Source organism: Pecten maximus, chromosome 7, assembly GCF_902652985.1.
Source record: "Pecten maximus chromosome 7, xPecMax1.1, whole genome shotgun sequence".
Classification (NCBI taxonomy): domain Eukaryota; kingdom Metazoa; phylum Mollusca; class Bivalvia; order Pectinida; family Pectinidae; genus Pecten; species Pecten maximus.
The window spans coordinates 24,091,238-24,379,595 of NC_047021.1; the positions used below are offsets into that span (position 1 = coordinate 24,091,238).

General features: G+C 35.2%; 13 protein-coding genes and 2 long non-coding RNA genes across 29 annotated transcripts in view; 2 read left to right on the forward strand and 13 right to left on the reverse strand.

The window, feature by feature from the left end:
• LOC117330992 overlaps nt 1-10,437 on the reverse strand; it is a 13,165-nt gene extending 2,728 nt beyond the window's left edge. The window contains exons 1-3 of the mRNA XM_033889587.1: nt 9,941-10,437; nt 9,638-9,706; nt 4,845-4,961 (exon numbers count right to left, since the gene is read on the reverse strand). Of these exons, the coding sequence (XP_033745478.1) occupies nt 4,845-4,961; nt 9,638-9,706; nt 9,941-10,418 (664 nt within the window). The 5' untranslated portion in view covers nt 10,419-10,437. The remainder of the gene's footprint in view (nt 1-4,844; nt 4,962-9,637; nt 9,707-9,940) is intronic.
• Nucleotides 10,438-32,215: 21,778 nt separating this feature from the next.
• Nucleotides 32,216-47,684, forward strand: LOC117330315 (protein shisa-4-like). 2 transcript variants are annotated; one of them, XM_033888506.1, is made up of 4 exons: nt 32,216-32,477; nt 37,260-37,386; nt 44,998-45,179; nt 46,013-47,684. In XM_033888506.1, exons 1-4 carry the CDS (start codon nt 32,423-32,425, stop codon nt 46,219-46,221), a joined length of 573 nt encoding a protein of 190 aa, XP_033744397.1. In that variant the 5' UTR covers nt 32,216-32,422; the 3' UTR covers nt 46,222-47,684. The 2 variants fall into 2 exon arrangements, with proteins under 2 accessions (XP_033744397.1, XP_033744398.1); XM_033888507.1 differs by lacking the exon at nt 37,260-37,386.
• Nucleotides 47,685-49,285: 1,601 nt separating this feature from the next.
• LOC117331256 lies at nt 49,286-50,994 on the reverse strand. Its single transcript, XR_004533449.1, has 2 exons — nt 50,835-50,994; nt 49,286-50,379 (listed from the first exon to the last, which is right to left on the reverse strand). It is a non-coding gene; the product is annotated as an uncharacterized LOC117331256 (long non-coding RNA).
• Nucleotides 50,995-61,269: 10,275 nt separating this feature from the next.
• Nucleotides 61,270-62,464, reverse strand: LOC117331140. Its single transcript, XM_033889735.1, has 2 exons — nt 61,666-62,464; nt 61,270-61,355 (listed from the first exon to the last, which is right to left on the reverse strand). Exons 1-2 carry the CDS (start codon nt 62,462-62,464, stop codon nt 61,270-61,272), a joined length of 885 nt encoding a protein of 294 aa, XP_033745626.1.
• Nucleotides 62,465-62,800: 336 nt separating this feature from the next.
• Nucleotides 62,801-63,499, reverse strand: LOC117331141. Its single transcript, XM_033889736.1, has one exon. It carries the CDS (start codon nt 63,497-63,499, stop codon nt 62,801-62,803), a length of 699 nt encoding a protein of 232 aa, XP_033745627.1.
• A 22,054-nt stretch (nt 63,500-85,553) lies between these two features.
• On the reverse strand, nt 85,554-205,414 carry LOC117330316 (inositol 1,4,5-trisphosphate receptor-like). 14 transcript variants are annotated; one of them, XM_033888509.1, is made up of 63 exons: nt 205,332-205,414; nt 205,019-205,224; nt 176,365-176,435; nt 158,564-158,688; nt 157,967-158,053; nt 151,862-152,020; nt 151,498-151,596; nt 151,117-151,206; nt 150,650-150,796; nt 150,428-150,523; nt 149,530-149,687; nt 148,389-148,488; nt 148,076-148,236; nt 146,639-146,792; nt 146,020-146,172; nt 145,248-145,420; nt 144,578-144,697; nt 142,282-142,500; nt 141,536-141,631; nt 141,230-141,385; nt 140,560-140,586; nt 138,019-138,169; nt 137,459-137,618; nt 137,078-137,190; nt 132,048-132,156; nt 127,867-127,918; nt 127,324-127,489; nt 123,752-123,925; nt 123,127-123,183; nt 122,784-122,876; nt 122,220-122,363; nt 121,784-121,909; nt 120,575-120,775; nt 119,970-120,221; nt 119,492-119,617; nt 118,941-119,069; nt 117,267-117,272; nt 114,357-114,477; nt 113,234-113,409; nt 112,490-112,626; nt 112,025-112,136; nt 110,708-110,755; nt 106,692-106,853; nt 106,287-106,418; nt 105,716-105,917; nt 104,175-104,443; nt 103,306-103,509; nt 102,946-103,056; nt 101,750-101,845; nt 100,327-100,389; nt 97,984-98,112; nt 96,710-96,817; nt 95,774-95,966; nt 95,358-95,480; nt 93,400-93,575; nt 92,891-93,055; nt 91,734-91,926; nt 91,003-91,101; nt 90,597-90,730; nt 88,926-89,091; nt 88,546-88,706; nt 88,118-88,279; nt 85,554-87,672 (listed from the first exon to the last, which is right to left on the reverse strand). In XM_033888509.1, the coding sequence occupies exons 2-63, from the start codon at nt 205,099-205,101 to the stop codon at nt 87,583-87,585; spliced, it is 8,265 nt and encodes a 2,754-aa protein (XP_033744400.1). In that variant the 5' UTR covers nt 205,102-205,224; nt 205,332-205,414; the 3' UTR covers nt 85,554-87,582. The 14 variants fall into 14 exon arrangements, with proteins under 14 accessions (XP_033744400.1, XP_033744401.1, XP_033744399.1 ...); XM_033888510.1 differs by having other exon boundaries at nt 104,175-104,440; nt 205,019-205,346; XM_033888508.1 differs by having other exon boundaries at nt 205,019-205,346.
• An 8,973-nt stretch (nt 205,415-214,387) lies between these two features.
• LOC117330318 (peritrophin-1-like) lies at nt 214,388-217,594 on the reverse strand. Its single transcript, XM_033888523.1, has 3 exons — nt 217,327-217,594; nt 216,653-216,883; nt 214,388-214,673 (listed from the first exon to the last, which is right to left on the reverse strand). The coding sequence occupies exons 1-3, from the start codon at nt 217,544-217,546 to the stop codon at nt 214,414-214,416; spliced, it is 711 nt and encodes a 236-aa protein (XP_033744414.1). The 5' UTR covers nt 217,547-217,594; the 3' UTR covers nt 214,388-214,413.
• Nucleotides 217,595-230,851: 13,257 nt separating this feature from the next.
• Nucleotides 230,852-234,628, forward strand: LOC117330319 (probable chitinase 10). Its single transcript, XM_033888524.1, has 3 exons — nt 230,852-231,252; nt 232,756-233,187; nt 234,246-234,628. Exons 1-3 carry the CDS (start codon nt 231,033-231,035, stop codon nt 234,506-234,508), a joined length of 915 nt encoding a protein of 304 aa, XP_033744415.1. The 5' UTR covers nt 230,852-231,032; the 3' UTR covers nt 234,509-234,628.
• Nucleotides 234,629-239,636: 5,008 nt separating this feature from the next.
• LOC117330320 lies at nt 239,637-241,842 on the reverse strand. The gene is made up of 3 exons (XM_033888525.1): nt 241,476-241,842; nt 240,363-240,590; nt 239,637-240,030 (listed from the first exon to the last, which is right to left on the reverse strand). Exons 1-3 carry the CDS (start codon nt 241,699-241,701, stop codon nt 239,798-239,800), a joined length of 687 nt encoding a protein of 228 aa, XP_033744416.1. The 5' UTR covers nt 241,702-241,842; the 3' UTR covers nt 239,637-239,797.
• Nucleotides 241,843-247,654: 5,812 nt separating this feature from the next.
• LOC117330321 lies at nt 247,655-249,371 on the reverse strand. The gene is given in 4 exon segments (XM_033888526.1): nt 247,655-247,867; nt 247,869-247,984; nt 248,305-248,517; nt 248,707-249,371. Coding segments are annotated over 4 exon segments (666 nt in total). The 5' UTR covers nt 248,933-249,371; the 3' UTR covers nt 247,655-247,756.
• Nucleotides 249,372-256,003: 6,632 nt separating this feature from the next.
• Nucleotides 256,004-257,636, reverse strand: LOC117330324. The gene is made up of 3 exons (XR_004533323.1): nt 257,294-257,636; nt 256,895-257,108; nt 256,004-256,322 (listed from the first exon to the last, which is right to left on the reverse strand). It is a non-coding gene; the product is annotated as an uncharacterized LOC117330324 (long non-coding RNA).
• Nucleotides 257,637-262,740: 5,104 nt separating this feature from the next.
• Nucleotides 262,741-264,345, reverse strand: LOC117330323. Its single transcript, XM_033888527.1, has 3 exons — nt 263,926-264,345; nt 263,524-263,736; nt 262,741-263,104 (listed from the first exon to the last, which is right to left on the reverse strand). Exons 1-3 carry the CDS (start codon nt 264,182-264,184, stop codon nt 262,878-262,880), a joined length of 699 nt encoding a protein of 232 aa, XP_033744418.1. The 5' UTR covers nt 264,185-264,345; the 3' UTR covers nt 262,741-262,877.
• A 7,208-nt stretch (nt 264,346-271,553) lies between these two features.
• LOC117330328 lies at nt 271,554-273,289 on the reverse strand. The gene is made up of 3 exons (XM_033888533.1): nt 272,864-273,289; nt 272,462-272,674; nt 271,554-271,903 (listed from the first exon to the last, which is right to left on the reverse strand). Exons 1-3 carry the CDS (start codon nt 273,087-273,089, stop codon nt 271,677-271,679), a joined length of 666 nt encoding a protein of 221 aa, XP_033744424.1. The 5' UTR covers nt 273,090-273,289; the 3' UTR covers nt 271,554-271,676.
• A 5,572-nt stretch (nt 273,290-278,861) lies between these two features.
• LOC117330327 lies at nt 278,862-280,417 on the reverse strand. Its single transcript, XM_033888532.1, has 3 exons — nt 280,057-280,417; nt 279,647-279,859; nt 278,862-279,227 (listed from the first exon to the last, which is right to left on the reverse strand). Exons 1-3 carry the CDS (start codon nt 280,280-280,282, stop codon nt 279,001-279,003), a joined length of 666 nt encoding a protein of 221 aa, XP_033744423.1. The 5' UTR covers nt 280,283-280,417; the 3' UTR covers nt 278,862-279,000.
• Nucleotides 280,418-287,332: 6,915 nt separating this feature from the next.
• The window catches only part of LOC117330326, a 1,444-nt gene continuing 418 nt past the window's right edge, over nt 287,333-288,358 (reverse strand). The window contains exons 2-3 of the mRNA XM_033888531.1: nt 288,107-288,322; nt 287,333-287,702 (exon numbers count right to left, since the gene is read on the reverse strand). Coding sequence (XP_033744422.1) covers nt 287,476-287,702; nt 288,107-288,322 — 443 coding nt within the window. The 3' untranslated portion in view covers nt 287,333-287,475. The remainder of the gene's footprint in view (nt 287,703-288,106; nt 288,323-288,358) is intronic.

A 288,358-nucleotide genomic window follows, 5' to 3' on the forward strand; every position in this document is an offset into this window, starting at 1 on the left:
GAAAGGCAATCCTAATTGATATGAATAAAGCTGGTCTGATACCTTGGGACAATGAGGCATGGCTCAAAAATAGGAACTTGGCTGAAATTTTGCTTCAAGCCGTTAAAATAAGTGTACCCTACACCATTTCTCCTGAACCAAATCAGTAGCGTGTGTACCCATCCTTGGCATCAGTCGCTGCACTCACTCTCCTTAACATTGACCTCATCAAACTTGAACTTGTGAACATTTAATCTAAGCCATAATTTATTACATCACGTGTACCAAAACCAGGTTTAAACCCAAATTGCGAATCTGTAATTACCTGTTCGCTCCGTTTTAAGAATGTTCGCTCAGAAGACGAGTAAATAACTTAGTAACATTACTAATAAGGGTACTACTCCTGTAGTTATTTAAATTATTTTATCTTGCTTTTTATGCAAGGAAATATTTACACCCTATGTCTTATCTTGAGCGAAATATCCAACTTCCATGATATTGAAAAAAAACTTTAATAAAACAGGTGCAAAATGTTTTTATATTCAATTACATCCATACCAGTTGACTTACTTCTAGACATACCTTTTATTACATCCATTACTTCAAATCTAATTGTTACTGCTTAATTAGTGACATCTCGCTTGAATTTGATCATTTGTAATTTGAATGCATATAAAAAATAAGTCAATTATATTAAAAGTATTGAAATATAAATAACGTTAATCAGTTCATCATCTTATTAATTTGTATATCTTCCTTTTCAAATTGAATATATGGATCAATATAAAGGAAGAACCAACCAATTGAAAAAATTGAAACATCCCGTTTATAGAAAGTTGAGCCAGGGATAAAATGTCTGGGAGCCACTGATTGGCCAGTATGTTATGAAGTGACAAACTAGATAATGTAGCCTGAGGCAACTATCTATAAGAAATGTTGATATAAATTTCGTAAGTCCGATTGATTTTTTTCCCCAAAACATTCATGTCATAATAATTAACAGGTAAACATTTTTGATTTTTGAGAATTTTTACTGCGAAATTCACCATTTTCAAAATGGCTACCCTGGAAAAAATTTGAGCTGAAGGACCCAACTTTGTTTTTATTACATGTTATATGATACCCTAAACTTTTTTTTATAAATCATAATTGCCATATTGAATTCAAGAATTTTAATGAAATATTCCAAAACGTTAACACTAAAGTCTATGGAAATACAATTCGTTGGTTGGTCCCTATAAAAAAGCAGTTAATTATAATCACTTCTATAGATTTATCATCAATTATATCATATACATCTTTTATCATTATTATTACAAGCTAACAGGTAATAAGTATTTATATAATTAAAAAAAAGCTACCGTATCTATCCCCCCTGGTCATTGAAGGATAACACAATCTGTGTAAGATATTTTCTATTCGGGGAAAATAAAGTCTTCCTTCGATAAAGCACTGGACAAACTCTGAGTGCATAGAACCCAACAAAAAAATAATGTGCATGATTGTTTTGTTCTATTTATAGTAACATTATCTTTTACCTTTGACTTTCAAGCCTGAAGCTGCATGTAGTATTCTAAGCAAATACTTTCTTTAGTAACAGTGATCTTGACCATCAGGCCCTTATAACGTATCCTTGAAAGCAGGCACAAGGAAGAACTTGAAAACTTCTAATAAGCGTAATCAGCTCAGCTGAATTCATAACATATTGTACTTCAACTGATTTTCAATTTATAGAAATAGTGACATTGACCTGCAGGCCTGAAGGAGTAATTCAGGTATTGTGCAGCAACCAAACAAGACGCCCTATGGACCTGTATCAATGACCTGCTTCTCTAGATCTGTGTTTCAATATTTTAGCATGTTTGACTCCTGTGACTGTGAATGTATGTCAAGGTCATTCTTTTTAACAAACTTTGTATCACTTTACCACAGCATACTACATGCCCAATATCAGGTCTCTTATAATTGGCCTCTGGGTTATTGAGTAGAAGATTTTCAAATGTTTGCATGTCTGGCCCCTTAGCCCTTTAATAAAGGTAAACGCCATTCATTCAAAAAAGTCGGAAGACTTTCCGGCATGTGATCGAGTTGAAAATAGACGGACAGACAGAGACCATTTCATTTTAGGACACCACATCTCATGATTTGGGACCATAACTACAAAGTGTTCATTTGAATGGAAGAATTCCCCTTTTGGTGCCATTTCTCCCCCTTGGGAGCATGCAGAGTGCTATGAGAGAAACTCAAGTCTCTTAAAAACATTAAGTCCAGCTAAGTAATGCTCCAGAAACTTTCAGTTTGAAAACATTGTGATTACCAGGTTAGACATACAGAAGAACAACAGCATAACAGGGATGTTCTCTTAGACTATTTGCTTTAAGGCCTTTCTGGTCCCTCCTTTCCACCACAGAGGAATTATGTCTTCTATCATAAACTTTCACAATTAGATGTATATCTCCTAGGAGAAAACTGTTGGATAACCTTAAGAATAAAAAAGCAAAAGGACATAATTATTGATGTGATAAATATAATGCAATTTGAATTAAGTACATGTATGTGCTGATCGGAAAAATCAGCGAATTCAAGATGTTCAACACCATCAGTATGGGAAGTCTTAAGCAAACTCAAACATTCAACAAAAAAAGGAAGTGGCAGAGCATGTCTATATTCATTATAGCCATGCAAAATATCGATGTATTGCAAAACAAAAAGGAATTCTGCAAAACAACCAATTCTCAAAATTCACCTAAATATGACAATATTTTACCCAAAGGAAACTGGGAACAAATAGAAATGAGAAGAAAGATATTTAACAGAAAGAAATATAAAGAACCTTGTGAGGGACTTTAACTCAAGAAATATTATGAAAAAAAAATAATCAGAAATATACAAATAAGCAAGTGGGAACCTTACTAAGTTATATCTGATTGATATGAATAAGTCCCCTATCCCCACAATGGAAAGTAAAACAACCATAATTAAAACATGGAAACAGAAATGACTTTGTAAAGTGTCGAAATCTTCTGTAACTTTCAGATTTCTTGAACTTGATGAATTTGAGAGAAATGAAGTCAACGAGACTAAACAAAATAACCAACTAACCACCTGTACAGGTAACTTAACTGTTAAAACAACACTCAACCTACATTGTTTACGTAAGTTTTGGGACAACCAGGACATTAATTTTTAAATTTTTGGAAAAACAGGATGACACCGCACACCGTCTTAATTATAAAATATCAAGTACTATATGACTTTGTAAACTGTAAGTATGCCAAGCTCAGAATTCAGGCAGAGTAAAAAAGAAATATCTTAAACAACACGTAGACTCGTAATGTACAAGGTCAAGACTACGCTATATAATCAGACTATACTATGAGTATTCGAGATTTACAGTTTTTATTGCATTTTGCAAGTGAAATATAGAAATTTATCAAACTAATAAAACTTATATTTTCACTGCAGCGATGAGCAGTGAAAATATAAGATTTTGCAGTGAAAATAAAAGTTTTTCGTTTTTGACCAATCAGAGCGAACCTTTGTATTCACAACATTGAAACTTGCCGATTTTTCTAATCGAGGCAAAGATAGATAAATTTGTTATTTTGCTCTATTTCTGAAATATTCAGACTTCTTTTTGACAAAATACTAACTTGACGTTAGCTAGTCATGCATAGATTCTCCGATAACAGCAGAAAACGCTTAAATTACGCTGATCAGTCCTTTCAAAATGGCGCCATCAAGTTGACGTGGAGTAACGTCACAAAGAGATGACGTCATGAATTTCCGCTCTTTTTGTCACTTTTAATTTTTCAATGTTTTTAATTTTGATTTTAGGTATATAAACTGCAATAAAAAAAAATTGATCGGTTTCCCGTTTACTATAACATATATTTCACGAGTATGACAGAATATCGATATTTTCCCGAGTACAGAGCACGAGTGAAAAATATCGAAATATTCTGTCATACGAGTGAAATATATGTTACACTAAACGGGAAACCATTCAATATCCTCTTTCTATTTGATATTTAGGTTAATAACAACATATTGACGGTAAGGACTTAGTTCGACATTGGTATCATTATAATTAGTTAGACTACGAGTACATTTATTTCATATCAGCGACTATTGTTTGAAAACTCCATCTTTGAATTGGCTACCGGGGTATTTACAGCCATTGGCACTTGTAAAAATCTGGATCAATGCTGCAAATTTTGCTCGGTTTCAAGCTGAAAATACTCGACATAGCACCAAAGAGCTTCTATTTTTTCTGCATGCCACTGCCCTGTTGGTATTGGGCTAATAATACCAAAGACCAAAACCCACACCATCTACAGAAGGGCAAGTAGATTTTAGATTCTTCCATCCCTTTTTGCCAACTGACGCTGTCTCATAATTCTACCCCTGCGGGTAGACTAAGTAGTGTTTAAGAAAAGACCTCATGTATGCAAATACTGCGAATGATTTTCACTAATGTAAGTGTAATGTGTGTACAAGGTTTGCACTAAGGTACACTAATAGTGTACATGGTTTAGACTACAGTTGAATACATGTAGCTATGTACAGGATTTACGGAAATGCAAGTACACGGTAAAGACTACGGGTAGACTACATACATGTTTTGCTGTTTACAAAGTTTAGACTAAAGGTAGACAATAAATTGTTGGCAACAGGCAGACTTACAACAACAAACAACAACAACAACAACAACAACAAACGCATACATGCATAGTATATAGGAGTCAGGGAAGCACTATGATGTGCAATGTCGATTTGACAAAAGGCTACATTGCATACATTGTTACATTGCATACAATTCAGTCTTTAACTATGTCTGTGTTTTAATAGCACTCGTTACGTACCAATTATTGCTCTCAATATGAATTTCCATTCATTAGGTGGCAGCATATTTGTCAAAGTACCGATGATCTTATCCATGATATATGGTGGCGTAGAGGGTTGGTCCTCAGGAGATGAAGCTTTTAAAGACAGAAGAAAGGTGTAAGCAAAACAAAAATATGCATCACCACAAAAAATAAGATATATTAGCAAACCTACACAATGGCAAACATCTAAATTTATTAATTCCAGCCTCCGTTGTCGCCAACCTAGTTCTCTTTTTGATACTTTGACTTAACCTAGATTTGTATGGCGGGTGTGTTTGGTGATGCAAATTACGTTTAATCATCTGGAACACCTGTTAATATTCTCTTTATTCTTTCCCAATGCTTTTAATGTTTTGTGTTTTGTTGGGTTGTTGGTTTTTTTTTATATGCTCGTATATATATTTGACATTTTTGAGTTAGAGTTACGGTTTCATTATTGTGTCGGTATTCTCTATCATTTATGTGACCCAGCGTCGTGTCATCACAACAAGCAAATTCATTAGGTATCTTTTTTTTCAGGTAACCAAGTTAAGATTAAGTTTGAAGGAATATTGTCTGTACTTAAAGGGTATTATAAAACATTATTTTCTAAATCTTATCGATATAAATTCATCTAACGTATGATAGTTTTGATATAGTGTACTGTAAGCCAAGTTCGAGTCGTCCTTATGTCATCCTTGGCACTGCATTGGGTTTGGAGGAGCGTTCACCTCTATGAGGAAGTCTTTCGTTGCGGCTCCTTGGCCGTGACCTTCCAAAGTAGCGGGCGTTTCCCCTGCTTTACGCTCTTAGTTGTTAATAGGTTGGGTTTGTTTTGCTTAACGTCCTATTAACAGCTAAGGCCATTTAAGGACGACCTCACGTGCGTGCGACATGCATGCGTGTGGTGAGTGTGTATGTGTTTCTGTTAATAGGACGTTAAACAAAATAAACCAAACCAAAAGCTTTATGCTCAGCATTTCTAACGCGGAACGATCGGTTCGCACGTTGTCAGTATAATAGGACCGGGTAAAGTGTCCTGCTGAGCGATTTTGGCACCATACTTCAGTGAGGTAGTCGACATCATTTTCGCGCTGTCACAAGGAGGCAAACACAAACATACCATAGCATCCACAACCACACGAATGCATCTCACACTCAGAGGTCATGGACAGTGTGAACAGTAGCAGCACAAACATATCTGAATACGATCTGGACATGAGATTTGAGGTTGTTGAATTTGGCGAATATTGCCGACAAGAAGTCGGAATCCAACAATATAAGTTTGAGTTTAATTTTTTTTTTTTTAAATAGTGAAATTGACTCTGAAAATGACCGCCTGGTTAACACAGACTGGTGTAATAATCGGTCAATCACCAATAAATGTATATTAGTTAAGTGTTTACCATTTCTTACTCATTACTAAAGAAAGGAACACAGCATCAACATTTTTAAATAAAATAATGTGCCATTTTATTCGCAAATTAATATTCAAATAAACATACCAACAATGCAACAGTTCTGGATACTTTGGTTTGTGAGAAAAGACGAACACACGTACAGTAAATTCATGCGTTATATTCTATACAAAACCCGCTTCTAGTCATGAAGGACACTTAATTTAGAAAGTAATATATTATAATCATCATGATCTACAATAGACTAAATCTCTCTCCCGTATGAATACCAGTGTTGAAGTCTACAACAAACTTCTACATATACAGATTTTATCCAATATTTTACATGCCATGGTCTCAGGGATTGAGGACGATTAAATGCTTGAGAAAGATATAATTTATATACGATCGTTGTCAGTGAAAGTGATTCGCAACAATTATAATATAATTGATACTTTTGATTTTTTGTACAGGTATAAAGCATAGGTACAGTCAAACCTCGATGATTCGAACTTCGCTGATTCGAATTTCTCGCTGTATCGAACTTTTTGCTTGGTCCCGAATTTTCTCACTATATAACACTACTAACGAACCTAGGTATGATTCGAATTTTTATAAATCGAAGTTTTCGATGTGTCGAACTTTTTTCATGGCCCGTTTGCTATGATATTATAGGTAATTGACATCTCATGATTCGAACAAAAAATTTACCTGTACTGACCACTGGACAGGTGTTTGTCGTGACGCCCGCGGCAAGATTTCACACCGCTCCCCTAAGTGCCTTGACTGACAATAGGGATAACGATAGTGTGTGTTGTCACCCCGATCATGGGGTTAATTAATAATCAGACCAAATTGAAAGATAAAAGGTTATTTAGAAGCCATGACATTTAATCACTCCGGTAAAACATTTCGGTAGTCGTCTCTGATAATCTCCACCGCCATTGAAATCAGCGGACGGTGAGTAAATATTACGGAACTGTAAAACAAGCGGACCAATTTTAAACACAAACAATTAGCGATGTCTTCACTCATATTCAAAGTGTCACGTTTCAAACTTATACAAAAATATCTAAGTAAATCGATTATTTGTCATTCAATCATGCCAGAGACATATATACAGTATATATGTCTCTGATCATGCATTCTCCAACCGATTGGCATTCTTTTTATATGCACATAACGTAAACGCACGTGTCTTTAGCAGAAAAGCCTAACGACTTACGTAAGTGTGCATTGTAATTCTTATGCTTTACCTGCTAAACGCGATATAAATGTTTTGTAACCGATACATAGTTTGTTTAATTAATAAAATGCTTGGGTATAATTAATGAAAAGCATCTTTATTTTGTTGTGTTTGAGGTATAAATTAACTGAACTTTTCGATGCGAGCCTGACAGGCGACGATCAACACGATGACACCGAGGACATGTAACGTTAACAGATATGGTCATTATCAAGAAAACATCGATCTATTGTCAACCTTGAATAACTCGAAGTCCCACTGTTTCGAAGTTTTTCTGTAAGCCCCTTGGACTTCGAAACATCGAAGTTTGACTGTACTTATTAAAACCATCATTTTAGCTCCGTTTTTTATGATAAAAAACATACAATTTACATTATTGTATTTCATCGTGACTTATCATAATCAATGCTAAAACTTATAAACTCGCAATGATTTTCGTGTATGTTTCAAATTTTATGTATTTTTGCTATTATTTTTTTAATTGTGTCATTATTATGAAGTGATCGAGATCCTTGTGGTTTTGCTTTCCATTCGTGTCGCAAGTCATATCTTCACTTAAAAAGGGGCTTTTAAAAGATGTATAAACATGTTCGGAGAATTACGAATTCTCAAAATTGAATGGGTTAGTATACCGCTAAACAATTACCAGGTGTGAAATTACGGTCCACAAGCTCGTCACACCTGTCACTGCACCACATGTGTCTGTGATTTCTGGTGTTCTAATCGGCACACGCCGATAATTGCTTGTGAGTTCACGCGTTTGGTTTCTGTGCACTTCAAAAAAGTTCCGAAAACATGCTTTTACAGGTTGTACATAAATTAAGCTTGAATTTTATTAAGAATTGCGTTTATACTATAGGTAATACATTTTCAAATTGTTGAAATCAAACACATTCTTTTTGGAATTCAGTGCGTTTCGTTTTCCTTACAAACGAAAAAAATCGTATCTCAAAGGTTTGTCTATAGAATAATAAACCTAAGTTACCTCATTCATATATATATATATATATATGGAAAAATTAAAAAAATGACTCAGACAACATCTAACGTTTTCGTCCCGTCTAGGGGACTCTTCAAAAATAAACAGTCTGAAGAGTCCCCTAGACGGGACGAAAACGTTAGATGTTGTCTGAGTCATTTTTTTAATTTTTCCATATATTTTCTTCCACAAGGACTACTATTATTTTTTCTCTATATATATATATATATATACCCATGCTGTTGAAAATTTACTCTATGAATCTTGTCTGGGAGTAACTGATCGCGGACAATTACCCAAAAATCACAAATAACGATATCATTGCTGTTTTGGCTAATAAACAATTAAAAATGATTAGCATTTATTTCACATCTTGTATGAATTGCATTTTAAACTTGTATTACTAGAAGTATTATAACCGAAATCAATACTGGTACATTTGTATGTAACAAACAGGGCATGCCCTCATAATAAAGGCTATATGATGTAAGTCGTTATAAACGGCCCGTTATTCAAATGTCATACATGTTACAACGACCCGTTAAAATAAAAACAAAAATTATCTAAATATACATGTTATATACGACCTGTTATAACAGAAAATAAATAAGATGATACACGTTGTATTTTGCCTGTTATAATAGAAAATTAGTAAGATGTTACATGTTGTATATGGCTCGTTATGAGACAAAATTAGTGAGATGCTGCATGTTATATATGGCCCGTTTAAAAAGAAAATTATATGTCACTGGTTTCGGTAGCACTTGTAATTAACTAATTCACAAATATAACTCGGAGAGTTTATTCAGCACTTTCATTTTTGTTGTCTTATTCGCATTAATTACAGGCACGTGTTCACGTTTCTTTCTATATATTTCCTATATGGTGGCTCCGATCGTGTTCAACCTGTGACGTCACAGGTCAGAGGTCACCAAAACGAGGTATTCGGCTTTGGGTTTCAGGTGTGTTTTCGAGAATAATCGCAATTACTCGGTAATGGGTCGGCCGATTTTGATGCGGTTTTCTGCATTCTTATTTATTAATCAATACCAATAACATATTTAAATAGAATTTTTCGTTCAGGGTACACTTTAAATGATCATAGCTGTAGATAGGACGTTAAAATATTATTGAGTTGCAATTCCTTTTAAGTAATTAAAAAGTATACCTTGTCTTGGACTTGTTAAATGAAACCCTGATCCAAATGGTGTCGGAGATGGAGATACTGAATTGGCATCTACAAATAATTACAAAATATATGAAATATTAAATGTTTTGGGACGTTGTAATGTTTTGACGACCTTAAGTCTGTCTGCTATTAGGGAGCTATGTATAATATGTCTGGAGGAATTCATATCATTCATTATATATCAACTAGTTCTCAAAGTGCCCATAATCGAGATAATATTAACAGTTATCAAAATGAGGTTAATATATCTCTAAAAGTTTTATATGTTTTCATATCACTTACCCAGTGCCATCTTTTTAAATGGAAAGTCGACGTCAAAAAATGTTTCGTAAATCATTTCTTTTTGTCCGTCCATTCGATTGAAGTCCAAATAACCTAAGCTTGTGGGTCTGTTTCCAAAGTGGGTCTCTACTGGAAACACGATGTGCTTGTGAAACCCTTCACGAAGGAAAGTAATGATCATCTGGTCTTTCCTAAAACCGACGGGAAGCTTCATTCCTCCACGCAAACTTATGCGTATCCTTTCTCCGTCCTCAATGAATATAGGTGGTGAACGACACTTTGTGAGCTCAACGAACCCATAACTGTTATGCCTTAGTTTTTCAATGGTTTCTTCCACTTGTTTATTTTCAACGCAATCGACACGGATACTCTCCCCTTGGTAATTGTGTTTGTTTCCTGTTGCAAACACCAAAATGTGGCAATGAAAAATCTCATCATGTGCCATTCGAACACGCAGTTTTCCTGTCTCCGTAATCATTTTCTTGCAGTCTCCAAGTTGAACGTTATGACTGTCAATGGGAAAACGGTAGATTTTGCATTTAATATATTGGTATTATACTCAGACAAAATATAGAGACGAAAACGTAGTATTAAGAATAAGTACTTAAGACCAAAACTTTACTAATTAATCATATTACTTTACTAATTAATTATATTACTAACTTTATATTACTTATTTCATTTCTATTCTAAAAATTCTCAGATCCATATCAAGGACGCAACTGAACCCTTATTTTACATTGACTTACATGAAGCATCGATTAGACGCCAACCCTTATGAAACACATTGTCTTACTTTCGAAGAGTCCGCATGGAAACATATGTTTTGCTTTCGCTGTGCCGATTACAACTTACAATTTCGATTCTGTTTGCATGTCGGTGTTATCTGCCTTTATTGAAAATGATTGTTTCTAATGTGGTACTGATGTCGTTATAAAGAACATACGTGTTTGTAATTTATTTCACGAGACGAGACATCCTCACCAATATCAATTTTATGACATACCAGTCAAAATCGTCAACTTTTACGCGCAGAGAGAATCCTCTTCCATTTGGTATGTAATTCTCAGGAGTGAGTTCACACAACGCCATTTCTTTTGTCTGCTTATTGATGGAATGTACATCAACAAAACTGTATTTGTTTAGGTCCGGGGAAGGGGAGTTTTCGAAGAGATCAAGGTCAAGTTGCATCTCTATCTGTTCCCTGAATATTCCCTTGTTGTGTGTAACATGGACAGCTTTCGTTGCACCTATTATGCAAGGCTCACCATTTATATATATAGGTCCATTGTTACTCTGGGGGGTAATCTGGAAATATAATAATATATTTGTAGACATAGTAGGGAAAAAGTTATAGACTTATCATTTAATATATCAATACTAAGCACGGTTCAATTGTTATATGCTGAAAGTGCATTGTGTTATCAGTCTATATATCGATAAATACAATTTTGCAGTGATAATCACCATTTTCACGTTCTAAGACATACTTCTGTAGTATCTCCTCTCAAATGGACAATTGATTTTATTACACGTTATACGTGTATCTTGAATTATGATTAGTCAAAATCGTGTCATGTGACTAAAAACATTTCTTATGTCAACCCGAAATTGTGCATGATTTGATGGCTGTCGCAATTGAAATATCATGTCGCCCTCTGAAATCGTAATGTCACCCTCTCGTGGGCCCCGCCCCGGAACTCTTTTCCGATACGTATACAACGAGGGTGAATCGGAGTATTCAAAATGCGAAAACAATAATGGCGGCCACAGGACGATATCGTCTGCCAGCTGAGCAAGAAATCGCTGCTTTGCTAAAGGAGAAAGATTCCAAGAATACTAAACGTGTCATCAATGGTGTCATTGAATCTTTCAGAAATGTCTTAAGTGAAACAGGGCGGCCAAGGGAATTGGAAAGCTTCGATGTCCCTACTTTGAACTCTCGACTGTCAGAATTTTATGCCGGCATACAAAAAGATGACGGGACGCCCCTGAAGCAGTCGTCCATAAACAGCTTGAAATATGGACGGAAGAAGTACATATTGAAAGCAATGGGAATAGATATATGTGGTGAGAACTTTTCGCCTAGTACAGACATTTTCAAAGCAGTCTCTGTTGATTTGAAACGACGTGGGTTCGGGAAAGTAAACCACTACCCGATTGTAGAGCAGGATCTGAAGGCATTGGATTCGGGTAAAACGCCTGTGTTCTACATTAGCTCTCTGTGTGGACTATAATACAAAGTGTGGTTTGAGCTTGTGTACTATTTATGTCGTCGAGGCCGAGCAAACATGCGGAAAATGACAAAAGATACTTTCCGAATTGCAACGGATGATTCTGGTAAATGTTTTGTCTACCAGTCGAAAGATGAAATGGACTGTAGTTATGTAAAATTGTATTAATTATAATAATTGTATAATAATTATACGAATAAAGTCTAATTTCATTTATATCATTAAAATAACAGATCAATATCAATCTAATTAAAATCTAGATGGTCATTTTCACTACGTTACATGAACATCTAACAACATCCCATTAGAGAGAAAACTAAATAAGCCAAAAACTCTGGAAAATCTTTTGACGGTTACATTAATGGTATTTACTAGCAGTCAGAAAACGTGATAAATCGGACAAACATCTTAAACTCAACATATAAGGTTAAAAACTACATTCCATTCCGACTCTTACCACATTTTAATTAAAAAAAACACTGACCGTGCACTTTGAAGTCGGAGGCTAGAATGAGCCATTTCACCTGTACACCACACTACCTGCTCACACATCATACAATTCACGTGCAACCCATTTTCTTTCATCAATATTCATGAGTTACCTTTCTCTCGAACTAAACAGACATACATTTCTTGCTTTACTGCGAATCGCAGGAAATTTCCATTAATAGCGAATCGCAAACGAATAAAACTCAAAATGAAGGGAAGTGCCGATGTTAACCAAACAGGAAAATGAAAAGTAAGATGGCAAAAATCAAATCATCATAATAACATATTTATTATTTACCTGGACCTTTAGAAGTTCTGCTTGCTGGACACAATAAGGTGGAAAGATTATTTGTATACTGTTGTCATACTCGGACACAAACTCCTTTCCCTGTGGTTCCAGTATGAAAGTTTCAATTATTGGCTCAGATGTCAGAAAAAGAATGTCAAATGCGACTCCTTCGAATTCAGCAATATCACCCTATACAATTTAAACACAATCCAATATAATATGCGTATTTAACTTGAGTACATATAGATGATATATAAAGCAACATTGGACATGGAATTTGACGGACTAGCGTTCGTCACAGAATAACACAGTCATCAAACAAAATCAACAAGAAATCGTTAGCAAAATGTCAAGGTAGTAGATAATCGTTCATTTTTCTTTTATATTATTTCTTATATTATCGTTTATGTTAATATTGTAGACAGGATAGTACAGACGTTGTTTAAATATCTTTTCATATCTCCAAGGCGGAATTCCAATGTGCGATAAATCAATCCCATATACGCGCACTCAGTGTTCTTTACTATAATGTCTTCCACGTTCAAATGACGTCACATTTTGACTGTCAGAATCAAAAGGTTTTTTTTTGGTTTTATTAATACTACCTTGCCGTTGGTAACTAACACATACTTATGGACATAACTTATCATTTAATTGATAACACGAATAAATAACAATAATATTAAATTCATTTATACGTATGGTCAAATCGTAGTAGTGTTTCCATTTTCAAATTATCGCACATGAAAAGGGAATAATTTTCAATGATATCACGATACGGATTATAAATAATTTTCATCATCTTCAACAAGCTACACCAATGGACAATTATGCTATTATAGCTGGAAATGCAAGTATAAGTTTTCATATTTAACTTATATGTAAAGATCCTTAATCTGTATATTAGATATAAAACTTGTTTCAAAAGGGTGGAAGTGCATTATATTTATCTTGATAAAAGGAACTTTACATTTGGGCTTTGTGACGTCACAATAATTATGAGTCATCAACGCAACATTGACTCTGCTCCAAAAACGTCAGGTGAATATCTCAAAATGTTGACCTCCACATGACTATGTTTTAGCGAATGAGAATTCAGGAAAATCGGGTCATATCTCTTATAATTCTTTTATAATGTAATACGATTGTACTAACTAAAATCAGTAAAAACTGCATGTTCTTAATAATCATTCGCCATCGATCCACTTTTGAATTCTGATCGCAACATATATGACAATATTTCAAATATTAAAATAGATATTTTAATGTAATGACCTGACACTTTTCTAATTATTAGTGTACAGGCATTTCCACACAGAACAAAATTTCATCATTTCGAATACCACGGTTTATGTTTTATTTCTCACCTGCATTTGCACGGGTAATTTTATCCAAGTGTTATTTCTTCTGAGATGAGCAAAGTATTTGAAGTGCTGTGAACGATTCACTTTGATAGTTACAAAGATGTGCACTTCATCATCGCAATTGTCTTCGATCGGTAGGGAGGATAACTGTTCTGCGGATGACTCCTGGTATATACCATACATATCCGTAATCAATTTGGAGTCAACCAGTGCTCCTTTCAACTTTGTCAACTGTGTATTTCTCATCAGCAGATCCAGAGGACGGGATACATACGTAACTTTGAATCTTTGGTTTTCCAGATATCTGATGATTATTCCGTTACCTAGATTTTCTTCGATAGTTGAAAGCCTGAAGAGATTGTAAATGGATATTCGGTAATTGATATACATGTATGCATCATGATTGATTGCGGATAACAACACAGACATTAAAAATGGAATTTTATTTTCGAAGACAATGACACTTATTTGAAGTGTAAGTGATAAAACTTAACTGTAATCGTACCGATATTGGTATAGGAGAAAGACTATATATACGAATTAGTCACATGTGCGTTTTGATTGCACGGAAAATATTAGTGTTTGTACACTGATATATTTCTTAAATGTTTGTGTAAAATTTAAAATGCTTCACACAAAAAGAAGTATCCAAAACCAGACGACTCATGACAAGATTCGGTGCTGCGAATCGAAATGTTATTTTCTATCATACCGTTAGCCTGATTCCTGCTACATTTCATCGATGATAGCTTCAATACAAACCACTGACCTTTCTGGACAGGATTCATCGATTTGGTCTTCGGATCCTGAGCTTCATCGAAAAGGTACATTTCTGTATATTAATTTGTTTCAGCAATGCTTAATATCCAATCAATAAACATACTTATGATAGCATAAAATGTATTGTTACAACCAAACAAGCTTATTGTCTAGATCTGTGTATGTACAGTATTGAGCAATAAAACTCAGAATCAACATATAGCAAAATCAGAAATCAGAAAAAAACTTGTCTGATAAGATAATGGTAAATACTGCGATTTCTTTAAACTCGTGTACTTACTATATTGACCAATGTTGATCAAACTTGGTACAGATGATCAATCACCAAGAAACGTAATTCATTGATCATTTTGCTTTCTAGTAAGTGTTATGCCCCTAAATCTTAAAACCGTTTATATTCTCGCGACCTACAACTTAAAGACGCGTTGGGGTATGCAGTCAAACTCCCGCGGAAGCTGTCTTTCCAAAGGAAAAAAGAAAGAAAAAGAAAATGAATCCCGGCGCGTCCTCCAGTATGCCAAATAGGAGGGGACCGAAAGTTAAGCGGATTTGGAATCCAGTCCTTAACCAATGATGGTTACGCGCATTTTGATGAGACCACGCAACGCCGTGTAGAGAAAACCAGCAAAAGCAGACAATGCTTTCTACGAACCAGGCAACCACTAGATCTCAAAACTCCATATAATTTTGTAACGGGTGGATCATGCCATAATGAAGGTGATCACCGACTGTTTCCTAATCAATTAGAATTATGGAGGGGAAGGACACCGGAAGGCCGAAAACTGTGTAGCTTCTAACGCCCCTTCCAGTAAAAAAAAACAGCGCATTGAGCCCAAAGAGAAGCCTTTATATGGAAATGTGTCGTTGAGGACCAAGAATGATCGGAATCCAGGAGAGGAATAAGTCGCTAGTCGACCCCATATGCGAGAATACGCTAAAGGGCAGAATTACGCATCGTCGTGGGATTTCGTGCCAACAGGGCCAGGGTCGGCGAAGTCTGTCGGTCAAACTGTGAGAGATTGACCTGGGAGGGTAACTACCCAAGCAGTCTAGGGGATGGTTTGTTTGGTTTATATTGTTTAACGTCCTATTAACAGCTAAGGTCATTTAAGGACGGCCTCCCGTGCGTGCGATATGCATGTTTGTGGTGAGTGCGTATGTGTGTTTTGGGAGGCTGTGGCATGTTCATGTTAAGTCTCCTTGTGATAGGCCGGAACTTTTGCCGATTTATAGTGCTACCTCACTGAAGCATACTGCCGAAGACATCCAGCATCACACCCCACCTGGTCACATTATACTGACAACGGGCGAACCAGTCGTCCCACTCCGTGTATGCTGAGCGCTAAGCAGGAGCAGCAACTACCATTTTTAAAGACTCTGGTATGTCTCGGCCAGGGGACAGAACCCAAAGCCTTCCTCACGGGGGCGAACGCTCAACTAAAGGCCAAAAGTGAGGCATTGTCAAGGGAGACGTTAGGAAGAAGAAAGTTGTTAAGAAAGAAGAGAAAAGATAAGATCCCAAATTTAGTCGCCTCTTACGATCATGCAATGGGGGCAGCAGGTACAATTCTTACGCCCTAACATATTAATACTTATTGTTTTAGTGATGCTCATATAACCTTAGGTTACCAGGAGCTATACCACGTTGTCGCTGACCCCTCGTCCGAGGTGGGGCTTAACAAGCAACCTAAAGATTTTCCTTGTATAGAGGAATGTAAATAGTGTACATATATCAGTAAAACAGTAGTTGTATCTTATCACAGCAGATCTGATTTACAAAAGCAAGTCAAATTAAGCCTAAATAAAAATTCCTCTCCAAAATATATTAAATACAATTTTTAGAAATGATGATTTCAGTTATTGTAAGATAATCTCCTAGGTAGGTAGCCGTTCAAAAGTGTACAGTATCCAGCCATGGGAGTTAAACAATAAAATAGTTTTAAATCTAGCTTTAGGAGCCCCGCACTCTCGTCCCTCAGAAGATCATCAACCCTGAAATATCGAGCCCTCAATGCGGTTGGATCCATGAACGTTAGGACGTCCACCGGTTATTTCCATGGAGTTTACAGAGTCCAGAAGAGTGCTTTCATAATACGATGAAGAGTGCAGTGAAAATGGTGGAGTTATCTCTCCTGATTGGAAGTCTCTTTCGTGCAGGGTCTAAACATCGCTCTTAATTCCAACCCACGAACCGTGCAGACGTATAAGAATAACCTCCGTATATCCTGGTTCTGCAGTCTAAGAGTCATTTACTTGTCTTCTACAGATGAATGGTGATATAAGAAAACAATTTTCTCTACAAAGCCTACAACGCCAATATGTTATGCAGTAATGTACTTTATAAACCACATTGAAATGATCTGGGTTTTTTTTTTTTTTTTTTACAAATAATAAGCTCGCAAAATAAAGCATTAGCCAAGGGTATCAGTTTGTCCAAGAAATTATAAGATATTATTTTATAACCGAAATTGAAACAATTTGTTTCATATTACTGTACATGAGGATAACACATATTACTGTAAATGAAGATAACACATGTTACTGTACAGGAAGATATGTAATGTTACTGCGCAGGAAGATAACACATGCTACACTGCAGGAAGATGAAACGCAAAGAGCAAACCGCCTGACTGTGTTAAACGTGCATATATTGGTAGGGTCAGTGCGCAGGTCAAATGTTTATATACGTTTCTATATATCAGTCTATATGCCGACTTTCATTAATCGCGCCTCCGCATCCACCTTAAGGCTAGCTTTTACACGGTAAATGTGATATGAATTTTATGTTATTTCAAGTCTAAACTAGTAAATTCATGACTCAAATATTTTCATTGAATACAACCATCAATGACCTTACCTTGTGTTGAAGTCATCTTCATATGTTGAGTCGTCTGTCAAAGTGTCTGGTTCCCTGTTTGAAATTAAACATCATAAGCTTCAAAACGGGAAACAAAGTGCCGAAAGTATGCAACTAGTAAAATATTTTTGTCTATATCTGCAGCGGAGTTTAAATATTCAGCTTTGCATTCTATATTTACTGGACGTTGGTAAACATTACTGTGCTCATAAACTTGATTTCATATGCTTACTGCCCTGCAGATCGGGCGTAATAATAGTAACTACTTTTCCCCATTGCATGATCGTAAGAGTCGACCTGATTTGGGATCTTATCTTTTCTTTCTTAACAACTTTCTTCTGCCTGATGTCTCCCTTCACAATGCTCACTTTGACATTTAGTTGAGTGTTCGCACCTGTGATGAAGGCTTTGGGTTCTATCTCCTTGCCGCGACATATCAGACAATTTAAAAATAGTAGTTGATACTCCTGCTTAGCGTTCAGCATTTAAGGAGTGGGACGACTGGCTTGCCCTTTGTCAGTATAATGTGATCGGATGGTGTGGCCTGCTGAGTGTTCCGACAGGATACTTCAGTGAGATGGCACTATAAATCGGCAAAAGTTCCGGACGATCATAAGGATCATAACATGAACAAACCGCAGCCTCTCAATACAATTCCTACGCACTCACCATACGCATGTATGTCGCACGCACGGAAAGCCGTCCTATTACCCCAGCTGTCGATAGGTCGTTCAAAATAATAAACTAAACCAACATAAGCTTAATAACACTCCTTAAACACGACACCAACGCGCTCTATCTATAACAAGAGGTCAAATATGGGCATGTATTGCTCACCGAATCTGCAGGTAATCGTTTGATTAAAATTTCTTTGAATCCATTGAATATCAAAGCTGTTTCAGGTAATGGATATGGAACACAAATTCATACAGTTTCTTTTCAGTAACGATCCTATATCTAAACCTTTAGGGATTTTTTTATTGGGAATCAAATAATTTCATTGTAGTTTTAACTCTTGTTGAACCTTGTCATATTAATAGTGCACCAAGATTATTCATTTACACATGGAGAATGTGAACCTTACCCTTTTTCAGGTTCGATCAATTCCTCTTCAATGTTTTCCTCGTTCGATGACTTCTCGTGGATATCATCTTCATATACTTTATTAAAGTCGACTAGCGTTGACTCTCTAAAAGTTCATATACAATGTTTGCTCAAATAAAAAAACAATATTCACTATGTGTTAAGTGACATTGACCGTAATAATCAAAGCTTTCCATATCATCTCATGTAGAATTACTTTCCATACAAAGCTACTTATTTCACATGCCAGGACGGGATTTTGTGAATATGAAAAGCAAATGGGTATACTTTATACATATTTGAATTACACTACATTAATTAAACAATAATACCTGTTCCGTATAATGTCTTCTGGTTCTCTTATAACTTCCAAACACGGATAACTGTGAACATTAAAGAAGCGGTTTTTTATATTTAGATACATAATAAGATGAACATGGAAAATCTAAGCCTTAAGTGAAATAAAGATATGCTTAGGCTTTGATTTGGTTTATTTTGTTTAACGTCCTATTAACACCTAAGGTCATTCAAGGACGGCCTCCAGTGCGTGCGACATGCATGCGTGTGGTGAGTGCGTATGTGTGTTTTGGGAGGCTGTGGCATGTTCATGTTAAGTCTCCTTGTGATAGGCCGGAACTTTTGCCGATTTATAGTGCTACCTCACTGAAGCATACTGCCGAAGACACCCAGCAGCACACCCCTACCGGTCACATTATACTGACTACGGACGAACCAGTCGTCCCACTCCAAATATGCTGAGCGCTAAGCAGGAGTAGCAACTACCATTTTAAAGACTCTGGTATGTCTCGGCCAGGGGACAGAACCCAAAGCCTTCCTCACAGCGGCGAACGCTCAACTAAAAGGCCAAAAGTGAGGCATTGTCAAGGGAGACATTAGGAAGAAGAAAGTTGTTCAGAAAGAAGAGAAAAGATAAGATCCCAAATTTAGTCGCCTCCTACGATCATGCAATGGGGGCAGCAGGTACAATTCTTACGCCCTACCTGCAGGGCACATGCTTAGGCGTCCACATCAAGGGTAAGTGTATCGTAACAGCATAGTCATCAAATGATGAACAAATATTGATATTGTAAAATTGTAAATTAGGGTAATAAAGAGATATTCGTCATTTTGATTTATCTATCTAAGACTAGATAATATTTTAAACTTATAATGTCTATTAACAGGTGAACTCATATTAAATACATTCATTTGAAAATTCATATCGTTAATGTATCAATTGTATATTGCGATGATTGCTGGTGATCCGAATTAAAATCAACAAATTTAACAGCGACATTAAGAACATGAAAGTATGGCGAGCTGATAGCTGTGTAAAAAATGGTACTTATGGTTTGAAAATTGTTCAGCGAGCGAACAGTAACGTGTGACTTCTGTTTAACTGGTTTAAATATCGACACATTAGTTTTATTACCCGATTCGGATCCAAGGAACGGTAGCGTGCTACACATTGTTAAAGAATCACATTTCAGGACATATAGAGTGTAAAACTTATATAGTTGTCTTACCGTTCTATCGGCGAATCGTGTATGCTATCATCGTCTGAATCCTTTCCGATGATGTTTTCAAAGTTTGAATTAAATTTCACTTTTGTTGACGACCTAAATGTTTGAAGAAAACGTCAAAAGATTACATGTGTCTTAAGACATTTTAATAATCGAAACTGGAATAGTTTTTCTGGTTCATATGCATAATTCAATTAACTCAATAAAAATCGCACTTGAGCAAATCTATCCCACAGATTGATGAAGTATGGGGAGTAATGTTATGTAGTTTCAAACAAGCATTCTGTAAAATTACGGTATATCCAGATCATCTGTCCCTGAATGATTAACACACGTACGTACCGTGAGCTACATAAGCACTTGTAGGCCTATAACTACAACAGTATTACCCTACAGGGCAGGACTCAAATCAAAAGTATCATTCACTAAAATGAGTAAAGACCGCCGTATAAACGATAAATACGCCATAAAAAATCCTTCAAACACCTTACAGTTCAGTTAACAATTATCGGCACCATAACCAGCTAACATGACACCAATTAACCTGAGTCAGACTTCGTTTAACGAAAGGAGAGGGTCGATTTAGAACAAAAGATAGAGTTTGTACTTACAGCCTAGCTTTATTGATTCTGTACGTCGATTCAAACTCTCAATGGTCCTTAACTCTATACATTATTTTTTGTTTGTATCTTGAAGTGTCAATCGTCATATATAGTGCTATACAGTTGGAAATCCAAGCAGTCTGGAGTCGAAAGTAACTTTATTTTCCTTTAGTAAAACGAGATATTCCTCACTGTTTACGAATTTTGCAGTGTGGTCACATGACCTTTAAACTTGCGGTCCACACTTTTTAAAGACCCCAGACATGGATAACCTGCTAACACACTGTTTTGATCCGGAATAATAACAAAATCGAAATGAAAAAAAAAATTAAACCCACTGACTGCACACATTATATAAATTACTACATGTCTTACATAAATACACACATTACTGCACATGGCGATAAAACATGTTACTGTAAGGAGGATAAACGATTTCACTGTGCAGAAAGATAATACACGTTACTATGCAGGAACTTAAAACGTAAAGAGCAAATTGCCTGACTGTGTTAAACGTGCATATATTGGTACGGTTAGTGCGTAGATCAAGCCGTTTCAATATATCTGTCTCTATAAAACATCCCCTATAAGGATAGCTTGTACACGGTGGATATGATATGATTGTTATGTTATTTCCGGTATAAACAAGGCAATGTATGACTCTAGTATTTTCATAGAAGAAAAATAACCATGACCTTACCTTGTGTTGAAGTCATCCTCATACTTTGAATCGTCTGTGAACGTGTCAGGTTCCCTGTTTTATAACGAAAATAAAATGTCGAAAACTAGTAAAATGATATTGTGATAAGACTATATTTGCACTGGAGAATATTATATGTATTTATCTTTGCACACTATATTAACTTGACGTTAGCTAACATGCTTACTGTGCGCATGGACGTGATTTCATAAGCTAAGTCAAAACTTTCCTTGATGATATTCGAAAGCGGTCTATCTGTAACAGAAGGCCGAACGGTCATGTATTGCTCACCTAATCTGAAGGTTATGGTTTGATTAAAAATTAATCGAATCCTTTGAATATTGTTTTAGGTGTAGCTGAAATGCATATTTTTCAGTAACGATCCTCTATCTAAACCTTGTTTTTGTATTGAGGAACAAATCATTTTCATCGTAGTTTTAACTCCTACTGAACCGTGTCACATAAATACTACAACAAGGTAGCAAATTAGCACTTGTGGAACGTGAACCTTACCCTTTTTCAGATTCAATCAATTCCTCTTCAATGTTTTCCTTGTCCGATAACTTCTCGTGGATATCATCTTCATATACATTATTAAACTCGACTTTCGTTGACTCTCTAAAAGTAATGCGATTAAAAAATATATTTTGTGGTAAAATGAAGCACCGGACTAATCAACGAAGTCGCATAAGTACATATCGTGCAAGGAAATTAAATCGTTTCGTATTATTACAAAAGGACATAACGTCTACTTCAATCGCATTTCTCACAGTCAACGGATATATAATATTTGAAATCAAATTAAATGTCATGTGACCCGTATTTTGTAAAATATATTTACAAGGCTACAATCTCTAAGCTATTCTTTTTTTCTATATTACTAGCCCCTCTCCGAAGCATTCACGTAACCGGGTTTTGAACTGAATGCTGAGTAAGAAATACAAACACACAATCCCCCATATATTGTATGACGTTGTAAGCTGATACCGTTCAGTACCCATATTTGCTGTACTTGAAGGACACCAGTGTATACATGGCCTAATAGTTTGCCTTATTTGTAGATATACATTGTGCGTATATATGCACATTTTATAAGGTAATTGTTATTATCATTTGAAAGTAGTTATATTACCTATTGAGTCTAACGTCTTCTGGTTCTGTTAAAACCTCCATTCCAGCAATGTTTGGGATTATTAATTAATAAGCATCAAATCGTCTATAAACAAGAAAAGAATATTTAAAACTAATTAAAGAGAGAGAAAATTCTGGTAAATGGAACCAAGAATGGGGTTTAACATCCCCATAAATAAAGAAAACGAAATAAAACATCACCAAATAATAGTTAATCTTTAAAACAACAAAATGTGTAATGAAATATATATTGAATGCCTAATCTGGCATATACAAACTATTCACTCAAGTTTAAGTATATGAATGTTTTATCCGTGCTGTAACTGTCTAATTCACGAGTAGATTACATGGTATTGTTACTTCTATGTGTCAGTGTCAGTCTCTACTTAAAAAGGGCTAATTCGTTCAGAACTGTGTTACTAAGAGCCCATCCAAATCAGTAACTGACAAAACAAAATCAAAAACAATCTCGTAGATGTTAAACCTTATTTACTAGATTACTGGTGGAACACTACAGGATGTAAAATAAGATACGTATTACGTAAGTAGTCATTACCCATGGTAAGGCGTAGTTGTTCCCTTTGCAATATTTTCTCTAAACGAAATGAAAACACAGTATGTAGCACAAGTGACGTAATGCTACCATACCTGAATTTGTTTTCCCATCCTTGATAATACTGATGGGTATTATTTTTATCTTGTATCTTTTTGCAGATTATCTGATGCAACATACTGACTTAAGTTGTTGTTTTTGGGGTTTTTTTTTACATTTTATTCATTAATTTATTTTATTTATTTATTTTATTTTTGAAATATCTAAATTTAGAAATTTGAAATTAGGGAAAAAAGGAGTTTTATTCGGTAAACAAAATGGCTGACAGGTGGCCATCTCAGATTTTAAAAATTGAAGTTTGTTATCGTTATTTCTCTCAAAAACCATGTGTTAGTTCCTCTAGGTCCCTAGTTTATCCCGTCCAATTTTGTGTCTGATCAGGAAAATATCCCTTTTTTTTGAGACGTACTAAAATGATATTTCTTTGACTTGATGAATAGGTTCCCCTTGGTCCCTAGTTGTCCCCATTACTTTTTAGATTGATTGGGTAAACGAAATGGCTAACAGGCAGCCATCTTGCATTTTGGCGTTTGTTATCATGTACTATGTTTTCAGAAGTAATGAAGGATATTTCTGAAACTTGATATGTACGAGGGATGATTGATATGTTGTGAGCCTCGTATTGAAGGAGTTCTGAAGGATGTTCTTTTGAAGTTCTACTATTCTCTGACTATATAAGGCCGTGTACCCAATGACTGGTCTCATTTGGTTAGTTTATATCGACGAGGTAGCACTCTAAAGTAAACAAGACAAGCGGCTTTTGCAAAATGGACAAAATCGATGAAAGAGCTGTGATCCAATATTTGCATAAAAAAGGCTTAACACCTAAGGATATCCATAATAATATGGTAGCAACACTAGGGAAAGATGTCCCTTCACATGCTTCAGTGAAAAGGTGGGTGGCGGAATTTAAGCGCTGCCGACAGAGCTTTGAGGATGACCCCATCCTGAAAGGCCTGTCAAAGATGCAACCCCAAAAAATGGTCTATAAAGTTCATGATATTATTGTGACTAACAGATCAGTCACAAAAAGATATATAGCCAGAAGAGTTGGCATTTCACAGGAAAGAGTACATTACATTCTGACCGAAGATCTTGAAATGTGAAAGCTTCCGGCCCGATGGGTACCCAATCTAATTAAAATCTAGATGGTCATTCTCACTACGTACCTCATGAAACATAGTGAGAATGACCATCTAGATTTTAATTAGATTGGATGGGTACCAGGACTTCTGACAGTTGAGCAGAAGCACACCTAACGCACATTATCGCATGCCGACTTTCTTCAGAGATTTGTCACTATAAATGAAACATTGGTCCATCATTTTACCCCATAGGTCTAACAACAATCGAAACAATGGAAGCACCCCGGCTTTCCCCTGCCGAAGAGGGCAAAGACTGTTCCATCAGCTGGGAAGGTTATGGCGTCGGTTTTCTTGGATGCAGATGATATTCTGCTGAAAGCTCACTAAAGGTTTGTTATTCCATCAGGACAATGCACCTGTTCACAAATTTGGCATTGCCATTGCTGCTGATTGAGCATCCGCCTTATTCACCTTATCTCGCTCCATCTGTCTTTCATCTACATGTATTTCCAAAACTGAAAACAGCTATTTCAGGCACCCACTTTCAGTCGGATGATGAAGTCATACATGCAGTGGATGACTTTTGAACAGCCATGAAAATGAGTTCTATAAAAGTGGCATTGAGGCCCTTAAACACCGCTGGCAAAAGTATATAGATACTGAAGGAGATTATGTTGAAAAATAATACAATATGTCCGCCAAAATTCAAATCCTTCAATATGAGGCTCTCAACATATCAATTAGCCCTCGTAGGTTCCCCTTGGTCCCGTTCAGTATTGAAACTGATGGCGGCAACAATCGCTGATACGTGGCAGTGTTGAATTTGGACAGTTGAGTTTGTTATCACAATTTCTTGTTAAGTACGAGAATTTCCGAACTTTGAGTTGATTCAATTTTGAGTTTTGTATGGGAATCAAAATCGCCAACGGAAAGTCATCATGGATTTTGAGACAAAAATAGAGAAAAGATCAGACTTTCATAGGACCATCATTTAAGTGTTGGCGCCAAAATCCCTTTAAATACATTTAGATTTTGTATATGTATATTGAAAAAAAAATCTTAAATCTGTTATAAATTTGAATGTATGGAATGATGTGTATGTTTTCATACTTCAGAGTGACAGTTGTGTAAAGGAAATTATCTCTTTCACCGCCAGTTGTTTTAATTAATTATTGAATAATTTATTATATCGGTAGGTATTACTGGTGATATAACTAATAAATGACACTTCTAGTCTAAGCACATTTTGTTGATTTTGCTTTTAATTTGAAATAAGAGTCACATTTTTTTTTTATCTCAGTATGATTGTAATGCCTGTATGCAACTGCAAAAAGGAACGACAAAATATGTATATGGCCATTATCAAGACCAGACTGAAGATTACAAGCATTACAAATCAATCATGAGTAGCTAACAAATCTGTACAATAATAATCAAATTAAGATTTTATACAGGGTACAGTAAAAGCCAAAAATAAATCTGTCCCATAACTTTGAAATAGTACCAGTGACCAAATATTATATAATTGTCCTGCAGTTTATGGCAAGATGTTTGGATTTTTACCAAATAGCTTCAGATATGCATTTATTTATTGGTAGCCTCCGTAGTCCTACGTTTACAAATAGTCCCAAAATGTACATACGCAAGAATACAACGCCCTTTTTGTGCCAAATAACAAATATTTATGGTTTTCGGGAAAAGTGCTTCAATATCATTTTTTTTAGAAAACTAAACATTAAAATGCTGAAAGTAACAAGTTAGATATCATATACGCAAAGCAAGAAATTGCTATTTTGAATACATTAGGAACAGAAGATAAATATGTGATGGATTTTGAGTTCTTTTTTGCATTAAGCGAAATTTTCTGAAGGTCAAAATACAACTTCCTATTGCAGTCCATTCGTAACTATGTGCTAAAATCATATACATATGTAAATGTTCTATCTTATTCCTGATTCCTATGTGCTAAAAACATCTCCAAACAATATGAAATGAATTTCCTAAAAAAAAGTTTCTGTGATTAGGAGTTTTGTGCAAAGTAATTAAAATTGATTGGCAATATTGCTGTGTGATTTTTGAGAAAAAAACAAGCATAATGGGAAATATGTTTTGCAATGAAATCTTGCAAAGTGAACTGAAATAAAATATCAAAAGTTGGTTTCATTAGTACACAGGGACTGACACCTACACTAATATCCAACTAACGTGAAATTTCTACTTTCAAAATGACCGCCATGTTCCCTGACAACAACAAATATTAAATGTTGTTCAGCTGATGAATCAATTCAGGAACGCTGCATATTAGATTTACGTTGGTTTAGACATTAAACCACCTAACATGGAATCCATTATGGCTTCCTCGTCCTAGAATCTGATTGGCCATGTAATTCTTGGTCTACATCTTAGTTATACTTGTCCAAGTTGACCATACCAAATACCTCGAAGATGACGGTTGGTACTGAAATCTACATAACTTGAGGTGTGTCTTAAACCTTTTGACTTTTGGATACAAATGCTTACTGGCTTGGCTTTCAAATGTATGTAGTATCCTCGATAGTATAGGATACTGCCTACGTGCATATATACACCCATGGTTCTTTTTCCATTAGGACACAGGAAATAATAATCCTTTATGGATTAATGGTGTCTGAGCTGTCATGCTGGATCCTGTGATCAGAATTCAGAAATAAGACATATGTACCGTCGTCTAGTATAACAGTCACCCGCTTGCCAAGCAATGCTTCTGAGAACATTGTTTTGTGCTCCAGAATGTTTACTCTTGTAAGAAAGAAAAATGGAACAAAAAGTATGTCTAATACTATGAAATGAAATGTTTTCGATATGCTGGAAACTGGCATTTTAAAAGGAGTTGAACACTGTTTCCAGGATGTGTCCGTTTTTAATTTTACCCAGAACAAGCACTGCATCTTTGTGGTTTGGACTATAAATACCGGTGTCAGTAGAGAACGAACAGTGTGAAAGATATTCTAAATTCTGTGTTCTTGTCCAGCCTGTCATGCTTTACCATCTACATCATCCAGAGAGGTGAAATGTAGAGTAAAGAAAAAATCCTGTATTGATAGCATATGTAATATTTCCAAAAGGTCATTGATGATTTCCTTTTATCTAGAAGGTAGCCGGAAGTCAAAATTTCTCATTCTTCAGCGCACATATTAACGTCTTCCGATCTTTCCCGTTTAAGATTATGTCAACGGATACGTTCTGACCACGGGCACCACGTTAGTGATGAAAGATGAGTCGGTGCTTTGTGCGCTTGGGCAAAATGGTTGAATTTTGATTGAAACTATTCATACATAATGTGTATTTGGCGTGAAAAGACTGGTTAGTAACTTACAATGTAATTACGTAATTAGGCAAGTGCATCATCGGTTAATTTGGGTTAAATATATAGCCAAGGGAACCGACTTTGATGTCACTAATCAATGTATCAGTGAGTGGTCTCTAAGTGTGAAAAAAATCTTTAGGCCGACCAATATGGAAAATTTACATGACTGGGAACCTCGCGTTTGTATATAAATTAGAAATACCGATATTTGTATTAATGTATTATATATAAATATCTGTATTTAAAATACAGATATATCTAAAAAAAAAATTAAGATTGAGATATCACTGTTTAAAATAAAGACAGCTCTATATAATTCAGTATTTGAATTATGTTGTTAAAAATCTAAATGACTTGCCAGTAATAAGCTCATTAAAGGGGCTATTTTTATAAATACTTGGCCAGATTCAAACGTTTGTGACCACACTATAGCAACAGGTTTTAGAGCATGCACTTTTTCCAGGCATTGCCTGTTTCATATTAATATTCTGTAGTGTAATAACATTCAGATTGTCTTATCACGTCATGTCTCAATGTCTATTCTGTTTCTGGCAAATAATGTGTCTATCAAAAAATTACAATAATTGTCACTAACACAGAAAATATCACATTGGTTGTGGTCTGAATCAAGGTGGTTAATTATGTTCTGTTATGAACAGAATAAATGACACGTGGAATGTAATCAAGGTTGTTTTTTTCCTCGACGCATGATTGAGCCTACATCCGTATATCATAAGCCGAAAGTAACATTATAAGAGAAAATTAAGTGATCATTCCGCATATCAGGAACCAAAACAAAACTTGGATAAGGATGCATATTATGATAAAAAAATATCGATTATAAACATTTATTGAATGAATAAAGAATCGCCGTGGTGTGAGCTTCACAGCTTATCTTAAACTGATAGGTAAATTATATAAAATCTAAACTCATTGGGTCTCCGCCGACAAGTTATACTACTAAAATTACATTAGTTGAAATCAATGTTTGCGTTGATTAGGAGTATTAGTACCCACATAGCCAATAGCAAACCAGCAAAGCAAAAAAGATTAAAAAGATTGATAGCTGAAGATTAATAGATTATTAGTATTGCTAAATCGACTTTTACAATACCTGTTGAGCCTAATGTCTTCTGATTCCGTAAAAAATTGCATACAAGGTATAGTTCAGAAAATCTCAAAATATAAACGTTTGTATTTTAATACTATTCTGAAATAGAAACACATAACTAATTTAAATGTATGAAAGTCGTGGAAAGAAATGTAACTTGAACCAACACATTCAGATTTATTTTGACAAGATATTTGCAGAGATGTTAAAAAACTGAACTTGATCTAAAAATCGTAAACTCCGTGTGATTGTTATGAAATAAAAATGTTAAGCAGGACAAATGATAATATAAACCCAAAATCTGTATTCATTTCTGCTTTACCATTATTTTTCTCTTCAACTTAGCATATAAATAGTAAATAAATCTTGGGGAAATTCCCCTCTTTTAAATCTTTTCATCCGCTGTTTATCTTACTTACCAAACCCCCAGTCTTGTCTCTTTTCCATTTAATGTCGATGTTTAATACAAGCTGGCGCACTGTCGTTTTGGAGGTGAACCTATTGATTCACACTACGCAGTTTTCCACTGAAAATTAATTATCACATGCATGTCTGCGGGTAATATTTACTTAATGCTATTTGCACTAGAGAACATAACTAGACGTTATTGCAATGCAAATATGAGTGACTTTATCGTACTTAACTATCCTTGTGTGTGTACATGTATATGGATTAACTTACCAGACAGTTTCAATTCATTTCATTATGTGTACGTCTTGGACAAAAGATAAGAAAGATTTACTTTAACACAAACCGGCCCACTATCTTTTTTGGGGTGAATCTATTTTTGCACTGAAAATATCTTCGATGAGTTTTGTTACAGTGATTTCCCTATCGACAAAACAATGTCCTCCACCTGGTAGGCACATGTTTGTTTGCCTTTGAGCTTCACGAGAAGCCTACCCGGTACACGGAGAGGTCCCTACTAAACCAATTCATTTGATATCGGTCGATCAAATGTCACCTTTTATATCGATCAGCGAACATCGATCTTACGACCACTCGAGTAACCAGGAAGTGGAGGACACTGGGAATTTACAGTACGGTTTGATCCCTCGTTAACAATAGCAATACAAGTCTATGTAAAAATTGATAAAACGATGGTTAGATATAAATAAAACGTACCCTGGAATTAAGAATAATGTTCTGGAATGGTAGGCATATTCTGTTGTCATGACGATACAATTCTAGGTGAGATTCAGGTAATGTCAGGTTCTAAGAATAAGAACCGTGTCGTCCGAACCACCAACATATTAATCAGCGTCATAAGCTGAGCGGTCGACATCGGATATTTAGAACATGACCGGGAATTTTCAATAAAGACATTACCAATTAGAAGTGGACAATACGAAAATTAGGATGAAAACAATCATTCTTATCTTACAGCTTAATTTTTATCTTCCTGTTTATGTTACATTTGAAGTAAATATTTCCTGAGGAGAAACAGCCTGTATTGTCCTTGATTTCGGGGGAATATTTTTGAGCAGACCGTTGTTGCCCTAAAATAGAAACATTTCTTGACGGGAAGTTTATTAGGATATTTCGGGTTAAATATATTGGATTTATAATCGAACATCGTCAATATCATTTCCAAAGCGATTGGAATATACGTGATGGTATGAGCTCAGTGATTATGTCTCAGTTTGGGAGATGAATATTGATTTTGAACATTTTAGAATCAAATCATTAATTATTGATAGTTATGCTAATTAATATAATAGATCTATAAAGTCTAAGTTTTATCGATTGTGTTTAATGGATAAACATCTTATATTCTGTGACCGCTTTACAACTACAACTATACAGAGAAACTATTGCAACACATTTTTATTTTTAACATTTACTTAGATAGTATTAAATGTTACATTGTATCTATGCCAGTTATAACATAGTTATATTAAATAAACCTATTGGCTTTGTATCATATCGGCTTTTAGGATTGTTTTCCATGTCCACATTTTGACTGTTAGTTAGCATACCTGTATCAGGGTACCTTGTGACTATCCCAGTAAATCCAATCTGCATTGACCTTGTTATACAGGTAAACTAAACATAGTTAGCTTGATCAAAGTTTAACCAATGGAGTGCATAACAGAAACTTTACAATATCATAAATACAAAAGTTGATAGTAAAAGTCCAACTTCTGACTGTCATAGCCTTTAGATATGATCATTAATTAGTGGGTTTTTTTCCAGTATTGACTTAATTGTTACGAATCGGTCACACACATTGACCTTCGGCACAGGCCAATACGGCAGACATCGGCGTAATAACTAGGTCAATATATGTTTTGAAAACATTAATTGATAAGTAGAGGATATTGAATTGTTTCCCGTTTGATATTACATATGTTTCACGTATGTGACACAATATCTATATTTTCACGAGTGCGAGGCACGAGTGGAAAATATCGAAATATTCTGTCATACGAGTAAAATATATGTTATATTAAACGGGAAGCCATTCAATTTTCTTTTATTGCATGTATGCTTAAAAAGACATTGAAAAACTATTAGTGTGAAAAAGTGCGGGAATCAGTCACATAATTCATGACGTTATCTTTTTGTGACGTTACTCCACGTCACCAAAACGGCGCCATTTCGAAAGAACTGATGAAGGCTATATTTAATCGTTTTTAGCTGTTACCGGGGAATCTGTTCGTGAATAGCTAACGTCAAGCGAGTATTTTGTCAAAAACTAGTCTAAATATTTCAGAAATACAGCAAAATAACCCAATTTATCTATACTCTCCACATCCTACCACTAGGCTAAAGGGAAATATTCCCACTAATCTGAGCTAGTTAGGTGACCTATACTCTCCACATCCTACCACTAGGCTAAAGGGAAATTCCCACTAATCTGAGCTAGTTAGATGACCTATACTCTCCACATCCTACCACTAGGCTAAAGGGAAATTCCCACTAGTCTGAGCTACCTTGAAATGTCATGCATCCTGAAAGAAAAACATGGGACCGGCTTTCCTCCACCTCCGAAATTGGCGCGAACATTTTGCGTCTGGGATTGTGACGTCATAATATAATTTTGTGACGTAACTTTTTCTTGAATACTTCTGAGAAGTGCAGAGATTGTTTGCACTACTATCAACTTGTCTCCTGACGAAACCGTGGCTTAACCAGCGATATGTGTTTATTGTACTCAACACACACCCGACTTCTGAGTAGTATGCCCGTATCTGAACAAAACCTCAAGTGACAAACAAAATCGGGGTCGTAAACCCTGCCTCGCGATAAGAAAGGAGGAACGGCATTTCAAGATGGCCTCTTCAGGATATTTTCCAGTTTTATTATGGCTTCTACTGGTTATTTTGTGTGAGTATAAACATTAGTTTCCCAGTTTTGTTTCTGTCTTGAGTAATATGTACGCGATGTTCCAGATGAGACACATGCAGGAACTAGCTATGTTATGTTTACTAAGTACTCAATCAGTACTAGACCTTCTATTCCCAGTAGCCAGCATTTGACGTGTATGTGTGTGTGATCATAGCTATTCTCATAATATCTGTATTTAATTTGAATCCATTATGTAAGATAAATCGAACTTGTTACTTTAGCTTAACTAGAATGATTATATTTTAACATTGAAGTTTGACGTTCTATCAATAAGAATATATTTATCGTGATCGTGTTTACAAACAACACTCAAGATAAACAATGTTCCAACCCCGAAAATATCTACAAAAACAACAAAGTTAACAGTGTAGGCGCGTGTATCGCTTAATAATTGATATATCTAATATTTATAGGCGAAATTCTTCAATTCCTGAGGTTGAAATCTAAGGAAATAATCCCTTTAATATAAACACAAAAATTTATATACAGCAAATATAACGAATACATACTGCATCAGCTTTACTTTTAGGCTTCTCTTCTGTAGGTGTCAGAAGTTGTAATATATTTCTAGGTATTTGTGTAAGTTCTAACATACTTATCGTGTAAGAGTAGGATATAGTAGACAGTGTAGGGCCCCACTCACTATTCACGTTTGTTTACTCGTGTTGTCAAAACGGTGCTGGTTTTATATATTTATCTACCTGCTCTTATCTAATTCAGGGTGTTCAATAGATATATCGATTTTATGTCTTACCTGTACAGGTAGACGTCATTTTCTTAACAAGATTTTGAGTCACAAAAAAGGTGAAAGGCTTTTTTTTTCTTTTTCTTTTTCTTTTTTTTTTTCTTATGAAGCCTCATCATTATATTTGTCACTAAATGTACTTTTTCTGAGAATTTATGCTTAATTCTGCAAAGAATTACATTCAGTGACTAATGTCACCGTACGGGGAAATCAGTGACATATAAATGAAGCATTGATACAATCATTTACTTTAGGGACCCGCATATTAAAAGGGTATTGTTATCGATGTATTTCAGAAATATTTCGTTTTCAAATTGATGAAAACATTAATTCAACTTTGTCGGAGGAAATGTTCTTTAGTAGATCTCGGAATTGGCGAGTTCCATAAAGGCCCCATATATAGGTGTGTCGGTATCTACAGGAAGTTATAGGAACAACTGCGAAACAATATTCATTACATATACATGTATATCACGTTTGTTGACCGCGCTGGAAACGCGCGAGAGATCTTACTGTTGGAAAAACCGGAGTACCAAGTTATCAAGTTCAGGTTCAATTGTTTATTAAAATGTCAAACACATTACAACATTTAAACAAGAAATATCTTTAAAAAAGATAAACGGCATAGTTTTAATGCTGGTGGTTATAATGTAAAACTATTGGTGAAATAAAGTAACAAACTAATTAATAAATGCGTTTCAGCACGGATAACAAATTAAAACTTATATCAGTTTAAATCATTTTTGGTGATAATAAGGCTGCATTTGAATCAGAAATATGATTTTATTAATGTGTCATTTGAATAGATCATACATCCACTTATTCAGCTTGGACTCAATCTTAATTTTGTTTCGTCTTTAACTGCATATGTGCATTTTGCATTTACCGCTACATTGACCAATCACATAATTCATCTTGACCAGTAACGCCACCTGTCGCGTCATATCCGGGGCCAAAAGAAAATTATACGGCTATGCCGAAAAATCATTAAATATTTCTCTCAAATGTCCAGCCATTTATGACTTGTTTAGACACTATAAAACAAAATAAAGTATAAGATATTGCATGCTAAAAGTTAATAAGGTAAGGCTATCTCAAGCTATTAAAATGGTATATTAATGCTTTGGTCACAACCCCTTCCGATTAGGCTTAAGATGTACTCCCGGCCACAGAGATTACACATACCACTGTCAAATAAAAAAAATGAAAATCACATTTTCTATGCAAGCGCCTGTGCTCCCGGCTTGATTTTTAGCCATTTTGGCCTGGTCCCCGGCCGGACACCAGACATGGCCGGGGCTCTCAGGCAGCATCGGGGAGGTGCCCGAAGAGTTTTAACTCGAAGTTAGAATTTCTCCGGTGTCCCGTAGATTTTCATAATCGGCCACATATCCTTCACACCTCGTTTAAGTATCGTCCGATATCCGGCCGGGAATCGAGCAGTAATCACACCGCCCGACAATCGCCCGACATTCGGCCGAGCCTGGTACAAGCATCGTTCGTTGTCCGTAGGATACTCGGGCGACATCCGTACGATGTCCGGTGAATAGGCCGGTTATCGCCCGGACATCATAGGATAATCGGCCGATTAGTATTAGATGTTCGGTCGGTATTCACTGCCTCGCCGGTCCCCAAAATATTTCTCTTTGGAAACAGACGCCGTACGATTACCAGACGGCCTCCGGACGGTGCCATTTATGTAAATGATGTGTGACAAATTGTTTGACCGATGTTGTACGATGTCGGAAAAATGGCCAAAACCAGCGGTGTAATCCCGATTACCCCCTATCCCCGGATACCGGCCGATCTTTGTGACCATAGCATTAGTAGCCACGGTTTGTTACATGAATAAAAAGCTACGAAAAGCCGCTTCTCCTCCACATAGCATAACGTTGATTGTCTGGAAGATTTGGTGGAGATTTATCTGCTAAATATTTAAACTGATTAAAACTCTCCATACTATCAAAATCAACATATTTGTTAGCTCCAACTAAAAGAGGCCAGCGTAAATCATAAAAAATTGTGAACTTCGTCTTCAACCACATTTGATACACATTATTTACAGATTCTATTTTATGGGTAAAATCGGCTTGGCATGCCGTCCCTTTTCAATTTCTAGGGAACGTGACCTTCATCTGAAATTGAACATCTCTTCTCTCTCTAAATTTAAAATTTCACATAATCGCTTGTTGTAGGCTCATACTCTAGGTTCTCTATAGACGTAATTTAAAACCATTAGCATTTCCATCATCATTCCACAATAGATTTTTCTAGATGTCAGCATCAATATTTTGTATTTTTTTCTCATAATTCTCATTTTCCAGTTGAATGACTTTTGTGCTGAAATTATATCCATTAAATCAGGCCATTCGCTGTTGGTCGCCCGAAATCGTTTGTATGTTAATTTATGAATAATTTTAAGACAATATGCAATATCGCATTGCAGAGATAAGTTTACATTTTATATATGTACATCTAAGTTACTCCACAACGTGTACGTGTGCGCTGTGTAATCGATGCACGAAACATCAATTAAAAGGTTGACATACCTATGGACAAATAGGATCGCATACAAACGAAAAGGTTAACGCGACAGGTCATTCTTATCAGACTATATTAAGACAATTTGTAATTATGTCGCTCTCACAGGCGACATCCTATTGAACCGTTGCCACAGCCGATGTGTAATCATATCGCTCTTACGGGCGACATTCTATTGAACCATTACCACAGCCGATGTGTAATCATATCGCTCTTACGGGCGACATTCAATCAAACTGTTACCACTTCCGATATGTCATCATATCGCTCTTGCGGGTATCATTCTAATGAACCGTTACCACAGCCGATATGTTATCGTATCGCTCTTACGGGCGACATTCTATTGAACTGCTCACACAGCCGTTATGTCATCATAACGCTCTTATGAGCGACATTCTATTGAACTGTTAACACACACGATATGTCATCATAACGCTCTTACGAGCGACATTCTACTGAACTGTTAACACACACGATATGTCATCATAACGCTCTTACGAGCGACATTCTACTGAACTGTTAGCACAGGCGATATGTCATCATAGCACTCTTACGGGTGGGCGACATTCTATTGAACTGCTCACACAGCCGTTATGTCATCATAACGCTCTTATGAGCGACATTCTATTGAACTGTTAACACACACGATATGTCATCATAACGCTCTTACGAGCGACATTCTACTGAACTGTTAACACACACGATATGTCATCATAACGCTCTTACGAGCGACATTCTACTGAACTGTTAGCACAGGCGATATGTCATCATAGCACTCTTACGGGTGGGCGACATTCTATTGAACTGCTCACACAGCCGTTATGTCATCATAACGCTCTTACGAGCGACATTCTATTGAACTGTTAACACAGCCGTTATGTCATCATAACGCTCTTACGAGCGACATTCTATTGAACTGTTAACACACACGATATGTCATCATAACGCTCTTACGAGCGACATTCTACTGAACTGTTAACACACACGATATGTCATCATAACGCTCTTACGAGCGACATTCTACTGAACTGTTAGCACAGCCGTTATGTCATCATAACGCCCTTACGAGCGACATTCTACTGAACTGTTAACACAGCCGTTATGTCATCATAACGCTCTTACGAGCGACATTCTACTGAACTGTTAAAACAAACGATATGTCATCATAACGCTCTTACGAGCGACATTCTACTGAACTGTTAACACACACGATATGTCATCATAACGCTCTTACGAGCGAAATTCTCCTGAACTGTTAGCACAGCCGTTATGTCATCATAACGCTCTTACGAGCGACATTCTATTGAACTGTTAACACAGCCGTTATGTCATCATAACGCTCTTACGAGCGACATTATATGCATCTGTTACCGAAATTGTATTCATATCGACTGTATACTACGTGTAGCATCTCGTAACAGTTCAGTGCTCAATCAGATGTATATCTCCTTGTTCATAACAGTACATTGTTTCAGTGGAAGTTGTTCTGCCGGCCAGGGGTGAGATCTGCTACCAAAGTAGAAACTTCTATTCGTACTTCATGTACTGCTCTACTTCATGTTGCGGTTACTCCTACTATCGATACTGCTGTGACTATAGTTTGTAAGTAACACAATGTTATAACTGAGATTCTATCAAGTCAATAATTTAAGTACTTTTGTTACCTTTATCAATGGTGCAAATCTATGATGTCATTGATTATTGCCATGGCACCAAAATTAAACAACTCATATCACAAACATTAATACAGCTGATCATATCACAAAACCAGGTCATCATATCACAAATATACACCAGGTAATCATATCACAATATACACCAGGTCATTATATCACAAATATAAACCAGGTCATCATATCACAAATATATACCGGGTCATCATATCACAAATATACCCCGGGTCATCATATCACAAATATACACCAGGTCATCATATCACCATACACCGGGTCATCATATCACAAACATACACCAGGTCATCATATCACAAATATATACCAGGTCATCATATCACAAATATAATCCAGGTCATCATATCATAAATATACACACCAGGTCATCATATCACCATACACCGGGTCATAATATCACCAATATACACACTAGGTCATCATATCACAAATATACACCGGGTCATCATATCACAAATATACACCAGGTCATCATATCACAAATATACACCAGGTCATCATATCACCATACACCGGGTCATCCTGTCACAAATATACACCGGGTCATCATATCACAAATATATACCGGGTCATCATATCACAAATATACACCAGGTCATCATATCACAAACATAAACCAGGTCATCATATCACAAATATACACCGGGTCATCATATCACAAATATACACACCAGGTCATCATATCACAAACATACACCGGGTCATCATATCACAAATATACACACCAGGTCATCATATCACAAATATACACACCAGGTCATCATATCACAAATATACACACCAGGTCATCATATCACAAATATACACCAGGTCATCATATCACAAATATACACCGGGTCATCATATCACAAATATATACCGGGTCATCATATCACAATATACACCGGGTCATCATATCACCATACACCGGGTCATCATATCACAAATATACACCGGGTAATCATATCACAAATATACACCGGGTCATCATATCACAAATATACACCGGGTCATCATATCACAAATATATACCGGGTCATCATATCACAATATACACCGGGTCATCATATCACCATACACCAGGTCATCATATCACAAATATAAACCAGGTCATCATATCAAAAATATACACCGGGTCATCATATCAAAAATATACACCAGGTCATCATATCATAAATTTACACCGGGTCATCATATCACAAATATACACCAGGTCATCATATCACCATACACCAGGTCATCATATCACAAATATACACCAGGTCATCATATCACAAATATACACCGGGTCATCATACCACAAATATATACATCAGGTCATCATATCACAAATATACACCAGGTCATCATATCACAAATATACACCAGGTCATCATATCACAAATATACACCGGGTCATCATATCACAAATATATACCGGGTCATCATATCACAAATATATACCGGGTCATCATATCACCATACACCGGGTCATCATATCACAAATATATACCGGGTCATTATATCACAACTATACACCGGGTCATCATATCACAAATATACACCAGGTCATCATATCACCATACACCAGGTCATCATATCCCCATACACCGGGTCATCATATCACAAATATACACCGGGTCATTATATCACAAATATACACCAGGTCATCATATCACAAATATACACCAGGTCATCATATCACAAACATACATCAGGTCATCATATCACAAACATACACCAGGTCATTATATCACAAATATACACCAGGTCATCATATCACAAATATACACCGGGTCATCATATCACAAATATACACACCAGGTCATCATATCACAATATACACCGGGTCATTATATCACAAATATACACCAGGTCATCATATCACAATATACACCGGGTCACCATATCACCATACACCGGGTCATCATATCACAAATATACACACCAGGTCATTATATCACAAATATACACCAGGTCATCATATCACAAATATACACCGGGTCATCATATCACCATACACCGGGTCATCATATCACAAATATACACCGGGTCATTATATCACAAATATACACCAGGTCATCATATCACAATATACACCGGGTCATCATATCACCATACACCGGGTCATCATATCACAAATATACACCGGGTCATCATATCACAAATATATACCACGTCATCATATCACCATACACCGGGTCATCATTTCACAAATATACACCGGGTCATCATATCACCATACACCAGGTCATCATATCACAAATATACACCAGGTCATCATATCACAAATATACACCGGGTCATCATACCACAAATATATACATCAGGTCATCATATCACAAATATACACCAGGTCATCATATCACAAATATACACCAGGTCATCATATCACAAATATACACCGGGTCATCATATCACAAATATATACCGGGTCATCATATCACAAATATATACCGGGTCATCATATCACCATACACCGGGTCATCATATCACAAATATACACTGGGTCATCATATCACAAATATACACCAGGTCATCATATCACCATACACCAGGTCATCATATCAAAAATATACACCACGTCATCATATCACCATACACCGGGTCATCATATCACCATACACCGGGTCACCATATCACAAATATACACCGGGTCATCATATCACAAATATACACCGGGTCATCATATCACAAATATACACCGGGTCATCATATCACCATACACCGGGTCATCATATCACAAATATACACCGGGTCATCATATCACAAATATACACCGGGTCATCATATCACAAATATATACCACGTCATCATATCACCATACACCGGGTCATCATTTCACAAATATACACCGGGTCATCATATCACCATACACCGGGTCATCATATCACAAATATACACCAGGTCATCATATCACCATACACCGGGTCACCATATCACAAATATACACCAGGTCATCATATCACCATACACCGGGTCATCATATCACAAATATACACCAGGTCATCATATCACCATACACCGGGTCATCATATCACAAATATATACCGGGTCATCATATCACCATACACCGGGTCACCATATCACAAATATACACCGGGTCATCATATCACAAATATACACCGGGTCATCATATCACCATACACCGGGTCATCATATCACCATACACCGGGTCATCATATCACAAATATACACTGGGTCATCATATCACAAATATACACCAGGTCATCATATCACCATACACCAGGTCATCATATCAAAAATATACACCACGTCATCATATCACCATACACCGGGTCATCATATCACCATACACCGGGTCACCATATCACAAATATACACCGGGTCATCATATCACAAATATACACCGGGTCATCATTTCACAAATATACACCGGGTCATCATATCACCATACACCGGGTCATCATATCACAAATATACACCGGGTCATCATATCACAAATATACACCAGGTCATCATATCACCATACACCAGGTCATCATATCCCCATACACCGGGTCATCATATCACAAATATACACCGGGTCATTATATCACAAATATAAACCTGGTCATCATATCACAATATGCACCGGGTCACCATATCACCATACACCGGGTCATCATATCACCATACACCAGGTCATCATATCACAAACATACATCAGGTCATCATATCACAAATATACACCGGGTCATTATATCCCCATACACCGGGTCATCATATCACAAATATACACCGGGTCATCATATCACCATACACCGGGTCATCATATCACAAATATACACCGGGTCATCATATCACAAATATACACCAGGTCATCATATCACAAATATACACCGGGTCATCATATCACAGATATATACCAGGTCATCATATCAAAAATATACACCGGGTCATTATATTACAAATATAAACCAGGTCATCATATCACAAATATACACCGGGTCATCATATCACAAATATATACCGGGTCATCATATCACCATACACCGGGTCATCATATCACAAACATACACAAGGCCATCTTATCACAAATATATACCGGGTCATCATATCACAAATATATACCGGGTCATCTTATCACAAACATCCACCAGGTCATCATATCACAAATATACACCAGGTCATCATATCACAAATATACACCGGGTCATCATATCACAAATATACACTGGGTCACCATATCACCATACACCGGGTCATCATATCACAAATATACACCGGGTCATCATTTCACAAATATACACCGGGTCATCATTTCACAAATATACACCGGGTCATCATTTCACAAATATATACCGGGTCATCATATCACAAATATACACCGGGTCATCATTTCACAAATATACACCGGGTCATCATATCACAAATATACACCAGGTCATCATATCACAAACATACACCAGGTCATCATATCACAAACATATACCAGGTCATCATATCACAGATACATACCAGGTTATCATATCACAAATATAAACCAGGTCATCATATCATAAATATACACACCAGGTCATCATATCACCATACACCGGGTCATAATATCACCAATATACACACCAGGTCATCATATCACAAATATACACCGGGTCATCATATCACCAATATACACACCATGTCATCATATCACAAATATACACCAGGTCATTATTTCACAAATATACACCGGGTCATCACATCACACATATACACCGAGTCATCATATCACAAATATATACCAGGTCATCATATCACAATATACACCGGGTCATCATATCACAAACATACACCAGGTCAGCATATCACAAATATACACCGGGTCATCATATCACAAATATACACACCAGGTCATCATATCACAAATATACACCAGGTCATCATATCACAAATATACACACCAGGTCATCATATCACAAATATACACCAGGTCATCATATCACAAATATACACCGGGTCATCATATCACAAATATACACCAGGTCATGATATCACAAATATACACCGGGTCATCATATCACAAATATACACCGGGTCATCATATCACAAATATACACCAGGTCATTATATCACAAATATACACCAGGTCATCATATCACAAATATACACCGGGTCATCATATCACAAATATACACACCAGGTCATCATATCACAAATATACACACCAGGTCATTATATCACAAATATACACCGGGTCATCATATCATAAATTTACACCGGGTCATCATATCACAAATATACACCAGGTCATCATATCACCATACACCAGGTCATCATATCACAATATACACCAGGTCATTATATCACAAATATACACCAGGTCATCATATCCCCATACACCGGGTCATCATATCACAAATATACACCGGGTCATTATATCACAAATATACACCGGGTCATCATATCACAAATATACACCAGGTCATCATATCCCCATACACCGGGTCATCATATCACAAATATACACCGGGTCATTATATCACAAATATACACCGGGTCATCATATCACAATATACACCGGGTCACCATATCACCATACACCGGGTCATCATATCACCATACACCAGGTCATCATATCACAAACATACACCAGGTCATCATATCACAAATATACACCGGGTCATTATATCACAAATATACACCAGGTCATCATACCACAAATATACACACCAGGTCATCATATCACAAATATACACCGGGTCATTATATCACAAATATACACCAGGTCATCATATCACAAATATACACCGGGTCATCATATCACAGATATATACCAGGTCATCATATCACAAATATACACCGGGTCATTATATTACAAATATAAACCAGGTCATCATATCACAAATATACACCGGGTCATCATATCACAAATATACACCGGGTCATCATATCACCATACACCGGGTCATCATATCACAAACATACACTAGGCCATCTTATCACAAATATACACCGGGTCATCATATCACCATACACCGGGTCATCATATCACAAACATACACCAGGTCATCATATCACAAACATACACCAGGTCATCATATCACAAATATACACCGGGTCATCATATCACAAATATACACACCAGGTCATCATATCACAAATATACACCAGGTCATCATATCACAAATATACACCGGGTCATCATATCACAAATATACACCGGGTCATCATATCACAAATATACACACCAGGTCATCATATCACAAATATACACACCAGGTCATCATATCACAAATATACACCGGGTCATCATATCACAAATATACACCGGGTCATCATATCATAAATTTACACCTGGTCATCATATCACAAATATACACCAGGTCATCATATCACCATACACCAGGTCATCATATCCCCATACACCGGGTCATCATATCACAAATATACACCGGGTCATTATATCACAAATATACACCGGGTCATCATATCACAATATACACCGGGTCACCATATCACCATACACCGGGTCATCATATCACCATACACCAGGTCATCATATCACAAACATACACCAGGTCATCATATCACAAATATACACCGGGTCATTATATCACAAATATACACCAGGTCATCATATCACAAATATACACCAGATCATCATATCACAAATATACACCAGATCATCATATCACAAATATACACCGGGTCATCATATCACAAATATACACCGGGTCATCATATCACAAATATACACCAGATCATCATATCACAAATATACACCGGGTCATCATATCACAAATATATACCGGGTCATCATATCACCATACACCGGGTCATCATATCACAAATATACACCAGGTCATCATATCACAAATATACACTGGGTCATCATATCACCATACACCGGGTCATCGTATCACAAATATACACCGGGTCATCATATCACAAATATACACCGGGTCATCATATCACCATACACCGGGTCATCATATCACAAATATATACCAGGTCATCATATCACAAATATACACCGGGTCATCATATCACAAATATACACCGGGTCATCATATCACCATACACCGGGTCATCATATCACAAATATATACCAGGTCATCATATCACAAATATACACCGGGTCATCATATCACAAATATACACCGGGTCATCATATCACAAATATACACCAGGTCATCATATCACAAATATACACCAGGTCATCATATCACCATACACCGGGTCATCATATCACCATACACCGGGTCATCATATCACAAATATACACCAGGTCATCATATCACAAATATACACCGGTCATCATATCACAAATATACACTGGGTCACCATATCACCATACACCGGGTCATCATATCACAAATATACACCGGGTCATCATATCACAAATATATACCGGGTCATCATATCACCATACACCGGGTCATCATATCACAAATATACACCGGGTCATCATATCACAAATATATACCGGGTCATCATATCACTTATAACAAATATACACCAGGTCATCATATCACAAACATAAACCAGCATATGTTAAACACAGGAAATCACTAACATTCGCAAAATGGTGAAATCAGGATAAAAGATGTTGCCAAATTCCTGTTATATTGTATCATTACAGGGCAGCTGGCTCCATAGCCGGTATAGTCATCGGCTCGCTATTCGGCTTAGCAATGCTGGTAACATGCATTGTGTGTCTTTGTTCAGCTTGTAACAAAACTGGGACTACGAGAGGACGAGTTGTCTACCCTAACACCACCGGACAAGCATCTGTGGCGGTCGTCAACACCACTAACTTCACCAGTACGTACATCCGTAGACAGAGTGATACACAGCACTAGTTTTCTACATGTAACAATGACGGTACATCATAAGTTGATAACTATTATATGATATGAAGTCTGAGGCAAGAAAAATGTAAAGCGACTGAACTGTAAAAATGACCGTTTCGGAAACATTATCTCGCGTAAATAAGACAAGTATCATATACAATGTACATGTAATTACGTTTTACTTTTAATTACGAGAATTGAAAGTGCCCGCATCCGTGTCTCATAAATACCCCAAATTGGTGTAAAACAATGACATTACAATTCGGTAGGTCCGACAAGAATGCAAATGTCATTGCCGAGCGCTGTGTGGACTCGTCACTAGCACCCACACGGCGATTTCATCGGGGTTTTTTTTTTTTGTTTTTTTGTTTTTGTAGCATTTCTTTAAAAACACCGACAGAGATAAACAGTGTTTTAAAATTCTTTAATATGTATATATAGAACATTTTATCTTGAACCCATTTAACTGTTTATGCGAAGAAATCACCGTTTAATAACTACGAGTTCTACAGATATAGTCGCTTTAGCATAAAAGTAATACATGTACATGTATATCAATGCTTAGCCCGGCGTCTATTTGAATGCCCGTCCATTCTTCAATAATTCTCGATACAGAGTCATATATTTACGACTAAATAATCTTTGATCCGTCGTCGGTCCAGAAACGAAATCTGTATCCAAGCGACATTCTAGATGGTCACCAAGGCATCAAAGTTGAGATGAGGCTAGGAGAGTCATAACTGAAATAAGGACTAGTGGTGATTTCAGATGACCGTCATTAAACGCATTTAAATATGATTTCAGACCAAGGAACAGCATATCCTCCACACGGACAAGCCTACCCACAACACGGAGCCTATCCTCCCCAGGGACAAGCTCATCCTGGACAAGCCTATCCGCCTCCTCCACCAGCTTACCCAGCTCAGGGACCAGCCTATCCAGGTCAGGGACCAGCCTACCCCCCGCCGGAGTCTGGACAATTTGTACCTCCACCAAAATATTCTGCCACTTGAAAACACAAATCTCCGACAAACATTGTTGAGATACACTTATAAATCCGTCCATATTTTTTAATTCAATTTAGTGTCCTTTTACTGAGCCTTTATAAAACATTATTGATGATAAATTGTGTTACACCTTTAATTACGTAATTGGTCGGGGTAAATTCATTAGCAGTATGGAAAGAATGAAAAATCATAAAAACATCCGAGATAAAATATTCCGCACCAATGAAATAGATTAATCCACTCAATTCAATTATTTTATTGCTTTTGGCCGTATGGCCTATCAGTCACAAAACATTGCACATGAAATACATAAACTACAGCATGGCGTATGCACAACAGGATATAACATATAGAGAATGAGACATCATAACATCAATGATTGGTTTAGTAATTATTTCTTTATTTAGTAGCTTTATGTATATATTTTCCTAGAGAACACAGGTCCTTTACATTTTCTACTCTCAATAGTTGAATTAATTTAAAAACAGATGGGTTATTCAAGAAATAACGTTTGGTGTACTTTTCCCTTAAATTTCTATAACTATAAAAAAAAAACTATAACATTCAAAAATAAAATGATATTCATCTTCAGTTTGTTGTCTGGTATTGCACATATTACAAAATCGTCTTAATCTTGGAGTATTATTATATCTACTTGCTTCAATGGCTAAACAATGCGCAGATAGACGTATCTTAGTAAAACACATTCTAAATCTTTTATGAATATATTTGGTAAGATAAAAAGGTAGTGTGACATTATCCACAAGATGTTTATATACATATATGACATTTTGAGGACGACTCTAATAAATGGTGTAGGTGTTGCTGGGCTTGGTCAAAATTTCTCTGCTTTATAACTGGCAAAATATTGTCGATATAGCTTGCATACATTTGCTGGTTTTTCCACACATATTCAAACCAAGCGAAAAAAGTTATTTTTTTAACAAAAGTTATCCAGTTGAAACCATTTCTTATATTACAGTATTTTAAAAATCCATTTACTACATGTAGATAGAGTATGCTGGCGGTCCACATGTTCCTGATCATCTATGACAAACGATTCGTTAAATATTGCAAGAACCCAATGATTTTCATCAGTCTACTTTACTCTCGGGTGCGTCATCGGAGGTGCTATATGTAATGACATAGTTGACAACGAAGCCATCTGCACCAAAGGATTTATTTTCGTTATTACATACCGTATACTTTGATTAATGTTTTATTTTTGATAATATAGTTTAAGTAATTTAGCTTTAAAATCAACACATGTATATTTATTCAATACTTAACAATCATGGTTTCATACACGACAAATGATTATGTTCATGATTTACCTGATAATGCTACGGATCTATGTAGGTTAATGATATCTTCCATGACAATGTGGTAATGTTTCAAATTTTAGTTCTAATTGTTTAAATATTTGTTTGTTTGATATAATCTGATTTTGAATAAAATATATTTCTATACTTTGACTTTGTATAATACATGTCACTTACAACGTTTACAACTTACGTCATGAATCAATGTATACCCGCCAATCCTACTTTGACATTTCCAACAAGAAGGACCTGATCTTTATGTTTCCCATCTTTGTAAACAACGCTCCTATTCCTAATGTCTCCCTTTACTCTCTTTTTGCCTTTCGTCAGTCGGGCGTTCGTCTCTGTGAGAAAGTTTCTGTCCCCTGGCTGAGACATACCGGATTATATTAAGTGGGTGGTTATTACACTTGCTTAGCTCTCAGCATTTCAGGAGTGAAACAATGTAACCAGGTTGGGTGTCTTCGGCAGTTTGCTTCAGTGAGGTAGAACTATAAAGCCGTCCCGTGCTATCTCAGAGCCAAAATGAACATAAATCAGCGTCCAAAAACACATACACTACACGCATACATTTTGAACAAAGGGACAGGTCTTCCTTGAATTACCAAAGTTTGATAGGACGTTAAACAATGCAAATCAAAATTCTACTTTGACGTTTAAAGTCGGAAGTTGCAATATTAGCTTATAATGTTTCTACTCTACACAGACTCTTTTATGGATCGGAGCAACTTCTTTTGTATCAGCTTCCTGAACATGAATGCATTCAATAATATAATAATATATATAATGGCAAGCCATCCTACACTTTATTACCATACATAGTTCCATTAAAGTCGCATTGGTATTGTGACATTAAATTCTTTGGAAGTTCAAACAGCATTACATTCTCCTTGCACATCCGGGTCTGAAAAGCGCTTTTTCCATGCGAGCGTTTTGTTATACCACTCCTGAAATGTGGAAATCCAGACGGAATTTCACGAAATAAAGAATTTTGAAATATAGAAGTGATGTTCATTTTCCCCACATATTTACAACAATCATAGTGGCAGAGTTATATAGAAGTGATGTTCATTTTCCCCCACATATTTACAACAATCATAGTGGCAGAGTTTACTATCGGACAAACTCATTCTAATGCAATGTAAGCACATTATCTTGAAAGAAATATAAATTATTTTAATATGATTTTATTTAAACATATTGTATATCTTATTTATCGACTTGATTGGGAACTAGTTATACTTATTCGTGAGGGGAGCAAAAGAATTACGCCAATTTCATCTTTGATTTAGTTCATACATTACGATTATTCAGCCCAAGATTCATTTATATCGAAAACGTTGCCATGGTAACGAAGCCGTTAAAATGAGTACGAGAAAAGAAACATTACATAGAAACAAATTGGACATATTGTATCTTTATTTTATATTAAATGAAAAATTATGCATTATTGTTACTTAAGCATTGAATTGATACCTGTGTAACAGATAAAAGTAATGACGTTAGGTCGACTTGCATATTTATCTGTCAACCAAAGTGTGTTCATATCGAATATGTACTAGCATCTGGTAACAATTCAATATTTCTATTTACACTTATATAGTTGTTTTGTGACTGAAAGGTAATTGCGTTTGAATTCCCCGCTTGTCATGTAAATGGCACGAGTAAGCGCAAATAAAAGACCAGCCGAATTTCCCAGAAGAAATAATATAGTTCCTTCTGTCATCGTTAATTACACGCGCATTAGATGGCTTTAACAGCTTTATTTCGGTATATATTAAACATACGTGTGTAGGAATCGTACAAATGGTTTTCATGGTGGCGTATATGACTACATTCTAAGACATTTAGAAAGCTCTCTCTAGGTCTATTGATATGGACAATATCAGGCAGCCATGTTTAATTGTCCGTTAATGTATTTTCTATGTTTTGGAATATAACACAAAAAACCCTTTTGCTATTTGTGCTTTAGCTGTAAAACATGAAAATAAATTTAAGTTAATCCTTATAGTTTTATTTACTATACACAATCCCTGTGAAAATCTTATTTTATTGATGATCTCTTTAAAATAAATTAGGACGCCACTGAATAAACAAATATCGGCAATTATAACACAGAATGTAAATACATAGCCATCGAATACATATATAAAGTAAACTCATATTTGATCAAACCTTATCAAAAGTGTCACGGGTTTGTTGCAGACTGTAGAAAGTCTGGTTATCTTGACAGTACTGTCTGTATTATCTATAGGGTAAGTGTAGAAAGTCTGGTTATCTTGACAGTACTGTCTGTATTATCTATAGGGTAATTGTAGAAAGTCTGGTTATCTTGACAGTACTGTCTGTATTATCTATAGCGTAATTGTAGAAAGTCTGGTTATCTTGACAGTACTGTCTGTATTATCTATAGCGTAATTGTAGAAAGTCTGGTTATCTTGACAGTACTGTCTGTATTATCTATGGTGTAATTGTAGAAAGTCTGGTTATCTTGACAGTACTGTCTGTATTATCTATGGCGTAATTGTAGAAAGTCTGGTTATCTTGACAGTACTGTCTGTATTATCTATGGTGTAATTGTAGAAAGTCTGGTTATCTTGACAGTACTGTCTGTATTATCTATAGCGTAATTGTAGAAATAGCAGACTGTTGATTTTCCATGGAGTTTTGAAAAGTTATTTCACCGGCTTCTTCACAATTGCAGCACATTTTCTGACATGGTGCACAACATCTGCACAATTTCACTCTGTCGGTCTCTCGGCGCCAAATTCTATGACAAGCCGCGCCACATCCGGCTAGTGTTACCACGCATGCAATTATTCCACCTATGCCTCCTGCACCACTAAACGAAAAACACACAAACAAATTATTAGATACACGTATCTGTACATCGATATTTCACAATATTGTTCTTTTATTGCAAAAATTATGGATTTTTTTTTATTATATGAATATATGGACATTAATGCTAACAATTAAAAGCGAATCGATCTCACTACGAATTTAGAATAACATTTACGAATTTCATCAATCCTTTAATATGGTGCGATAATCAATACAACCAGTTGTTTCAATTTGTATCTAAATTGACACAATTTCAATGAAAGAATGAAGGAAGAAAGTTTAACACGAGAAGAGCTACGCAATTTAGATAGACTCGAAAATTTAGCGTGTTACTGTCCATGCGGTTGTTGCTAAATACTATCTGGCTATATGTAAATTAGAGTAAAGTATACATGAAGTATACGAAATCGATCATAATAGGTTCGATATCATCTATATCTTAATGTTACTTACAGACCACCGCTGCTATTGGGACTGTAGGTGTAGTAGGTATAGTATACTGTGTAGTAAGTACGTGTAGTAATACAGTCCAGAGGACGAAGTGGACATAGCCGTCTTGTACTGTCGTGAGCAGCAATACCTGTTGCTGGCTGACCACAGCAGGCAGTGGAACAGTAGATACCGGTCCCTGTAGAGGAACTACATCCCACGGCCTCAATTGGCACAGTCCAGGCTGCAAGGATCAAATATCAAAGGACTTTTTCATTTTCAATTGTAAAAAGAACAATGGATTAGTTTAGAATGTCATGCACAACATAAAATATGAAATTATATTACGTACAAAGTAATGTAACACAGAATATTACATATCCGAAGGTATTATCATCTTAGATAATCAATGTTTGCAGTTAATGTGTTATTTGGAGTTGTAAAGGGTAAAGTATTATATGTGTAATGATAGTCATTTACTACGTGTCGTTACGTAGTCGGTACAACATCAAACTGCTCTCTATTATTAAGCTACATATCCATCCTTATGCTGATCCTCGCAGGTGATATACACCCAAATCCGGGTCCTTCTTCCACATCTAGTGTTTCGTCTGCATCAAATTCTACCAATCCCTTTCCTATTTTACAAGAAGATCGGGACTCGGGATCCTTACTATCAATTGCATGTTTAAACGTCCAAAGTATTAGAAATAAAATTGATATCCTTGAGGCCGAGTTCACTAATTTAGATATATTGGCTCAAACAGAAACTTGGTTAAACTCGGACATACCAAATGATGAAGTAATGATACATTCCTTTAAAGAACCCTATCGAAATGATAGACAATTACGACAGGGGGGGGGGGGGGGGGGGGGGGGGGGGGGTGGTGATGGTGTAGCAGTATATGTCAAACCGGAATTAGCTTCTAAACATAGATCCGATCTTGATGTTCCTGAAGTTGAGTGTATCTGGATTGAAGTTAACTTTACCAATACTAACTTCCTCATAGGTACTTTTTATAGACCTCCGAACTCTCCTTCATCAACATGGGAAAACATTATGTATTCAATTGACTTAGCAATGAATTGCAACACACGTGGTGTCTTAATAACTGGAGATTTCAATGACAACGTTTTATCTAAGCCTAGTAGATATATAAATTTACTGACAACCAATTTTAATCTTAAACAATTAATAAATGACCCAACCTACTTTACTGAAACTACATCGTCGGCTCTTGATCTATTTTTAACAAATAACCCAAATGTTATCAAATCAGTAGTTGTGGGGACCATTGCTTCGGTAATGATGTTAGATATCATTGTCCTATCTTTATTACAGTTAACACTCCTTCCCGACAAAAACGTACTATCAGACGGAAAATTTGGTTATACGACAGAGGCGACTATAATTTACTTAGACAGACGCTTAACGAGACGAACTGGGACGTTTTACTACACGATGACGACCTCGACCTGTCCGTAGAAATTGTTTCCAAAGTAATCCTAGATGCTACTTCTAATTGTGTACCCAATAGAACTGTATTTATTCGCAAGACTGACGCTCCTTGGATGCACAATGAAATCAGAAAACTTATTCGGAAGCGCAAACGTACCCATAGCAATGCTAAACGAAGAAATACGCCGGAATCATGGCAACAGTTTAAAAATTTACGAAATCGCTGTGTATCATTAGTTCGTGTGGCTAAGGCTAATTTTCGTGATAAAATGATTCAATCATTGCACAACGAATCGAATCTAAATTCAAAATCTTGTTGGAAAAATTTTAAAACTCTATGTGGGTTTAACAAATCCACTGACTTACCTATATTCAAAATTAATGACACTTACATCGACAACGACATGGACAAAAGCGAGGCACTGAATGACTTTTTTGCTAGACAATGTTTCCTTGACGACAACAACACACCGTTACCACCTATTGACGGACGAAACAACATCGTACATAAACTCGACACAATCTCTATTACAACTGAAGACGTAAAAGACGCTATTTCACAATTAAATGTTAATAAAGATGTCGGTCCTGATCTTATCCACCCACGTATTCTTAAAGAAGCTACCAATCAGTTAGCCCAACAGTTATCAAAATTATTCAATTTATCATTAAGTCTAGGCCTGTTCCCTTCAAAATGGAAAGTTGCAAATGTTATTCCAGTTTTCAAAAAGGGTGACTCTTCTTCTGTAAATAATTATAAATCAATATCCCTATTGAGTATTTTAAGTAAAGTCATGGAAAGATGTATTTTCGAGTATCTCTATAATCACTTACACACTAACAGTATATTAACCAAACATCAGTCAGGATTTAGGCACGGCGATTCCACTATAAACCAGTTGGTAGACATAACTAATAGATTTTATTCGGCAATTGATGATGGCAAAGAAATTCGGGTTCTCTTTTTCGACATTAGCAAAGCATCTGACAAGGTATGGCACAGAGGTCTTCTTCATAAATTAGAATCTATAGGTATCACTTACAAAGCCCTACAATTTTTCACAAATTATTTACATGGACGTCAACAATGTGTTGTTATAAATGGTGCTTCTTCATCTCTTAAAACTTTGTATGCTGGAGTTCCCCAGGGGTCTATTCTGGGACCAATTTTATTCTTAGTTTTCATTAATGATATTGTTAATGAAATTACTTGCGATATTCGTCTTTTTGCAGATGACACAACACTTTCCATTGTAGTAGATAATCCCATCGCCGACTCTGAACTTCTCTCTTCTGACATAACAAAAATTTCTAACTTGGCTAGTTCTTGGCTTGTTACATTTAATCCTAATAAAACTGAATCATTGATTATTTCCAAAAAACTTTACAAACCTTTTCATCCAACTTTATATATGCTTAATACCCCTATTTCTGAAGTCGAACACCACAAGCACCTAGGTTTAAATTTTAGTAATGATGGAAGATGGGATGAACACGTTGATACAATAATTAATAAATCACAGTCAAAACTTGGAATTATGAGAAAGCTAAAATTTTATTAGATAGATCTTCTCTTGAAAAAAATATTTATATCCTTTATAAGACCCCTCATTGAATACGAGGACGTGGTTTGGTCTAACATCCCACAAAACCTTTCAAATTTATTAGAAAATATCAATATTGAAGCCGCAAGAATCGTCACTGGCTCGACACGTCTAGTTAACACTGACAAACTTTTACGAGACGTAGGTTGGGATACACTTGAGACAAGACGTAGACACCATCGACTGATATTATTTCATAAAATGTATCATAGCCTAAGCCCTTCTTATTTGTCGAACCTTATTCCTCGTCTTACTGACCATCGCTTTCAGACAAGACAGGCTAGAAATATACCTACAATCCTCTGTAGAACTGCAACATATTTCAACTCATTTCTTCCTTGTGTCATTCGCGAATGGAATGCATTGCCTGAACATGTACAAAACCTAACGGTTCCACAGTTTAAATCATAGGTCATATATACCATAGCAGATTACGACTTGGCTGTAGCAATCTCTCACAACACCTCTTTTTCAAAAATATTACTGATAATCCTCTTTGTCGCTGCGGTGAAGTAGAATCTCCTGAACATTTCCTCTTTCATTGTCCCCAATATACTTGTATTAGAAGAGAAACAATCGATACCCTCCCTTATAATGTTAACTTAAAGTCTGCTCTCTGTGGGGACAGTACTCTTCTTCCAGATCAGAATGAAGATATATTCCTTACTGTTCAATGTTTTATTCTAGAAAGCAGACGCTTCTCAAATTGATATTGTATATCAAGAGCTCGATCGGGTGATTCTTGGAGCTTTATCTGTCTTTCAATGGCATCATTTCTCTAAATATAATACATATATAACATGTTTATCATAATAATGTATTAAATAGAATACGCGCCAACATGTATCATGTACATACTGGTACTGACACAGTTGGGACATGGATTAAGATTTTGAATTATGATTTTCATTATTACCTATTTTTTCTGGTTTAAACTTTGTATTAAACTTACCATATCCATGCTCTTTTGACTTACCGTCGCCTGTATATATTTTGCTATTTCTTTTATAAGGAGACGAATTAACATAAGCTTTTAGGCTTGTTTTCGAATCCTTACATTCATGTAATGTGTACAACTTTGCTGTTTACAAAATAAAATACTGTTTAAACCAACATCAAACACACTTGGATACTCGTTTGATACGATAACGGACCAAGTGTTGGGTTGAATTTACGAGTGGCTTTATAACTCTTTGTTCAAAAAAGTACCCGACTTTTGTTTTAAATTTCAAAGTAGATATTGTTAATTATATTAAGCATATAATACAATGACATGACATTTTTTATATATATAATTATTTAATCTAAATCTAATCATGTGTAAAATCCCACATTTTAAATTCTACAACGAGAAAAACAGGTTTTCATGCAAACCAGTTTGCAAAGTATAAAGCTCAAACCGTCATCAATACGTATGTACATTTGATCAAAACATCGATCAGATAGGGTTAACATGAATGATCTCAAGCACCATGAAATAGCAGGAGACAACGGAGATAGAGGAACGTGTCGTCGTGACACAGGAAGAGCTCGTTATATACGATGGCTTTTGCATTTTGTCGATAAATCACTTACAATAGCATGACAATAAACAAGAGGCCTAAGAGGGCCTGTATCGCTCACCTGGTTTATTATTATCTATTAAGTCCCTTAAGGGTGGGGAACGACCCCTGGGTTTATTCTTTTACATCAGGACTGTGTTCATCTCTTGATCTTACTTGTTTCAAAAATGCAATAAGTCCTTTATAGCAATATAGTCAAACTGATCCCTTTTGCCCTGCCATTGAAGCCCTGGGGGGGGGGGGGGGGGGGGGGGGGGGGGATCAGCCCATCATTTGTATTAATTTAAATCCCAGCCATCTACAGATGTTACCACTGAAATATAAATGTCAAACATTGGTGTATAGGGATATTAACTTTGTGTATAGGGATGTTACCTTGGTGTATAGGGATATTACCTTTGTGTATAGGGATATTACCATGGTGTATAGGGATATTACCTTTGTGTATAGGGATATTACCATGGTGTATATGGATATTACCTGGGTGTATAGGGATATTACCTTTGTGTATAGGGATATTATCTTGGTGTATAGGGATATTACCTTGGTGTATAGGGATATTACCTTTGTGTATAGGGATATTACCATGGTGTATATGGATATTACCTGGGTGTATAGGGATATTACCTTTGAGTATTGGGATATTAACATGATGTATAGGGATATTACCATGGTGTATAGGGATATAACCATGGTGTGTAGGGATATTACCTTGGTGTATAGGGATATTATCTTTGTGTATTGGGATATTATCTTTCTGTGTAGGGATATTACCTTTGTGCATAGGGAATAACCTTTCTGTATAGGGATATTACCTTGGTGTATTCTGATATTACCTTAGTGCAAGGGATATTACCTTTGTGTATAGGGATATTACCTTGGTGTATAGGGATATTATCTTTGTGTTTTGGGATATTATCTTTCTGTATAGGGATATTACCTTTGTGTATAGGGATATTACCTTGGTGTATAGAGATATTACCATGATGTATAGGGATATTACCTTGGTGTATAGGGATATTACCTTTGTGTATAGGGATATTACCTTGGTGTATAGGGATATTACCTTGGTGTATAGGGATATTACCATGGTGTATTGGGATAATACCTGGGTGTATAGGGATATTACCATGGTGTTTAGGGATATTACCATGGTGTATAGGGATATAACCTTCGTGTATAGGGATATAAACTTTATGTATAGGGATATTACCTTGGTGTATAGGGATATTAACTTGGTGTATAGGGATATAACCTTTATGTATAGGGATATTACCTTGGTGTATAGGGATTTAACCAGGGTGTATAGGGATATTACCTTGGTGTATAGGGATATAACCTTTATGTATAGGGATATAACCTTGGTGTATAGGGATATTACCTTTGTGTATAGGGATTTTACCTTTGTGTATAGGGATTTAACCTTGGTGTATAGGGATATTACCTTTGTGTATAGGGATTTTACCTTTATGTATAGGGATATTACCTTGGTGTATAGGGATATAACCTTTATGTATAGGGATATTACCTTGGTGTATAAGGATTTAACCATGGTGTATAGGGATATTACCTTGGTGTATAGGGATATAACCTTTATTTATAGGGATATTACCTTGGTGTATAGGAATTTAACCTTGGTGTATAGGGATATTATCTTTGTGTATAGGAATATAACCTTTATGTATAGGGATATAACCTTGGTGTATAGGGATATTACCTTTGTGTATAGGGATTTTACCTTTGTGTATAGGGATTTAACCTTGGTGTATAGGGATATTATCTTTGTGTATAGGAATATAACCTTTATGTATAGGGATATTACCTTGGTGTATAGGAATTTAACCTTGGTGTATAGGGATATTACCATGGTGTGTAGGGATATTACCTTGGTGTATAGGGATATTACCTTGGTGTATAGGGATATTACCTTGGTGTAGAAGGATATTACCTTGGTGTACAGGGATATAACCATGGTGTGTAGGGATATTACCTGGGTGTATAGGGATATTATCTTTGTGTATAGGGATATTACCTTGGTGTATAGGGATATTATCTTGGTGTATAGGGATATTACCATGGTGTATAGGGATATTATCTTGGTGTATAGGGATATTACCATGGTGTATAGGGATATTACCTTGGTGTATATGGATATTACCATGGTGTATAGGGATATTACCTTGGTGTATAGGGATATTACCATGGTGTATAGGGATGTTACCTTGGTGTATAGGGATATTACCTTGGTGTATAGGGATATTATCTTGGTGTATAGGGATATTACCATGGTGTATAGGGATATTACCTTGGTGTATAGGGATATTACCATGATGTATAGGGATATTACCATGGTGTATAGGGATATTACCATGGTGTATAGGGATATTACCTTGGTGTATAGGGATATTACCATGGTGTGTAGGGATATTACCTTGGTGTATAGGGATATTATCTTGGTGTATAGGGATATTACCATGGTGTATAGGGATATTACCTTGGTGTATAGGGATATTACCATGATGTATAGGGATATTACCTTGGTGTATAGGGATTTAACCTTGGTGTATAGGGATATTACCTTGGTGTACAGGGATATAACCATGATGTATAGGGATATTACCTTTGTGTATAGGGATATTACCATGATGTATAGGGATATTACCTTTGTGTATAGGGATATTACCTTGGTGTAGAAGGATATTACCTTGGTGTACAGGGATATAACCATGATGTATAGGGATGTTACCTTTGTGTATAGGGATATAACCTTGGTGTATAGGGATATTACCATGATGTATAGGGATTTAACCTTGGTGTATAGGGATATTACCTTGGTGTATAGGGATATTACCATGGTGTATAGGGATATTGCCTTGGTGTATAGGGATATTACCTTGGTGTATAGGGATATTACCTTGGTGTATAGGGATATTACCTTGGTGTATAGGGATATTGCCTTGGTGTATAGGGATAGTACCTTGGTGTAGAAGGATATTACCTTGGTGTACAGGGATATAACCATGGTGTGTAGGGATATTACCTGGGTGTATAGGGATATTATCTTTGTGTATAGGGATATTACCTTGGTGTATAGGGATATTACCATGGTGTATAGGGATATTACCTTGGTGTATAGGGATATTACCTTTGTGTATAGGGATATTACCATGGTGTATAGGGATATTACCTTGGTGTATAAGGGATATTACCTTGATGTATAGGGATATTACCTTGGTGTATAGGGATATTACCATGATGTATAGGGATTTTGCCTGGGTTTTTGGGTGATTACCATGATGTATTGGGTGATTACTTTACAATAAGGATAAAAATCAGGTTACATAGGCCGACGATCTTATTGACTCGTAGCTATACTTGTTTTATATGATGTCGTATTTACATTAGAATGTGTTCTTATAATTTCTCATAAGACCCGACGGACACGCACAGTATTCCAGTTATTCTACTTGACTCAGCGTACTCAAACATCTTAACACTCTGCAAAGGGCCTACAGTCTTACTGGCTCTGATGTAGAGGGAATCAATGTATTCATAAATTATTAAGAAAACCAAAGTTACACACGGGGTATTTATACATTATTGTTATTAACAACAAGTGACAGAACATAGTTTGACAATTTAAAAAAAACAATTGATCGTAATTGATTGAAAGCAGAGATGAAGGGGTATAATTGTATTAGGACACACAGACAAGTCACATACTTTACAGGTAACACTTGGCGACGTCTTCTTGTTAAGATGAATTAGGTTCTGACGTAACTTGTGTTTATATAGCGGTAGGCAGTTGTCATATAATGTTTGACTATGTGTATATATATTATTTCTATTTGTTTATTTTATATTTGAAGACCACCTCGAATTTACTCAAGACCTATTCTAAAATTTCCTGTCATATTACAAAGCTTAAACCATACGGATTAAGGGTATGTGTTACTTTTGTTTTAGGCTAGCTTGCCTCTGAGCTCTAGACCCTCAATCTCTTTGTATACAGAGAGTTATTCTTTATTTTCTCCTTTAGGAGATTCCATATGTCAAAACAGTTAACAAACTGATCATAATTAGAAAAAAAATATGTCCAAGTGCTTTAACTTGCCTCGACACTGTTCCCTCTCACACATATAGTACAGTTAACGGACCTCGATACTGTTCCCTCTCACATATATAGTACAGTTAACGGGCCCCGACACTATTCCCTCTCACACATATAGTACAGTCAATGGGCCCCGACACTGTTCCCTCTCACACATATAGTACAGTTAACGGACCTCGACACTGTTCCCTCTCACACATATAGAACAGTTAACGGACCTCGATACTGTTCCCTCTCACACATATAGTACAGTTAACGGACCTCGATACTGTTCCCTCTCACACATATAGTACAGTTAACGGACCTCGGCACTGTTCCCTCTGACACATATAGTACAGTTAACGGACCTCGACACTGTTCCTTCTCACACATATAGTGCAGTTAACGGACCTCGGCACTGTTCCCTCTCACACATATAGTACAGTTAACGGACCTCGACACTGTTCCCTCTCACACATATAGTACAGTTACCGACCTCGACACTGTTCCCTCTCACACATATAGTACAGTTAACGGACCTCGACACTGTTCCCTCTCACACATATAGTACAGTTAACGGGCCCCGACACTGTTCCTTCTCACACATATAGTAGAGTTAACGGGCCTCATCACTGTTCCCGCTGACACATATAGTACAGTTAACGGGCCCCGACACTGTTCTCGCTGACACATATAGTACAGTTACCGGGCATCGACACTTTTTCCCCCTGACACATATAGTACAGTTACCGGGCCTCGACACTTTTTCCCCTGACACATATAGTACAGGGTTCGTCTTATCTCCTTAACCTATTACTACATAAATCAATGCCAACGAAAGACAGCTCGTAACTATCACCGACAAACACATACACACCAGTAACCAGTTTTAACGATGGGCTTCTTGTGGTGTGTGTTCATTGCCTGTGCATTTTGTAAGTACATGTAGTGTTAGTGAAGATAATTCGCTTCGCTAATTAAGTTATTATAACAAAATTATTTTAAAGGTTTTTGTTTAGTTTAACATGGTGTGATAAGAATATTGCGAACATTATTCGTCACCTTTTCCGCCTTTATTGTTTTCTTACAGATGTATAATTTTTGAAAATACATTTGTAATGTTGTAATATAATATGCATGCAATATAGAAATCAAAATATGAATGGAATACCCGAACTATTTCTTGTTAAGATAAAGATGTATGGTAAAAGAACACGGTGTTTTAGGATATTTAGCATGGATAAATTAAAGATACCAACGAGATATTGAATCGATATTAACCTACCGATACATAATAATTAATCATATATAGTGTATTGATATGCATTTAACATTGAAGAATTTAAAACAAAATAGAGTGAAAGACGTAGAACTGTAGCTTGATAAATAATATAGATTGAAATCGTTGGGATGTCATTTCGCTGGGTATAGATTACAAAGGAATTCAAGATTTATTGTGGCGGTGATGTAAAGTGAAAAGTTACCTAGAGATAAACACGCAATAGCTGTCACCATTGGTATAGAAAATACTAAATTAATAGATATTTTTTATACATTATACAGGATTCTTCATTATGTGATTTGATTTTTATCGTTATATCATACGATGCCATCATTATATGATTTGGTCTCACTAATTTGTTATTTTGATTTGATATTTAAAAATATCACTGTTACCAATATTTGGTTGCTTTTATATCATTTAGTTTCAACATTGTATGTGATTTGTTCATTATATGGAGATTTAGGTTTGCAACATGCCATTTTCATTGTACGGATTTTCATCGGGGTCACTTTTCGCCATGTCACTACGGCATATCTGGCGGAATACTGCGCACCAAAAGCAAAGCTTCGTTTAAATATACACCCACTTACATGAGTGTAAGGACAGTTATGGCCAGAAATTATGCCTCGTAATTCGTCCCAATTAACGGCAGTTCGTGACAGAAAAAAATATCCTAAAGAAAAGTTTCGTTAACTTTCGATTCGCCGAGACGCTTGCCGGATTAGTATCAAACAACGACAATCAATAAATTGATCGTGGAAGTTTTACATAAACTTTTATTTATTTTTGTGATGTCGCCGCGCCTATCCGGAACGAATGTCCATTGAAAGAACTGGAATCGATATTCACACATACATTCCAGAACATGTTTTAGCATGAACATAGGTCGGGTAAGAACTTGTCCTTCATTATTCACGAATAAGGGGTCTGAAGGCATAGGCTTTTTAGTCATTCTATGATCCATATATTTACGACATGTGTTATATGGACATACCGGGTGGTTGGTACTGAACAGTCTTATGACAACTCCATGACGGAAAGGGTCGGTTTTAGACCTCTTCAGTGTTAACAGGGCGCAGTCCTTAACTATCACTAAGTCTTTGATACACAAGTGGATAGACGGGTCGAAACAACCCGATACAGTAAACTCTCCACAACGTAAAAATCCAAAGAAAGCTACAGTACATACTGTTTCTAACATAAGGTCATGAACACTATTACTCAAGTAGTTACATATTTTCTCGAGAATGTGAAAGGTTATTGGGTGTCTTGATTTAGTCTTCTTAACCTGTAGTCGCTTAACCCCGTTAAGAATGCTGTGAAGACGAGGCATCTCCTGTGAATATGGGTATGGGATGTTTTTCTCCAGGCACATGAATCTAACACCGCCTATGTAGAGTTTTATAGTGGCGTACGAAATGTTGCTACTGAAACAGTATGCCACGAATTGAATCAGGTAACTCTCGGAAACTGGTAAGTTTGGCAGGTAAACACTCGCGATCAGACCGGAGAAAAGCAAGAACTGGATGTATTTATCAAACCATGTGCTGTACGATCGCCTGGTGCTAGGAGCTATGGATGCTGACCACAGTTCTTTAATTACTGGCTCGAATTCCATACAACGGCAGCTGGTGGTGGAACCTGGCATGGCCATCTCGCTGCGTTGGGTACCAGTTGTCGGAACCTGGTCATCTGTAATCGAGATAAAGAGTCAGCTATATCATTGAGGTGGCCAAGAACATGTTGTGATAATATATAGAAATTGTATGATGCCGCACATAGGGTGAGGCTACGCACTAGTGGCATAATGTGGGGAGATTTCGATCTGCCTTTCTGTAGTATTCCTACTGTTGCTAGGTTATCACACATGAAAACTATGCGTTGTCCGACCCACAGATGCCCCCAGATCATAGCCGAGACAACTATTGGGTACAATATTCTTTGAAAGCTATCGACAGTTCACTATTCTCTGCGTGGGGATTATACAAGTCTAGCGGCCATGGTTCCGCGAACCACTGCCCCTTGTAAAAACACCCATAACCGATTGTACCGAAGCATCAGTGTTGAGACGCAAGTCATCTGAAGTAATAGTCTTAGAGTTGGAGAACACTGACACGCCATTCCAGTTAGTTAAGAAGTATAGCCACATTTTGATGTCCTCTCTACATTCGTCGTTTAATTTCACATGATGGTGTAATCCCTTGACTGTGGTTGACAATGTTATGAGATGGGACACAAACGATCTTCCCTGGAGTACCACTCGACTGGCAAAGTTTAAGTGGCCTAGGCGTTGTAGTAGTTCTCTCTTGGTACATGAGTGTCTATGCTGAAAGGAATTCAAGAGTTCACTTATCCTAACTAGTTTGTCCATAGGTAGTCTGGCCTCCATTTTTCCAGAATCCAGCACGATGCCTAGATATTCCATGACGGTGGACAGACCGCATGTCTTATGTTTCGCCATAGGAATCCCTAGTCTGTTAAAGATGAGATGTAGTAGAGCCATATTCCTGTCCCCACAACCGCTTGGGTGCTCAAACGTGATGAAGTCGTCCAACAGGTGCAATATGTGCTTGATTTGGTATCTGTTTTGGGCTATCCAACATACAGCTTGGGACAAAGTGTCAAATATTTTGGGCTTGATCTGCAGCCGAATGCAAGCTTGTTGTAGAAATAGTAACTTTCTCTCCATTTAACACAAAACATATGCCACTGTGAAGGCAAGATGGGTATGATTTTGAAAGCGTCGGATATGTCCGTTTTACACATGGTAGTACCATTACCGAGTTCGAGTATTTTGTTGATGGCATCACCCACACTAACATAGGTGAGAGAGCATGACCTTTATCTACCTCACTCTCGATTAGTTTATCGGTTATATCAGGTTGTGTTATCGCTGATTGGAGGTTCTTACATTCCTTAATAGGCAGGCAAGTCTTAGAGATAAGTGTATCAAACCCTTTCGATAATCCTTCACATAAGTAATGTACAAAATTGTCATCGGAGTGCATATGTAATTCCCCCCGGAGTCTGGCGACATTCACTGGGGTATTTACGAATCCGTCCTCTCTCTGTATCCCTGATTGTCATTGATTGTTTTGGTGTGAACTTGATCCTGATTTACTTGGCCTTTGGTTTTGTCCTTGTCCATTGGAAGCGGTTTTACAAATGTCCGCTCCATGGTTGGTGGATTTACATGTATGACATGCATGGTAAAAATTGCAACTGTCCCCTCGGAAACATTTTCCGGCGTTGAAGTTATTGCAGACTTCCCTGCCATTGACCTTGGTTTTCATTCGACCGTACTTATCGGTGTCTTTACCCTGGTTATTTGGGTTCTGTCGTCCGTTTCCATACTGGAGCTGTTTTTTTGTGTCTCTGCTGAGGACAGAAGGCTGTTCTGTGTGATGTTAGGTTACACAGGTTGCAGGAATTTACCTTTGAATTCCCTACTATCATAGCCAGAAGCCCGTTGTCCTTAAGGGACCAATCAACTTTGGTTATCCTGTCCTTATAAGCTGCAGCAGCCTTGGCAGAAAACTGGCAATGATAATCGTAAAATTTCCCCCCGTACACATTGGCTATTTCGATGATATTGGCGTCGTATCTGTCGAGTTCGATTCTCCTGTGTGGGGCCTTCTTGCAAATTGTTCTCTTATATTTTCCAAATGCTGTCACAAACTCGCTTATGGTAAGGGATTTGGTCAGCCTGGGGTCTTCCACTTCGTTAATATTGATATTTATGGTGGAACCATCCCTGTCCTCAGTATCGCGAGTTTCTTATTTTGGCATGAGCAAATGGGCTAGGCTGATGTCGTCCCCTTCCCAGATCTTTTTCTTTAATTTCTCGGAAATTAGATCTATGTGGGATATAGCCTCGGAAGGAACACCGAATTCAGAAATAGGAAGACGGTACCCACCTGTAGGAGACTGAAGTTCTGCGGGCGTAGTAAGGTTAGCTTGTTGTTCTGCAACTCCCGTACTAACACCAGGACCACTGGTACTTCCGATTATCCCTCTAACGGTCTGTTGTAGTCCTTTCACAGTCTGCTGCATGGTCTGCATAGCCGTTAGAATAGTCTGTATGGTTTGATCCATGGGCGCGGCCATATTGGATGACGTAACTGGAGGCTGACGCGTAGGGATATCGTGATCTGGTGCACCTCTGTCTGGGGCGCTGGGTGCGGGGTCCGCTACAGAATGTAGTCCGTCCGTTGGTTGGATACTCCCGTGATTGTACGATATCTCGGAAGGAGCCTGTTGGTCCGTATCGCCTGAACTGTTATCTGTGCTAATGCTCGGAACATTATCCATGTTAGCGGGCGTAGAGGCATAGTCATTTGTTCGAGTCGAGCTTACGCGGCTCCTACTTCTACTCCGATCTCTCCAAATATTTTCGAGATATATACTTTTCATCACAGATTTCGCCATGTTAGTAGGCATGGACATTCCCATGTCGGAAAGTTTTTCTCTTAGCTGCGAATTGGTCCAATTGGCAGGATTTAAACTATCCCATGGCTCCTTACGTGTAGATGACCTCCCCCTTGAGCGACTGGAAGCCATTACGAAAACACTACAGCGAAGTTGTGTAATATGTCACTGATTGCACGTAACAAATCACCTCTTTCCCGGGTATTACAGAAATCACAAAATCAGTAGAAATGTTCAGGAAAAGTCCAAGTAGATGATGGTGATAAATAGTAAATGTAATTGTTTAGAACGTAACACTTAGGCATTGTTGAAAGAGAGAAATTATCTTCTTGTTAATCCGAGTACGGAGGCTGCCAAGAACAATAATGACGCTTCAGCTGTAACGATTGACCAATCAGCGGCCTTCTCGCTCTGGCCCCTAATCTGGACTTCTTGACCAAGACCCTAAACTGACCAGGCCCCTATCAGCTGTACTGCATATCGTGTACTTAACCTGTATACATACTATGTACATACATGTTTATGGCTAACGTGTGTTGTGATCAAACTGTACTGACTACGGTATAGTAGGGCAATTTTAGTGTAATGGTGATTTGTCAACATAAACTTGGTTTATCTACATAAACCTTAATTTAAATAAATCATGAATCATTTCTAGTGGGGTAGAGAAACGGATTTTTTTTGGATAACAACTAATAAGGTAAAACGTCTTCTGATCGAAGCGGGGATCGACTATCATGGCAAGAAAGGAGGCCGTGATTTTAACACAATATCAAATCTACCAACCATACGAATGTATAGCTGAAAACGTTATATATAATACAGTATGTATTTGAAAATTATCCGCAAATAATAGATTTGATTAGTGGTGTTAATGTTGTTACATTTACCGGTCACATGACCTTACTAAATAGGCGAATGACGTTATATAGAAGACAATGTGTACTTTCATTTTAAATGTTTTCGAGCATGTACAACATTGTAAACAGGGAAATAAAGAAAAGGGAAATTTTATTGTCATATTTGATGTGCTTATAAAATGTAGGACAATATTAACAGTGATGGGTAGTTTCGTGTAAATAACCAGGCATAGATACAACACAGAGATGTCCCTGTTGGTACGTTGTACGTATATAAAGCATGTAATGGCTTTGATTTCATATACATTTGTACAAAAGTATATGTTCGACACGGTCAATGCCTCTTTTGTTATTCAAAACACCATCAATATAATTATATGTGAAATTGAAGATCTCCGTACTGTCTTGGTTACGTACTTTTATGATATTTTTAATGATTTGAGTCAGATATGAAAAAAAAATAAAGTAGGTTAAGAAAGGGAAAAGGTTTTCCAATGGTACAACAAAAGTTTATTGGATGATTTGCCCCCTAAAGTTGCAAAACATTTCAATTTTCAATGGGGATTTCGATTACACTCATATGCTTATGTCAAGACATAACAATATACTTTCTGAAAACAGTGCTAAAAGCAAATGTAATATCAGAATCAATACTTTCAGGAGCATAGGTTCCAAAGCGGATTTAAGTTAATCAATATTCAGACTATGTGGTTAAACTGTCTTACGATTACATTATAACTTTATCAGCAATAAACCGTTGTTAAGTATAAGAAACCGGTAGTCTGAAAGACTTCAAAGAACATTGGACAGACTTCAACTACCAACAAATACCATTTCTTTCATAACTGTTTTAAATATTCATTTCATTCATTATATAACGGATTTGATGCATGCTAGCAGCGGTTTGTTGACGTGGTAGGATTACATCGTATACTTAGGGATCATTCTCAGTCCATGAAACAAATATCGATACCATACTGAATTTGATAAAATCACCAGAACGTCACATCGATTCGTATATTTACTAACCATACTAAAGTTTAGAAAACATGAGTCTAAATTGAATTATATCTTTGGTTTTCACAGGCTCTAGAAAAAAGTTGCTTCATGATGTCAGGAATTCTCGCCTATTTATCAGTTAACAAATAAATAATTCCGATTGCGTTATAAGATTTAATCAATTAAGAAAATGTCCATAGACATGGTCCGACTGTATTCGTGTAGGACATATTTGGCTATTTGTGGAAGCTGATAGGTTTCAATACAATGACAAAATAACGTCCTTATCGTAAGATCACAAACACAGCAGCGTCGAGGAAGAAGATCAGGGGCGATGGCTCGGTAAGTAACTCTGACTTGATGACGTCAAACACACCACAGACAACAACATGAATAGGAGGGGATGAGAGAGCCGTAGGTGTATGTGGTTGCTAAGGTCGCCATCTTGGATTTTACTGCATGACAACGAAACCCAAGAGGGCAGATTTCCTTAGGAACCCCATCCATCATTCCATCATATTCAACACAGATCACATAGACACACACCGGGGAATTCTCCTGTAAACTAACGCTTTGTATTTTCATTGTTTTTCCACAGGAATCGAAACATATTTTATGTCATATGTGACAGCTATGGCGTTCTTTAGTTATCAATTCGTCAAGCTAACAATAGCTTAAGAAAATTGTGTACATTGTATATTCTTATTGTTATTTGTTTGAAATATTTAATCATAGTCTTATTTTAACAGATCTGCTCACGCCTGCAAGCACCGACGAGTGTAAAGCCATTGACAGTATATATGGGACATATTATTATCACTACTGCAGTGATGTTTGCTGTGACTACACTACAACGTCATGTTGTAAGTGGGAGTATTATCTTACGTACAGCAAAGGGTCTGGCGGCTTGTAAGTAGTAGAGGAATGTTCTCAATTAGAGCTGATCTGTTTTGTTATAAATTATTACACGTGAAATTCCCGAAAATTTCATTTAATTTTAATACTGTGCCATATTTAAAGATGGGGTTCCGCTATATTCTGTTCTCTGTGTTTTACACGTGTTTGGGTATAATCAATGTTTAGCACTTAAGGGAACAACCAACCAATTGAAAAAATAGACTTTTGAAACATAGAAAGTTGATTCTGATTGGCGAGCATGTTATGAAGTAAGAAAATAGATATGTAGTCTGACAGGTAACTATCCATAAGAAATGTTGATATAAGTCCGATTGATTTTCCCCAAAAGTTCAGGTCATAATGATTAACAGGTAAACATTTCAGATTTTTGAGAATTTTTACTGCGAAATTCAACCATTTTCAAATTGGCATTCACATAAAGATCAATTCTTTGGCAATCCAGGAATAATATTAAATATCCTCACGGGACCAAAACCTGAATGTAAATACGCAGATGCATAACCTTAAAGTGAACGTATAGTATCAAAAACAATTTCAAGAAAAAACAACAACAAAATGTCAACATGTTCTTAGTGGAAATCACTCTCAACCTAATAAATATTTCTCCATCACCAGGTCACGTGGAGCCATCACAGGGATTGTGTTCGGATCTTTGTGCGGATTAGTCCTGCTGGTAGTCTTTATTGGATTCATTGGAAGTCTATGTGTGAGCATGTTTGAAAAATGCTCAGATAAGTGTAAACAACGGGCCGCTGTCCATCCAGGGAATGAAATTAGCACCGTCTCGCGAAATATCAATCAAGGTAGGGGTAAAAATTACTCTGATTTGGAGATTAGAACTTACGACCAAAGAACAAAGAACAAAGTCGGTAATAAACTCTACCTGATTCAAGTGAACGTATCTATTTTACCATACTAACCTGCCTTCGCCGTTTGGCAGAGTCTTGGCGTTTTTAAACGCAATTGGTGACCCTTTGGATAACCTATAGCATTTTTCGTTGTTTACAAATAAAAGTCTACAATAGCCGAGTAAGCATTACACCTCAGGTACAATAACACTTCGGCAGCAAAGAACAATAGACTGAAAACGTCTTAGACATATAGCTTGTGAGAATAATGAAAATGTCTTTATAAGCTATGACAACAATTTGAAAACAGCAATTATCGGAATCTCAATACCGATTCTATGACGTAAAAAATAATAACCTGCTCATCGAACGGTCTAAGTTATTAACCATAAACGGTACAATCTATTCTAGAATAACGGTTCATGGTGACAACACATTCACCCAGCCAATTATGCGTACGTTACGAGATTAACCTTGCTTCTTACCTGTCTATATATGTGATGCTTACACTTGGGTGAGGTGACCTATATTACCATTAAAAAGTGAAATCATGCTAATAGAATTCAGCAACAGATTTATCGTCCCAAACAATTGTACATTGTATTTATCTAAATTAAGTAAATGTCGAATTTCACAACATACTTTCTATCAAATATCTTTGATTCCAAAATCCTTGACAAAGGCAATATCATTATTCGAATTTAATATATAATACAGCATAACAATTTTCATATTTTTGCTGAATATGAGATCATATATTATCATTAATGTATAGCATATTTATGATTAATTAAAAATATTTTTATTGAATTGTTTTCCTTGTTTTTACATGTAGATATTTCAAGTACTCCGTAATGGCGAGGTGGACCGGTGGCAAGTCTTGACAATACCAAAACATCCAAAACGACGTCAGCCATGTGATCAAAACAGAGAAAACCAGCGTGTCCTATCCAGTTATATTGACGGAACTAAAATCATTTCAACAGATCAACAGTTATATTGACAGGAACTAAAGCCATAACAACAGTTATATTAACGGACTAAAACCATAACAGCAGTTATATTGACGGAACTAAAACCATAACAACAGCTATATTGACGGAACTAAAACCATAACAACAGTTATATTGACGGAACTAAAACCATAACAACAATTATATTGACAGGAACTAAAACCATAACAACAGTTATATTGACAGGAACTAAAACCATAACAACAGTTATATTGACGGAACTAAAACCATAACAACAGCTATATTGACGGAACTGAAACCATAACAACAGTTATATTGACGGAACTAAAACCATAACAACAGTTATATTGACGGAACTTAAACCATAACAACAGTTATATTGACAGGAAGTAAAACCATAACAACAGTTATATTGACGGAACTAAAACCATAACAACAGTTATATTGACGGAACTAAAACCATAACAACAGTCATATTGACGGAACTAAAACCATAACAACAGTCATATTGACGGAACTAAAACCATAACAACAGTTATATTGACGAGAACTAAAACCATATCCACAGCTGTATGGACTGGAAGTAAAACCATATCCAGTTATATTGAATGGAACAAAAACCTTCCTTAAATTGTCGTTGTCATTTATGCCACTGGAACTGAATTTTGTGTGTATCCAATATCGATTGTTTGTGATTGTTTTGCATCTGTTCTTATCTGAAAACCACATTTACAAAATATAACTCTTAATTAATTTTGTTATTTTGCTCTTAAATATTTTGGTATATGTATATTGCTCATACAGATTAATATCCGTACAGATAAAAATGATTGTATAAGACCAAAAGCCACCTATGTATAATATTCATATTTAGAAGTTATTCCGTGATTTTGTTTAAAGTAAAATTGAGCCTTAAAGGCAATACAAACGATCATGGCATATTTTGACTTGTAAACACCTAATACAGAGAATTGATATCACCATGTTAACGAAATTATAATCCGAATTTTACCTAGATTGTTATGACAGGTATCGTCGATGAAGCATAAAAGGTTTAACTTCCCGAAACGTCCAATCTAATTCCCCGTGTGTTTGTTCAAAGGTATCCATGCAAGCCCTATTTTGTTGCATTTAATCTTCTTCATCGACAACACCCGCTATACAAATATATAGGTTAAATCCAGAACCATTTGTCATTATAACAAGCATCAAGCACGCCGGTATCCATATTCAATATGGAAATAAAATAATGTATTTCCAAATGAGAGCGTGATGTCGACTATTAAACTTTGTGATCAGAGGGAAAAGCTCGGGAATATAGATTAAAATGAAACATGTAAACACCAAAGGTAGGGAAACGTGTATGCTACAATAAAGAAATGGAAAATTAATGAAAGGGATATCAAAATCACCACGCTTACCATACAGTTGAGTTGTAAGCTGTCCCTATTGATCACGTTTTAGGGAAAGATCGGGGTAATCGGCGGATATTGTATAAGCCCTGGTGTCCTTCAGGGCACATCTGATTTCCATAGTGAATAACATTTTGTTATATAAATATAACGCTTCTTCAATGAATACATGGGTGAAGTTAAAGGATTCTGCAAGGTGTTTGTAACATATTCCGATAAGGTCTTCAATATAACCTACATTGTAGGATAACAAAAACCAAAAGGCCAAAAGAGGGACACAGTTTGTTCCGATAGGTTTGCAAATTGTCCATTGGAGGATCTTGTCAGCAAAGATGAAATTGACCAGAAATTTAATCCTTCGTACACTTTCATCATCAGCGTATTTGCTCTGCCGCTTGGTGGTCTGGTTATCGAAATACGCACAACCGTTCGTCATTCGCAAAAGTGTTCGTAACAAGACGATCCGCAGGTTTTGAATGGAGTATAGAAGTTTTAAAATGTTTCGATAGAAGTAGCACCTGTAAGGTGTGGAGTGGATGTTCAAGATTAATTGAAAGTGTTATTTTCTTTAATATCCACATTTATTCTGTTTCGCTTCTGGAGTATGCACTCTCCTACACTTTTCAGGACGTTATACCGGTAACAGCCAAGTCATCAATAATATAGTGTTTTAATGATTTGTATGAAGTTGATCAACCAATATATACGATTACGTTAAGTTGACATTACTCAATACTAAATTAATCGTGATAAAAGATGGATATTATGCAGGTCTTATTTGTTCCATTTTGTCAAACAAGCCTTTTCTAAATAAGACATGTTATAGAGGTTACATACGAAGACCAACTTCTAGTGTGGTGCATCTACAGTACATCCGTAAACCTGGCATGCAGATAATTTACTGTGTAAGATACACAGACTGTTTCTCTTCTTTATCTTTGTTAGAGACACGGGCCATTTCTCTTCTTTATCTTTGTTAGAGACACGGACCATTTCTCTACTTTATCTTTGTTAGAGACACGGACCATTTCTCTTCTTTAACTGTGTAAGAGACAGACTGTTTCTCTTCTTTATCTTTGTAAGAGACAGACTGTTTCTCTTCTTTATCTTTGTAAGAGACAGACTGTTTCTCTTCTTTATCTTTGTAAGAGACACGGACCATTTTTCTTCTTTAACTGTGTAAGAGACACGGACCATTTTTCTTCTTTAACTGTGTAAGAGACACGGACCATTTTCTTCTTTAACTGTATACGAGACACGGACCATGTCTCCTCTTTAACATTGTAAGAGACACGGACCATTTTTCTTCTTTAACATTGTAAGAGACACGGACCATTTTTCTTCTTTAACTGTGTAAGAGACACGGACCATTTTTCTTCTTTAACTGTGTAAGAGACACCGGACCATTTTTCTTCTTTAACTGTATACGAGACATGGACCATTTCTCCTCTTTAACATTGTAAGAGACACGGACCATTTCTATTCTTTAACATTGTAAGAGACACGGACCATTTTTCTTCTTTAACTATGTAAGAGACACGGACCATTTCTCCTCTTTAACATTGTAAGAGACACGGACCATTTCTATTCTTTAACTGTGTAAGAGACGTGGACCATTTTTCTTCTTTAACATTGTACGAGACACGGACCATTTTTCTTCTTTAACTGTGTAAGAGACACGAACCATTTCTCTTCTTTAGCTGTGTATGAGACACGGACCATTTTTCTTCTTTAACTATGTAAGAGACACGGACCATTTCTCCTCTTTAACATTGTAAGAGACACGGACCATTTCTATTCTTTAACTGTGTAAGAGACGTGGACCATTTTTCTTCTTTAACATTGTACGAGACACGGACCATTTTTCTTCTTTAACTGTGTAAGAGACACGAACCATTTCTCTTCTTTAGCTGTGTATGAGACACGGACCATTTTTCTTCTTTAACTGTGTAAGAGACACGAACCATTTTTCTACTTTAACTGTGTAAGAGACACGGACCATTTCTCCTCTTTAACTGTGTATGAGACACGGACCATTTTTCTTCTTTAACTGTGTAAGAGACACGAACCATTTTTCTTCTTTAACTGTGTAAGAGACACGGGTCTTTTTTCTTCTTTAACTGTGTAAGAGGCACAGACCATTTCTCCTCTTTAACTGTGTAAGAGACACGAATTATTTTCCTTCTTTAACTGTGTAAGAGACACGGGCCTTTTTTCTTCTTAATCTGTGTAAGAGACAAGAGACACGGGCCATTTCTCTTCTTTAACTGTGTAAGAGACACGGACCATTTCTCCACTTTAACTGTGTAAGAGACATGAACCATTTTTCTTCTTTAACTGTGTAAGAGACACGGGTCTTTTTTCTTCTTTAACTGTGTAAGAGGCACAGACCATTTCTCCTCTTTAACTGTGTAAGAGACACGAATTATTTTTCTTCTTTAACATTGTAAGAGACACGGGCCTTTTTTCTTCTTAATCTGTGTAAGAGACAAGAGACACGGACCATTTTTCTTCTTTAACTGTGTAAGAGACACGGACCATTTCTCCTCTTTAACTGTGTAAGAGACACGGACCATTTTTCTTCTTTAACTGTGTAAGAGACACGGACCATTTCTCCTCTTTAACTGTGTAAGAGACACGGGCCATTTCTCTTCTTAATCTTTGTAAGAGACAAGAGACACGGACCATTTTTCTTCTTTAACTGTGTAAGAGACACGGACCATTTCTCCTCTTTAACTGTGTAAGAGACACGGACCATTTTTCTTCTTTCACTGTATAAGAGACACGGACCATTTCTCTTCTTTAACTGTGTAAGAGACACGGACCATTTCTCTACTTTAACTGTGTAAGAGACACGGACCATTTCTCTACTTTAACTGCGTAAGAGACACGGGCCATTTCTCTACGTTAACTGTGTAAGAGACACAGACAATTTCTTTATCCAATCTTCCATATTTTGTCATCGACTATAAAAGTCACGTGATCACATTTCTCATTTTCATATAAATAACCTTATATAACGAACTCTTCTATTACATATATTGTTAAACTTGATATCACTAAAAACAGACCATTGACTACACATGCTATATATAGATAAACCGTTATCAGGGACCAAGTGTCTCGGAGAAACAGGGGATTTGATACAATAATGGGCTTCTCTCAGATATTATTAATTTGGTCTATATGGACAGTGATTTGTAAGTATTATCTCTTTAACTTTCTCCATTAATCTGTGTGTATTCTGCTGAACAATGTCAAGTTATTGATTTATATTCATTTATTTACACATTAAGAATAGCTTTTGTTATGGAATTAAAGTCGTCTACATGGTTACAAACTATGTGTTAAAATTTAACCATAAGCATACATTATAAAGTAGTATGCTATCAAAATATTTTAGAATTTTACAGTAGTGTGGTTATGTAAGAGTGTTAAAAAGACGTGTTAATCGTATATCTGAATGCGAATGTTGTCAAATAGATACAGATTTATGCTGAGTAATGAATAAGACAGACAGTGTCATGGTGATGCGTTCTCCTTCCGAGACTCGTCAGTGATACAGAAGATAGAAAAGTCAAATTTGGAATAAATTAATTTTGTCTATAGCGGCAAAGATGTTTTAAAACCTTAAACGATATCCATTTGGTATGAACTAGTTTTTTTCGGGATCCATAACATACAATTGTCATAGAATTAACTAGGGATGTGTGTGTTTACATATACTCACTGGGGTCATAAGAATTCGAATGTAGCTTAAAAAACATCCAGATAGTCCGCATCAATAGATTAACAGTTTTTCATAGCTTAATTCTGTATAAAAATTGAGATTCATATCTCATTTGGCGATCATTATGTGTAGCTTAACAATCATCTACCTTTTCACTAAAAAGAACATGATTTATAATACCGCCTTCAATTTGTTTACATCCATATAAAATCAATTTGTTTATATCCATATAAAATCAATTTGTTTACATCCATATAAAATCAATTTGTTTACATCCATATAAAATCAATTTGTTTATATCCATATAAAATCAATTTGTTTATATCCATCTAGAATAAATTTGTTTATATGCAGTTTGTTTGCAAAGCATGAAACAACCTACGATGCATAGCTTGCATTTTATACCTTAATGTAAAAACAACAGCCAGGATAATAATGTTAAGATATTTTCATATGCAAAACATTGCATATTTCAATATTGCAAGCTATGAAAAATTACAAACCACATGTGCCGGATAGCTATAATATACATAAAATGCATGTTTTACAACTACCTAAGAATGTGAAGAGGTAATTTATTTGCTGTGTTGTTAAAATCAATATACAATGTATACATGTCGCTAAATACATGATTTACGAAAAGAGATAACGTTTAAAGATTAAAGCTGAATATTTGTAGTTTCGATAGGTAGAGGGTCAGTCACCTGATAAGCAATGCTTTCGTTTTTATGTGGCCGTGCAATTGTTGGAATGTGCATGATGTACTTATTTATTTACACAAAAACAATAAACAGTTTAAAAAATAATATATCTATTCTGTACAATAGAAATGATAATACATGTATATAAATAAACACAGGTATATAATCGTAGAAATTGATATCGTTGTATATGTATAGCCGTCAAGGTATATTGCTGTAGATGGATAGGGGGCCGATAAAAGAGAACTTCCTGGTATATACCGACCTGTAATTTATGTTTGATCAAGGACGAGCACTTACTCAATCACATAGCGGCACACATAACAGCAACATATCATTATATGTTATGATAATTTACGTTTGATTTCAGTAACAAAAACAAAAACGAAAAAATAAATAAATAAATAAACTGTTAAATGCCTTAGTAAATAAGTTTTTTAAAGTGAGAATGCCAGTTTGGTTTGGTTTTATTTGTTTAACGTCCTATTAACAGCTAAGGTCATTTAAGGACGGTCTCCGGTGTTTGCGATATGCATGCGTATGGTGTGTGCGTATGTGCTTTGGGAGGCTGCGATATGTTCGTGTTAAGTCTTTATAGTGCTACCTCACTGAAGCATACTACCGAAGACACCCAGCAGAACACCCCACCCGGTCACATTATACTTACAACGTGCCAACCAGTCGTCTCACTCCTAAAATGCTGAGCGCTAAGCAGGAGTAGCAACTACCATTTTAATGACTTCGGTATGTCTTGACCAGGGAACAGAACCCAAAGCCTTCCTCAAAGGGGCGAACGCTCAACTGAAGACCAAAAGTGAGGCATAAGAGAAAATATCCCAAATTTAGTCGCTTCTTACGATCATGCAATGGGGGCAGCAGGCACAATTCTTACGCCCTACCTGCAGGGCAGTAGAGAATGCCAGAGGAATAAAGGTACAGTATTTATTGATTAAACTATGAGTTCTTACTGCTGTTTCATATCTCATATGGATTACAAAGTTATGTTATACCATATTTAACACTCAATAAATAGCTTGTATTACAAACAGCCTGTAAATATTATACCCAATAATAATTACACAACTCCCTCTTAATTGTAGAAAGCTTTTTAAAAATGTACATTTAAATGATCCCCATCTCAATGTTGTTTGAACTGTAATATTTTGGAGGAAATAAAGAGTTATTTTAGATAACTTGTAGATATTGTACCCCATCTGTCATTCTTGAGGTAACCATCCTCCCATATCAATTGTCATGATGTATTATACAAGTATGCCGCGTTGTTTTGTTATCATTCTATAAATATATGTATATTATTTTCAGAAGATAAAATCTGTTCGTGTAATCTCGCAAACAGTATGAGTAATACCGCGAAAAACGCGTGATAACCGAAAATATTTAGACCCTCGAAAGGTATTGAAATGATCATAATTAACGAAAAGTGGAAATTAATCTACTGTATGGAATTTCTTGAAATAGGACAGGTGTTCGGTATAATTTGATGTCTCCAAACATTTACGTAGGTGACAAATAGCCTCATTAATTAGATAATCTATCAATTGTTATGTCCTTAACTATTTGCAGGATTTTTTTACGTGCATAAATTTGACATCTGCAACTTATATGTTTTAGACAAAGAAGCCTTAACGATAACAAATGCAACAATATAGTTGTGGTACATAATGTTAATGATATTGAAATGATTTCTTTATTGTTTTCAGTTTTTACGACATTCAGGAAACCTTTGATCGCTTGTCATTTTGTATTTTGTTTTATCAATTGAAAAACACTATCGGCGAAATTGACAAAAATGTAAGTCAAAAACAACTTATTCATTGACACCACATTCTATCTGATATCAATGTTTTCGCATAACATTTTTTGAAATGTCAAACAAGTGTATCTTATGTTCATCATTTAAAACATTTTTACAAAAAAAAAAAAGATCTTTGCTATAAGATCTTTCTTTTGCTGTGTTATATTTTTGACTATGCAAGAGTAGTCTTTTGATCGTTCAGATTTTCGCGTACACAGAATAATTTCCCTTAATCATGCAGGCTATCGCGTACACAGACAAGTTTCTCCTGATTGTTCAGGCTATCGCGTACACATACAAGTTTCTCCTGATTGTTCAGGCTATCGCGTACACAGACAAGTTTCTCCTGATTGTTCAGGCTATCACGTACACAGACAAGTTTCTCCTGATTGTTCAGACTATCATGTACACATACAAGTTTCTCCTGATTGTTCAGACTATCACGTACACAGACAAGTTTCTCCTGATTGTTCAGGCTATCACGTACACAGACAAGTTTCTCCTGATTGTTCAGACTATCACGTACACAGACAAGTTTCTCCTGATTGTTCAGGCTATCACGTACACAGACAAGTTTCTCCTGATTGTTCAGGCTATCATGTACACAGACAAGTTTCTCCTGATTGTTCAGACTATCATGTACACATACAAGTTTCTCCTGATTGTTCAGACTATCACGTACACAGACAAGTTTCTCCTGATTGTTCAGGCTATCACGTACACAGACAAGTTTCTCCTGATTGTTCAGACTATCACGTACACAGACAAGTTTCTCCTGATTGTTCAGGCTATCACGTACACAGACAAGTTTCTCCTGATTGTTCAGGCTATCATGTACACAGACAAGTTTCTCCTGATTGTTCAGACTATCATGTACACAGACAAGTTTCTCCTGATTGTTCAGGCTATCACGTACACAGACAAGTTTCTCCTGATTGTTCAGGCTATCACGTACACAGACAAGTTTCTCCTGATTGTTCAGACTATCACGTACACAGACAAGTTTCTCCTGATTGTTCAGGCTATCACGTACACAGACAAGTTTCTCCTGATTGTTCAGGCTATCATGTACACAGACAAGTTTCTCCTGATTGTTCAGACTATCATGTACACAGACAAGTTTCTCCTGATTGTTCAGACTATCACGTACACAGACAAGTTTCTCCTGATTGTTCAGACTATCACGTACACAGACAAGTTTCTCCTGATTGTTCAGACTATCACGTACACAGACAAGTTTCTCCTGATTGTTCAGGCTATCACGTACACAGACAAGTTTCTCCTGATTGTTCAGGCTATCATGTACACAGACAAGTTTCTCCTGATTGTTCAGACTATCATGTACACAGACAAGTTTCTCCTGATTGTTCAGACTATCATGTACACAGAATATAGTTTCGAACAGAATAGTCTCTTCTGATCATGCAGGCTATCGCTGATTAGTCTTGAAATAAAGAAAAATTGACATCTTAAATATGAATTTTACACTACCCATCCATGTATGCCTGTTGTCGACGCTGCAGTTCATTTACGTTTTACTTTGAATGATACGGAGTAAATCGGTTATGTTTTTATCTTTATATTAAATATTCTATATCAAATATACATTAATGTTGCAAATATCTTTCAAATACGACCAAGAAAATGAAATGGTATTAAGAAACATAACAAAATATGAAAAAGATACATCTTAGTGATTCGAACTCAAAACTTTTGTGTCGCTATATGCGATGGTTCTACCATATGAGCTATACGGAGTAATGGAAATGTGAAGTTTATGTTGTCAGTTATAGTCAGTCTAGTTAATGCTAAATTAAAATATTTTATCAACTACGTTTTTTCAATTTTTCGACACCAGCGCATCGGAGGACCACTTTTGAAGAATAGGATTTTAGTTGTCTTTTGGTACATAGAATAAAATTAGACATTGTAAAAGTTGGTCTTCTCATGCGCTCTATGTCAAAAAATGATTATGAATGCGGGAAAACCCCCTCGAAAGTTGCAAATAGCCCGATGATGCAACTTTATGACCTATCCATTGTAATGAACAAACACTTTTTTCGCAAATAAGAATATTTATATGTTATATAGATTTAAGGTTTGTATTCAAAAACTCAGTTTTTCACATTTATTTTTTTTATTTTGAAAACGGTCACCGTTAGGTCGAAAAAGGTCAATATGCGCCATACCTCTTTTGCGATGCTCAATGTGGAGAGTACTTTACTACATTTATATTGGTGTACGTGCTTGTCAGTTTTGCTTACTCAAATAAACTAAGGAATTTCCTGGATTGTGTCGGAATGTTTCGCGTTATTGCGTATATATGTAGGTTTCGCGATATTTTTGGGTTAGTTTTGCGATGTTATGCGAACACATTTTTGTTCTACGAAAATGAGCCCAAATGGCTTTCGTAAGATATGACTTTGGTGTACACTTTAGTTTATTATTTATATGGGATTGATGTTTTCAAGATATACAAAAGCTAGTGTTTTCAAGTGAACCAAATTGATAAAATATGAGCATATTTGGTCTACCTTTATCATCCTAATTCCTGGCATCACTGATGAGTCCTAGTCCAGCAGCTGTAGGTATTGTAATTATTTCGCATGTACGTGCGTTGTTTTATTCCTAGACCAGTTTGATATTCCCTGCTTTACTTCTCATAGACCTGACCACGCCCACAAACAGCGTCCGGTGCCGAGCCTACTCGAGTTACTATGGAAACAACTATTACCACTACTGCAGTCATATATGCTGTGACTATCATACTCCAGCAGACTGTTGTATTTGGGTATACAAATACAAGCCGTCATACTACAGTTCCAGATACTATGGATACAGCAGTAGATATAGTAGATATAGTAGATTTAGCAGTGGATACAGCAGTGGATACAGCAGTGGATACAGTAGTGGATACAGTAGTGGATACAGCTCCGGCGGCCTGTAAGTATGAAGGGCTTTATGAGTCTCGGGGAAACAACGATGATGCAATTCTATACTCATTATATGACAAATGCTGTTACTTATTGTGTTATTTTAAGGTGCTATCACTTCGATGTGTTTTTTTACAGGTTTTTGCTGTTGAATATTCTGATTTAGCTTTGGTATTCATTTATTTTACTGTTTGATTTTAATGAAAGTACAATACATAAATACAAAAAAATTTCATTATACAAAATGTGTAATTTTGTGATATCTTTTATTATTTTATTGGAATGAAATAGAAAACGCAAGTATGTAATAAATAAAATAAAGTATGAGAATTCACAGTTAATAAGTAAATAGAAGAATGTCGGCATAATTGCTGTTTAATAAATTTAATTTTAGAACGGGTGGAGCTATAGCGGGTATAGTGATTGGATCAATAGTGGGATTGATCATTCTAATTTGCATCGTGGGGTGCATTTGCTCGTCCTGTCCTTGCAAGACCAAAAGCACATCTACCAGACAAACTGCTGTCTATCCTCGGAGCGAGTTACCCACCGTCTCCGGTGACGTTGTTGAGGGTAGGTTTTAATGTGAATTATCTATAACGTAAAATCAGTCAAACAAACGCCAGTAGTTGTATTCGATTTCTCGTGGTCACCACGATTGGTACCAACATACATGTAGATATTGAGTTCCAAACATTCACAGCCCGGGATAATCTCACCTGCTATCCCCATTGAACTGTTTGGTTAATATAAGAATCAATTTAGGATCTTAATTAGTTATCTCTTTGTTTTCTCTCCTTTTCGTGCTATTTTTGTTAGAAGCAGGATGACCTGTAACCATTAACAGTGTCAGCTTGTATTCAGTATTTATGTTAATGGAATATTCTTTACCTTTAATTAGATAACTTCTAGGCTCATCCTAATCTTGTATGATGCATTCAAATTATTATGAATAATGTGTTCGTGAAACATTCAATTTTCCTTTACGTCCCTGACATTTTAAAGGGAGCAGATGATCGTTGTCTTAGTTTCTAGTTGTTTAACTATCCTATATCTAATCAATAAGTCGATTAAATTATCCTGTTAACCTTCTGGATTTCAACACCCGTGGCTTCCCTTTTTGACATGGATTTAAGATTGATTTTAACTATTTTTCATACACAGATATCCCGGACAACCTGTCTTCGAAACCGGCTTATGGAACAGAGAGTACGCGTGTCATCATGATGACAGGAAAACCAGCAGTGACAACGTCAACGGTGTGAGACAAATAACCGTATTACCATAACAACAGATCTACGGGAACACCAAATATGTCGATAGATGTTAACAGGAACTGAAATCATATCAACAGTTGTTAACAGGAACTGAAATCATGTCAACATTGATACTGGATTAAATCATGTCAACATTGATACTGGATTAAATTATGTCAACATTGATACTGGATTAAATCATGTCAACATTGATACTGGATTAAATTATGTCAACATTGATACTGGATTAAATCATGTCAACATTGATACTGGATTAAATTATGTCAACATTGATACTGGATTAAATTATATCAACATTGATACTGGATTAAATCATGTCAACATTGATACTGGATTAAATCATGTCAACATTGATACTGGATTAAATTATATCAACATTGATACTGGATTAAATCATGTCAACATTGATACTGGATTAAATTATATCAACATTGATACTGGATTAAATCATGTCAACATTGATACTGGATTAAATCATGTCAACATTGATACTGGATTGAATTATATCAACATTGATACTGGATTAAATCATGTCAACATTGATACTGGATTAAATCATGTCAACATTTGATACTGCATGGATTAAATCATGTCAACATTGATACTGGATTAAATCATATCAACATTGATACTGGATTAAATTATATCAACATATGTTGACAGGAACCATTCACTATTGTTTTAGGCAACTCTTTCAATAGTTTGAATTCGCTTGCCTGCATATAGGAATGCTTACTACACGAAGTACAAGTTTTCGAAGCCTCATCACTTCATTATTATTTTCGTCCTCGTTTATATATTTTTTTCTACAGTATTTACACAGTGGGTGTCACTGAAGTAATACACATTCTTCCGAATCACTTGGTCTGGCTATCGATATTTTTTCTCGTTTTAACGAATATGAATTTGAATTGCAACGAAGAGTGAAGAACTGATTTTACATTGCTTCTTCTTTGCATGGCCTCTATAACCTCTTATATATTGCAATGATCAATGTTTTAATCTCGGCATTTAAGAAAATTGATGTACGGCTATTTCTGTGAGATTAAACTTTTGGCGGATGGCGATTTTACATGTGAAGTGTATCATGGATGACCAGAGACTTCTAAAACGTACACACCTCACATTCAAGAATTGCCATCCTACGAGGGGTGATTGATAAGTTGCGAGCCTCGTATTGAAGGAGCTACTATTCTCTGACTATATGGGGTCGTGAACCCAAGGACTTGTCTCATTTCACTCTAAAGTAAACAAGACAAGCAGCTTTTGCAAAATGGAACAAAATCGGGTAGGGTGAAAAAGTTTGTCGGTAGCATTGTCATGGTTGCGGCTTTAAATTGATTGAGCACCCGCCTTATTCACCCGATACCGCTTCATCTTTCCAAAACAGCTATTTCAGGCACCCTAACCCTAACATGCAGTGGATGACATTCTGAAAAGCCAAGAAAAGGAGTTCTTTAAAAGTGGCATTGAAGCCCTTAAACACCGCTGGCAAAAGTTTATAGATACTGAAGGGGATTAAGTTGAAAAATGAAACAATGTGTCCGGCAAATTTCAAATCCTTCAATATGAGGCTCACAACTTATCAATTGGCCCTCTTAAATATAATATTATAAGACGTGTCCATATGCACGTTCTCAGTTTAGCTTAATGAAACTTAAGTGAAGCATATTGTAAGGATGTAAACAGCTCTTGCTATGCATCCACCTCTTTCAACAATGCAACATGTAAGGTTCTTTGGGCAATGTTACAGAGTCGGTTACATGTGTTACACCGTAAATAAATCACAAGGACTCAAGAGAAATGTAAGATGGTGATTTTAATTCAGATAAACCCGTGCCCCTTACAGAGGATCAGTAATGATAGTGGGGATATGTAAATAGAACGAAGGCATACACGTATACACTGGAAAACAGTATTACAATAGCATATAAACTGTGGTTTGTTCATTACATTTTAATACACTTCAAGATTCAGTTCTATGTTGTTTATTGTGTACCCTTACATATAGCACCGTACGACCAGGACCTATTTTGTTTGTCAATTTCCATCAAATCAGAAATAACAAAATGCACCTTATTTAACAGAGCATGTACAATTTGGCACTGCTATTCCAGAAATACGAATGTCTACACATATACGAAGTCAGGAGAAATAATAGTGTAGAAGTCAGTTTGATTATTAGCTTTAGTATAAAGTATAAAAAGTATTATATTGATTGTATAAATAACTGGGCTAGCAACAAAATGAGAAATAATTTCTTATAATATGAAAGGAAATAATGTCTTTATTAGGCAAAATTGTAAAATAATGATTAATTATTCCTTGATTTTAGAAAATGTTATGAATAGTGTAAACTGACATTAATCATTAATTAAAATATCATCAGGAATAAAAATAGAAAAGAAACCAATTTCATTTCATAAATATAATGGTACCACAGGGATTCACACCTATGGTTTGATGGGTAAGTTAACTTTTCAGAAAATATACAGATCTAAAATTAATAGATGATTGACCACTCCTTTGGTTGTTCTCAATCTTTGAAAAACTTCTAGCTACAATCATTCCAATACTGAATGAGATAATAACTTCACTGTATTTTCGTACTTGGCATGTGCACATTCATCGAAAGAAAAAATATGAACATTTTGATTTTATGATATTCTTTTAAAAAAACTGATGTAATACAGCTATATTCCACTTAACCAAGGATAAGTATAAAATACAATGTAAATGTCATACATTTAAAACCTAATGTATTAGCACACAAAAAAAATCACATCAATAATAATTAATATTCTTTTCAGATTTTGCAAACAGCAAAAAGCTTTAAATTTACTATAAGCATTACTTCAGATAGATAACACTGTATGCACGAACTTGAAATTTTGGCTTTATAGACCATGCATGTTTTTCATTATATTGCATGACAGTTATCAGATCTAGTTTTTCTTGGGGAGTATGTGTCTGATTCTAACAATAGTTGAAACCGGTACGTACAATGTACTCCGCTGGCAGGACTAGAGGACACACACCTATGGAATGATAGAAATCACATATACATTCATACCTACAGTATGCTGATAGGATATAAATACAATGTTAACAAACAGTAACAAAACTGCATATCTTACAATCACACCATGCTTGAACAAATAATTATAGTAATATATTATTAGCACTATAATTTATAAATCTGAGTTAACAAAATCATAATTTATTTGTCTCTCCCAAAACATATGAAAGCAGTTCCACATAATTATATGTGGGATATATATATACTAAAACAGATAAGCTTCTACAGGTATATGTACAATGTAACTGATTAACTAATGAAATAGTTAAATGGCCAACATCAAATAAGCAGTAATTATACCTTGGTGCATGTACTAGCATTCCATGATTATGAAATATAATAGCCTTTGTGTATTCACAAGCAATGCACTTATACAAATGCAAAATGGGGAGAATTAAAAAAAAACAAAAAAAAAAAACAATTCTAACAAATTTTTCGCTTTTGAGTAGATTGATTGTAATCTGTGTATTGCAAATAACAAAATTCAATTATGAAACTATATTGAAAAAGCAATAAAAATAGCGATTTAAAAAATATAATTAAATTGAGGGCTCATTAGATTTTCGACTTTTTACACAATTTTTAGCATTACAATCACCGAGTTACTTGTAGCTTACATTTTGATATGTATGATGAAAATATCTATTGAATATACATTTCAACTTATCCCAATACAAATATATATTTATAATCAATATATTATATCTAAATATATTACATAGCTCTGGGAAAATCTAAAATCCCCCCCCCCCCCCCCCCCCCCCCCCCAAAAAAAAACCCCCAAAAACAAAACAAAAACAAACACTAGTTAATTTAGTGATTGAAATCAATTAAACTTAATTTAATATGTACTGAACTGATTCCAGGGTACTAATATAAATATTTTCAGTCAACTACTGCAAATCTTCACAATAGGTATAAACAATACATAAACATTTATCACTCCAAAGCTTTTATCCACTAACTTACATCATACATTGAAATTTTAAATAATTTCGATGTGTGATAAAATGGTAAAATGTTCCAAGAGCATATGATGACCACTATTTTATTAATACATTAGTCAGAATATCTACAAAAATCTAAGACGTTTCAGGAAACATGAGCAGATATAACAAAGGATTTTAAGCTATGAATCACATTTGAGCAAAATGCATAATCAATTTCCTAATTTTGGCGAATGAACTAAGGGTACAAAGATTGCATTTCCCTCTAAAACATAGCCTGCTAATTGGTACACCAATACAGTGTACTTTTATTCAGCTAATGAGCGTGTTGATGTATTTAAGCGTGTTGATGCATATTTATCAGCTGTATATTGCAACATTATAACTATATTGAACATTATTAGTATACTGAACATTTCTCTATACTGAACATTAATATAATTTTTATGTAATCATATATTGAATTGTATATGTATGTTTAACATTATGGTAGTAGCAAAACCATAAAAAAAAGTCATGATTACAAGAAATTTGTTTAATTATTATTGGATCCTTAGCAAGTGTACACATTATTTAAAGCTTTGGTCACATTTTACAAGCTAGTATCCATATATACAGCTTTTCACTTTTCCCATTTATGTTGTAAATTATTTGTAATTTGTCAACCATGCTGAGAAATACCTTGATGTTCCCTTACAAAAATTTCTCCAAATAACATTTTAACTTGGCATACGACACCATATTTTGTGGCAAATGTACAGATTTTCATTCTGTATATTTTATATTTCCTATTGAAATATCAGGAAAAGTCAAAGTTGATGAAAAAAACAAAAATTAGAATCTTGACGTTTATAGCTGCCGATGTATGATTCTTAGGTGAGAACAAATAATGTCCTTTGCACTTCAATTAATCCATGATTTTTTTGTGAGATTACAAAAATAGTCATGACAGATTGACAGAAAAATCACGAACTATTTTAAAATGATTTTACACTTGATCGAGTGTTAAGAACAAAAATTTAATTTCAAAATATAAGTGCAAAGATTTCCTGGATTTTCTGTCAAAGGGACCATGCTCCAAAACATCATGAACTCTCAGTACATAACTTTGGCCTCTGTGGCTCAAACATGGGCATATACACACACATATTTACACATTACCTGCTTAGAGATGCTACTGACATAGTACTGAGACTTTTTGTTAGTCAGGCAAACAGGGATATATATTTATACAAAATCATGCTTGAAAATAGGTGAATCATGAAACAAACCCCTTAAATGTCCATTCTATTGACATTTTGTTTATATATGAAACTATTCATTTGTATCATTGAAAAAGAAAACATTCCATTGTTTGGCTGATTTTGTGGTGATTATATTCTTATATTACTATTTTGTGGTGATTATATTCTTATATTACTAACACCTATATGATACACAATGATATTTTGGATACATTGTAGTTACTCTTTTTGCATTTTGAATTTAACGATTGCCTTAAAAACTAGTAACATCATGGTAAATGTATACACATTACATACAATTTTGGGATCATGGATAATTCATTATATGGAGTTTTCATTTAGTCGATGGAGTAAGTATTCTCGATTCACAAAGCACATGGATTTGAGGTTTGTGAAAGATTCTGTATGAGGAATAGGGGTTAATGGTAAACGTAGTACATGTATGTGGAACTAGGATTCCTTGTTATGATTCACGGTATTTTCAGTACATTTTTTTCAAAAACCCTTAGTATGTAGAATTTGGGTTCATGGTAAACTTTATGGAGCAAGGATTCCTTGTTCACTCGGTATATCATTGTTGGTACTGTGGTGGAATGAAGGAAAGCTTCAGAAAGTTGAGTTAGGGTTCATCATTGTTGGTACTGTGGTGGAGTGGAGGAAACCTTTACGCTGCTTCTGTTTCCTCTGTTCAGTCATCTAGAGCAGAACAAAGGATATAGAATATACAAACATATACTCCAGGTAACAACATTGTTCACTTGGTATATACTGGAGGTGAAGTCAAAGCATGATAGACAAAAGCAAAAGTCAAAAATACATTTTCTATTTATCAACTCATAACAGTTGGAGGTAATTTATATAAACTAACATTGCTCTGATGGCAAGGATAATATCTAAGTCACCTTTCAAATTCCTCAGAATTGAAACTAAGCTAAGTTAATTGGTACGCATCTGCCTGGTAGTCTGACCGCATTCAAGTCTGCTTAATACTAGCGAGTACCAACCAGTCCTGAGCTCTCTTCACCTGTGTTTTATACAAGTTGTACATAACTGTCCTAAGCTCTCTTAGTTGTGTTTTATAAAAGTTGTACATACCAGTCCTGAGCTCTCTTCGCGTGTGTTTTATGAAAGTTGTACCTACCTGATCTTTGAGCTCACTCAGCTGTTTGGATAGATTTTTGATGAGAGTGTTGGCACAGTCCAGCTGTGCATGAAGGTTTCTCAGTTCATTTTGTTCCCCATCACTTTCTTCTGCCTGAAGTGACATTGCTCGCATCCTTGGAAACCATTCCAGATTTTTCTCCTACACAAAATAACATTGGTATATAAACATGTATATGAACAGTTAGATTTAGTTTCAATGAAAATCCACATCATATGCACATCAGTGTTTTCACCAATCAAACTTGTATTTCTTTCAAATGATTGTTACAGGATCTTCTTCAAGAGCAACACAATCACTGAGCTTTTGTTTTGATAAATAGTCTTTCCAAATTGGACCTATATCCTTATTGTTGATATAGACATACGCACTAAAATTATGTTGTTTTCTTTGTGAGAGTTACCTACCTTGATCATGGCGTGAACATAACTCTCAGGCCCAGTGAATTCTGTGTGATCTTTCACCTTCACAAGGACAATGAAGTTGAGATAGTGCCACATATTGTGTTGTTTAGACTTGTGTTCATCAAAAGAGACATCCTTGTTGTCAAATGAAATACGATTCAAACCTGAAATTAAACACATCCCCAAATCAAAAAATTTCATTAAAATAAACAAAACAAAATTAAGGAAGCATAAATTTAATACCAATGTTTAATATCATTTTTAAACATATTGAAAATAATGATAATAACATGTTTGGTTTCTCTTTGTTATTAACTTTAACCAACTAAAAGACAGACATATATTGATCATGGAATATGCATGCTTGAGGTTTAGACACATACCACAAATAAAACAGTTATTCTTCAATGTTTGTTCTTTGTTCTGTTTTTCACTTCTCAAGTCAGCAAATGTGTCGATGATGACACCAAAGATGAGGTTGAGGACGATAATGATGACGATGAAAAAGAACAGCATGTCATACACAACTCTTGCTACAAACAAAGGTTCCTGTAAAAACAAAATCACTGCAACTTTATATACTATTACCAGTACTGAAACACCTTACTGATACAAGATATTTGTTGAAAAAACAATATAAGAGTACTGTAGGGCAGAATGTTAGTCAAATGCCATATAGTGTTATATACAATAATCGTGCATTGAAATTGGATTCACATCACATAGTGAGTGGTTAGCTGGCATACTATAAGTATCTCCCTTCATTCTAAAGTAAATGTCTGATATTCTAACAGTTCGAGGAATGCAAGTCGGTCATCAGGAGTTAGTCCTCACTCAATAAACACAGCTTGATATCATGATTATAAAGCCTTAACACAGTTTCAAAGAGAAATTGGTAGAAAAATGACAATCTTTAGACAAGATTAAAATACTAGGAATAAACAAAGGGCAATGACTGTTGCAAAAAAAAGTTTATGTCACATGGAAGGATAATGCCATACCATGATACTCCAAACAAATTTGATGGGAGTATAAAAACAAATTTACTTATTTCCAAATTTCCAACACAAAGTATAAAATCAATTTACATCCAATTGCAAGTTTGTGAATGAGGTGACCTGGCAGCAGTTTTACGTTAAGAGAGTTACGTTGGTATCATATTTGTGAGTGATATATTGTAAAGTTACATACCCTGTTATCAGGTTTGTGAGTGAGATTTGTAAAGGTACATACCCTGGTATCAGGTTTGTGAGTGAGATTTGTAAAGATACATACCCTGGTATTAGGTTTGTGAGTGAGATATTATTGTAAAGGTACATACCCTGGTATCAGGTTTGTGAGTGAGATATTATTGTAAAGGTACATACCCTGGTATTAGGTTTGTGAGTGAGATATTATTGTAAAGGTACATACCCTGGTATCAGGTTTGTGAGCGAGATATTAATGTAAAGGTACATACCCTGGTATCAGATTTGTGAGTGAGATTTGTAAAGGTACATACCCTGTTATCAGGTTTGTGAGTGAGATATTATTGTAAAGGTACATACCCTGGTATTAGGTTTGTGAGTGAGATTTGTAAAGGTACATACCCTGGTATCAGGTTTGTGAGTGAGATATTATTGTAAAGGTACATACCCTGGTATTAGGTTTGTGAGTGAGATATTATTGTAAAGGTACATACCCTGGTATCAGGTTTGTGAGTGAGATATTATTGTAAAGGTAAGGTACATACCCTGGTATCAGGTTTGTGAGTGAGATATTATTGTAAAGGTACATACCCTGGTATCAGGTTTGTGAGTGAGATATTATTGTAAAGGTACATACCCTGGTATCAGATTTGTGAGTGAGATATTATTGTAAAGGTACATACCCTGGTATCAGATTTGTGAGTGAGATATTATTGTAAAGGTACATACCCTGGTATCAGGTTTGTGAGTGAGATATTATTGTAAAGGTACATACCCTGGTATCAGGTTTGTGAGTGAGATATTATTGTAAAGGTACATACCCTGGTATCAGGTTTGTGAGTGAGATATTATTGTAAAGGTACATACCCTGGTATCAGGTTTGCGGAGTACATCACCTATGCCACCACCATTTCTCAGTCCCTCATTGAGAGTGGTGAGTATACACATGATAAGGGAATCACAAACACGCTGCTTATCTCTAGATTCCTCCTCAGACACATCTGTAAATCATAAAGTCCATATATGGTCACAATCTAACTTAAAGTTTTCTTTAAGCATGAACAACACATTAATTTCAGGTGAAAAATGGAATAAAGATTTGATGAAAGAGCTCAAGTTACTTTAATGCAGACTTTAATTTAATTCTTATAGAGGCATATACGCACAGTGTAGAGAATCAAAAACACTGCCAAGCTCATGATAGGACAGTGTAAATTGACATTTATTTTGCTGCCTAAAATATCAATTAATGAGTATCATTTCTATACATTACCATGGGTAGGACTCAGGTATTGTGCTACTTTGTCAGATATACTGCAGTTTCCGTGAGCTTCACAAGAGCCATTCACTGTAGCATTTGTATCTGTCAAATCTAAATAAATATCCACACAATCTATGATTATAATCATAAACATAAAAATGAAACAATGATTTGAGTATCTAGGTATCAGTAGGTAAGTTGAACAAGAAAGACACATGTCATTCACATAGTGTACCAATTTTCTATGTTGCATGACCATCCATGAAACAGTGAACTGAAACCTCTAATTAGCAGTTGTACTTTATACAGACTGAGTTGAGATCAAATGTGAAGTAGACAACAATTACCTCATTTAAGTATGAGGTACAGCACTGGTGTACTTATTTCCATTCATAAACAGTTACCAAGATAGGCTCCACAAACCTTGTTAACATGGATACCCACATGCATTTAAGCACACAATTCTGTTGTGATTACTGTAATTTATACTCCCCTCAGTCTAAGTGGGGAGTGTAAAATAATTTCTTCTGAAGAAGGCCTTGGGGAACAATTCTTAAATTATTAGTTATCCTAAATAATTGAACCCACAGAGTGAAATCTTTCAAATGATCAAGACCTCAAAGCAAAACTTCTACTCCGAAACACAGATTGGTGAGGATCACATCAGCAGTTCCTGAAATTGGCTAGTTACATTGCATTGGGATGGGGCGGGATGGGACGGGGCATAAAAACAAACAACATACTTATGATTTGAGGAGGGTCTATCCTCTCCACCTCCATCAAGAAGTCGTCCTTGAAGAAGATGAATCCAATAATGGAGAAGAGGTAGATGAGTATGACAGCAAGGACGGCAGTGAGAACGATGGAGCGACCGTTCCTCGTCACAGATTTGATGACGTTCAGCAGGGTCTCTTCTCTATACACCAGATCCAGCAACTACAGAAGAAACACAGAATATATCACTGCTTTTCCAGCATGTCAGAAACTTTGATATCAATTTTGAGCCCCGACTTGTTTATTATGTAAAAATACCCAAAGTTTCTTCAGTTATAAATGCAACTGACATGCAAGAGTTGCCTCTATTTCTATACATCTGCATTGTGTTTGATATGGGCTAATGTAATGTTAGAAAAGGAAATATCATCTGTCGTTGTTTTATAGACTACAACGAAAACTTTACAATACTCACAGGATACACATAAACACCACCATCTTTCCACTAATCAGCTAAGCTATATATATCTGACATATTTCAAATAGCAATTCTATTAAATCATCTAGTTAGAAAATACATGATAGGAGTAAAAATCAATGTTGGAACATAATTATCATAACTTTATTTTGTAACAAGAATTTACACATAATTATATGTGTCACCTGTCCTGTATTGTCAAAATCATAAGCATTTTACATGGGTACTCAAGGATATATTTGAAGAGACTAATGAGAAGTCAAGAAATTTTAGGTTTTTCCTAAAAAAAATATATACAAAAATTGTAGAAATGCTAGTGAAGAGTGTAAAGCATTCAGCTATACATTCCACGATACACCTATTACCCAAGTTTGGTTGCTCTAGTTTTTATAGTTTGTCAGAAACAGCCTAAGAACTAAATGCAAAACCATTGATTTTTTTCCCAAAGTCATGAAATTTGAAATTTTTACCCCTAAAATGCAGAAATCCATGACATATTTTTAGTGTAGCAGACTCTACTACCCATGCTTCTTCTATGATTGATGTTTTTTTTTATTGGTCTAGCTTTGTTAGATAACACAAAGCCTTTATACTGTTGATGCTGTTGCAGCCGTTGGAAAAGCAACACCTATGTGCTGCCTTTCCAACATATGTCAAAAGCAACAAAAAAAGATGATTTTCATTTTGATAAACTATTTACCAACTTACCAAAAAGCTGTAGAAGAATTCGTGTACACACAGTCCAAGGACACATAATATGAGATATCCAACATTATACACAAATTGAAAATCCCTCAGCACTTGTGAGGGAGGCTTAGTGAAAGTTCCATTGTTTCCCATCAAACTTATCAAAAATATTCCTTTATTTATCACCTGAAAAAAAAAGTTATTTATATCATCAACTCCATTCTTTAAATCATGCTTGAAAACTCAGGTTCTAGTTAAAAGTGTTTACTAACTAAATCTTTGCGAAAAACAACACTGACTTAATATCATTAATTGTTATTTTCTTCTCAATTAGAAATTCAAGGTGTTAATGATTGTCATAAAATTATATAAAATTAATTACAGCATTAATTTTTACCAGTAGATATCAAAGAAATCTATTTGATACGAGTACATGTTATAATAACAGAGAAAATCTAAAAATTATAAAAAAAATAACAGCTACAAGCTGTAATTGAAATCAATATTAAACATTTGAATTTCTAACTTACATTTAAGGCACCTAAAAGCCACAAGGTGGGTTCTAATCCAACAGAGAGTATGAAGCGGAGAATGATGGAGATTATGAAAGTTCTGATAGCGGATGGATACACTCCGACACTGATCACTAATGCTAGAGATCCAAACATAGCAGTCCACACCAGGCCTGACAGACGTGGGTCAAGTTCTGTAATATAACGTGATAATGGGAATCTATCTTTCACAATTTTGGTTGATATTCTATTTTTTAAAAATTATTCGCGATTCATGTTTAGTTCTGAATTACATTGAAAAATAATATGACTTGTAAAGTATTGGCTACATTGTTTATATATATGACAAAACGAGAAGAGTAAGAGGTAACATTTAACTTACCAGCTTTTTTTTTTGTAATTCATTATGGTTTCAATAACTATGATAACTGCTTATGTTATTTCAAATAAGAGGCCCATGGGCATTATAATTAACAGTCACCTGAGATTTGAAATATTTCAGAAAATTTAATTGACCCTTTTTGCCCCAACCAAACCGATGATAGTCAAAAATGTGATTTCCCTATATAAACTATAGTAAAGTTTATCCTTTCCCCAGGAGCAAACGTACGACCCAGGGTCATGAAATTCACAATTTTGGTAAAGCACCTTAAGATCTTTCCATCTATGAAGAGTATACAATTCTACCTTATTAGGGTCTTGAGAAGAAGATTTTTGAAATTTCAGTCAATTTGACCCTTTTTGGCCCCGCCCCTCAGCCCCTGGGGGTCAATCAGGGCCAACATGCACATACCATCAAACAGCTGTCATCCCATGCTGATAATGTTAACCAAATTAGAGTGAATTCCAATACAAATCCAACAAATCATGGTCTAAAATATGATTTCTCTATATGAACTATAGTAAAGTTTACCCCCTCCCCAGGGTTAAATGCGAGGGCCCAGGGTCATGAAATTCACAATTTTGGTAAAGCACCTTAAGACCCTTCCATCTATGAAGAGTGTTTGATTCCACCTTTTCTGAGAGTAGAGAAGAAGATTTTTGAAGTTTTAGTCAATTTAACCCTTTTTGGCCCCACCCCTCAGGCCCATGGGGGTTGGGGGTTGGGACCATATAATTCATAATTTTAGTTGACCTTCATGCGCCATAGAAGCTCCCTGCCAAATTTCATTGGATTTGGTTTAGTGGTTTTGGAGAAGAAGTTGAAAATGTAAATTGTTTACGGACGCACGATGGACGACGGACAAATGGCGATATCATGTCAGTTGATTTGAATGAATAATTGGTAAAATTGCATTAAAGCCAGATCAATAAGATTTTGATGTAAAGTGCCTGATGTGACTCTTGACAATGTAGACCGTAATCAACAGCATCCTATTGTCAACATCTGTGTAATGATAAGATAGCCTGTGTCGATCGTAATTATCAGCATCCTATAGTCAACATCTGTGTAATGATAAGATAGCCTGTGTAGATCGTAATTATCAGCATCCTATAGTTAACATCTGTGTAATGATAAGATAGCCTGTGTAGATCGTAATTATAAGCATCCTATAGTCAACATCGGTGTAATGATAAGATAGCCTGTGTATATCGTATTTTTCAGCATCCTATAGTCAACATCCGTGTAATAAGATAGCCTGTGTAGATCGTAATTATAAGCATCCTATAGTCAACATCCGTGTAATAAGATAGCCTGTGTAGATCATAATTATAAGCATCCTATAGTCAACATCCGTGCAATAAGATAGCCTGTGTATATCGTATTTTTCAGCATCCTATAGTCAACATCCGTGTAATAAGACAGCCTGTGTAGATCGTAATTATAAGCATCCTATAGTTGATGTCTGTGTAGATCGTTATCATAAGCATCCTTTAGTTTGTGTGTGTAATGATGAAATATTCAGTGTAGATCGTAATTATAAACATCCTATAGTTGATGTCTGTGTAATGATGAGATAACCAGTGTGGTTTACCATCACGCTCGTCACTAAACGGGTAGAAACAGGCCACGAAGAAGTTGATGACGACGGCAAAGTTAAATGTAATGCTGCTCCACAGGGACATGTGACTGCTGAACCAAGACAGGTAAGGATTGGCTGGAATAAACATCAGAAACATTTACGATATTGTTAAACCATAACAGGTAGATTGGATGGAAGAGAACAGCATATATAGCACTAGTCACTAGTGAATGACATTTACAGGTTCACTGCAACCGTTAGAATATCATAGTGTTTTCGGGAAAAAAAACAAAAAAACAGTGTTCTCAGTAAAAAAAAAAAAAAAAAAATCCAAATTAAAAAACTGTGAAGTCATACAAACATTGTTTCCTGGGAAGATATTCTACCATTAAGCACATATAATTCAGACATAACTAAGCTGCTTTTACCCCGGAGTTTTTTCTGCCATCTCATTTCAGCAAACATATCTTCATGTCTTTCAAAGAAGTCAACGACCTTTGATCCCTGTTCATCCATCTCTGCACAGTTGTAGATCCGAGTTTTAGTTTCTTCAGTGAGATACTCACAGATCTCTGGTATTGGAAACACAATCCGCTCCATTGTTCTGTTCTCTCGTACAATCTACATAATAATACCATTCAGCATGGATATTAAATCCTACTCATACAAGAGATTCCAATGGGATCTTTGCATCCACCATCAGATGATGCATATTTGATATTTGTAAGAACTTTTTGAGTAATAATGCTAACAAACTGTAATTGATTTGGCAACAGACAATGATTTTTTAAAAATCTGTCCCAAAATGGAACATGCACAATCAGGTATACATAGGGGAAATCCCAGATTAATTTAGAAATAGATCATTGAGGAATCTCTGAGAAATAGCGACAACACACTTGTATTTATCTAAATTCACATTTTCAGATAAGTTGCAAAATAGAATATGCACAACTAGGGACCAAGGGGAACCTACAAATGAAATTTAAGAGAGATTCATGAAGAACTATTGTAAAAATAGCTATAAAAATTTTCAACTGTCAAAATTCAAAATGGCTGCCTTATATTAGCCATCTTGTTTTCACATCAGTCTCAAAATAAACATGTACAACTAGGGACTAAGCGGAAACTACATCTGGAATTTGGGAAAAGTCCACAAAGAACTTTCAGAAAAATAGTGATAACAAGAATTGTTCAATTCAGACAGACAGATGTAAATTTGTTTTGAAAGACAGTGAAAATACATTATGAAATTAATTAATATCATGAAATACCTCTGTACATTTTACCACCATGCTTTGGTACAGTTAATTAGTTCTGATTAATGAAGGCTCTAACCAAATGAAATTGGAGGACAGACTTACCTCTATTTGTGCTGTATGTTTTTCATAGAACTTGAGAGCTTGATCTCCCCACAGGTCATCATCACTGGGCTTCAACAGGTTGGCCAGTTCCTCCTTGTGCTGGGATAGCTACATTGAAGGAAAGTGTCTACTTTGGAAATGTTTTTCAAAATTTAATGTACAGTGGCATCATTATTAAGAGACCACTAAAGGAAAGTTGAAAAACGATCTCTTAATGGAGAGTGATCTGATCTTATTAGAGATCAACTTAAGTTCTTATTATTCACTATTATTAAATGCTAATAATAATGAATAAAATGTATAAGAAATAAACTGTCCATTTGAACAAAAAAATTGTAAAGGGATTAGATAAAAAGAAAAATATATTGATTACTTTAAAAATCATTTTTTTTCATTAATTACTTCTGAAATTAATTTTTGATCACATTCTTGTTGTCATTCCTTAAGTATAGCAAGCATATTGATTGAACAGAATTATTTCCTTGGTTAATTTGATAATTTCCTTCTACCTCTACATCATTTATTCTATTTTGTATAATAAATTTTTTTTAATTCCTTAAATCCAAGTCTGGATATCTCTCTCAATTATCAGCTTCGTTACTACATTTCCTACTACATAAAAGGAGACTTTTTCAAACCAGAAAATGTCTGTATGACATAAATGCCCCCTTCCCCCTTCCTGCCACTTGACACCTCGGAACAGTTTGGTGAGGGCAGTTCCTGAGATTTAGCTAGTTACATTGCATCAGGACAGGACGGACATGGGTATTACTACATGTGATGCATGTGGTTTCTCTTGACAAACACTTTATTGTTAAATAACTGTAACATCTGATCAAAATCTGCACATTAATTCTATACTGCAGCGACAGGTGCAAATTTATCAATATTGAGAATTGTCAATGCTTTGAACTTTTAAACTTGCAGTTAAAACGCTTTAGTATTAGCAGCAAAACATTGCAATCCCAACAAATATGAAGGAAAATAAAGTTAATCATTAATATCTATGGGTTAGAGAATTTAGATTTGATGTAACAGGAGGACAAATCTGACAAGGGTGAGGAAAAATAACAGTCTATTGTCACATGTTACTAGACTGGCCTCTGTCTCTAGAATATCAAAATTATAAATAAGATTGAGCTTTATAATTTTGGTCTCTAGGATACATCTGTATCAAACTTTAAAGGGGACAAAAGCTCATGTAAAATTTTTGCATGGCAATACTTAACAAATATGTCCAGGGCCGGTAGTCAAGGTAATACCAGGTAAGTTACCTGTGTAGCTAGAATGTAGATGTTGTGGCCGACAGCTTTCGGTGAGGCCTCTATCCCACTGTCCTCCTCTTCCTCATCATCATCGTCTATGGTAGCCTCTTTATGGAATGCATTTTTACAGTTCTCCACCTGTATACACAGAAGACGTGTGTGAATATTCCATGACGTATAGCTTTACACATCAACATGTATCGGTGCTGAAGGCTGAACAGGAAACAAATACACAACAGGTATGCTGAATTTGAAACTACATTTTCACTGGCTAATCTGAGTGTATATATAAACAAAAAAATAAATTATTGATGAAATAGGCTAATAAATATAATGTAAAAATAATTTTGAATTCGTAATAATCAAGCCAGTGTGAGCAAAATTGTGGAAATGAGAATATTTCACACCATGAAAAAAAGGTAATGACCCAAGTGTAGCTACTGTAAGCTGCCATGGTGCAAGAATAAAAATCTCAATCTTTTGCATGAATTTCTAATTCTATCAATTTCCTTAAGTTTGCTAATATATCAAGAACGTTTTTATGACATTATCCTCTTCAAGAAGAAAGAACTGTTTTCATATTTCTTTTTATATCTATTTCATGCTACCCCGGAATACAAAGTGAAAATCAGCCTGTTAACTATCCCCTTTGTTAACCCAGACACAACACAGCATCAAATATTTTGTGGCACAAATATCTCTACACGCTACACGACACTGATGGTTCTACATCTGCTGGACACTAAATTCTACACACCAGCAGTAATTAATATGTTCTGAAGATTTGTTGACTATTACAGACTACTAAGATTAGAAATGATTGAACAGATTTACAAGAGTGCAGTTATCAAATTTTCAAAACAATTAGTAAAATAATCTTTTAGATTTAGAAAGAAAAATTCCAAAGTAAAAGATATAATGAATTATTAACTCAAGTAGATCTACTCAAATGTAGGTTTTCTGTAATCTAGCCGAGAAAGAAAATTCTTTATGAAAAAGATTTTCAGCAGGTGTAAATCAGGACAACATGCCAAATAAAGAGAGATAATAATCCAAATTTTAAATATTTTACTGTGATGTGTGATGTAGTTAAGGATTATCACAGTTTTGCAATTATTTGTATAATTTCAAACTAAATTTGAAAAGAAAAACATTTCATGATTTCAATTTATCTTAAGTTTATACAAAAATTAAAGAATACATTGTATTACATTTGCAAAGTTAATAGCAGTTGTTGTCAGTGGTGCTCGTACAAGATTTGTAAAATATTTTCACAGAAGTATTGACTGCTTATATTGATATACAGTACTTGTAATATAATTGTAATTTATTTAATATATACAAATATATGTATAGGAGTGTATACATATGAATTATCCAGATTTCCTATATGACATTCTGAGGTTTGGTTTGGTTCCAGGTACATTTATCGAAATACTTTTTGTGATAGGTGAATTTGTACATGCTAGTCCGGAGACATAAGTGCATCAACAGATGAGGATGTAAATATGACAGCCAACAAAATGTGACAGGTGAAGCATAAAAGGGCATTATAAGCAGCACATAACACCAGAATAGCTAAACTCTATTGAAAACTTCCAGCTATGGTCGTCTAATCATATTCAAAACCCAGACAAATAAACAAATAAAAAAGTGAATTTTAACATGCAAATAACAAGTTTGTAATAATTTTGTTATTTCCCATTTAAATGATAATAATAAGAAGAAAAATACTCATTTTAATCTATCTGTTGTCTTACCAAACCATCCATCTCTGATCAGATTAATGTTAAGGCAAGAATACGTTAGAACTGATGATTTCTGGCGACCTCGATCACAGGTTTGCTTAATACTACTTTTGAAAATAATCTGATTTAAAATTGTGCTGCCCTCTTCCCCTTTTTATAACCTACCAAACTTAATAAAATTTACAAAATCCATCTGAGTTGAATACATTAAAATAATCATACCAAACAAAATTGTTAACTATTCTACATGAATGAAATATCAATATAGCATAATGTTCATGTGATATAATGACTTTGAAAGAAAACAGACATAAAAATTATAAAAAAAAATAATACATATAAACTAAATCTACACATCTCACATTGATATGGAACACCAGATTTTCTAAAAGCAAAACAATTTTTTTCTAAATTCAGCAAAAGGAACAAAATGAAAGTCAATGATCCATTTTCTTTTATGAATGATACTTTCTACCAAGTATCAGAAAGGAAAGACGATGTATCCATCACAGGAGATTGCACCTATAATGATGTATACAGGAGACATGCAAGTCACCACATGCGCAGTCGGATACAACACTTCAATAAGGAGTTATTATAAAACCTTTCGTAAATCAATAATTCCTCTCTCTAATGCCTGCTTAAAGACATGTCCCAAAGCTTCAACCTGTCAATACAGTAATCACAGCGTCAAATCATGTTGTGTAAGGTCTAGTGTTACGTGACCGAAGGTGGGAGGTATTCACACGAAAGGTGGGAAAACATAATTCAATGTTAAAAGTCTCTCAATAATAAACTCTAAGTCTCATTTTCCACATTTTAGTATCTCTGTCAATGTTATATCAAATCTACAGACCAAGACACAAGCCTTAAAAATGCTCTTTATCTCTCCCTCTTTTTTTTTTTTTTTTTTTTTGTTGATTTTTATTAAATCCAAAATTTGGTTACAGGATTTAGAAATAAATAAGTATGAGCCAAATTTGGTGACTTAAATTTACTTTGTAATAAACAGAAATTTGTATGAAATCTGTTTGTCTAAGAAAATTTTTACTGTAACAAAAGAAAATTTTAATGCTGATTCCTGAGTATGGGCCAGACTCTTGGTATGTCTTCATGTTGCTTTCATGATATCACAATTTTGTCCGGAGATTTAAATAACATAAATTTATGTGGAGGACATGGAAAAGCAAATGAACGGAGGACCAACTTAACAGCTGTGTTGAGAACTTAGGAAAACTGTGACCATGATGCACTTGATTCCTATAACATGCAGACCCGGCCTTGTGACCTTCACAATGGTTTCACCTCACTGCACACCTCCGTCTGATCTAACCGCCATAGCAGCTCAATAGTAAAACCTATTGTTCTTTATGTAGAAATATACAGTAAGATTGTTCCATCAGTAATTAGTGTAGTTCTCTTACACGACTTTGGCAAATAGTTTCTAATAGGTAATTACTTAGATGAACAATACTAGTAATGTACATCATACTCTCACATCTAATACAGTTAAGAGACACCAATGGTAATATGTAGTGGATACTTTGCATTTATCATTTGCGCTCCAAGTTTTCTGCTCAATAATAAAATACAGGGTATGCAGTAGGTTGTAGTCTTGACATTGTGAATGTAAAAATGTTAAATTAGCATTATTTCATAGCGAAATTCAACCAATTGAAAATGAACAGCTATCTAGATATATAAATATTCTCGTTTTGTCAATGAATGTTAAAATGTTAAGTTATATATGGCAAACCCTTTCATTTCTTCTTAGTTTGTATTTATAATGAAATTCAATTTTATTAAAACAAATTTCTAATAATTTTTGTTTTGCAAACTTTTAGAAACCAGGGCATCTGCACAAATTTACTGATGCAATCAATGTACCCGGTATACTGAACTTCACTGTGACATTTCACTTTTAAAACTTTTTAAACAGAAAGGGCAACCATACTTTCTATCTAGAGATGATTTAATGTGATATGTTTATTATACTATCACTTTGTATATATAACAAAGAAGCTTACCAACTGTTTACAGTTCATGTTGTATAAAATTCTCTCTGCATTTTCACTATCATGGCGACTTTCCATAACCGCAAGCAAAAGTTTGGAAGCATTATTCTGAAAGAAAGAAAAATTATCAAGAATTTAGTTTTACTATGTATGAGTATCTTTTAGCTAGTTCATCTATTTGTTAATTAGTAGAAGTCCCTTTCTACATCAGTGATCCATATATATGTATCACAATACTCATAAATCATGATTTATTTGACAGGATTATTATAGTTAATTTAACTTGAGCACAATGTCATGAATGGTCAAAAAATAAAGATGTAAGCTAGTGAGGTTGAACTCACTGCTAATCCTACACTTAATTGATGATGTAAATTATTATAAATGTACAATCTGTGCTTAAATCTGAGTTTAATAATCACAGAGGGGAAGTAACTGCCATAGGACTTGACAGTCACCTGAGTTGTAATAAATTTCAGCCAATTTGACCCATTTTGCCCCCCCCCCAGGTGACCATACAAGTAGACCACGGTCATAATAACAAATTTTACCTCTGCAACCTTGAAAAAACTAAAGATTTGCATGTGTGTTGTTATTTGGGAAAGGATAGAGAGGAGACGGTAAAGTTCATCAATTTGAAAAAAATTGGTAGCCCTGCATGTCAGCATGCTACTGGCCAAATATCGTGACCCGGGGCCTCTTGGTTATTGAATATAAGTTGTTTAAAGATTTTAAGTCATTTTTGACCCCTGTGACCTTGAAAATAAGCCAGGGTCATTCATTTGAACAAACTTGGTAGCCCTTCATTCCAGCATGCTACTGGAAAAACATCATGACCTTGGGCCTCTTGTTTATTGAGAAAAAATAAAAAAAAATGTAAATTGTTTATGGACGGACGACACACAACGGCGAAAAAAAGGCAATTGCAAGAGGTAACTTGAGACTTTATTTCAGGTGACCTTAAAATATTGAATAAATTGATTAATTTTGATTTTATTTTCACAATTTACATTTTTATGCAATATGTGCACTTCATAATAATGCAAAAACAGTCATATTACAGCTGAGGAAGTTACTTTGAGACAGAATATCTCCAGACACTACCAAGCAATTAATAATAACCCGGTGAAAAAGATGCAGGGTATTGGTAAGAGGGTATACACGCGTTAAAAACTGACTTCTTTCCTTTGTGACTGACTGTGACATACCTTAAGCTCTAACACCAGATCCATGCGGTTCTTGCCCAGTGGGTTGATATCATTAAGGAGCAGGTCAATGATGATATCTATTCCATTGCTTTCGTGCATAGCAATTGCATTCTGAAAGAAAGAATGAGTCTTAAAATTAGTGAGTGGAATATAACATTGGTTACTTCCTGTAATTTTAAAATGTAGATACTAGAAGAAGAGAATTAATGATACACATTACATATTTTGAAAGAAAATTACCATATGATTATTAAAATTGTTCTTTCTAATAACACTGAAAGTTTGTATGGAAAAGCTCTAATCCTTTAAATGTCTGCTGCATATGGTTATTAAGTCTTTGATCCCTAGGAATCCCTTTACCTGGTTTTCATGACAGGGTCCCTGACAGTATTCTGTGAGGGTGGTGAGTGCCTGGTTGATGAGCCCAACATTATTTTCGTTGATGTAGAGCCCTAACAATCCTAGGCCCCCGGTGGTACTGCCACAGATACAGTCCAGGAACTGAAGTGTTTCACACACCAGGTTATATGGTGTCTTGTTGTTGACTTGATGTCGCAGGTAGTTCTGTAACATATACAGCAATATATTATCAGGTTGTATTGAACTCTTTAACTGCAGGAACAGCTTAACTAATGCTTTCAGCTGCAATATGGTAAATCAGAATTGGTGATCAGCTACAGAATATAATGCCCCGTGCCTGCTCTCATTTAGACAGAAATGGAGCTAAACTCAGAATCTAACCAAGTGAGTTACTGATTTACAAATTATATGACTTCAACTATTGCTAGGTTTCATCTCACCAAGCTGACCATAGTTTCTTGACTCATGATCCCCATTCTCAGGTGTAAGAGCAAGATGTAATGACAGTGTGGTGTAATTATGAACGAAATCTGTTCACCAGTTCATGAGGTATTTTGAACACAATTTTTTTTTAAACTGACAGATTGACATAAAGACAAATCAAACATACAGAGTATTGCTAAGGCAATACATGTTCCCAGCCAGAGCAATTACACTAATGATATTTAAAGAAAGTTGGATTTTCTAAAAATGGAATGATATTTAAACATTGAGCTTGACCCAACAACATTATGGTCTTTCATCGGTAGGAGACTAATAACACACATACCCACCCTTCACTACCAAGTTTAACAGAATGTATCATTAAAGTTACAATTATATTAAAGAGAAAAGACCGGTAGTGACATATTAGATTATAACTAACTAACCTGTAGATCATGGTTATGGTTTTCACAGAGAAGCTGAAGAAATCGGAGAATTGGTTTCATGAGTACTACATGTGGCGTAAGTTTCTTCTCGTCCTTGTTTTTGTTGGGTTTGTCTACTGCCTCCTCTGTAGGGCCATGTCCTGATCTGGTACCATCATCGTTTTCATACTCACGGCCATGTCTCACTGGAACCTTCACAGCTAGCCGGCTTCCCTTCACTGATGACGTCCGTTGATTGGTCTCTGATGTATTCTTCTGTAGATGACCTGCTACATAAAGACAACTTTGGCAGATCTTAACATTAAGTGATAATTTTTGTGGCAATTTCTGCAGAAAAGTGATATTTTTGATAGTGACAGATGCTATAGATATATAAATGTACAATTTAACAGTCACGGAAGTTCGTCTTTACACATATTAATTATATTACAAAATGTGTCACGATATACACTCGACCAGATGAATACCTATAGCCTGCTATTATTATGAAAATACATAAATTTATCAAAATCATCTCTAGATTTTTGGTGCTATATTGGTTATATGTTTACATAGTTCCACGTTTTGATGTCATAACTTTATAACAAGAGATCCCAGAGGGATCTTGGCGCCCACCATTGAATGATCTTTATTGGTTCTATGTCAGACTGATCTTCTCTTTTCAGAAACAAGTGCAACCTACATGTGAAGCTTGAGGAATATCCCTCTAGTACTTTTCAGTTAGTTTCAGGAATATCCTTCCTGTTCTTTTCATGAAATAGCTATAACAAACTTCAATTTCTCAAAATCCAAGATGGTCACCTGTCGGCCATTTTGTTTTTCTTATCAAAAATCTAAATTGAATTGGCACATCTAGGAAACAAGGGGAACCTACACATGTAGTTTGAGGAATATCCCTTCAATGCTTTTCAAGAAATAGTTTTAACAAACTTCAAATCTCAAATTCCAAGATGGCCACCTGTTGGCCATTTTGTTTTCTGATCAAAAATCTAAATTGAATTGGCGCAACTAGGGACCAAGGAGAACATACACATGAAGTTTGAGGAATATCCTTCAGTACTTTTTAAGAAAAGGTGATAACTAGGATTGTTTATGGACTGACGGACCAGGGAACGGATGCAAGTAGTTTAATCTATTCAACAATGTAATTAACAAAATAAGGGGCCCAAGGGCATATCTCACAAGTTTTTTTAGTGACGGCAAAACACTCATTGTAGTTTTACATATGTATCACAAATTTTTTGTTGTTTTTACTTTGGATCTTCCTCTTTTATCAGTACATGTATGAATGGGAGTTTGACAACGCTTACCTTTAGAAGTAAAATTTACTAGGTACTAGTAGTGATTTAAAGACAATGAGTCAAATGTCTTCAGTCAGCCTTTGAAATATTATTCTCGCAAATATTTTGCTACAAATCTTGGTAATGAGATAACACAAATATGATATTTGTTCCTTTGTCATACAATATTATAAAATCTGTTACATTTTTTTCTTATATATAGAACAGAAACATAAGGTATGCTATTGAAATCCTGTTTACCTCCACTGCGGCCTGACTTGCTGTTGCTGAGCTGTTCGTGAGGCTGGGTGTCTTTGTGGTCGGTCAAATGTTTGTCCCCCTCCCCAGTATTGACCGTCTGAGTGGCCTTAATCTCCTCCTGGGCATTGAACATCTTGGTGTAGAAGACTTTAAAGAATACCTCGGACTGTTTATCTGATGTCAGTCTTGTGTAGATAGATTTCTGTAATGTTTATCAAACCTGTATTTAGTGGTCATACACAGGAGGCCATACATAAAGTAACTGTTGAGTTAACATTATTATGCACATTTAAATGAGTCCATCTTGTTTTATTTATTGTGTGAACTCTATATCTGGTTGATTGAATTGTAAAAATTCTTCAGGTATTAAGTTTTTCCACTGACATAAATCTTCATGCTTCATGGTTGAGTAGTGCCTTTTTATATTCCTGTAATGAAGTAAATTTTGTGTTTGGCTGTGGGATGTAGCACAACCTTGCTTTGTTTAATATGTTTGACTGTGTATGTGATATATACCACAACCCTTAATTGGCTCCTTTAATTGATTTCCCTGTTAAATGTATGTCCTCACCTGAATCTCCTCATTGCCACCCTCCAACAGAGCTATACCCAGCTCAACAGTCTCCAGGAAAATTTTGTTACTGGTATCCTTAATGATCAGATCCACTATGAGGTCACTGGCTCCCTCTTTATCAAGGCGACACTGTAATGACAACACAGAAAACTAAACACCAAATCAATTTTAGCTTGTACATAATCTTAATTAACAACTAACATGTATTCAAAACAATTAAGCCTCATAGTTAATTTGTTAAGAAAAATAAAGCATGTAATCATAAATTTCAAGTCTGACTTCATTTCAAATTCTTTTACTTTATATCAATATTTTGTCAAGTTCCACATGAATGTATATAATGGTGAAGCTTGAGAAAACAAAAAGCATGTGAGAAACTTTCCATTTTACACAACATAATACCTGTACATCATGGAGGGTATTGATACTCTCGCTCCCTGCGGCACTCTTAGAACTGTCACTCCCTGACCGGCCTTGCTGGGCCTTGTGGCTACCATCTCGAGGCAGGCGTGGTATAACTTTGCCATAGTAGCGTGTCAACAGGCAGTGTCTCAGTGCCTCGCCCTACAATAGTACATTGTACATGTTGTCTATGGAGATGTATAGATTATCACAAACTGATCTCTCTCAGATGAATAACTATAATGCCAAAAAATACCTATTATGCTTTTCTAGGAAAAAACCTCAAGCTAACAATTTCTTTTTATTTCAAAATGAATATTTCCCTATGGAAAAATCTCTAGTTGAAAATTTTCTTCTCTGAATCAATAATCGCTAAAATGGGTCGGGTTAAACCAATCATTGTCATCAATGGAACAAGATGATAAGCACCTTACTTTCTTAATTTCTTTTAAAATTCATATACATGTAGGTTCCTTGAATATTTATATTCTCTGTTGTAACACCCATTTGTGCAATTAAGAACTTACTCACAAACGTGTTTTTACCAAAAGTTTCAACAGCTCTGCCCCTGTTTTGACCTTGATAGTTACTCGATAATTTGTTGATAAGCTGTCATAGCTTAGAAATAAATAAACATCAATAATTTTTCTTTAAGTCATAATAAATCATACATATCTATCATTATTTTGAAGACATGAATAATTAAATGGTAATGAATAATGAATTCACTTTTCAGTGAAGCACTTAGAAAATGTAACTGGCTTAATGCAGAAAAATAAAATGGTGTCACAATAACAAGGACAAAAATATGTATGATCTGATTGATGTATATTATTTAATCAAGCTTAAATATCTCTTATCATGCTTGTTTCCTTAATACCTTACAAAGCATGTTTTAAAAAAGTTATATTTTCATCTCTTTATCACATTCATGGTTTACCTTGTTCAGAACAATGGATGCAAGGGTATATAAATTTAGTAATAAATTGGTTTCTTGACCAATAAAATGTTTTGATCATGATCATTTACTTATCAATACATCAGATCAGACAGATTTTTAAAATAAAATTTGAAAGTTCATGCAACTGTGACGAATAGTACTAGTAAATGGATATTTCATTAAATGTAATGATAAAATGAATATTGATCAGGCTAATGGTTAAACCACAAAATGCTGATAAATGTATTAAGGATACCATTTTCAATGTAACTGCTAATACATAACACCTTAAATGGTAATGAAATCTTGCCATAGTTACATAAAATTGAATTTTATCACGGTGAAAGGGCAGATAAAACTTTAAGCCCATGATGATGAGACAAGAGATCTTCATGCTTTATATACCAGATTGCGTACTTTCAACTAAGTCTGATCATGATGGTAAATATTAAATGATTAACAGTTAAAATTTTACAACTAAAAATAAATACTGGCCCCGTCACTCAAAATAAACATCCTGAAACAATGAAAATATTTCTACATACTGTATATAGTTTAATGAAATAGAGCTCAAAGTTTGATGATATCATTAAGTTAATAGATATAAATGGATCTAAACCTAAGGGAGAAGGTGAAACTTCACAGCCCACAGTTTTAGAATGTAATGATTAACTAATTAGTACACTACACTATACAAAGGGAGGAACTATTCATCAATACCTGTTCCATTGTTGGCACTAATGACCCTGGGAGAGTCAGGGTAACACAGACAGCTGATGCAGGTAATAAAACATATGAAACAGGTTATGATACTGTTAAGCTTTATCAGAGGCTGTTAGTGGGTAGTGAGGTCTTAGTACCAGGTTGTCTCTCGGATCTCGGAACCAGTACAAGTACTCCTGGTGGGTGTGTTATGTATCAAAAACTTCATTAATTTTAATCTTTGACTTTGTTTTGTTTGAAATAAATTTAGATATGACACCAACCATGGAATGATATTGTGACGCTACTTGAAAATCAACATTTGTACCCTATTAGAATGATATATTTCTTTCTGAAACAGATCTTGATTAAATCCTTCCCACAGTTTGAGGCAGTTCATCTATTTCAAATTTAACTCCATTTCATTTTCAAAACAAGCTGAAATTTCAATGTCCATATTAAAATTTATACAATAATATAATACAGTATAAAAACTACATGTAAAGCAGGATGAAAGTCTGGAATCCAAAGTTTAGAAAATAAAAGAACAAAAATGAAACTGAAAAGGAACAGTTTAATATCATACATACATCTAAAAGTATAGAGAATCTAAAGATGATAAATGACAAAAAAGGTCTAAAGTGGGAAGGAAACAAAAGAACTAAACACCCATTTAATTCAATATGATTGTACTTCTAGCTCTGGTGGAACCGAGATATTACAATGAAATACTTAAATACAATGAATGGCTTATAATTACATGCTATAAAACAGCATCTTCAATGATTATTATGTATGCCAAGCTTTGTTCATATACAAAATGTGCCCAGTATTAATGTTAATTTGATCCAAACATTTTTATATCTAATGGGGATTATCTTGAAGTTCCATATAGTACAGGGTTTGTTTTTATCATAGTGAGCTTTTTTAAATACAAGACCAAGTGGTATAAAGATTGGAGTAAATGAATTTCATTTTGTTTTTCTTTACGATGATTGATATACAAATGTATTGGTATTGATGAATTCTAAAGGTTAAATGGGCAGAACATGCGAGTACCATGATTGTAAGATTACAAAGTAAACAGAAGACTGGCTCTTCAGTTGTTACACCAGAAATGGAAGCATAATGATATCCTTGCACACATAGCCTACATGAATATTAAACTGATCCACCAAAAATGCTCTACACATGCAGTTATTTCGTGACCTTTGTTGATATTTCGTACTGTGAATGTCCTCTGTCTAGTAAGTCTTCCTTACCCTCTACATTTCCTTGTTATTTAGGGGATCAATCTTCTTGTCACTAGATCTCTACATAGGGGATCAATCTTCTTGTCACTAGATCTCTACATAGGGGATCAATCTTCTTGTCACTAGATCTCTACATAGGGGATCAATCTTCTTGTCACTAGATCTCTACATAGGGGATCAATCTTCTTGTCACTAGATCTCTACATAGGGGATCAATCTTCTTGTCACTAGATCTCTACAGAGTCTATATAGTCATCAATTCTCCAGGAACTTCCTCTACTTAGCTTATCTGTTTAGTTGAAAACATAACTGCCCTGACCCCCAGCTCAATTTTATTTTATCCTATGCTTCTCTTTGTCGAATACAGTCTTGTTACTTGTCTTGCTTATTGTGGTTTTCTCAATTATTCTCTAATAAAACCTTGTCAACAGTCTGAAGTGATTTAAATACCATATGACCTTATCAGCTTTATTCATAGTTAACGTTTTACCTTTTACGTTTCTGACATCTAAATGACCTTGTCCTTATCTGTGTTCTTCCATTGTTTTGTTTTAGGCTTTAAACTGCATTATCAACCTGTATCATTCAAATGACCTTTAACATAATCACACAACCTTGCCACCCAACTTTGACCTGTGAATGACCTTAGTTAGCAACTCCCTCTTAGTGATGTGGCTTGTCCAAATGATGTCCACCACACAATCTTCAGTGTAGAGAACACTTGTCAAGTGTCCAGATACTTTTTGTATAAGTCAGGCCTAGTTTGGTGTGATGTCTTTCCTTGTCATACTATGTCGGCTTCGTCTGCGTACCATCACCATGTTACACATCAACCAAGTCTACAACTTTACCGTAACTTTTGAAACTCTTTCCCATTTTGAACACATCTATTATTCCAACTAACCCCAAAACAAAACTGACAGGTTCAAACTTGCAAATAGTATAGATGTGGCCTAATCATTGATTATCATCAGAAATCTTAAGAAAGCAGAAGCAGGAAGTGTTGATGGTATGAAAGGTGTATCTAGACAGAACTACAGACTTGGTTGATGTGTGTGTGGTATACAGAAATGTAGACAGGTCGTGGCCACTGTTAATAACACAGGTTCAGCATATCTTACCCTTCTGTGGTCATCAAGATCCTTTTTACCCAAAGCCTTCACATCCACCTTGAGTAAGCCATAGTAAACAAGAAGTAACAAGGGTCAAATGGGGTCATATCTGGGTCAAATTAGTGCAAGTAGCCAAACCCATGAAGATGACAGGGAAAAATATGAGTAAACCAATTCAATGAGGTTAAACTACCATCATAAGTTATTGTTACCATTTTACTTCAAAATATCCAAATTGAAGGCATTTAAAAAGATGGTTAGGTTTAGGGTTAAGTAACTACAAGTAACTTTTACCATGATGTTGGAAAAGTTCATGTAGTGTCAAATTAGTTTAAGAAATTGACGAGAATGCGCAGTGAGACCTTTAAAATTAAATTTGCTCCTGTTAGAGACACAATATTCATTTTTATCTATAGATAGCAGAAGGACAGCATTATTATAGCCAGTCCTGTTAAAAGTAATTTCAACCACAACATCCACCAAAGTTATATAATTGTTTTTGTTATATGACACACAAATTAGGTCAATATCTGGGGCAGGTTAATATTGAAAAAAAAAAAGCCAATGGTGTTTTATAATAGTAGATTGAGTCAATGAATTCATTTTTAATGATAAATGAATAAATGGACCGAGAGCATATGCTAATAAACCAGCTTCACCGTAGCCCTTCTTAAATAAGTGCAGCAACATGATACAAACAGTATCGTATGAGAAACGGTCATGAGGAAATCATTATCAAGAAACAGGTGAAAACTTAGTGGTGCCAGATTGCAGCAGCACTGGCCAGCATGATGGCAGTGATATCACAGTGGAACATCCAGGGACATGTTCTCACACACAGAACATCTGTAGTACAACAAACATTGATCAGTTGTCACATACAGTCACGTGAATGTCAAACCTAAATCTGCTGTTATTGTGTAAACAAGAGGTTTTTTTGATAAAATTCATTACTAACAAAAGTTTAAGATTGGTCAATTGCGAACAAAAAATGTCATCTGTGAGTATTACCAACATATTGAAGTAAAACACTGTTTTGTAAACTGTATTATAATTTACAATTTTGCATTATAAATGCTGCAGAGACATTACGCCAATATTCTAGAAAACCCCCCTGGATGCTCCACTGTGAGTCAAACTATATCAAGGATGTTCAACCTTCATAAGACTGAGTGATAGGGCTATCAGTAGGTCAAATAAACAGACCTTCTTTCAATATGACAAAATATGATAAAATATTAGATGACTTTGCATGTAAGTCGATAACTCTCCCCTATAAGAGGTCTGTAACTGTGGAGCAGTGTAGTAAATGTAAGAGGAACATACCTTGTCCCCATATTCATTGTCAATTGTCATCATCTCCCGAAGTGTCTGTAGCACCTTGATACACAGTTTGTCCTCTTTTTCTTCCAGCAGACACTCGGTGTGCTTTATCAGCCTGTTTACAAAATAACAAACATTCTTCTCTTTCCAATACAGAGTTTCACAAATTCTTATACAGATTCTGAAGTATTTGCTGTTTATTTATTTGTGTGGAAACTTTTAAGACATCTGAACACCAAGTTAATTTGTATCATTGTTAAAGCTTTGATAGCTGAAATAAGTTTAACTTAATCTGGATGATTCCCGACTGACCCTTTAGGTTGGAAATAATCTCAAATATCATCTTTCCTCCATTGTATTCAAGCATTTACAGAATTAAAACATGGTAGCTAAACATTTAATAAACTGAAATACTGAACAAACCTTATCAAATTCCAATTTTTTTGGACAGAATTTTGCTTCTCCTACCTGGATATGAATCCTCCAATTTCACACTGTGTTCCCGGAGGGAAAAGCTGCTCGGGACAGTGAAGAACATCAACAAGGACAGACAACTCTGCCTGGACCAATGGCCGTAACTGATCTTCCAGCAGATCCACAATTTCCTAGAAGATGATAAAAATAATCAAATCCTTTAATTTAAAGATATCTAAGTTTAAAGTTAAAATAATGAGTTATCATTAATTTACCTTATATTAGCATATTTCAACCACAAGAAAATGTGTTTTTATTTTATGTTTATTCTAATATCTATTAACAAATTATTCTAAAATTTCTAAATATATGCCTCATTTTATCAAGCAGCATGGTTACAAAATTAAATAGACACATCAGGACCTCTTTAATCAACATGTATTTCATTTAAACTGACAAAAGTAAATTATAATAACTCCATTACAATTCTTTTATGGCTATCTAATACGATTTATACTGAATTAGAAATATGTTTAATCATTACTGAGACATTATTTCTACAGAGAAACTGACTGACAGATGCAGTGCTATTATAACAATGAGAGGTAATTGGAGGGAGCTTTAGGACAAGGGTATTAAAAATGTGACAATAAATGTTCTATATCAACAGATGTATGAAAGCCCTCTTCCATCCCTGCCAGCTTTACACTGTAAAAGACTGGATTGAATGTCCACAGGAATCCCTTTGTCTTACTAATATGTCCCTTGTTCAACGTTTTGAGAGGTTGTTGCACATACCTGAAGGCCCTCTATAATATTGCGGTAGTCACGAGAGATGGATGGAATGGACTCTCTCTTCATCAGCCCTACAGTCTTCCACCTCATGGCTGTGTTTTGTGTCTTCTGATTTTTCTCAAACAAAAGGTTGACCTGACTGTCTAGATCGACAGGAATGGCTATCCCTCGCATCTTAGCTGTAAATAAAATACAGTTTCTACAGTAACAAAAAAAGGGCATTCCCTTCTATGGCTGTATTAAAGGTTTCCCTGAATACAAAATATTTATCCAGTTTATGAAACAAAACAAACAAGGTATCACATATGATACAAGTTTAGTATAGTTAAGTTAGTTTATTTTGTTTAACGTCCTTTTAACAGCCAGGGTCATTGAAGGACGTGCCTGGTTTTGGAGGTAACTGCCCCACGTGGGATTCGAACTCGTGACCCAGAGGTGGAGGGCTAGTGATAAAGTGTTGGGACACCTTAACCACTCAGCCACAGAGATACATGTACAAATCTTCTCGTGAGCTAAGTATACCTGCTGAGATATCCTGCATTAACTCTTGAGGACAAAATGTTAGAGATATTTTCATCAAAACCTGTTTAAAAATGAAGTTCCCTGAGGGGACCTTGTCCTTGGTCTTGGCACCCTGCACTCTTTGAAATTCTTTTAATACTTCTGGACTGCTGACAATTATTTCCTATAAATACTAACAATAAACTTGTCCTTGACATTGGCACCCTGAAATACGTATACTCATATTTGACCATGTATAATGATTGATTGAAATCCCATTCAAAATTATGTCGCTAAAGTGCCGACGAAGGGCAGAAATATGTATGACATGACTTTGTCATAAAGGGATAATACTACTCTTGAAAAGGTACTGTGAATTACGTCATCTGTATGAGGATTTAACAACATTAAATAAGAGCTCCATTCTAAAAGCCATTTATCTAAATACATTTATGTTTGCACAAAACTTTTAAAAAATTGAGTATAAATTCTTATAGTGAAAATATGTTGTCATACAACAAAATGGATCGAATCTCTTTTTTTTTTATTATCATTATTTGTTATAATCGTTCCTTAAGCAAAAATAGAAAACACACCTGACACCAATTAAGAGTCTTTGCCTTACCTATATCTGCCAACGTTTTGATGCATGTCTCCACATGGAATTTCTGTGTGCCTGAAAGCCACTTGCAGTGAGATACACGGAACGCCCCTTGTAGTAGTCGCACAAACACTGGCTGTCTGGACTAGTAAAAAGAGACAATGGTAGATGTAAACACATGATTCTGTTGTAGACAGGGTGCCTGCATTAACACTACTAATTAAGCAACAAAGTTCTCGGGCATCATTAAATTTGTGAGAGATGGCAAAGAAATATACAAGGAAGAGGATATGGAAAATAGTATGCTTGGCAACAGTGATTTTTTGAGCTTCGAAAAATCAAATCCAAAATCAATCTTTTTACCCAAGACGTTAACTAACATCATACATGCCATACCTCCTGGTGTGAGACAAAATCTCCCTTATTTTAAAGTCATTTATTGTCTCCAGGGAGAAGAGCCTGAATTTGAATATTATTTCATAATTCCTTCCAGTATTTTGACCACTGCCATTGTTTCCAAATCAGTAGACAGTGTTTTTATCAAAATTTTGCTAAATTTAGCCATCCTGTGATCTGTCTATTCACTCAGTCAAAATGGCACTGATTGCACACTGGCTTCACACGAAGCTCTTGCTAGTGTGAAGTTTGTCATGAGAATATCTATCGACATGAATTAAAGGCAAGTTGCTTACCGACTTTACCTTTGTCTATCAACATACTTCAATTCTTTGCTCATTTAGGATGAAACTGCTTACACATTTAGTATAATGATTATGATATTGTGATCATGGCAGACTTAACTGGCACTTTACTTCAACCAGTAACACCTATAACATGTTGACTAAAACATAGGACATGTTGATGGAAGAATGCATCCATAAACAGGTAAATAGCTAATACACCAAAAATGCCTTCCAGGAGGATAGCAAGTATTTATGAAGAAAGTACATCTCCATACTGTAAACAGTTATAGGCACATTTCTGTGTGTGGACTACCAAAATCGTTGATCTTTAAAGATTTGTCCAAACATTACTAAATTTTCCAGTTTTGTAATAGAACCAGGTTGATATATCGAATCCTCAGGTTTATAGTTAAAGTAAGTGTGAAGACACACAAAAAAAAATACTACAAGATTTTTGTCTGAAAATTACGAAAATGACAACTGTGTAAAAAATTGACAAGATTAAACATATCAAGAGATCATGAGAGAGCTATTTATAATAATTTAATATTTACGAATGAATGTATGATTTCTGTTTGTTATTTCACTGATCACAATGTTAAAATAAAAAGGCTATGGATTGTTTGAAAAGGAATAAAAAACAAAGATATCATATCTTAAAACTACAAACTATTAATAATAGTAATATATTTATGCATTTCAATAGAAAAGTTGAAATCAATAACAACAACAATGCATTATGTATGCTAATCAAAACACATAACACAATAAAAAAGAAGCAAATCTATTTAATGTAATGCTGCCATTCTCTCTGTAAAAATATCCATCTACTGTACTTGAAGCTATAACTAACTAGCTATGTGGGGACATATCGAGATAAAAGGCAATTTTTTATATATATATATAGCTTAGAAACACAAATGACGAAGGAAGACAACTGCGCCACATCGGCGTACTTAAAAAAGAACGTTTCAATGGCGCAGTGATGGTCAGCCCGATACCCTGACATGATCATTGTGGAAGTCATATACATGTATAGGACCTTAATTGAAAAAATAAACTCACAAAAGATTAAATTAAGTTATAAATAACTAATCATGAATTTATCATTATGAAATGCTAAAATGTACCGGTACATGAGATATATAACCATTAACATACAGTAATGTGACAAGTAAATATCACAGTAGTGTTTGCTGAGAATGTTAAGAACCAAGCATTCACTAAGAGTAAAATTAGTACTAAAATTTGGTAAAGGTTATCTAAATATCCACAAACTCCAAAACTGAACTCCATGCCTAGCTTATATATGACCAAGATGGACATGCTAACAAAGCATGGGTATCTATCACATGAATATTTATCACATGACTACCATGTGATTCAATGAATATATGCCAGGGCCCATGTCATAATACTATATTGTCAAGTAATGTGGCCTATTTTGATGTTATGAAATGGTAATCATTGCAAATCAATTAGATCTTGTGATGAAAAATAAATGATTTAGGAAATTTATTCTAGGTTTCTCACATTAACTGGCCACAGGTTATAAGTAAAATAAAAAAAAATCTTGAAGACTCCTTTCATGAATCTCATTAAATAGAAACTTGTGATCTTTTAAAGTATAGACTAATGTTTTTTTTACCAATGCTAATGCAATCGTTTACTTAAATATCATAACTATGCTGCTTTAATGCCAGTTTACAGGCCAATCTCTTGAGGAAAATGCAGGTCTCATCCTTACATTGCCCATATGTGGCATCAATTAAACAGTTTTCTTTTTTTCATATTTTCTTTGGGTTTAAAAGTTTTAATGCAAGGTTGAAAAAAGACAATACAGAATAAAAGTCTGTATGTCTTCGTGTGAAATCAGACATCAGCACACAACACACTGTTACAGTAGTTAGGGTCTCTAGAGGTTCTGGTCATCAACACAAGATATCCCTCAACCATTATTATATAGGAACCACAAATAAATTAAACCGTGTTTTTAATTTGTATCATCAATAAAATTAAAACAAGCACTCAAGTAACCTTTAGTTTCATGTTGTATTCCTGTAATCCAGAACAAAAAACATACAATTTTTTTAAAGAATGGGTGCATTAAAATCTAAAGGGAAGTTAGGAGGCAGAGGGGCAAAACACAAATATTCTGTAAATGGGAGAATATATATTGGCAATAATGCAAAAGAAATGCTGGAATTGTCAAATAAACCACACAACACCGTGACAGATCAGGCAGACTTACTTTGTTCTACAAATGGAACAGAAAAATAATAGGTTAAATCAGATACTGTCTGAAAGGCGCGGTACCAATACAACTTGATTACACATCATTTATCACATCTGTTTGGTGGAGATACACATCCTTTAATATATCTATCTATTACACAGCTAGAAAAGCATCCTTATCAATACATTTACCTATTGGGTATCACTCACTTAATGGAACAGCTATTTACATAACTTGTCTATTGGCTGGGTATCACTAACTGATAAAACAGCTGGTTACATCATTTTTATCCTTTATCATTTGATGGAACAGCTATATACAATACTTCTGAACATAATTCATAATTGAACATGTCTATCTGTTTGGTATCACTCACTTGATAGAACAGCCAATTACTTATCCTTTTATATATCTAGCTGAGGGCTGGTAACTAATATTCTTCTTTCTGGTTACACCATTATTTTTCAAATTTCTTTGTATGTTTCAATAATTCATAATGAACAATGAGATAAAATTTATAAAAAAAAATTAATAATTCTGTGATAGCAAGATCATGCAAAATTAATTGGTTAGAAGTGCACAATAAATTAGAAGTGCACAATAAATTATCAACCTAAAGTAGAATTTACCTAAAGAAATAGATACATGATATGAAATTTTTTTTCTATTAAATTAATACATTGTGTTATGAAGTGCTTGTCAAAGACTACTTGTTAACTAAGAATCTGTCTAGAGTTTCTACAAGAAATTATTTGTAATATTTTTGGAGACAAAGTCTATTCAAATATGCAATAACACACTGTTAAAAGTCCTAATGCTATTTCAATTCAACATAAATAGCTTTACTAATTTTTCACTCAAATTTCACTGTTGATTATAAAGTTATTTACAGAAAAGTCCAACCTTGAGCAACCTCAAATTTTCTAGGATATATTCCATGCTGCCAAAGCTGAGAGCAAATTCAGCACGCAGCATTCTTAGCACTCAGTTGAGGCCAGTCTAATGCAGCTGTAACACAGCCGTTCTAACGGGTGACCTACAAGTCACCAAACAATTAGTGTATAGACCAACATGTTGTTATATCTAACACTCAATATGTGGTCTACTTCAATCTTCTGGTGTGGTTCCTCCACCTTATGTATGAACAGCAAAGACATGACTGGATCATATCAGAATGTCTCCAATGACTGCAGTGGCTGTACAAAATCTTAATCGATATACAAAACTCCATTGCACCATAAAATGTACCTTGTACAAGACCATATACAGTGGAACACTTGGCACTTAACCTGGTAAGTGCCATCTATATCTATGAAACCATATCCTGTACAAGATCTTGTAAAAGACTCACATACACTTACTTTTTTATCAACAAAATTATTGCTCAACAACCATAAACAAATATATAAATGGAGATTTATAGTTATACATCATCTCTAACAAATCATGTCATTTTCTTTTGTGATCTTCACATGGTGTTTGTCCATTCTTTCCATAATCCTATATATGCATGGTTGAAAAATAAATTGTTACAGTATTTCTTAATTTTTTGCCTACCAGGTCTTTCATTCTGATATGACCCAGTTGATAATTAATATGTTGTTCACTGCAACATCTCTAGGTAAGAAAGCAAAGCAGAAGAGTGTTTCTAATTAGACAGGAATTTGGAATGATGCTTTATGGATCTACCTGTAGGTGGGTGGTTTGGTCGGAGAATGGTGAACTGAAGAAAGTATGGATCACATTCATCACTATCTCCGTCACGTAACTTTCTAATACTGTGTCCGCATGGCGCCGGTCATGGGTGGCAGTTGACACCTGGCAATTAATGGGAATGCATCTTTAACAAGGTTCAAATACTTCGAAGTGAAATTGGTGAAAATTTCCCGATATATGTGAAAATTTCCCGATATATGATAAGTTTCCATTAACTATCTATTCCTTTGATCAGCAGAATAAGAATGAAATTAAAAGTAAAATTTTCAACTTGTTCACTTTAAAATCAGTTACATCAATCAGATAAAAGATCACATATTTTGAATTCTTTGGATATTTTCAACAAAACATAATATTTTAGCCCCAGCAGTTTATACTTTTATTGGTTTAGATAGTAATCAATAAGTTATGGTTCAACTCTCTCCTGCAAAAGTCTATAATGATATCTGCATTAATAAAACAAAGATTTAATATATCATAACAAAATTCTTTATCATAAATAAATTATATAAAGCATCACATACTGTGCCCATATCAGTCAGGAAGTTCTCAAATAGTGTCCACATGTGGTTACTTGTGTAGATTTCCTTCATTTCCACCTCTGTATCAATATAACAGTGATTCAGGAAGTTGATGTAGGCACTTTTCACCTGAAACAATCAATAGTATTCAAGTCAAAATAAGAATTCCAACAAGTATCTGGAAGGAATATCAAGTCATGAGTTGTGAGAAATAAACCCATGATTCGGTCAGTTATTATTGATAACTTTGACCTTTGATCTATTGAGTACCTGTAGTTAATGCCATGGAAAACAAGTAAATGCATAATTAGACGACACTGTAAAAAGCTACATGTAGAAAATAGTCCTGTCACTAATGATATAATATAGTTAATTTCAAGGAATTACCAGGGATATAGTCTACTGACAGCCCTGACAGGGCACACTCAATAAAGATAATTACAACCAAAAGAATCTAAATTAACTGATGTACAAAGTTTACCTCTGGAATACAATCTTTGTCAGTGACAACCCTGACAATGTCATCAAGTGGGAGGAGGGAGTGACATTTTATCTCAGTGTACACATTCTTGCCCTCGGTACACAAGGCCAATAGCTGCACCAGGTTGATGTGGTAGACCAGAGGGCTCATCTGGTCTGTCCTGAACCGTTCAGATTTCATCAGTTCCAGAAATGCTCCAAATGATGTTCGGTCATTGTAAAACAACAGGACTTCCTCACCCGCATTCACCAACTATCACAAACAAGTACAGGAACATTTACCTTTGAAGTTTCTTCCACTTCAAACATACACTTTTAAATTACATTCACACAACTTACTTCTGTTAACTAGTATAACAAATATATTTGTGGACACCATATTCAGTCAGAATATCTATTACATGTTACATTAACTTTTTGAAAATCTTTCACGACAAACCTGATCATTTACATAATGTATAACAGAAAACTAAACATAAACTAAGAAATTGTATTATGAAAAGTCAATTAGTTCCTAAATGAGTCAAAATTCATTTTAACAGTTTCTAATTCATCTAATCAGTCTATATTCCTAACAAAGAGAATATAAAACAATGTAGTGTTCACCTCTGCCATAACAATATCCTGACACTTCTTAATGTACTCTCCCTCAGTCTTGACAAGTGTCTGTAGAAACTTCAGGTATGGCACATGTCTACCATGGGTCTCTATACAGTGGACAAAATGTTGAATCACTCTATCCTGTACCTCAGTACACAGGTTTAGGTTGTCCTGGAATATTGCCTGCATTGTCCGGGCCTCCAATAGCTGCAAACAGTCAATAGTAATCTAGTAATCAATATGGTTCAAGCTAGTGCAGGAACCTACTTAGTTATATTTAGCTGATAAAAGCGATACATGTTTTGCATTGAACTACGCTGTTAATTAATATATATACAATGAGGAGGACATGGTTTCAGCCTTGGAGGAGTGCTTTAGATCAGGATGAGTCACAGTTGGTAATTTAGCTTCTGTAAAACAGGGTTAAGTGTTGAAGCCTAGACAACACATGCACTGAATGGTTAACAGTCAAAACGAAAAGAATCAAGAGGCCCAAGGACCTTTACAGTCACCTGAGTTTTGAAAAATTTCAGTAAATTTGACACTTTTTGGTCCTGTCCATAAGCCCCTGGGGGTCAGTCAGGGCCAACATGTGCATACCATCAAGCTGTCATCCAATGCTGATAATGTTAACCAAGTTAGAATGAATTCCAATAGAAATCAAACAAATGATAAGTCAAAAATGTGATTTCCCTCTATAAACTACAGTAAAGTTTACCCCAACCCCAGGGGCATATGTGAAACCCCAGTCGTGAAATTCACAATTCTGGTAAAGCACCATAAGACCCTTGATTCCTTCTATGAAAAGTATTTGATTCTACCTGATTTGAGTTGTGATAAATTTTTGAAATTTCAGCTGGTTTGACCCCTTTTGGTCCCAACCATAAGCCCCTTGGGGATAGACCTTATAATTCTCAATTTCAGTTGACCATTGGCCATGGAAGTTTCCTAATTTCATTTAATTTGATTCAGCGGTTTTGGAGAAGACGACGAAAATGTAAATTGTTCATGGACGGACGACGTACGACGACAGACAAAAGGCGATAAGAATAGGTTACTTAAGACTTTGTCTCAGGTGACTTTAAAAGTTTATATGGACTCACAAAGTTATACCCATGTGCTTAAAACTGTTATTTTCAGTGTTACATATACCTCAGGATGAAGAATTGACCAAATTACATATCTTTAGGGTGAGGAAGTGACAAAGTTACATACCCCTGGGGTAAGGAAGAGATCAAGGCTCTGGTGTAACAGACCCTGGTTCTGAGGGTTACTCAGGCAGAAACTCTGCAGAAATTCATGAGCCAGTCGCATGATTTCGTGCATCCGTGTATCTTCATTCTGTGATAAGAAACAGAATTTTACTTTTTACATTTTTAAAGATGACGATACATCGTCTAGATGTAAACATTCTAATAATTATAATTATACTTAATTCTGGCATTAGCAACAGATTTTAAAGTTGAAATCTACATGATCTTCACAGTTTCAATATGTACTTTAACAAGTAATATTATACATATTTGACATAAAAATCAATTGAGCTATTCACTAATTAAGATTAAACTGAATCAGATGTAAAACATTTAATGATCAGAAACAAATTTTCTGACCATTTGAAATCGTTATGATACATTTTTTTTATCTGCACCTGTTCATAGGGTATCTGTAAAAGTTCAAGTATGGCAGAGTGAGCACTCATGTTTCTCAGCAAGCGTTGTTCATGTCGTCGAGCTTTCCTTACACCAGGTTCACTTGTATTCTGTACACACAACTTGGTCAGCCTCTGTAAAATCTGTGAAAAACAAACACAACTTTTGAACATTTATCAATATCTATCCCAGCAACATGTAGAATTTGTGGGCTTCTTGATACAAAATACAAGTCAAATTTAAAATCAAAACATGCAGAATTGAAAAAATGAATTACCCTGCAGAATCAATATGGATTCCCTCCCAAAAATGTGTTAGATTTCTAAACATAAGTTAATAGTTACTCTTTGATTCACCTCAGCAGATCTATGGCTTATTTTTTGATAACTGAACTGTGATATAACCTCATTCAGCCTCACATTGTGCCATCTTTATATGTTGTGCTTAATGAGAGAAATAGAATATCCAAGGAGGACAAATTACGATTAAGTTACATTTTTATTTACCTTTACATCTGACAATATCCAATCCATAGGGCCTGGATATTTGTAGTGTCACCTTACCTCTTTGATACGTTTGTAGTTTTTGCTAGCCTGTTCATCTATAGAAGGACCTAGTTCTAGATCTATTGCAGAGCCTTGATCCTTAGATATATTCTGAAAAGACAACAAAATTTAAACAATTTTGTATGGAAAATAACAATTTTTTGAAACTTAAATGTTTTAACACAAAATATGTTTTCATTCTTTCATTTCTTTTTAATTTGATAATAATTCTAGTTTATCAAATTTCTTGTGTTTCCTATATAGGAAATAATATATTAACCATTTTCATTTTGAACTACGTTAATTGTAAGGTATGTTTCTCCTAAACAGATTTAAATGAATATATCTGTAAATGGACTACCCAAATTGATGGCTGTGCTTTTGCTTTCTTCTTTCCCTCCTTTCCTTCCTTATCCTCCTGGAAACAAAAATTAACCATACAAGTGAACACTCTGTATAATAATGGGCATCATAACATTGACACATAATTATCATTGTACCTGAAATATTTAATAGTGTTGTCTAACTTCATCAAATTAAACATACAATCGCTTGATAGATGATTGGGTTAACATTGATATACTCTTGCCTGTACCAGGTTGATGAGATTTAATTCCCTAGTATTGAGAAAGTGAATTCAAATATCTTCAAATATCTTCAAATAATACTTCGGCTGTTTTATATAATGTGAAATATCCATACAAGAAACAGAACAAGCAAAAAAAGTTATTACTATATGTGATGGACTGATTTTAAAATGTTAACTTTAACATTAACAGCAAAATTACAATATGGAAAATTTACGACTAGAATATTACAATCCTGCAAATGTCTAACGGTAATATTAAGGCACTCTAAAAATATTTCAAGAGGATGAAGTAGGATAGCAAGAGAAGTATAAGGTTACAAGTATCAACACAGACTTAAGGACAGCAAGTTATCATGATTATCATTATAATACAGGACAAATCTGTTAAAGACAGGACCTTGTCACCCCCATCTGACTCGCTTGTCTTCTTCTTTGGTTTAGGTGTATCAGGGACAGATTTGGACTTGAAAACCCAGAGTTCTGACTTCTCCACCAGATTCCTTAAGTCTTCCAGGTCAGTCTTGATCTGTTTGTAGTTCTCCACATCAGCAGCTGTTACGAGCAGCTGGACCTAAAAAAACAGCAAAGTAAACCAATGTAGCAAGAACTGGGCTTGCAAATTCACTAAAACAGAATGCGGAGAATCTGAGTTGGATTAGATTGATGTCATCTGTTTGAAGGCCTGCAACACTTCACGCCTCTGGTTATATTACAGGGCACCAGACAAAACGGTCGGGTAGTACCAGTTTGAGGGGATGGGGAAGGGTAGTTACCTGTTTGAAGGCCTGAAGTAAATACCAGCTGGGTGGGGTAGTTACCTGTTTGAAGGCCTGAAGTAAATACCAGCTGGGAGGGGTAGTTACCTGTTTGAAGACCTGTAGTAAATACCAGCTGGGTGGGGTTCTTACCTGTTTGAAAACCTGTAGTAAATACCAGTTGGGTGGGGTAGTTACCTGTTTGAAGACCTGTAGTCAATACCAGCTGGGAGGGGTAGTTACCTGTTGAAGGCCTGTAGTAAATACCAGCTGGGAGGGGTAGTTACCTGTTTGAAGACCTGTAGTAAATACCAGCTGGGTGGAGTAGTTACCTGTTTGAAGACCTGTAGTAAATACCAGCTGGGTGGGGTAGTTACCTGTTTGAAGACCTGTAGTAAATACCAGCTGGGTGGGGTAGTTACCTGTTTGAAGATCTGTAGTAAATACCAGCTGGGAGGGGTAGTTACCTGTTTGAAGACCTGTAGTAAATACCAGCTGGGAAGGGTAGTTATCTGTTAGAAGACCTGTAGTAAATACCAGCTGGGAAGGGTAGTTATCTGTTTGAAGACCTGTAGTAAATACCAGCTGGGAAGGGTAGTTATCTGTTTGAAGACCTGTAGTAAATACCAGCTGGGAGGGGTAGTTACCTGTTTGAAGACCTATAGTAAATACCAGCTGGGAGGGGTAGTTATCTGTTTGAAGACCTGTAGTAAATACCAGCTGGGTGGGGTAGTTACCTTATTGAAGACATGTAGTCAATACCAGCTGGGTGGGGTTCTTACCTGTTTGAAGACCTATAGTAAATACCAGCTGGGTGGGGTAGTTACCTGTTTGAAAACCTGTAGTCAATACCAGCTGGGTGGGGTAGTTATCTGTTTGAAGACCTGTAGTAAATACCAGCTAGGTGGGGTAGTTACCTGTTTGAAGGCCTGTAGTAAATACCTGCTGGGAGGGGTAGTTGCCTGTTTTGAAGACCTGTAGTAAATACCAGCTAGGTGGGGTAGTTACCTGTTTGAAGGCCTGTAGTAAATACCAGCTGGGTGGGGTAGTTACCTGTTTGAAAGCCTGTAGTAAATACCAGCTTGGTGGGGTAGTTACTTGTTTGAAGACCTGTAGTAAATACCAGCTTGGTGGGGTAGTTATCTGTTTGAAGACCTGTAGTCAATACCAGCTGGGTGAGGTAGTTATCTGTTTGAAGACCTGTAGTAAATACCAGCTGGGGTGGGATAGTTACCTGTTAGAAGACCTGTAGTAAATACCAGCTGGGTGGGGTTCTTATCTGTTTGAAGACCTGTAGTCAATACCAGCTGGGTGGGGTAGTTACCTGTTTGAAGGCCTGTAGTAAATACCAGCTGGGTGGGATAGTTACCTGTTTGAACACCTGTAGTAAATACCAGCTGGGTGAGGTAGTTATCTGTTTGAAGACATGTAGTAAATACCAGCTGGGTGGGGTAGTTACCTTATTGAAGACATGTAGTAAATACCAGCTGGGTGGGGTAGTTATCTGTTTGAAGACCTGTAGTAAATACCAGCTGGGTGGGGTAGTTATCTGTTTGAAGACCTGTAGTAAATACCAGCTGGGTGGGGTAGTTACCTGTTTGAAGACCTGTAGTCAATACCAGCTGGGTGGGGTAGTTACCTGTTTGAAGACCTGTAGTAAATACCAGCTGGGTGGGGTTCTTACCTGTTTGAAAACCTGTAGTAAATACCAGTTGGGTGGGGTAGTTATCTGTTTGAAGACCTGTAGTAAATACCAGCTGGGTGGGGTAGTTACCTGTTTGAAGACCTGTAGTCAATACCAGCTGGGTGAGGTAGTTACCTGTTTGAAGACCTGTAGTCAATACCAGCTGGGTGGGGTAGTTACCTGTTTGAAAACCTGTAGTAAATACCAGCTGGGTGGGGTAGTTACCTGTTTGAAGGCCTGCAGTAAATACCAGCTGGGTGGGGTTCTTACCTGTTTGAAGACCTATAGTAAATACCAGTTGGGTGGGGTAGTTATCTGTTTGAAGACCTGTAGTAAATACCAGCTGGGTGGGGTAGTTACCTGTTTGAAGACCTGTAGTAAATACCAGCTGCGTGGGGTAGTTACCTGTTTGAAAACCTGTAGTCAATACCAGCTGGGTGAGGTAGTTACCTGTTTGAAGACCTCTAGTCAATACCAGCTGGGTGGGGTAGTTACCTGTTTGAAGACCTGTAGTAAATACCAGCTGGGTGGGGTAGTTACTTGTTTGAAGACCTGTAGTCAATACCAGCTGGGTGGGGTAGTTACCTGTTTGAAGACCTGTAGTAAATACCAGCTGGGTGGGGTAGTTACCTGTTTGAAAGCCTGTAGTAAATACCAGCTGGGAGGGGTAGTTACCTGTTTGAAGACCTATAGTAAATACCAGCTGGGTGAGGTAGTTACCTGTTAGAAGACCTGTAGTAAATACCAGCTGGGTGGGGTAGTTACCTGTTTGAAGACCTGTAGTCAATACCAGCTGGGTGAGGTAGTTACCTGTTTGAAGACCTGTAGTCAATACCAGCTGGGTGGGGTAGTTACCTGTTTGAAGACCTGTAGTAAATACCAGCTGGGTGGGGTAGTTACTTGTTTGAAGACCTGTAGTAAATACCAGCTGGGTGGGGTAGTTATCTGTTTGAAAGCCTGTAGTAAATACCAGCTGGGAGGGGTAGTTACCTGTTTGAAGACCTATAGTAAATACCAGCTGGGTGAGGTAGTTACCTGTTTGAAGACCTGTAGTCAATACCAGCTGGGTGGGGTAGTTATCTGTTTGAAGACCTGTAGTAAATACCAGCTGGGAGGGGTAGTTACCTGTTTGAAGACCTGTAGTCAATACCAGTTGGGTGGGATAGTTATCTGTTTGAAGACCTGTAGTCAATACCAGCTGGGTGGAGTAGTTACCTGTTTGAAGACCTATAGTAAATACCAGCTGGGTGAGGTAGTTACCTGTTTGAAGACCTGTAGTCAATACCAGTTGGGTGGGATAGTTATCTGTTTGAAGACCTGTAGTCAATACCAGCTGGGTGAGGTAGTTATCTGTTTGAAGACCTGTAGTAAATACCAGCTGGGTGGGGTAGTTATCTGTTTGAAGACATGTAGTAAATACCAGCTGGGTGAGGTAGTTACCTGTTTGAAGACCTGTAGTCAATACCAGCTGGGTGGGGTAGTTACCTGTTTGAAGACCTGTAGTAAATACCAGCTGGGTGGGGTAGTTACCTGTTTGAAGGCCTGTAGAACTTCTTGTCTCTGACTAAAATGTCTAAACAGGAGTTGCAGTGCACCAGACACCAGAGTAGGGTAGTTGTGCATCACTAGATTGAGCAGAACCCTCAAAAACATCTTTCCACCTTGACCATCTAAGTCCAACTCAGCTGTTGTAGAGCTATGAGGAGTAGAAAAGAAAAAATACTAAATCCTTCCTATAAACAGACAGTACCCAGGTAAATACATAAACCTTTGTTCTGTTACCCGCTGATGCCTTTCAAAAAAAATACCCATGCTATTTTGGTGTTTATAGAAACTTTAAGTATTTAAGCAAATTGGATGCAGTAAAGGTATTTCTGAAGAAAACCTCTGAACATAAAATCAGTTAAAATCAAAGAGATTAAAAAACTGTTTTATGGTTTAAGTTCATTAAAAAGGCAGTCTATAAATGTATTTTTCTGAGGTTTGAACATTTGAATGTGCACAAGAACCCCAATATGGAAGTTCCAAGGAGTTGGGAAATCTGAATAACTCTTCCAACATGAGATAACTTACCTGCCTCCAAATATTTCCTCTGCCTGCTGACCTATACTGTCCAGGTCAAGGCCTGTAGAAATAAACCAACCAAGTGGAATTATACTGGTAAACAAATAAGCACAAGTCAAATACACAGATTACATATAGCTTTACAGGTAAATTTACCAATAATTTACATTATAATGACTGAATATAATCATACATCCGATAATCAAACCATACAAATTAAGGAGGTAGAAACACAATTCTAAGTCATATTTTAAAGAATATTTTGTCCAATAAATGTTAAAATTTGACAAGATTGAAATGTATTTTTACCAATTAATCATTATTTTGTAATCAAAACATTTTTTAATATAATCAGTCTTCTTTTGACAACTATGTCTTGCTATAGTTATTAGTATTGACTGGCAGAAATGTAGTTTCATGCATTGTAAAGAAAATCATATACACATATATATAAAGCTGAAGTGTGGCAGGTAAAAGGAAATAAAATAAAATTTCTCACACCCTACAATACTACATTACAGTTAACCACTTAAAGAACAAACTAATTATTCAAATTAAAAAAATATATATATTATTAATGAAAAAGGATACACATAAACAGAATGGATAATACAAACATCAATAACCAACAACAAATATTATTCACAAAAAGAAATAATCATTTTTAAATCATGCTCATAATATCACAGCAACTGAAAAAACACTGGTGAACTCTTAGCCTAACGTCAAAGCCAGCTAACACTAATGGGAACAAAGTTATGGTGGTACTCTGATTTAATATATTTTACATATCATAAATAGTCCTTCCCAATGTAGACAAACACTCTCTAGTGAACCGAACTCAATCCTTCAATTCTAATTATATCTAACATATCTAGGAAGTATGGGCAGTGCTCAGTTGCTTTTTTTTTTATTATTGTTCAAAGAATCACAACTGGGTATGTTAAAAGTTATATTCTAAATACTAGATTAATTTTGGCATAGTCAACTTGCTTAATTGGTACATGCCTATACAAATGAAAATTTCTGGTTATTCAATCAAGTGATTTTACACAACATTCTGGCATTATTAAATCTTACACTGCTGCATATCAGCAGTGTAAAATATACATTTTATCAGGCATAATAAATTTGCACATCTATTTGCAATAAAAGCAAAGTGAGTAAAGACTCACATAGATATCAAACCTCCATCTTTACCCCAGTCCAGGGGTTCAGGAGATGTTAGATTAGATCATTTTTTGGTGCTAATTTCTATGATGTTTTTCATAAAAATAGCTCTACAGCGCAAAACATTTCTGTAAGTGAAAGCTATATGTAGATATCATTTTTTTGCCAGGTTGTCAACATGACTGGAAAACTGGTTAAATGATCCCTGTAAGAGCTGTAATATGACGGTAATTAAGTGAACACTGTGGAAGCTGCGATATATCTTTGACAGGGAGTCAAGGAGACAAGGCAGAAATTTGACTACATAAGTGAAAGCTTTTAATAAATCTACACATATGACATAGACAGTGAGAGGGGGCTCACATAGTAATACTTTCTACCCCTTGACCAGTACACAAGCTTTTCATTTCAAACTGGGGTCCTTTTATAGCCTTGATAAAAACCAATTCTAGTAACATATAATCCAGTAATAAAAATTGACCTTTTACAAATATTAAACAAATTATTGCAATATTTACATACAACTGTATGCAAGTTTTTACAGCAAAAGTAGTCAAGTGTGACCTTTCGTTCATTTATAATCTTAAGTAATGACCACTCCTTAGAACTAATCATTATGAAACTGCATATGAAATAAATCCTTGAGGGAGTATGAAATATTCTGTACACTGTAAGCTTTTCACTACAGACGCAAAAGCACACACGCATACCCATGATGGGGACACAAAATGGTTATTATATGGTTATTATGCCCCTGTCTATATCAAGTAAAAGTGGTATAATAATGACGTTAGATGTACCTAGCTAGTACCATTTTCATTGACAGAATAATCCAAGAGAAATGAAAATTTCAACTACAGAAAAGCTACGATACTGATATATATGCAAGATGAATTAGGAAGGAAAGGAAATATTATATAATTCATTCGAAGAAAAGAAAAATAAGATTTCTTATAACTGAAACATTTCAAATTCATACAGAAAATATCTTTGATAAATATTATAGCATATATTGTTTTTGCTGTACATATCCTGAAGTCAGCTATTTTCTATTATATAAAAAATATTATATTGCAAGATATATCATGTAACCCTACAATATTGCATGGTCACTTAATCAGTATTGCCGTTCATTGGCAACACATGAAAATTTTCCAAAAGGGAATCAATTTAAGCATTTCATTGTCATTTGATTGCATTGTTTACCTGTCCTCTCATGGAATGTCAAATTTTCAGTGGAATCATTTTCAGATACTGTGGAAGATTGGAAATATCCTTCATTGGAGTACTACAGTTAAGCACACAGTGTTCAATGAGGATTTAAAAACATTTATATCCAGAAACTTTATCTGAAGTTTGAGAACTCCTGTCACAGCACTGCCCATGAATCAATTAAGTTTAACTTTATCCCATTCAGAAGTTTTACATCATACTTTCTAGATAATGTGTTATCTGGGTAAAATAGAGGTAGAGACTTTTGAAATGTAGATAATGTGTTATCTGGGCAAAAAAGTGGTAGAGACTTTTGAAATGGAACTAATTTTGTCAGTATGGAAGCAAATCGTGGTGGGAATACTATAGATTTGTGGGGATAAATATCAATTTCACAAGATCAGGTTAGCTACTAAACATGTTATTTACAATGAGGGGGTATTAATTAGTGAGGACAATAATGGGAGCAGTATATCATTTAACTTTAGAAAGAAGGAAGTTCATCAAAACAAGGACAATAATTACTTTGCGTGAAGCTAATCATAATTGGTCCCCATCATTGCCGAAAAATATTTTGAATTATACTCTCCAAACCCTGAACCCCTCTATAAAAAAAAAATGTATTTGGTCATTTAGCTTTGAACATTTTCCCTATAAATATTTTATTTTAATCACAGTATATCTTTGTTTATACATTTAGATAATTTAATTCCTGAACATAACAAGGTTAACATGACTCTTTTGAAACACTATATAAATGATGGATTTATAATCGATGCATACTGGTATTGTGTTGGAGAAAATAAATATGCTTCCCATTTACTACAGACTTTCAAAATAGGAGGAAAGGGGGTTTAAAATACTCTACTCCTAATCAATATAGATATGCTAATCAATATAGATATGCCATATCATATTCTATATAGCTGGACAATCATTAACCTGTTGCGGAGAAGATACGAGGGATGGACGGGGGTGTTACACTACATACATTTGGGATATTAATGTAAACAAGGGCCCAATGGGCCGGAATCGCTCACCTGCTATCCACTGATCTCTTTCTTAAATATACATAATTAAGAACAAGTGTATGAAGGTCAAGGTCATTCATTTGAACAAACTTGGTAGCACTTCACCCCAGCATGCTACAGACCCAATATTAACTCCCTGGGACACTTGGTTATTGAGAAGAAGTCGTTTAAAGATTTCAACCTATTTGATCCCTGTGACCTAGAATGAAGGTCAAGGTCATTCATTTGTACAGACTTGGTAGCCCTTCATCCCAGCATGCTACAGACCCAATATCAACTTCCTGGGACTCTTGGTTATTGAGAAGTTGTTTAAAAATTTCAGCCTATTTGATCCCTGTGACCTTGAATGAAGATCAAGGTCATTCATTTGAACAAACTTGGTAGCACTTCTCCCCAGCATGCTTCAGACCCAATATAAAATCCCTGGGACTTTTGGTTATTGAGAAGGAGTTGTTTAAAAGATTTTAACATATTTGACCCCTGTGACCTGAATGAAGGTTAATTTCATTCATTTGAACAAAATTGGTAGCCCTTCACTCCAGGATGCTACAGGCCCAGTATAAGGTCTCTGGGCCTCTTGGTTATTGAGAAGAAGTTGTTTAAATGGAAAAGTTGACGCCAGCAGGACGACGGACTCCGCACCACGGCATAAGCTCACTTGCCCTTTTGGCAGGTGAGCTAAAAACTGACAACAATGATGGGATGCAAAAAAATAGACTTAGTATGACACTGGGTTATATGGGAGATGCGAACAATCATTCATATAAAACAACCCACTGAGCTCATCGTCATCGCTGGTGTTGATCCACGGTTGTTGTTCAATTTGACTTTTGAACATGGAGAGAATCCACGTTAAACGGTAGTCCAAACGTACATGCATTAAATACTGAAAAAGATGAATAGGGAACATAAAGGGCACACACAGATATGAATGTAGCTACTGCTACTGTGTAGATTAATAGTAGGCCTGTGTTCAACAGGGCTACAGTACAGTAGTAGGTTAATAGTTCGATCTACATACTAAGAATATTGGTCAGGCAAACATACTCTCAAATGAACCATCATGCTGTTAGTGTAGCTGTATTAGAATCAAATCAATGCATTAAATTTGTGACATTCCTTGTTGTTCCTCACAGGTCTGATAATATTTCTTTGTTTTACAAATTCAAATTCGATAATTAAATGACTAGTCACATTATACTTTCTGGGTCTTTCAATTTCTCTCTTGAAAACATTACTGAATATTTGTTTTCTGATGCTACATTCACCTTGAGGGAGACAACAAAGGACGTTGATGATGAAGCATTCTATGAAGACATAGTTCAGTGAATGCCTCTGTAACCAGCTGCTGTACATATAAGCAACAGTACAGCTGTGAGTGGGCGTGCACGGTGCCAGGGATCTCTATGTATCTACTACCTACTGTAAATATGGCACCTGCTCCACATCCAGTGTATACAAGGTTTGACAGCCATAATTCAGGACATTCTTGCTAGTTACTGCCATTATCTTTCTCCAAAAACAATACGAGTTTTATCTCCAAAAAAAAATCAAAAATGTTCACCTTTACATTGCTGGAATACAGCAATTAGTTTTTAATACATCTGCTTTAATTAATATTAAAAATAATAAAGAAAGAATAAGAGCCTGCGTGTTCACAACCATGAATGGATGTGTTTCTCCATTAATCCATTCAGTGGAATCTACTGTACAGTTTGTCAATACCTGAGAATCCTAGCTCAAATCAATACATTTCATAACATTAACACCAAAAAATGTATAAACCACCCATAAGGCACAGTCCCATGAATTTCAAACATTCAGATCCCCATGTCCTAGTGATTTTCCATGTCAAGCTAAGTAAAAAATTGGCTCAAATGTTGTGAAGAAGACTAAATGATTAAAATGTAAAATGCTGTGATATGACAGATGATAGACAATGGACAATGGAAGACAGTTGCTCGGTTGGGTCAGGTTAGCTAAAAATTATTCTGCTACACCGTTTCAGGATAAACCTCCAGAGGTATCAAAAGTTCTGTAATAATATTACTTCTGAGCAAATCAGAAAACAGCTATGTAGAATGCCCCTTTTTGAATTACAGCTATCACAGCACCAAGTAAACCTGTTAGTGAAGCATGTACCGATAGATAGATGTTAGATGTTTGATAACAACTACTTTAATAGGCAATAGTTAGTAGTTTACATCAACTCACATGCTTTACTTAAACAGATATTATTTTAAAAACACTGATATAGTTGTTTTGGATCAAAACAAAATTTTCATTTTACTGAATTTTTTTTTTTTCTCCACACTTCAACTGCACTTTTGCAAAACATATAACAGCCAGTGTGAAAACTGTATCTGAAATAAAAATAAACAGTGTTTAGTATAAAGTCAGTTTCCATGCCGTTAAAAGTTCCAGACCACCAACCAACAAGGCAGACCTCCTCAACCACCCTAAAGATAGCATCAAGACCATCAAAAGTCTATTACCGTCCTCATCCCGTAAAACATTGTTCTCGTCAAATTCTCCTTTGAAAATGGACAGAAGGCATGTGATACGATAATCCAGTCGCACATCAGTTATAAACTGGAAAGAAAAGGATATATATACTAACATAAAAAGGCAACACTATCAAAAGTTCTTCTGTCTACACAACTAATACTACATATCGCCAATTCCAAGTAATTTGGTTTCCAACCTTGAATCAAATTAGATTTTTTTGATAGATGCAATAATCTGTTTAAGATCAGAAAGAATTATGCCAGATAATCTTTATACTTGTAGAACTGGGAAAACAAATTAAACAGAAAAGGCTTTATAACTACACAACAGCATCAGACAGTTTCTAATTATGAGTGATGAGACAGACAAAATGGAAGCTCATCCTAACTCAACTAAAACAACTACCTCCATCACCCCACCTTTTTCTACCTTTTGATTACAGAAACATCAACATCCCCCAAACAGATGTCACATCCAACATATATATCTTACCTGTTGATAATATTACATTGTACTACCATACGGTGGTCTATAAACATGAATGGTGCAGATACAATTAGTGTTAATTAATTAGTGTCGGCATTACTAACTAAAACATCTCAAAAGCTATTATTAGGATAAATATGAAAGGAACTATTTTAAACTTCTAAATATTAAATAATCTATACATAGTTAAAAGTATTTTCATTGATTAATGTAACACTAAATTATCTACATGTATCAAATGCTTCAACTATTTCCAGAAAAAAATCAACAGTAATTAACCTAATTAAAAAAAAAACCAAAATTAGAAACGTGCATTTTTTAGGAATCAATAATTTGTTAAATTTATCTATAGATAGACATAAAGTAATGTTTAAAGGTTATCTTATCTCTTCTGCTTAATTCCGAACTATTTGTGAGGTCTTGGCACCTGCCTTGTTGCCAGTATTAGTGTTGCAGTAGTTCTACCAATCCTCCTCCAGAAGTACCTTACTATTTGGGGTATTGTTACAAAACTTGCCAACTTTTCTGTCCAATTTCTCAATGCTCAAAATGGACAAGAGTTGTCAGAAGACGACATAGCTTGCTGAGTGGGTTGGAATTTGAAATTAATTTTTCTTTAAAGTCAGTCAAAGGTCACAGTCAATCTCAGCAGGTCCAAAAATGTAGCAACAAAGGAAAGGTCTTGTCACAAGGAAAACATTATGTCAATTTGAAATCCCTATATCGTACAGTTAGCATAGAGTGGACAAGGTTAAAGATTTTTTTAAAGTAGGTCAAAGGTCAAAGTCAAGTTTCACTTATCCATAAATGTAGTTTCAATGGAAATGTCGTGTTACAAAGAACACAAATGAAAAATACTTAAGCTGCATCCTCATTAGTATTGACACAGCACTGTTTATAAAAACCTAGCTGTCTACGAATGCCGACGCTGGGTGTATAACAATAGTTTCCCTGGACTTCGTCCCAGTGAGCTAAAAATCAGGTCAGTCACAGACCCATTTAGAACCATCTTCGCTAGCCAAGGCTTCTGATTACGTTACACTCCACGAACCCTTGGCAGATATAGTCGTGTTCAAAGCGTCGCGCCCTGGAATCCCAGGGCACCCAATCAAATCGCGTTTTACATTCTGGCTTGGTTTCGCAGTAAACAAAAAATGCGGCACCCAGTACAGAGCTACATTGCCGACTATGTCATGGCATTTTACCTAAATACAAAAATCGCAATCTTTGGGGGAACATTCGCAGTGTTTGATCAATTCATATAAGTCATTGATCACATATCTCATCGAAATGACACCAAACCTCGATGTGTGTTTGTAAACATCACCGATGAAGTAAATCGGTAACGCTTGTTTTGATTGGTCGAAAATTTCATGCGTGAAGGGTGGTAATTTCGAATCACCGCTAGAGGGCCAGAACTGACGCCTATATCTGCCAAGGGTTCGTGGAGTGTAACGTAATCAGAAGCCTTGGCTAGCGAAGATGATTTAGAACTGGAACATTCTTGATTTAAAAGTTATTCAGCCTTACCAATCTTTAACCACTTTTCTTAACATACACATGAATAAGCAAATTAACAAGAGCTGTTGGAGAACAGCATAGCTCGTCTCGCAAATGTTTGTCAATAAATAATTAAAATATATAAATTGGATTGGCTTCGCAAAATGCATTAATAATATTTATATTGTTTACTTGATCAGATTATGTTTTGTGAATTCATGCAATTTTCAAAACCATACCAATTTATATATATATAAATTATTTATTGACAAACATTCGGGAGACAAGCTATGCTGTTGTAGATTAAATGAATATATTAAAAACAAATGTAATTGCTTTTGGACATATTTCTTCAATTTTTTGACAAAATATTATCCTAATGAGAGTTGTCTCCCTTGAAAACTGTGGACCAGTATAAATTGTCAATTGTGAGCATTTTCACATTGTTTTATTTTCAGTTTCACCCCAAAAAGGGATAGTGTAACTACATAGGGACTCTTTTACCAAATATCAGTACCCTAGTACAATCATAAAGTGATGTGTTTATAGCTTTCAACATTTGCACAAAATTTTAAAAAACGTGTTTTTTCCCCCAAAAAATATTTCAGTTTAACTCTGGCAAGGGATAGTTTAACCCCCACAGGGAACCTAATACCATGTATTACTATGCCTTTCAACACTCACAACATAAACTTAACACAAAGTCCAAAGATTTAAAAACAAAAACAAAAAAACACAGATTTAAAAAAGAAAAAATCCAATTTTTTTAAAAGTTTTACTCCAGGAAGGGATTGTCTTACTCCATAGGGACTCTATTACCAAACATCAGCACCCTAGTACAATTATAAAGTGATGTATTAATACCTTTCAAAACTTGCACCAAAAACTTAACGCAGAAATATTCTAAGTCCAAAAATTTTCAAAAATCTGTTTTTTTTCCAAAAAATCTTTTAGTTTAACTCTAGCAGGGGATAGTTTGACCCCCACAGGGACCATATTACCATAAATTACTATGCCTTTCAACACTTGCACAAAAAATTTAACATTTGAAAAACCAACGCCGACACCGACGCCAGAGTGACGACATAAGCTCTCACTCTTCTTCGAAGAGACGAGCTAACAAAAATGCATTATGCATTTTTCTTTTTACCTGGTATACATGAACTGCTCAGATAAGATCGCTGAAACTTTCCAAATTGTATTAAACTTTCAGATTTCACCAGGAGGTTGTATCAAATTTATATATTTAATAAACAGGTTGTATAAAATATTGTTTTTTTTACAGGGCCAGTTTCCTAAGTGTAAAGACATACCTTGAGTATTTCGATGATTTTTAGTTTGGTGTCCATGACCAGAGTATCAGCCTCCATACCATCACCACCATTGCCCCGTGTGGAGATCACATTGGATATGGCTTTGTCAGGACCTGGTAAATACAAATTTTTTTTAATCTTTTAAATGAGCCTTTTGATAATATTGCATAGCAATAAATAACATTGATAATCAGTATAAGTTTCAATATTCCACTTAGCAATATATCCCAAATTTTATTTTTATTTTTTGCAGGGGTAAATTAAGTTTTTGATTTACAAAATTTTGCCCATGATAATCTGTAGTTTCAATGGGAAATTGCAAAAATTTAGACTACAGAAGATAGCTACATAAACATCATGATATCCTAGAAGACTGGTTACCATGGTCACTGAGGGAGACCGGTTGTCTCACTTTACCAACACCATGTATCTCCTTCTCGGGTGCGAAATCTAGGATGTTGAGAAGTGTTTTGGTGAGGCGCAGGAGATTACTGAATGAGTAGAATCCAAAGTAAATCAGTTGCTTGGCCAAATTCACCACCTAAAATAGCAAAGGCCACTGTTACAAAACAAATGTTGACACCAACACAGAAATGACACTTACAAAGGAAGGTCAGCTGTTACATGCATGAAACAACTACAGGAGGAGAAATGAGTCCAATATGATGACTTCAAACCACAGAATGAGAGAATACATGTGCACTATTTAGCCTCTGGTCAGCAATGAAAGGTACCAAGTAACATCAGTTTTCTCTTGGTACTCAAGTTTCTTGCTGCATTAAGATAAGATGCTCACTTCCGTAAAGATTAATTAATCATAATTAAGTTATGTGACTGTTTTTTTTCATAACGGTTGTAAACTATATATAAAGTTAAATTCAATTTGAAGATACATGTAATCAAATAAATATCTACAGATATTCATATAAACAGTTACTTACTTCAAATGTGAGTTTGTTTTGTTTCCTGTCCACAAAGGCACCTTCCTGGCTGACCACATTACAGAGGTAGTCCTCTACAAATAAGATGGTACGGGAGAATCGTGGTTTCACTTTCTCCTTCTCTGGGTCCTTACCAATGTTTGATTCGTAACTAAACAAATGAAATGGCCAGTGAGTTTAGCAGAGCATGCAGCATGAAAAAAGGCCACATCAAGATAGCCAAGTTTCAATGAAACCCAACATATTTTCAAAAGAAATCATTTGAAACCATGAACAGGTATGCATCCAAGATGGTCATTGGGGCAATTAGTGAATTTAAGCTGCATCTCAAAAATAAAAATCAAACACCAATGCATAGGGAATTTCATGAAATTCGAAGTACAATACATATTCCTTTGAGGATCAAATATTCCTTTGAGGATGAAGGGCTATTTATTGTATTAACTGTTGCATCAATAATCTGTTTATCATTGTGGTGTATTTGATATCAACTGAGATGACCTGTATCAAATGTCTGTAAGTATTCAGTACCAAATGAAGTTCTGTGCCAAATATAGCAAATTATCTACCCCTTAATGAGAACCAACATAACCACACAAAAAATTGATATTTTGTTCCATGAAGAAGTCATGATTGCTATCATTGGATTATAATTGTAATTGAGTCACTAAACAATATACTCCAAGAATTAATAATTTCTTGCTTTTTACTGAGAGTACCTCACAAGGAAAAATGAACTCATCAGCTGTTTTGAAAAGGTATAATTATATCATACAGTATTTGTGACAGTTATCACTAAAAATACCATTAACTATTTTTCAAGGGCTAATTACATTTATATGTAATGTATAATTTTGTCAGACTCAAACTCAAAAAAATTCTTGTGCGGACATGTACAGTGATTGACATTATAGATCCCTTTAGCGTCATCTTCATTCCTTATATAACATAATACCAAAGATCCTATAAGAGGGGATTTACAAACTCAATTGATCTTATTAATAACAAGAAAAACAAAACTTTTAATGATGAATATAGAACTAATGAGTTTATTTGGATGAAAAAATATTTCAAATTGGTGCCACAATTACTTTCGATATTATACAAATCTTGGGGTCCACCATTGAGTGACCTTCATTGGAGATCTGTTAAGACTGAACTTTTCTCTACACATTTCTCTTCTTCCTCTTAATCATTTGAAAACAATGTACCTATGAATTCTGAGAAAGAATCGGAAGCACGGACAGACAACAGACAACAGACCACAGACGAAAGACAATTTTAAAAACCCACCGTCCGATAATGGTGGCATAAAAAAAGACAAACAGTGACTGGAAACATTCAAGTTTTGATGAACATGGAATTAAGAGAAAAACCTCTAAAATGAAATTGTCAGCATATGTAGGAGTTTACAATCTACTATAAATTAGAATTACAAGTTCTAAAGAACCAACAATCATAGTGTAGTCTATTCCGAGAAAAATCTTCAGTCTATTCTTATTAAAATCTAATTAATTTTTGGCTTTCAGAATTAAAGCTTACAACATATACAAATTATCTGAATTGAATTCGTTGAGTATATGATTGAAGAAATATGCTGGTCTAAGAGGAATAACTATCAGTCAGGATTCATTCGGCACATTCCAACATTTCTGAACACTCTAAACACTAAATTTCAAGGTAGCGTTTCTTCTGTTCAGGAATAATAATGATGCACACAACAAAACTTTGCATACAAATAAATAAAGCCAGGTCAAACAGATATCTGCTCTTTCACATAAAATCCAAACCTCGAGCACAACCAGATCTGTAATCAGCTACTGTCTTACATAAAGAACTGACATCACACATCAACATAATGGCACATAGTAACTAAGGGAAATAGTTTGGATCTAGGTGCAGATTTTAGCTGGGTACAAGGTTTAAAAGGAGAGATTTAATTAGTTTAAACGGTGAAAAAATTACACAAACACATTTGAATAGTGATTAGTTATCATAGAAATTAGACTAGTCAACCTAACAACGATCCCATGTAAACTAAGAAAAAGAAAACATATATATCTTCATGATAGTAATTCAATTTATGTATTTTTTTCCAAATAAGAAAATACCTACTTCTTAAACCAATCCCTAAAAAGATATGGATATTATAACAGAAAATATGTTGCTTGTAATAATATTTCACCATCATTATGTTTCAAATCACCTGAGAATTTATCAAGTCGGTGATAACTTGTATCAATTACACTTAAAAAAAAGTCTCAAATCAAAACAGGGCTCATTGCTAGGAGATCAGGAGTTGATTGTTCAATGTCTTGAGCAGTATATGGTATACTTCCTAGTATGAGATTTGCAATTTCACAGACTTCATTATTTTTATATATTTATATACCATATTTTATTGATATCAATAACGAACAGTGTTTCTGGAAATTACACAGCTCAATAAGGAGTAGCAGTATATGCTCATGACTTGATGTATTTTGTCAATAGGAGTGAAGCAAATTAGGGTTGGGGCATGTATTTGCCCATGCCACCTACTTCTCTGAATCCCACGTACAATCATATCTGAAATGTTAGATAGATTCTTTATAAAACTTATCACCATTAACTTTATTTTTAAAGTCAGACACAAGTTGCACACACTATCATGTCATAACACTGTTTCCAAAAATCAAAATCACATATCCACCAAAATTTCTCAGTTAATTAGACTTCAGAGCCACTAATCAATTTCATGTATCAAGCAATACATTTGGTTGTAATGGTGTTCATAATCAACAAAGCACACACTAGGTCTTCCTGATGATAAAATATGAACCTAAGTAATTGATCTTGCATTCAAGTTATCTATACCACCAAGATTTGTAATTGTAGCTGTTCAGGATTATATCTTTTGTGTATATGAAATGTAATCATCAATTTAAAGATGATGGCAGGTATATATAAGGACTCCTCTTCAGAGATCTGACAGGGAATCAAAGACCACAGATGGTACCATGGACTGGTTCCTATGCTCACACCTATATATATCTGAGAAGGGACCTAGGACCAGATAGGCTTACTTGATTTGTTCACTATGGAGATCTGTGTTGAGATATCCTAAAACAAATAGTTGCACTCCAGTGGTTCAAATACTCACTTCTGAATCGAGATCTGTTCCGAGATCTCGGACCACAGGCGGGCGTACTCGATTGGTTTGTATACTTACTCCTCTATAGAGATCTGTGTGGGGATCTCGGACCACAGCCGGGCGTACTTGACCGGTTTGATGATTTCCTGTGGATCCCTGTCTACATGCATGTGTAACATCAATCTACAGAATGAGGCCCGTAGGTCATAAGGCAAAACCTCATCAGACACGCACCTGTAAATAGTCAGTCAAAAGTAGAGACTGAGAAAACAGCCATCAAAAATAGCAACAGAAAAACAGATTAATCAATAACAAATCATGATTTACACAAATAGTTCTATACTTGTTTATAAGTAAGGTTTTGAAAATTTGGTCATGGCTTACCTGAGAATCAGATCTATATCAAGTTGTTTCGAGAGAGCATTGATGGCGATATACTGTCTGTCCAGACACATGTGAGAAAACAGATCTAGTTGGTGTCTGAAAAGAAAAATAATTACCAAAAATGAGAGTTTTTAATGTTATTATTGATGTCATGATTAACATTTTATATAACTAAAAGTGTTAGTGCCTTTATCATATACATTATGTAGTACTGATTTGGGGAGAAAATAACCTATAACTTGATCATGAACTCAATGAAACCTGTCTACATTAACGTACCTGTTTCCATAGAACTACAGTGGATTGCAGGAAGAAGTGATGATAAAGATTTAACATTTCTCAAAATCTAAAAAAAATACCTTAAGATAAAATTCAAGTAATCTATTTGATGTATTGAGAAACTAGGCTGTACACAAGTAACTTGAAAGTTCAGTTTCCTAGCATCCCTTATTTTCAGACAATAAAATCTGGATGATATTCTACAAATGATGGTTTGCTGAGAAGTCAAGTCTGATATGTGATTAAACTATAAATAATAACTATCAAGTTTGGTTAAGATTGGATTTCATTTTGAGCAATGTATCAAATACAAAACTTTGAAGAGGAACACATAATAAAGATGGCTGTCATGACTTATGTATCAAGAGACTATAAAGTTTTGTGAAAATATTTTCAAAATCTTGCTTTACGCAAAGTGATTTTAAGTGGACATGATGCCATTTTGTTTTCTACCAAACCTTCGTTACCTGTAGTACACTAGGATGTCCTGCTCCTCTGAGCTTTCACCTAGGCCGTGAGATTCTGCTGCTGTCTCCGCTAGCTCACGCACACTCTTCGTCTTTTTGCCAAGATCCCATATAAGCATGACCTCCTCCACCTCCTCGATAGTGACAATGGGTTCAGGGGCTGATGTTCCATCTGGGTTCTCTACTTCCATTTCAACCTCCATCTGAGTCTTCTCAAGTCTGTGGTATCAAAAATAAAACATTTTAACTATGATCAAATTAAAATTTCATTGGTTAAATGGTTTACAACCATCATTATCTACATTTAATTGAAGAAAAATTCTGTAATCATCAGGGCCCAGTTGTTCAAAAGGTGATTAGCTTAATCACTTGATTAGTGAAAAATTCATTTCTCATTTGTTGCAAAACCTGTGAGTATATCATCTTTAAATTATGCCAATTGGAAGAGAATTAAGAATTATCGAATTTCATTAAGTTTTGTCAAGTTAGTTCTACTAGAAATTATTATATCAGGATTTGAAAAACGTTGTTAAAATGTGATTAGCCTAATCACCTTTCGAACAACTGGGCCCAGATAGTAACTATTATTATATATGTAGTGCTAGTCTTTCAATGATACCCTAAAATAAATGAAAATAAAAATTCAATGTGTTAAATGTGGAAAACTTATTGATTAATCTAAATAATATCAATTTACTGCATTTCAAAAAAAAAAATTTTTGTTACCTTAAATGTGTTTAAGACATGAAAAAAAATAAGATAACAAGGAAATGAGTGTAAAATGACGTATATTATCTTCTACCACAATAACCTGTGTTATTCCACTCTCAAGTTATCGTATAAATGTCCCAACTGTTGGATAAATATATGCTACATTCCACTCCACTAGTGGAATATGACCTTCCAGTCTTTTGATTGGTCAATAATTTGAACTCTGACCCGAGCTGCAATTGTTATTGACGTCATCAATAATAGAATGACATCACATCACCTGGTCCTGGCCGTCACCTGTTCACCTTATTTGTATACCCGAAATAAGACTTGGCCAAGTTTCCCTTTGATTCAAGCTGATATTATTGTGGTAGAAACAGGTCACACGACTCATGATTTTTGGATATGGAATTATTTCACCCTTGTAAATTATTTTTTTAAAGTACAAAAGACACTCCTGAAGCTCGTGTCTTTTGTAACTTTTGAAAAATAACTTACTTCGTGTGAAATAAATTCCATATCCAACAACCATTCATTGTGGAACCTCTATCTCACTCATAGTAGATCATATGGATAACAGTATATGTGTATATGAATGTACCAATTGACAAACAATTCAATTAATGTTATTCCGCAATAGAATGTGGGCAAAATGGTCCATTTCTATGAAAATGATAACATTAATATTAAATATATTCTTCTTTCATCATAAACAAAAATCCCATGCAGTAATTTCTAAATTCCAAGTTTATAACATGACGAACAAGTTTTTACATTACTCCATTTTTCTCCAGCAAAACAAATTAGTTACAAGCCAACAGACAATTTTTCTAAACATTGAAGCACATGTGTGAATTCTTTCCCTTGTACACAGTGTGGACAAAACATGATATATTATTATTAATAATTGATTTGCCATCACCCACGAGGAGGTAAAGTATTACCCTTTTTGTCTGCTTGACCTTTATGTTTTAGGAAACAAATAATGTTACATTACCAAGTACACATGCACTAAATAATAGCAATAAAACTAGGTAAAACAAAACAAAAACATCTGATTTCTTTTTGATCACTTGATTTTGATTAAGGGTTATTTCAGGAATACATATCCACCAACAAGAGGGAAATAAAGAAATTATATGCATGGTGGGCACCGGAGAAAGTATTGCTTGTTGTATTAATAGTACTGTTACAATTAAATCACTTCAGATGGATTCTGTTTCACAAACATGGACTCCTCCTGTTTGGTAGATACTTTACTGGAATAGCCCTAAGGAAATTTGGTAAACACTTCAAAATTTATCAATACTTACTAAAATGAAAATATTGATTATGCAATTTAAAATAATTATCAAGAGACGTAATTCATAGTCATTAAAAACTTATTGTTAAAAGATATTTATCTTTTTTCATGATATTTACACAAGATATTTTCGTTTAAATATTAAAGAAAATAAGAACCATATATATTCATTTCTTTAATTGAAGAAATAGAAATTGTAGGTAGAACTAGCTGAAGCCAAGAAATCAAGTTTGATGGATTATTGAAATTGACATGAACAAGTTTGCCAGTTAAGCCGTATACCTGGTCTCTATGAGGATGTCCTGGTTCTCCTCACTCAGCAGACAGTTACAGATGAGGTACTGTGTGGCTGCTATAGCCTGGTTGTTGGACACACACAGCACATACAGATAGTCAAGGAACCTACAAATACACACAATGATGTTAACATCGGGCTTACTCAAGTTATAACCCACCTTTTAAATCTAATGTTTATATAACATTCTTTCAATATAAAAAATCATCTTCTTTGTACTCTTGAAATATGTCATGACAAAATTGACTGCTCTATATATGTAATGCCTTAAAGATGAATCAAGCCTGGACTGCAAGAAAACCATAACTCATGCATTCCTGTTATTCCTATGATAAAGATAAACCAATTCACAATACATCATAAAAGTACAGTATGTTTGGATGTTGGTGTAGCTCCTTTATGCTTTCCGAAGTTTAGATATCAGCCTGGTGATTTTTCAGATTTTTATATCTAATGTCTAACCCAGCACAACTTTAAGCAAATTTTTTCTAAGCAAACAAAGAACACTTTGGACCTAGACAATCTATACACTACAACAAAATTCATTTAAACATGATACAATCTGGGTTTTATCATACAAAGGAAAACATAGTCTCCAATTCAATAATAGATGTGTACATAAAAGATGAGTGTTTAGCATCAGTAGTGAAATTGTACCTTGGCTTTTTGTTTTTTCTGACCAGACTGACAAAGGTGACAATCTCCTGCTTGGTGATGTGCTTTTCCAAAAGTTTCCTGTTGTTGTTCAGTAAAGCAGTTATCGTTTCCTCTGCTAAAACATCATATCCAATCTGCTTTTGCATAAATGCGAAGTATTTTGCTACATATTCCTGTGAAAATATCATAAAAGAAAATATTATGTTCCCAGAATAAACATTGCATCGACAAGCAGCTATCACAATTTAAGATTGATAGCAGTTTAAATCATTTTTTTTCAAAAGTCAAAGGTCAAAATGTAGCTCACAGTGACCTACTTTTCACACCTGACACACCACCTCATCTAGATGAACCCATGCCCCATGTATGAAGTTCAAGACTGAACAATAAGTAATGTAGAAGTTGGATCCTAGCCACGATACAGTTGTGGACAGATATAAGACAATAGTGTCATCCACATGTTCCTAATTTGACATATGATCTAAGGACTCGCAGACATCTACTGCTCAATTCCCTAATGTTTATCATAGAGGCATTTCTCTGTTCGCTATGAAGTTTTTAACAAGACCCATATCATTTTCTATCTTATTAATAAGATCACATCCAAATGATACTCCTATCCACAGTTTACACACTGTAAGAGTGTGATCTTCACAGTTTATTCTTATCAGGACCATACTGGTGTACCTGATTATTTCTGTTCCCAGACAGAAATATGTTGTGTGTGTCTATATATAAAGAGGTCACCTGTCATTAGCTCACATTAGCCTACCTGATTTTTCCTATAGTCCTGCTGTGAGAGACGGAGTATATGGTAACAAAGTTTACAGATCTGTCGTATAGGGGCGTGGCGCTGATCCGCTAACTCCTCCATCTTCAGTAGGGGATTCGGCCCACTAAAGGGAGCCTTCAGGATTTGAAAAACCTGGACAAAAAGTATAGTTCATTTTCAGGATTGGGACCAATTAATTAGTTCAATTCTTCACCTTAATTAGGAATTCAGGAGTTATTGAGACCTAAAATCATTAATGAAAATGTATTCCTATTCCTTGAATTTTTGAGAATAAAGTCCTCAAAATTCACATAATTTCCATCATTTCAACCATACTCTAGTGTAAGAACACTCGAATACACTACAATTCAATCAACTGACCTTAGGAAATTAGAGGTAATTAGAGTTGAAAGCTTTCTAATTTTTCGAAAACAACCGTAGAAAATTTGAATTTAAAAATATTGGATATCAGAAAAGAAATGATTGTACAGGCAATTCAGATAGAGCTATTATGACCGACATTCAAAGGTAAAGATCATAATGTGATACTGATCTTAGATTTGGCTTTAATGCCTGTGTAATAACAAAGGTAAATGATGACAGAATGCTGAGGCTGTACCTGTTTTAGGATATCCTGTTCTCGGAGAAGCTTCTGTCTCTCCCTACACTCCTTTGGTTTGGCCATCTCTACCTTGAGAGGGTCTCCTCCTGTGTTTTGAGATTCTTGTTGGGTCACAAAGTGCAATATATCAGATAACAGCTGTGTCACAAATCTGGCAAAACAAACATGGAGATTATCATTTTCATAACATTGTTAAAAGACCATTAAAAAGAAGTATATCCAAAAGAAAAAGTGTTAGTATGGATAATGGATAAATTCAGTTCAAAATTATAGACATACCTACATAAAATTCTTTATATGAGTTTATCATTAATAACATAGCGATCGTAAACATACCGATTCAGGTTTTGTATATCAGAAACATGAATGAGCATGATTAGATTTATGTAAGACTTAACTTTTCTCTACTTTTCCGGGGCTCAAAGTGGCACCTATTTTAGTGGCCATGGCGCCTTAAATTTACCATTGCAGCGACCAGTTATTTACCTATAAGGAGCCTGCATGACCACTAAAAATTGTGTAAATCTTTATCTTTTACCCAATTTTTCCTTTGAAATACGGCGAAATCACCAGGCAGAATCGCGGGAAATGACATGATGATCAGCACAAGTGTCACATGTGTGCAAGTAATCACGCAGCCAAAACATCGTTTTTTCTTTGTGTAAAAGTATCTTACGTATTTCTTACTTATTTTGATGATAGACGTTACTCAATTATATATATTCTATCGTTTTTAATAGCTTTATTGTGTTTAACACCTCCAAAATCTTGCAGAAAACTAAAGTAAATTTGAGGCCGCCATTTTGTAGCTATGTAAACAACACAGCATGAACTGGCAGAATTCTTTGAAATAGACAATCTTAACAAATGAATATGCTTCTGGTACGTAAAATGATTCATCAATACAATATTTACATTGCTTATTATTTCTTAAAAAACATCATTTCCTTGTCAATTCCTTCGTGTGACTATGTTGAACCAGCAAATAATATCAACATCTTTAACAATGTTTTCCGAAGATTTGAGTCATCACAAAGGATGGAAGGCATGTTAATTGCGATGTGTGTAGTCGTCATGTAGGATACAAGAACACGTTTTTGTGACGTGTGTAGTCGTCTTGAGTACGGAAAGAGTTAAAATAGCCCAATCTCTGATGATAATGAGACAAGCATAAGATAGTGAAACAGATCTCATGATTAAAAAAAAAGATACTGTGACAATCACAAAGTATATGCTTCAAGATACATAACTCATGACTAGCACAGGATATAGAACTCAGGGCAAGATATAGTCGACTGTATGACTTGCACAATGGACAGATATCCGGTCAATCACAAAATGCATACCTCATGATGAAAAGCACTTGTAGCAAGCACAAGGTACCACCAAATAACAATGTGACTTACTGGGGTACACGTAACATAATAGTTATACCTTCTCTCATTCTGTGTGATGCTGCCCTTTTCCAGCTTGGCTGCAAAGTCAGCCAGTACTCGACTGGCATCATTTGCAAAGTCAAGATCCCTCACTTCTGATGGAGGAACTGGTACTATAGCAAAAGCCTCCCGATCCTCCTTTATCTGGGCACAGCCAACCTTAAATTGATATATGGAACATGTTTGTAATCATTATATTCACTGATTAAAATTTACACATGAAAACTAAAATGCGTAAATAGTACAATCTTTTTATTATTTCTATATTCAAGTGACATCAGAAGATCAGAAGATGTTTATTGACTACATACCTTTTTCATGATGGGTTTATCCTCATCCTTATCGAGTGGGATAGAGGTGCTGTGGACCCAGCTGTTAGTGCATAGATGGTGTAGTCGCACATACGAGTTCCTATAATCACACAGTAAAGGGAACTAACTCTTTAACTAAAAGTAAATTGCTACGACATTAGACTGATTGTCTACATACTTTTGTATTAGAATAATCTCCAATCAAATAATCTTCAATAAAATAATAAAAGAAGAGGCCTAATGGGCCTGCATTGCTCACCTGCTTCTAGAGCAACTTGAATTTGATCTAGGTCATTTATGCAGATACTAAGCTGATTACTACTTTATTCAAATATACGAGCAGGCTAGGTTTTTCAGGTAAATAAATTCTTAAGTCCTTCATTCCAGCAGACTATTGGCCAAATATCAGGGTCTCGGAGTCTCATTGCTATTGAGAAATCATTGTTTAAAGATTTTAACACATTTGACAACTATGACCTTGAATGAAGGTCAAGGTCTTTCATTTGACCAAACTAGGTAGCCTTTCATCCCAGCATGCTACAGGCACAATTAAAAAAAAAAAATGGATTTCCTAATATAAACTAAGTCAGGTTTACTCCCCTCCCTAGGAGCGAACACGAGGCCCCAGGGTCATGAAATTTATAATTTTGGTATCGCACCTTCAGACCCTTCCATCTATGAAGAGTATTTGATTCTACATTATTTGGGTCTTGAGCAGAAGATTTGAAGTCTCAGTCAATTTGACCCCTTTGGCCCCGCCCCTCAGTCCTCTGGGGGTTCAAGACCATATAATTCATAATTGTGGTTGACCTAGCCGTAAAAGCTTTCTGCAAATTTTCATTACAATTGGTTCAGAGATTTCTGAGAAGAAGTTGACAATGTTAATTGTTTTCGGAAGGAGGACCCACTATGAACGACCCACGATAAAAGGCTATTAGAATAGGTCACTTAAGACTGTCTCAGGTGACTTAAAAACATCTATAGCTGATAAACTAATGAACAATTTATTTCCTTATAGAGGATTTTTTGAAATACCACTAACAGTAAAAGGACTATTTCACATGTAATGTATATATTTTTATATGCAACACACTGCCATCCAACTGTGTGAAGAAGATAGTGATGATAAAACCAGTAATACCTAGGTACATGAGAGTCCCTCGTCATTGTTGTGGGGTCCAATTCAAAGATGGTGGCCACGTCATGGCCATGAGGTACAGACACGAGGCAGAAGACTGGAGAAGAGCTGGTTCCCCGTAGTTTGTTCCTCATAGTGTCAGGGGCCTGGTCTTTGTCCACCTTAATAAAAGTAAAATCTTCCATCATTTCTCTATGAATTAACATAACATGATACGTACAATTAATATTTAATCTTCAAAACAGCCACTAATTAGTTTCATGCATTACAAAGGAATCTCAATTTGACAGTAGTTACAACAGGCAATAACTCATCTAGTAGCTCATATGTAAGCTACCACTCAACTGTAGTTCAGACAGAAGCACGTGCCTTGTATATGTTGAATCAAACAACAAATTAAAGAAAGCAAAAAAATCTGTTTGTCGATTGAAACCATTCCCATTGACATAGCATGAACAGTTTGCTGACGTATCACAATTTTCTCAAATTTGGATAGTTTCACTATGCTGCTGGAGTTCCAAGCATTGATTGTATATCAGATGGGGGGGTAAAGACAGCTGGCACACATTACCGGGTATATGACACTGCTCACAATAAGGTAACATCATCATTTTAAGTTGAGTAATTATGTCGTAAATGGTGACGTGATCAATTTTATGCACATTCCAAGGAGCATTGTAGATGGCACGATTAAAGCTTTCATAAAAACTTACATTTGCTTGCAAGTATGTGAGAAAAATAATCAAACATGGGTTCTGTGGACAGGGATATCTCTATCCTCGTACACAAGTTTGCCTGGCCAGCACTTGGCAAGACTTGTGCTGACTAGCCAAACTATTACACTTGGGTTGAGATATCCCTGTACATGAAACAGACCCATCTTCGATTCTGTTAATCTTACCTCAGCAGCTAAGTACTGTCCTGTTGCAAGGTGCTTAAATCTGTAAAGACTCATCCACTGTCCGGCTCCTCCACGACATGGGTCATGCTGTACCACCTGTTAAACCAACAAGGTATGTTATGATGCTATTAAAATGTCAAAATTGTCACAAATATCTGACTTCTCTTTTATGTTTAATGTTTTAATGTTTATGGACAGCATTATCTATAAATACAATAGTACCTCAATTTCCCACAATGCCTTGGAGCTTGTTGCCGTGGTGGCAGTCTGTCGGGCAGTGATCCTAAGGAACACAAATTGTTGTCTTTTATACTCGTCACATGTTAGAAACATCTGCTCTTCTGCATGGAACAATCGTACCACATCACCCTGTAAAATTACATCAGGAAATGAAAAACAAATGAACTAAGGCTAAAATGATATTTACTATATTAATTGCAATACATAGTTACTAAATATTTTAAAGTGACACATCTCAGATCTATTTTCAGTATGATGTTTCTAAGCTATATTTTATTACATATAAAGGTGAGATAGGATGTTGAACTTACAATATAGCTAAACCAAAACTTGCTTTTCAATATAAATCAAGTTTTTGACCAGTGAAAATTCAATAAAATACTGGTAGTCTTAAGTGTCAATCTCAAAAACAACATTTTTTAAAAACTTTATATTTCAAACAAACTCACCCCTTTGAGAACCTCATCTTTGTTTTCTCTATAGTCCATAAACAGTGTCATCTTCCAGCATGCTGGACTGGCAGTGTTTACTGAGTTCACCTGTTATAATGCCATGTATGTTATAGAGTTAACGTATGTATCCCAAATACTGCACTCTTAAATAATCTTTATTTTTCTATGTGAAACTTGAATTCAATTCCATTTACTACAAAAGATTATAGAGTAAAATAAGAGGACAGGTAACAAATTCCTGTGTCATAATTATATTTCGACTTCCATGTTACAAAGAGTGGCTAATGTAGGTCATATGATCTAAGCTAAAATTTTGTGTTCATTATCAGTTTTTTTTAATGATGTTCTACTCTCTGCAAAGTAAGGTGCAATACTTACCTCCTTACAACCAGGTTTATCAATAAGTTCATAAGTACTGGCATGGAGGGGCTGACCAGCATTGACTGGGTTGAGAACCACCTTGTCCCCAACCACAACCTATAACAAAATATAAGTATTTTTTCTATTCACATGACAACCATACAACACCACAACTATAGCTTACCATACAGCCAGTTATATTTGCAGGGTAAGTTTACCACACAGCCAGTTATATTTGCAGGGTAAGTTTACCACACAGCCAGTTATTTTTGCAGGGTTGATGTGGGTTGGCAATATTTGCGAAGCCTAGATAGCCTCTTATAATCTAACTTGGTAGAATTTATCTTTTTTGTTTTAACCGAAAAAAATTCTGACAACATACTGGATCACCAGCCTGTCGGAGCTTGTAGAAGGGCATGATATAGAACCAGGAACCCTCATTTCCAGCCGTGTCCAAGGTCACCCTCATGGCATTCTTCTCCAGTAGCGCAGGCAGGCGCTTGTTTACAGTGAGGTATTTGTTACTCTTTAGATGGAGTAACTGAAACATCAAACAAAGTCTTTTTTGAAATATTGATACATCAAATTTAAACAGATGCTGAAATGTTCATTTCTGTAGCTCTGGCTTCAACAAAATAAATTAACATTCAGTGCTAGCATGTTTGGGAGGCACAAGTACACACGCTCCCTTCTAAAAAAAAAACCAACTTTTATAAGTGCATGCTACTTATTATAACTTGTAATTTTAATGGTTGAAAACCGTAAAGTATAGTAGTTACAGTATAATTGAAATTTACAATCCAAACATGTTTTTCACATTCACCAATATTGAACTGCAGCACAGCCCTCTATTTTAAGACAGTATTTACTGAATCATCAAATTTAGAGAGGTTCTTTTTCAGAGAGTAATTGATCAACATTAAACTGGCTTTGTTAGCTTTAGTGGTTACTAAACATAAAATTGGTATCAGTTTTTGTTTTTAACAAGCATACTGGGTATTGCTTTAAAAAAGCAGTATCTGTCCCCTACAGGCCCCCACTAGAAATAATAAGTGACCTTGACTCAAAAACCCTGAAACTCAAACTTGTGTGAGTTAGTACCTGGTATGGTCCTTTATCATTTTGTGAAGTTTGAAATCCCTAAAGAAATGAAGCAGCTATGACATCTACAAAGTTTGGTGTTATGTATATATATATACGTATAAGACAGATGAGGAGGAAACCTAGTTACTCCGGATTCACCAGTAGAAGATCCTACTTAACTTAATGAACATCCCAAAGGCACATCATTGTAATATTATTATGACATAACTCAGATTTTTGATGTACATGTATATATAGAAACAAGCTCAAAGCTGACAGTGCAAGTTAAAAAGCATCCAATTGAGATTAAAAAAAAAATAATACATGTACAGATTTCCAAAAATCGTTTCCGAGACATCCTCCAATTATGGTTGTGTCGTATCTAAGGACGGGCAGACATTTTTGTTTTTTGTAATGCGTAGATACGAGCCGCTATAAAAGCGTGTGCGTTCATTGAGACAAGTATCAGTCTATCGATACACGTGCATAGCGACACATCTCTCCATTATACATAGTATACGTTCTCAATACAAACGCAAATGAGTTTTTGTTCACATTACGGAACTTGAATATGGAATTTGAAGAGGTAACTTTATATATATACATATATATTTTATTTTACAATAAAAGAAAGAAAAGAAAGTATTGACAACACAAACTATTTGGGCCCCAACAAAACATGTACCTAATGAAATTATAAACAGAGTAAATATGAGTAAATTCCTACCTGAGTCTTTCCAGTGGGATATGCAGCAAGAACAACTTTACAATTGTTTCATCATTATATCCATAGTTTCCATCGAAATATTTTCCGTGTCTTCGTACAAATGTATTATTTGTGCAACTGCCATAACGCAATTAAAACGTGATAAAACCGCATATCAGCCCTAGTGTAGTGTAGACAATAGGAAAACATCCGAGGAGTGCTAGTGTAGGATACGAGTAAAAATCGGAACTCCTCGGACTGTTTACTTGTTATGAAAATGGCTGCACCCACGAAAAACACGTGAGAAGATGGATAGAGTATTTGGGATTAATTCGTTATGCATTTTCAAGCATTTATTTGGAGACTTTATTTTCAACAAGATTTGAAAGATAATTGAGAGACAGTGACCATCTTTCTGCTCAAGTTACAGGTAAGTGCTTCTGTTTGGTGTCGTTCGCGAATACAGTTGTAGGTCACGTGGTGTACAGATATAGTGTAGAAGATACAGGTGTGTCACCGTGAACACCTGAGGTCAGAGTGAATGCGAGTGTGACGAAGCACGTTCTTTTTATAGCAGCGGCGGCTTGGTTGTATCCACGCATAACAAAAAAGAAAAATGTCTGCCCGTCCTTAGATACGACACTACCATAACTGGGGATTGTCTCGGAAACGATTTTTGGAAATCTGTACAGGTATATATTTTTTTTAATTTCAATTGGATGCTTTTTAACTTGCACTGTCAGCTTTAAGACTGTAATTTTCATTTCAGTTATACTATTGATTTCCTTTCATATTTATTGTAAAGTATATTTATAATATAGACACCACTGCAGTGGCAATATACAAGGATGAAGACAATATTACAGAAACTGAAAGAATTAAAGTAATTAAATTAGGCATAATAATAACCATAAATGCCTTCTAAAGTTTCACATCTTCTTCCTAAATGTTTGTACAGAAAAAACGTTTTAAATGATTCTGGTACAATATTCAGAAATCCAGAATTGCTTTGGTATGATGACAGGTATAGACTTTATTATCTATAGACCACCAAATTGATATTTTCCTAAAAGCTGAGTGATAATATAAAATCAATAGAGGAAGACTAGAGCTGATGAAGTTGGAGCTGCTTTACTGGAAGTACAAGCTTTTAAGCCCTTGTGGTAGAGAAATGAGAAGCAAAGCCAATATGAAGCATCATACAAAGTGTTGTTTGACAAAAGGTTCTAGGATTTCCATGACATTTAAGAGAATGTTGATTCTGTATATCCATAATAAAACCATTTGACATATGCATCATTTGTTAACACGACACCTTTGTAACTTTGATAGTTGACGGTTAATTTTTTAAAGGTTAATCCAATTTCATGAAAAAAATCTGAAGGAAGCCTAGAGTAGATGTGGCAGGTTGGTGTTATTTCACACATTAACTTGTGCTAGTACCTAAATGTGATCTAAAATATCTAATCACTTAACAGTGTTCATTATTGCATATTATAATCACAACAACTCCTAGGGTTATTGTAAAAGGTAGATATTTCTCAAACAGAAAATATCTCTGACAAAAGTCCAATCAACTGATTTCTTTATTCCACACAAATGACATGCTTCTTGCAATTATAAAATAATGCTGGGACCCGATTTATGTGATGTTGGCAATCAATAATTTCCTCATATTACTGCCAAGTCTGCTGGGAGAATTAAGGTATAATTATAGCTAACCAAGTTATCGGTATCGCTCATCTGTGTCAGCAACTTTTATCAGCTGCACTGAACAGTTATGAATTTGTAAAGAGGATGTCAATGGGAATAGTGTTTCCTAAAATAGCTGCTATCATAGATGCCCAGTCAACATTTTCTAATTGAAATCAGTGGCTGGGGAAATGTTGGAGCCAACATATATATATATATATATATCAAAACACAAATCTAAATCATCAGTCCAGACACACGATCTTACTGATTTTTGTCTGAGAGATCATGATTTCTGTCCTTTGACCATAAATTCAAAATATTGTAAGTTTTTTTTTTCTAAAACAGTTACCATAAGTCATCCATTTGTCTTGTCATTTAAGCTAACAAGAGGCCAAATGGATCTATATCGCTCACCTTCTTGTAAATAATGCAACGATAGTTGATCTAGAGCTGGTTGCCACTTAATTCATTTTAACAAATTCAGTAGCAGTTCATCAAGCAATTAAGCAATTATCACTAGTCTGATATCATGGCATTATATAGTTTCCATGCTTTTTCATAACAAGAGGCCCAGAGGGCCTGTATCGCTCACCTGGTTGGATTTGACCAAATGTCAAAATATGTTCAAGTTCAATTTGTTAATAGCTTTATTTGTTAATGTCTAACAACACTATATATAGTTAAGGGGAAGGGACATCAACTACTTAAAAGATAAAACCCAGAAAAGCAATCAAGGGGATTAGCCCCGCGGTATTTGTACAATTTTGAATCCCAACCCCAAAGGGGATACTCACAATCAAATATGAGCGATATCCATTGCTTAGTCTTAGTTTCAGAGAAGAAGTTATTTATATCAATTCAGCCAAATTGACCCAATTTGACCCCGTCCCTCAGCCCCACCATTTGTACAATTTTAAATCCCTACCCCAAGGGGATGCTACCAGGCAAATATGAGCGATATCCATTGCTTAGTTTCAAAAAAGAAGTTGTTTCTATCAATTTAGTTAAATTGACCTGTTTTGGTCCCCCCTCCCCCTCAGAGGGGATTAACCCCACCATTTGTACAATTTTGAATCCTGACCCCAAAGGGATGCTCACAGTCAAATATGAGCAATATCCATTGCTTGGTTTTAGAGGAGAAGTCGTTTATATCATTTAGCCAAATTGACCCAATTGGACCCCGCCCCTCAGCCCCCAGGGGGGTCAGCCCCATCATTTGTACAATTTTGAATCCCTACCCCAAGGGGATGCTACCAGGTGAATATGAGCAATATCCATTGCTTAGTTTCAGAGAAGAAGTCGTTTATATCAATTTAGCCTAATTGACCCCTTTTTGCCCCGCCCCTAAGACCCCCGGAGGGTCAGCCCCACCATTTGTACAATTTTGAGTCCCCAACCCATAGGGATGCTTTTGACCAAATTTGGTCAAATTCTGATCAGAGGTTATGAAGAAGAAGTCAATTGTTGATGGACGGAAGGACAGCGGAAGGATGACGGACGACGGACGACGGACGCCACGGTATGGCATAAGCTCACCTTGGTCCTTCAGACCAGGTGAGCTAAAAATGAGCCTCAATGGTCACCTGCGTTTTGCATAACATTCTAATACTTGGTGCTTTTGTTTTTGATTTATGATTTTATCACATTTGACCCCTATGAACATGAAGGTAGGTCACGGATATATGTTCCAACAAACCTGGTAGCCCTTCATGCCAGCATGCTGCTAACCCAATACCAAGACCCTAGGCCTCCTAGCTATTGAGAGGAATTTATTTTAAATTCATTTAAAGATTTTAACACATCTGACCACTGTGACCTTAAAAGAAGGTCAAGGCATTTTGAACAAACTTCAGAGCCCTTCATCCCAGCATGCTACTGGCTTCATGGATAATGAGATGTTTAAATGGAAATGTTGATATATTATAAATGTATCAATATGTCCCTATTGGCCATGCCCATCTGCCCCTGATATCTGTCAGGGTCATCATTCTAACCAGATTTTATTATTTCCAATGGTAATTATATAAATCATGCTCAAAAATATTATTATTATTGTTACCCTTCCCAGGGGAAGCATGACTCCAAGAATCATATATAAAATTCACAATTTTGGTAAAGATCCATCCATCTATGAAGAGTATTTGACTCTATCTTATCTGAGACTTGAGAAGAAGATTTTTGACATTTCAGGCAAGTTGACCCCTTTTTGCCCTGCGCCTTAGGCCCATTTGGGGTGGGTACCTAATAAGTCACAATAGAAGATGATATTTGCGATGGATGGTTTCTTCAAAATTTCATAAAAAATTGGTCTAGGGGTTTTTGAAAAGAAGTCGAAAATGTAAATTGTTCACAAGCAGAGAGTGCATGATGAACTATGACGAACAAAAGACAATCAGAATAGACTTTGTCTCAGGTGTCTAAAGAACTTAAATCTTAAGGTGTCTAAAGAACTTAAATCTAAGTTAAATACATAGTTGTCAAGAGTAAGCCAGTTGTTAGATAATTCCATGGTTTGGTACAAGACAAGCAGGCTTGTTTACAATACAGCTTTATTGGCCAAACATAACTTTACAGTTAAATATAACACACAAACTCACATCATTTACTTACAGCTACTTGCTAATGAGGCTGACTATCTCAAATTAAAGATTCTCAGTAGTCATGTTACCGGATTATCAAGTTTATTATTGACATGTGATAAAGTCTACCAGACAGACTTAATGAATTGTCATAAAAACTCCAGAAAAAAAATACAAGTAGTTTTATATAAACCTAAAATCCCTTATCTATGAGACCATGGAGACAAAATCATCACTCAAACACAGGAAATTGCTCTCAGGGTAATCTAGTAAATTTACACTTCAGTCAAAGCTTACGAAATGACCAAATGTTTAAGTTCATAAAAAGCAAATTCTTGGTGTCTCATGAGGATATAACTCACAATATCATGAATCTGTCAAGAAAACTGGAGACAGTCTATATGTTAACAGCTGAGAATTTTACCTGAATCACATTGCCGTACTGGATTTCTGACCCTAGCTGTTTCTTGTTCTCTGCCTCATTTTGCTTTTTCTCCAATTCTGCCGCATGCTAAAAAGACATCATCATTTATTAATACCATTAGTTGATATTAAGGCATCATGGATCAGAAAACTTTTCCCTGGAAGTTTTATCTGATGTATGCTGGGTTAAATCTGTGCCTGTTTGAAAAATATTCTTACTGTATCTGAATGTCATCTTTTCTCTCTCTCAGCGATTTAGTATCCTAGTTGTAGAAATTCACAATTAACGACAGCTACAGGGGGTGTTGAAACTTTGAATTTTTATCTGTTAGACTTTATTTTCTGTCTTCTCTTTCTGCTCTGTATTTTTGTCCTTTTGACCTTTCTCTTTTGTCCCTGGTAGTTATACTAATGAAATAAGTAGGCTATGATAAAACTGGCAATATTGTGTTGCTGATTTGTTCATTTTCATAATTAACTTTTGAGAAACTGCACCTGTACAATGCAATTAAATGAACACATATCTGTCACTCATCATTATCATTATATGTAACTCTGTATAGGGTGTACAGGTGATGAAAGGCCAATGAAATCTTACATGGAGTTTCTTCAGGAGAACAGTATCTGGAGCACTGGTAAGGTTGGTACCTCCAGTACGCTGGGCAGTCCAGAACTGGTTCTGAGCCGAATATCGGTTCATAGGACATATCTTGAACAGGCAGTCTACAAAGACAAAATAATAAAGAACCATTTATTTGGAATTAATAACACTTTTTTTAAATATCAATATATAGTCAGTATCTCTATCACCTGGTAGATACTACATGCATGCATTTTGATTTTCAAATTGAACTTAATGAGCGAGAATGGTACAGATGGGTTTCTGTATAAAATTAGACATTGCCACATTTCTTATGTTCATGAAACAGGTAACGGTACTTCAATTTAAAAAAAAAAAAAATTCTTTCTATATCAAATTCAGCAAAGAAAGGATTGAAGGATCACTAGAATTTATGATGACAAGTATTATTGAACTTTTCTCTAGTGTTTTTAGATTTTGAAATTTTCCATGATGAAGTTTAGAAGACTTTAATGTCAAAATCTCACAAAGTGAATTTTAAACGATAATCAGCTATAACGTATTTGGTAACTTAATTGGCTTATTATATTATCCCTAACCAGTTAATTGGGTTCATTTACTGGTACTGACAGGATAATGTCAGTGTGCTGTGGTATATAGCTTTCATTGCTAAATATCAAAATGATCATAATTCATTGAGATGGCTTTGAAGTGATCCCAATTATGTGGACACTGCATGCACAACTGATATTTCATAGTTAGTCAGGCCATATACATTTTCAAAGCTCTAAACAAAGATGTTTGGTGTTTTTTTTTTATATTTGTAAGCTTATTTTTAATTCTACAAATGTCAATATTCAGATACATCATATTAGATATAAATTTCAATGCAGCCACAAATGTTGAAATACAATCTGGTAGATTACAGAAGAAAGACAACTCTGTTAGCTCTATATGCCAGAGCTGATTTATAATGAGAAACACATCGAGCTGTCATATACAGGGTGATAAAGCAAAAGGTTAATAGGTTCTTGATGGCAGGGCACATTTATACAGGCTTTATGTGATGTAATTAGGCAGAGGGTGACAAATGTATCCTCTAATAAGATGGTACCTTCTCTGACTTATCAAGTACTACATCACTACATTAACTGTAGTACAACACGTACCCTGAGTATACAATACACGTGTACACACTTCCCACAACACGCATTCCAGTAGATACACAAACTGTCTCTGATAATGTGTAGCTGTACTGTAAATGGTATTCATTTGATCTCCATTAAAATATGTGTTAATACATCAAAGAAATGTCTTCATTATTACATTTTATTTATGTCTACACACATAAATAACTCAAATGTCAAAAGATCTTAAGAAAATTCTCATCAGAAATGTAAATATATATTTTTTGGTCAAATGAATGACAAATATACACATGTGTATACATATTATTATAATTAATTTCTTATCTTATATACTAGACACATAGAATCATGGTTTGTATTAATGTAGATGCTTGAGATATATTTGAAATCACAGCAATCCATCAATAATAACGAAAGTATGATGTATGCATATCATAATTATAAAGCTGTATAAAACACTACACTGATTTATGTAGAAATTGACAGTAGAGCAATTTATTTTACAGATTCAGTGAGAGAGAAGTCATTGAATTGAAATAGGTTTGTTCTAGAATAATTATTAAGTTATTTATTAAGTTATAATATAGAGTGTACACTGCTTCATGTCAGCAGATTTTCATGCATATTGCAAGTACGTGACACAGCTCCATATGATAACAGGATAACACAGCTCCATATGATAACAGGATGACCAGAAAACAATGCATTGTGAACAAGAGCTTTCATTGTTTGATTTTTTTCTAAACAGGAAGCAGCATTTAACGAAATAAATGGGCAACACTGCTTGCTATCTCATCACTACAAACCCTCATCAATGAAGATATCGATTGAAATGCATAAATCTGATAAAAGCTATTCAATTCTCATCATAAAACTCAGAAATATCTCTTTCAATCAGCAAAATCCATACCTCAACAATACTTTGTAGAGACAAGATGAAGGACCCTGGCATTTGTCTGATGGATTCATAATCAGAAAGGCATTCACACAAAATTATTATAGTTTTAAGAAAAGATCAGATTAAGAAACCTATGAACACAAAAAGATGTATGTTTGAGGAATCTGAGAAAAGAATTTATAAAACAGTTTGTTGCATTTAAGGAGAATTAGACAGGTTTCACATTTCAAGTACAGCAGGAACTATCATGGTAGATTATTTAGATATAATTAACTACCATGTTAAGTTATTATTTTTTTTAATCAAAAGTTTGTGTGATTTTTGACCAACATTCTTTGAAGGTGATGTGCCACTTTTGTACCCAGAGTAACAATCATGTAATTTGTAGCAATGTTGGTGATACGTCCAAACTCCTTGCAACGGTTGACAATGACACTGTATGTCAAAAACATTGATGCTATTGGTGGGCTAACCATATCAGAGCCAGCAAGTTAATCAGGAAGATTATTTGATTTTCTTCATTCTTGTAAAAACATTTTTGATTATTCAATGAAGAATTTTAAATTCCAATGGAGGGTTTCCAAACAGATCACTTATATTTATTTTGCCATAAACCCTAAATTTAATTGTATAATTCCACAAGTTTGTAAAGTATCTGAGTCAAGTTTCATTATAGGAACAAAGTTTACATTGTGGCAATCAAACATTGTCAATAGTTTCTATGAAATATATTCATAAAATCGTTGGTTTTTTTTCATTCTCAAATCTGATGAAAACCAAAATAAGATACCGGGTATGCACACTGGACGTACCTAACATCACACAAGGGAATAGAATATTTCAAATGATATCTTGATATTACCTTCATTGACCTGCATCTCTCAAAACCATGTGTCAGGCTTCAGCAATTGCAATTGTGCATTGGAAATTGTGATATTGAGAAAAGTCCATGAATATTAAATCAGGTGCTGGGGCAAGTAGATAACATATATAAGGAAAGCAGATATGTTACTATCTAGAAATGGAAAATTAACAGGGAGACTGAAATCCTCATGCTGTTGATGATTAAATGTCTGTAGTGTCCTTGATGTCTGAGGTTCATCCAATCAACAAGGTAAATTTAATTATTGTTATTTAAAAAGATAACGCATTGTCAATATACATCCTTAGATGAAATTGAAGGACTTTGCAAAGGAATCTGTTAAGTGTTATGATTATAAGATCTTTAATATATTCAGCCCTATATATGGGTGGTCTGGTGGCACAGTGGTAACACACTTGCCTTTCACCTAGGAGGGTAGGGTTTGACTCCCCGATTAGATGTGAAAAGGTATGGGGTCACCTGTCCAACCATATTGTTTTTCTCTGGGTACTCCGGTTTCCTCCATCAGGAAGACCCCTCACACAATTCCATCCATACTAACAAGAGTAGTTAATGTTAGCTGATATAACTTGTAGCAATTGTTGTAAAACAAGAAAGTTTTCATTACATTATATTCAGTTTTTTCCCCCAAGGTTATGCCAATAGTCTGTCGGAAAATTTGGTCACCAAACTAACCAATGATTTGTTGTCAACCAGAAATTATCACAATTTCATTCTGAGCACATTTCGTCAACATGAACAATTCAATGAAATATGAAATTGTGGGGGGAAAAAACAAAAGATGTCATTAAATGATCGATTAGCACACAAATAAGTAATGATTAAAATTTCTCTGAGAGAAAATATGCATGCATGCACATAGATGATATTAATGCCCGACTTCCTGGTAACCAAGTAAAATGTCGCATATATACACAGATCATTTACATAGGCCACTTCCTGTTAGCATTATAATTCCTGTTTTATCTAGTCAAACCCAAATCACTAAACAAGTAATTGATGTATGTAAATATTTGGTGCAACACACTCAATGCTGTCAGGACCTACCACACATATCAAAGCAAATATCACCTTTCTTTGCATTCTAAAAGTTATTGTGTAACATTAAATACTAAAGTGACTATATTTAAATCTGACCTCTGCCATCTTCAAGCTTCAAAAGAATTTCTATCTCATTAGCATAAAATGAAGTTATACTGAAAAGACTCATGATAACTATAAAATTGTCACAACAATGGTTAACTAACAGAGCTCCTCCATCCAGACTGATTCCCCTTCCTAAAGAATTAAAAACAAGAGATCCCAGAGGGATCTTGGCGCCCACCATTGAATGATCTTCATAGGTTCCATGTCAGATTGATCTTTTCTCTACTTTTCCCTTCATTTTACTAATCTGTGCAAATTGAGACATCCCTCCAGTACTTTTCAAACAAGGGAATCCTAGCTATATAAGAAATTTGAGATTTAACGATAATGGCTGTTTGTTTGTCAGGTTGTTTTCAGGACAGACTGGTCCAAAAATGCAATACCAAGGGGAACCTACTTATGAAATTTGAGAAAGATCCATTCAGTACTTTGAGAAATAGAGATAACAAACTTCAATTGTCAAAATCCAAGATGGCGGTCTGTCCGCCATATTGTTGTCCAATTGATCTCAAAATGCAATAAGCATAACGAGGCACCAAGGGGAACCTCACTATGAAATTTGAGAAAGATCCCTTCAGTACTTTCTCAGAAATAGCGATAACAAACTTCAATTGTCAAAATCCAAGATAGCTGCCTGTTGGCCATGTTGTTTTCCGATTGGTCTCAAAACGCAATATGCATAACTAGGCACCAAGGGAAACTTACATATGAAATTTGAGAAAGATCCATTCAGCACTTTCTCAGAAATAGCGATAACAAACTTCAATTGTCAAAATCCAAGATGGCTGCCTGTCGGCCATGTTGTTTTCTGATTGGTCTCAAAACGCAATATGCATAACTCGGCACCAAGGGAAACCTACATATGAAATTTCAGAAAGATCCATTCAGTACTTTCTCAGAAATAGTGATAACAAACTTAAATTGCCAAAATCCAAGATGGCTGCCTGTCGGCCATGTTGTTTTAAGATTGGTCTAAAACGCAATATGCATAACTAGGCACCAAGGGAAACCTACATATGAAATTTCAGAAAGATCCATTCAGTACATTCTCATAAATAGCGATAACAAACTTCAATTGTCAAAATCCAAGATGGCTGCCTGTCGGCCATGTTGTTTTCGAATTGGTCTCAAAACGCAATATGCATAACTAGGCACCAAGGGGAACCTACATATGAAATTTCAGAAAGATCCATTCAGTACATTCTCATAAATAGCGATAACAAACTTCAATTGTCAAAATCCAAGATGGCTGCCTGTCGGCCATGTTGTTTTCGAATTGGTCTAAAAACGCAATATGCATAACTAGGCACCAAGGGAAACCTACATATGAAATTTCAGAAAGATCCATTCAGTACTTTCTCAGAAATAGTGATAACAAACTTCAATTGTCAAAATCCAAGATGGCTGCCTGTCGGCCATGTTGTTGTCCAATTGATCTCAAAATGCAATAAGCATAACGAGGCACCAAGGGGAACCTCACTATGAAATTTGAGAAAGATCCCTTCAGTACTTTCTCAGAAATAGCGATAACAAACTTCAATTGTCAAAATCCAAGATAGCTGCCTGTTGGCCATGTTGTTTTCCGATTGGTCTCAAAACGCAATATGCATAACTAGGCACCAAGGGAAACTTACATATGAAATTTGAGAAAGATCCATTCAGCACTTTCTCAGAAATAGCGATAACAAACTTCAATTGTCAAAATCCAAGATGGCTGCCTGTCGGCCATGTTGTTTTCTGATTGGTCTCAAAACGCAATATGCATAACTCGGCACCAAGGGAAACCTACATATGAAATTTCAGAAAGATCCATTCAGTACTTTCTCAGAAATAGTGATAACAAACTTAAATTGCCAAAATCCAAGATGGCTGCCTGTCGGCCATGTTGTTTTAAGATTGGTCTAAAACGCAATATGCATAACTAGGCACCAAGGGAAACCTACATATGAAATTTCAGAAAGATCCATTCAGTACATTCTCATAAATAGCGATAACAAACTTCAATTGTCAAAATCCAAGATGGCTGCCTGTCGGCCATGTTGTTTTCGAATTGGTCTCAAAACGCAATATGCATAACTAGGCACCAAGGGGAACCTACATATGAAATTTCAGAAAGATCCATTCAGTACATTCTCATAAATAGCGATAACAAACTTCAATTGTCAAAATCCAAGATGGCTGCCTGTCGGCCATGTTGTTTTCGAATTGGTCTAAAAACGCAATATGCATAACTAGGCACCAAGGGAAACCTACATATGAAATTTCAGAAAGATCCATTCAGTACTTTCTCAGAAATAGTGATAACAAACTTCAATTGTCAAAATCCAAGATGGCTGCCTGTCGGCCATGTTGTTTTCCGATTGGTCTCAAATCGCAATATGCATAACTAGGCACCAAGGGGAACCTACATATGAAATTTGAGAAAGATCCCTCAGTACTTTCTCAGAAATAGCGATAACAAACTTCAATTGTCAAAATCCAAGATGGCTGCCTGGTGGCCATGTTGTTATCCGATTGGTCTCAAAACGCAATATGCATAACTAGGCACCAAGGGGAACCTTCATATGAAATTTGAGAAAGATCCATTTAGTGCTTTCTCAGAAATAGCGATAACAAACTTCAATTGTCAAAATCCAAGATGGCTGCTGTGTCGGCCATGTTGTTTTCCTATTGGTCTCAAAACGCAGTATGAATAACTAGGCACCAAGGGGAACCTACATATGAAATTTGAGAAAGATCCCTTCAGTACTTTCTCAGAAATAGCGATAACAAACTTCAATTGTCAAAATCCAAGATGGCTGCCTGTCGGCCATGTTGTTATCCGATTGGTCTCAAAACGCAATATGCATAACCAGGCACCAAGGGGAACCTTCATATGAAATTTGAGAAAGATCCCTTCAGTACTTTCTCAGAAATAGCGATAACAAACTTCAATTGTCAAAATCCAAGATGGCTGCCTGTCGGCCATGTTGTTGTCCAATTGGTCTCAAAACGCAATATGCAGAACTAGGCACCAAGGGGAACCTACATATGAAATTTGAGAAAGATCCATTCAGTACTTTCTCAGAAATAGCGATAACAAACTTCAATTGTCAAAATCCAAGATGGCTGCCTGTCGGCCATGTTGTTTTCCGATTGGTCTCAAAACGCAATATGCATAACTAGGCACCAAGGGGAACCTACATATGAAATTTGAGAAAGATCCCTTCAGTACTTTCTGAGAAATAGCGATAACAAGAATTGTTTACGGACGGAGGGACGGACGGACGGACGGAGGGACGGACGGACGGACGGACGGACGGACGACGGACCACGGACGCAGGGCGATTTGAATAGCCCACCATCTGATGATGGTGGGCTAAAAATGTTGCATGCAGAGTTCCTGTTTTATAAAGTCCTCAGTGAAGTTTCATAAAAACTGGTTCACACCTTCAGGAAATGTTGTGAGTCACGATTCCTCCAATTAGTATTTTTCATCAAAGGGACTTCTTTTTCTCACCATGGCAACAATTTATTTTTGAAAATGTAACATTGTATAGTTTGATTTTTCTCAAATCCCATACACACATTTTCAGCACAACTGAATGATATTTTAATTTTACTGAAATTTACAGAAGCTGCTATTGTGTTTCCATGATAACAGTTTTGAAAACACATAACATTTATAGTCAAATTATAAGGTTATAGCCTTGGATAAGACACTACTTTCATTACCAAGTTTGAGTAAAATGATAAGAGTGCTAAGAAGTTTTTGCAATTATTATAATTTAATGTGTAAATGTTTTATACTGCATGCTAATAATGATATGGGTATTAGAGACATGTATCCACAAACCATCCCATGGCATCCTATCCTGATTGTATTAAATGAAAACCTCTGTATAATTTCAAGTTAAACGGCAATTGAAATTCAAACAAAAAATGAAAACAAGACAATTCGGTGAATTAGTCCCCCACCAGATGTGGAATTATATGTGAAGAATATGCATAAATGATAAATTTGTTATATATAAGGGGCATCCATACCCCTAGGTGAGCCCATACCATAGAGTGAAAATCCATGCAGTGACTTGTAATGTAGGAGATAGAGCCTGCACAACTTTAAGACCCTGGACACATGTACACTTTTTTTTTATGTAAGTCAAAAGCCAAAATGTAGGTCAGAGTGACCTACTTTTGACACATGACACACTGCCTAACCTAGGGGAAACCATGCCCCATCTATGAAGTTACTGAGTGTCAAGATCTATAGCTTTTGTACGGAAGGATGGAAGAACACAACACAAAAACTATTATCCCTCCAGTTCCTGGTGGAGGGCTGAAAATTGCAACAATATTATGGTTATAATATAATTATTCTTATTTTTACTAGAATTGGTTAACTGGAATTACACTGACCTTGCATGACCTTGACCTATATTACATATAATTACTTAAATGCAACCCCAGTTCACCGTAAATGTCAATGTCCAAATCAAATGCTTATAACCTTTACTTTTAGGTCAAATTAAATGTCAAGATGACATCTCCCAACTCGCACATTTACTTCTCAAAACAATTTAAACGCATCTTATGAAACTTTCAATATTTTTATATGTGAGTACGTATACTACTTCAAAATATCAACAATGTAATGAAATTGACATTCAATTTTACATGCAAGTTATACTTCCATGGAACAAATTTGAAGGTGAGAAATATCAAAAGGAAAGAGATCAAGGTTTTCATCATGCAATTATTCTGCTATTACTGTGGATTCGAAATCAATATGGTTGGATTTTATTAATTAATACAGCTATGCACAATGACATGTTATCTCCAAAGATTAAGGAGACTAATGTAGAGTAATCTCGATCTGAAATCTTGTACAGTGTAAATATCATATCAACACCACGAAATATGTACCCGATGATGTAAACTAGTTCTCCAGCATAACATTTTATACCCACTGATGTCGAACATTTCACATACACTGATACCAAACATTTTATAATCATTAATGTCAAACTTTAATGAACACTGATGCCAAACATTTTATAATCATTAATGTAAAACATTTAATGAACACTGATGCCAAACATATTATATGCATTGATGTCAAATATTTCATAAACACTGATGCCAAGAATATTTCATATTCATATTTTGATGTCTTAACATTGCATACATATTCACAGATTTAAAAATTTTCATATTCAATAATGTCAAACATTTTATATTCTTTGATGTCAAATATCTTATATTCATTGATGGCAAACATTTTATATTAATTGATTCTAACACTTTTAAAAGTCATTATCTATGCATTAGCTATTACAAAGGCACAATTTATAAGAAAGAACACTCTAGATATTGACTTGATGGACTTTGTATACATTGGTTGTGGTAATATTCTAACCGGTTTAGCGAGTAATGCCGGGCTGTATATCCTTGATCAATGCAGCCCGATAAAGTTTATACACCTGTTTGGGTTTAACCTTTAAATATTTACAAGTTTCACTTGGTTTTGAATAGTACCTCACCACAAGCCCAGTATTTGATAGGAACCTATATACAGTACATGTAATCCACTTCACAAAAAACTACATGTAAAAGAACACATGGGCCGGCTTCTCTGTGTGAAATCTAGAAGCATAAAAAGACCTACAGAAGCATAAAGACCTACACCTCCTCAGTTTATAAAGAAAAACTGATTCACTGAAAAACTCCACAAACACATCCATCAGTATGACATGAACAAGTTTTTATTGTACTTTATTTATAATGCCTCAATATATCCACACTTCAATGTATGTACAGATTTACAAGTGTCTGGGATTTCAAGGTACCTCCCAAGGAACATAACATCCAGGTAGTAATCTCATTTATCAAAACCTGTGGGCTGGACTTTAAATGTAATATATCTATGTTTAAGTTGGTCCTCATCATGGACAATGATATTCTAATCTTTATCAATCTACCTGCAGTTGATTACTTTATAAGTGAATTGTACTCAATGACGACTCGCATAACACTTTCCTTTTTCATGTATATTAATGAAGTGTCACACTCGCTGATGTAAAAATTCATAAAAGGTGACATTAAATGACACAGTGTGTTTTTTTATAATTACACTTCATCTATAGTCCTTAACCAAACCTCCCAAAATATATAATATATATATTGGTATATTGGAGACAAACCTGATAATCAGATGTTGGCTAGTCGCCATAATGTTATACATCCTCACAAAATAGTTTGTTGATGAAAGACAGATCATCAGATGCTGTAATATAAAACATCTGATTCAACTTATACATTCCGACAGTGGCTCCTGGAAATTGTTTATATTCCAGTATGAATATATACAGTTACCTGTGTGCATGTGTATAAACAAGAAAACTATAAATTACGCCTTAGACGGAAAAATATTAAAAAGAGAAAAGCCTTCTGAAATTGTTAGGAATGATTAACTCATTACTTCATACTTTCTTCTCTTACATATTAGTTAAGTGGACTAGATTGAACACATAACAAGAGGCCCATGGGCCTTAACGGTCACCTGAGATTTGAAATATTTCAGTTAATTTAATTGACCCTTTTTGGCCCCACCAATCAGCCCCTAGGGTCAGTCAGGGCCAACATGTGCATGCCATCAAACTGTCATCCCATGCTGATAATGTTAACCAAGTTAGAATGAATTCCAATCGAAATCAAACAAATTAGAGTCAAAAATGTGATTTCCCTATATAAACTATAGTCAATTTTACCCCCTCCCAAGGGGCAAACGTGAGACCCAAGGGTCATGAAATTCACAATTTTGGTAAAATACCTTAAGACCCTTCCATTTATGAAGAGTATTTGATTCCATATCTGAGAGTAAAGATGAAGATTTTTGAAATTTCAGTCAATTTGACCCTTTTTAGCCCCGCCCATTAGCCGCTGGGGGTCAGTCATGGCCAACATGTGCATGCCATCAAACTGTCATCCAATGCTGATAATGTTAACCAAGTTAGAATGAATTTCAATCGAAATCAAACAAATTATAGTCAAAAATGTGATTTCCCTATATAAACTATAGTAAATTTTACCCCCTCCCCAGGGGCAAACTTGAGACCCATGGGTCTTGAAATTCACAATTTTGATAAAGCACCTTAAGACCCTTCCATCTATGAAGAGTGTTTGATTCCACCATATCTAAGAGTAGAGAAGAAGATTTTTGAAGTTTTAGTCAATTTGACCCATTTTAGCCCCGCCCCTTAGGCCCCTAGGGGGTAGGGACCATATAATTCATAATTTTGGTTGACCTTTAGCCATAGAAGCTTCCAGCCAAATTTCATTTAATTTGGTTGAGGGGTTTTGGAGAAGAAGTCAAAAATGTAAATTGTTTACGGTCATACGACGCACGACGACGGACAAAAGGGGATTAGAATAAGTCACTTGATACTTTGTCTCAGGTGACCTAAAAATCTGTCAGAAAGAAAACTGTTCTTGTACAATAAGAAGCATGTCCTGATAATAATTAGAACCCATTAGCTTGTGCATTGCAGTTGTCAGACCACACATTCTGCCAATTAAGTCTTCTCTAATTACGACAGGTAGTCATTTGTTACCGAAATAATTGTATAACATGCAAGAATTACAAATGGCCCAATAGGCCTGCATTGCTCACTTGGTACTCAATTCTTTGATGATGATTCTAGGTTTTTTAGCTTGTTTTTTTTATACAATTAGTTTATCAAAAGAAGTAAAAAAAAAAAAAAAGTTACTTTTATCTATTTTACAACAATTGTGAAACAAGCTGTATCAACTGGGGGACCAGCTTACCCAGAAAAAACTAAGGTGGTTGTTGGATAAGTATCCCCATACCTAATTTCATGTCTGATCATGATGAGGGAATCAACTCCAGCAATCTAATTGATATAAGTGAAATTTAAGGCCAGCGTGTAATTACCTGTGTACCACTCAGCTACCTCTCAAATGAAGTCATTTGAGTATTGCGACAAAGTTAACCGCTGTGACCTTAAATAAGGGTTATGCTATATTTTCTTTGCAATTTTGTTGGGCAGGACCAGTACTTGACATTAATATCATGATTCTAGGCATTTTGGTTATTCTTCTGAAGTCGATCGTTCAGACAAATGTGAAGTCTGCTCAATCTTGTGGTTAGAAAGATTCCATCTATCCATGATAAATATCATTACCGCATTATTGTCTGTGTCAGAGTGGATACAGGCAGTGGTGGAGACAAAACTATATCACCACATGTACATATACCAGCGGTGGAGACAAAATTATATCACCACATATACAAGTTTCATAATCATACATGCCATACCTCCCGGCGTGAGACAAAATCTCCCTTATTTTCAAGTCATTTTTTTTTTTCCCTGGGAGGAGAGCCCAAATTCCCGTATTTTGTAATTCCCTCCGGTATTTTTGCCGACGCCATTTTTGTTTACAATTCAGTAGTTTTTCTCGTGAGATTTGGCTAAATTTAGCGATCACGTGATCCATGTGTTCACGTGATCACTCAATCAAAATGGTGCCTGTTGGACACGGCTTTCACGAAGCTCTGGCTAGTGTAATGTTTGCGCTAGAATATCTATCACCATGAAATAAAGGCAAGTCGCTTACAAATAACTTTAACCCCCTTTGCTAAGAGACTTGAATTATGGTTTGTTTTCTTTTAGGACCATACTTTGATGATGGTAATTGATACAGAGTCTGGTCAGACACAAAATCACACGCAAAATCACATGTGTTTTTCATTTACCATGTGTATCGTTGATCAGTGATAGCAAGATGAAATCTGATATTTTCTTTTAGAAAACTATCAAAATTAGCACATCTGTTGGTCGTAGTGGTCAATCATGATGTTTACAATGACTGTACAGTCCATGACAGAGACAGTATACAAAATCTAGAATGATCGTGATGAGATTTACTGCAGTCTCCTAACATGAACATCTTCCTTTCTCATGATTTCATGTATACACTTGCACACTTGGAATATTTTTATATCTAAATGGTCCAACATAAGGGATCCCACAGGACATTTCATGGTGATTTTTACAACTGATGTGTTCCCTCAGAGTGGATCAAGCTTTCTAATTTTAAGAAAATCCAAACTGATAAATGAATAACTTGCTTGTCTTAATCTTTAGCTACATGTAATTATAATATACCCTTTTCAAATGCTGTTATGTAATATGCATAAAGCTGTGAAACTTTTTGTGTTGCATAAAAAAAAAATCGAAAAAAAATTCATATCATCTGAATCTGAATGTATTCTTATTGCATTTTTTACCTTATACAACTTTTTGTTGTTTGCATATACAATATGATTAATATCCAAAATAAATTAGTTAATTGCTTAAAAATTGAGTAAAAATGTCGATATTCATGTCACGCACAAATCTCCCTTATTTTAGGCAAAACTCCCTTAAAATAATCATCAATCTCCCTTATTGGTCTCCCAAAACTATGGCATGTATGCATAATACAATTATCCGGAAACAACAAAGAATGCTGATATAATAACAAAGGCAATAATTTCAAATTCAAAATCAATTAAACGAGGGCTAACTACAAACAAAATATAGAATTGCATGGGAAACCCCTGAAAAAGTACAAGGAGAACTCTGAAAATGCTAGAAAGCACTTTCTGCTTTATCAACGACAACTGCCATACAAATTTAAGTCAAATTTGGTTGTGTCCATACAAATTTATGTCAAATTTGGTTAAGTCACAATCTCAAAAGAGTTAGGGTGACCCCAACAGAATGACTGGACGATTTCAAGAAGCACCAATGCATATGGAATTAGAATATTTCTAAATGATAGATGTCGACCACCTTACATTGCAAATATAGAGTGAAGCAGCTGATGTTGTAGTATTCCTTGATTTCAAGTTCTACATTAACAGTAAAACATTTGACTTATATAATTATATATAATCTGTCAAATCTGATACAATCGATTTCGTAAAACTGAATTCAGCAAATCTTTAAATATTTTTTTCTAAAGAATACATATATTTAGATATTTCATGTATATCATCACATATGAATCATTTTCCAACAGTCTTCTAGACAAATCTGATTTGGAGCTCAGAAATTAATCACTGAACCTTGATCATTCATTCCCAGCAAAAATAGGCCTTCAGGATATCCTCTCTATCAAAGTCTGTCAAGAACATTCATTACTGAAGCTTTACATCATCAAGGTTCTGCATTAGTGACATGTACTACTGTATTTATATGTACACTTCAACATAAACCAAATAGAATTAATTTCATATTTCCTTTCTGTCAGGCAATCTATGTATACGTACCAATTCTAAATGTCCATGTGATAATTCAATCATTCTGCAATTATGGTATTTTGACAAGAAAACTATATTTTTAATAGTGATATTGTGACAGTTCAAACCTATAGCTATATTCAATAGTTTTTCCTATCCTCTCCAAGGCTTCACACATACCAATTAGATTGAGCTTCATGCAGTCATTAGGTTTTCAGCTTGGATTCCATTTCAGTAAAAGCTTTCTAGCTTGACCAGCTAGCTAGCAATATTCATACCAAAATCAATAGCATTTAAAGCCAGCTCTGACTACCAAGATTCAGCTTTGTGAGATCATCTGTTCTTAAAGGGTGAAAGAAAATCTTGATTTTTTAATGTCACAAAGTGCTGTTTTTTACCATTCTATTCTCTCATCAGGCAACCCAAATACCAGGTATTACAACTCCTTCATCCGTCAACCAAATTACCAAGTTTGTTTTTAAATATTTTCTTTCGCTCATTTCTCCCCTCCCCCTTGAGTGACACTGACATCACCACCAGCCAGGGCAGGACAAGTGTAACTCTTAAAATCAGGATTGGTGGTGGCCAGAATTATAATAAATATGTTACATCTAGACAGTGGTGGCTGATTAAACAATGTAATGATCAATCAATTCCCTAAACTATCAACTGGATGGTAAGTGGCCATATGGTGGCTGATTAAAACAATGTAATGATCCACCAATTCCCAGCTGACAACTGACCAGATTTCAATGATATGAGACACTGTTACATAATATCAATACTTTCTATAAATAGTAATTAATGTCATAATCTAAGTGCATTATGCATCAAGTTGATGATACCCATTAATACTTCAAATCTTATGTATGGAGAACAGTTTATATATAACATAATAAATTCAAATGCTTTCATATTACAGATAGAATTGCATTTTTCTTAAAAAGTCATAAAGTTATAAATTAAAGTATCTACTAAACTTGTGTAACTGTTCCATGTTCTATGTCTATATGTGATTGTTTGTAATTTACTTATGTCTTGATAAAGGGGCAGATAGCCTCGAAAATTCAACAATTTACTCGTCTGTACTGTCGTTATCAATAGTACATGATCAATTATATAAAATATCGCTAATATGGTTTCTGCTTCATACCCTGACCACAACAACACAAGGCTGTAATGAACTTTCTCCATTCTATCAAAACATCACTAAGTACCTTATCCTGGGCTTAACAAGCAATGCTCTCTTTGGTGGGGCACCAATTATCAGTAACAAGAACCTGCTGGAGAAAGGTGAGGATGACAGTGTTTTACATAACACTACATTAGTCTGTGTATTATGTGCTAAACCATACAAGATCCAAGACCCCTTGTGGTCTTTTTCTCTGTACATGAAACTTTCACTGTCCACAGATATAATGGGAAGTGACTGAAGTAAACAATTGTTTAACTCTGTCCAGATGAGAGATATGACCTCTTAACCGGCTTACTCACCAAAAATTTTAGTTTTTGTCTGGATCCAGTTATCCAACCTCACATTTGTAAATGATGGTGATGGGAAAATGATTGAATACGATTAACTAATCATTGAACTTCAACTGATCCAATAATCAAGTGTAACTTTTCATAATCAATCATCGATAGATTAGTTCATATGCAATTCAGAATACAAAATAAATATATCAGTTGATACCACATTTCAATTGGAAGTGGATTTACTAGATTACTTGGGCCTTTTTGAGATAAACTTTCATTTTATAGGAAATTTGAATAGTCATCCAAATATTTAAAGGTAATCCAATCCATGAACATCAGATAGCCTTTCCTATTATAACACTGATAACCAATTTTGCATTTGCAACCAATTGCAAGTTACCTTCCCACCACTAGATTGAGGACACCCATGAGGTAGAAACCACTGATTGAAGTGTGAGTGGGAGCTATATGGAGCCAAGAACATGTTAGACTCAACTTCAACTTACTGTGGATGTGATTAACCTCTTAGAGGAAGATGATGTATCACACCATAAAGTTAAGACCATATGCTCTGCCATGGTCATGTTGTCTCATATATACATACTCCAACAACAGGCTACTGTAACTGTAACACATTTTCACAGATAACCCTGCAACCTTCAGATAGATATTTAAAACATAAGTTCAATTAAGGGCAATGTAAATCTCTGCTAGCAAAAACAACCTAGATTAATTGATCCAACCTTATAACTCTTCTTATAATACACACAGTATACTTATGACAAAAACTGTACATTTACAAAATAGTAGCCTTATACAATGTTATATCAGTATTAGATCTACAAATATAAAAAAAAAAAAAACATTAAATGACTGAAAACAAAAATATCTTCTTTTTTTAGTTAAAAGACTGAAGATTATATTGTCAGATCAGTGAGGTAAGCCACTATCAGATCAGTGAGGTAAGCCACTATCAGATCAGTGAGGTAAGCCACTATCAGATCAGTGAGGTAAGCCACTATCAGATCAGTGAGGTAAGCCACTATCAGATCAGTGAGGTAAGCCACTATCAGATCAGTGAGGTAAGCCACTATCAGATCAGTAAGGTAAGCCACTATCAGATCAGTGAGGTAAGCCACTATCAGATCAGTGAGGTAAGCCACTATCAGATCAGTGAGGTAAGACACTATCAGTGCCACCCTCTTTCTCAGAAAAAAAGGGTAGGAATAGGTGCTCTATTCATGTTCCTTTCAACCATCATACCACACATCTGAGATCTTAAGTAATACTGATCACACTACATAAGTACCAGGGTTTGGGGATATTTTTCAGATTAATGCCACTGGTTAAGAGCCTGACAGATTTCTAATTTAACGCTCTATTTCTTCACCTCCTTTACATATAATGACCTAGCTAGTGACACAATTCAAAAATTTCTACTTGTTACTCAGGATACATTAACCTTTACATGCATCTTCTGTTGGGACTAAAAGGACTTGTGTATCCCTAGATACTTTATGAAATTTAATCAGGTTGACTGATCCTTTATCATTTAGCTAGTGATGAATAAAATTATGGTAATGCAGTGATGTGTATAAGGAGAACTTCAGCAAACCAATCCACTTGATGAGTTCAATCAACAGATGTCACAAGTGCTGTTTTTTTTCGTTTTTTTTTGTAACATAGGTAACACATATAACAGTTTTGATGATTTTTCGATGCTAGGAAAAAAAATTATTTTCTCCTCAGACGTATACTATCTTAGTTGTTTATTGTAATTAGATGCCATCTTTCAACTTTTATTTCAAACTGGATTTCAAATGTAAGATATGATTTATTATTCATCTTCGATAGGTATACCTAATAACCTTAAACAGTCTGTGATTTTACCAAAAGATAGGATTCATTGTACAATGTAAGAATATGTTATAATCATCAGATTTTATTTTCAATAAAATTGTTTTGATTTGCTGGGGTATTTACCTCTGAACTTCTTTGGAGGATTGGTAAGGTCACCGGCTTCTGGCTGAACCACACATCTGTTATCTACCAACCTGTAACATACAACATGTCAATTGAGAATTATAAACTTCAAACACTTCTATTCAACCTATTGGTCGACACATTACTTCTGAATTAAAGATATCTATTATATATACATAATGTTGCGATGTAACTAAGCTTTTCTACAACTGTTCTACCTTTAATTCTGCAACATTCTATATAATTGTATAACTCTGTAGTGATAACTACTGAAAGAGAAAGATCTAACAATATATTTCTCCAACAATGTCAACATGTATTGATGTAAATCAGACCGAACACACAGCTGGGATTGTGCAGGAGTAACACTCAAATAAATGTGTGGAACAATCCTCTTTATAGCCAGCAGTTTCTCTTTTGATTCAGATTTTTTTGCCGAGCGCTCAGCTGTTTAAATGTTCAATAATGACGCAATGACATCTATGTCCAGGAAAGGAATCCCATAAGAGGTTTGCTAATTGACTTTGTGGTTTTTCCCCAGATCCTAGGCTACAAATGCATTTGAACATTGTGAACAGTATCTGACTCCCATGAGTTTTTTTTTTTTTCAAAGGATCCAAATAGATGAAGACCTAACTAATAACAATTATACACTTTCATGGGGAGATGGACAAGGTTTAAAGGTTACTTTCATGGCAACCACTGACCTACAGACAAGTTAAGAATAGATAGGTGGTATCAATGTTTCAGCACCAGTGTGATAGAATGTACACCTAGAAAAACACATTTTTTTCTGTGCACTCAGACAGAAGTCGGACCCTGTTCTCCAGACAGATAATCCCTGGTTCAACCAACTGAGGAAAGGGGACATGCTTCATCAGCTAAATGATAGTGAGGTCTACTACTGTGTACAAGCTAGCTAGCCACATCTTCTGTTGTGTGACATGAGAAATCAATTTGAATAATTCAGTGGCCTTTCCATTTGTGTACACTAAGATGTCATTTACTATTGCAAATTTACAAACCACAAAAACTAATTAAATTTAGATTCTTAGGAGTGGAAGGGGGGGGGGGGGTGCGATAGGTTTTTTAATTTTCCACCTGTCTTGTGCGTATATGTACATAATGCCAAGTTTGCCAGCACTTAAGCTGCTTCATTCCTTAACGGATTTTGTTCAAACTTATAACACAATGATAACGGTCCATAATATCTCGGGACAATTATATGAGTTTCTGGGTTTTTGGGTCAAGGTCACTGTTCCTAATTTTAGTGGGGCCGGTAGGGGACATGCTTCTGATATTATGTATAAGTAATACAGAGCAAGATTAATAATTGCTGACAGCCTTAAATGAAACAACAATTTTTCATAATTTCAAATCCAATATGTCAGCAATGTTTCTGTTGTTCATACTGATTCTCACAATCAATAAAACTATTAACTCCCACTTAAATGAGAAAACCACAGCCACATGAAGCTGAAGATTATCATAGATATATCACAATACCAGCTTCAGAAATTTTAGCACTTTACATTGATGTGTAATCTTAGAAAACAACGAAACACATTTCAATCCAACAAGGCTTTTAAACTACTTAACAATTTAAATTGAAACAAATTTTAACTGTGTAATGTTCCAAGAGAGATTTCCAAAAACACTGCACTTTACTGCTGAAGAAACCTTTATTGATTCTGTGAAGTGGATTATCAATATTTGCATCGAGGATAATGTTAACAGCGATCAGAAACACAATGAGTATCTCCACAGATTACATATTGTATAATTTATCCCTGTTATTTAAGCATGCATGCCTTTAAATTTCCTAGTCTCTTTCTTCAGTGAATTATAATTATGACTGGATTAAAATTTATCTTCTATCTTAAGACTGATAAAAACCTGCTGTGCTGTATGTTCTGTTCGTTTGGGGTTTTTTTGCTTTTTTTTTTTGCAAAATATTTAGCAGTACTGTCTTTTACCGGGTATGCTCGCAAAATACGCCCACATCCCTACATTTCAAGTTTTCTCTGAATAGGCCCATATTCGGGTATAAGCCCATCCCCCACTTTTGAATGTCTTATCCACAATAGAAAAAAATTAAGTTAGAATAAAACAAAAAATGTGTTGTGAAAACGATTATTTTCTGTCAGCTAGTGCCTCAAAAGTTTACTGAGTTTTGACATATTTCAGTTAATTTGGCTCTTTTTGGCCCTGCGCCATATCAGCCCATTGGGGTTAATGAGTGCCAACATATATATTCATACCATCAAACTGTTCTCTGATGCTGATAATGTTTACCAAGTTAGAATGAATTCAAATCAAAATCAAACAAATGATTGTCAAAAATGTGATTTTCCTTTATAAACTATGGCAAAGTTACCTCTTCCCCTGGGGCAAACATGAGACCAATGAGTAAAATAATTTACAATTTTGGTAAAGCACCTAATGACACTTCCATCTTAAATAATGAAGAGTATTAGATTCTACCTTATTTGGGTCTTCAGAAGAAGATTTTTGAAATTTCTGTCACTTTGACCCCTTTTTCATGGCCACACCCTTAACTAAAGTCCACTGGGGGTACATGGGTACGTCCATATAATACACAATTTCGGTTGACCTTTGGCCATGGAAGGTTTCTGCACAATTTCATTAAAATTAGTTCACGAGTCTTGAGAAGTCGAAAAATGTTAATTGCTTATGGAAAGACGATATATGACGACAGAGTCAATAGATGATCTTTTCTATGAAAATAAACCAGATCATTTTACCCTAATGAAAAGTGATTTTTTCGGATGAAAACAATATTTTTTAGAGTGATCGTTGATAATTTATTTCATTCTGGATAAATTACTGACATTTTAAACTTAAATGTATCTCTTTTACATATTTTGAACATTTCTATTTTATTATGATGCCCAAAGGATTAATTCTGAATAATACATATAAACAAAGTCGATTTCAAAACTTTTAAGCTATGATGAGAAAATTATACAATGGATAACAGATTGACACAGTATTTCCTAATTGATTTCTTAAGGCAGTTTATTCAATTTTTTCAAGATTAATTCATAAACTATTTGTCTGCAACAAAGCAGAAGAAAAGCATTGATAATCCATATTTTCTCCATCTGTATTACAGAAACAAATCTGTTTTACATGCCGCATTGTGTAAGTAAACCATGCAGGCAGCCATGCTCAATATCCAACCTATTTGTTTTCGAAATAGCAAGGCATAATTCATGTCTAAGTGCTTAACCAATGTCATGATGTGACAAGTAAGCACAATTTCTACAGCTTGAGCAAGTGATAGCCTATATGTGGACTTCATGATCAGAATTATCCATGAAGCATTGAGTGTAGTCTACTGTAGTCCCAGTCATGCCAGTAGACAGATGTATGTATTCTATGAAATATTTCTTAGTTTTTTGTGCTTATATCTACTTATGTCAAAATAAAACGATAAGAAAATTGTTCATATATTATATGTCTTCACTAATTATACGGTGAGTGGACACAACATTTACCTGTAATCTATAATATTCGTTGACAATTATAAGATCCAAATGGAATACACGATGCACTACATTATTTCAAAAAATATTTCAATCAAAGATCAATAATGTGGATTGGGAGTCATCTTCCACATTATAATCCAAGATGGCAGCCGATTTTCCCCCTCCCAGGGTCTTAACCTCGGGTATAATCCCACAGCCCAACTTTTGCCTATTTTCAGTGTACTATAGCTTGATATACTCAGCTATGGCTTATACCTGGTAACACACTGCAGTTGAATATTCTATCTAGTATTTCAAGATATTATATGCTAACAAAGCAATCATTTATAAGATGTCTTTATGTACAAGAGCAAAACTCACTGAAATTTCAAGTTTGAAAAATTTATAATTTAAAAGCCTGGCATCAACAACAGTCACTGCTGTAGTGATCTAGATTCCTTGTGAGATAACATATACACTAACCAAATTAGAATCATAAATTAGCCATCAAGTCTACACTGTACATGTATCAAATTGACCTCTTATTGACCTTCCTATCCACAGAACCAGGTAGTACTCCAGTATTAATCTTAAAACATGTTTGTCAATCATAACTCTCTGGTATAATTGAGCCTGTCTCTGCTGGAGAGTTATTGTTATAGTAGGGTGTGTGGGGAAATTATTTATCAGTATTATAGTCATTTATTGTAGTCTAGTTATCAGCTCTATAGTCTAGTTATCAGCTTGGAGTCTCCACAGTAAGGAAGCATGCATGTGTATAATTATTATATAGACTCAGGTCAGCATCCCTGCAGTCTATACATTGAGGAAGAACATTATAGACTTAGCACCCAGCTCTAGCTATTGTTAGTGGAATTAACATCTTCATGTTCAAGGAAGAAATGTAATATCCACTAGACCTGAATTGGTTGATCACAAGTTGTTTTGATTCTGTACAACAAGGAAGCATCTTCGTTTTTCAAATCCACCTCATATTACATGAAAATTCTAGAAATTATTTCATGTATTATAACATGTATGCAAAGAGACAATAATAAATATTGCGTTTAGTTGGACACCACATGGCCTGGTCATCTAAATGTCCCTTGTATACTTCAAAGTTAGGACTAAAGTATTAAATCTGTTTTTGTTCATATTTTGAAACTGTTCTGAGGTGGGTAATAATTTTGTATTTTGATTACATGTGAGTAAACTCTCAGTTTTTTTTTATATATGCTTTTAACACTATCACAATGAAGGAATATATTGACACATTAAATAAGATATTGTGACAATATTTATTTTCACTCGTAAAGATGGGATAAACACCCGATCTTGAAATTATACGACTTTTTTAATTTAACTAAAGTCAGAGATTGGAGAAGCTGAAACTAAACAACACTAGCATATATAGAAGAACCAGGGGCAACATGATTGAGCTATACTGTAGTATATAACATAATAAATGGAATATATGACAAGGACTGCTGCAGTGCAGTCATATTATGGAGAGATGCCATCTATATATATAGACACAGCTCCATGGGACATTCTCAAAAAATAGACCCAAAACTCTATGAACTTGTTAAGACAGAACTTTTTCAATCAGATGTGTATCTATATAGAATAACTTGCCAGAACATATTTTCTCAGCATCTAATGTTAACTTGTTTAAAAATGAAGTAGACAAACACTGGTGTGAGCTAGAACTGTTCTTTAATTAATTACAAAGCCAGCATCAAACCCCAAATTACTGTATACTGGAAGTTACTGTTGATAAATTAAGTATTGTGTAATATATATTGAGCCTGGTAAAGAGGACTGTTGTTTACAGCCCTGAACCAGAATAAACTCACACTATGTTTTCCTGTAATAAGCCCATGAGGCCAAGATCAACCTCTGACTAAAACTGACATGGGCTAACTAAAGGGCAGTGAAATTATATTTGTTGGCATAATGATACAATTAATACAGTAAAGTAGAATATGTTATTAGGTGTTATATATATATATATAGTATTTGTTAACTGTTCAAACTGTAATTAAAAGCCAATATATTAATATGATATTATAATCTGAAACATCTTTACACATGTGATGTACACATGAAACCTAATTTGCATCAATAAGAACTTCCTTTCATGTCCTAAGAATCATAGCCTTAACATGATAGATAATATACTCGGTACTTATTGTGCTCCAATTTATAACACATGTACAAATAACGTTTCCATGATTACTACTCAAAAGTGCTAACAAGTCTACAAGAAAGCTTTTTATGTACATAATGTTATGATTAACTTCTGAATTATTTTTGACATAGAGCGCATAGGAACACCAGCTTTAAAAATGTCATTTTTTATATTCTATGTACCAAAAGACAACTGAAATCCTAACTCTTAAAAAGTGTCCTCCGATGTTGTACTCAGGTGTCGAAAAATTGTAAAAAAAGTATTGTATGAAATATTTTAATATAGCATTAACTAGCCTAATAACTGATACATATTAATCTTCAAATTTCAGAAAGTCTGCAGATCTAGAGCTCATACGGTTACAGATAGATCTAAGAATCATCGCTTAGCAACTGGAAGAACTGAAAAGAGTAAAATAACCAGTTTACTTAGTATCATTTAAAGTGCAATGTACACAAACTACCAAAAGAGACATACATGGATGGCTAGTGTAAAATTCCTACTTAATATGTCAATTTTACTTTTAATATTTCATATGGTACTTATTGATACATAATCTGTTTACAACTCACAGTGCACCAATGGCCCATGATGATCTATTTTGGTACCGGGGGAATCACTGGACTTGCGTGATATTTTACCTGTATTTTTATCCCAGACTATCGCTGTACCTTGCCAAGGTCAAGATATGCGGGAAATGACCATACTTCTTTGTAAGACTGTGTATATATATTGGGGAGTATAATGTGTCGTGCAACTGTGTCCTGAAATTTTAGTGTGTTGGTATGAAAGTGTCCTTCAGCGGCCATGACCCCACTATTCATGGACATTTTAATGTCTCTATATGGCTTTAGCTGTTGCAAGAATGTTATTATATACCCATAACAAACTCTCCATAACATGCAGTCGCCAAAAAATTCCATCCCACCATGCTTCCATTTTGCCAAACAAGTCTTGACTAGTTCATACAGCACTGGGCATCAAACTAGTAATAGCATTACTCCTCCCAAAAATCTAAAAGCACCAAAACTCCCAGCATTCATTCCTCCCCTATCCACCCTTAATCAAGCAGCCAACAAATCTGCCATTATCCATCCAGCCCCAGTCACCCCAACGTAAATTAATCAAACAAATAAAACTGCCATTATCTGCCAGTGAAAAAAGTTCCCTGTAATCATTACCCACAAAAGCTACATGTTTAATCAAAAAGACCACCTTCATCTAATAAATCAGCAATAAAATATTGGTGTGCATGGTGGTATATCACATAATAGTTCATAGCCATCTCCTGTTCTTTATCTCAAGGTATAAATACTTCATGTTGGCCTAAAACCATGTATACCTCCCAATCTGCTGAATGTCTGTAAGATATATAAATATCTACTATAATATCTACAAATTTATAACGAGTGATATATCCAACAGGGATCTTGGAACCCGCCATTGAACATGATCTTTATTCGTCCTGTGAAAGTCTTATCTTTTCTCTACTTTCCCTTCTTGCCCTTCTTCCTTCTAATTATTTGATAAAAAATGGAACCTACATATGAAGTTCAAGCAATTAAGATTTAAAAAGAAATATTGATACCAAATTCCAACTGTTAAAATCAAAGATGGCTGTCTGTTGGCCATTTTCTTTTCAAGATCTGACTCAAAATTGAATTACATGGGCACAACATTGGACCAAGGGGAGCCAACATGTGAAGCTTGGGAAGTACTTTTCAAGAAACAGCAATAAGAAGATTGTTTAGGGATAGACGGACAGGCGGACCACTGACGCAAGGTGATTTGAGTAGTACCGATCGCGAGCTAAATATGAAATATGTATATTTCTATGACAGTAAGTGTATCAATTTCAATGACCAATCTCTAAATAAATTTCTTCAGTTAATTTCAATACAGAGCTGTAAATTGTCACAGGATACATCATGAAGTAAACAATACAGAATTGACGTGACCTTGTCTTGGTTCAACTGATCTATATATAGTGTTCAGGTTTTGCAAAGAAATCTTATACAGTGTCATTTGTTGACGAATATCTTTTTCACGTTGTAAAAAAATATATAATTTACATAATGACTGCCTAATTCTTTAAAGGTCTTTAGTAGAATGTATGCCTCATGCTTTTATTGTCAATACTTATCTTGAGAATGTGATTTTAATTTTTACCTTATTACATTTACATGGTTAAAGTGTCATTGATGAAACAAGAGCTGCTTACCCTTCTGAAACACCTGGTCCTATTCTCAAAACAAACTTATATTTGTCTTAATGACTGTTTATCTACCATTTAATTGCCAAAATCTTTGGTATAATTCCCTTCCTCATAAAACAACTAAATATGTTTAACTTAAACAAGTAACTCATCCTGTTGTGCTTAAAGGCTCTAGTAATGAAGCAGAACATACTTACTCTTCTGGGACACTTGCAATGTGTCCATGTTTAAGTTAATTCTTTTATTATATTTCCCTTCAAATGATCAAATTACAAGTTTGAAGCATGGTGTTTTATATCATGTCTATGTTACCGTACTTGTTTCTTGTGAAGTTTTTTCTTTTTTTTTGATACAAAATCTAGAGATCCCAGAAGGATCTTGGTGCCCACCACTGAATGATCTTCATTGGTTCTATGTTAGAACCTACATGTGAAGTTTTAGAAACATCCCTCCAGTTCCTTTAAAAAAATAGCAATAAAAAACTTCAATTCTAAATAATTCCAAGATGGCTAGCCTTCATGTCAGCCATTTTGCTTTTCTGATAAAATTTTTTAAAATTGAATTGGCACAACTAGGTACCAAGGGGATCCTACACATGAAAATTGAGATGCATCCCTCCAGTACTTTTCAAGAAATTGCAATAACAAACTTCAATTCTCAAAATCCAAAATGGCTGCCAGGTGTTGGCCATTTTGTTTTTCTGGTCAAAAATCTGGATTGAATTGGCACAACTCGGTACCAAGGAGAACCTACACGCAAAGTTTGAGAAATATCCTTCCAGAACTTTTCAAGAAATGCAATAAGAAGGACTGTTTACAGACAGAATACAAATGTAGGGTGATTTGAATATCAACTGGTGATGATGGCCGGGCTAATTATAATGTAAATCCAACATTTTTTGGTTCATTTGACAAACTTCATATCATTCTGAAATAGAAATTACCAATAAAACTGTTTAAGTAATGCTGACTTTGTGGATTAGAAGGATTAAAATTATCATATATTCAGCTATGACTGTGATGTCAGTACATAGTAGTTCTATACACATTTATCTTCATGCTCAAGCTAGTTATCTGCTGCTCTATCCTAAGCTCAGATTCCTCTCTCAATGTGATATCACATCAAACTATTATATGTATATGGGAGGCTCTTAAAATGACATTAGCAACACAGAAATCTTGATTTAACTATTGGTTAAAAAAAAAAACAGAAAAAGAGAAAAACATCCAATGTTTTGAAGAGTGTATACACTGTACTCGTAAAATGTAGTCTGACCAGACTATTAACATGTCACAAAAATTATGTAATTTAATATCAAATCTTTACAGTACAAAATACCGGTTTTTTTCAAGGTTTTCCAAAAATACCAGGAATTTTTACAACTTATTATTTTATTGATATCTGGCAGATGTGAAAAGTCGACAGTAAAATTTGTTTACAAGATATTTTTCTCACTATTCTACATTCAATGATAAATACCCAGAGATAGATGGCATGATGCCCTATATAAATTATAGCTGGCACTGTTTTCAGAGTTCTTTAACCAAATGCATCTGTTCATAGCTCTTATACAAGTGAGAAATCCACAAATCGACTCTCCAAGTTGCTGCTTAGACATAAAGACAGCTGTAAAAGAAGTCTGAATTCTGAAGGTCTGAGATTGTTTATATTCCCAGCAGACAGTATTTGGAGCTTTTGCATACCACTGGAAACACTAGGGAGCTTTCAAGTCTGATCATTTCTCTATGATGCAGGAAGATGCTACACTTGTATGTATAACAATTGCAGCTTCTAAACTGATAGAAAATGCAGCTTAACAGCTTAAATATCAATTAACAAAATGAGGAAGTTTTAGTAAATAACTGAAATATGATTGATTGACAATAACACTTGGACTGAAGTTTTAAATAACAGAATACCACTGATGTTTGCTGATGGACCAAGGCTGACACTTACCCAGCTACAGTGCAGTATTTTTGACTTCATAATGCATATGTATAGCGATATCACTCTGGAAATTTGAAATTAATTAAACAATTATTTTAAATAATCTTTATTGTAGCTACTGTATGACTATTTATAACTTTCACTTCATATTGTATTAATTAAGAAATTAAACTTACATTATAACTTTAAAACCTCTCTCCTGACAGAACTCTATATATAATCACAGCCTATTTGGGGTTTTAGAGGGTTTGGCACAGCTAATTGTTTATCTGCCAGCATTATAAGAGCATTATCTGCTTCTAGATACACAGCAAATTCAGGGTTACAATATCTTACACTTTTGAGTCTCAGGGGATTTTTTTTATCAGAGGTTTTGAGACCTGCCACCTATATAAGCTTTCAATTTCCGGAGTGTATCTGACTGGGGCCAAGCAATGCTGTATAAATCATATTCACTGCAGAGGATAGAGTCTCTAGATAAAACCTTATATCAGCTTCATCAACCTGGATAAATGGGGCTAAATCTGCATTTTTGCTCATCTTGTCCTTAGGAGTTATAGGTTAATTACCCTAAGCTCACAACTTTAACAGATGATTAGCTTGCCTATCACATTTCAAGTGCCAGAGTGAGAAAATCCAGATTTAAACCTCCCTTAAAACTATCTGTGAGATAAACATTGGTATATCTCCCTCTGTCTATAACCTTCCTCATGTAAACAAGAGCACTTATACAACTCCACCATTGTTATATCAGTAAGCATTCTAGTAATTCTGAAGAAAAGACAAGTAAATGAAGGAAACAACAGAAGCTTTTACAGCATACCCCCCAACCAGGCCAACCTTCCTTAAAGTGTACCCTGAACGAAATTATTTAGTTAAATATATTATTTGGTTTAGTCAAAAAACACGAATGCCGAAAACTGCATCAAAATCGGCCGACCCATTACCGAGTAATTGCGATTTTTCTCGAAAAAACACCTGAAGCCCAAAGCCAATTAGCTCGTTTTGGTGACCTCTGACCTGTGACATCACAGATTGAACATGATCGGAGCCGCCATATAGGAAATATATAGAAACAAAGGTGAACACATGCCTGCAATTAATGCAAATTAGACAACAAAAATGAAAGAGCTGAATAAATTTTTTGAGTTATATTTGTGAATTAGTTAATAAGTGCTACCGAAACCAGGGACATATAATTTTCTTTTATAACGGGCCATATATAACATGTAGCATCTCACTAATTTTCTCTCATAACGAGCCATATACAACATGTAACATCTTACTAATTATTTTCTCTTATAACGGGCCAAATACAACGTGTATCATCTTACTTATTTTCTATTATAACAGGTCGTATATAACATGTATATTTAAAAAAAAAAAAATTATTTTAACGGGTCGTTGTAACATGTATGACATTTGAATAACGGGCCGTTCATAACGACTTACATCATATAGCCTTTATTATGAGTGCATGACCGGTTTGTTACATACAAATGTACCAGTATTGATTTCGGTTATAATACTTCTAGTAATAGAAGTTTAAAATGCAATTCATACACGATGTGAAATAAATGCTGAACATTTTGAATTTTTATCAGCCAAAACAGCAATGAATACGTTGCAAATACACTTGAAGATACCGTTATTTGTGATTTTTGGATAATTGTCCGAAATTGATAAAACGTGTCCATGAAAGATTAGTAACTCCCAGACAAGATTCATAGAGTAAATTTTCAACATTATGGGTATATGAATGAGGTAACTTAGGTTAATTATTCTATAGACAAACCTTTGAGATATGAATTTTTTTCGCTTGTAAGGAAAACGAAACTCACTGAATTTCAAAAATAATGTGTTTGATTTCAACAACTTGAAAATGTGTTTCCTATAGTATAAACGCAATTCTTAATCAAATTCAAGCTCAATTTACGTGCAACCTGTAAAAGCATATCTTCGGAACTTTATTGAAGTGCATAGAAACCAAACGAGTAAACTCACAAGCAATTATCGGCGTGTGCCGATTAGAACACCAGAAATCACAGACACCTCTGGTGCAGTGACAGGTGTGACGAGCTTGTGGACCGTAATTTCACACCTGGTAATTGTTTAGCGGTATATTAACCCACTCAAACTTGAGAATTCGTAATTCTCCGAACATGTTTATACATGAACATGTTTATACATCTTTTAAAAGTCCTTTTTTAAGTGAAAATATGACTTGCGACACACGAATGGAAAGCAAAACCACAAGGATCTCGATCACTTCACGATAATGACACAATTAAAAAAAAATAATAACAAAAAATAAGTAAAATTTGAAAAAATCATACACGAAAATCATTGCGAGTTTATAAGTTATAGTATTAATTATGATTAGTCACGATGAACTAAATTGTATGTTTTTTATCATAAAAAAATGGAGCTAAAATGATGGTTTTAATAAGTACCTATGCTATGTACCTGTACAGAAAGTATCAATTATATCATAATTGTTGCGAATCACTTTTATATAATTTCACTGACAACTATCGTATATAAATTATATCTTTCTCAAGCATTTAATCGTCCGTAATCCCTGAGACCATGACATGTATAATAAGGGATAAAATCTGTATATGTAGAAGTTTGTTGTAGGCTTCAACACTGGTATTCATACGGGAGAGATTTAGTCTATTGTAGATCTTGATGATTATAACATATTACTTTCTGAATTAAGTGTCCTTTATGACTAGAAGCGGGTTTTGTATAGAATATAACGCATAAATATACTGTACGTGTGTATCGTCTTTTCTCACAAACCAGAGTATCCAGAACTGTTGTATTGTTGGTATGTTTATTTGAATATTAATTTGCGAATAAAATAACACATTATTTTATTTTAAAATGTTGATGCTGTGTTCCTTTCTTTAGTAATGAGTAAGAAATGGTAAACACATAATTAATATACATTTATTGGTGATTGACCGATTATTACACAAGTCTGTGTTAACCAAGCGGTCATTTTCAGAGTCAAATTCACGAATTTTTTATTTTTTATTTTTTTAAAGCTCAAACTTATATTGTTGGATTCCGACTTCTTGTCGGCAATATTCGCCAAATTCAACAACCTCAAATCTCATGTCCAGATCGTATTCAGACATGTTTGTGTTGCTACTGTTTACATTGTCCTCTATGCTACTGGCCACCATATCAGTTACTCCGTTCAACCTGTGACGTCATAGACTAAAGAGTTCCAAATCAGCGTGACTGACCGATACGCTGATTAGCAGTCGACCGACAGGTGCAAATCGCGTACTTCGATGTGCGATATCACAGCACTCGGCCAACCGATTTTGATGCGGTTTGCGATGTTCTTCTTTGGTTGTTACAAAGAATAACATACAGTGGAACTTCGTTAACTCGAACTCAGATAACTCGAATACCCCGCTTAACTCGAAGTACCTCGCCGGTCCCGGCCGAATTCTCTCTTTATCTTAGTAAAAAAAACTCAGAAAATTCGAATTCGGATAACTCGAAAAACTCGGATAATACGAAGTAAAAATTTGGTCCCAACAATAAAAATCCTACTAGAAATGTTCGAATAACTCGAAGTATAATTTTTGTCGATCGGTGGCAAACGCCGACATTTTTTAAGAGCTAAATTCCGTTTGTAATACTGAACATATCGGCACTACTAACCTACATGCTATTATAAGTGTTTCATAAATTCATAAAAGAAATTGTCGGTTGAATCTTATAACAACAAGTCTTGGTGATAAAAAGTACTGCTTTACTTACATCAGGTAATTCCCCAAGGCGGTCGCCGATATCAGTACACACGATAGTCAACAACTCATCTACCCGTTTGCTCAAGCGGAACTAATCTCTGACACACCGGTAGATCTACCCGCCTGATGTTTTTACAGGTGTAGAAATGACACAGTCACCGGCGCCTATTAAATCTTTAAACTGCTGAAACAATAGCGTAATTACTGCCGAGGTGTTCAGAGTACAACTGTAACGGTCAGTGCTGTCTATTAAATCGGATAAAACGCCAACTCAGTTACAGTAACATTTTATACGCACATGCGCAGCCCAACTTCCGGTGCTAATACACATGGAAATGGCGTGGTTATCAATAAAAAGTAAGTAGGCCGATCAAACAGTATTTTATATATGTCCAATAAAAGGTAATGGTTCTGTTACGTTTTGTATGCAATCTGTGTTCAGCTTAAACGGTTATTTGTTTTGACATTAATAACTTGTTATTTTGTCGAATTCCGTTTTATCGTTTACCTTTTGCAAACATGACTTGCACATCAGATCGCTATTGAAGTGACTAAGTGAAAGAAACTTTATCGTGACTGTATATCGGCAAAACTACACCAAATTACAAGTGACATAACGAAACATTACATATATATTTACATGTATTGACAAGTCTTCACACTAAACTGATGAGCGACAGAGCGAAGTTATAATGATTATATAATGTTGACAAATATTGACCAAACTTTTCACCAAAAACGATAACTCGCTTAATTCGAACACTCGGATAACTCGAAGTTTTTTTGTGGTCCCGTCGACTTCGAGTTAACGAAGTTCCACTGTATTTGAATATCGTTTTTCGTTCAGGGTACACTTTAAGGTCTAAATTTCATCAAAATCTCTTATTATAATGAATGTATATTATGCATAATATGTGTATTATTTTCAATTATGTAAAGAAATATTTTTACTGCATGAATTTGTCAAATGATGCAATGCTGATATTTAAGTATATATATGCATATATATAGCATGTGTTGTTGCAGTCATATCCATTGATTTTTGAGACACAGATATTTGGACCATGGCCATGCATTTCATAGTGAGACTTGTCAACATTTGAAGAACCCAATACATCATTTTAACTTGAATCCTACAACAAGAACCCCCAAAGCCTGTATACATATCACTCACCTAGTATTAATCTTAGAAGTGGGTTCAAGGTGAAACATTTATTTGTTAAGTAATATGTCAGTTTGTTTTGTAAAGTACAAGACATTATTGACAGTTAATTGTTGTGGGTTTAATTTTCAGATATAATGCACATAGGATATATAACATACATAATATTGATGACTTTTATTACATAAATGTATATACAATGTATACACATATAATACTTTATGAATGCAGTTGGCATTAACATATTCTATGGAGCACACCTAAGGTCTTTTGGTTATAAACAAGAAGTTGTTAAATGGTTTTAAACAAATTTGACCCCTCTGACCCTGGATATATAAGTCAAGGTAATTAATTTGACCAAACTCAAGTTGCCCTTCATCCAGAAACATGTGACATGCCTAATATCAGGTGTCTGGGCCTCTTGACAAATGAGAAGTCGCTTAAAGATTTTAGCATATTAAATTTGACCCCTGTGACAAATAAAGAATGTCAAGGTCATCCATCAACACAATTTGGTATCCCTTCATCCCTGCATGCTACGTATACCTGCCCAACACATGGCCTCTGGCGGGGCCTCTTGGTTATTGCATGCTACAGACCAAATATCAAGTTCCTTAGCCCAGCCTCTTAGTTATTGAGATTTTTTTTTTGAATATTCTAGCATATTTCAATAATTTTACCCTCGAGACCTGTTAAGTAGTTCAAGGTCATTCATTTGAACAAATTTGGTTGTCCTTCATCCCAACATGGTTTGTGGAGAACTTGAAGAAAATTTAAGCATATCTAATCCATGTGACCTTGGTAGTTTTTCACCCCAGGTTGCTACAGGCCCAATATAAGATCTCTGGCCTGGGCGTCCAATATAAGGTATCTAGACAAAAGCTCACTTGACCTTTTGGGCCACTTGAGCTAAAAAATCACAGCCATGCATCTTGACAGCATCAATTAGGTATCTACGTAACATTGGTACTTCCTTCAAACAATACTGTTACTTGGAGCACACTAGCATGTACATATGTACACAAGCTATTCCAAACATTTATTTATATAGCCTAAATAAACCTAGAGTGAAAGCATAATTACAAATTAATGTTTCTAATTTCGTTTAGCAGCTTACACATGTTATTCTACAAGAATTACAACATATAAACTGGCAGCAATCTAAAATACATAATGTAGGTTTGTAAATATCCTGGTTGTGTCAATAATGATATACAGTACTAGTGTAGATTGGCCCTAAATGACTCCAACTGGTGTACATGTGCATGACGGGCCTTAAAACAATACAAAATACATAAAATAAATTTATCAATAATGACACAATTGAATATATACATTTCAAGATTCCTTTAAAGCAGTTCATATATACATCTGTTGATATCTTGATATTATCAATATGCAACAACACAGATTTTAAAGCTGTACAATATTCCACAATGAACACAAGTCAACATACACAGATAGATTTACAACAGCAGAAACTTCCTGCATGCAGATAATGATGATTGCAGTACTAGTGCATTCAACATCTAATTCCAGCAAACCTAAACAGACACTAAATGCTAATTTGGTACAAACCTAATAACAAGACAAAAGCGTAAAAAAATTGATCAACAGTGTGTGAGAATGTTTAACCTTCTGTTTAAATCAATTTTGTTTCGAGATACACAAACTCTATAATGATCGCGACAACAAATGCATAAAGGGCTGGTTGTAATGACTTTCACAGAGCGCTATAGAAATTCATTAAGATGTCACTCATACACATGTTTCTTCATCATGCATGATCAGGCTGTTCTTATAATAATCACATTTTCTATCGGGATGTCTCCAAGGCTTCCAGTACATTACCTGAGTGAATTGCATTGAAACAAAACATATATATTTCTGATATATATATCAAGGAAATTACAAAACATGCATATATATACTGGTATGTGTTTTTTAATTAATACAACATCCACATTACTGCAATTTATACCAGTACATTGCAAACTAGAAGTTTGCTTGCTCATATACTTACAATCTATATCAGATTATATTAATTTGATAGAATAAAAAATTAAATTATACAATGTAAATTCAGGACTGTTAACTATTTTACTTTAATTGTAACTGTAATGAAACATATAATTATTGTTTATTTAAATTACCGTAATTTCTCTTTGGCTCGATCACCTCATAAACAGCACACAAGGGGCTTCATTAACTACAAGGGGCTTTTTATATGGCAGGACACTGGATCCAGATAAAAGGTGACCCCATATACTTATCAAGCCTGATTTCCTGTGTGAAAGCTAAAAGCTAGTTGGGTATGCACACACTCTATCCTCTGCTAGATGGAAAATAATACTGCAGTAGCCTTGCTTGTCCCAGGGAGCAAACAAAAGATTGTGTTATCAACTGGGATTTGAAATAAAGAATAATCATGTTTTACAATTTTCATGCTAATAATATTGCAGTCAGGATACAGATAAGTTTTTTTTTCAGATCAACAGCATTTCATTGACCCATTGGCTTTATGTAAAAATACATGTACATAATTGCATATTGACCTTCTGACATCATATTCTAATTACATACCCTAGAATATACAGCGAAGGTATAGGTAAGACACCCGTTTTGTGTACTGGTTATAATATAAGGAATCAATGATTTCATCATCATGAAACGATGCTACACAAGATACGATGCAGAAAGAGGAAGCTTCTAACACATGTGCACAAGCATGTGTGAGGGTAAGATACAGCAAAATGTTGTAAGAACGTCTCAATAATTAACAGCAACTGCCACATCCTAATTTGATTAGTTTGAAGGAAGTGATGGGTAAAAAAAACCTTATATCAGAAAAGGCTGTTGCATGCTGTAGATTAAATACTGCAGATTTTAACACTATATTGAGTCAGCATCTCATCAGTATCCAGACTGGAATCAATAGGCTATACTGTCATGTGTTCACACAGCCAAAACCAAATTACAGTAAAAGACACAAGAACCAAGAGTAGAGCAGTAGGCAATCTATATGTTGGAAGTGTGATCGGATTGGAAGCAAATGAAACCCAGTGTCACTGATCAACACCTGATATCAGGTCCTACCGCCATACACGTACATTACATGTATTAGGTTACACTTTAATATAATACCTTCTGTGCTGATATAATATAGTACAAATTAATAGATGTTTAGTAATTTAAGGGTCAGAGATGAGTATATATAGAGCCTTTTAAGATAAAATGTAGTCCTCCTGTAATTAGTTTACATGAGGTTCCTAAAAATTGGTGAGATCTTATCCAATTACTGTACATACTTCAAATGAATTATTTTAAAGGGGTGGCTTAAACACAAAGGTCTACCGATTACACAGCAGATCAGTGATAACCCAGGAAAATTAAATACAAGAACAGCTTCATACTAGGATATAAATATGTAATTTCTACATTCTGCTCTTTAACACCAGAGATGGTATTGGGATAAATACAAATTTTAACATATATCTCTCCCCAGTTTCTGCTCCACCAGGAATGAAATAATTGATGACTTGGTAATACATGATAGCTCTGCCAAAATCTCTAAACTAAAGCAGCTTTTGTCAGTTATCGATTTATCACCAATGGATTTAGTCCATGTTCGCCAATTGTTTCTAGTATAAAGTGTCGGAATTTTTCATACTAAAATTACATCATCTAATACAAATTGACATTTACAGCATCAGCTTATTTCAGTCAGGAAACGTAAGTGAGAATGTCCAAGTTGATATTTAAAGCTATGTTTCGGTTATATTAAAATGTCATAACTGACCAAATTTGATAATTTTAACTGCAAACTGTTTATAGCAAACCTCATCAGGGAAAACATTTACCAATCTTTAGTTAGAGATATTGAAGAAATGTCTAGACATGCTCCTCTCTAGAGTTTAGTCTCCTCAACAAACAATCACATTCAAGGACACCACTGTGCATGTGGGATGCAGCCCACCCCCATTAAATTTGCTGCAGGTAGTTATAGGGGATACAGCAGGGTGAGGTATTAATTGTTGCTGACTGTCATCTGGTTTAAAATGAAACTAACTTCTTAATAGGAAAGGAAAATAATGTAACACGAAACTTCTTAATAGGAAAGGAAAATAATGTAACACACTTGAGTATATAACACAAAGTATGAAGGAATACGAAGACAATTGTATGACTTGTGCTCTTACTGCCCCCACCCCTAAACTTAAGATCTTTGGCACCTAAAATAAATATTTATATAATATATAGCGTGGTACCTAGACAGAAATACCTGCAGCTTATACCATTACACCACCTCTGATTTGGTGATGTAGATGGTGAGTTCACGATCAAGGCCCACAGTACTAGTTAAGCTTATATCAGTTTCTGGCAATCTGTAGTGTATGTAAGGCACCACCTAACTACAGGGCCTAGCAGCACTGTGACCTAACTCATTTATCTTGACCCCAGAATCAACTCCAGGGTAAAAATGTACATGTATCACATAGATACCTGCTATATATCACATAAATTATACACCTAATTAATCATATCCACTATACACCTTATAACACACAAGGACTGTGTATGTATTGTATTGTAACTCACTCTGGCAGATCTACCATAGTCTGCCTGCATATATAAATGTATCATAAATACTAAAAAGCACCTAATTCTTAGTGTACATGAATACACAGAATTGTTGGGGAGTTTGCAATACATGGTGCATCCGAGTTGGTCTCCCCTTGCAAGCTCTTCAAAAAGGAAATAATACTTCTATACTGTGAATATATGATGCAGGGACCCATGGCCAGTTAAAAGTAAAAATATTAGCTTGAAGCATTTTACACTTAGGTACACATCCGAGTTAAATTGAAATGTAATTACAGACAACTTACTGTATACAAATCTAGAGAACGCATAATTAAGAATATGAATATTATCAATAATAAACTGTTTATCTTGAAAACCCAGTACACAAAACAACACTCAATAATGGAAAAAATATGAAATCTTTACAAAGTATCTTGTACATGTTGGTAAACTCCAGCTAATGTAAGGAAACAATTTTTGGACGAGACTTGTCAGTCCTGTTTCAGTGGGTTTCCATCACAAGTCAGAACTCTGAATTTACGTATGTACACATACCGGTATATATAGTACCATCAAGTCTGAAGTTCAACTTATTATTGAATTGAACATCTGAAAAGTGGAATATACATGAGATGAAGTTATTTTGATTTTACAAACATTTGAAAATGAAAAATAATTAACTTTGAGAAGGGTGCAATTTTAGTCTTTCTGAATTCATTTTCCCTGTGTGTATATACATATATCAGAGCAAAATTAACACCAGCATCTATATATATGGCCATCATTTAATTGTGTGCCAAAATGAAAATATCTATGTTAATTATTCTTCATTTAATCAATAAACAAGAGGCCCAAGGGCCTTAACAGTCATCTGACTCTATAAAGAGCAAGTAGCTATTACTATATATATATAGCCCCATTTCCAACAAAGATATGCTGATGTAGATCATTCAAAATTCTTTATGTAATTTAAATTTATTTCATATGGAAAATTTACACTTTTATTGAGAACAGATTCAGGTATATAAAACTGTAAAACATATCTGTAAAAGTGACCTAATTTCTTCTGAAAATTGCCATATTTAGTATCACTTACACAAGGAAGTGGTTGTTTATAAAACATGATTCATGTATATATATATATTATCTGATCTTGCTGTGTGTGTATATATACTCCAGTGTTGTTGAGTGTGCTACACTATATATAGTGGTACTGTTGCATTGGCCATGGCTGCTATGCTACCAGCTATAGGTCAGCTGACCCCAAGTCATCTTGACCCTTCGGGTCAGATGACCTAAACATTCTTAAAGGTCACAGAGTGTGCCTTTTGTTGGGTCTAGTTTTTGTTATGCTTACCATGCATATTAATATTATATTTGCTTTTTCAGAACTGCCTTTCTGGTTACGTATGTTATATATATATGTGTGTGACACTATTAATTTATGATAGGAAAACACCAATACACTAACCTGAGTCCAATCTGTATCTAGATTAAATTGATGGCAAAGCAATTTTAATATTTTCTCTCTTTGTCTTTATAACATTGTTGAGAATGTGTACTGAACCGAGTAAGGTTTTATCAGACATGTCCTAAGGCCAGGCAGGTATCTAGAGACAAGTAAGACATCACAATTATCAATAATGGTACATGTATATATATCCTAAGAATAAAATGCCAGACAGGAAATTGTGTAGTATAATTATAACAATTCAGGGTTTGGTCAACTGCAGTTATTGACCTGTTGAGAAGCTTAATACAATTATCATTGCTGCTTGTCTGTGGCCACATATACTTCTGGATGTCAAAGCTCTAGTCAACATATATTCCATGGAACAGTGCAGCTACATATTATACGGTACATGCAACACAAATGCTGAAGAAAGATTTTTTTTTAACTTGTGCCATGACTGGGCCTCTTTTAAATCTATGGCACCTTGTCGCCTAGCTATAGCCAGACAAATATGTTATGCATGTTTAATTATTAAAAACTACAATTTATATATGCTATCAAATCATGTTAATTGATACAAGCATTTAAAAGCAAAATATTTTTATCACTGAATTTCTTAATATTTGGGGTTGTATTTTTTATATATTATCAACCAAAACAATCAATACAAATATTTAAAAGCGATATATTTTTATCACTGAAATTCTTTTTATTTTATATATCATACATTATCAAACTAAACAGCAAAAGAAAATTGTTTTTGATTAATTAGTTCTCATAAACATATCTACATTACGTATTATTCATTACAAGCAAGTAAAACAATTTTGTAGGGTATACAATCATGTTGTGGTGTTGATGTACACAAGCATTCCACTAATATGGAAACAATTTCCCACCACATCAGATAGTTTACATGCATGGAACCATGAAACTGGGGGCTTAAAAATAACATATATACCTATTTTAGTCGATAATGTCCTATAATGTAACCTACTTCCCTGAGTTATAATGACACTAACTTGAAAAGAACCATTTATAACATATGTTTGTTTACTTTATTCCAGTACACCGATATATAATATTAAACTCATAAATCATGCATCAATGTTTAATTTGCCTCTGGTTATATTATGTATCCATTGAGATATTTTATCTTTATCTGGGTCTTTGATCTCTGTTACTATGTTACCCAAGTAGATATTAGTCTCACTTCAAGTAAGGAAAACTTGACCATGCCAGTATATCGTATATATGTCCAAAAATTGTACATATTGGTGTACATATATATACAAACTTGTCATGAAAATTCAATAACAATGCTGGGTTGCATATAATGATCTACATTTACATTGCCATTATTTGAGATCTTCTTTCACTCTAGGTCAATGTGAAAGATTTAGTTGGACATTTATCAAATTTAAATTGCTTTAGTGTGTACTCATTTTCAACATAAATCAGTTGAATGTTTTAGTATTTTTAATATAACTTGTTATGGTGACAGTTTAGGTTGGTTTGATTCATTTCATCAATGCTGAAAGTAGGGCTATTAATTGAATGCAGACTTGCAAGTGGATTTATAAAATTTGGAGGCAGATTTCTTAGAGATGTTATATTTGATTAAGACACTGGACTTAATTTGGCCTTTTCAGAACAATTGCCATTCGCAAAAATACCAACAATGGTGGTCTGATTTAGTAGTTTTGAACATTCTTTTTCTTATAAAGATACATAAAAATCCTATTGAAAAACAACAACTTTATTTACAGTCCTCACTAAATATCTAATTTTATTATAATTTTAACACCATCATGACTACACAATTCATTTAACTTCAAAGTAGTGGTTAAAGTTCAAAATTTGCTTACTGTAATTAAAAATCAGCACAAAAGCCAATCTCACATTGAAGAGATGCTACATGTGTACATCAACTGACAAGTCACTTCAGCTAAGACATTTCATCTTGTCATGCACTTGACATCATGTTTCTGTATAAATGAACAGAATTATTTCACTTTGATATCACTATGTTCATAAAATGTACCCACCAATACAATACCAGAAACCATTCAGAATTAGATCCCCCAGTAGAACAGCCACAGGTTGGCAGGATACTGGAAAACTGTCACTACCTATTTGCATTTAGTGGATAGTGATTCTGCCTAATGTACTGTGTTGTGTATATAAAAGACTGTACAATGTGCAAACCTTTCTTCCTCACATGAGACTTTATAATGCTGCAAATAAGTCAGATTTGCTTCCATGAATGATTTGTGTTCAGATTGTTTCATGGTGACAGGTCTAATGTCTATGCCCTCAGTAGAAAATATTTTTGTTCTGCCTACATTTCCATCATAGCATACTTGTAACCTTACTACCTTATAAATATTAAATGTAAGGTAGAATACATATCTATCAAAACGAGAATTCCATGAAATTGCGTGATTACAGAGTTATTTCACGGAAACAGATTTTCTATTATAGGTAAGTGACCTTGACCTTTGATCTTTGGACCAGTAAAATAATAATCCCATATGCAAGCACTTGTGGTATGGAAAAACTGCATGGAAATCAAATTTGATGGACCCAAATTAAAACACACTTGAATTATCACAAGGAAACACATTTTCTAATTCATAGCAATAGATTTTTTTATAAAATAAATGGCCTTGATCATGACCTTTGGACCAGTTAAAAAAACATCCCATGCAAGCACTTGTGGTAAGGAAAATCTGCATGAAATAGTTTAATGGGCCCAAAGAAGGAACTTGAGTTATCACACAAACCAAATTTTCTATTTTTAGTAACAGTGACCTTGACCTACGAATTTCAGACCTGAAAAAGCAATCCCAAGTGAGCACTTTTGGTAATTAAAGGAAGATCTACATTTAAGTTTGATGGGCTCCAGGAGATCTACATGAAGTTTGAGTTTGATTGGCTCAAGGAAACTTGAGTTATTGCACAGAAATGTCTGCTGTCACTGACGTTGTCATAGTGGTACCTATATATATATGTCACCTGCTTTATTCAGGCAACACAATAATATAATATGATGTATACCCAATCAGTTCTTTAACAAATAATATTGTTTTATTCAAATTATTGTTCAAATGAATGAGATTTTAAACTCGACCCCATGGCCAGCATGTTATGGACATGCAAAGCAGCATGTCATGTGTGGGCAGAGCTGGATCTTTTTAACTTCCTTCCTGGTGTGTGGTTCAACAATAAAATGCTATAATATGGAAAAGGAAATGAGGTCAAACAATTGCAATTGAGTTGTTTTTATTTTGCATCCTTCGAGATTTCAAAATTCTACCAGCAAGAAAAAGAAATACACTTGGAAAAAAATAACACAATTTTACCATAGATATACCGGTTACCATGTACCATGAAGTTAACGTTGTGTAACTATTTTTTCCTTCATTCAGATTACAAGCTGCAGCATTATATTTCAACAAAGAATATTATAAAGTGCTACCAGTGTGTGTCTTTTGTAATTGCATAAAGAGGAAAGTCAGTTTAAAAGATACATCATCAAAGGAGGAAAAACAGAAAAATAGATTTCCTTGTCATGATGACATTTCTACCTATAAATATATAAATGATTTGAGTGGTCTGAACTGAAGCACCAAATCTACACTGATATTACAGTACAACTTCTCAAAGAACTACAATAGAGATAATTTGGACACAAAATAACAACTTGAATATATATAATGATATTTGATATAATTAATATCATAAGTAAATGACTCAAAATGTCCATGGACCGTAAAACAATACAATCAATTAATTGACAATTAAGTTGTAAGTATTGAGCAATTTAAAGAGATATTACAGAATAACCTGTATTTGAATTAAGATTTGATGGGTGCTGGGTAAATCTTCAATGTTTAATATTCTGGTTGGATGGGTGCCTGAAATTAATGCCTCCCACACAAATGACTTATAGGGATTCTTGATCAAACATTGATCAATATATTTCTGTTATTTCTCAAGGAAACTATGTATTTGCAGGCGTTTTGGTATATGTGTCTATATATAGGGTCCAGTGATGTAATCCCATATTCCCTATTGAAAATTGGCCCTGTATTTTCCCAATTTCAACCTTAATTTTCCCAATCAGACCAGTGTCTTTTGAAAAGCAATCCTTGCGTTCATAGTAAAATTTAGCAAAAGTACCATATTGCACTGTTTTCCCAACAAATTAAAAGCCACCAACACTAATGTTATTTTCCTGAAATTTCGGAGTTTTTTCCAGATTTTTTCAGTTTTTTTTTGTCAAGATTTTTGCTTTTAAAAATATTTATGTGTTTTTTTACTGTCCAAAGTGTAAAAACCTATTTGCAAATTGCATGCCAACATAACACAATTATGGTATAAACAAGGACTTGTTGCTACTATTACTAAACATGGTGACCTTCATATCATCAGAAGATTTAGCCATTTATTTTCATATTTTAATATATATACTACTGATGAAAAAAAACCATGAGGTACTGATCATGAACTCTTCCATGCACTGACTGATGTAATAGAACTCTACTGGCCTTCATGTTAAAATTACCAGTAACAAGATATATGTTGTTTGTGAGTTATAAGACAAACATGTTTTAGCCAGACCTTTAAATTACCTGCCATAAAATGGTATCAATATATATTGTACATGATTCATGTATGCTCCAAACCTACTGCATTTTATGACATTAGGATATAATACCAATTCAAATCTGAGGTCCATATTTATAATAGCCATTGGACTTGTATTGTTCTGCTGTTTTTTCACAAATTAATTAATGTTATTATATAGCCAGGACCCAGGAAAAACTTTCAAAAGCACTCGTCCATCGGACTAGTGGCCTGAATAAAAGTACTCGTCCGAACAAAGAATTCACTTGTCCAGAAAATTTCAGAATATCTCAAAATTATCTGCTATACAACATTCTCATTTTTCACATGGCTGTTTACCAATTGTATAATACGTTTACGCTTGATCTTATAATGTTCATTACGTTAGTAAATTTTAATCCATCGATAGAAAGACCGATGATTCAACTAATACAGGAATGTAGCTAATGTAAACTTCGGGAAATAGGTCACATTGCGCAAGAAATTGTGAGAAAGTTTTCGATGAACCAGTATACAATATAGCAGTGACTTAATCAATTATTTGTTAGAGATCATAATGGTTACCGTTTACATTTGAATCAGTCGTCTCAACACAACTGTCATCCTTTTTTTTACATGGAACACTCGGAGGTTATCAGCCATCGTACATGACTTCCGATCTACAGACGAAGTTAGGCCTATACTTACCTGCTATCATGCAGAAATTTTACTATTTTTCGTAATAATGGCACAATAAAGAATACATAACTAACATTATGCATCAAATTTGAAGCAATTTTATTAACGACAGCTGAAATAACATAGAAAAATTCTACTCGTCTGACGGACTAGTTGGCAATTAACCCTTTGCCACATGTAAGCGCCTCTGGACGCCTTTACCCCTTGCCACATGTAAGCGCTTCTCGACGCCTCTGCATTATCTCCATGTAAGCGCTTCTCGACGCCTCTACGTTATCTCAATGTAAGCGCCTCTCGACGCCATGCCGGTACGGTAAACTTAGACATGGAAAATCCCGTGATTGAGAGCGACACCTATCTGGAAATCCCTGATACTATTTTAAGAAGATATCAATGCATCGACCAATCAGATTTGTACACGTCATTCATACGAAAGTTTTTGAATAAATTAACCTAGAAAGTGTGAGTCATGAGTGTAGAAAAGTGTGACAACAACGAGGCGTGATGGCGGCTGTGGCTACGATTGTGCGCGACATTTTTGACGAAGATGATGATAATTTAGAGTTTGATGGCTTTGGACCTGAATACATTGAGTCAGATATTGATCTTAACGATGTTCTAAATGAACTGTCAACAGATAACGAGTCCCAAAATGAGGACGAACGGCGACTAGTTGTACCGCCGCCATTAGGTAATGTTGACCGAGAGTTTTCGCCGATCACAGTAAATGATTTTGTTAGGGAAACGGGGCCAGTACTTCCAGAAACTTTAGATGTTGATAATGCAAGTCCCATTGATTATTTCTACCTTTTCTTCAATGAGAATCAGTTTCCACCATAGCTCGACACACTAATAACTACGCTCGCCGGCATTTGAAAAACGAAGGTAGATTTGACCCAAAATGGTCGGATACACATTCCTTCGTCGCGACATCGGATATAAAATATTCTAGGCTTAAGCCTGAACTGTTGAAAGTATTCTTGTGAAAACTTTGAAAATTCAGTTTGTTTCATTTGGGAGTTAATGTTGAATCATTTCATGTACAGGAATTCAATGAATTATAAATTACATTGTCAAAATATTTTGAAATTTTTCTGTTCTGTTTGTATACAGCTGATTTCGTGGTTATGTGTTGTTGGTTTTATAAAGAAAATAGCACAGAATTAAAATTTAAGAAATTCTGAACATAATTGTAACTTACTAAAAATGTCTAAAACAACTATTTCACTTTCAAAATTAGGTTTAGAAAAATTAATCAAAACAAAGCTTAATTTCTCAAAAACTGCCATTGAGATGGTGTATATGTATATTTCAGTCAGCGCAATAATGTTGCATTGCAACAATGTATCTTTGCACTATTGGCACAGAGTGCTGAAGTGTTATAACCTGCATGTGGCAAAGGGTTAAAACCACTCGTCCGTCGGGAAAATCCACTCGTCAGGACGAGCGGACGAGTGCTTTTGCCGGGCCCTGATAGCTATAACATTATATATGCTTAATGCCATTTCCCTGATGTCAATGGACTTCCTAGGCCTCCAATTGATTTAAAAACAACCTGATAAATTGAAGCCTGAGACCTTGGATCTGTATAAGGAGAATAGAATCAAGACAATATGGGTAATATAACTAGACAGTGGTCTCAAGAAGGGACCCCCGAATTGTAGGCTCTAATAATATAATAAAACTGGGCTTATAATCATTTGCCAGTGATAATGATGATAAATCAAGTTCATGTAGTTTTGCTTCATTTTATAGCCTTTCACTCCAGCATCCTATATTTTCACTGGTCAAAATTATGAACCGATATACATATATGTTTTAAAGTTATTCATCTGGATAATAGTTATCATGCTCTAGTATCAATGCCTGACCTTCAACACAGGTCCTGTAAAAAATTCCTGTTACACCTGAACTTAAAGAGGTCATCAATTTTATGATTACACTTGGTCAAGCCGTAATTGTGGGATCATTATATAATACAGGGATCTATTCTGGGTGAAAATATTTATATATATGTCTAAATATTTTGAAGATAGTAACTGATTTACAAAAGACATACAGTACAGTTAATGCTGTAAGAGCTAAACATTAATAAATATGGGTTAAGAGCAGGGATGTCCACCCTCTTTGTAAATCTTAAAGCCAACAATCTCAGTTCAGCATTAGTAGAACCTAGAAGATGAGCTGGCGCCATGAAGAGTGTAAACGTGTAGGTAAACAAAACGTTATCAGTTCTCTTTTACAACATTGGCCAACAGCAAGCAGATAGAATTTCTCGGTCTACTTCAGACTAAAGCTGATACAGTGGATGAATGTAAGTTCATGGATGTGTGGAGACCTTTGGGCCTTGGGTTTATAGCAAAGACAATAAATGCACCACTTATGTCCAGATGAATGCCGTCAATATACAGTGTGCTGTACATGTACACATTGAAGACTCGAGCACCCCTTTAGCTTCCACCTCTCATTTCCCTTTTGACAGATTGTTCAACTGTTCAATGACAATAATGGCAGTAAGAAAAACTTACCCAAGTGTCGAAATAAAACCACATACACTTCCTTCTGCATACAAGGATACAATATCCCCAAAATGTAACACTGTTGCAGACATTTTAAGGTGAGAATTTATTCTGTTTCTCTGAAATCGTCTGCTGTCATGCCGAAATCTTGGTGTGAACCCATTTAGGTGGAGTTTTACGTCTCGCTTCACTTCAGTTCATATTTAGGTAGTCATCTGAAAAACCAAATCCATTTTGAAAATCCTCAAACAATGTTGTACAAAGGATGAAGTTTAAAATAAGGAAAAGTACATCCAAACTTGACAACATTTCACAGCCTTACCTTCGCGAGGCAATCGCTTCCGTGACTGCTGCACGCACTGACCCCTAGCGGGCAAAAAGTGAACACAATATTTTGGTTGTCACGATCAGTCTATCGAAAGCTAAGTAAGTACTGCATCATACCGAATGATCAATAAATTAATCTCAATTATGGGAAATGGTGGTATATTTCTCTATGTAAAAAAGAAAGTCTCCAAATTTAAAGAGACAACTCAGATACACATTTACTGACGGACACTATAACTGTGGGAAGGGAGACAACTTCGTCTAAACGGGAAGGCATGCGGTAACGTAACAGAATGAAAAGTAGTAGGTAGAGATCTACGTACAGACTCAGTACACATTTGAAAGGAAGTAGTTAGTGTATAGTACAGTGGTAGCTACTTAAATATACTACAACAGCTCTAATTTATAAACAACTAGTATACAGTACAGTAATTTATTTTACGTAATAGATCTAGAAATGTAGTGTACACGTACATGTAAACTGTGTAACACACACAGTAAGCGTAAGGTAATCCAAGAGCCTTCGCCAGGTCTTCGATCCGTATCATCTACATGCCATCATGCATATCAGAGACATATCTATATATGTCTCTGTGCATATCTATTAAACAAATTTACTTACAAATGTGGGCTGTGTCGCAAAATACCTTCACATTTATAATTCATCTCCATAATTAACAGTTTCCTGTTGTATTTAACCTAGGCTCTAACGTTAGGACCAGTTTAAATTCGTTGAAATGGATAATATGCCATCATCGGCCCTAGCCCGAGTTTCCTCTGGCCCTGACACCATTTGTCGTGTAGGCACATGGTGTCAGGGCTAGAGGAAACTCGGGCTACCTCGGCCCCAGATGAAAATCGCACTAAATAAGCGTTAGTTTAGAAATAATTAACGATGATTCGTGTATTGTTGCAGGATATACAACGAGGACGAGGATATTTTGCAATTAAATTAATAACGAAGGCCGCAGGCCTGAGTTATTAATTAAAATTGCAAAATATCCGAGTCCGAGTTGCATATCCTGCAACAATACACGAGTCAAAGTTGATTATTTCTATTCTACCATGTACTGTTTAGTTCTGAGATCGACCTCTTTCTAATAGAAAAACAGCAAAGAAACCCCGGGAAAACCTTGTAATTTATTTCTTGAGTATTGCATTATTTGTTGATGAAATATACATTTATTTACAGACACTACAGTACTACGATCAAGAGCATCTATCATATGGCATTGATTTTGAATTAAAAATTAAAAAAGGGATAAAAAAAGAACAGAAAAAAGAAAGGAGCCTCGTAGGATTCGAACTCGCGTCGTGATAAAAAATTGAACGAAAGACTAACCCATTAGCCCACTCGGCTATAGTAACCTTACATAAAGTATGTGAATATTAGATATATAAAATTGTAACAGCCTTGACTCACGAGCGTGTATTATTGGCACGAGCGTGTATTATTGGAAAATAATACATGGTTTTAAACCAATCAAAACTGGCGTTGCATAGCAAACATGGTAGAATTTGGTTTTTACCTGGGACAGGGGATGCTTATGTCAGTCAGTAGTAGATTCAAAAAAAAAAAATTCATTGCTATTATCAGAGACATATATAGATCTATATATGTCTCTGCTATTATTTCTGAACTGGGAACATGAACATTTCATTTGACTTTTATTTTCTTCTATAATGGCAGGAAAAATTAGTGAAATTAGTTTTTCTTCTTCTTTTTCCCCAACCCACGATATAAACAGATATAAATGCTATTCATCCCCAACATTGGAAAGAATTACTTGTACAGGTCTATCTTAGAGATAAGTTATCTATTATTTACGGGTAAAACTATCACTTGTTTCAGATTGCAAATCGAGCAAAACTGACCTCTCGACGAATTGTCGATGTCAGAGAACTTTTTTTAATAAACTAATCTCGGAGTCATTGTTTCAAGTCTTTTAAAGAATATCTTATTGATACAAATTATATTTTTCGAAAACATATGAAAACCCAGATTCGGGGATACTTTTTACTTTGCTAATCCATTTAAAGGCAATGCGTCCTGGTGTCCTGCTGATTCAGTGCTAATTTAAGTAATACCTTACAAATCAGTTTATTTTTATCACAAATACATCTGAAATAGGATAAATAGGAGTTATACCTATACTAGCATCTTCCCTAGCCCGAGATTCCTCTGGCCCTGACACCAGCATTCTTAGGGGCTGCTCTTTCTTACAACTAAATTACACCAACACAACTTACAATATTACATAATTAAATTTGACTCACTACTAAAAAAGATATCCTAAACAATTAAAATACTAATGGAACTAGTTGGGCATGGAATCCCCGAGCTTGAGCGATCACCCCTACACCAGACATGGGCCAGAGGGAACTCGGGCTATCTCTTCCCATCGTGTTGTTTACTGATGCTGGTGTGTGCATGGTGACCATTTCCTATTTCGACGCCCTGGATGTCTGATTGTCTCTCCATTTAACAATATGAGGGAGTTACATTCACGCCTTCACGGTTCAGTGGACTGGTGAGGTTGGGTGTATCTCTGAACGCCAACATTTGTAATTTGGCTGGAGGGCTGTTTGTTTTGATCGGGATTATACAGCCTTTTCCCTAAAATGAGTCTGAATGCCAACAGGTAAATTTACCTGTAATAATCACGTATTGGCACTCGGGGACATGTATTACTTATATGCATTTAATTGTTGTAAATATTTGGTTCATATGGAAGAAAATGACTCGAGATGTAAATAAATCAATAAATGAAATTTGATACATCTTTACCTTGTATTCATATGTGCTTAATTAGTACAATGCATATGAATATTGTTTGATAATCATAATGAACCTAATTTTAGCCATTGAGACTAAGTACTTTTATTTCTTTATTTTTATATTCGATTGTTTACATGTAGCGTCTAGTTCAGTTTTTTAGCTTCCTTTGATACACAACAATGTATATTGTGAAGTGTCATGTTGCAATATATAAAACAGAACGCACATAAAAGACAAAATGGATTGGAAGCATAGTATGTATCGTGGGTACTTTATATATATTATCAACTATGTTTACAGTAATCTAAATTTCGCTTTGAAAAACACTTTTATGACGTCAGCATTTCACTTTTGCAAACAAAATTATTAATTGGCGTTTAAATTAAGTTATATTTAATAACAGGGTCTTGATCCCGAAAATTGGAATTTTGTCCGAAATCACTGTAACATCTTTTGGTGTATCGATCCGTTTCCTGTTTGACAGGTGATTCCGAATACATGTACATGGTTTCCATTTCAATAAATCAGAAATCTATATCATCTGCGTATAGCAGGTCAAAATGTTCCAGATCGATCTTCAGACCAATACCTGAAATTTACCTTTCAGCAGTTTTCCAAACGTGTATGTTATTTATTCATTTTAGAAAGACAGAAAATCAAACAGTGAAATATTTCATCCTGTCTTCCAACAAAGAAATGGTTAAGGTTTAATTTCTTAAAATGTTTGTTTTATAATAAAACCAAATTATAATGAGTGTACACCAATTAGTTCTAAAGGCTTATCTATTTGATTTCCCTGGAGGGCACGCTGGTCACGTTGATTGTAACAGGTACTTTCCTTTTTTTATTGTGCGGCCGGAATATTGTCCCTGCTGTTCGAGGATATAGGCGTGTTCATCTACCTTCTCTCCAGAGTGACAATCTTAGATATCTAATGAAAATCTAGATGATCATTCTCACTACGTTACATGAATATCTAACGACATCGCATAAAGGGTCACGTCAGGATGACCTTTTGGATTAACCAATCAAATTACTACTTATAGAATCTCGGATGTGAATTTTGTATACATGTGCGAAATAGCATCACTAGTGCATAATCTGTCAATCTGTTTCAAGTCATTTCGTCCCACGAACCATTTACCTAGTTTCAGATGCATGATGTTTCAAATTGATAATATCGATGACATCGGACCTGAAAATGAAATATTTTGATAACAAAAGTCATCCTGACTGACACCTTAGGCGATGTCGTTAGATGTTCATGTAACGTAGTGAGAATGCGCATCTATATTTTAATTAGATTGTAATTTTAGCTACTTACTGACTGTTCTGTGATTTTATCGTTCAGGGGCTGGATAACAGCAGGACAGCAGAACTCATTCCATCACATGACGGTCCAAGTTTCTCGTCGTTCGACACGATTTCTGACACTTTCACCATCATCATTGGCTTAATACAGTTTGATACAGTTTGATATGGTATCATTTATTATTCTCTTACAATAACGGTACGGAATATAGTAAACTGGCGACAAACTCGGAAAATGAGCTTTTTGAACGTGTTTAACGGGACAGAAAACTCCAGGACAAAGCTACACTTGATGAAACTACTGCCAGTGAAGCGACATTCACCAAAGTTGCCAATTACTTGGAGGGACAAAGCAAAAGAGGAAATGGTCAGTTAGCTTACACGTACAAGTCGTAACTGTCTCGATATCGTCTCTTGTAGTATTAGAACCGCCCGGAGAATACGTTTATATATATGGATAGATCCGCAACCTTTAAAAAAAGGTACTGAAAAAGAACAACTATCCTACGCCTATCGAGGATACTCTTCCAGACCCCTAAAACGCGAGGCTGTTTACAGTCAACGATACAGAAACAAAAACCGAATTCTGGCATGTCGAGCTGGATAATCAAAGTAGCCTGTAAACTATTTTTGGAACACCGTCAGGACGCTATAAATGGGACAGAATGCCATTCGCGTTAGTTCCCGCTCCGAAAGAATTCCAACGAATGATAGGTCCAGTATTGGAGGGTCTGGAGGAAATCGAGGCCATATGATGTTATCATATACGGATGTTGTGAGAATGATGATCAAGCACAGATCGATCATGATATATAAGAAACTACTGGCAGATGTATCAGGAACGCGATTGTTGTCTCAACAAAGACAAACATATCTACATATATGATATACATGTATTAACGAGGGACATCGCATAGAACGGACAACGCGCTGACTCGGAAAAGGACAAAAGCATTGCTGAAATGCCAACTGTTGAAAGATCGAGATGGTCGAGCATTTGATTATGTAAAGTGCACCTGTACTAAAGTATTTTGACCAGGCGAAAGAAACTGTTCTCCAATGTGATGCGAGTCGGGTATGGGAACATCTCTGCTACATAAGTTCATCAGATTTGTTATGCATCGAGAGCTTTGACACCAACGGAAGAAAACTAAACGCATTAGAAAAAAAGAAAAAAAAACTGTCAGCGGTTGTTTTCGGCATGGGTCGAATAGAAAATTACATGTATGGAAGGAAAGCATATTGTAGAATCTGACCACAAACCGTTGGACAATATCTGTAGGAATAGGCGGCTGATTTGGCGTACTGCTAATTAGAGACTGGCAAGTGAACACATAGTTTAAATCGAACGGTCCCGTCAGACTAATATGATATAATTTGTAACTACAGTAGTTTCGAAACGAATGTAGCCTTTCCTCTCATAAAATCCGGTCATTAAAATGGACCAGCGGAAGATTCCAAATTTCTCTGGAAGGAATTCCAAATTCCCACTGCTAAATCAACAACCATTTACATTAGAAGCTACGTCACCGATCAGACAACCTAATCTGACGTACCTAGATATTGCTAAGTGCAATTTCAAGATGATTTCTTTAAAAGCCTTGTAAAATAATAAGGAACGGATAAGGTATTTCAATTTCCCCACGAAGCAAGTATAACTATTATTATTGATTGGTTTAAGAATCCATATAAATATGTTTACTTACTGTACAGTAGTAAAAAATAAAGTACACATGTAATGGACTAACTTTCAATGTACAATGTCTCGTAAAGGTAATGAATTATGGGTATTAATTATTGGACATATGGAGTGTACCGGAAAGAAATACAATGTACGTGTATACATGAGCGAAAAAACGATGGCGAAAGAGCGAAGTTCCATCGCTCCTTCACCATAACTTGTTTTCGCTCCTTTGCATGCTTCTTCGCTCCTTCGCTTCTTCGCTTCTTCGCTTCTTCGTCCTCGTGTTTTCGCTTCTTCGCCATCGTTTTTCGCTCCTTCGCGTTTAGGTCGAAGGAGCGAAGAAGCGATATTGGAAATTTGGCCCTAACGGAAAATCCCACAATATGACTGGTACGGTGACCGATATAATGCTACTATCCTTGGATGGAAGCAATGATTAATTCATAATTTAAGGCTAATATTTTCAGTTTAGCATATTTTACAAGTTGTACATACAAGTAAGCGTTATCAATTTATTTGTTCATAATGATTTTATGAACTATTATACTATTCTGGCCATATCCCATTATATTACGATGATAAATACGTATGTCGTCTGCCATACCCACAAAAGACGCTGAGTGTACAAAAGATACTTTAAACGAGTTTTGTAATTTAACTTATCCTTAGTATTTAGATGGCTTTTAAATACAAAACTACGGATAAGGACAAAGAAAGGATATGTTGGGGGTTTAACATCGTGAATATTAGAATTGTAATGTGCGAGCGAGGGGACTTTAAATTGTGAGAATGGATGTGAGAGGCGATTTGATTGGCTAAGATAGATCATGTGATCTTGTAAGAAAATGGAAAGCGAAAGACATTATTGTCGGACAAGAAAGCTTGGTCTGCACGCAACACTCGACTTCTATCCATTCATCAGTATTCAACTACTACCCAAGGGAGAACATTCGGAGACTTATTACGCTCTATGAGTTATTTACACAGTACATTATTGTCTCCCAATGCTCTTGACCTCTCGAGGTAGAATTATCATTTCATTCGCTAGTCAGTTTGTTGTTTTACATATTAACGACATTTCGGCACGTTTTTGGTCACTTTTTGTAACGATAAAGGGGGCAATGTATTCTCATTTTTACATCCCAAGTAAGATTCTTTCGTGAACATACGATCAACTTTTACGTGGTGCTTAAATGTTAAGTTATGACAGTTGTGTAATCTTCATTATTTTTGTTGATTCTCGTGTGTATGGCGCGGGAAGGATGTCATAATTAAATATTTTTGCCTAGGCAAAAATAAAATATTGCCTAGGCAAAAATCGAATATTGCTTAGGCAAAAATATTTCTGCCTAGGCAATATTCGATTTTTGCCTAGGCAAAATTGATTTTGTTTCGATTATTGCCTAGGCAAAAATCGAATTTTGCCTAAGCAGAAATCGAATTTTGCCTAGGCAAAATTATTTTTGCTTAGGAAGAAATATTTTTGCCTAGGCAAATATCGAATTTTGCCTAGGCACAATTATTTTTGCCTTGGCAAAATTCGATTTCTGCCTAGACAAAGATAAATTTGCCTAGGCAAAAATATTTAATTATGACATCCTTCCCGCGCCATACGTGTGAGGAGTGTGTTATATAATGGACCTCTCTTGGTCCTACGTAACAGCACAGAAATGGCTAACATCGTAGTTCGCATATATATTTCACGACTGCAAATTTAATGTAAGGAAATACACTCCATTCAATCGCTTGTCTACCTTATATGTAGTGAAAAGTTTAAGATTGCACTGTATAATTTTGTCTAACTTTCACCATTTTGGCACATGTCCATGTTTGTCTATAAATGTTGAACCTGAATTAGGCCTATCAACAATAAATGTTTATGTGTATAATACCATAAGCCCTTAAAGCAAACGGGGGAAGCAGCATGAATTCACTTTGGATAAAATACGCAACCGTACATGTATGACAATTTACTTTCTCTTTAGTGCACGTACATATAGTTTTCCTTGTTGATTATAGGGGGAAATGGAAATGACACGCTTGCTTATGAGAACTTATATAAATCAGAGCTAGAACTGTGTCACCATTAAAAACCATACGTCATGTATTGGAGGTGGCTCGTTACCAAACTGTACCAATTTTAGTTTTGTTTGTTTTGTTTGTATGTTTTTTTGTGCATGTGTCAAAATCTTTCTTTTCGGTGTAAGCTGTATTTTGTCAAGGCACTCAACAGTGTCCGTCCTTGATACTTGGCGTGATCCAGCATTTAACACAGGGACACGTTACTCCTCTATCTGTGTTACATCATATTCGTCGGCGGTCAATATACCTATTATCATATACATCTATGAGGACTGGGGACAATTTGAACAGTCCGTGTGTAAGCCGTGGGTTGGAATTTTGTGACAAGTTCCTGTGATAGTTAATATCATACCCATTCCAATGTAGCTAGCCCCTGTGATTTATATAGACCCGTTTTGATAGACCCGTTGGAAGTTTTGATGTTTTGCAGAAAGGCACCAAGAACAATTTACGGTGGCAGAGTTACTCCCCCTTAACTGAGATCAAGGTATACGCCTGGTTCATTTCCCCGGTCATTATTTCGTTCAAAACAGAAGATTGGATATTTTACACATGGCTACAACATTCAGTATACAGAGTTAACATTATAAATCCCACACGTGTGCCGATGGAAACGAACGAGACAATGGATGTAAATATTATATGTGAATAAGACAATTAATATTTCCCTTTATTACAATACCTCTTTCAATATTGTGGTTTTGATATGGGAAAGGGAAATGCGTTTCATTTAGTTCAAGGGTTACATCACGGACTTTGATATATATATAAGGATAGTAATGATTTTAGGCCATTTTTTCATTAACTTATATTCCCGCTTTCTGTTTTGTCCCGTGTTTCCTTTCTATAATCATATACCCCTAATTACCATTACTATTGCTAAATGTTTTCAGTACTTCTGTCCTGTAAACGGTATCCACATATTTTGGAGAATTGCGTGCCTTATCCTTTTGTATTATGACAAATAAGATATATATTGATTTATATACATGTATTTAATATGATATTCTCGTGGTACATTGTAAAGGATTCAACTTTTAAATTATCACTGACTTCCAATCGAACAGCACATGTGGTACTTAATAAATAAATATAGCAGATAAAATCAATATCGCCATTTATTGCTGTGGTAGTTTATACATTATTGAGAAATTGTTCAATATTCCAAAAAAGTAAAATAAATACACTTCACATCCATTACGTATGACGATATAGAATGTCTTAAGGCTGGGAGAAGGTGAGGATCTTTGGTTCCACGCATGTCCGTTCGTCCGGGTTAAACATACGTTGTTGTCCTTGGTCCGTCGGGGTGCACGTTCCACTATAAACGACACGCTCCTTTTTGCACACGGTGAAGTGTGGGGTCCACTCCTTGCCTTTCCAGGGATTGAGACCCTCCGGCAGTCCTTTACAAGTTGGAAAACGTACGTAACACGGGGGACAGTCCGCACTTTCGTCACACTTATTGATGTCATACTCGCCTATAAATAGGAAACAAAGAGTTTATAATCTTTATATGACTCTGTGCTTGAAAGTAAATCAAGGTAATTGACATGGAGAATATTTATATTACGACATATTGGGTACCTACCACCCAAAGATGTTTAAAGAATCACAAGCATAACTAGCCTGACTGAACAGGAATACTGTTACATATAAATACCTTTGAACCTGGCACTGCTTTTACAGTTTTACTTTTGACTCCGACAAAATATTAGAATATGATTACGGTGAATAGCCAGGAGCAAGGATTGACGAACACATGTCGTTGGAGCTCCAGTGTAGGCAATACGATGATTTCGAGTTAGTTATTTATCCGAACTATTTAAAACACTAGAGCCAATGACTTGGGGAAGTCACAGAATTATCTTGAACCCTTCAGCAATTAAAACGGCATACAATGAATAAACGACCTAGTTACTTTGACGTTGGAATGTGTTACACATGGTATGTAGAGAAATAAAGAAGTCTGAGTACATAATTATGTAAAACTGGGGTCGCCATTTATTCTACTCTTAAAGATAGCACCGGAAGTATGAGTAACACGTGACAACATACAGAACAACAGGAAGTTTCCGATTACACGTGACGAAATACAAGACAGGAAGTTTCCAATAACACGTGACGAAATACAAGAAAACAGGAAGTGTAGGATAACACGTGACGAAATACAAGAAAACAGGAAGTGTAGGATAAAACATGGCATCATTCAACAAATCCGAAAGTGTTGGATGAGACTGCATACAGTGAAACAAATAAATGGATTAATAGCAAAAATGTTAGATAACTATAATGGCTAATGGAGATCGCCGGGTGAAGCGTTAAATAAGAGATAATTCTGTATAGTACAGTACCACCGGAAGTGTTTGATAACAAATACTTCTGTGAGATACCACCAGAAGTTTTGGATAACACCCAACTTTCTAGAAACACCGGATATGTTATACCGGAAGTGCTGCATAACAAACAATTTACAGAACATCGGATATGTTATAAACTTATGATTAAAGCAACGAGCAGTCCAGGACGCCGAACTCTCAGACGGACGCTCACTATCTGAGCTACCAGGTCATCGACGCTCAGCCCAGTCCACTTACATTAATCAACATACAAATAAAGTAGCGCTCGAGGTGGAAGAAAAAGAGTAGAACGTTGGATACAAATCAAATATAGAACAGTTCCAAAAACGGCTTGATAATAATAATGTCCTGTACATACGCTTTGTACATTTTTGACCGTCTTCAACTTTTCCTTTCCATTATCAAAATAACTGAACTATTCTATGCCAATTCCAAGAATGATATATATTTAAATGATAAATAAAAAATCATTCGAAGAGTAACATATCGAATACTTAATACCGGAGCTCTTTACCAACACCTGACAAGTTGACCGATATTTGCTGTTATACATTTTTTGTATGTTAATCTAAGGTACAACGAACATTATATTTGATAATCATCTTTCCCGTTATTACATGCTCCTAATGCTTATCAATATTTAAATATCATCTTTACTTTCAAACTTAACTTGGTGTATATATTCTGTTGACTATTTCAAGGAGAGCTTTGTCTGTTGTTTAATTCCTGTTGCATTTTCATATATCGATACAATGAAACGAATCTGGACAGTGTTATCTTACAGAAGATCCCAAACCAGGTAACCTTAGAACAAGATATAGACACTAATGTTTTAATCTTAAGATCGACTGCATGATGAGAGGCCAATTTGATGTGAAAACTTATCAAACATGTGGATATACATAGTAACTATCAAATGACAAATTACATGTAAAAGTGTCTTACACAAAGGAATTTTTAACTGATCGATTTTTCTGAACTCAATTGCATACTGTACCTAAAATAATATATCTATATCTCATGAGACCGATTTTTTTTTTTCAATACAGTCCAGTAAATTAACATTTTAAAATGTAAGTGAAACAGGAAACGTTACTTACATGGGTCTGTTGGTTCCATTCGTTGGTCACACTTTACCACTTCCGGGAACTCGCAGCGCTCCTTCTGTTCGTCAAAGAGGAGTGGGTAAGGGCACTCCATTAGGGTAGGGGTACTGGGCCCCGCTGACCGACTCACGCCACACTCGTAGTACTTAGCACAGTTACCTTCGTGAGACTCGCGGGCCTTTACTCCGGACAGACAAGGTTGTTTGGCTCTAACTGGAGTCGTACCTAAAACAAAAATAATATTGTATTACCAGGAGTTTCTTTTATACCAGTCAACATATCTTTCAATAGCCTCGAAGGCGCAAACCTACAAATTCATAAACAATTGACCCTACTCATAATAGCAATTTCTTTTATTAAGATTCTATATAAAGCCAATATGTATAGCCAGCATTCAAGAATATTAACGAATATTGCTTCTACATGAAAACGTGTGCGGTTATGAACATCACTATACTATCATAGGTATAATTGTCTATAGTGATTCGAATATCCGACCTCATTTAAGATCGGACAGGCCGTCTAAAGAGTTCTTCCCTGCCCAGATATTACCATCATCGAAACTCCAGGGTTTACACCAACACACCATCTCTACCACGAGATAACCTAACGAAAACGTAACCCTTTCTTTTGGGAGAAGAGAATAATAAGTTTATGGACATGCATACATTTGTCTTCTGAGGATCCCTTGGTAACACACATCCGGCTGTCCGGCGTCCACACAAGCCCGGACGGACATATGTACTTGAAATGACGTCCCTGGTAACACATGTAGAAAGTGGAACAGTCTGACTTGTCTTCCACCCAGGCGACGGAGGATGTCTTTGGACATACGGGATCCGCCCGTATACCTGCTAAGACAGCGGCGACGGCGAACAGAACCAACATGGCGGACAGATGATACAAAAGAGTGAGGAGGAGTGTGTGGTCTGGACTGGTAATGTATACGGACCAAAGTCATCCCTCTTTTATACATTACACGAGCAGACTGAATAACAAAGTGATTACTTCAAATATTACGGGTGGAGAAACAACTTCCTTCAGGAGGAACCTGATATAATCAAAAAACTGAAATTAGATACACACTTTACGGGCAAACTTTATGATGCTCAATCCCTTAAATGGCGAAGTTTTAGAAACACCCGACTGCAGGGTTCATGTCTGCTCTGACCCCCATTTCAGTTCGCTGGAGTCATCGGTGAGGCTCTAGGGGGGAGGAGTTGATTGAGTATAAAACTGTTACGTATAAAGATAAGAATTAACGTCATCCTAGATTTCATTCGAATACATATTTTATTGATGAATCAACATTATCGCTGGGTGTAATTGATTTTTTTATGTATGCTGGTATGCTGCTGCTGTCCATTCATGTACTTCAACTTTGTATGATGATTTACGGTCATCGGTGAAATATCGGACACTCGGACATAAGGACAACGACATGGTTTGAAGCCAGAGTTGATTGGTCACCAGACGTCGCGGTAAGAATGCTGATTTTGTTGCGACGGAACTAGCTGCTAAATGAATCATGTTTCTCTCCAAACACTGCTATACAGAGACACAAGGCCAAGGTGTTGCACAGAAACCTAGATATCTTCTGCACTTTGTTCACAAGTTTTTGACCAAATGTAGATGTACGTGTTGCTGTTTAGAACGTAAGCATGGAGAAATTAATGTATTGATGTATAACATTTCTGTTAGAGTTTTCCTGGTTAGGTACATTGGGTGGCGAATGCACACCACATGTATTACGAAGTTAATCATGCTTCAGTTACCAGACTACGAAATAGGTTTTCGTTGGTAAGTTTCGGATTTATTTATTTATCTATCATGTACACTCTTATTAAAATGTTACAATTCTGTGATTTGTCGTGGCCGCGGTGGTTGCGGTGACCGAGTGGTTAAGGTGTCCCGACACTTTATCACCAGCCCTCCACCTCTGGGGTTGCGAGTTCGAAACCTACGTGGGGCAGTTGCCAGGTACTGACCGTAGGTCGGTGGTTTTTCTCCGGGTACTCCGGCTTACCTCCACCTCCAAAATCTGGCAGGTCCTTAAATGACCCTTGCTGTTAATAGGACGTTAAACAAAACAAACCAAAACGTGGGATTCAAATAATTGTTTCACGATCATTTTGAAACAAGGCTAACAGCCTTTCAATAACATCAAACTGGTGTTGGTATTTTTCCTACGGCACCTTATGAATATCGTGATAAATGGAATGATTATTAAAGCTTGAGTTTCATAATTACCTATTCGCCTTTAATATAGCTTCAGCAGAACGCATACAGTCTTTTAAAAGTTACTAAAATTTCCAAAAATAATGAACTTCATTTGTAACCACTAGGAATACAGATTTACTTTTAAAACATGGGGATTATCTTCCTGTGTAAGTAGGGTTCAGTGGTTATCAAGCAAGTACAATTCTTGTTGCATGCAGGCAATTTTGTCGTGTTTTCATAAAAGGGTCATGTTCCTTGGTGTACTTTCTGCAGACACGTTAAATATACCGACAAGGAAAAGTAATGTCAATGAACACCGATATAACAACGACAGGAAAATAATACTAACTCAAAGTCAACATACGGAGGGCAAAACAAGAACGATAATATCGATTTGTATGGAGATCATTATTAAAGTATCCGGAAAACAAGACCAGGTGCTCAGCTATGGTAAGCGTCCTCTGCTTAATCGACGACAGTCACAATACAAATCTAGGCCAAATTAGAGTTAAGTCACATTCTCAAATTGAGAAATAGGATGGTGAGAATGGAACTACCAGACTTATCAACAAGCACCTAACGCGTCGGACATCATATCGTGTAAGGAATTAGAATATTTCCAAGTGAGATCAGGATGTCATGGTCATCATTAATCTGCATCTTTCGAAACATAGTACTGTTAATTTGTCAGTCAGTAGTCGACATATCTCACAGATAACATGATAAGGGGACATGGTATTGATAACATGATAAGGGAACATGGTATTGATAACATGATAAGGGGAACATGATGTTTGTTACATTGTAAGTATATATGGAGGTAAGGAGCTGATGTTGGTTACGTTGTAAGTATAGATGGAGGTAAGGAGCTGATGTTGATTACGTTGTAAGTATAGATGGAGGTAAGGAGGTGATATTGATTACATTGTAAGTATAGATGGAGGTAAGGAGCTGATGTTGATTACATTGTAAGTATAGATGGAGGTAAGGAGGTGATATTGATTACGTTGTAAGTATAGATGGAGGTAAGGAGCTGATGTTGATTACATTGTAAGTATAGATGGAGGTAAGGAGGTGATATTGATTACATTGTAAGTATAGATGGAGGTAAGGAGCTGATGTTGATTACGTTGTAAGTATAGATGGAGGTAAGGATCTGATGTTTATTACGTTGTAAGTATAGATGGAGGTAAGGAGCTGATGTTGATTACGTTGTAAGTATAGATGGAGGTAATGAGGTGATATTGATTACATTGTAAGTATAGATGGAGGTAAGGAGGTGATATTGATTACATTGTAAGTATAGATGGAGGTAAGGAGCTGATGTTGATTACGTTGTAAGTATAGATGGAGGTAAGGATCTGATGTTTATTACGTTGTAAGTATAGATGGAGGTAAGGAGCTGGTGTTTATTACGTTGTTAATATAGATGGAGGTAGGGAGCTGGTGTTTATTACGTTGTAAGTATAGATGGAGGTAAGGAGCTGATGTTGATTACGTTGTAAGTATAGATGGAGGTAAGGAGCTGATGTGGATTACGTTGTAATTATAGATGGAGGTAAGGAGCTGATGTTGATTACGTTGTAAGTATAGATGGAGGTAATGAGGTGATATTGATTACATTGTAAGTATATATGGAGGTAAGGAGCTGATGTTGATTACGTTGTAAGTATAGATGGAGGTAATGAGGTGATATTGATTACATTGTAAGTATAGATGGAGGTAAGGAGGTGATATTGATTACATTGTAAGTATAGATGGAGGTAAGGAGCTGATGTTGATTACGTTGTAAGTATAGATGGAGGTAAGGATCTGATGTTTATTACGTTGTAAGTATAGATGGAGGTAAGGAGCTGGTGTTTATTACGTTGTTAATATAGATGGAGGTAAGGAACTGGTGTTGATTACGTTGTAAGTATAGATGGAGGTAAGGAGCTGATGTTTATTACATTGTAAGTATAGATGGAGGTAAGGAGCTGGTGTTGATTACGTTGTAAGTATAGATGGAGGTAAGGAGCTGATGTTGATTACGTTGTAAGTATAGATGGAGGTAAGGATCTGATGTTGGTTACGTTGTAAGTATAGATGGAGGTAAGGAGCTGGTGTTTATTACGTTGTAAATATAGATGGAGGTAAGGATCTGATGTTTATTACATTGTAAGTATAGATGGAGGTAAGGAGCTGGAGTTTATTACGTTGTAAATATAGATGGAGGTAAGGAGCTGATGTTTATTACATTGTAAGTATAGATGGAGGTAAGGAGCTGATGTTGGTTACGTTGTAAGTATAGATGGAGGTAAGGAGCTGATGTTGATTACGTTGTAAGTATAGATGGAGGTAAGGAGGTGATATTGATTACATTGTAAGTATAGATGGAGGTAAGGAGCTGGTGTTGATTACGTTGTAAGTATAGATGGAGGTAAGGAGCTGATGTTGATTACGTTGTAAGAATAGATGGAGGTAAGGATCTGATGTTGATTACGTTGTAAGTATAGATGGAGGTAAGGAGCTGATGTTGATTACATTGTAAGTATAGATGGAGGTAAGGATCTGATGTTGATTACGTTGTAAGTATAGATGGAGGTAAGGATCTGATGTTGATTACGTTGTAAGTATAGATGGAGGTAAGGAGCTGATGTTGATTACATTGTAAGTATAGATGGAGGTAAGGAGCTGATGTTTATTACGTTGTAAGTATAGATGGAGGTAAGGAGCTGGTGTTTATTACGTTGTAAGTATAGATGGAGGTAAGGAGCTGATGTTGATTACATTGTAAGTATAGATGGAGGTAAGGATCTGATGTTGATTACGTTGTAAGTATAGATGGAGGTAAGGATCTGATGTTTATTACGTTGTAAGTATAGATGGAGGTAAGGAGCTGATGTTGATTACGTTGTAATTATAGATGGAGGTAAGGAGCTGATGTTGATTACGTTATAAGTATAGATGGAGGTAAGGAGCTGATGTTGATTACGTTGTAAGTATAGATGGAGGTAAGGAGCTGATGTTGATTACGTTGTAAGTATAGATGGAGGTAAGGAGCTGATGTTGGTTACATTGTAAGTATAGATGGAGGTAAGGAGCTGATGTTGATTACGTTGTAAGTATAGATGGAGGTAACGAGCTGATGTTGATTACGTTGTAAGTATAGATGGAGGTAAGGATCTGGTGTTTATTACATTGTAAATATAGATGGAGGTAGGGAGCTGGTGTTGATTACGTTGTAAGTATAGATGGAGGTAAGGAGCTGATGTTGATTACGTTGTAAGTATAGATGGAGGTAAGGAGCTGATGTGGATTACGTTGTAATTATAGATGGAGGTAAGGAGCTGATGTTGATTACGTTGTAAGTATAGATGGAGGTAATGAGGTGATATTGATTACATTGTAAGTATAGATGGAGGTAAGGAGGTGATATTGATTACATTGTAAGTATAGATGGAGGTAAGGAGCTGATGTTGATTACGTTGTAAGTATAGATGGAGGTAATGAGGTGATATTGATTACATTGTAAGTATAGATGGAGGTAAGGAGGTGATATTGATTACATTGTAAGTATAGATGGAGGTAAGGAGCTGATGTTGATTACGTTGTAAGTATAGATGGAGGTAAGGAGGTGATATTGATTACATTGTAAGTATAGATGGAGGTAAGGAGGTGATATTGATTACGTTGTAAGTATAGATGGAGGTAAGGATCTGATGTTTATTACGTTGTAAGTATAGATGGAGGTAAGGAGCTGGTGTTTATTACGTTGTAAATATAGATGGAGGTAAGGAACTGGTGTTGATTACGTTGTAAGTATAGATGGAGGTAAGGAGCTGATGTTTATTACATTGTAAGTATAGATGGAGGTAAGGAGCTGATGTTGGTTACGTTGTAAGTATAGATGGAGGTAAGGAGCTGGTGTTTATTACGTTGTAAATATAGATGGAGGTAAGGATCTGATGTTTATTACATTGTAAGTATAGATGGAGGTAAGGAGCTGGTGTTTATTACGTTGTAAATATAGATGGAGGTAAGGAGCTGATGTTTATTACATTGTAAGTATAGATGGAGGTAAGGAGCTGATGTTGGTTACGTTGTAAGTATAGATGGAGGTAAGGAGCTGGTGTTTATTACGTTGTAAATATAGATGGAGGTAAGGATCTGATGTTTATTACGTTGTAAGTATAGATGGAGGTAAGGAGTTGATGTTTATTACGTTGTAAGTATAGATGGAGGTAAGGAGCTGATGTTTGTTACGTTATAAGTATAGATGGAGGTATGGAGCTGATGTTGATTACGTTGTAAGTATAGATGGAGGTATGGAGCTGATGTTTATTACGTTGTAAGTATAGATGGAGGTAAGGAGCTGATGTTTATTACGTTGTAAGTATAGATGGAGGTATGGAGCTGGTGTTGATTACGTTGTAAGTATAAATGGAGGTAAGGATCTGATGTTGATTACGTTGTAAGTATAGATGGAGGTAAGGAGCTGATGTTGATTACGTTGTAAGTATAGATGGAGGTAAGGAGCTGATGTTGATTACGTTGTAAGTATAGATGGAGGTAAGGAGCTGGTGTTGATTACGTTGTCAGTGTAGATGGAGGTAAGGAACTGATGTTGATTACGTTGTAAGTATAGATGGAGGTAAGGATCTGATGTTGATTACATTGTAAGTATAGATGGAGGTAAGGAGCTGATGTTGATTACGTTGTAAGTATAGATGGAGGTAGGGAGCTGATGTTTATTACATTGTAAGTATAGATGGAGGTAAGGAGCTGATGTTGATTACGTTGTAAGTATAGATGGAGGTAAGGATCTGATGTTGATTACGTTGTAAGTATAGATGGAGGCAAGGAGCTGATGTTAATTACGTTGTAACTATAGATGGAGGTAATGAGCTGATGTTTATTACGTTATAAGTATAGATGGAGGTAAGGAGCTGATGTTGATTACGTTGTAAGTATAGATGGAGGTAACGAGCTGATGTTTATGACGTTATAAGTATAGATGGAGGTAAGGAGCTGATGTTGATTACGTTGTAAGTATAGATGGAGGTAAGGAGCTGATGTTTATTACATTGTAAGTATAGATGGAGGGTAGGAGCTGATGTTTATTACGTTGTAAATATAGATGGAGGTAGGGAGCTGATGTTGATTACGTTGTAAGTATAGATGGAGGTAAGGAGCTGATGTTTATTACGTTGTAAGTATAGATGGAGGTAAGGAGCTGATGTTGGTTACATTGTAAGTATAGTTGGAGATAAGGAGCTGATGTTGATTACGTTGTAAGTATAGATGGAGGTAAGGAGCAGGTGTTAATTACGTTGTAAGTATAGATGGAGGTAAGGAGCTGATGTTGATTACGTTGTAAGTATAGATGGAGGTAAGGAGCTGATGTTGATTACGTTGTAAGTATAGATGGAGGTAAGGAGCTGATGTTGATTACGTTGTCAGTATAGATGGAGGTAGGGAGCTGATGTTGATTACGTTGTAAGTATAGATGGAGGTAAGGAGCTGATGTTGGTTACGTTGTAAGTATAGATGGAGGTAAGGAGCTGATGTTGATTACGTTGTAAGTATAGATGGAGGTAAGGAGCTGATGTTGGTTACGTTGTAATTATAGATGGAGGTAAGGAGCTGGTGTTTATTACATTGTAAGTATAGATGGAGGTAAGGAGCTGATGTTTATTACATTGTAAGTATAGATGGAGGTAAGGATATGATGTTTATTACATTATAAGTATAGATGGAGGTAAGGAGCTGATGTTGATTACGTTGTAAGTATAGGTGGAGGTAAGAAGCTGATGTTGATTACGTTGTAATTATACAGCAGCTGATATTGAAGTGACTGTTGTGTACTTGATATCAAGTTCCAGAGGCTATATCCGACTGACATGACCAATAAAGGTTTTGTTATTCTTGTTTGTTTGCTTTTGTTTAACACCCATCGACTGTTATGGTTACTTAGGGCCATCTATGAATTTGTGATTCATTTACTATCATATCATCAGCAAAGAGGCGGGTAGCAATAATAAAATCAGACATTTGCATAGTATTTTTAGATCATTAAAATAAAAAGGGGGTTAAATATCAAAAGAGATAATGCATAGATGACGTAGATTCATGATTTGAAATATATAACGTCAGAGAGGGAAAGGTAGGTAAAAAGACATCAGATTCTATACAGAATAGATTAGTGTCTTTCAAATAGCTAACAGCGCTTTCGATTCCACGGAACTGAATAGAGTTTTCCAATCTGGGTCTCGAAAGTAGTTATCACGAATATGCCTTTGTTATTTAAAGAAAACGCACCGTCTATATACCTAATAGGTGTATTTGTAAGGTCTGTTACATGTTTTCCTCCAAGATATACATCAAATGATCATAACTGGGTTATATATACAGTGGAACTTCGTTAACTCGAACTCGGATAACTCGAATACCCCGCTTAACTCGAAGTACCTCGTCAGTCCCGACCAAATTCTCTCTTTATCTTAGTAAAGAAAACTCGGAAAACTCGAACTCGGAAAACTCGAAGAACTCAGATAATACAAAGTGAAAATTTGGTCCCAACAATAAAAATCCTATTTGAAATGATCGAATAACTCGAAGTATAATTTTCGTCGATCGGTGGTAAACGTCGACATTTTTTAAGAGCTAAATTCCGTTTGTAATACTGAACATATCGGCACTACTAACCTACATGCTATTATAAGTGTTTCATAAATTCATAAAAGAAATTGTCGGTTGAATCTTATAACAACATGTCTTGGTGATAAAAAGTACTGCTTTACTTACATCAGGTAATTTCCTAAGGCGGTCGCCGATATTAGTACACACGATAGTCAACAACTCCTCTACCCGTTCGCTCAAGCGGAACTAATCTCTGACACACCGGTAGATCTACCCGGCTGATGTTTTTACAGGTGTAGAAATGAAACAGTCACCGGCGCCTACTAAATCTTTAAACTGCTGAAATTATAGCGTAATTACTGCCAAGGTGTTCAGAGTACAACTGTAACGGTCAGTGCTGTCTATTAAATCGGATAAAACGCCAGCTCAGTTACAGTAACATTTTATACGCACATGCGCAGCCTAACTTCCGGTGCTAATACACATGGAAATGGCGTGGTTATCAATAAAAAGTAAGTAGGCCGATCAAACAGTATTTTATATGTCCAATAAAAGGTAATGGTTCTGTTACGTTTTGCATGCAATCTGTGTTAAACTCAAACGGTTACCGGGTATTTGATTTGACATGAATAACTTGTTATTTTGTCGAATTCCGTTTTTGCAAACATGACTTGGACATCAGATCGTTCTTGAAGTGACTAAGTGAAAGAAACTTTATCGTGACTGTATATCGGCAAAACTACACCAAATTACAAGTAATATAACGAAACATTACATATATTTACATGTATTGACCAGTCTTCACACTAAACTGATGAGCGACAGAGCGAAGTTATAATGATTATATAATGTTGACAAATATGGACCAAACTTTTCACCAAATATGGTAACTCGCTTAATTCGAACACTCGGATAACTCGAAGTTTTTTCGTGGTCCTTCGAGTTAACGAAGTTCCACTGTATTTCAAACTCAGGCCCGGCTTCATCAATATTTATAACGTCTCTAACTTAAAATTTTCCATAGAAAAACATAAAATTTAAGGCAGATAAGATTTCCCCTACATTCTGTAATGCATTCCATGGAAAATTTTAAATTGTTTAACGTTCTATCAACAGCCATGATCATTGAGGGAAACAAAACTCTCTAAATGTTTATTTTGGAAATCTCGGGTAGAACAATTGAACAATAACTGCAATTTTCTTCCTATCATAAAAAAAACATGATTGCTTGCCTGAAATGGATGACCAGTAATAATACGGACGACTTTTGGTTGACATTTTCTTCAACATCTCATCGTCATTGACTCTACTGAATTAAAGTTAAGCAAAAACATACATGTAGATAGTAAATTAATAAATAAATAAATTTAATTAATCACATAAATTCATAAATATATACATTAATAAATAGTTAACAATATTTCAATGAATAAATAGGTAGGATTAATCATGAGTTTAGTATGTTTAGAAAAAAAATTAAAATGATAAATGAATAAATAAATAGATAATGGAAAATGTACTGTTTGATCCGGAATTTGAATGCTTCTCGTAAAGATAACCTGAATTTAGTTTTTACTTGGTGTAAGTTAAGCAAATACTTACATTTAATTTTTCATAACGGATGAATGTATAGATACTTCGTATACATGTGTATTCTGAGGTACGGACAAAAGCCCCCCCGGACATTAGCCCCCCCGGACATTAGCCCCTAGGACAAAAGCCCCCCCGGACATTAGCCCCTTTACACTAATCAAAAAGTGGACAAAAGCCCCTTCATAAAAAAAAATTATATTTATTTTTTTTATTTTTTACGTTTTTTTTTTTTTTTTTTTTTAAATTACAATATATGTTTTAAAGCCCCCCCGGACATTAGCCCCTTTACACTAATCAAAAAGTGGACAAAAGCCCCTTCATAAAAAAAAATTATATTTATTTTTTTTTATTTTTTACGTTTTTTTTTTTTTTTTTTTTTTAAATTACAATATATGTTTTAGCAGTGGTTATATTAAGTGCTACATATATATGTAAGTGACTTCAGTCACCAGTGGCTTCTGCAATGTAAACAACCAGTTCGAAAAACAACTACTTGAACTGTTACATAAACAATAAGCTGTTTCACAGGTGTTTCGTAGGTTTTATATTCTCCTGGAAAGAAATATACCATTAATGGCTTCATTGTTTCTTTGATTTTAATTACATTGTATTCCTAAAATTTAACGTATTACAACACAGAGCAACATGTTTGGTTAGGTACATTATGTACTTATTATATTATAATTTGAGACACTGCAAATAGGGATCAAATGTTTATTGCTTTTGTAGACATTTCTTTGATTATCAATATTTGCAGTATATTAGGAAGTCAAAAATTATGTGTAATCAGTAACAATTTGTTCATCATGGAGAACTCTCCTGAAATTTTTAGCTTACTTAATAATATAAAGTTTGAAAAAATAAATTATGATGTTTAACCACAGACATATAATGATACACTGACATTGAACCAAGGACCTTCATTTTGCACACAATTATTCTCCAAATTTCAGAGATAAAAACAACAATATATATATATATAGTTTCTGTTTTTCAAAAGTACAGATTTATATCAAGTATACCAGCTAAATTTATAAAGAAGGGGCTTTTGTCCGGGGGGGCTAATGTCCGGGGGGGCTTTCGTCCGGAGGGGCTTTTGTCCTAGGGGCTAATGTCCGGGGGGGCTAATGTCCGGGGGGGCTTTTGTCCTACATTCGTGTATTCTATGTTGCGAAGAATTCTTTAAAAAGGAATAGTTATCTTATGGTGCTGCTCAAATCGAGTACTGAAATCGTCATTATACCGGGTTACAATACAAAATTGAAACATAGAAATCCACTTTTAACACAGCTATACAATTCGTTAAGATAAAAAACATTATATCGAACAGTAATCTGAATTTTTCTATTTGAATTTAAAAAACACCCATTAAAATCCTCATGTAAGAGTGTCCTTGTTGTGCCTGGTTTCTGTAGCATGTTAGGTGTGGTCCAGTCACGAACAGGAATGTTGATAGTGATATGTTGACCGCTCCGTTTCTGTGTATGTAAAACAACTCTATCCCCAAGTTATGGTCTCGGTGGTCCTACGTCTGTCTAGTGTGTATATGTGGACTTATCACCGAATTTTGCTAGCTTTACGAAGTTGACGGAAGGTCCTGCACTCTGATACAATAAGAAAGAGGAAAAGTCCCACAAGGCCTGTATACATGGCGAGGACACGATTCACCCTGTTATGCCATGATAATGTCAATTTGGAGAACATTAATACATGTAGTAATATTTAGTATCCTGCACGTGAAAAAGAGGGACAATTCTATTTTCGTTAGAGATATGGCATCAGACCTGTTTGACGCTTGTTGATATGCTTGATGACTCGGTTGACGCCATCCTAGTTCATATTGTGAGCATGAGAAGACATACAGGCACTGGCTGTTGTCTAAACCTAATGTGAACCCAATCAAAATTTGTTGAAACCAAACATTATGAGCATGTGACATAACCTAGATTTGGCCTTGGTTTATATGGCGTGTATCGTCGATGAAGTAAAAGCCGTTTGCTCTGCCAGAACACAGACATACACTCATTGTAATTTTATATGGACCTTCATGCAAATGTATATTTTGTATTTTGTTATCGTTTATCGGTTCTGATTTAGATTTACGATTTCATTCTCAGTTGTTTATGTAGATTATTACACACATTTTTATTCGTCAGTAGTCTCTCCAAGCCGGGCATGGATTTAACACGGGGATTTTGCCGTTCAATTTTTGTAATTAACGACATAGAAATTCTCTCTATGATAATCAATGCAACGATTCTATATCATTAAATAAAAAATAAATGGGGTATTTCTGGATTCTTGGTTCTTATTCCCGTACAATGTATGTCAATATGTACGCGGTTTTACTTTAATTAATTTTAATTTGATAAAAGGTGATAACAGTACATATCACATGGATGCTTGAAATAATCATGTTTGTCTCTATATTCCATAAAAATCCTCGATTCTTAAAATGCACGTTCATCTTATCTTTATGGAGAGTTAGGCTATACGTTCCTCAATGGTGATTCTACCACGATTGCTATGCAACGCCAGTTTTGATTGGTTTAAAACTGTGTATTATTTGCCAGTAATCCACTCTCATGTCAATAATACACGCTCATGAGTCACGACTGTTACAATTTCCCTCCTCCAAAATCATGCATTTGTAATTATATATATAAACAAACATGGCGGTGCCAAAACGTTTGAACGTCGGAGACCGAGTATTTTACAACGGAGAAAGCTATTTGCCAGATTGTTAATTTCTATCAACCCAAAACAAACTTTGCTAAACAATATGTTAAGATCAATTTCCACGGGCAACCTTTGGAGAGCATTTCTACATGAATTGCTGGCCGACATCCCCGAAAGTTCTCATAATGTTGCCGTCAACTGGCTTGGGATTGACGTCAACATTTGAATATTCATTAGCACGCGCGCCTTATCGTTTCTTGTGAATTGTAACAGCCATGTAGCGACACATTTCCAGGGGTTTCTTTGCCGTTTTTCTATTAGGAAGAGGTAGATCTCAGAACTAAACAGTACATGGTAGAATAGAAATCATCAACTTTGACTTCGTTATTAATTTAATTGCAACTTGTCCGATAGAACACGTGCGAGGTTTATTTTGTGTGATAACCAGCTTTTATGTACTTTAAAAATGTTTTTGAAAAATAACTTATCGTTTAAATTTATTTTATGACCATGGGTATAATCATATTATGTGAATATATGTAGCACGAGTTCAACGTTCGGCCGGAGCTCTAAGCACACTTCATGTCGCCACTATGAGGGTATGTGTCACGTGCACCGTCATCTATCTTAATTCATATCGAGATAATGAGACTATACGCATCCGCATCCTGTTTGCTGACGCTGAAGATTTGGACACTGATGGTGACGAGTTATCAACGAACACCAGTGGAATACATCTTAACTAACGACACAAGGTATGCGACACACTTTATCATCATTGGTATTTACCAACATCCCGAGAGGGGAAACAACTTGTCTGATATTTTTTAGGAAAGTCGGTGCTGGCTTTCCTTTTTGTTTTATGTGGTATTATGTGATGGATTATCGAAAGTCTATTTAGGTAAGGACGTGACCCTGACCGCCCCATGACTGTCGGAATGTCCGGTATGGACGGACTATCTAGAGAATGCCTTTCGTCTCCCTGGTGTTGCTGTCGTCTCTATTGACTCGTCTTCCTAATCACAAAGGAGCGCCACCAACCAAACAAGACAACGTCATCGTCAAAGTTAATGTCCACGCGCCATTATCTCTCAACCCTCACGCCTCTGGTGTTTCTTGTGATAAACATTAATTTGACTTCTCAAAACAAAGGCGTCTAACCCTATAAATACGTTCGACCCGAGTCAGCGTCCACACAGAACTCCCAATAAACATCACGGACGCTGAAAGTTGACATCCAGCAAACTTCACATTGGGCGCCATGTTGTTGATTAGTTTACTCGCCTTCTGCGTCTCTGTTGTCCTTGCAGAAGACCACTGCAGAGACGTGAAGGGATCCAGATGGCTACCCGACCCAAACGATTGTACCAGTTTTTACGTCTGTTTTCATGGAATGGAATTTAAATACACTTGTCCGACAAACACGGTGACAGATGTTGTAAGTCGCGCATGCGTCCCAAAGGGGTCCCGACTGGACACATGTAAGTATTTCCATGGACATCACTCTCTAAAACACGACTTCTGTTGCATTTCATTAGCTACCAGGTATTTGCATGTGCTATCTTGGAAACTTAAATAAATAAATAAATATGTTGAAGTAAGGCATTCGAATAAGGCATGTAGAAATGAGCAAAGATCTATTAGTTTATATATGGTATTCTAAATCATGTACATACATAGTTACAAGGCAAAACAATATATTAAGTAAGCGCATGTTATGTTTTATGTGACTATGTTTTATATACTACTAACAAACTTTTGATAAAGATTTCGAGACAGCTACCATTTGTCATCAAATGATGTAACCGCTAGCCTTTTTAAAGAGGTATGGCGCATATTGGCCTGTTTCGACCTAACGGTGACCGTTTTCAAAATAAAAAAAATATATGTTAAAAATTACGTTTGTGAATACAAACCTTAAATCTATATCACATCAATATTCTTATTTGTGAAAAATGTCTTTGTTTATTGCAATGAATATTTCATTAAATGACCATAAAGTTGCATCATCGGGCTATTTGCAACTTTCGAGGGGGTTTTCCTGCATTCATATCATTTTTTTTACATAAAGCGCATCAGAAAACCAACTTTTACAATGTTTACAATTTTATTCTATGTACCAAAAGAAAACTGAACTCCTATTCTTAAAAAGTGGTCCTCCGATGCGCTGGTATCGAAAAATTGAAAAAACGTAGTTGATAAAATATTTTAATTTAGCATTAGCTATACTGACTATTACTGATAACATAAACTTCGCATTGACATAATATCGCTTTGCAACCCAAAGGTTTGGAATTCGAATCACGAAGATGTAACTTTTTTTTCAGATGTTGCTATGTTTCTTAATACCATTTATTTTTTCTTGATCGTATTTGAAAGATATTTGCAACATTAAATGCATATTTAATATAAAGTATTTAGTATAAAGAAAAAAAATGTTGAGATAGAAAATTTTCACTTGGATAAAAAAAGAGAGTAATATCATAACCGATTTACCCCGTATCATTCAGAGTAAAATGTTAATGAACTGCAGCGTCGACAACAGGCATACATGTGGATGGGCAGTGTAAAATTCCTATTTAACATGTCGATTTTAATTTATTTCATATGGTACTAGTATTGATTGACTATATACAGCGAGCCAATTGACCATAACGATCTATTTTGGTACTATAGGAATCACTGAGGTCACTTGATATTTTACCTGTATTTTAGCCCAGACTATCGCTGTACTTGGCCTAGGCCAGGATAAGCGGAAAACGACCATACCCTTTTTAGCTTAATTTCTGTATTTTTTATTGTTGCTATAGTTTTCCCCTTATAACACAATATTGTCCCTGTCAGCTGTTCTATCATGAGATAAGATTCTTTATATCTGTACTGGACTACGTCGTATAACATGCGCTGCTATGGTAACGGATCTTGAATCCATAACACGTTTATAAATTCAGAGGAAATCACAGTGTTTTATTTCTCTGATCCAGGTAAAAAAGGACAAGGAGCACCTGACACGGGTAAGGAAAAACCAACTGTCGACCAAGGGAAGTTAAATACTGACGAAGTGAAGCCAACTGTCGACCAAGGCAAACCGGATGTTGACCAGGGGAAACCCAGCTCTCAACAAGTAAGACCGGATGTTGACCAGGGGAAACCCAGCTCTCAACAAGTAAGACCGGATGTTGACCAGGGAAAGCCATCGTTAGGCGGCCTGACCGTGATACACGCCCAGACCGTGTGTCAATCAACCCCCCGGGATAGACTTCCTCACTCTAACTGTGCCAAGTACGTGGACTGCCACTCCGGGGTCCCACAGGTTCACGAGTGTCCCTATCCTCAACTGTATGACACTACCACCGAACAGTGCCAGCACCACGATCATATCCAATGTCAGTCCAGGAAAGAGCCAAAATCACCTTGTAAGTCACGTCAAGGCTTGACTGCCATTTTTCATTTTATCGTCCTTTTTATTCAGCAATGTAATGTTACACTAAATAAACACTTATAATAGTAACATCGGCCACAAAAATAATGATTTTATTTAATGTACCTTCTTATGCATTTCCAATTATGTTTTCATGTTGTCCATGTCAAATCCAATTGTCCAGCTTGACCACTCAACTTTTTTTGGCGATCTGTAAAATCCCTGAAAAACAATGAGCAGTCATGTGACAGTTTTATTTAAATGCAAGCAGATGATGGCTAAGTAAATATAATGACAAAATACGTAAATTTATATAAATGGTCTTAGATAACTCAAACGTAATCCATATAAACAAAAACGTCACGTTATATCCCATAGAATGTCCAGTTTCAATGCACCATTGACATTGTCACAGTGTTATTGTATTGTATTGGAAGTCAAGCTACTTTTTTCGGCCGCGATGTATTCATGGGGGACACCATTTGTTTACAGCTTTGCTAAGTAGTATGTTATTACTTTATCATGCATGACCTAAAATTCATATAATAGTATTACTTCTGACGTTTGGTCAATTTCTCTAGACGGAAAGAGTAAAATTAGTTCCTCGTCTCACCCTACAGGTAAATCAATGGTACCATAGATATTAGTCATATGGTTATATTTCAATTTATAATAACATATTTATTACTATTCCTATTGTATTATAATTTATAATAACCTAGGTATTACAATTTTATAATGACCTACGTATTACAATCTTTATAATAACCCAAGTATTACAATTGATAATGACCTACGTATTACAATTTATAGGGCATTCCAATTGATAATAACCTACCTATTACAATAGATATTAACATAGGTTATTACAATTTAAGGGTATTATAATTAATAATAAACTAGGTAATATGATTTTATAATAACGTACATATTGCAATTGATAATGACCTAGGTTCAATTTACAATAACCTACGTGTAAAAATTTATGACAACCTAGATATTGAAATTAAATACCAACCCATTTCTGACGATAGTATTTGCTTCCCTTTGTAGGTGACTACGACGCATACCAATGCGGAATGTCTTCCCACTGTGTTCCGTGTGAGGTACGTTTCCCCAGTTGTGAGGGGGCTGAGGATGGTCCCAACCCATGGACAGGTCGGGAGTGGACACCTTACTTCATTACGTGTTACAAGGAACGTCTCACCTTCCAATCAAAGTGCACATTGGACGCCTCCAATGCAGGGAGCTATGTGTTCGACCCCATCAAGAAACAATGCGTGGATGCCAAGAAGCTGGATGTCACCAGGTTATAAATCTATATAATAGTGATTAAATAATTTGTTATTTGTTGATTTGATATGAGATTTGATATTGTATATTCATCATGTGAATGGTACAGCATTGTTTTATAATAAATTAATATGAACTATTTACGATGTTGTGTTTTGTGTTAAGATATTAAGATATACATGTTGTCAGGCGCGGATCCAGGATTTTCGAAGGGAGGGAGGGGGGGGGGGGGGGGCAGTAATTTAGTGATAATGCGAGCGCCGTAGGCGCAAGCCGATTTTTTTTTGGCGCCACTGATGGATTGAAGATATGTTTTCGGCTAGACTTATAGAAATATTTGCTAAAATACTTATTTCGATTAGATCCAACCCGAAATTTACTGTACTAAACCTATAGATTGCTAGCATTTGTTTGGGTAAACATGAACCGCTCATCAACTACATACAGAATGCGATACACAAATTAGTTTCGTATTGTTTCCACAGTAACAGTGTATGCTGAAATTAAAACATTGTAGCAATAATGAAATGGTATAAAATATTTGGACTGATTGGTTTGTAACGAACAACTAATAAATCCCCCGACAGCAGATCGTCTTAAATGAGTTATTTTTCAGGGAAATCTCGATATAAAGCATTAACGCTTATCATTATATTACTGTAATACAGCGTTGCAAGTTGCCTACTTGTTCATACATAAAACTGATACGACGCTATTTGTTATTAAGACATATTACCTATATCTCGATCGCCCGTATAGTCCATGTCGCCAATCGATTGAATTAATGAAAAAATTGTTTTGTGATATTTCCTTGTAGTTGACCGTCTACTTAAAGAGTTTCTCTTCCGCATTTTACCCCTAGTGTCCATGAAGAATTCTATAAAATATAGATGCATTGTACAGATGTCTCGTACTTTTAGGACTCTTCAGTGATGCCAGTGACATCATACAACAGTTTTGTCCTTTAAGGACTTGCCAGTGATGTTAGGGACATCGTACAGGTGTTTTGTCCTTTAAGGACTTGTCAGTGATGTTAGGGACATCATACAACTGTTTTGTCCTTTAAGGACTTGTCAGTGATGTTAGGGACATCATACAACTGTTTTGTCCTTTAAGGACTTGTCAGTGATGTTAGGGACATCATACAACTGTTTTGTTCTCTTAGATCTCTTCAGTGGTGCTACTAGGGACATCAGCTCTTTAGTCTTTCTATGACTCATATCAGTGATGCTAGGGATATCATACAACTGTCCCGTCTTTCTAGGACTCGTCAGTGATGCTAGGGACATCATACAGCTGTTTCGTCTTTCTCGTCAGTGATGCTTGTGACATCGTCCTTTCGTCCTTTTAAGACCCACCAATAATAAGAGGTGTCAGGTAAATCTAATGTTAAGATATGGCGGGGGAGAAGCAGCAATCCATAATGTGATCAAGTTTCAAAAATGTAGGATACGTGATGATTTTAGAAGATCATGGGATAAGTATATACAGTTGTGAACCGGTGCCACATTTCACAAAAAATAAAACGTGGCATGCACGGAGATAGCAAGCCTCTCAGACTTAAAAGTCTACCAGAAGAGCTTTAACACCCAGCAATCTCAAAGGGTTTTACAAAAGGTGCACAAATGAACCTTATTCACCATTCGACATCATATTGTGTAAAACATCTTTTGAATAATTCTCTGTGATAGCTGAGTGGTACTCTGTTTTGGTTGGTTATCAATCCTCGAGGTTTGCATACCAATGCATGCCATGGCATCTGAATGGATCGTAAAAGAGACACACGAAGGTATTGGCACCATTGAAAATAAATTGAGAGTTAGATACAGTGGAGCCTAAATTATCTATATTAAACCATAAGCTGCTCCGTCCTTCTAGGACCCGTCAGGGATGATAGGGTCATCACACAGCTGCTCCGTCCTTCTAGGACCCGTCAGGGATGATAGGGTCATCACACAGCTGCTCCGTCCTTCTAGGACTCGTCAGGGATGGTAGGGTCATCAAACAGCTGCTCCGTCCTTCTTGGACTCGTCAGGGATGGTAGGGTCATCACACAGCTGCTCCGTCCTTCTAGGACTCGTCAGGGATGGTAGGGTCATCACACAGCTGCCCCGTCCTTCTAGGACTCGTCAGGGATGATAGGGTCATCACACAGCTGCTCCGTCCTTCTAGGACTCGTCAGGGATGATAGGGTCATCACACAGCTGCTCCGTCCTTCTAGGACTCGTCAGGGATGATAGGGTCATCACACAGCTGATGCAATGATGCGACGCAATGCGCAACAGACCGAAAGAAATTCTAAAACCTGAATGGGAAGGTGCGAAAGACCCATAGTTCAATACAATTAACAATTTACAGTTATGTATAAGCCTTGTATACTATTCAATATCGAATTTTAAAAGAAGTAAAGTACATGTGTATACTCGTTAATCAATCACTGTACTGTTTAGATATATCAACACACAATGGTTAAATGTATTCCATGCACCATTGGGTCAATGCTTCTCCCTTTCTACATTTTAAAACTTCGATATACCATTTTGATTTTTTTTAGACCAGCTTTCGTTCCGGAAATTCCAACAGCATTAGGAAATATTATTTATGATTTGGCATATCTATAAATAAATCATTTTGAAAGGCATATTTACGTGTGCGTCTTACTTACGACGCCGACAGAACACTGGTTATAGTCAGCAAGACACAGCAATGGGTGTCGTCATGTTGGCGGTAAACCAGTAACTAACAAGTGCTAATTGTAATGGGAAACCATTACAGAAGTCCCCCAAACGCTCCATCAGTCATACCATTACGTTTGGTATACCTCAATATCCCTATATACCAAATTTCATTGAAATCAAACAACATCTAAATTTCGACCAATCAGAAGCTTCCGTATGGTCGCTATGGTAGCGAACCCCATTCAGTTGATTTTGCAGTCCCCTAATACCCCTACATACCAAATTTCATCAAAACCTGACAATATGTAAATTTGGACCAATCAGAGGCCAGGAAATGGTGGCCATTTTGTTAAAATATGAAATTGAGGTTTTGAGAGTGACCGTAGTCCCATGATGTAACTACATACCAAATTTCATCAAAATCGGACAATATGCAAATTTGAAACAATCAGAGGCCAGGAAATGGCAGCCATTTTGTTAAAAAGTGAAAGTGAGGTTACGAGAGTGACCGTAGTTCCATGATGTACCTACATACTAAATTTCATCAAAATCGGACAATATTTAATTTCGACTAATCAGAAGCCTTCGTATGGTTGCTATGGCAACGAAATCCATTCAGTTGATTTTGCAGTCCCGTAATACCCCTAAATACAAAATTTCATCAAAATCAGAGAATTTTTAAATTTAGACCAATCAGAGACCAGGAAATGGCGGCCATTTTGTTAAGAAGTGAAAGTGAGGTTACGGGAGTGACCGGTGTCCCATGATGTACCTACAAACCAAATTTCATCAAAATCGGACAATATCTAAATTTCGACCAATCAGAGGCAGGGAAATGGCGACCATTTTTTTCAATCTAGAAACGGAAGATGCAGTAATGTTTAAAGTGTCATGAGACACCTTAATACCAAATTTCATGAAATTAAAGTTATAATGAAAATATAAGGGGAGCTGGCCTAGAACCCTGGCGTACACCATAGAAATAGGAAAATTTCAAAGGTGCTGTTGCAGGAATGCTCTAAAACCGCCCACGAAGGAAATCGATCCTTTACTTAATGCCCGGATAGACATATCCATGGGGCATCTGATAGTACATATGAAAACCTTGTTCCGTTCCGGACATGCCAGAACGAGGCCATTTTGTACCAAAGTCGTAAATACTCACAAGCACACTTTATCAAGTATTTATAAGGTCAAAATGTTATTTGTTTGTAAGGAAAATTGTACTAAAATTACATTTATATATCGGGCAACGTAATCGGATATCGATTGTATGAATCTTTTCGTTAGTTTCTGTGAAATTTGACATCAAACATAAAAAATGATATTTCTCATAAAGTATGTTAAACATAGTAGAACATAATACATTGCCATGGACATTGTATCAAATCATTTTCATAATAAATCAATACGTTGTATTATTGTGTACGACAAGGACCACTTGTATCGCCCGTGCATTTTTTCCACATACATTTTTCAACATTGAATTACTGCCCTTATCCAGTGATTCGGCACGACTTTCTTTTGCTGGTATACAGAGGGATAGTCAAATATGTTTTTAAAACACTAACATCGATAGTACTCGCATATTATCGTGCCGAATTTGCCGCTTGATTTTAAAAATGGTATTTTGAATTTGATGAAAATTTTCGAATTTTGGTTTTCTACGTCATCTTGTACTAAACTCGTTTGTTTTTTCATGGTCAACTGTTTATCATTTTAAACTACAATGTATGTACAATACCTAGTCGTGAGAAAATCTCTCAGTGACAAACAGAAATACCACTTATGGGTCTGTGAAAAACACAGGTATGCTTGTAAACGAAAAAGTGAAGTAGATGGCGCTATGGGCGCGTTTATGGGTCAAGTGGAAAATAACATCTTGTTCCATATGTATTTTTCATAGCTTTAATGGAAAATAAAGTCAATTTCAAGAAATCGATGTGGGCGGTTCTGCAACAGCACCTTTCAAAAATCAGTAACCGCGACAGCCATCTTTGATTTCGGGAAAAAAATGTCTCAAAATAATCTTCACATGTTCATCTTTATTCCCACCAAATTTCATTTCAGTTATAGCCCATTACATTTTAGCCAATTAGGGGCTCTGATGGCCTTATTGGATGTCAAATCGAAAAATAAATAGTGAGGTGCACAACTTCAGATTGCCATCTATGTTCACGCAAAGTTTCATTTCAATCCGACTTACAGTGTTCGAGAAAAATAATAAGAAACGGAGTAAAAACAATAAGTCCCCCAAACTTTGTTTGGGGGACTTAACTAACGCCTTCAGAACACTGACTATAGTCGGCGAAATAAAACTCAGCAATGGACGGAGTCGTGTAGACGGTAAACCGTTAACTAAGTGTTTCTTTTGTACAATCTTTGTATTGATTTTCGACTGACCCGAATCAGTGAGATTAATACCAAGACTATCTCGAGACTTGAGGAAAAGTCTACCATTTAAGAACAAGACCACTACCATATCAGTTTTTTTGTTATAATTTATAAATTGATTTTAAACAACATTGACAACATAAATATGGTTGATGTGTTCAATCAAAATGACAAAAGAACATGATAGAGAACATAAAGATGGAGGACACGTGTTTTTCCTCTGCTCGAGTTTATAAAGTATTACTGCGACTGCTTCACACACACTCGCTCCTTGGGGTCGAATAGCTGAGTCATGGCCTTGTTAGAACATTGTCCATGGTACACTACACGTTCACTCTTACAGAGGACATAGTAGGGTGAATCTTCCCGCCCTTTCCAGGCATTCAGGCCGTCCGGAAGTCCGTCACAGCTGGGGAACCGGATGTAACATGGAATGCAGTGGCCTTGCTTACACTGGTTAGCTTCGTATTCACCTAAAACATCGTAATATACCAAATATAATATAAATAGCATTTTCTTTAAATATATATATTAAAGAGATTAAAAACACATATTTGGTCCTCATCAGCAACGTTTATTAAATAAGAAATAATAATGTAATTTGGAAATTTGAAATTAAGACATTATATGTTACTTAGTTAATGTAATTATGTGTAGCATTTTTGTAGATATTCAATATTTTCAAATGATTTGCTTCCACAGCAGTCAGCAAAATTAAGGGAATATTACATATGATTAATCCTTAGAACTGCCCAGCCTCACATAAACTTTAATGAAGTTATAGATTTCTAATGGTGTTACTTACACGGGTTCTTAGGAACGGAGCGAGTTCCACATTCCGCAAGTTCTGGTACCTGGCAGCCTCCCGTGGCCTCGTCAAACAACATCGGGTAGTCACATTCTTTCGTGGCGGATCTTACGTCGGCAGCTCTGGTCAGTAGCATTTCACAATCGACATATTTCGCGCAGTTTCCGGTCGGGTGGGCTTTCAGTCTATCATCAGGTAAACAAATACTTTCCTCTTTCGTAGTACCTGATGGGATAAAGCATTTTATAAAGAACACTCTCATCTTTGTAGCGCATATATAATTTCTTCATAATGAAACTAATTAATGGGACAATATAATCAGTTAATTGACATTAAGAACAAAAACAAAAGCCAGTCTCCGACAAACAATGTAAACAATGCAACTGATGTTGAAACGTAAGAAAATTGTTGAGAAATATGTATTTGCTCTAGGATGCATGTGTTGTTAGGATCGGTCAACAAACAGTATGTGAAAGTCCGTGCCTAAGAATAGAAAAAAAAAACGTTATAGACAACTGACAGAGCCTTGGAAAGTATCTTATAATACTAAATATAGTGTACACAGGAAGTAGTTCATACTAAAATTATCTCCTAACAATGACACACAATGAAGGTTGTCATCAGAAATGAAGACCGTCTCACCAGAAATGGATAGTCAACGGAAATGTAGAACTTGTCATCAGAAATGAAGAACTTGTCAGCAGAAATGTAAAGTATTTCAACAGAAATGTAGAATTTCTCATCAGAAATGTATAGTATATTATGTATTTCAACAGAAATGTAGAACTTGTCATCAGAAATGAAGAACTTGTCAGCAGAAATGTAGAATTTTTCAGCAGGAATGTAGAATCTGTCATTAGAAATGAAGAATTTGTCATCAGAAATGTAGAATTTGTCATCAGAAATGTAGCATTTGTCATCAGAAATGAAAAAAAAATTGTCATCAGAAATGTCTGTTAGTCAGCACATAGGGTCGTGGTTGAATTTATTACAGTCCTCAAGAAACTAACAACGCTTATAGAGACGGGTATAAAATACATAAAAGTTATATTTCTGGCATTATTTCTAAATGAATGACCACAAGATGCTCGGGTGGTAACTAATACTTACATGTGTCGTATTTGGAACCCTTGGGAACACAGGCTTTCGTGATGAAATCTCGGACGGAGTTGATGGGACACATGTATTTGAAGGAAGCTGAGTTAAAGCATAAATAAAATACGGAACAGTCGTTAGGATCCGCTAACCATTGGATTCCCGTATTTCCTTGGCAAATGTCGTCTGCTCGGCATAAACACACGATCAGAAATAAGACTAGAACTCTAGGCAAAATCATTGTAGCGTTTACAGCAATGTCCAAAATGAAGGTATGGTCTGCCTTGCCGGAGTGGAATTAGTATGCTACTTACCGAAGTGAATACGGGTGTTTTATACGAAATGTGTCTAGATGCTTTCGTCATCAGATTGAGGTGTGTGACCGATAATGTAAGGGGACCAGACAAGATAATTGATATGCATTACGCGTGGTAAGTGGGCGTGGTGAACATTCCTCCTATGTAAACTTTTAAATTTCAATCTAGCTTGGAAACGCACCAACTCTATGAACGATCACATGTGTTACATGGTAATTACAAATAATCCTTGTTTAGTTTCAACGTAAGAAGTCATGTATTTATATCATGTAAAACGTTTGTGGCCAAAAGCCTCAGCGGAAGTTGTAGGAAGGAATGGAAATGGAATGACGTCGCATGCTAAAGAGACACCTAAAGGCCGTTACTGATTTTCCTTCCCAACAAACAAAATAAATATACAACCTTCGAAATTGTGAGCGGATATGACGAACTCTCATGTAGGCGTTGCCGGTAATTGACCAGGGGATACGATCATGAATGGGTTATATAGTTTTAGCAAATTATCAATCTTTAAAATATTCGTGTACTGATGAACTGTCGTACCCACAATATATGTTATACACAGAAATAAAAGACGCGAAATGGGTCACTATAGAATTTAAGCAATTAGTTAAGAATCATACCGTTTTATCTTCTGCCGACCTGCATATATATATACTTAGTGGATATGCATTTATCTAATAAAAAGTGTGGACAGTAACTTTATATAATGCTAAAGTAATATGAAAGCGACCAAGATATCCTGCAGAACGTTAGTCTCGGTGGTTGTAATACAACTTCTTTGGTCTGTTTATCCTATGTCTCTACGATGATTTTCAGTCTAGTATCATACGCGCTGTGTGATATCGAATAAAGCAGAAGTAAATAAGTCATTTTATTACATTTTTGCCGGTGAAATATATAGAAGATATTGAATGGTTTCCCCTTGAATATAATATATTTTTCATGAGTATGACAGAATATCGATATTTTCACGAGTGCAAATATCAAAATATTAGCCAAACGAGTGAAATATATTTGGCATCACTGAATATACAGTGAGATATTCTGTTTATTACATTTTATTTAAGCATATTTTCATATCGACTGTATACTACCATTTGGTAACAGTTCCAATGATGATTCATACAGATTTTTTTTATATACCGTAGGTTATGACGCGTTTAAATTTGCCGCTTACCCTATCACTAACGTGATCAAGTTCAAATACCGGAACAGCCGAAATTTCTAGAAGGAATAATATAGTCCCTCTTGTCGGTATTAATAGCAAACACATAAAGTGGATTTGCACAAATTTGGGTTTATTTTCTATTTCATATACGTATTTAGATATCGCCAAATTATTCACAATTGCATAATTTCTGATTGTTTAAAATCAAAGCCGTTTTTCGGCGTAATGATATACGGTTAACATTTAGAAGTGATGCGGCTTTGAACGGGTAATTGAACAGGACAGACTTGATTCTTCGGAAACACGTACGTTTCTATCGACTGGATTTACGTTATTTTCAGAAGAATATCAGTTCTTAAATTTTAGATGAAAGTCGTCTTGACAGTAGGTGAAAACGATTCCAAGGATTCCAGTCTAACCGGTCACAACAGTGTCGCTAACTTAGCAGACGATTTTTAACTTCACAGGGGCTCGATTTTGTTCGGTAGGCCCTTGACCTCAGTGAATAACCACAAAACTAAAATCCAGTATACATACACAAACGGAAACCATGTCGATACTCTCGATTTTTACAAGATTTTTTTTTATATAAATATTGGACTTTTAATGTTTCTCGTCGTGTCTTGCAATTCTGAAAATTCGGAAACGAGCGCCTGTGAGTGTGACGACATTGATAATTTGATAATTCCTAGATCAAGAACGGCGCTTATAGTGTTTTTGTGAGTGTTGACTACATTTTTTAATCATAAAATATTACTCTCATAACTTGTGAAGTTGCTTTATTTTTTGTTGTGGATTTTGTATATAAAAGCTCTCTAGGCCTGACCTGTAACACTTGGGACTATATTCCTACACTGACCGAAGCACTGTAAATTGTAGTATACAGTCTCATGAATACAATTTGGTTTACTAACGACATATCGACAAATGCAACGCAGAATGTAAACTACATGATGTATCTCTTTGTGGTTCCCTGGCAACAGCTCACAACTGTACGCCAAATCGTGACGTTATGTATTCTATCTTGTATTATGACGTCATATAACGTGACGGAGAGCTACATGCAAATCTTAATTTTCCCATTGTTTGTATGTGGTCAAACCTCCAGTGAAAAATATCAGAAAAATGAAAATCAATGGGTTATTTTGCAGTATTTCTGAAATATTCAAATTAGTTTTTGACAAAATACTCACTTGACATTAGTTTTTCCTGCACAGATTCTCCGATAACAGCAGAAATCGCTTTAATTGCGTCGATCAGTCCTTTCAAAATGGCGCCGTCAAGTTGACGTGGAGTAACGTCACAATAATACGACGTCAAGTACTGTATGTCACTGATTCCAGCACTTTTTGACACTAGATTATTAATTTTTCGATGTTTTTTATTTGTTTTTTAAGCATAAAAATGCAATAAAAAGTAATTTGAATGGTTTCCCGTTCATTATAACATATATTTCACTTTGTATGACACAATATTTCGATATTTTCAACCCGTGCTTCGCACTTGTGCAAGTATCGATATTCTTTCATACCGAAAAGTCACAGACCACTCACCATTGAGATCCAAATAAACTGGCAAATACAGCCATATCTAATCATATGATCAAATAATAAATAAATATTCAATTGATTGAAAGACATCCAAGAGTGCAAGATGAGTGAAAGTGATTTGGCTAGACTCTACCGACGAATCTCCCATCCTCGTGCTCTTGGACTTAGGTATCGACAGTAAAATCGGGACATTTAAAACAAATGCAGCTAGTTACTTATCAGACACATCTTTTGTCATATTCTCGTTTACATCCTAATATTTGATAAAGTGGGATGAACATAGCTCTTTTCTTCCACATAAGAGAAAGTTTAATAGCTAATGTTTGTTTGGATAGCTGGTTCATCACATATCATTAAAAGAAATCGTACAAAATATTTGCTTTTGTCCAAATTTCAGATCTAAGATCATCATAAAATGGATATTCTATATTGTATATTTAAAAAATGATACTCTACTTCGTATTATTTACTGGAATCACAGGTCAGGCATGCCTACATTTATTCGATTTCATGGGGCAAAGAACCACATCTAAAGTTAAATAATGTTTTTCTTTTACTCTTGACTTGAATGAATTTTATATAACAGGTTATACATACTTGTATGTTGTACATAATTATGTAGTTTGTCACCGTTTCCATCATTTGTATCGTCCGACAGAGACAACTGCAACTTATCACATCCTCCAAACTATTAAAAATGCAGTTTTGAATATGTGTGGCTGAAATTAGTCCTGAACTTTAGTTATAATGTTGTTTAAATATGTGTGGTTAAAGTTAGTCCTGAACTATAGTTATAATGCAGTTTTGAATGTGTGTGGCTAAATTTTGTCCTGAACTATAGTTATAATGCAGTTTTGAATGTGTGGCTAAAATTAGTCCTGAATTATAGTTAAAGTGCAGTTTTGAATATGTGTGGCTGTAATTAGTCATGAACTATAGTCATAATGCAGTTTTGAATGTGTGTGGCTAAATTTGGTCCTGAACTATAGTTATAATGCAGTTTTGAATGTGTGGCTAAAGTTAGTCCTGAACTATAGTTCTAATGCAGTTTTGAATATGTGTGGCTGTATTTAGTCATGAACTATAGTAATAATGCAGTTTTGAATGTGTGTGGCTAAATGTTGTCATGAACTAAAGTTATAATGCAGTTTTGAATGTGTGGCTAAAATTAGTCCTGAATTATAGTTAAAGTGCAGTTTTGAATATGTGTGGCTGTAATTAGTCATGAACTATAGTCATAATGCAGTTTTGAATGTGTGTGGCTAAATTTGGTCCTGAACTATAGTTATAATGCAGTTTTGAATGTGTGGCTAAAGTTAGTCCTGAACTATAGTTATAATGCAATTTTGAATGTGTGGCTAAAGTTAGTCATGAACTATAGTAATAATGCAGTTTTGAATGTGTGTGGCTAAATTTTGTCCTGAACTATAGTTATAATGCAGTTTTGAATGTGTGGCTGAAATTAGTCCTGAATTATAGTTAAAGTGCAGTTTTGAATATGTGTGGCTGTATTTAGTCATGCATTATAGTTATAATGCAGTTTTGAATATGTGTGGCTGAAGTTAACCCTGAACTATAGTTATAATGTTATTTAAATGTGTATGGTTGAAGTTAGTCCTGAACTTTAGTTATAATGTTGGTTAAATATTTATGGCTGAAGTTATACCTGAAGTGTAGTTATAATGCATGTGTAGCTGAAATTATACCTGATCTCTAGTTATGATAAAGTTAGTCCTGATCTATAGTTATGAAGAAGTTAGTCCTGAACTATAGTTATGATGAAGTTAGTCCTGAATTATACTATTTACTTTGCAATCTGTATATAGTTGTTCTTAGTTCTGCGATATAGTTTATATATATATCATTGTACACGTGGTTATATGTATAATACTTCTTTGTTTCAACATTTGTCCAGGTCTTCTATCATTTCCGAAATATCACTTTGACATCTTGCCTCACTGAAGGAGCATTTTATGTCTTTTGAAATCCTTTATTAGAAATAACCAACTAAAGAAAATATTAATACATACTATCATTCATCGTTTGAATTAGGTGGGACAAACACTACAGTACAAAAATAACCACCCAATTTCAAAATACTCTTATTTACACAAAGTTATCTAAATGTCCATTTCAAAGTGAACTATCACCGATATAGGGCTGAGATATATGTCACGCAAATAAACATGGGCTTTCTACTCAAGTTTTCTGGCGTTGTTTTGAGAGACGGACCTTAAACTCGTAATGGGGAAGTATTTTATAGGTATTGACAAGAGATGATACAGGCTTCTAACTAACGTTGTATAATCATCCTTCTATTTGTGTTCTAGTTATACATGTTCGCCTGCCCAGTAACCAAAGTATGGACTCACCATCTCCATTCTACCTCAAACACGTGTTTGGCTGGGGGCTGCTCTTATATACCAAATAGCAACAGCATAGACCGATATCACCTCACTTACCTAATTTAGTCGGAAGTTCTTGTAGGCCAAGTACCCAAAATATTAACCGCCATTTTCCATCTACTTTAAACGTAGACCAAATGACCACAGTACAGATATCCATTTTACGTTTTCCTCCCATATATGTGTTTGAGTTGAGCGATGCTTTCGTCGGCCAAAAACAACAGTATAGATTGACATTCCCCTTCGACCGCCCCTGCGTTAAATTGAGAAGGCGCTACCCTCGTAGGCCAAGTAACCAGAGTAAAGATTTTGTCTGCTTCCAGTAAGTGTTTGGAATAGGTGGTTGCTTTCGCAGACAAAGTAACAAAATTATTGACTGCCATTTCCCTTCTACCTCAAATTCGTGCTTGAGTAGGGAGTTTTTCTCGTAGTTCAAGACTATTGGCCGCAATTTTCTTTTACGTCAATCAGGTGATTGAGAAGGAAGCTGTTCGTATTATCTAAGTAATCAGAGTAAACTTTCGTAGGCCACGTCAAGAAATACTGAGCATATACCCCATCTCACTTCTACCTTTCAGAAGAGATTGTGATTGGAAATAGACCAAATTTAGATGGTTATTTTTTGTACAATCCATTGCCCCCTTTTTTTCTATTTACAGTTTGTGTTTGCGGATAGTCAGACGTTTAAACTGGTTCTGACAAAAAGATATAGAATGAATAGTTTTTATTCTTTTATTACAAAAACATTGTAAAATATCACATGTAATCTCAGATAGATAAATATCATGGAGGATATAATCAGTGTTGTTAAACATCACTGGAATACATTGCTATATAATATATCACAATTGTTTTATATATCTACACATCCGGCCGCTTCCGGGTCGAATATCCGCCCCCTTTTTTCCTGCGGACATAAACCCTGGTAGATCACGCGCTCGCCTCGACAGACAACAAAATAAGGGAGTCTGTTCCCTTCCAGGCCACACATTCAGTCCGTCCGGTCGTCCGGAACAGCTGGGATGACGGGCGCTACACGGCACACAATTAGGACCCTGGCACTGGTTAGCCGTATAATCACCTACATTAAATAGTAAACATAGGGATTAGTTGGAACGAAACCTGAAATATCTGGTATTGTCAATATTCCTTAATCTTTATATACTTTGATGAACCTTATCAAAATTAAGATATCCGTTACAATCATAACTCCAGATTTTATCTAGCAATACATACCGATAGGATCACATGTGTTGAAATATATCTTTAAAGACGGGTATAGTAATATCAATATTATTTCTATCGGTTTGTACAACAACCTTAATGGTTGCCATAAGTTTGTGATTTAGGGAAACAACTCTCTTGCATTATATGAATTTAAAAATATGAATATTTTCTTACATGGATCCTTTGGTTCGATCCTGTCTCCACATTTAACAGAGTCTGGGTTGGCACACCGCTTACTGTCCTCGTCGTACAGGAGTGGGTAGGGACACTCTTGTACTTCCGGTATAACGGGCGTTCCAAGCTCCCTCGGGACGGGACAGTGTATGTATTTAGCACAAGACTCCTTCAGGGAAGCATAACACTGTGGAACACTGTCTTTGATAGAGCCTACAGAAATATAAAGCTAACGTTTTAAAACATTATTTTAAAAGGTATAAAAGACTATTTTCCAACTCAAACTATTTACGGTAAACAGGTTAGCCGTGATCTAGGTAAAAATGTTTATTATTTTAGTAAAATCTAGCATTCTGCCAATGTTAAGATAAATATATTTGCACCCAAAACAGTTACACTTACATTTGTCCAGTTTGGATCCTTTCGGCACACATGCTTTGCTGTTGGGGTCTGTCACCATGTTTCTGGGACACGGGTATTTAGTTCTCTGTCCATTGTAACAAAGATAGAACACGGAACAATCTGTCGGGTCTTCTTTCCACTCGACACCGGTGCTTCCGTCGCATTCCTTACTGCTTTCGTAAGCTGACACAACTGACAAAACTGATAACAGCACAAAGACGTTCATTCTGAATGATGGTAGAATTTTTCTGATCGAGCAGATATCTTAATAAACAGAATTATGTGTGTCTGATTTGTCTGTCTATCCTTTCCCTATATATATAATATAAACATCCCACGAACATGCCGATGACACCATTTTGAAACAATTTGCGTGGTTTCATATCGCCCACATTTGTCCACTTACCGAATACTTTTACAAGAGACATACGACCCTCCTAGTCCGAGTTGGTATTTGTGGTCATCACGATAATTCTGACGAAACATGAATGGATTGGTATTCCTGACTACCGCGGGATTGTAGGAATTTTGGGTATGTTAGTTGGCCACGCAAGGCGTTATATCAAGACGATTTTGTCTGCTATAGAAATTAAACAAATTCCCCCTCCCCCCTTTAAACCACAAACGTGGGTGGTCATTTCTACATATTTTGTCTGTCACAGCACCATTCTTACCTTATTGATAGGTGAACTTATGCTAGACTGTTACGGTCGACTTTGGACTCAATACCTATCTACACCTCACAGAGATATGTCCGAATGTTTGTGTACCTAAGAAGACATGCTTGTTGAAATCTGATATGCTCTGAAATGCTTCTTGTAATTTCTGGACCTGGAAAGCGACACAGCTGCTTAGTTTTAGATTCATTATTAGGTATTACAATATCTATAACATAAATTTGATCATTAAACACTATTTACATTTGTGTGCTTTGCACAGAGGTTATTGTACCTTCTCACTGTGACATTTCTTTCTAGCTAGTTTTAATTTCCTCCGTCGCCCCCTAAACATAAACACTTAAGGTCCTTAGTATACCAATGTGTCCCTATAGGACAACATATATGTATCATTGAATTAAATTTAATGTTGGATCTAATGCATCTACCTCTTAATATATATTTGTGTTGTCTTTTGTGAAATAGGCCATCGGTATGATACATGCGTCGTGGCTATATAGTGTAGATTACTTAATAGTTTAAGTGTTTTTTTATTATAACAGAAGAAAACATTCATTTTTATCTCTTTTATTATTATACATTATGTACTTATTAAGTCTGTTTTTTATTGGTTAGAATTTCTCTTTATCACTGGAAATGAAAAAGAGTATTATATAAATGTATATGTAAAGCGATGGATTGCCTGGAAAATGCGACGATTTATGACTTTCGCTATTACTACACATCCACCGAACATCCGTTTCTTCTGACCCGGTATCTATATTTGAACGATGAAATTGTACAATGTGAATTAAGTATTTTGTTATGTGATGTACTGATGGACCATATCGTTGCTATTACTTTCTAGATCCTACATCAATTATGTACACGAACTCTTATTTAAGTTCTTGTTTAGGTACTAGTTAATTGTCCTGAAAATTCATTTGAACAATTCTGTTTCATATGAAAATATCATTAAGGTACAGAAACATTTTTTTAACTTTTGGTATGAACTGTACTACGACTTTTATCAAAAAGTTTAGATTCATTAAAAAGACAAAGAAATCAATAATGCAGTAGACCTAAACATCGTTCTCGAATGATTTTGCAGTAGTCTAGATAGCTTTAAAATACATGTGAATTGAAAATAGGTGAATCAGTCAATCTTTTACATGGGGTGTGATATTAAAGACTCGAAAGATACGTCATTGATATTTCAGAAGCTCAGAGAAGTTGCTCCCCTTTAACTTTTACAGTATCCACTAGATTTGGTTTTGAAGGGAAACGTGGTCTCTGATTTACCAGGTTTTACAATACAATACAATCAATGCTAACATGAATGGTGTAAGAGAAGTTCTTTGTTAATTGTTTAAGTTGTCTTTTATCATATCGAATATATTTTAGTGCATTAAGTAGCATACTCTACATCAATGTGAATCAACACTGCTATTTTCTTATTTCGGAGATTTTCATTTCGATACAGCATTATATATATATTAGTGATAACTTTTTTGGAGCAGACAGTGTCAACAAAACCAGCGTAGAATAGTCACGATCGATTATAAAGGTGTAATCAAAACCACGATGAAATAAAATACAGGAAGTGTAAAATCAACTGTTCGTCAACGATTGACATATCTAAATCGAATTTCAACAAAAGAATAAAATTTGTAGTAAAGCGGGAATAGTTTGTCCTGTTCGACACGTACTAGCTAGTGTAGCACGTGCTGTGTGCTATTGCGTTTCGCAGTAAATGCTAGTTGGGGTCATTTGTAGCCGTCGTCCCGCACTGAGCGGTCATACCATTTTTGTTTTTTTGTTTTGACTGTATTGTAGGTTCATAACGGTCAGTAGGTTCCATAGGTGTTACCCCTGAGGATAACATGCAGTGGGAAGTAGTTAGTCTGAACTCTCCCTTGCCATTGGACGCAGGTTTCCGGAAATTTATCTGGTTTTTCCTGAGCGAGCAGGTTGATCTCGGTGAAGGGGATTTTTTACTCCTGAAAAAATGTAATCGTATTATAATAGTGGCCTTCTTTGTCCTTATGTCACTTGTATAATCACTGTTTTTTCATGTCTGACATTAAACGCCGACCGCTATTTAAACGGCGGGCTAGACGGCAAATGGATATTTGCGTTATTGTTTAATGTTAAAGGCATATTTTAGTGTAGAGAAGACTGGAAACAAACTGTGCCACTGTAGTCTTATCTTACTTTTTATATCAAACTAGGCTGATCGGAATATCCAGCAAACCTATGAAGGTAGTAACAAGCTTAGGCTTATTATGGGGAGATATCATTTCAGTTTGTCTATGAAAAATGAATTTGCTGAAATGGGCAAATGTTTACGTTCGATTATCACTCAGAAAATATGACCATTTTGAATATAAACACTCACTCTCTTTACACTGCATTTAAGCTGTATGCACTAATTGGTGATGTCTAATACATTTATAATTCTATTATTTTTAGACCGTGATTTTTATCGTTACATCTATGTTAATTGTTTTGCAGTGTCTGTGCAGGAGAGGAGAAACATTATCTGTTACACATACCGTATTTCTTATCCAAATTTACGGTGGACTCCATCGTCACTACATAATTAGGCCCGTTTGTAGAGAGATTGTTTTTGTATCATTACATGTACAATACAATTATAATATACTGTGTGTTATATATGTAATAATGTATACACACAAATCTTGGAACTTTATCTGTATAAAGAGTGTTTATTGCAAAATATGTTATCGGGCCTTTCGTTATCGGACCCTTCATTATCGCACCCTTCTTTATCGGACCCTTCATTATCACACCCTTTGTTATAGGACCCTTCATTATCGCACCCTTTGTTATAGGACCCTTCATTATCGGACCCTTCGTGATCGGACCCTTCATTATCGCACCCTTCGTTATCGGACTCTTCGTTATCGGACCCTTCGTTATCGGATCCTTCATTATCGCACCCTTCGTTATTGGACCCTTCGTTATCTGACCCTTCATTATCGCACCCTTCTTTATCGGACCCTTCATTATCGCACCCTTCGTTATCGGACCCTTCATTATCGCACCCTTCGTTATCACACCCTTCGTTATCTGACCCTTCATTATCGCACCCTTCGTTATTGGACCCTTCGTTATCGGATCCTTCATTATCGCACCCTTCGTTATTGGACCCTTCGTTATCTGACCGTTCGTTATTGGACCCTTCGTTATCGCACCCTTCGTTATCGGATCTTTCGTTATCGGACCCTTCGTTATCGCATCATTATATTGTCAACCTAGACTTCTTCAATTTACGATATTTGACTGGAAACATCTTTGTCTATTATCCTTTGTCGAATCATCCTGGTGTGTTATATCACGACCATCATTTTTCTAGATTTAATCGATAAGTTCAGAAACGTCGCGATTACGCCAATGTAGTCCAGTTCATCTCATTTTCATTTCCCGCTTCTGCCTGTCTCCTTATCTGTTTCCGTACCTGAATTAACTGGTCACATATTGTTTGGCGTATCTTACTATTCACAAGAATTACTATCGATTTCGAGATCGGAAACGTTTGTTACCATCGTCTACCTATTGCATCACCAGGGCATCCCGCCATCGTGAGAACCCCGGGAGGAAATCTCACTCGCACAAGGTCGTTCGTGATTCTCGACATCCGCAATGCGCTTTTGAATAAACTGATCATTTAGCTTTTGCTTTACTTTATGCTTCAGCATTTGTCAGTCTCAACTAGAATGTTTTTGGAATGACTAACTATGCCGAAAAAAAGTCATTGAATGATGTGTTTGCAATTTGTAACCATTTTGAATGAAATATATCAATTTTGTGCATTACATATGTAATGCTATATAATTTACTTAATGATTGATCATCTTCTGTAATTTGTGCCAAAATAAAATCATTTTACTTGTAATCATATTTCCTGATGGAAAGCGTGTTGCTTCACCGTATATAATTAGGAGCAACTTTTCCTTAGTTTTATAAACCTCTGACGTATTGTCTCTAAGTAGGTCATATATTTCTGCCAGCACAACAGTGTCGTCGGCATATAACAAAATAAATAGTTTTAATATCTTGTAGATATTTCATCTTTAACCACGTCATGAGTAAGGAACTCTAAATCATTCAAATAGAATGAAAATAACAATGACAATCAAAGCTCCACTTGTTTAAACCGATATTACACGGGAGAGGTTTGGTTTGTTCATTTCAAATTTTTACACAATACTTCGTATTGATATTTTCCCTTATATTACCATTTCACCGTATTTTTTCTAAGTGCAACTCTACAAAGTATCAAATACGTGTTTAAAGTCAATGAATGAACAGCATTATTTCGTATTATATGACAAATACACTGACACTTATGTTTCATATTGTCTGTCGAAGCATAGCCTTTCCTAAATCCGGCTTGATTTCCAAGTATGAGATTTATTTATTCGGTCAACAGATTTAATCTTTTGTAAATAATTTTCGAAAACTCAACACATAAGTTAACGATAATTAACGAGGTCATTGTTGTCTCACTTGGTTTTGTATATTGGTTTAATTAGACTTTAGTCCATGACTGTGGTATGATACTATAGTCTGATGCAGGTTTGAATGATTTAACATATATTAATAAAAATTCTCGATTGAATATTTTATATATTCCTTCAAGATTTCATCGTTTCTACACGTTTTATCGTTACTGAGATATTGAACAGTCTTTCCTATCTCTATCTCAGATATTGGACTATCAAGAACATGATCATACACATTTCCATGTTAGTCAGTTATAGACAACTGAAAATCTTCCGCGCCACTGCTGTCAGTATTTGTTGTATGTTTCCTCTATAGATTTATTCACTTAAATGGTTTTCCTCATGCAATCTATTTGATTCAATTATAACTTTTTTTAGGTTAATTTGTGACAGTTTTATTTTTTCTCCCTCCATTTTGTCTTGGAAGGCTGAAATCATTTTGTCATCGTATTACGGTATCATTTGCCTTTTCTCTTTAGCCTTTTTTTATTCGGGTTATCTTTTTATGATTTTAGTATTATGTTTTTGCGATACCGGTATTAAACTCTCGCCTTTTGTACACGTTTGTTTTAGTTTTACCGGACGGGTATACATTTTTTTAACACCGATGTTCGTCAGAATCCATGTTTGTTAATATTTCACTTAGTTATTTTAAGAAATTTCTCAATTTCCATTTGGATTTTTAGTATTTCTGGCAACTTACATATTGTATTATATTTAAGCTTTCCGTGTAATTAATTCTTTCGTTTATTTGTTTTATCGATTTTGAGGAACATAATTCTGTGATTTTCATCTAGCAAGATTGGACGTTTTCCAAGCAATATTGGAAAGATGGTTTGCAACAGATGATAAAATTTAAGGTACTTTTGGATGTAGTTGATATGAAATATGCTGGATATTGAAAAATAACTATTAATCTACAGCTGATTCAACTACGAGTTTAGTAGTGTTTTTTTGTGAATAGGGTGAATATACTTAAACTTCTAATCAGCTTATGTAAAAAGAGATTAATTATCCTCTATCAACCTGCTATTTTTGTCAAACTATAATTTAAAAAAACAACAAATAAGAACTTTGATATGAGCTGGCTATAACATTTCTAAATGGTTAGTTGTATCATCAACAAATGCTAAAAACCTTATATAAAATCTCCCATATGATTCGGAATTTATTTGCAGACCATTTTAAAAGGGAAATTGACCGGCATTTTGTTTTATTTCATAACAATAAACTAAAAAATCCCATTAAAAGCCAGTTCTCTAACACTCATCCCACAATAAAAACAATCGTTATATTTGGTACATTTATTATGTATTCTCTTCTGCTATACCCCTAAATCAATGTCTGTAAACAACTGTATTGTCTGTCCATTGCCAATATTTGTCCTCACAGTTCCGTACAAGCTTCTAAATCTATAAACTACTTCACACGTGCATAGTTTATCACGATCTTGTCGAACTAACCCTTCCTTGAGATGTCAGGTATTCAATTAATTTGTAACATCTTTATACATATGTGTGTGTGTCTAATGTCAAATGAATAAAAAGTCATTTACAAGTCCTTACGCATGCCAATACAGATGTTTATGATATACTTAACATATGCATAAACGTTAAGTTGTACTGTGTGTCTTTTTTCGATCGTGTTTAGCTCTGATTTGCCAGGTTTATTGTTATGCCGGTATATCCCATTTCTATTTTGTCCCTGATGTCCCTGATATGAAACTTACCAAAAATTATAGATCTTCTCTGTACTTCCTAATCTTATTTCTAGATACCAATAAATCCCAAATGGATATCACATCTATTTCGATATCTTATTCATTACACGTTGTATACTGTTGTATACTGTATTCTCTATGTAATTAAGGTAAGCTGGTTTAATTCATTTGTGAGTGTCGCTGTGTTCAATCCTCATACACATTATTGTCTTTAACACGTCATTTATAATGTGCAATATATATTAACACTTTCTTAATGTCATGTCTGTTATTGATTTATAATATAACTAGACATGATATTACATTACACATCATCCCCTCAAGTAAAACAAATAAAAATATGAATAAATAAAAACATTTTATTACAAAGATGTTTTATGTGAAATATCATATGTAATCTCAGAAGAATAAATATCATGGTGGAGATAGTCAGTGTTGTAGAGCCTCACTGGAAAACATCGATATACAGTTTATGACAATGGGTCTATACATCCACGCATCCTGCTGCTTCACGATCAAAGATCCGCTCCTTATTTCCCTGTGGACACAGACCCTGGTAGATCACGCGCTCTCCTCGACAGACAACAAAATAAGGGGTCTGTTCCCTTCCTGGCCACACATTCAGTCCGTCCGGTCGTCCGGAACAGCTGGGATGACGGGCGCTACACGGCACACAATTAGGACCTTGGCACTGGTTAGCCGTATAATCACCTGTATTGAACAGTAAGGATAGGGATTAGTTGGAAAGGAACCTGGAATGTCTTTAATCTACAGTAAAATTGTCTGTGATGTTGATAAAGTGTTAAAAAAGCATCATTACGGAACACATTTTGATAATACTAGTTGCAATCAATGCTGTTACTCTAGATATACGCAAAAATGATCTCTAATGTTGATAATTAGTTCATATGACAATATGGTATATATCGTTAAATACAATTACAGAATTATGGATGTAAATGTAGACGAATATGTGTCAAATCAGATTTCAATATCCATTTTACATTAACTTCATTTTTCAGTATGAACAGTTTCCGATGCGGGGAAATATTTCTGTTCTATTACATGAATTTATATCAAAATATATTTCAAAAGATGAATTCAACATGAAATTCTGTTTCACTTCCGCACAGCGTATATTTAAGTTAAACCTGTATGATATATATAGATATAAAATGTAACAAAAATTAGAAAAGTAGACTCTTTCATGACTTGTGCCCTGACCGGGCCTCGAACTCGACACGTAATCACCAAGCTATACATATATAGTTTTCTATACTTACATGGATCCTTGGGTTCGATCCTGTCTCCACATTTAACAGAGTCATGGTAGGCACAAATCTTACTGTCCTCGTCGTACAGAAGTGGGTAGGGACACTCTTGTACTTCCGGTATAACGGGCGTTCCTAGCTCCCTCGGGACGGGGACAGTGTATGTATTTAGCACAAGAATCCTTCAGGGAAGCATAGCACTGTGGAACAGTGTCTTTGATAGAGCCTATGGAAATAAAAAGCTAACGTTTTAAAACATTATTTTAAAAGGTATGAAAGACTATTTTCCAATTCAAATTATTTACGGTAGACAGGTTGACCGTGATCTAGGCAATAGTTTATCGTGGTAAAATGTAAGCATTCTGCCAATATTAAGATAACTGTATCTACAGCCAAATCAGTTACACTTACATTTGTCCAGTTTGGATCCTTTCGGCACACATGCTTTGCTGTTGGGGTCTGTCACCATGTTTCTGGGACACGAGTATTTAGTTCTCTGTCCATTGTAACACAGATAGAAAACGGAACAATCTGTCGGGTCTTCTTTCCACTCGACACCGGTGCTTCCGTCGCATTCCTTACTGCTTTCTAAAGCTGATACAACGGACAAAGCAGATAACAGCATAAACACGTTCATTCTGAATGATGGTCGAATATTTCTTATCCAACATCTATCTTATGATACCGAATTAGCTTGTGTCTGATTTGTCGATCCATACATGCGCTATATATATATATTCTGAACATCCCACGAACGTGATGATGACGCCATTTTCAAATAAGTTGCTGCTCCTCGTGTCGCCCACACTTTCCCACTTAACAAATATACATCGTACTTCTGCTGGTCATGACGATAACTCTGACGAAACATGAATGGATCGGTATTCCCGACTACCGCGGGATTGTAGGAATTTTGGGTATGTTAGTTGGCCACGCGAGGCGTTATATCAAGCCGATTCTGTCTGCTATAGAAATTAAACAAGTCATCCTCCTTTGAAACTGCAAACATGGGTGGTCATTTCTACATTTTTTGTCCGTCATAGCACCACTCTTACGTCATAGATAGGTGTAGTTCGGTCAGAGTGTTACGATAGACGTTGGCCGCATAACATATCTACACCGCACAGAGTTGTGTCTGAATGTTCGGGTACCTAAGAAAACATGGTTGTTGTAAGCTGATATACTTGAAAAAATGCTTCTTTCTCTACAAGACCTGGAAGGCGAAACAGCTGCTTAAGTTTTAGATTCATTTTTAGATATTACTGTATCTATTTCTTAAATTTGAACATAAGACGCTTTTTTTTTACAATTGTGTGCTTTGTACAGGGGGGTTAATGCACTCTCCCATTGTGTCATTTCGTTCGAGCTAGTTTTAATTTCCTCCTTCGCCTCCTGGTCCGTAGTATACTTTTGTGTCCTTATAGGATGAAATAAATATGAATTGAATGAAATTTATTGTTTGATTTAATGCATCTCCCTCTTAATCTGTGTTTGCCTTGTCTTGCGTGAAATGCGCCATCAATATATGATACATGCACCGTTGCTATTTCTATATTATTAAAATTTTGATTTTTTTTTCTTTTGATATCTTTTATAATTTCATATTAAGTACTTAGTAAGTCTGTTTCTGTTTGTTATATTTCTTTTCACCACCAGAAAAGAAAATAGTATAAACTTGTATTACATTTTTTCCATTGAAATAAAATCAAAAAAAAAATCGATAAAAGTGACATTTCCACTAGTGAAAAATATCACTTTTTATGTTTTAACCAATCAAAACATTGCGTACAAACAACAATGGGAAAAATAAAAAGCGTATCCGGTATATTTTGCTCTAAAATGTAATAAACAGAATATCTAACATTATCTTCAGTAATACCAAATATATTTCACTCATGTGGCTGCGCACTCGTGAAAAATATCAAAAAGTTTCTCTCACTATTTAAATATATTTGGTATTACTGAAGACGCTGTCCTCTATATCCTCTATGTAATATATATATGTAAATGTAAAGAGTTGGATCGAGTTGAATATTCGACAATTTTTTACTGTTGCTATTACTTCAATACGCATATAGCAAAAATCCGTTTGTTCTGATCCAGTACTAATATTAGAACAATGAAATTGTACAATGTGAATTCAGTATTGTTATGTGATGTACTAATGGACCATACCGTTACTATTACCAACTATATCCTGCTGGAATTATATACACGAACTCTTATTCAAGCCCTTGTTAATGTTTTAGTTAATTGTCCTGAAAATCCCATTGATCAATTCAGTTTCATACGAAAAGAAAATCAAAGCATAGAAACATTTGTGTTACTTTAGTATGAACTGTACTACGACTTTTAGCAAAATTTAGATTCATTAAAAAGACAAATAAAATTTAACCAATAAAGCTGTAAAACCATACATTTTGGCTTTAGTTTACTTTTGTTCTCGAATGTTTGTGTGATGTTTTCTTTACCAATCGAGTATTGATGGAATATTCTTTTTAGTTTCATGCTGGTATGAAAGAAAAACCGAGCTCGAAATCTATCATGACTACACGTAAATGTATTACTTTTAAAATTTACAATTAATTACTAGATCGTCAAGTGGAAAGTTTAAAGTACATTGAATTGAATAGAGGTGAACAGGTAAACCAATAATTTCTTTTACACGGAGTTTGATATTAGTCTCCCAAACGTATGTCGTTCAATATTCCAGAAGCTCAGACAAGTTGCTGCCCTTTTATAGTAAACAAGAATAAAACAAACGTGGTCTCTGATTAACTGTTGCAAAATTTATGAAAAACTATTTGATGTTGCAGACTGTTTAAACAGATTTTTAACAATAAAATATAACTGATGCTAACATGAAAGGTGTAAGAAAATTTATGTTTATTGTTTATGTAATTCCTTTGCTTTTTTAATTATTCTAAATGTATTTAAATGAATTATGCATCATACAAGTGAATTAATACTGCTGTCTTCTTATTACGGTGATTTTCATTTCTGATAAATGTTATAAATATACTAGTGATAACTTTTTAAAAACAAAACCAGCATAGAAAAGTCAAGATTAAATATATAACTGAAATTCAAACCACGATAAAATCCAAGTTAAGGAGCTATAAGATAAACATTTCGTCCATGATTGACATATTATTGTCGCATTTCGATTGCTTACAGAAGAATGGGGACACAATTTAGTCTTATCTTACTTTTTATATCAAACTTGGTTGATCGTTATAACAAGCTTAGGCTTTTTATGGGGTAATATCATTTCAGTTTGTAAATGAAAAACAAATTTGCTTCAAAAGGCAAATGTTTACGTTGGATTATCATTCTTCAGATAATATGAACATTTTGAATATAAACCCCCATCTCTCTTAACAAGGCTTTAAAATCGGTTATGTTTAATACATATTTGGTTCTATTTCTGAGGCATCGATTCTTATCGTCCTAGCTATCATTATATGTTACACTCACCACATTTCTTATTTGAATATATAGTGGACTCTGTCTAAACCGGATACCATCGCCACTACATAGTAAGGCCGATTTGTAGAGAACTCCAGATTATAGAGTGTTTTTTTTTTATCATTACATGTATAATAAATAGTTTTGCAATATATATACAAAATTGGTAAAATGTTGAACATAGTTATGTCATTCCTTCGCTATCACATCATTATATTGTCAACCTAGACTTCTTCAATTAAGATATTGAATTGAAAACACCTTTGACTGTTTGTTACCTTTTATCAAATTATCCAGATGTTGTATATACCGGTCATCATTCGAAAACGTCCCGCTTACGTCGAGATCATCTCATTTTCATTTCCTGCTTCGATATTTGACTCCTTATCTGTTTCCGTACCAACATCAACTGGTCGGACATTGTTTAGTGTTTCCTTTTCATAAAAAAGAATCACTTTCGATTGAGAGTTGATATATGTAGACCTAGTGACGGAAACATTTGTTATCATCCTCTATCTATTCCATAATCAGGATATTCCGCCATCGTGGGAACCTCGCGAGTCAATCACACTTGCATAAAGCAGTTTGCATTCTCGATAGCCTCAATCAATTTTTTAATAAACTGATCCTTTAGTTTTTGTTTCACTATAAGTTCCAGCTTTTGTCGACTTCATCTAGTATTTTTTCGAATGACTTTACATTCCAAACCATTCCAAGTCATTGAATATTTTTTGTACAATTTCAAACCATTTTGAAGAAAATACATCCAGTTTTTGCATAACATATATAATGTGATATAATTTACTTAATAATTTATCATCTTCTGTGATTGATTTGTGCCAAAATAAAATCATTCTACTTTTAATTATATTTCCTGATGGAAGATGTCTTGATTCATTGTATATAATTAGATTATAATTAAGTTTTATAAACCCCAGATGTAATGTATCTAGACAAGTCATATGTTTTGAATCCTAAAATATCTTATGCGTTTAACAATATCGGCGATATTTATGTATCAAGTACTTTAAACTGTTAATCAACAGATATTTGGATATTAATTTTCCTATATACATTGCAATTCAAATCAAGGTTTCTGACCTTGAACCTCTATTCATTTTCTTTTAGCCTGACCAAGGTGTCCTTTAGAGTGGAACAATAATCAAAGGAATGGATAATAATTTACAATGTCAAAAAGTCCTGCCCGTACAGCATAAATTTATGACAGTTTTTTCTTATCGATAAAATTAATTTCTTAAACTTGTTTATAGTAACTTTTAATTTCCATTCTTTATAGTATATATCACTAGCTACATCTTATGCTTTCTGTAGGCCTTCGGTAATTCTGGCAGCACAACAGTATCGTCGGTATATAACAAAATAAATAGCATTGGGTACATTCTGTTGAAGTGTTGACTAAATTATCAATATATTGTAGAAATTTTATATTAAACCTCGATATCAGCAAGGAACTCTTAATCATTCAAATAGATTGAGAAGAAAACTGGCAATGAGTGGCACCTTGTTTTAAACCGATATTACAGGAGAAAAATTAGTTCGTTACAATTTTTATACAAGAGTTCATATTGATATTTAACCTTATACTACTTTTGAACATTTTGCCGAAAGTACGACTCTCTGCACAGTATCAAAGGCTTTTTAAAGTCAATTAATGAACAACATAATTTCTGATTATATGATAAATTATTGATGCTAATGTTCAATATTGTCTGCAGTGGCACAGCCTTTCCTATATCCGGCTTGTTTTCCTCGTATGAGATTTATTTAATCGGTCAGCTGATTCAATCGATTATTTGATATAGATGTGAATAATTTCTGAAACATGATACTAAAGTTAAGGATAGGTATCGAGGTCGTTGATGTCTCCCTTGGTTTTGTATATTGATTTAATTAGCCCCATAGTCAATGTGATATAATACCAGTGTGGTATACAGTATTGAATAATATAACATATACCTTAACTATTGAATGTTTTTGATATTCATTAAGGATTCCATTGTTTCCACACGTTTATTGTTATTGGGATTTTGAATAGCCTTTCTTATCTATATCTCAGATATTGGACTATTAAGAACATGATCACAATATTTCCATTAGATGTAGAAAACTGAAAATCTTCCGCTTCACTGCTGTCAGTAATAAGATTTATTTTGTATATCCTCTTTATATTTATTCACTTTAGTGTTTTTCCTCCTGCTATCTATATAATTTTTTTCATTTTTTGGGTCACTTTTGGACAGTTTTCTTATTTCTCTCTCCATTTTAATAACATTTTAATACATGTCATGTCCAAATTGATTGATGACATTACTAAATATGATTCATATTATTAACAAATCATCCTTTTAAATAAAAAAGAATAATAAATCAATCGAAAACTTTTATTACAAAATGTTTTGATAAGAAATATCATATGTAATCTCAGAAGAATAAATATCATAGTGGAGATAGTCAGTGTTGTAGAGCCTCACTGGAATACATCGATATACATTTTATTACAATGGTTCTATATATCCACACATCCTGCTGCTTCAGGGTCGAAAATCCGCTCCTTATTTCCCTGTGGACACAGACCCTGGTAGATCACGCGCTCTCCTCGACAGGCAACAAAATAAGGAGTCTGTTCCCTTCCGGGCCACACATTCAGTCCGTCCGGTCGTCCGGAACAGCTGGGATGACGGGCGCTACACGGCACACAATTAGGACCTTGGCACTGGTTAGCCGTATAATCACCTGCATTAAACAGTAAGGATAGGGATTAGTTGGAAAGGAACATGGAATGTCTTTAATATACAGTAAAATCAATTATTTAACTCTAGATGATTTTAAGAAATGCACATAGGATCTCAAATATTGATGATTAGTTATACTAAACATTAAGGTATGCATCTTTAAAGACAGTTACAGTAAAACATGTGTTTGTAGAGGATTCCTAGCGATTTCCTTCTGGTGGTTGTAACTAGCTAAATGATGGCCCTCAGTTTGCGATTTCTGTTGTATTACATGAACTTATAATGAAATATATTTAAAAATCAGCACGTAGTTGCGACCTATGACATATAATCCCCAAGCAAGAAATACCCCAAGCTTACACCTGTGCACCAAATTCACGTCTCGATATATTTCTTGGCGTATAAGGGATTCATACTAACATGGATCCTTGGGTTCGGTCCTGTCTCCACATTTGACAGAGTCTGGGTAGGAACACAGCTTACTGTCCTCGTCGTACAGAAGTGGGTAGGGACACTCTTGTACTTCCGGTATAACGGACGTTCCAAGATCCCTCGGGACGGGACAGTGTATGTATTTGGCACAAGACTCCTTCAGGGAAGCATAACACTGTGGAACACTATCTTTGATAGAGCCTACGGAAATATAAAGCTAACGTTTTAAAACATTATTTTAAAAGATATAAAAGACTATTTTCCAACTCAAACTATTTGCGGTAAACAGGTTGACCGTGATCTAGGTAAAGATGCTTGTTATTTTGGTAAAGTGTAGCATTCTGCCAATATTAAGATAAATGTATTTGCAGCTAGAACAGTTACACTTACATTTGTCCAGTTTGGATCCTTTCGGCACACACGCTTTGCTGTTGGGGTCTGTCACCATGTTTCTGGGACACGAGTATTTAGTTATCTGTCCATTGTAACATAGATAGAACACGGAACAATATGTCGGGTCTTCTTTCCACTCGACACCGGTGCTTCCGTCGCATTCCTTACTGCTTTCTAAAGCTGATACAACGGACAACGCAGATAACAGCATAAACACCTTCATTCTGAATGATGGTCGAATAATTTTATCCAACATCTATCTTATGATACTGAATTAGCTTGTGTCTGATTTGTCGATCCATACATGCGCTATATATATATATTCTGAACATCCCACGAACGTGATGATGACGCCATATTCAAATAAGTTGCTGATCCTCGTGTCGCCCACACTTTCCCACTTAACAAATAGACATCGTACTTCTGCTGGTCATCACGATAACTCTGACGAAACATGAATGGATCGGTATTCCCGACTACCGCGGGATGGTAGGAATTTCGGGTATGTTAGTTGGCCACGCGAGGCGTTATATCAAGCCGATTCTGTCTGCTATAGAAATTAAACAAGTCATCCTCCTTTGAAACTGCAAACATGGGTGGTCATTTCTTCATAATCTGTTCGTCATAGCACCACTCTTACGTCATTGATAGGTGGAGTTCGGTCAGAGTGTTACTGTAGACTTTGGACTCATTACATATCTACACCGCACAGAGATGTGTCCGAATGTTCGGTTACCTAAGAAAACATGGTTGTGGTAAGCTGATATACTCTTGAAAAACAATCCTTCTTTCCCTACAAGACCTGGAAGGCGAAACAGCTGCTTCAGTTTTAAATTCATTATTAGATATTACTTGATCTATTACTTAAATTTGAACATTAGACGCTATTTGCAGTTGTGTGTTTTGTACAGGGGGTTATTGCACCCTCCCATTGTGCCATTTTTTTCGAGCTAGTTTTAATTTCATCCGTCGCCTCCTATACAGCAACACTTCAGGTGCTTAGTATACTGTTGTGTCCCTATAGTGCGAAATTAATATAACATAGAAATTAATTAATTAATTGTTTGATTTAATGCATCTACCTTTAATCTGTCTTTGCCTTGTCTTGCGTGAAATGAGCCATCAATATATGATACATGCACCGTTGCTATTTCTATATAATTAAAATTTTGATTTTTTTTTCTTTTGATATCTTTTATAATTTCATATTAAGTACTTAGTAAGTCTGTTTCTGTTTGTTATATTTCTTTTCACCACCAGAAAAGAAAATAGTATAAACTTGTATTACATTTTTTCCATTGAAATAAAATTAAAAAAAAAATCGATAAAAGTGACATTTCCACTAGTGAAAAATATCACTTTTTATGTTTTAACCAATCAAAACATTGCGTACAAACAACAATGGGAAAAATAAAAAGCGTATCCGGTATATTTTGCTCTAAAATGTAATAAACAGAATATCTAACATTATCTTCAGTAATACCAAATATATTTCTCTCGTGTGGCTGCGCACTCGTGAAAAATATCAAAAAGTTTCTCTCACTATTTAAATATATTTGGTATTACTTAAGACACTGTCCTCTATATCCTCTATGTAGTATATATATGTAAATGTAAATGGTTGGATCGAGTTGAATATTCGACAATTTTTAACTGTTGCTATTACTTCAATACGCATATAGCAAAAATCCGTTTGTTCTGATCCAGTACTAATATTAGAACAATGAAATTGTACAATGTGAATTCAGTATTGTAATGTGATGTACTAATGGACCATACCGTTACTATTACCAATTATATCCTGCTGGAATTATATACACGAACTCTTATTCAAGCCCTTGTTAAGGTTTTAGTTAATTGTCCTGAAAATCCCATTGATCAATTCAGTTTCATACGAAAAGAAAATCAAGGTACAGAATCATTTGTTTTACTTTGGTATGAACTGTACTTCCACTTTTATAAAAAAAAATGTTTAGATTCATTAATAAGACAAATTATTTAACCAATAAAGGTGTAAAACCATTCATATACATATTAGCCTTAATTTACTTCTGTTCTCGAATGTTTGTGTACAGTTTTCTTTACTAATCGAGTATTGATTAATTTTTTTTATTAGTTGATATGAAAGAAAAACCGAGCTCGAAATCCATCATGACTACACGTAAATGTATTACTTTTAAAATTTACAATTAATTACTTTATTGACTACATCGTCAAGTGGATAGTTTAAAGTACATTGAATTGAATAGAGATGAACAGGTAAACCAACAATTTCTTTTACACGGAGTTTGATATTACAGTCTCCCAAACGTATGTCGTTCAATATTCCAGAAGCTCAGACAAGTTGCTGCCCTTTTATAGTAAACAAGAATAAAACAAACGTGGTCTCTGATTAACAGTTGCGACATTTATGAAAAATTATTTGATGTTGCAGACTGTTTAAACAGATTTTTAACAATAAAATATAACTGATGCTAACATGAAAGGTGTAAGAAAATTTATGTTTATTGTTTATGTAATTCCTTTGCTTTTTTAATTATTCTAAATGTATTTAAATGAATTATGCATCATACAAGTGAATTAATACTGCTGTCTTCTTACGCATGTGGGTTAATGTTGCATTTATAATTAAAAAGAACAAAAAACATCATGTTTTAATATAAATTCAATATTTAATGATTTCCCGGTTAGTTCTGTTTGTTTTTTTGATCGGATTTTAATGTTAGGTGTCCAAGGTCTTTATCGGGATGTTTTCGTCGTTCCTCGTGTTCTCGCGGGGTCACGTGACCGGCACGAAGGACTACATTAACACTTGGTCGGTAAATATGGCCAGAGCACCCGACCAACGTATTTTGGCGTACAAACAAATATGATACACTTATTCATCGTGCTAAGAAACCGAGAAAAAGTGCTGTACATTCTTCTATTTATTCAAGTATGGTTACATAACGGCATTATAAACTGGTGTTAATTGAAGAAATGCCGATTAATTGACTACTTTTTAAGTAATTTTGACGATGTTTGTCATTTTCGTAAGAATGTACAGCACTTTTCGTTGCTCTCATACAATTACCTTCACGCTCGTACCTGTTTCATAAGTATTGATTTAGGGTAGTCGGGTGCTCTAGGACGATTCATAGAGCAAGTGTTAATGTTCATTCTCCAATATTGGAACTCTTCAGTGTTTTAAGTATTGAAATCGGCATATAGAAACGAACAGACGTTACTAAACGAATGCAATGGATCGTAATTAATTCAATTAATTATTTACAGATGATTTCCAAAGACATAAGGTATAGTTAGAAGTTTTCGGCTGTACACATGCAAGTTTGTAAATTCGTCACTGTGATGAAACCATCGTCCTCGTCGTTGCCATGACAGCCAATCGAAGCTGCGATCACGAATGCACTGACAAAGTGAAAGTTGAAGTATTTTTCGCAACATGCGGTTTAAAATTAAAATTACAGTCACACCTCATATTGATTGGGGTTGTTTAATCATACCTGATCAATTGAAGTATCAGAAAACTAACAAAAACATTAAAAAACACAGAATGAAGCCTTCGTGTCAGGCAGTGCAGACACAACGCGGGATCTGTAAACAATGTGACGTCATTGGAATGTACAAGTTGCAACAATGTACAACAATGTATATTTTACATGAATACACTAATGAGCAACAAAACGGGACGCAACATTAACCCACATGCGTATTACGGTGATTTTCATTTCTGATAAATGTTATAAATATACTAGTGATAACTTTTTCAAAACAAAACCAGCATAGAAAAGTCAAGATTAAATATATAACTGAAATTCAAACCACGATAAAATCCAAGTTAAGGAGCTATAAGATTAACATTTCGTCCATGATTGACATATTATTGTCGCATTTCGATTGCTTACAGAAGAATGGGGACAAAATTTAGTCTTATCTTACTTTTTATATCAAACTTGGTTGATCGTTATAACAAGCTTAGGCTTTGTATGGGGAAACATCATTTCAGTCTGTAAATGAAAAATAAATTTGCTTAAAAAGGCAAATGTTTACGTTGGATTATCATTCAGATACTATGAGCATTTTGAATATAAACACCCATCTCTCTTAACAAGGCTGATCAATCGGTTATGTTTAATACACATTTGGTTCTATTTCTTGTATCTTGTTGTTTAGGCCGTGATTCTTATCGTCCTAACTATCATTATATGTTACACTCACCACATTTCTTATTTGAATATATAGTGGATCCTGTCTAAACCGGATACCATCGCCACTACATAGTTAGGCCGATTTGTAGAGAACTTCAGATTATAGAGTGTTTTTTTTATCATTACATGTATAATAAATAGTTTTGCAATATATGTACAAAATTGGTAAAATGTTGAACATAGTTATGTCATTCCTTCGCTATCACATCATTATATTGTCAACCTAGACTTCTTCAATTAAGATATTGAATTGAAAACACCTTTGACTGTTTGTTACCTTTTATCAAATCATCCAGATGTTGTATATACCGATCATCATTCGAAAACGTTGCGCTTACGTCCAGATCATTTCATTTTCATTTCCTGCTTCGATAATTGACTCCTTATCTGTTTCCGTACCAACATCAACTGGTCGGACATTGTTTAGTTTTTTTTCATAAAAAAAAATCAATTTCGATTGAGAGTTGATATATGTAGACCTAGTGGCGGAAACATTTGTTACCATCCTCTATCTATTTCATCATCAGGATATTGCGCCATCGTGGGAACCTCCCGAGGCAATCTCACTTGCATAAAGCAGTTTGCATTCTCGATAGCCTCAATCAATTTTTTAATAAACTGATCCTTTAGTTTTTGTTTCACTATAAGTTCCAGCTTTTGTCGACCTCATCTAGTATTTTTTTCGAATGACTTTACATTCCAAACCATTCCAAGTCATTGAATATTTTTTTTGTACAAATTGAAACCATTTTGAAGAAAATACATCCAGTTTTTGCATAACATATATATTGTTATATAATCTACTTAATAATTTATCATCTTCTGTGATTGATTTGTGCCAAAATAAAATCATTCTACTTTCAATTATATTTCCTGATGGAAAGCGTCTTGATTCATTGTATAAAATAAGATTATAATTAAGTTTTATAAACCCCAGATGTAATGTATCTAGACAAGTCATATGTTTTGAATCCTAAAATATCTTATGCGTTTAACAATATCGGCGATATTTATGTATCAAGTACTTTAATTTGGATATTTATTTTCCTATATACATTGCACTTCAAATCAAGATTTCTGACCTTGAACCTCTATTCATTTTCTTTTACCCTGACCAAAGTGTCCGTTAGAGTGGAACAATAATCAAAGGAATGGATAAGAATTTACAATGTCAAAAATTCTTGCCCGTACAGCATAAATTTATGACAGTTTTTTCTTATCGATAAAATTAATTTCTTAAACTTGTTTATAGTAACTTCTAATTTCCATTCTTTACAGTACATGTATATCACTAGCTACATCTTATGCTTTCTGTAGGCCTTCGGGTAATTCTGGCAGCACAACAGTATCGTCGGTATATAACAAAATAAATAGCTTTGGGTACATTCTGTTGAAGTTTTGACTAAATTATCAATATTTTGTAGAAATTTTATATTAAACCTCGATATAAGCAATGAACTCTTAATCATTCAAATATATTGAAAAGAAAACTGACAATAAGTGGCCCCTTGTTTTAAACCGATATTACAGGAGAACAAATAGTTGGTTACAATTTTTATACAAGAGTTCATATTGATATTTTACCTCATACTACTTTTGAACATTTTGAAGTGGCACAGCCTTTCCTATATCCGGCTTGATTTCCACGTATGAGATTTATTTAATCGGTCAGCTGATTCAATCGATTATTTGATATAGATGTGAATAATTTCTGAAACATGATACTAAAGTTAAGGATAGTTATCGAGGTCGTTGATGTCTCCCTTGGTTTTGTATATTGGTTTAATTAGCCCCATGGTCCATGTCATATAAGTCGTATACAGTATTGAATAATTTAACTTATACATTAACTATTGAATGTTTTTGATATTCATTCAGGATTTAATTGTTTCCACACGTTTTATTGTTACTGGGATTTTGAATAGCCTTTCTTATCTATATCTCAGATATTGTACTATTTAGAACACGATCACAATAATTCCGTTAGATGTAGAAAACTGAAAATCGTCCGCTTCACTGCTGTCAGTATTAATATTTATTGTATATATCCTCTTTATATTTATTCACTTTAGTGTTTTACCCTCGTGCAATCTACATTATTCAAAATTTCATTTTTTGGGTCACTTTTGGACAGTTTTCATATTTTTCTCTCCATTTTGTCCTGAATGTGTTTTTCTTCGTATTACGATATAATTCGCCTTTTCTCTTCTGCCTTTTTCTATTCATTTTTTTTTTTTATTTCATAGTCATGTTTTGCAAATGAAACGTCTTTAGTTGCACACTCTTTTGAAAACCATCGTATATCTTTTGTTATATATAACAGATGGGATAACATGTTTTTAACACCAATACTCGTCAGTGATCTAATTCCCCACCTGATTTACCTGTTAACTTACATTATATTTTGCATTCAGCTTCTTGATAAGTATTTCTTTTGTTAATTTGATGTCTCAACTTACCGATTTTGAGTAATATCATTCTTTTATTTTGATCAAGCAAGCTTGGATGTTTCCTGAGCAATATTTGAAATATTGTTTGCAGTAGATGCTAAAATATAGGTTGTTTTTGCATAACTCAATATGAAATATACTGAATAGTGAACAAAACTATATCAACAGCTGATTCATGATTATATCATATATCTACATTCTCTTCTGCTATCCAAGTACACCAATGTCAATGATATAAAAATGGGCGAGTCTAGTGTGTCCGTCTGCAAATAGGCAATACGTGTTTTCACAGTTCGGTCATAGCTTCTAAATATGCTTCTTGTTCAACCAACCTGTTGTAACATCTATATATAAACACGCGTGTCTATAATGTAAAATAAGTCCTTACGTATGACAATGTAGATATTTTAATATACTTCATATATGTATCAATGTAAATTTGTACCGCGTGTCTTCTTAGATCGTGTTTAGCTCTGATTGGCCAAGTTTGCTGTAATGCCGGTATATGCCATTTCTATCTTTTCCGGTTCCGAATTGTTCCTGGTATCTCTAATATTTCAAAGTTACCAAAATGATAAAAGCATGATGTTATGTATTTATATTTTGCATTATAGACCTTGTCTGCACTTCCTTAAGTTATCTAATTCATTTCTAGATACCGATTAATCCAAAATAGATGAAACACCTATACCGATATAGCGCGATATCATCCATTGAACGTTGTATACTGTATATATTGTGTAATTATAATGAGTGTCGCTTGTACAGCCCTGATACACATTAGCCACATAGACAGGTCATTCAGACAATGGTAAGTCATTTACAATGTGATTATAATGTGTCATATAAAATAACATTCTAATACATGTCATGTCCAAATTGATTTATAATATAACCAGATACGATTTATATTAATAAACAAATCGTCCTTTTAAATGAAAAGAGAATAATAAATCAATCAAAAACTTTTATTACAAAATGTTTTCATAAGAAATATATATGTAATCTCAGAAGAATGAATATCATAGCGGAGATAATCAGTGGTGTAGAGCTTCACTGGAATACATCGATATAGTTCATCACAGTGGTTCTATACATCCACGCATCCTGCTGCTTCACGATCAAAGATCCGCTCCTTATTTCCCTGTGGACAAAGACCCTGGTAGATCACGCGCTCCCCTCGACAGACAACAAAATAAGGGGTCTGTTCCCTTCTGGGCCACACATTCAGTCCGTCCGGTCGTCCGGAACAGCTGGGATGACGGGCGCTACACGGCACACAATTAGGACCTTGGCACTGGTTAGCCGTATAATCACCTGTATTAAACAGTAAGGATAGGGATTAGTTGGAAAGAACCTGGAATGTCTTTAATCTACAAGTATAATTGTGTGATATTGCTAAAACTGTTTTCTCTTTATATACTATAATGCATCATTACGGAAACCATTGTAATAATACTCGTTACAATCAATGATTTAACTCCAGATGTTTTTGATATATACAAAAAGGATCTGTAATATTGATAATTAGCTACAAATACAGTTACAGAAATATGCATGTAATTGTAGACGATTCCTGTCGATATTTATCGGAATCAATATGTGACAAATCAGATTTTAAAATCCATTAATTTCATTTTTTTAGCATTGAACAGTTAACGCTGTTTCCTTCCATTGGTATTAACGAGCTAAATGATAGCTCTCAGTTTCCGACTTTGGGAAACATTTCTTTAGAATTAGACACTTTTATGACTTGTGTCCTGACCGGGGCTCGAACTTACGGCACGTAATCGCCAAGCTACAGATACCCGAAGCTTTTATTTCTACCGCACATTCATATATATATATTTCTTGACTTGAGTTTTCTGTACTTACATGGATCCTTGGGCTCGATCCTGTCTCCACATTTGACAGAGTCTGGGTAGGAACACAGCTTACTGTCCTCGTCGTACAGGAGTGGGTAGGGACACTCTTGTACTTCCGGTATAACGGACGTTCCAAGATCCCTCGGGACGGGACAGTGTATGTATTTGGCACAAGACTCCTTCAGGGAAGCATAGCACTGTGGAACAGTGTCTTTGATAGAGCCTACGGAAATATAAAGTTAACGTTTGAAAACATTATTTTAAAAGATATAAAAGACTATTTTCCAACTCAAACTATTTGCGGTAAACAGGTTGACCGTGATCTAGGTAAAGATGCTTGTTATTTTGGTAAAGTGTAGCATTCTGCCAATATTAAGATAAATGTATTTGCAGCTAAAACAGTTACACTTACATTTGTCCAGTTTGGATCCTTTCGGCACACACGCTTTGCTGTTGGGGTCTGTCACCATGTTTCTGGGACACGAGTATTTAGTTCTCTGTCCATTGTAACATAGATAGAACACGGAACAATCTGTCGGGTCTTCTTTCCACTCGACACCGGTGCTTCCGTCGCATTCCTTACTGCTTTCTAAAGCTGATACAACGGACAACGCAGATAACAGCATAAACACGTTCATTCTGAATGATGGTCGAATATTTCTTATCCAACATCTATCTTATGATACCGAATTAGCTTGTGTCTGATTTGTCGATCCATACATGCGCTATATATATATATTCTGAACATCCCACGAACGTGATGATGACGCCATTTTCAAATAAGTTGCTGATCCTCGTGTCGCCCACACTTTCCCACTTAACAAATATACATCGTACTTCTGCTGGTCATCACGATAACTCTGACGAAACATGAATGGATCGGTATTCCTGACTACCGAGGGAATGTAGGAATTTTGGGTATGTTAGTTGGCCACGCGAGGCGTTATATTAAGCCGAATCTGTCTGCTATAGAAATTAAACAAGTCATCCTCCCTTTGAAACTGCAAACATGGGTGGTCATTTCTTCATAATCTGTTCGTCATAGCACCACTCTTACGTCATTGATAGGTGAAGTTCGGTCAGAGTGTTACTGTAGACTTTGGACTCATTACATATCTACACCGCACAGAGATGTGTCCGAATGTTCGGTTACCTAAGAAAACATGGTTGTGGTATGCTGATATACTCTTGAAAAAAAATCCTTCTTTCCCTACAAGACCTGGAAGGCGAAACAGCTGCTTCAGTTTTAAATTCATTATTAGATATTACTTTATCTATTACTTAAATTTGAACATTAGACGCTATTTGCAGTTGTGTGCTTTGTACAGGGGGTTATTGCACCCTCCCATTGTGACATTATTTTCGAGCTAGTTTTAATTTCCTCCGTCGCCTCCTATACAGCAACACTTAAGGTGCTTAGTATACTGTTGTCCTTATAGTACGAAATAAATATAACAGAAATTAATTAATTAATTGTTTGATTTAATGCATCTACCTTTAATCTGTCTTTGCCTTGTCTTGCGTGAAATGAGTCATCAATATATGATACATGCACCGTTGCTATTTCTATATTATTAAAATTTTGATTTTTTTTCTTTTGATACCTTTTATAATTTCACATTAAGTACTTAGTAAGTCTGTTTCTTTTTGTTATATTTCTTTTCATCACCAGAAAAGAAAATAGTATAAACTTGTATTACATTTTTTCCAGTGAAATAAAATTTAAAAAAAAATCGATAACAGTGACATTTTCACTTGTGAAAAATATCACTTTTTGTGTTTTAACCAATCAAAACATTGCGTACAAACGACAATGGGAAAAATAAAAAGCGTATCCGGTATATTTTGCTCTTAAATGTAATAAACAGAATATCTAACATTATCTTCAGTAATACCAAATGTATTTCACTCATGTGGCTGCGCAATCGTGAAAAATATCAAAAAGTTTCTCTCACTATTTAAATATATTTGGTATTACTTAAGACACTGTCCTCTATATCCTCTATGTAGTATATATATGTAAATGTAAATGGTTGGATCGAGTTGAATATTCGACAATTTTTAACTGTTGCTATTACTTCAATACGCATATAGCAAAAATCCGTTTGTTCTGATCCAGTACTAATATTAGAACAATGAAATTGTACAATGTGAATACAGTATTGTTATGTGATATACTAATGGACCATACCGTTACTATTACCAATTATATCCTGCTGGAATTATATACACGAACTCTTATTCAAGCCCTTGTTAAGGTTTAAGTTAATTGTCCCGGAAATCCCATAGATCAACCCAATTTCATACGAAAAGAAAATCAAGTTACAGAATCATTTGTTTTATTTTGGTATGAACTGTACTTCCACTTTTATCAAAAAAAATGTTTAGATTCATTAATAAGACAAATTATTTAACCAATAAAGGTGTAAAACCATGCATATACATATTAGCCTTAGTTTACTTCTGTTCTCGAATGTTTGTGTAAAGTTTTCTTTACCAATCGAGTTACAAACCGAGCTCGAAATACATCATGACTACACGTAAATGTATTACTTTTAAAATTTACAATTAATTACTTTATTTACTACATCGTCAAGTGGATAGTTTAAAGTACATTGAATTGAATAGAGATGAACAGGTAAACCAACAATTTCTTTTACACGGAGTTTGATATTACAGTCTCCCAAACGTATGTCGTTCAATATTCCAGAAGCTCAGACAAGTTGCTGCCCTTTTATAGTAAACAAGAATAAAACAAACGTGGTCTCTGATTAACTGTTGCAAAATTTATGAAAAACTATTTGATGTTGCAGACTGTTAAAACAGATTTTTAACAATATAATATAATTGATGCTAACATGAAAGGTGTAAGAAAATTTATGTTTATTGTTTATGCTATTCCTTTGCTTTTTTAATTATTCTAAATATATTTAAATGAATTAAGCATCATACAAGTGAATTACTACTGCTGTTTTCTTATTTCGGCGAATTTCATTTCTGATAAATGTTATAAATATACTAGTGATAACTTTTTAAAAACAAAACCAGCATAGAAAAGTCAAGATTAAATATATAACTGAAATTCAAACCACGATAAAATCCAAGTTAAGGAGCTATAAGATAAACATTTCGTCCATGATTGACATGTTATTGTCGCATTTCGATTGTTTTCAGAAGAATGGGGACAAAATTTAGTCTTATCTTACTTTTTATATCAAACTTGGTTGATCGTTATAACAAGCTTAGGCTTTTTATGGGGAAATATCATTTCAGTTTGTAAATGAAAAATAAATTTGCTTAAAAAGGCAAATGTTTACGTTGGATTATCATTCAGATAATATGAACATTTTGAATATAAACCCCCATCTCTCTTAACAAGGCTTTTAAATCGGTTATTTTTAATACATATTTGGTTCTATTTCTTTTATCTTGTTTAGGCCGTGATTCTTATCGTCCTAACTATCATTATATGTTACACTCACCACATTTCTTATTTGAATATATAGCGGACCCTGTCTAAACCGGATACCATTGTCACTACATAGTTAGGCCGATTTGTAGAGAACTCCAGATTATAGAGAGACTGGTTTTTTTTATCATTACATGTATAATGAATAGTTTTGCAATATATGTACAAAATTGGTAAAATGTTAAACACAGTTACTGTAAATGTACTTATTTTAGCGCAGTCAAATTTTAGCGCAAACACAGAAAACTGTAAAATATGATTTATTAGCGCGGACGTGAATTAGCGCAGTCGTCCCGACTACGCTAAAAAAATCCAGAAAATATTTCAGTTCTAAAATTAGGCACCGACAAAACATGCAAGCACTGACAGACGACCCGTGTTCTAAAATTAGACAACGATTAAACATGCGACCACTGACAGATGTATGAATAGATCTAGACGACCCGTGTTCTACAGGTAAGTCACTAGTGAACTGTTTTCATTAAAATTACATGTGAGTTGTAGTTGTTATGTTATTTATTATCTTCCCAAAGCCGATTTCAGTATTCTGAATTGCACCATGTTGAAAAGATTCTTAGTGTCGGCTGTCAATTCCCCACCGCCATCGGCAACTTTACCAGACACCAGGGTTGTTAATTCTCTCCATAATAAATAATGAGATCGGGACGATGTTGGTAATAAAAGCTGAGTTTACAGAGAGCATTTTTTTGTGTGATTTGTAAACCGCTAAACAAACATTCTATCCAGCTATTGGGCTGTCCTACTACTTCAATAGGGCATACCATGTTTTACCTGGGTTGGAAATATTCCCCCTGTTTCAGTTTTAAATTCAAAATGTTAGCGCTGTACATGAATTAGCGCTCCACAAAGAGCGCGAAAAGCGCTAAAATTAAACTACCGCTAAAATAAGTACGTTTACAGTATGTCATTCCTTCGCTATCACATCATTATATTGTCAACCTAGACTTTTTCAATCAAGATATTGAATTGAAAACATCTTTGACTGTTTGTTACCTTTTATCAAATCCTCCAGATGTTGTATATACAGGTCATTATTCGAAAACGTCGCGCTTACGTCCAGACCATCTCATTTTCATTTCCTGCTTCGATAATTGACTCCTTATCTGTTTCCATACCAACGTCAACTGGTCGGACATTGTTTAGTTGCTTTTTTCATAAAAAAGAATCACTTTCGATTGAGAGTTGATATATGTAGACCTCATCTAGTATTTTTTTGGAATGACTTTACATTCCAAACCATTCCAAGTCATTGAATATTTTTTTGTACAAATTGAAACCATTTTGAAGAAAATACATTCAGTTTTTGCATAACAGATATATTGTTATATAATTTACTTAATAATTATCATCTTCTGTAATTGATTTGTGCCAAAATAAAAACATTCTACTTTTAATTATATTTCCTGATGGAAAGCGTCTTGATTCATTGTATATAATTAGATTATAATTAAGTTTTATAAACCCCAGATGTAATGTATCTAGACAAGTCATATGTTTTGAATCCTAAAATCTCTTATGCGTTTAACAATATCGGCGATATTTATGTATCAAGTACTTTAAACTGTTAATCAACAGATATTTGGATATTTATTTTCCTATATACATTGCACTTCAAATCAAGGTTTCTGACCTTGAACCTCTATTCATTTTCTTTTAGCCTTACCAAAGTGTCCTTTAGAGTGGAACAATAATCAAAGGAATGGATAAGAATTTACAATGTCAAAAATTCTTGCCCGTACAGCATAAATTTATGACAGTTTTTTTCTTATCGATAAAATGAATTTCTTAAACTTGTTGATAGTAACTTTTAATTTCCATTCTTTATAGTATATATCACTAGCTACATCTTATGCTTTCTGTAGGCCTTCGGTAATTCTGGCAGCACAACAGTATCGTCGGTATATAACAAAATAAATAGCATTGGGTACATTCTGTTGAAGTGTTGACTAAATTATCAATATGTTGTAGAAATTTTATGTTAAACCTCGATATCAGCTAGGAACTCTTAATCATTCAAACAGATTGAGAAGAAAACTGGCAATGAGTGGCACCTTGTTTTAAACCGATATTACAGGAGAAAAATTAGTTCGTTACAATTTTTATACAAGAGTTCGTATTGATATTTTACCTTATACTACTTTTGAACATTTTGCCGAAAGTACGACTCTCTGCACAGTATCAAAGGCTTTTTAAAGTCAATTAATGAACAACATAATTTCTGATTATATGATAAATTATTGATACTAATGTTCAATATTGTCTGAAGTGGCACAGCCTTTCCTATATCCGGCTTGATTTCCACGTATGAGATTTATTTAATCGGTCAGATGATTCAATCTATTATTTGATATAGATGTGAATAATTTCTGAAACATGATACTAAAGTTAAGGATAGGTATCGAGGTCGTTGATGTCTCCCTTGGTTTTGTATATTGATTTAATTAGCCCCATAGTCAATGTGATATAATACCAGTGTCGTATACAGTATTGAATAATATAACATATACTTGAACTATTGAATGTTTTTGATATTCATTAAGGATTCCATTGTTTCCACACGTTTATTGTTATAGGGATTTTGAATAGCCTTTCTTATCTATATCTCAGATATTGGACTATTAAGAACATGATCACAATATTTCCATTAGATGTAGAAAACTGAAAATCTTCCGCGTCACTGCTGTCAGTAATAAGATTTATTGTATATATCCTCTTTATATTTATTCACTTTAGTGTTTTTCCTCCTGCTATCTATATATTTTTTTTTCATTTTTTGGGTCACTTTTGGACAGTTTTCTTATTTCTCTCTCCATTTTAATAACATTCTAATACATGTCATGTCCAAATTGATTGATGACATTACTAAATATGATTCATATTATTAACAAATCATCCTTTTAAATAAAAAGAGAATAATAAATCAATCGAAAACTTTTATTACAAAATGTTTTGATAAGAAATATCATATGTAATCTCAGAAGAATAAATATCATGGTGGAGATAGTCAGTGTTGTAGAGCCTCACTGGAATACATCGATATACAGTTTATTACAATGGTTCTATATATCCACACATCCTGCTGCTTCAGGGTCGAAAATCCGCTCCTTATTTCCCTGTGGACACAGACCCTGGTAGATCACGCGCTCTCCTCGACAGGCAACAAAATAAGGAGTCTGTTCCCTTCCTGGCCACACATTCAGTCCGTCCGGTCGTCCGGAACAGCTGGGATGACGGGCGCTACACGGCACACAATTAGGACCTTGGCACTGGTTAGTCGTATAATCACCTGCATTAAACAGTAAGGATAGGGATTAGTTGGAAAGGAACATGGGATGTTTTTAATATACAGTAAAATCAATTATTTAACTCTAGATGATTTTAAGAAATGCACATAGGATCTCAAATATTGATGATTAGTTATACTAAACATTAAGGTATGCATCTTTAAAGACAATTACAGTAAAAAATGTGTTTGTAGAGGATTCCTAGCGATTTCCTTCTGTTGGTTGTAACTAGCTAAATGATGGCCCTCAGTTTGCGATTTTTGTTGTATTACATGAACTTATAATGAAATATGTTTAAAAATCAGCACGTAGTTGCGACCTATGACATATAATCCCCAAGCAAGAAATACCCCAAGCTTAAAACTGTGCACCAAATTCACGTCTCGATATATGTTTTGGCGTATAAGGGATTCATACTTACATGGATCCTTGGGTTCTATCCTGTCTCCACATTTAACAGAGTCATGGTAGGCACAAAGCTTACTGTCCTCGTCGTACAGGAGTGGGTAGGGACACTCTTGTACTTCCGGTATAACGGGCGTTCCAAGCTCCCTCGGGACGGGACAGTGTATGTATCTGGCACATGAATCCTTCAGAGCAGAATTACACTGTGGAACAGTGTCTTTGATAGAGCCTACGGAAATATAAAGCTTATGGTTTAAAGCACTATTCTAAAAAATACAAAAGACTGTTTCCAACTCAGGTTGACAGTGAGCTAGGTATTAATGCTTTGAACAATTAAATAACCGAATAATTATTATTTTGGTAATATAGCATTCTTTGATATTAATTGAAGATAAATATATTTGCACCCAAAACAGTTACACTTACATTTGTCCAGTTTGGATCCTTTCGGCACACACGCTTTGCTGTTGGGGTCTGTCACCATGTTTCTTGGGCACGAGTATTTAGTTCTCTGTCCATTGTAACACAGATAGAACACGGAACAATCTGTTGGGTCTTCTTTCCACTCGACACCGGTGCTGCCGTCACACTCCTTACTGATTTCTAAAGCTGATACAACGGACAAAACTGATAACAGCGCAAAGATGTTCATTATGAATGATGGTAGAATTCTCCTGGTCCAGCAGATATCTTATGATACTGAATTAGCTTGTGTCTGATTTGTCGATCCATATATGCCTTATATATATATTCTAAACTTCCTACGAACGTGATGATGACGCTATTTTGAATAATTTGCTGACCTCATGTCGACCACACTTCCCACTTAACAAATAGTTATAGTATTCTGACGAAACATGAATGGATCGGTATGCCCGACTACCGCCGGATGGCAGGAATTTCGGGTATGTTAGATGGGCACGCGAGGCGTTATATCAAGACCATTCTGTCTGCTATAGAAACTAAACAAATTCTCCTCCCTTCAAACCACAAACATGGGTGGTCATTTCTTCATAATGTATTTGTCATAGTACCACACATACGTCATACATGGGTGAAATTAGGCCAGACATTTATGGTTGAATTTGGTTTTTGACTCAATACTTCACAGAGATCGGGTACATAAGAAGAAATTAAAAAAAACACTTCTGTTTGATTATTGATTATTATTAGTATAAGGGATCACTGTATTTAGTCATCAAATTTAAATGCATTCTCCTTTTTATACAAGTGGTTGTTGCACCCCATCCAGATCTTGATATTTCTTTAGACGTGTCTTTGTTTTTGTTATTTCCTCTGCCTCCTCCTTTGTATCAACACCGTAGTCCAGTAGTACACTGACGATTCTAAGAAGGACGAAACAGTTGTACCATGCATGTAACGCTTAGTGCTTATTTAAAGTTAATATCTTTAATGTCTTTCGTAAAAACCTCAGAGGCATTTGATGATGAGACAAGTAAGGGTTCTATATTTACACTGTAAGATTAGAAAGGGATCAGAGCCGGTTACAGAGAAGACTAGGCATAATGACGCGTATATTAGACGTCAGTGAATAATATTGATAGTTTGACTGCTTATGAACATACCATGGAATGGAACCAAATTACGTCATGGAGTATTACTTCTTTGTCTCATGATTATTGCAATGATTTAACTATCTTCGTATATATAAGAGCATGAATGCTTGGCTCGGCCATCGCGCAACAATGTGACAAGGGGCCATTATAATCATGCTAAAGTTCCAAACCTAATATACAGTATATGTACTGCCGAAGCAGAATTATAAAACAATAACTCAACATAATTTTATGACGCATTGACAGGGTACTAAGTCGCCTCGCATGTCGTCCTGTGAATAGCGGCTACATTTTCGAAATCAATATAACAACGAAAAGTTGTAGGATGGAAATGCAAATACCACAGATTGTCGAAAGCAGCCATCATATCGATTTGATTACTTCACTTGTTCATTGCTACATGCCTAATGATAAAATTCCTATTAATATATTTATACGTTATGCACTTAATATGTTTGTTTTTACTGGTTATCATGTCTACATATCGCTAAATAAAGTAATAACTGAAGTACTCATTTGTATCTTGTTTTTTTATATACATAAAATAGTATTAATGTTTAAGCTGCTGTCAATTTTTATTGTTATTTGTCTTATAAAGACATTCGACAAATGAAGTTTCATTTGAGAATTAAATCAAGTCCATCCGAATCGCTATTAAACAAAATTATTATCTTTGTTATGGTGTATATTTCCTACAGCAGACAAGTAAAACAATAAAACAATTAAACAATCAAAAGTGTCTACAGATGTATATTACTAATTGTTTTCTAGATTTCGTTCACCAATGAGCTAATTTATCTTTTACCTGTAATTTGTTAATACAGGCTTCCAAATATATATCATTTAATATTTCAGAAGGTAAGACAAGTTGCTCCCCTTTTTATGATAAGCGACGAATATATATGACTAAATACTGGTATAATGTTTTACGGAGGGAAACCTTGACCCTGATTCTCCTGTTGAGAAATTGATGAAAACATTTCTCGTAGATTTTTTAAACAAGGTTTTTGTCAACACTAAAATACATATTGAAATAAAGGGCGAAAAAAGTAATTTATATTGTGAATCATAGTTAGTCAATTAAGCGAAAGTGAATCAATAATCCTATCACATTTGTTTTGTTTTCTCTTACAATTACTGCGAACAGCGTTGCAAATATATTTCTGAAAGCATGTATTGTTAACAGATCCAGCATTGTTTTAAAACAACTAAGATTAATAATGTTTTGCATTGTCGTAAATAATGACAATGACCAGTATTGTTAACAGATCCAGCATTGTTTTAAAACAACTAAGATTAATATTTTTTTGCATTGTCGTAAATAATGACAATGACCAAGTTTATACATTTTTTTGTATGCCGCCTGAAATCACATAATCGTACTTTCTTGACATATTTTTGTTGAATTTAGACTATTTGCTCAATAGTTGAGATTGACACAGCCACTGAAGCCCGATAACATTTTATATCAAGTTGGATGTATACGAAAGATTATTGACATAAACAACAAATATAACAGTGACAAGTTCACGATTATTCATTACGTGCGATTTTTAATATGAAAAACTATCTTTTCAGTTTTAATTCCTTTGAATAGGAATATGCTTCAGAATATAATCATCTACCTGACCTTTTTTCGATATTGATAACTACGAAAAATATTGAATTACGGGGACATTAATCTTCCCATCCAGATTTTGATTTTTTTTCTCTCGAAAATTTGGAGTCTCCTCATATCACTGGTGAGACCTAGAAGCACGAAATATGTGTATGAGGCAGTTTTATACATTTTCGGTTCTACTATTACTCTCATTTTTGCACTGAAAAGTTTGTGCAATGCTAGTATATAAAATAGGGTGTATTTTTTACATTAGAGAACCACTCAGATATTGTGACCATTTTGAATAAAGAAAAGAAGGAAAAGAAATAGCAAATGGCTATTTTCGGATTTTATCAAATAGTCAAGGTCAAGGTCACACGGTTACAGGTCGAGGCCAACCTTATACATTTTTACCGATGGACAATTGCTTACCCCATATGACATTATGAAGCATAATCGGTCTCATTTAAACAAGGAATAAGCTGATCATAAGTCAACGTCACTGGGCCAAATGTCCAGGTGAAATTTGGTATGCTTTCACTGCTGAACATTTTGTAATGGCTTCCTGGTTTGTTATGGCTTCTTGATGATTGTGGGAGATATGTAGTCACACGACGGGCCCTTGCTGACCTGTTAGTGTTCCAGAACTAACATTGATCTGCATTCAAGAATACATTGCCAAAATGTATGTTATTTATAGAAGAACCCTCATCCATCAGTATACTGTAAACGTATATATTTTAGCGGTAATATTATTTTAGCGATTTTCGCGCTGGAAGTAAAACGCTAAATTATGATCTCTCTAAATATCTCTACAATGTATGACAAGCATTGTCAGTGCACGAATTCATCATTCCGTTAATCGGTTTTAATTTGATTTTACGCCAAATTCGAGTGTGCCTTAATAAGTACGTTTACATCAAATATCAGATATCAGGTGACTGATAACGCCCATTGGGACTCATAATTAAGTATGAGGCTTTGTAGTATCTTCTTTCAACCACACCTTTGCGTTTTGCGGCTGAATCAGAAGCACTTTAGGTTTAGCTTTTAAGAAATGCAATATATTTTTTTCAATAAAAAAAAATCGAACTACATATTAGATATATATAATATATATTGCATTATAAAGCGTTCTTGTCGTAAGAGAGTAACAATGTCCTCTACATACTATAAATCGACATACTATAAAAACGATATTGTAACAATTCCACTTTTAGAACTATTGTACAGAGTCTTTACACTTAATGCTGTTATAAAAAATCTAATGTTGGAGAGAAGATGGAATAACGGCTTGGTGGAACAACTACACTGACATGACTTGGAATGAAATGTATATGAATCCCTATTTGTGATTTTTTGGCAAGCCTTGGATGGAATTCTGTAAATAAAGTTTCTGTGAATTTTGGTATACTTATTTAGATTCTTCTAGTGTTTTTATCAAGCAAGCTTAATCACTTTCCAAGCAGTAATTGAAATAGTGTTTGCAGGAAAATATAATATGCAAGTTACTTATGTCTGTAATAAACACGGAATAAGTATATAACACACATGTATTTACAGTTATCTCCAGTAAAGTTCGAAAGTCCCAAAAGTCCTTTGTGAAACATAGTAGTAGAGATCAACTAGCCTAAATCAACCTGCTAATTTTGAATATGAATTCAGTCTGAATAACTATAATAATGTTCGATATTCAGCCGCCCATTATGTTTCTAATGAGTAATTTGTGACATGTAAGAATACTACAAATCTAACAGAATGTGTCCCATGTCGTTTCAAATTATTTTGCAGATTTTTTTTATATTATCAACAGGAAATTCGGCGGTGATGTCTCAATAAAAGTCAAGCGTTCATGAATTTAATTTATTAAAAACAATAAATATATAAATGTAAGAAGTTAATTTTACACATTTGCATGTATTATTGAAATTATATGTATACAGGCCCATACCTAACCATGACAGTAACTAGTCTACAGATAGTGAGTGGACACATGTGCACAACATGTACGTGGCGCAACACAGGTGGCTATTTTTGGCTGTCATCTGAACACTGTGCTGATATAACATTAGGAGTCAGTCAGTGCCCGATAATTCATCTAAACCAATCAGCATCAATACGTCCTTGTACGAACCAATAACATTAGTTATGTGCCTGTATGTACCTATATACATATATAGTTTTTAACGGTTTAATGGTTATTTTGCCTGGTTTTTTTTTGTATCCCATTATGTTGCTACATATTAACAATAGTCATTGCACTTTATATTAGTATGATGTAACAGGAACGCCGATTCATTGATTTCCTCCAGGTAACTTCTCAAACACAACAGACAGAATTCTTTAAGTTCAAGTCGGTCAATTTATTAGCGAGGAGCATCTATACATTTGTACAACATTATATGGCCTTCCTCTTAATCTCACTCTCTCTCTAAGTCACTAGTGTAGTGGGAGATTGCTCGCGATAGCCCTACAGTGGCATACTATTAGAATATCGGACACGCCGGCTGGTCAGATGTACCACCTCAGTATATTATTAGTAAATGGGAGATAACCCATGAAATATTACATGTAAATAAAGTTGTTATACTGAAAACTTTACCATCATTTAGAGATACAATTTAGTCTTAAGTTAACTAAGTGTAGAATATAAAAAGATATTCCATAAAATCCCAAGCCATCTTGTATGGCTATATAGGTATAAGTACCTTGCAAGAATGATGCTAGTGCTGTCGCTGGCTGAGCAGATCTGAGAGAGCCAGTCGAAATTCCGCGCCTTTATAAACTTTTGCAGCGACCACGTGATCGAATCTGACCAATCAGCGCTTGTCCGGCGCCGGACCATAATCTCGTCACCGGACAATAAAATCAATGTTTTAATAAAATACCAAAATAATTGCCGGTCGCCTGTCCGTTTGGCTTATAATAAATGTAGACATAAATTAATACTAGATAATGACTTGTCCGTCAGAAATTACACACTATGAAAGCTTTTGTAAACTTGCCCGGCACTTCGGTATACACAACTATTATAGTACCGGAAGTGCATAGATGCTACTAACATGAAACATAGTCCGCGGACTTTTCAATAAATAAACTCTGTTCGCTCTCACAACTCGATACCACATTCTTCCAAATCACTTATACAATATATCTATTAATTATCTAAACTATTTAGAGAGTATTTATCGGTCCCTATCTTATAACATAGTCGTTACATCACTTCCTTCATCAACAAAGATGGCGCCGCGAATAGGACAACACACTCAGTCACGATGTTTAGCTTTACGATAATGTCCCTTCCGTGGTTCGGTGATCGTAATCCAAGGACGAAAATCCTGTATTTCAAGTACGTTACACATCATGATAGTTCATTATGAACGAAAGTTTGTTTGATATGTGATTAAGTGTAGTTATCGAATCAATCCCACAGATTCCACTTCTGTTTTCTATAGGCAACGTCCTATCACGGTTGCAATGGTTTCCACACGATTATAGATACAAATTACAAAGTAAGCTAGCACTATTTCTAAAACTTCCCAACATTTCCCATGTACAATATTTGGGTAAACTAAGCTGTAAATAACGATCAGAATCTCACCTGACACACACATCGTAAATGGCCAAAATGATACTGGTATACATTTCAATATAAAGTCTTACATTTATTACAATGATATACATCTTATTTGAATGCATTTTAAAATTGTGCAATTGCAGTGCCACAATTTTTTTTATATATATTTGTCATGATTAGAAATGACAAAATGACCTTTAACAACATTTCAATCAACAACAAAAACTTCAGTCTTGTTATATTGTAATTTGGTATGTTTATAATATTCATCAATGTTGGAGATGTTATGCTAGAAACAGCATGTCCATTTTGTCAATTTGTCTTAAAGGCATAATTTGCTCCTTTCATCTATGAAAATTTCATTTCATTATTTAACAAAACATTATTATATGTATATTTGCGAGTGTTTTTATCATGCAAAATCAATCCAAAGTCATTAACATGCTCATGCATATAAAGAGATTTATTACATTCCTAAGAAATGCATTAAAGTGAAGTGGTTAAGTATTTTTACCATCTACGATTGCTTAATGCTACCGGTTCCAAGTTTGGATACATAATATGAGCTATGTGTGTATGTATAAGTACACTCTGTACTCTCTAACTTATTTCTGAATGTCCACAACTGTGGCCCCTTGCATCACTGTTCTAGTTTGACGATACAGCCATATATTTATGATGCGCCTTTATTCATGACACGTTGTATACTGTATGCATTAATTAATCAAGGTGTATTAATTATCCTGTGAGTGTCGCTTGTACAGTCCTCATACACATTATGGTCATTAACAAGTCATTTAGACATTGGGAAGTAAGTCATTTATAGTATACAATATATGATAACATTTTCATGCATGTCAAATCCATAATTGATTGAGGATATAATCAAATGTGTTATTAATAATGACATTATCCTTTCAAATAACAAAACATAAAAGAGAAAATACATTTTATGTGAAAAAACATTTATTACAAAACATTATTGTAAGAAATATCATATGTAATCTCAGAAGAATAAATATCATGGTGGAGATAGTCAGTGTTGTAGAGCCTCACTGGAATACATCGATATACAGTTCATTACAATGGTTCTATATATCCACACATCCTGCTGCTTCAGGGTCGAAAATTCGCTCCTTATTTCCCTCTGGACACAGACCCTGGTAGATCACGCGATCTCCTCGACAGACAACAAAATAAGGGGTCTGTTCCCTTCCAGGCCACACATTCAGTCCGTCCGGTTGTCCGGTACAGCTGGGATGACGGGCGCTACACGGCACACAATTAGGACCTTCACACTGATTGGCCTTATATTCACCTGAATCAGGTTAGTAAATGTCAGTAATTTAAGAAAAATAAATCCAAATTAAATCTAGTTTATATGCTTTTAATATTATACTTGCTTATTTCGACAAGATATTCCACTGTTTTTTATTTTCATTATATAATTTAAACTTGATTATAATGTAATGAAAATATACATTGGTGCGTAATGGTCATAAACTATCTAACTCAAACACATTTTAGTTAAATGAGATATTATGGATTTAGATATAATCAAATAAAGTGCGAACATGATTGATATATAAACATGTTAACAATGACTTCTGTGACAGTGTGAAATGCTTAGTACAATATACAAAATCTCTCTATTTTATAATTGCGCTTAAGCATGTGTGTATAACAACAATTAGTCTTGACGTATAAGTTATCTTTACTTACATGGATCCTTGGGTTCGATCCTGTCGCCACAATTGATGGAGTCTGGATAGGCACAAAGCTTACTGTCCTCGTCGTACAGGAGTGGATAGGGACACTCTTGTACTTCCGGTATAACGGGCGTTCCTAGCTCCCTCGGGACGGGACAGTGTATGTATCTGGCACATGATTCCTTCAGGGCAGCGTTACATTGTTGAAGTGGTGTGTCTTTCTTAGAACCTGCAGATATTTAACCGATATTCATATATATCGCAA

Excerpts from the sequence above, each read along its gene's own strand:
- LOC117330315 (XM_033888506.1), top strand. The coding sequence starts at position 32,423 with ATGGCCTCTTCAGGATATTTTCCAGTTTTATTATGGCTTCTACTGGTT. Across the intron at positions 32,478-37,259 it reads GCTTCTACTGGTTATTTTGT|TGGAAGTTGTTCTGCCGGCC; the intron begins GTGAGTATAAAC and ends ACATTGTTTCAG. Across the intron at positions 37,387-44,997 it reads TACTGCTGTGACTATAGTTT|GGCAGCTGGCTCCATAGCCG; the intron begins GTAAGTAACACA and ends GTATCATTACAG.
- LOC117331140 (XM_033889735.1), bottom strand. The coding sequence starts at position 62,464 with ATGGCCATGCCAGGTTCCACCACCAGCTGCCGTTGTATGGAATTCGAG. Across the intron at positions 61,356-61,665 it reads GCTAAAACATGTTCTGGAAT|TATTCCGCCAGATATGCCGT; the intron begins GTATGTGTGAAT and ends TTTGGTGCGCAG.
- LOC117331141 (XM_033889736.1), bottom strand. The coding sequence starts at position 63,499 with ATGGAGAGAAAGTTACTATTTCTACAACAAGCTTGCATTCGGCTGCAG.
- LOC117330316 (XM_033888509.1), bottom strand. The coding sequence starts at position 205,101 with ATGTCTGCAACAGTGTTACATTTTGGGGATATTGTATCCTTGTATGCA. Across the intron at positions 132,157-137,077 it reads AAATCATCGAAATACTCAAG|TATTTAATGCATGTACGTTT; the intron begins GTATGTCTTTAC and ends CATCTTTTTCAG. Across the intron at positions 112,137-112,489 it reads ATTGGAGGATTCATATCCAG|GCTGATAAAGCACACCGAGT; the intron begins GTAGGAGAAGCA and ends TTTTGTAAACAG.
- LOC117330318 (XM_033888523.1), bottom strand. The coding sequence starts at position 217,546 with ATGTTGGTTCTGTTCGCCGTCGCCGCTGTCTTAGCAGGTATACGGGCG. Across the intron at positions 216,884-217,326 it reads GGGATCCTCAGAAGACAAAT|GTACGACTCCAGTTAGAGCC; the intron begins GTATGCATGTCC and ends TTTTTGTTTTAG. Across the intron at positions 214,674-216,652 it reads AATGGAACCAACAGACCCAT|GCGAGTATGACATCAATAAG; the intron begins GTAAGTAACGTT and ends TCCTATTTATAG.
- LOC117330319 (XM_033888524.1), top strand. The coding sequence starts at position 231,033 with ATGTTGTTGATTAGTTTACTCGCCTTCTGCGTCTCTGTTGTCCTTGCA. Across the intron at positions 231,253-232,755 it reads GGGGTCCCGACTGGACACAT|GTAAAAAAGGACAAGGAGCA; the intron begins GTAAGTATTTCC and ends TCTCTGATCCAG. Across the intron at positions 233,188-234,245 it reads GAAAGAGCCAAAATCACCTT|GTGACTACGACGCATACCAA; the intron begins GTAAGTCACGTC and ends TTCCCTTTGTAG.
- LOC117330320 (XM_033888525.1), bottom strand. The coding sequence starts at position 241,701 with ATGATTTTGCCTAGAGTTCTAGTCTTATTTCTGATCGTGTGTTTATGC. Across the intron at positions 240,591-241,475 it reads GGGTTCCAAATACGACACAT|GTACTACGAAAGAGGAAAGT; the intron begins GTAAGTATTAGT and ends TTATCCCATCAG. Across the intron at positions 240,031-240,362 it reads CTCCGTTCCTAAGAACCCGT|GTGAATACGAAGCTAACCAG; the intron begins GTAAGTAACACC and ends ACGATGTTTTAG.
- LOC117330323 (XM_033888527.1), bottom strand. The coding sequence starts at position 264,184 with ATGTTGGATAAAATTATTCGACCATCATTCAGAATGAAGGTGTTTATG. Across the intron at positions 263,737-263,925 it reads AGGATCCAAACTGGACAAAT|GCTCTATCAAAGATAGTGTT; the intron begins GTAAGTGTAACT and ends ATATTTCCGTAG. Across the intron at positions 263,105-263,523 it reads GACCGAACCCAAGGATCCAT|GTGATTATACGGCTAACCAG; the intron begins GTTAGTATGAAT and ends TGTTTAATGCAG.
- LOC117330328 (XM_033888533.1), bottom strand. The coding sequence starts at position 273,089 with ATGAACGTGTTTATGCTGTTATCTGCGTTGTCCGTTGTATCAGCTTTA. Across the intron at positions 272,675-272,863 it reads AGGATCCAAACTGGACAAAT|GCTCTATCAAAGACACTGTT; the intron begins GTAAGTGTAACT and ends ATATTTCCGTAG. Across the intron at positions 271,904-272,461 it reads GATCGAGCCCAAGGATCCAT|GTGATTATACGGCTAACCAG; the intron begins GTAAGTACAGAA and ends TGTTTAATACAG.
- LOC117330327 (XM_033888532.1), bottom strand. The coding sequence starts at position 280,282 with ATGAACATCTTTGCGCTGTTATCAGTTTTGTCCGTTGTATCAGCTTTA. Across the intron at positions 279,860-280,056 it reads AGGATCCAAACTGGACAAAT|GCTCTATCAAAGACACTGTT; the intron begins GTAAGTGTAACT and ends ATATTTCCGTAG. Across the intron at positions 279,228-279,646 it reads GATAGAACCCAAGGATCCAT|GTGATTATACGACTAACCAG; the intron begins GTAAGTATGAAT and ends TGTTTAATGCAG.